The sequence below is a fragment of the Orcinus orca genome, chromosome 10 (assembly GCF_937001465.1).
Source record: "Orcinus orca chromosome 10, mOrcOrc1.1, whole genome shotgun sequence".
Lineage (NCBI taxonomy): Eukaryota > Metazoa > Chordata > Mammalia > Artiodactyla > Delphinidae > Orcinus > Orcinus orca.
In genome coordinates this window covers 87,400,807-87,689,164 of record NC_064568.1, presented here as the reverse complement: position 1 = coordinate 87,689,164, position 288,358 = coordinate 87,400,807, and the positions used below count along the sequence as shown (strand labels likewise).

The 288,358-nt window shown below is 37.3% G+C and overlaps 2 long non-coding RNA genes across 2 annotated transcripts; one reads left to right on the top strand and one right to left on the bottom strand.

Moving 5' to 3' along the window:
- The first annotated feature begins 57,098 nt into the window (after positions 1 to 57,098).
- On the top strand, positions 57,099 to 157,533 carry LOC117202684 (uncharacterized). Its single transcript, XR_007479908.1, has 5 exons — positions 57,099 to 57,175; positions 66,878 to 67,035; positions 112,882 to 112,925; positions 151,365 to 151,534; positions 153,165 to 157,533. It is a non-coding gene; the product is annotated as an uncharacterized LOC117202684 (long non-coding RNA).
- Positions 154,952 to 221,572, bottom strand: LOC125965686 (uncharacterized). The gene is made up of 3 exons (XR_007479918.1): positions 221,477 to 221,572; positions 163,614 to 163,683; positions 154,952 to 155,174 (listed from the first exon to the last, which is right to left on the bottom strand). It is a non-coding gene; the product is annotated as an uncharacterized LOC125965686 (long non-coding RNA).
- Positions 221,573 to 288,358: the final 66,786 nt, after the last annotated feature.

Sequence of the window (288,358 nt, the reverse complement as noted above, 5' to 3'; positions counted from 1 at the left end):
AATTGACCACAGTGTCTACAGGGAGAAAGGTCTAGTAGCAGCTGAAGGGTCACATAGAGCCTCTTCAGTCGGATGTAGAATGGTACTCATTCATCCAATAAAGTTTGAGTAAAGAGCATTACCTCATGTAGAAAAATTTTCATTGGTTGGTCAAACAGGGAAGAGGAAAGAACAATTTTGGCACATTTAATCTCATTAGTGTTTACATATATTTCAGTAGTGATGGTTTCAGACTTACTGTAAAGAAGTCTTGTTAATTCTCTGCTCTGGACAATGTCAATGATTTCTTTGGAATCTGCAGTTTGATTTAGTCCCATGAGCAAGGGAGCTCCTGCTATAAATTTTCTCCTAGTCAGTGTAAGCAAAAAAAGAGTCACTTATTTCATTGCATTATTATAATGGTGGAAGTAAACCTGTTTTAAATAATATGCAACATAATGTGTAATTTTTTTAACATCTCTATTGGAGTATAATTGCATAAATGTGTAATTATCTGTATTGGGATATACAGTTGGTCATTTAAAAGTTCTACAGAATATCTACAGTATAATCCTATATCTATCTATCTATCTATCTAGAGAGAGAGAGAGAGAGATTATGTTCCTTGAAAACATTGTTTTGAGGTTTGTAAATTTTTTATTGTTTTCATTGAAGTGCTTATCTGTTTTCTGTGAAAATACTCTTTTGTTACTTCTTATTTGCTTTTTTCATAATTTTTGACCTAAAGACATCAATCATTTATGCTAAAAGAAATTAAGCTGAAGTAGTGTCTAAATCCTCCCTTTAATTTTCAGAAAACTCTGACATTTCTTGAATCTCTAGATAACTGGTTCTTTTACAATTAGTGTAGACCATCCTTCTTTAAAAACTTACATGTCCCAATAAGGACTTCTTTCTTTACTGTTTGAACAACCAAATTTGAATTAGGGACTCTGTTGGCTATTTTAGAGTATTGTATTTTCTATGTACGAGTTGAATTTTAGAACTCAATTCTATTTTTACCGGCAAGTGATGCTACTAGTTCATTACTGAATAGTCCTTCAAGTCTTAAACTCTGCAGTGATTTTAAGGCAGAAGCTACAGAACCATTCAATGTTTGGTAAAAATCTATAAAATTAAGGAAGAATACCAAGAGGATCAGCATGCAATAGATGATCATAATATAAAACTGCATGGCTGTTAGAAGGAGGAGACAGTGACATTTAACCAAGTTTGTGACAAGAAACATCTCTGGTTATTTAGTTCTAACACAAGAGTCCAATTGCAAAGTCAAACTGGGTTTGAATCAATGTACTCATTTACACATAGAGATACACAAATGTAAGATCTCACCTTAGAGATGTGAAAATAACTGAAATATTATCGTCAATGTTCAGGGTACTATTTGAAGTTATTTAAAAACTAAAGATTACCAGTACTGATAGATCTAGCATTTCTGGTTCATATTGTCCCCATTTATGAAGTAAAGAGGTGAAACTGGGCATGCAATAACTCTTTTTAGGATCTAAAATTCAAAATAATTCTCTGACATGTCAGGGACAGTTTATCTCTTGGAAAATACAAATGTATTCATTCTTTGATTTAGCAAAATTTATGAACATATACTCGGCACCAATCATTCTTCTCTGTACTAGAATACAGTGAGGAATAGGACAAACAAGGTCCCTGCTCTTAAGGAAATAATGAAGAAAAACAGCAATAAACAAGCAAATAAATGAGATAGATAGTTTCAGACTATGAAAACTGCTATGAAGGAAATTTCAAAAAAGAAAACTGTACAAGGGGGTGATTGGAAGATTGTAACTTTCAATTGAGTAGTCTGGGGAAATATTTCTCAACTTTAATTACACTTGCAAACCAAGGGAAGATTTTAAACAGCAGTACATAATATCATTTACTCTTTTTTTCTAAGGATCACATTCATTGCCTTGGGGAGAACAGATTGTAGGGTTCCGAGCCGGGCAAATGTGGCAATGCTAATGCCACAGATCAAGACTGGTAGTAGCAGAGATAAAGAAAAGTGGCAGAACTTGGGGTATATTTTGAAGGTAGAGTCAAGAGAATTTATTGATGCATTGGACAGCATGGGTGTTGAGGGAAAGGACAAAATTAAGAATTACTTCTGTATTTAGCTATCATTTGCAGCTGGGTAGATGATAGTACCATTTACTGAGAAAAGACTGGGGAAGAATATTCTCATTGAAGGTACCTTTTAGACATTCAAATAGTAATACCCAAAAGACAGCTGACGATACAAACGAGAACTCAATTGAAGATGTTAGGGCAAGATGTACCCTTCTGGGAGTTATCTCTACATAGATATTTAAAGCCATGGATTGGCTAGTGAGAACATGTAACTAGAAAAGACCAGATAGCGCAGAACTCAGTGCTGGAGTACTCCAACATTAAGAGCTCAGGCAAAAATGGAGAAGCAAGCCAGAGAGACTGATCCAAGTAGCCAGGGAGGTTGGAGAAAAAGCTAGTGTCATGGAAGGTCCATCTATCTCTTGATACCATTTCAAAACGTAATGGATTAAAACAGCAATCCTTTTTATCAGTATGTCTCATGGTTTGGGGAGTCAACTGTGCTCAGCTAGGCAGTCTTTGCTCAGGGTTTCTCTTGTAATCAGATGGCGGCTAGAGCCACAGTCATCCTGAGGGCATCATCACACAAATCACATAACCGATAGTTAATACTGTCTAACGGGGACTTCAGTGAGAACATTAACATGTGGCCACCCCATGTGGCCTGGGCTTCCTCACAGCATGGGCTTTTGATGACATGCATGAAGTTCCTAACAGAAGGAGGGAAACATGCCTATGTTTTTATAACCAGACTGATGTCATTAATGTGACAGATATAAAGGGAAGGGAGGGTCCTGGAATAACTGTCAGGGTGATTCAATCTCATACTTATACCCTCAGTTGAAAACAGAATTTTATCAAAATAAATCAAGATTCCAAAGATCTTTCAGGAACTAAAATACAGACAGATAGAAAGACAGGGTGTTAGAGGCCTTTGAATTTCAACATTGGCCCTTTAGCCCTTTAGTCAATTAAATTTAAGGTCAAATTTTAAACTAGTGTGATTTATTAACTAATTAGCATGTTTTTGCTCTAAATGAATTGGGAGGTTTGAGATTCAGGATACCTATGTATTATATAAAACTTTCCCCATAACCTGAGAACCATCCAGCTTAATCACTCTGGGTCTTGTTTCCTTACCTGTAACGAATTCTTTCTATAGTTACTTTCATCTGTAAAATTCTATCATTTTTCTAACCAGTCTTCTCTTTCCATTTAGCCAATTCTGCTGTTATTACGGCAGAGGTTTCTGATTCCTGAATTTGAACTCAATTCGAGTGTTAAAGTAGCAATGTTAAAGTAGTTCTGGTATCCATAAATATTGACATAATTAAGGCTTTGACCTTTAAAAGATAGTGTGACAGACCAAAGTTTATTTTTGTTACCTACACTTCCATTGCACTGCTTTCTTTTGTGTAGAAATCCTTCTCTTCTTCTCCTCTAGGCAATTGTAACTTATTATTACTTCCATATTCCTCCCATAAAATTGAACTCTGAAAAGATCGGATATTATTAAAACTAATACCTATCTATCCATCATCTATGGATGTATTCTCTACCTTAATCCGGAAATGACTCAACTGAACAAATAAAGCAAATCTATGTAAATCAGTGATTGTATATTCAAGGTCTGTTTTTAATTTTAACCCTAATACCTAACTGAAATAAATGCCCATTTTTCATGGATATTGGATATCAATTGATGAAGTAAGAATGCTTTGAGATATTTGGGGAGGGGCAGAAATTTCTGGAATGACTCAAGCAGTAGGCTGCTATCTTTTCAACTTAAACAGGAAAACAGTCCTCTTATCTTCCTTAGACTCCTAATTGCATCTCACGTTAATTATGCTCCTACAGCAGCCCCTTCATACAGATCTTCTGTGCATGTTTACGTGTGTGTGTGGTAGCTAGTGTGGGTAGTTTTTTCTCCTCTGCATAATTCTGTGCGAGCTGCAGACTTAGGTGGAATCCTCACTGTATAGGAGGTAAGAAGAGATCATGAATTAGTGCTTCCAACAAAGAAGATTATTCAGAGCGTCTTTGGAATAGGCAGAGAAGTGGGGCAGTAGGCTAGTCTTTTATTAAACACATCATATCTGAGATCTTCCTAAAAATCATTTCCCTAGTCCCTGTAAATTTAAGAAGAAAATATCTAAAATCTGGAAGTCTGCAAATTATATTGTTTTCAGAGTAAGGAACAGATCACAGGAAGCTATGAATAAAACCACTCTTTCTGCCACAAAAATGTCACATGGTTTATTTGCTTAAAAACACACAAGGAGGGGTTGTGTGAGGAATTAGGGTAAAATGCAAGGCAAGAGAAAAACCATGCCAGGAAGATAGTTGCCAATGACCTAAAAGAGATGCCAAGTTAATTTGGGGGCCAATTTGTCAAACATTCCCTTTGAACTGCAAATTTCAGAACTACAAAAATTTCAGATGGGAATATCAGGCTGTCTCCAGGAAACGTCTCTCAGATAATCAAGGTTATAATTACAACGGAGGTGATGAAACATGTTCTATAATCTACACTTTGGCTGATGCTGTCTAGTTAATTCAGCTAACATTTCTCTTTTTCCTTTTGCCCCACTATCTTTCCAAATTTTCTGTAAATTTCTTGGACTAGTCAGTTATACCATGTTGCCCACACTACTGTATAAAAGAACATCAGTGCCAAGAACCAAAGAAAATTTGTTATCAGGGGACTGGCAGCTTACAGATCACTGTGACTGGTGGAAGCAATACTTGCTGTTGTGAAGAAATTGTGTCAAAAGCACGTACAATGAAGTTCAAATATGCTAATGCTACTAATTCAGTTTGACATCCCAGAGCAGTTTCATGCCTGGACCTCAGAACCAGCACTGGGGTATACAAAGCTATTTATCTGTTATTTTAGTCATTCACTGGCCTAAGACATTTTATTGGAAAGCTACCGATTAAAGTAGGGAAGATGGGAGTCAGGGAGTGGGCGTGAGGCTCAAATTAAAATGAAACTGTTCGTCATTCCTAAGACACTACCTTTAGCTGAAAATGTGCTCAGGGTGGTTAAAAATTGCAATGTTTCCATGGCAGAGTTTGACAAACAATTTTGAATTAATCAAAAGACTGACTCTCTGCACAGACCCTCTGTTCTCTGCAATCAATCCCGCTTTAAAGTAAGGAACAGAATGCTGATCTTTCAAATCTGGGATAATTCCTCCTAATTCTTCAAGCCAGGATTGTGCATAGATGGTTCTGTTTGTCCTAAATGGGGTCTACACTAGATGAGGATGAAATTGTGGACTTTGTCACCAAATGATACTATATACATATAAGGCAATTCATCAATAGCATAGACAATATAAAATACTTGCTGGAAGTACATAGGCAGGTAGGGGAGAGAAAAAAATGAATAGTTATTAAGAACTTGCAGCACTCAAGGCATTTTATATGTGAAATACCTAGCTCAGATTTTAATGATTCATTCTGATCTCAAACCGTATTCTAAGTGTTTGTGATACAGTAGTGAGATAAACTGCCAAAAAACAAAAGAAATTCTGACCCTCATGGAGCCTGTTTCATGAAGAAGAGATAGACAAAGCAATAAATATAATAAATAACTAATCTAAATAGTAATATTAGAAGCGAAAAAGTGCTGTAGGAAAAGAAACAAAAACTAAAATAGCCTAAAGGGAATGAAGGTAGAGAAATTGCAGTTTGAAATAGGGTGTCAGGGCTGGCAGCCTCGAGAAGGCAGTATTTCAGCAAAGGCATGAAGGAAATGATGTACTATCCATACAGCTGTTAAAGGGAAGAATATTCCAGAGGTAACAGAGTGCGAAGGTTCTTAGGAGAGGTTGTGCCTGGGAATATCGAGATACTGCAGGGAGATGAGGGTGGGTTGATTAAGTGTGGGTGGGGAGGGAGGGAGGGAAGGGGATGAGATCAAAATGAAATAGGGTCCACGTCACATGAGATTTTGTAGACCACCACCGTAAGAATGGTGGGGTTTATCCTGAAGAAAGTAGGAAACTGCTACCTGGTTTTCAGATCTGCTTGTTTAAGAGGCTACTCTGTGAATCAGGGACTGTATGTAAAGGGGGGACGGTTGGAAAGAGCAACATTATTCCGAAGCTTTTGAAAACATTGAGATGAGAGTTTATGGTGACTTCAACCAGGATATTAGCGGTGGAAATGGTATGAAGCGGTTGAATTCTGGTTCTGTTTTGCAGATAGAGACAGCGGGATTTCCTGATTAAAGTCATGTGCAGGTGAGAGTTAAAGGGAGACATCAAGCATGACTAAAGGTTTTGTCCCAGGCAATTGGAGGGATTATTATTATTATTTTTTTTTTTTACTATTTACTGAGCTATGGGAACAAATTTGAAAAAAAACTGAGGGATTATTTTTTCAGTGTATTATATTCGAGAAACTCACTAAACATCCAATGGAGATGCCAAGCAACTTGTTGGATACATAAACCTGGAATGCAGGAGTGATGGCTGGGCTAAAGTTATAAATAAAATAAATAAATTAAATAACATGGTACCATGAACCTGGGTGAGAGAGCCAGGGAGGGAGGATAGCTCTAAAGGAGGAGAAAGCCATGGATTAAGCCTTGAGCCACTCTGAAGATAAGAGGTGGAGGAGAAGAGGAGGATTCAGAAGGAGACTGAAAATAAACTGCTAGGAAGATAGGAGGAAGGGCTTCCCTGGTGGCGCAGTGCTTGAGAGTCTGCCTGCCGATCCCGGGGACACGGGTTCGTGCCCTGGTTCGGGAAGATCCCACATGCCGCGGAGCGGCTGGGCCCGTGAGCCATGGCCGCTGAGCCTGCGCATCCGGAGCCTGTGCTCTGCAACGGGAGAGGCCACGACAGTGAGAGGCCCGTGTACCACACACACACACACAAAAAAAAAAAACCCAAAGAAACAAAAAATAGCAATGAATAAAACACAGCCACAGCAGCAGCAAGATCACTGGAACTAGACAGTATGGGGCACGTTGGAATAATAAGTAGTCTGCTATTTGCATAAGGTCACAGGACTTGTAAACCGACTTTGGTACAAATCTTGCTTCTTTCATTTATTCTCTCCGTGAACCTACAAGAGATACTTAACCTCTCTGCACCTCAGTTTCCTAAGTAAAAAATAAAAATAATTTTACATTATCTTTCAAGATTGTTGTTAGGACTAAATGAGATAATTTATACATATATATAATTTAGCCCCAAGCAGGTCTTCATAAATGCTACGTGAGAATTAGTCATGGAAATGGGGTTTGATGTAAAGTTTGGAATCAAATCAGGGCAGGACTTCAAAATCATGATAAATATCCAGACAGATGTTAGGCCACAGGTGATGGTGATGTGGTGAAAGTATATGAGCTGAGAATGTTACCTTGATCTCAGCCAGAGACCACCACAAGCACAGCTTTAGTTTATTACTCTGCAGTGAATGACTACGAGATGTTTCAGTAAGAGAATGTTAGAACTTATAGGATTTGAGTCTGGGTTAGGTAAGTTTGGGGAGGAAGTTGGGCTTTTCTCTGGATTAAATGCTGTCAGGAAGTGGGGGTAAGATTGGGTATCTTTATGAATATAACCTAAAGGGAGAGAAAATTAGAGCAAGGATAAAGCTGTCATAGGCAAAGAACTGTGGCCACACATCACATATTAGCCAGGATATGGGCTGTTTGGTCATTTTTGCAGTTTGGACCACGCTAGTGTTTTTCTCTGTGTTGAGACAAGATTGCCAAGATTTGTCTTGATCCTCAGTATCCAAGAGTAGCCTTGTCTGATATTGATGTTCTATGAAGTTCTATGTGTTCAACTTCTGTGCACACATAAGATCTAGCTGTGAACGCCAGATCAGCAGCACCAAGACCTAACACACAGCACCAGACCATCTCCCAGAGGTCTGGGCTGCTTTCTCCTTCCCAAAGGTAAGGTCAATGATGTGTGTTTTAGGAGACATAAAATTGGTAGACAGGAGAGAAACAAGAACTAGATCCTCTTATAACAGGTGAATGAAAACGAGAACTTTAGAGAACGTATGGGAGGACAGCTATTCACCCCAAATAGCGGGTTACTTATCTATCAGAAACAGTTTAAATGGGATTCTTGGGATGTGTGGTTAGTTGAGCAGGAGTTCTAAATTGTCTTCAATGCTTCCGTTTCATAGTTCTATGCATTCCTTTAACATAGCTGATTAAAGAAGAGTTTTCTATTGTGATGGTGGTTTTAAGCACTTGGAGCCATCCATATTGTCAGTTTAGAATAATACTTATCAAGCCTCTTTCTCCAGAACCCAAGAGTCACACAGAACTTCCTGAGATACCACCTCAGTCAGGCAAGGGGAAAAGAAATGGTTGGGGTTTTGCCCTCTTACCTGATACCAGCCATGAACAATCTCCCTTTATTTCTATCATATGTCAAGTTTTTTTGTAAGATTTTATTTAAAAAACAAAACAAAACAGGCACTGCTTCCTGACATTTCAAGGCATGTGTAATCTAAAAATTCCATCAGGGCAGAGCTAATCGTAGGCAGGTCTGGCTGTTGCTTCCTACCAGGCTGTTTCAAATGTAAATGTTTGTCCCAACTCAGTCTTTGCCTACGGTTATAGCAATACTTTGTTGAAAAGTGAACAATTATTCAACCTCCGCACTCACAGCAACAATCACTTTGATAGCTTTTCACCTCATTATGCTCTCAGTTCACTCCATTCTTAAGCAGAATGGTTTAAATGAAGAAATGATTACAGCAAGGGAAATGGCTTTTTGGTAGTATTTGCTTTATAAGTCTGTTGGTCTTCTAGCTTGATACTAATATTTTATCTATTAAGAGATATATCCAGGCAAGCAGACTTCTTGAGCTGTGTATAAATGGCACTAGGATGTTGGTTTTCAGGCTTTCATATTACTAACACTGAAAATACATAAATTTTGTGTAGACAGAAGGCAGTCTCTCTACTGCTGATCCAAAGTGCTATTTGTTCATATCAAACCCTTGTCCCTGCAGTGGAAGCGCTGAGTCCTAACCACTGAACCGCCAGGGAAGTCCCTTGTGCATAGCTTGATTGTCTACTCTAGGTCATTTGCCAGCATAATCTTATGTGCACATTATAAATATTACGTTGCTTTGGGTTATTTACTCCTGGTGTTTATCATCAAGTGCCTACATTATTATAAAGAACTTGACAGGGCTTCCCTGGTGGCGCAGTGGTTGAGAGTCCGCCTGCCGATGCAGGGGACACGGGTTCGTGCCCCGGTCTGGGAAGATCCCACATGCCGCAAAACGGCTGGGCCTGTGAGCCATGGCTGCTGAGCCTGTGCGTCCGGAGCCTGTGCTCCGCAAAGGGAGAGGCCACAACAGTGACAGGCCTGCGTACGGCAAAAAAAAAAAAAAAAAGAACTTGACAACTGGACCATATTCTCCTTTCATCTAAAATCAGTTTTGCTTGTATGTATATGTGGGCCAATATTTACATAGTAACTTTGGTGCAGTTTCTGGCAACATATTATATTTAAAAAGATACTCATGTCCCCACATTAAATTCTTTCAAGGGTCTGTCATAGGTTCTAGAATAAAAATTGAACTGATTAATGATACCCATGAGGTTATCTGTGATCTGGGCCCATGATGTGTTTGATCAGCCTCACACCCCTGACACTCTTGATCACCATCTAAAAGGTAAGCTCAGTATTGGGTCACCAATGTTCTCTTCTCTTATTACCTTAGTGACCTAACCCAAGTCTCCCTTGACTTTTTATTTCATTGCATCCTTCTTTCTTGATGCCTTTCATTAAAACTCCTCTTGCCTTATAAATGAGTACCACTGCATTATTAACCTATTCAAAATGTGTATCTCATATCTACTAGCTTTAATTGACACATGACAATGGAAAGCGATTTCTCCCTTGAGTAGAGGCACATGCTTTCTATATACCCATAAACACCTGCTTACAGAGGTCAGTTCAGTGTCCACCTGACCAGGACCCCATTTAGATCTTCACTTCTTTAAACTAGAACACCAGTCAGTGTCTGCCAGCGCCCAAACTCTGCTTAGAAAATTGCAATTCCTACATTTTTTTGCAATAAAGCAGCAACTTTATTTAAAATCCTTGTGCTTCTTTTTCACATCTGATTAAGTTAAGGGAGGCCACCAGCTCCAAGAGCAGTCAATTTACGGGTAGATCAGAGACTGAAGATATAGATAGAATTAAAAAAAAAAGGCCAAGCAAATTCCCTCTCTGAATAATTTGACTCACAGAAATCATTGGAAATCCAGAGACTAAGAAAGCAATTTAAATGCCTAGCCTTGGAAATCCCCACCTCTAAGAATAAGGAAATCAAGGAGAAATTGGCGAGGTTTGAAAGTTATGCTTTTGTCTTACCATCAGGATCATGGCAGGGAATGAAAGAAAAATAAAGCTAGACAGACTGATGAAGGTGGAGAAAGAGCTATGCCTGTAGAAAAAAGTTTGAGATTTGGGAAGATTTGCAGGTAGAGAGAAAGGACACCTTGAATGCAAAACTGGGCAGAAATATAAAAGCAGAACAGAGATGCATGTAGGCACATCTAATTCCCCTTGAAGAGAGTGTCAGGAAGGGGTGAGCTGATTTTGTGGATATTAAATCAGGAATTGAGACTGGGCCCCCAAAGGAATTTATCAAGAGAAAGACAGGGAATCTCCATGAATGACCTGGAATTACTCCCGAGGCAATCCAAATACAGGAAGCAATGGAGAGCCATTCTCTTAAGGCAACTCACAATAAGAGCTATCAGGAAACCACCCCTTTAAGACTGGGGATCTATTCCAAGTGGTTGAGAAGTAAAGACAAATACCAGTGTGGAATTATTAAAGCATTAATTTGCAAGCTTCAAATATTGTATATGGGGATGTAGCTATTGCCCTAGACGAATACATTGTAGGAATGTATGGAATCAGGGGTTATAAAGGCATAGAGAAGATTAGACACATTTTTTTTAAGGTGATGAGTATGGTCAATGCTAGATTGAGTCTAGCTCTTTTTGGAGGTTAGCCTAATGGCTACTGTACTTAATAGGATGTTGGTTCTATATGTTGGTTCCTATGTGGTGGTAGATATTTATAAAATGTTGAATAAGATTAACACTGCAGGAATTGAGTCCACATTCCAGGAAGAAAAATGGTGAAGGAGTGGTGGGCAAAGGACAAATAGAGGGGGCTTGTGTTGTCTGTCTTTTTTGAACCCTACCCTATAATATCCACATACATCTTTTTAGCGAGAACTGGGTCTCATGGCCAGTCTTGCTGTGAAAGATTCTGAGAAGTAAGTAGTTTAGCAGAATTGAGGTTCTATTAAAAACTAAGATGGGAATAATGGATATAATGTTATAGTAAAAATTGTGTGAACAATGATTGATTTTAGCAAAATTAGGACTCGTTTATTCCAAATTTCTCACTGTGAATGATCATACAAACAAAGTCATAAGAGTGTGTTAGCAAAAGAATTTCAGGGCCAGAAGACAAGGAGCAAGAGAGAGATAGGGAGACACTGAGATCTACTGAAAAATGCCAGTCCTACAGGAGGTCAAAAAGTGGGTTTAAGTATCTAAAATCCAGCTGAGCTTTCCTCAGAGGAATAAGGACTCTATGGGGAAATTAGACCACTGGAGACATATTTCACCACTGCATAAAAGTATGTACCAAAAAGAAATCCTTCTCAAAACCCAAAACATGAAAGAAAAGTAAAGAAGTGTCTTAAAGAGCAGATAGCTGAGTTATTGGTAGTTATCAGGGCTCCAGGGGCATTGGTTTCATAACCATCAAGAACAGCTTCCTTGAAGTAATGGGCTAAGGACGCTTCTCCAGCTGTGGGACTGGGGAAACTCTGCCTTGGAGGCTCAAAGCAATTATATTGCAAGAACCAGTGGTTGCAAGAGCTGTGATGAAACTGGAGTAAAAATGCCTTCTAATCAAGAAAGTGTGGGGCAGGTAGTGGGGAGGTTGTTACCAGACAAATCCCATACCCCAGTACAGCACCAGGTCACTGGCTAGTCAATGTTCAAAGAAAAACTACAAATTAAGATATTTTTAACGTGCTAGATGAAAATAAACCCTGAAGAATGGGACTGCCGCCACTGCAAATTTTGAACTCCCCAAGATCGCAGGATTATTCTAATGCTACCCACTGAGAGAGAAGAATTTTTCTGCAAGCTGAAGAATTTAAATAGTGCCATAATTAATTCCATGGTGAGATATTTCTCCTTACTGAATTTTCATCCACAAGTCTTGAAGCCTAGACCCCTGGGATAGAATAATTGGCAAAGTGGTGAGCCTGAAATGCAGGATTTTCTTGATTTTATCTATCCTCCATTGCTTAGATAGCATTAAGCCTTAAGCAAGAGTAACGTGGGTCTAGTTTAATTGTGTTTTTGGAACCTTCCTTTTGCTTGGGATAACTGCTATCAGGCCTGGGATTGGCTTCTTGTCTTCATTTTGTGAGTGTGTGGCTTAATGCTAAGATATTCCTTTGTTCCCAATGTATACTTTAGACTTTTTACAAATGGGGACACATAAGAGGCTTGGCAGGAATAATCCAATCTCAGAGGCACTGCAGAGCTACATCCTTTCCAGGGAGAGACAGACAGGTTGAAGCTGTTGAAATTCTTCAACTTCACTCTGGCATCTGATTTAGAATTCTGCTCTCTGGCTGCGAATTAGCAGGATTTAAAAAAAAAAAATTGGCAGTGATGATTTCTGGACTAAAATGAAGATTTTGGACTACCTTTGAACTTAATATTTAAAGGCAAGATGATTTTGTTTTGGAATTGGTTTTAGTTACATATTAACCTGAGAATTTTGATCTGTGATTTCTGTGGACTTCGATTTGTAGGATCTTATTCTCGGCATTTTTGTTTCTCCCAGGTATATGATAATGAGGGGCGTTTATATTTACATTTGGGATATCTCTGTATTGCTGACATCTTGGTATTAGCATGTTTTATGCTGTTATTTGATTTAACAGAGTAACTTACGGTGAGTGAAGTCATCTTATACAATGTGGCTGGGCATACTTTGAGAACAAGTACACTGAGAATATTTTCTGCTCTAGGGGACAGCAGTGGCTTCACTTAACATGTGGTACTGACCCATTCGAGACCCCCGTAGGGGCTAAAGCTAAATTTCTGGAAGTGGAAGGAGACTCTAACAGCAATAGTGGGTATGGAGGGCATGGACTCAGAATAGATAAATGGGGAATTCCCTGGTGTTCCAGTGGTTAAGACCCTGTGCTTCCATTGCAGGGAGCACAGGTTTGATCCCTGGTTGCGGGGAACTAAGATCCTGCAAGCTGTGTGATGCAGCCAAAAAAAAAAGATAAATGGAATTGTGGGCTGGTCTTCACAGCATGTTGCCTGCTTCTTCTGGGAGGAATGTCCACAGCCAGTGGAATACAGATCCAAGAGTTAAGTACTATCAATTAAGAAAACAACTGAAATGTAACTGTAGAATTTCTAGATTTTTCACCTCATTTTTCAATGTGGGAGGGCTTCTCTAGAGCAGGGGTTCCCTACCCACTGGGCTGTGGACTAGTACCGGTCCATGGCCTGTTAGGCACCAGCCGCACAGCAGGAGGTGAGCAGTGGGCAAGTGAGCAGAGCTTCATCTGTATTTACAGCCGCTCCCCATCGCTCGCATTACCGCCTGAGCTCCACCTCCTGTCAGATCAGCAGCAATAGGAACGCGAACCCTACTGTGAACTGCACGTGGGAGGGATCTACGTTGCGTGCTCCTCATGAGAATTTAATGCCTGATGATCTGAGGTGGAGCTGAGGCAGTGATGCTAGCACTGGGGAGTGGCTGCACATACAGATTGTCATTAGCAGAGAGGTTTGACTGCACAGACACCATAATCAATTGCTTGCAGACTCGTATCAAAACCCTATCAGTGAGTGGCAAGTAACAATTAAGCTGCATCTGGTGGCAGCCTGTAAGTCAGAATCCGACACTTATTTTAGTCTGCACATGGCCCGCCCATTATTTCATTTACCACTTCTGTCCGCGCCTCTTTCCCGCACTGTGCGCTTGTCTCAGTCACAGTTTTGGTAAGCCCACAAGCTAACCCTAGCCAAAATGAATAAAAAACAAACGTCGCTGGAGAGCTTCTTTGAAAAGGGGGAAAGACCCAATGATGAGACAGCAGAAGACTTTAAGACTGCCCACAAAAAGAAAGCTGCATTTAAAAGAAAATACCAAGAGTCCTACGTAAATTACAGGTTCATTGCAACAGGTGATCACATTCTCCAATCCCGCTTTGTATAATATGTAGCGACCGGCTACACAATGAAGCCATGAAACCTTCAAAACTGCTTCGCCACATGGCGACCAAGCACCCTGCATTAAAAAGAAAGTCTTTGGAGTTTTCCAAAAGGAGAAAAAATGAACATGAAGAACAGAAGCAATTATTGAAGGCTACCACTTCATCAAATGCGTCTGCACTGAAGGCATCATTCTTAGTGGGTAACTGCATTGCTAAAGCTAAGAAGCCCTTTACTGTTGGTGAAGAGTTGATCCTGCCTGCTGCTAAGGACATCTGTTGTGAACTTTTTAGGAGAGGCTGCAGTTCAAAAGGTGACACATCACATGTTCTTCTTTCAGCTAGCACCATAACTAGATGAACTGATGAAATAGCAGGGGATTTTGAGACACAATTGTTAGACAGGATTCATGAGTCACTGTGGTACACAATCCAGGTTGACGAGTCTACTGATGTTGACAACAAAGCAACAATGCTTGTTTTTGTGTGATATACTTTTCAGGAGGATGAGCATGAGGATATGTTATGTACACTTTTGTTGCCAACCACAGATGCAAAACTATTCAAATATTTGAATGATTACATATAGGGAAAACTGACCTGGTTATTTTGTGTCAGTATAGGCATGGACAGAGCGGCTGCCATGACTGGATGGCTTTCTGGTTTCACTACTCGGGTCAAAGAGGTCACTTCTGAATGTGAGTCTACGCACTGTGTCATCCATAGAGAAACGCTGGCTAGACGAAAAATGTCACCCGAACTTAACAGCATTTTGCAGGATGTGATTAAAATTATCAACCACATTAAAGTACATGCCCTTAACTCACGTCTGTTCGTGCAGCTCTGTAAGGAGATGGACGCAGAGCGCACACGTCTTCTCTTATACACAGAAGTGAGATGGCTTTCTAAGGGAGATCACTGGCCAGAGTTTTTGAGAGCCACTCCAGAGATTTCTTTCAGAAAAACAGTCACCACTGGCAGCACATTTCAGTGACACAGAATGGGTCGCAAAACTTGCTTACTTGTGTGACATATTCAACCTGTTCAACAAATTCAATCTGTCACTTTGGGGGAGAACGACAACTGTGTTCAAGTCGGCAGATAAAGTGGCTGCATTCAAAGCCAAACTGGGATTATGGGGGTGACGAGTGAACATTGAGATTTTTGACATATTTCAAACATTAGCAGAGATTTTGAAAGAGACTGAGCCAGGGGCTTCTTTCTCCCAGATGGTGTGTGATCACCTACCTCAGCTTTCAAAAGAGTTTGAGCATTACTTCCCAACCAGGAAAGACCTTGAACTGGGAAGGAATGGATCCACAACCCATCTGTGAATAAGCCAGCTGAAACCACTTTGTCTGTGCTAGAAGAGGATCAACTGCTTGAGATCACAAATGACGGTGACCTTAAAAGCATGTTTGAGACAACTTCAAATCTCCATACATTTTAGATTAAAGCCAGGGTGGAATATCCTGAGATCGCCACAAAAGCACTGAAAAGCCTGCTTCCATTTCCAACATCCCATCTTTGTGAAACAGGGTTTTCTGCAGTGACAGCAACCAAAACGAGATTACGGAGTAGACTGGACCTAAGCAACACACTTTGGGTGTCACTGTCTCCCATCACCCCCAGATGGGACCATCTAGTTGCAGGAAAACAAGCTCAGGGCTCCCACTGATTCTGCATTTTGGTGAGTTGTATAATTATTTCATTATATGTTACAATGTAATAGTAATAGAAGTAAAGTGCACAATAAATGTAATGCACTTGAATTGTCCCAAAACCATCCCCCTCCCCCAGCCCGTGGAAAAATTGTCTTCCACGAAACTGGTCCCTGGTGCCAAAAAGGTTGGGGACCACTGCTCTAGAGTAATACACCTGGTCTAGCTCTCTACCTCTTACATATTCTTCTTCATAAGAGAAATGAATTGTATATTTAGGGGGTTTAAAAGAAATACTTGGGCATGACTAGCCCAGCTTGTAGTGGATTGAATAGTACCCGACCCTCCGATTCGTGTCCCCCAGAATCTAAGAATGTGACCTTTTTTTGGAAATATGGTTGTTTCAGATACAATCAAGTTAAAATGAGGTCATGCTGGATTAGGGTGGGCCCTAAGTCTAATGATGGCGTCCTTATTAGATGAAGAGAGGGCACGCAGAGACATCAGGGAAGAAGGCCACGTACTGACGGAGACACAGCTTAGTGGGATGCAACTACAAGCCAAGGAACACCAAGGATGGCTGGAGAAGCAGAGTGAAGGCAAGGAAGGAGTCTTCAGCGGGAGCATGGCCCTTCTGACACATTGATTTCAGACTTTTAACCTCCAGAGCTGTGTGGGAATAAAGATCTGTTGTCTTAAGCCATCAAGTTTGTGGTGATTTGTTACAAAATTGATGAGGTCAGCAACTCTATTTCCAAATATCTTAATTGCTTCCAGACCCGTTGATATTAAATAGCTTTAAAATTTTGAAATGGAGCCCAATATTTCCCCTCCACTCTCCACTAACTCTTTAAAACTTGAATACTATCTACTGACAGGATAAGACATTCACCATTTCAATAACACTTAGAGGCAATATCCATTGATTTAGCTTACAAACTTGACCTCATATTCTCTAAGAATATACTGTAAGGTGAATCACTTTATCCTGACAATACAAGGAAGAAGGATTACAAAAGTTACTGTCCCAGTTATGCTATTTTGTGTCCATTTTCTTTAACCTAAAATGTTTTCATTTATGAGGGGCAAATGGGGAAGGTTAAAACTGATATAATACCTCCATAGATGTTCCTGTTTAAAGCAAAGAAGTCACTGCTTATAAATTTCATAGGACACAATTGAGGGAAAATAACCTCTGTAAAGAAAATCCACTTCTAAAACAGGTATACATTTAAATATGAGTATTATCTGCTAAAGGGAGGCATCTTCATGAGTCTGTGCCAGGTTTATTCTTACTAATGCTTATAACAAACAAGGATGGACTGCCAGGTGGCCTAACAGGGATTGACCGGTTTGTGTCAACTGGTTTGTGTCTAAGTGAAGTCCCAGAAATGTGCACTAAGAGAATGACAGGGATAATGAGATAAGTAAATCGTCTGGAGATCTGACAGCACGATAATTTTATCAGGGCTGGAAGAGAATAGTTATATAGGATATCAAAATGAAGAATATTAGCTGACCAGGGGCAAATCAGCTAGGAAAACCAGAACATGAGAACATCAGAACTGCTGATCAAAAACCAGACACAGAGGATTTAAGGGGATTTCTATGAACGACAACTGAAAATAGTATAAAATGGTGGCTAAGCTACCTGAACAAATATGAATAGGGGCTATTAGGATCAGGTTAAAATAATGCTGAGATTCTCATGGGTTATATCCACCACTTCCATGTCCTGTAGAAGTGTCACAATTACTTAGTCTTGTCTCAATCAACAGACTAACCTTCATGCCAACACCGTATAAAAAGTGGCCATTGACTCCCTTTGTTCCTAGTTCCACCTTGAGTCCTTATACTGACCCAACTCTCCTTCAGCTTTCTGTTCTGTTCCTCATGTTTCTGAGTTCTGAACTTGTAACTCCCTTGCCAATTATAGTCTCATTTGTTTCCAGATTTCACCTCAGCATCACTGCCAATGCTATCCTTTCGTTCTTTACCAGGAGATGGATTTCTTCTTCATCTCAGCTGCCATGAGTTACTCTCTAAATAACCTGAATGATCCAGCCAGGATTTGAGACCTTGTACCTCACCACACACCCTTGAAGACACGAGTGCAGGACATTTTCAGAGGAGCCAGATCATGAGGGAACCCTCACGTCAGAGCCAATTTCTGGGTAGAACTTCTAACTTCAAACCTGAGTCCCACATTTATGATAGTGCTAAGATGGTAAAGACTCCTTTCAATACTCTTTCTTTTGGTAAAAACCCCACACTTCTGCTCTCGCAAGAAGGCGCAAAGCCCATTCAACGCTTCAAATTAATGCATAATCCATAATCATTTTGCTCCTTTTATTCAAGCTATAACCTAGCATTCCCTTCCCACTTGTATGTGGATGGGAAAGGTGTTGAGTGGATAAACAAGAATATTTCTTTTTCTTGGTCTCTTTCTAGATCATAGGAAAGGGTGCTCTTTTACAACATCTCTATCATTTCTTGGAATTGCTGTCAATCATTTTTGGGTCCCTCAACTTTACATCCTTGAAATCTTTTAAAATATTTCCTGAGAGTTTAAGGTGAGAGGCAAAGGTTAAGTGTGGGGAAATCAAGTCGTATCTCAGACCAAGTGGTAGTGTCAATATCATCATAATGGCTTTTTGGATCATTTGATTTCATACCTTCCAGAAAAGCCACTGTTTCCTTCCCGATTCCTGCTAGCCAGTTTTTCAGCTTCTGCTTGCACTTACAACTATCATTTTTCTGGTATCTAATTAATTTTCCACATTCACTGTGGAATAAATGGTGGAGGAAAGAGAAAGGAATGGCCATATGCATCAGTTCTAAAACATGATCAATTGTAGATAGTGAGGAGCGTTATTGATTTAATATTAGTTTTGTGTGTGTCGGAGTTACCTTATGAGACACATTTTTAACACAGATTTTTTTTTTTTTTTTTTTGGCCGCTCTTTGTGGCATGAGGGATCTTAATTCCCTGACCAGGGATTGAACCTGTGCCCCCTGCAGTGGAAGTGTGCAGTCCTAACCACTGGGCTGCCAGGGAATTCCCCAACACAGATATTTTAAGTGTGAAAAAAAGATCTTTGAATGGACACAATGTAATATCTGTAAATTGTTTATTATGCTTTACTGGGTCAAGCACTGTGCTAGACACATATTACATGCATTAACTCATTTATTCTTCTCGATAGTCCTGTGTTACATTCAATTTTATCCATTTTGCAAAAGAGAAAACTGAGTTTCTTGTACATAATGAACTTGCTCAAGATTACCGAGCTAGTGAATGAAAGTCCTGTGTTCTTTTTTCTTTTTTTAATTTATTTTTGGCTGCATTGGGTCTTCGTTGCTGCACGCAGGCTTTCTCTAGTTGCGGCAAGTGAGGACTACTCTTGGTTGCGGTGCGCGGGCTTCTCACTGCGGTGGCTTCTCTTGTTGTGGAGCATGGTCTCTAGGTGCGCGAGCTTCAGTAATTGTGTCACGTGGGCTCAGTAGTTGTGGCTTACGGGCTCTAGAGTACAGGCTCAGAAGTTGTGGTGCACGGGCTTAGTTGCTCCGTGGCACGTGAGATCTTACTGGACCAGGGATCGAACCCGTGTCCCCTTGCATTGGCAGGCAGATTCATAACCACTGTGCCGCCAGGGAAGTCCTGGAAAGTCCTGTTGAGTTCTTTAAACTCAACACCAAGCTCATGTTTTCTCTCCTGGCGCTGTGGTCGATGAAACATCCTCTCTACTAACCTCAGGACCATTGGATGGGAAGGAGTGTAGATGACTTCCTCATCCAACCATCTTCCAACCATCTTCTCCAACAGCCTCTAAGTAATTCACCCTCAATATTATCCACTTTCATTGCCAGAAATCATTTAATCCTCAAAATTTGAATCTAAAGTTCCACGGAGACCACAGCATTTTATTTGTTTACTTCTCTTGTTTTCTTAATATAACTACACACTTTTATTATCTCCCAGCCCCTTGAAACCCCCTGTTTCCTTTCCAGCTATGCCCACGTGTGTCTTCACTTCCTTTTCTACTGAACTTGAGCCCACTCACCCATCTCCACATGTGCTCTTTCACCAGCAGACTTTGCTCTCTCATCCCTCTGTCCCTCTATTTCACTAATTCAATCCCCAATTTGGAATCAATCTAACCATTTCTTGCTCCATCAAACACTGTGTTCAGAAAACCATGTGACAATTCCAGCTGTATCCATTACAAAAGTTTAGTGTCCACCAACCTAACTGGGCCTCCAACACTGCTGAGAATTTTTTTGTACCCTCTCTAGTTACTTTCCTCTGGCATGTATGATAGTGTTTCTCCCAAACTCTAATTATTTTCATTAGTTCCCTACTCCAAGCCTGCTTGATTCTCAGCAGATGACCTTGTTTCCTACTTTCCAGAGAAAATAGAAGACAGAAGTCCTTTTGTTTCAAAACTCATCCTCCCTCATGTATTTATGTCAGTCCCCCTGGGATATGCACATGACTCACTCCCTCACCTCTCTCAAGACTTGGCTTACCTTTCAATTCCAGCCACCCTATTTAATTAAAAGCATCTTCTTCCTCTGCTGACTTGGTCCTCAGGATTCTTCTTAAAGCAATCACTTTCTGACTTACTCTCATTTATTTATAATGTTTATTATTATTGCTTATCTCCCTCAAGTAGAATGTAAGCTCCAGTAGGAGCTTTGTCTATTTTGCACACTGATGTGTTCCAAGCACCTAAAATGGTACTTGGCTCATGGTAGGTACCAATAGTTAGTTATTTGTTGGATGAATGAACAAACATGAACAAGTATTTTGGTTGCTTGCTTTCTTCCCTGTCCTCCCAAAGGAAGAAGTTACTTAATTCATCTCTAGATAAGACGGATCATGATAGCTGCTACTGCAGAAGAGATCAGGAAGATGACATGATTTGCTTGTTTACATCTGAGTTATGACTTTGTAAGATAGCGCTAAGGTTGCATACTTGACGTCCGGTATGAGAAAGCTTTCTTCATTACTCCCTCTTCTACCTAACTAGTTCAAGGGCAAGGAATGCATTTACTGACTCCCTCACCTCTGATTCTCTCTCAGTAAATCTGGACAGAACACATATCACTGCTCCACTCAATCTCTGTCATTAAATACACTCCCTAAACAACTGGTCTCCAGGTTGACCCAAAGGGACTGACTTCTGCTGTATTTCATTTCCTTGGATAGATTTGGCCAATGTTTTTGTCATTGCAACTGAATTTTGTGCCGATTATAGTCTACCAGAGACTTCACTGACACCAGCAAGTATATTTCTCTTTGGAACACAAGTTGAACTTGAGGTACCGTCCCCAGTGAACAAGAATAGTCAAGTGTAGAGCAGTAATATAATCGACTATCCCCTCTGGCTAAAAACTGTTTGCCCGGAATCCACAACCTACTGGAAAATGCAATGCAAACACCTGCTATTTACCAATTTCCTGGGATAAAATATGATTGCAAAAAATACTTCATCAGATAGATAACATTTCCAAAGGTTGAATTTCCAGACTTGATCAAAGAAACCCTTCTTAGAAGATCCATTGCATTTACCCTGAGTGCCTAAGTCCCAAAGAACAAATACATCTTTTCTTAATGTTTGAAAATGCTATTATGGCATGCTTTCTCATTCTCCTTAAAAGAAAAAAATCATAATAGTTTTGTTCAATTTATTCTTGTGGTTGTCATTAGTTCTTGCATTGATTCTTACGCTAACCTGGAGTTGGCTTCATTTTGTCTGTATCAAAAGATCTTTTTGTTTTTAAAGTAAAATATTGCAGGAAGTAGAAACTTGTGTTTTTCTGTGAAAATATTCTATTTTTTTTTTTTAAAAGAGTGATGATTCAACCTGCAGCTTTTATGTATTGCTTAAAAGGAATGAGTGCCATCTGTTTGTCTGCTATGAGGGTAAGGGACTGAAGCAATTTGTGGTTAAATAAATTAGGTATGGAATTGCTTTCGTTATTGTTTCCACTGAAGGAGTTTTTTCTAGCTCTTTTTTTCCTCTTTAAATAAACTATTGGATTAGAGATCCCACTTCACTTAGGATGTGACAAGGCTGAACAAGCAGTCAGACTCCAAGTCACAAATGGATTGTGTTGCTAAAATGTGTTTGTTATCTTCTTTTTGTTCTGTGACTAATAAATTTTTATGTAGAAATTATATTCCTACACTAGTTAACGTATGCCTCCTCTCATGATATTTTTTTATGTGAGAAATGAATAGACGGAGATATTTCAGTGTTTTTGCTTTCATATCTCTTATTATTTCAGTTTTTCTTTTCCACTTTCCTTATACTTTCTCTTTGACCTTTCTGAGACTTTTGTCTTTTGATTCCTCCAATTTACTCTTAATCTCAGCTCTCTTGAGTGGCTTCACTTCCTTCCCTAGCAAGCGTTGACCCACTTTTCCATCAACTACACACATTAACAATTTCTGCTACAAATGTCTATCAAGTCACTATTCCTATATTATCTGTTCTGACATATTTTTGGTCTGATCTTCTTCTTCTGCTCTTTCACCAACATCTCACGGACCTCACATCTGGGAATTGAAGTTGGCATCCTTCTGACCTCCATTCTGGAGTCTACACTATTTCCCCTTCTCCGTGGAGTAAAATTCCTGCTCTTTAGTAATACAATACTCTTTGGTAATCCTCTTCCAAATTTTCACAATTTTCTTTAGTTCTTTTACCTCATTCCCACTCCCATTCTTTTACTCTCAGCAGGAAATTTCTACATGTTCCTTACAGAGAAACTAGAAACCACTAGGTATGCATTCCCTACACTTGCCACTAATATAAACATTTGTCCTTATCTTATTTCCATCTCTTTCAAAGGAAGAGTTGCGCTTCCTCTAACCAAGTTTAATCTTTCCACCTATTCTTTTGTACTTTTTCCTCATCCTTCTTAAGCATCTTTCTCTATGACTAATGGATGAAAGTCATAATTTTTATCTACTTATTCTCCATTAAACCCTTTCTGAATTGTCTTTAAAGGTATTCTTTGTAAAAATAAAGAAATAAAACAATTCCTAAACATTTCTTTACATGTTCTCTTCTTTTGTTCATTTCAATCAGGCTTCTGAAAGATTAGTCCAGTGGTAGAACAGTTTCAGGAGAAGTCGAGTTCTGGAATATGACTATGGGGATAGGAATGTAGAGTGGAGGTGAAATGAACAGGACAAGAAAGGTAAAGAAACTGAAAGGCTATTATGTTAGATGGGTTGCCAAAGTGAAGTTTGAAGTCACCTAAAATAAAGACCCAACTTAACCAGGAGAAAAAGACTATGACCAGGCACTAAAATATTAGTAAGTGAGCAAGTGTGATCAGAGAGTCTGTGGATGATTTATGAGGTGGATGAATAAAGATTAGCGTCAGCTCCAATGAGCAGGATTTTTACTTCATGGAGAAGGGGAAATAGTGTACACTCCAGAATGGAGGTCAGAAGGATGCCAACTTCAATTCCCAGATGTGAGGTCCATGAGATGTTGGTGAAAGAGCAGAATCCAAATGAAAGAGCTGCAGGAGAAAATGGCTTTTCATGGCAGAGTCATGAAGAGTGAGGAATTTCAATGAAGAACTCACAAATGAGTGAGAAATTTGTAACTGTGAATCAGGGTCTCCAACAGGTACATGGTGGGTAAATACTCAGCAGTGAGGTCAGATCAAGGAAAAATGAGCCTGGAGCAGCAACATGTATAAGAATCTAGATTGTAGATGAGGAGAAAGGCTCAGATCTTGGGCAATGAGCAAGGATAACAGACTTGAGTAATGGCAGGCTAAACTGGCCACAGACTCCCAAGATTTGCCGTAACAGCTTCCTATTCATTTGGGAGGGATCAACCATGGCTTGGGTAACTATAATTCTGAAGGGAGGGGTATTGGATGAGGAAATTCTGACTTGAGTTGATTGCACTGGCTCTGATGACAGGCTCTGGGTGTGAGGTTCCTCCACAGGAACTCCCTCCATGGCAGTGTATGTGCTGTAGAGTGAGGGTGGAGATCTAATGGTCAGAGGTGTAGTCATAGAAGCCGAGAGAAGCTCATAATTAATCCAAGCTTTATAAATCCACAGGAGCCATTGACCATCAGCATCTCCAATAGTAGTCCCCAGTTTTGTATTAATTGATGTGTCACACAGTGAGTTACCCAGTATTGTATCCAGAAAATGCAGGAGTTGTGATTGCTGCACATGCAATTATAGAAATGCTGATCATCCCTTTTTTTTCCCCAGTAGACACATATTTTTTGTTTAAAATACAACCATTCCATGAAGTTACTTGAATCTGTTCCTGATGCATTTACTGATGGAAAACAGAATTGGGCTAACTTTACTTCTGGGTTTGATGTGCTTTCCAGACTTGTAGGTTTAGCTGGAAGTAATCCTACTCCTTATAGTGTGAGATGCTTTAAGGTGCTTTGCTGCACTCACCGTGGCTGATCAGAAATAAGCAAAGGGACAGATATAAAGTTAGCAAAATGGAGAACGTAAATGAAAGAGCTCTACTTAGCTAATCTGAATCTGGAAATAAAGTAAAACCAGGAGGCACAGGAGGGATAGCCGTGTTAGAATTTCCAATTTTCATCCAGATATTGTACCTCAAGTAGACCCAGTCACTAGTATCAAACATGCTGAAAGCATATTACAATCTCTCTCATCTACAGATTATGTTCATGCAGATGTCATGTGCCTTATGATGGAAAGACTTCCAAAAGGGGAAAGTGGTTTTCTTCATGTCAAATGTAGTCAACAGAAACCAGGTAAGTCAGCTTTGCAGCCTGCAATCCTATTTGTTTGCATTAGGTTGACTTCTCTCATATATATCTTTCACCAGTAATATCAGACTGTATATCCATTCTGATGATGTATACATGGAAAATTTTCAGTGCAAAATCACATGGGAACCTCCACAAGATCACTCTGACATGCTTTTTCTCTTATTTTTTCCTGCTGTGATTTTGGAAAGCTGTACTTTTCTCCTGTTAAAATGATTAGTGCTTTAAGTGAATGAGATCACTTACTGAAATAAAAGTCCAGCTAACCCATATTCTCATGTCGTGATCTCATACGGGCTCAGCCTCAAGAGAGGCCCCCTGAGAGATTTTGCAAAATTGTTCATCCAATTGTTGTATGCGGCCTCTGTTCAGAAAGGAAACATGGTTGACAAAATCTAGTAAAAAGGGCCCCTGGATGCCAAAAACAATATAAACCCATGTGTGCCTTAATATAGGCTGCTATCTTGCAAAAATAAACTTCCTCTGTTGTACATGTAAAGCCCATGGAGCATGAAACACCTGAATACTTATGTAATCCTTACTCTCTGTGTAGTGAGAAGCCCAAGATGTTGAGCTCTGTGTGTAGCCCTGTGCCCACAAATGGTCCACGGAGCATCTGGGGATACTGAGACTTAGCCTCCAAGCTTCACTTGGCTTCGGAGCTTTTGAGTTGCTGTTCCTCTGACACATATACCTGTTGATTTCCCACTGATGAAACACTCACAGCTAGGGACAGTGGTCACTGCACATGTCTTATATTCTAAGTAGATCCAAAAAGTGATCATGAATATGTGAGATGAAGTATATTGATACCTGCAGGATCAATCTAGAAAATACTGCAGGGACTTCCCTGGCAGTCCAGTGGTTAAGACTCTGTGCTTCCACTGCAGGGGGCGTGGGTTCAATCCCTGGTCAGGGAACTAAGATCCCACATCCTGCGTGGTGCAGCCAAAAAATAAAATAATGATAATAATAATAAAAGAAAATATGGCAAAATAGTGCTTACCACTTTACTGAGCTCTCTCTTGGTCCTCCCCAACTTCCTTCCTTGTCTCAGAGTATTTTTCTTCCCTCTCTGACTTCCCTCTCCAGTCACCTTCCTTCTCCTCACTTGCTCCCTCAAATCCTTCTCTTCCAAAAAAAAAACCAAAAACAAAAAATGCACTTCATTTTGCTTATAAATCTCTCTTTTTTTGTTGTTTTGAGGTAAACTTCACACAAAGTGAAATATACCAATCTTAAGTGTACAACTTGATAAGTTTTAATAAATCTACGTACCTTGTCCCACCTTCATCAAGGCATAGAATGCTTCTAACACCAGAGAAAGTTCCCTAGTTTCCCATCATAGTTCTACTCCCATAGGCAACTGTCACCTTGATTTCTGTTGTCATATTGTCATAGTTTTGTTTGTTTATGAACTGGTAGCAGAATGGACTTGTATAGTATATACTCATTTTTTCTGGCTTCTTTCAATTAACGTAATGATTTTGAGATCTATCCATGTCGTAATGTGTGCGCCAGTAGTTGACTTTTTATTACTGCAGTGTAGTACTCCATGGTAAATATCCCATAATTTGTTTATTATTCTCCTGTTGGTGAATATCTAGTGTGTTTCCAGTTTTTGACATTATGAATAAAGCTGCTATGAAAAAAAAGTCTTGTATAAGTCTTTTGAGGGATATGTTTTCATTTCTCCTGGGGAAATACTTAGGAATGAAATTGGTGGTTTTGTTTAACTTCATAAGAAACTGACAAAAGAGTTTTCCAAACTGGTTGTACCATCTTCCCATTCCACTAGAAACCTATGATATTTCCCATTGTTCCAGGCACTCATCATGTTTGTCTTTTTACATCTAGCTCTTCTAGTGGATGTGAAGTTGTATTATATTCTGGTTTTAATTCCCCGATAATTAATGATATTGAACACCTTTTCATATGCTTATTGGCCATTCATATGCCTTCTTTTACCAAGTGACTGCCTTTTGCCTATATTTATAAGGGAAGAGAGGTTGTTTGTATTTTTATTGATTTATTGGTGTTCTTGTATATTCTGGGTACATGTTCTTCATCAAACATAAGTATCTCAAGTATGTTGTCTCATTTTACGACCAGCCTTTTGTACTTTTTAATGCTGTCTTTTGATGAACAGATGTTATTTTTAAACTTTTTTATTAAGTCTAACTTTCAATGTTTTATTTTATGCTGAGTGATTTTTGTGTTCTCTCTAAGAAATCTTTGCTTACTACAAGGTCATTAGGATATTCTCTGTTTTCTTCTAGACATTTTATAGTTTTAGCTATCACATTTCTAATCACCCCAAATTAATTTTGTGTATTGCATCATAAAGAGGCCAGATTCATTTATTTAGTGAATCATTTTAATCTAGTTGTTAAAGAGCAATTTTTATAACTATATATTTTTAATTGAATTGAGTTAGTACCTTCATAAAAAAGTCACTTGACATATATGCCAGGTCCTAATATTGAAATATCTTCCGTTTTATTGGTTATTTTGTCTACACTACATCAACACCATACACTCTTGATAACTAGCTTTATAGCAAGTCTTGAAATCATATAGCATAAGTCCTTCAATAATATTCTTCAAGATTTCTCTGGCTATTCCAAATGTTTTGCTTTTCCATATAAATGTTATAATTAACCATATAATGTTATAACTTCCCAGCTTAGATGACATCAGTGGTAATACCTTCTAAATTTAAAGAGGCAATAATACAATTTCTACATGAAATTTTCCAGAAAAATAAATAAGGAGAAAACCATGTCCAATTCCAAAATTTAATAAGACCTGCATATTGATGATTCAAAGACCAGAAAGACACAACAAGAAAAGAAAATTACAAGCCCATTATCACTAATGAACATAGATGTAAATGTCCTTTATGGTATTAGGCAAATTGAGTTAGACCATGTGGAAACAGAATAGTTTATCATGTGCTAGTGTAATTTATCCAAGAGATATAGAGTTAGTTTAATTTTTAAAAATCAATGTAATTCTACCATATGACCCAGCAATCCCACTTCTGGGCATGTACTCAGAGAAAACCATAATTCGAAAAGATACATGCACCCCAACGTTCATTGCAGCACTATTTACAATAACCAGGACATGGAAGCAACATAAATGTCCATCAACAGAGGAATGGATAAAGGAGATGTGGTACATATATACAATAGAATATTACTCAGCCATAAAAAAGAACAAAATAATGCCATCTGTAACAACATGGATGGACCTAATCTAAAAAAAAAGGATACAGATGAAGTTATTTACAAAACAGAAGTAGAGTCACGGATGTAGAACACAAACTTATGGTTACCAGGGGATGGGTGGGGGAGGGATAAACTGGGAGATTGGGATTGACATATACACACTACTATATATAAAATAGATAACTAATAAGAACCTGCTGGATAGAGCAGGAGACTCTGCTAAATACTCTGTAATGGCCTATAGGGGAAAAAAATTTTTTTAAAGAGTGGATATATGTATATGCATAACTGATTCACTTTGATATACACCTGAAACTAACACAACATTGTAAATCAACTATACTCCAATATTTTTTTTAAATCAATGTAATTCATCATATTAACAAACACAAAAAGAAAAGATAAAGTAAAAACATTTGACAAAATTGACTCCTGTTCATGGTAAAAACTCTCACTAAACTAAGAATAAAACAGAACTTCTTCAACCTTAAAGTTAACATAATACCAAATGGTGAAAAAGTGTATGCTTTTCCCTCAACATCAGGAAAAAGGCATAGATGTCAACTCTCACCACTTCTACTTAACATTATGCTTAACATCCTAGACAATACAAGAAGGAAAGAAAAAAAGGTAGAGTTAAAGGGAAGGAGAACAAAATATTTACAAATGATATGACTGCCTGTGTAAAAATCCTAGGGAATCTACAAAAAAAAAAGATTCAAGAAATAATATGTGAGTTTAGTGAGGTCTCAGGATACAAGATGAATACACAAAAAATCAATTGTATTTGTATATATTGCAAGTGAACCATTGGAAATTGAGACAAAAATCCAAGTTATTTGTAATAATGTAAAAAAAGTGAAATATTTGGGGGTATATTTTTTAAACAAGTGCAAGATCTGTAACTAGAACCTAAGAAATACTGCTGATAAAAATCAAGACAAATAAATTTAGAGAGATGCCATATTTATGAATCAAAATGCTAAATATTGATGCAATATAAATTCTATAAACTGATCTTTAGATTCAGTGCAATTCCAATCAAAATGCTGGCTGCCTTTTTTTTGTAGAAATTGACAAGCTGATTCTAAAATTTATGAAAAAAATTAAAGGACTTTTGAATAAGAACATATTTGGAAGACTTGCCTGATTGCAAGACTGATTATAATGACACAATCATCATGAGAGTGTGGTGTCAGTTTGAGTATAGACATATAGATTAATGGAACAGAACAGAGAGTTTAGAGAGAGACACACACATATGTAATAATCGGTATTCAACAAAATGCTAAAATAGTTTAATCGGGAGCATATAGTCTTTCCAACACATGATGCTAAAATAATTGGACAACCTAATGGAAAAACAAAAATAAAGAAAAGAAAAAAACAAAACAAAAACCCAAACCTTACATTATACATATATACTCATTACTTCTAACTGGATCATTTAAATGTAAGAGCCCAAACTATAAAACTTATAAACATTAACTTAGGAGAAAAATGTTCACAAACTTAGCGTTATATTAATTAGATAGAACAGATAGAACATTAACCATAAAAGAGAGAAATTGATACATTGGACTTTACTGAACTTAAAACTATTAAGAATATAAAAAGACAAGCCACAGGCTGGGAGAAAATATTGGCAAAACATATATCAGATAAAGGACTCATTTCCAAAATATAGAAAGAACACTTACAAATCAATAATAAGAAAACAAAATTTCAAAATGAGACAAAGATTTGAATAGACATTTTCCCCAAAAAGATACAGAATGGCCAGTGAGCACATGAAAAGATGTGCAGCTTCACTAGCCGTTAGGAAAATGCAAATTAAAACCACAATGAGATACCACTGCAGCCCTATTAGAGTAAATAAAATTGAAAAGCCTGACTACATCAGGAATTATATAGAGCAATTAGAATCATTGTATATTGCTGGTAGAAATACAAAATGTATAAATTACTTTGGAAAACACTTTGGTAGTTTCTTATAAAGTTATACACACACTTAGAGTAGGACCCAACAATCCCACTCTTAGATATTTACCCAAGAGAAATGAAATATTTATTTACATAAAGATTTGTGATCTCATTTTCATAGCAGCTTTATTCATAATAGCCAAACAACTATTGGAAACAATAGTGGAAACAACTTGGCCATCAACTGGTGAATGGACAAATAAACTATCGTATGTACAAATAATGGGATACTGCTCAGCAATAGAAAGACACAAGCTACTGACGCTATGCAACCAAGTGGATGCATGTTGAAGGCATTATGCTAAGAGAAAGAAGCCAGACATAAGTAATTACACAGTCAACAATTCTATTGAATAAATTTCTGGAAAATGTAAAACTACAGTGACAGAAAGTAGATGTGTTTGCAAGTGGCTGAGGGTGGGAGTAGCAGATTGACTCCAAAGGGGCACAGGATACCTTTTGGGGTGATAGAAGTACTCCATATCATTATTCTGGTGCTGGCTACTTGGTTGTATGCAATTGTCCAAACTCATTTAATTGCACTCTCAAAATTGGTGAGTTTTATTATATATGAATCATAGCTTGATAATTGTGATTCAAAATAATACAGTTCCAAAATTGTATCAGAAATATTATAAGCTATTAATTGGCAATGCAATAATGCAAAGAACAAAGAAAAGACAATTTCTGCACAGCATATCCAAAACCTGAACAGTCTCTTCAGAGATCAGTGACTTAGAATGGCCTCAAGAAGTCCCTGTTTTAAAGGTACATGAATTTTAATGGGAGGTTTCTATTTGAAATTCAGGTAAGGGGTGTGTGTGTGTGTGTGTGTGAGATTGTGTGCATGTCTGGGGCTGAGGGACTAGGGATGGAAAAACTGAGACATCAAGGGAGCCAATGGAGAAAGGATGAACTGGACCCCTGCCCTAGAAGGGGAAGTGCCAAGGGGCTGGCCAGGTAGGCTCCTGGAGATGCTGGCCAGTATTGCTTTGAAAGCTCTTTGCTTACAAGCGCTCCGTGTTTACATGTAGTAATCCATCACCACCCATAAAATACTCTGTGTGTAAGCACCTTTCCTCAGGAATAGAGAGGCTACAGATTTCCTGTTCATATGCAAAGTATTCCATTTAGTAATGGCTTTCAGTGGGCTCATTTTAAGCTCTCCAACTGCTACAGTAATAGATCAATTCTATAAATTGCTAACAGTCCATGTTTGCACTAAATATAACCAAATGGCAACGTATCTCTAAAGTAAACAGATGAGTTTTTATTCTGTTCAATTTTCTCCAAACAAAATTAATCTTACTACTGTTTCTTGCTGAAAGTTATCTGGAAATGACATTTTCTCCCAATCTGCTTGGAGGCATTCTGAGAATACCAGAGGCCCCTGTATTCTGTTTCTTGCCGCTTCAACAGGCAGGAAATTCTCATAGAAGAGACAATTGCACGAAAAAGCCCTGGCCTCCACGCATCACCTTACAGCAGCCCATGCTTGGTCCGTGATTCCGTCCATCCCTTCTTTGCTCCTGGAAACAAATATTCATTATTTTACTTCAAAACTTTGGGCTCAGAGGATAAACAGAAGTGGGAAAGGCATGGCGGTGAAACAGTAGAGCTAGTTTAGAGAATATTTACTGGTTTTCCCAGAGGCAAAAGTGGTGGGATGGTTTAAGAAGTACAGACTACTAGGTATAAAATAAATAAGATATGAGGATGTAATGTACAGCACAGGGAATATAGTCAATACTTTATAACTACTTTAAATGGAGTATATAGCCTATAAAAAAATATTGAATCACTACGCGGTCCACCTGAGTCTAATGTAGTATTGTAAGTAAACTATACTTCAATTAAAAAAATACATACATAAAAAAATCCACATACATTAAAAAAAGAATTGTTGAAAGCAGTTGAGATAGAAAAGGCCTGATGTTAATCTTATCCTTTTCCATTCCACAGCAGAAAGCAGTATACAGATCTGGCTTTGTGCCTACAAACCTAGGGTCTGTACATATTTGCATTTCATTTCATTTGTATGTCCCACAAACATGCCCTAATGGCTTCAGACTAGATGGTATCCTCCATCAACATCTATCCTCTTCCACCATAAAACTGAACAAAAATAAAAACATCCCTTCCTAGTAAACTGAATAAAATATATTTCTTTCAATGTTTGAATCAATATATTTCACATGCAGTTGAATCTAGTTCATTGTACCAGAGCGAATCAGTGTGCGGCACCCTGGAATTTACATTAGTGTGACAGAGCCTTTATCTGGAACACACCTAATTACCTCCAGGTAACTATTGCCTTCTTCTGCCACTTGTGTAGCCCCATTATGTGTATGCAAAATGAAACCAAAAACCAAACAAATTAAAAAATGTATTGTGATCTAAACATGCTTAATATAAATACTTATTTCTCTTCAAAAACCTAGAAGACCCTACATGGCAGGTGGGAGGTCCTTGATCTGTTTTAACTCAGAGTGACATTTGAAATCTTCTGAAAGTTTCCAGGCTAAACAATCAGTGCTTGGGGGAAAAAAGCTCCCTGATGATGAAATTATAGTCGTTGAATTTTACAGCATGTAAGGATCATCGAGAACAGGTCCAGCCCCAGAACAGCTCAAGAGAATTTTAATGGATTTGCCCTTGAGCTTGTACCTTGAGCCTGGCAGAGTTGGGATAGAATTCTAGAATTTTTATTCTCAGTACAGTGCTTGTCCCACTGCACTAACAGTGGCAAGTGGGGCAATAAAAACACTCACTGCATGTACTGATAACAAATATCTAGTATATGCAGACGCATTCTCTACTGTATCTAGTCAGAGAGCTTTGTGGAAAGCAACCTGTTTGCAGCATGGGCGTTGAAAATAAACCCAAACATGGATGCCTCTTATATTCCCACCCACATCACTAAGAGAGTAGTCTAACACTCATAAAATGATTTGTCTTTGATAATTCACTGGCTTATCCCCCAACTCCAAATCCTCTTTGGTGGTTTAAATGGATCCCTGGAGTCTTTCGCATTCACAATCGCCTTTCACCTTCTTGTCATAACCTATAGAATTTAAAAGTGCTCCAGATTTAACACATGCTTATGAAGCACCTGGCATGTAACCTGCCTCTTGCTAGGGGCTGGCTGCACAGCACTGAGCAAACCAGTTTATCCCTGCCCTTGCGTTGCTTATCATCAGGCTTTCCAGGCACAGCAGCAGATGATATGGTGTAAGCTCTGAGACTGCATCTCCAGGGATGCTGATTGAATGAAGCTAGTTAGGCCCAGGCATCTGCATTTTAGCAACTATCCCAGGTGACATTTAACTAAGTTTGCCTGAAGAAGCACACGTTCTGCCACCTGCTCAGGCAGCTTGGGGATGTGAACCTTGAGAGCCATGATATCCACTAAGGTTGCCTAACAAAATACTGTAGATGGGTTGCTTAAACAATAGAAATGCATTTCCTGCAGTTGTGGAGGCTAGAAGTTCAAGATCAAGATGCCAGCATGGTCGGTTTTGGGTGAGAGTTCTTTCCCGGGCTGGCAGATGGATGCTTCCTGGCTATGTACTCATATGGCTTTTTCCGGGTTCAAGTGCACAAAAAGAGCAAGCAAGCTGTCTGGCGTCTCTTCTCATAGAAGCACTAATCCCACTGCACCAGGCCTCCACCCTCATAAACTCTCTAACCCTAATTACCTCCCAGAGGCCCTGACTCCGAATACCATGGGGCTTAGGGATTCAGTATATGAATTTCGGGGGACATAATTCAGTCCTTTGAGGCATCTTGAGCATATTCACCCTTTGTCCCATTTACCCTCCTTATCATAGAATTTGGGGAACCCACCCTTGGTGCTCTAAATAGTCATAACAGACTATTATGGCAACTTAATAGTCATAACAGGCAACTTAAACCTGCTCCCAGAGACTCCTGATGTATTTTTTAATAAAGTAATGACTGATTAAAAAAATAAAATTATAGTCTCAAATTATTTAGCTTAGAGTAAAAGTAACTATCAGATGACATTAATGTGTGAATCTATCTATCTGTATATATGTATATCTATATATTATATATATGTATGTGTGTGTGTGTGTGTATACACACACACACACACACACACACACACACACACATATATATATATCCCCCTACCACCAATTTGATGTCTTCATTTAAGAACTCTACACAGTGAATTTCCTAAGTGGAACAGGTAAGGAAAACTGTGAATTCTAACAGTATTTTGCATTCCATAGAAACATCTAAAATCTCTGCAAACATATTCTCCAAATTCATATGCGCTGAATCAGTCAGGAGGTAAAGACAATCAAAATAAAAGGGAATGATGCCTTGCCATTTTATACCCCTCCCCCAGGCCTTTTCCTTTCCTGAGAATTACAGCTAAAATCCTCTGTCCAGTGTTGAAACTTTACAGGTTCAGTGCAACATCACACACACACACAAAGAGTATAAAGGTGTTACAGTTGTTTAGGAGCAAGAGTTGGCAGAGTGCTGTATTTCTAGACATCATACATTTCAGATTCTCTTTTCCAATCTCGTAGGGTTTTTTAACAGCTTTATTTAGGTGTAATTGATATAGAAAAAAAAGTCTGGACATATTTAGCGTACACAATTTGATGAGTTTGGAGATATGCATTCATCTGTGAAACTATAACAACAATCAAAGTGATAAAAATATCCAGCACACCCAAAGGTTTCCCCCCACCCCACTGTATGTATGTGTGAGTGTGTGTGTGTGTGTGTGTGTGTGTGTGTGTGTGCATGCACATGCACGCATGTTAAAAATACTAAACATGAGGGATTTCCCTGGTGGTGCAGTGGTTGGGAGTCCGCCTGCCAATGCAGGGGACACAGGTTCGATCCCTGGTCCGGGAAGATCCCACATGCTGCGGAGCAGCTAAGCCCGTGTGCCACAACTACTGAGCCTGCACTCCAGAGCCCACGACCCACAACTACTGAGCCCATGCACCACAACTACTTAAGGCCACGTGCCTAGAGCCTGTGTCCGCAACAAGAGAAGCCACCACAATGAGAAACCTGGGCACCGCAACGAAGAGTAGCCCCCGCTCGCCACAACTAGAGAAAGCCTGTGCAATAATGAAGACCCAATGCAAACAAACAAACAAACAAACAAAGTAAACATGAGATCTACTCCCTTAACAAATTTTTAAGTGAATTGTTAACGGTATGCACCACGTTACACAGAATATCCCTAGAACTTGTTCGTCTTGCATAACTGAAACTTGCCTGGGATATTGTAAAAAAAAAAAAGTCTTATAGGTGAAAACAAACAAAAGTTTTGGCATCTTTATATCGAGACACTACACTTGTGATGAAAAATGTGATTGTCGTACTGGTCTCCAAGCTCTTTCTGGATTAAGACCTCTATTCCTACTGACATCTGACCCCTCCCTCTGAATTTTTATACTCTGTTCCCTTATCCCGATCACATGGTTTAAGTCAATGCCACTTCTTTATTCTCTATTATCTCACTGAGATAGCAGTGTCCACAATTTGGTGTTTACTTTTTGGTTGATTCTAACATAATGTCTGTAGTGTCAGCTTTGCAACGTAAGCTTGTACTTCTGGCACACAGCAGGTGCTCAAAATATATTTATTGAAAGCATGAATTCACTGCATTGATAGGCAATCTTGACAGATGCGTAGGGCATGGGTGAAGAGATTTTTATGCAGTTTTGCTTAGTTGTGTGTGTGTTTTCTCCCTTGGAAATAGAATTTAAAAAGTATATTAATCCTTCCCATTAAGAACATCTGACATCATATAACACTTCAGCATACGTGATATGTCATGTTTAGTAAAATTAGTTTGTTTTTTAATCAGGTTTTTTTTATTCTTGCACACTCCCAGTGTTTATGAGAGAGAGAAAGAATCCAGTGGACTTGATATTCCAGGGAGTGGTTTTTTTTTATTTCCAACATATTTTTCTATGCTGAATGAAAGGAAGATGTGTGTGTAATTATAGGTTATTTCAATGTGATTTTTCAAGTAAGCACCATATAGGAGAATCACAGATATTTTTCATTCCTTTAAACCACAACATATAGCAGTTAAATTAATTTCAAGCCAAACCCTTTGATACAAATATAAAATATTTAAAAATATATTGGTTCAAAATTCAGGTCAATTTGCTTCCCATCCCTCCCAAATTATCCTACTCTATTCTGTTCAGTCCTGTTGGAATTACACAATTTCATCTCAAAGAAAAAAATGAAATGCAGAAAGTATAACAGAACCAATCCCAAATAATATGATCAGTCTTTACAGACAGGCACATAGGGACCTAAAGGCAGATAATTATTTCTAGGAAACATACAAACAAAGAAGAATATTGTCAGTGTCCCTTACAATTAGGGTGAATGTATCCCAGTTTGTCCTGGCAACATTATTAATAGTGTCTCTTTTTACTTTCAAAAATGTTCTGAACAATAAATTTTATGAGCATCTTATGTATGACTTAAGAAGAAGTAAAGCTTGGAAAATCTAAGAATTTCAAAATGTATCTAACTAAATAGCAGCATATATTCCCTAGAATTGAGTTTTTTGTCATTTAAAAAATATATATATATATGTATATATATATATACATATATATATATTTTTTTTTGCGGTACGTGGGCCTCGCACTGTTGTGGCCTCTCCCATTGCGGAGCACAGGCTCCGGACGCGCAGGCTCAATGGCCATGGCTCACGGGCCTAGCCGCTCCGCGGCATGTGGGATCTTCCCGGACCGGGGCACGAACCTGTGTCCCCTGCATCGGCAGGCGGACTCTCAACCACTGCGCCACCAGAAAAGCCCTAAAATATATTTTGGAAGAATAATTGTCCTGAAATTCAGACTAACAAACTCAATTCTTTTTTCTCACATCTGACTGTGACAAATTCTTTGTGACAGTAATGCAGCTTATGATAATCATGCTTTGAAAAGGTGTGCCAGGTCAAATGTAGGGCATTGAAACAGTGATAAGTCACAGGATAACTATGGGAAGCACTCTGGATTTCTGTTCAGAGAACCTGGATTCTGGTCTATACTCTACCATGAACCAACTTTGTGGCCTTGGTCCATTCATTTAACTTTCTAAACACAAATATGTAAAAAGAGACTAATAACAGCGTTAACAGGATCAAATAAGAAAATATGTGCATGTTATTATTATCATTCTATTCCATTTAAGGCAGGCTTGAATGGCACCTTAGCTGAGAAAATGGAAAACTGTAAAGGGGATGAGATTTGGAATGTGGTTGGTTTGCTACAGGTCCTGGCTTACCAGGTGTCTTACCTTGGGCAAGCTATTTAACCTTCTTAATTCTTAGTTTGTTCATGTGCAGAATGGGGATAATCACTGAATTAAATTTATTTTCTCAGTCTTGTAAGATAATGCAAAACATTTCACACATAAATAGTAGCTATGGTACTTCAGAGCAGCGCTGCTGTGATGATGGTTTCTTGCAAGATAAAATAGTGTGGTTGAACCTCCAACACTTCCAGAAGTCTGAAATGTGTCTACACAGGTATGGCAGATGACAAAATGGTGGGATGGAGGTGAATCCAAATTATTTTGGAAAATAAAACATAGCAGGGTTTCCCTGGTGGCGCAGTGGTTGAGAGTCCGCCTGCCGATGCAGGGGACACGGGTTCGTGCCCCGGTCCGGGAAGATCCCACGTGCCGCGGAGCGGCTGGGCCCGTGAGCCATGGCCACTGAGCCTGCGCATCCGGAGCCTGTGCTCCGCAACGGGAGAGGCCACAACAGTGAGAGGCCCGCGTATCACAAATATATATATATATATATATATCAAACTCCACAGGTTATATGTGTTAGGAGGCTGGGTTACCCATTTAGTTCCCTCAATTCTTCTATATCTTATTATAGCCTATATCCTCTTAAACTGAAAATCAGTTTGTAATATATTTAAACAAAGTTGTTAACTATGAAGAAAAACTGATACAAAAATAGTCACCAAAATGGAGAAAGCAGAGTGTTAATGATTATAGAACTTTATGGGATAGAGTAATAGATGAAAAGACAGCTGGGATATTGATCTGCAGAAACTTAGGGTGATCAGGAGAAAAATTTAAAAAGTAGCAGGTGGATTTCCAGCAGTATGATATTCAAAAAATGTCACTGTGGTAGAGCTTGATAACTACAGTTGAAAACTGTAATAAAACTCAGCCACAGTTATGTGGTGTAGCCTGTTTCAAGCCTTAGAACACAGAAGTTTCACAACATTCATTACAGAGAGGAAGTGATTGCAGATTTACACACATTTCAGATTAATTGTTAGAGAATTGAAGAAAGGAGGGACAGGATACCAAGACTCATTGCTCAATCAAAATTTTTCTAAACAAGCAACTTGTTTTGTAGCTTCTTTTTAAAAACTTTGTTCCAGCTCTTCGTTAAACAAGATTTGAAAAATTTTGTGTACTATATGTTAAACATTAGCTCTTTGATCATTTACTTTTTATGATCTAAGAATGGAGAGGAGAAAAATACTAGAGTTAAAGGGGTAAATAATTCAGTTTTTACCTCTCTGGATTGTTTGGAGTGTATTCCTAAATTAAAAGTTTATTAATCCATAGACTGGCAAATTTTGATTGAGTTTCTCTCACTATTTTGCCTTCTCGAATAGTAGCTATTATCAATACACCCTCCAAAATGGGCATAAAAATGAGAGAAAAACTCAACTTGGCAAAAAAATAATAATAATAATTAAGGGGGAAAAATCACTCCTATGTGTAAAACCTTATAAATTGTGAAAAGATTACTCGTAATCAAAGTGTCTGACTTTCTCTTTATGCAAATATTATTGAAAATCATGCATATGCAAATAAAGATGCTTCTTTATGACAGATTAAAGACATACAGTACAGTGATTAGTATTCCTTGTATACATTCAAATACAGCAAGATTGATATGCAAGCAAAATGAATTACAATCAGGAATAACACTCTATTATTATCATATCACTCAAAACCAGTACCAAGCAAGTAATATAGCACTCAGGGAAATATGGGAATGTACAAGGCTTAACGAGAGACAGGAAAGTTCCTCTTCCAGGAATTGATTTTATATCACTCATAATTAAAAAATCTGTAAGCTACAAATGAAATAAAATACAATGGAAGGTATATAGCAGCATAATTATTTATGAAACAAAAACAGTTTTGCATATATTTGCAGACCTTGGGCAAGACTGCTCTTGTTAGGTCTTAAATCATGAAGATCAATGCTCAACTATTAGTAAAAATTTTCATTGTGGAGGAAAACTATAACCGAATTCATTATTTTAGGGGAAAAAGGGATACTAAATCCAAACTAGGTATTCAATTTGGAAGTTGTTTGGGGGAACCAACTCTTTCATTAGGTCAATGATGTTTTAAAAAAATTTATGCATGTCTATTAAGAAGGAACAGTTATCCAAAAGCTTTCAGAGTCACAATTTTATCATGTGCCAAGGTTAACATTAAATATAGTCATGTAGTATTTCCTTTTGAAGATTGAACCACAATAGCAACTAAGGTAATAATAATCTGTAACTATGGATTAATAAGGCATCTTTTTCCTAGATGGTTAATTTAGAATTTTGCTGAAAAAGAATAAATATGGTACTTCTGAAATCCACTCCCTTTAGAAAGGCACGCAGTATGAAAAGTAGATTGGTTTAATTCAAATCTATTACCAAATAGTTTAAAATCTCCAAGATTCTCCATAACTTAATCTAAATGGTGCTTGACTTATTGCTCCTACTTTTTTTTTTTTTTTTGCGGTACTTGGGCCTCTCACCGTTGTGGCCTTTCCCGTTGCGGAGCACAGGCTCCGGACGCACAGGCCCAGCGGCCATGACTCACAGGCCTAGCCGCTCCGCGGCACGTGGGACCCTCCTGGACCGGGGCACGAACCCGTGTCCCCTGCATCGGCAGGCGGACTCTCAACCACTGCGCCACCAGGGAAGCCCTTGCACCTACTTTTAAGAAGTTGACAGATCTATGCTACCTGAATGAATCTCTGGTTCACCTCTGACTTGGGATTTGGAAATGTTGAAAGTGTCGTGTGCAAAGGTGGGAGTGTAATAAGAATTATGCCCTTCATCCTTGACTGTCTTCTAGAGTTGTCAAAAAACAAAAACAAAAGCAAAAACCAACAACAACAACAAAAATAATACATGAGCTTAGGAGGCGGGTGATGAAGATAGAAATAAGGAAGACTATAATAGAGTAAAACATTTAAGCATCTTAAATCAAAATTGTATTGCTGAGCACCTAGGTTTTAAATTCTGCATTGTCTCTGGAAAACTTTCGCATTAGGAACTGCCCAATCTGGTGAACCAGATTATTTATTGCCACCTGTCTTGATATCTGTTCAAAAGGTCAATATAATTCCTTTCCAAATACTAGAAATAATTAGTATTTAACTTCCTACGTGGATGCTGATGATGATATTAACGACATCAAGAACATAGTTGTATAGAGCTACATAACCTTTATGAATTACCCTATTTGATCACAACAACACTGAAAAGGAAAAGGTTAGATTTTACCATTAACCTTAGTCACCTAGGGTGAAAGCGGAGATAAATGACCCACCAAGGCTACAAAATTATTATTTTTATAATGCACAGTATCAGCTAATATTCACTATATGATGTTTCAGTTTGTAATCAATATCAAAACTGAAGTTTACTTGCACTTAAAAAAAGATTCTATTTTTATGAGAACCATCTGCAAATGATTACTTTTTGCTTGATTGGGTTTTCTTTCCCACATTAATGTTGTTTGCATTTCACAGAAAAGGCAAAAAAATACCAGTCATCTCCTTTGTGTTGAAATCAAGTTACACATATTTACTAAAATATGAAGTTTTTTTATGGTATTCCTCAGTTAATTTAATTCATTTGTATTTTTCCCAGTTTTATTCAGATATAAATAACAAATAAAACTGTATGTATTTAAAGTATACAATGTGATGATTTGATATATATATATACATTATAAAATGATTACCACAATCAAGTTAATTGAAATAAATTTTAAAAATTAAAAATAGTTACCACTTTTTTTTTTTTGGTGATAACACCTAACATCTACTCTCTTAGCAAATTTCAAATATAAATACAGTACAGTATTATTAATTATAGGCACAGTTCTGTACATTAGTTTGTCAAAACTTATTCCATCGGTGGATAGAAGGTTCATCTCCAGCCCAAGAGTCCCAGCTTGCCCCTCTTAATGAACTACCCTAAGAATTTTGGACTCTCTTAGACAGCCCCATTACTGTGTGGGTACACCCTTCTCCAGCCACGTTGAGTGTTGGCTACTAACACTCAGCTGTACTTTCTGAGAATCACCCTCCATAGACAGGAGCTACCTAGCCTGCTACAGCTCACTAGGAGGTTGACTTCTCCTATTGGATGATCTTCTTACCCATCACCCCACCCATACAAATCCTTGTGATTATATTGGGCCTATCTAAATAATCCATAATAATCTCCCTATTTTAAAAGTTGAATCATCTAAATTTGTTCATATGTTTCTGGTCCAAGATAGTGACACAGGAGTCACCTGGACTAATAATCCTCCCACAGACAAACTGAATATATAGCTACACAAGGATCAATTTCCTCTGAAAGAAAGTCAGGAACTACCTGAGAGACTCCGGATAAGATGAATGAGAAAAAAACCCACACCAAAACATGATTCAGTGCAGAAAGCAGACAAACAGCCATCTCCAAGTCTTTCTCTGAAAGAGGATGACTGCAAACCTTAAAAATGCTGCCTGGGTGTCCAGTGTCTAATCAGTCTGCACCTAGGTGCTGAGATCCTCCCCTTTGGGTCACTGAAACATGGCACACCCTCATATACTTGGAGATACTAAGAACAAAGAAGGAGGCTTAGATAAGCACAAAGGTTTGAGAGACAACCAAGAGGTTGGAATGAGCTCAATGATAAGATTTGTCATCTATATGAGACCACTCTGTCAAGACTGGGATGTATGGCTGTTTTATCCAACATGCAGAAACCAACACAGAGAGTAAAGGAAAATGAAGAAACAGAGGGTTATGTTCCAAACCAAAGAGCAAGGTAAAACTCCACAAGTGGATCTTAATGAAAAGAAGATAAGTGATTAACTTGCTGAAGAGTTCAAAGTGATGATCACCAAGGTCAGGAGAACAATGCATGAAAAAGTGAGCATTTCAGAAAATTTTAAAAGTACTAAACAGAAATCACAGAGCTGAGAAATGCCAGATCTAAATGCTTTCATATTCGGTTGAATAAGGAAAGAATATTGTGGAAAAGTAGAATACATGGGGAAACCAATGGAAGATGAAACTTATTTGGACAAGACCTGTTTGTGCAGATTTCTCTCTACCTTGACTGACTCCCATCTCTGGTATTAAGAGTGTTTCTTCCCTCCTGGTCCAGGGAGGGCACCTTTCACATGTGAGTTTTATCTCCTGCTTTCAGGAAAACAAAGGGGAGGTCAGAACAGTCTTCTTGCTTTTGCTATTTTTCAAGTGCCTTTTGCTCAAAACAATCCTTATGTCAAAGTGGCATATTTGGGGGTGGTGCATTCTGCCACCCTTCACACAGCACACAATGAAAACTGTACAGTTTATCAACTTGTGGATAAACTTGAATATCAGTAGGAGATGTAAAGGCTGTATTTATAGTTAACTTATAAAAGATATATTAAATTATTTAACTGTATATAACCTATATTTTAATAGTCTGATTTTTCTATCATAGTGATCCATTCACTCAGAAGGAAAGGGAAGAAAGTAATGAAAAATCCTGATGGAGAGATGGTAACCATAGGCAGGAATGGGCTACAAAATCAGAAGAGTGTAATTTTTTTGAGAAAAAAGAAACTAAAACAAGGTATACATGGGAGTAATTTGAGTCTATGTAACTCGTTGGAAGCAGTTTTGTGGATCTGGGTACTTGAACTTATGATTTCAGAATCAGTTACATGAATGAGCAATGGATAAAATCGAAGTTGAGAAATACACAGTCAAGCTGAATCTTTAGCTTTGTCTTAAGATTATGAAATGGGTTCCTCGATAATGAAATGTTTTTATTGTTTATTTGATTGTATTTCTTTTTGTTGTTGTTTGATTATTTAACTTCTTAACTAATTTTGGTGTTAGGTCTCTATATGTTTACTAGAAAAGTATCAATTTACTTTCTGTACTTGACTAAAACACGTACAACTTTTGATGAAAGAGCAAATGGGTAGCTTGTTTTTTGGTTTCTGGTTTTTTGTTTGTGGGTTTGTTTGTTTGGTTGTTTTTTTTGTTAGTTTGTTTTTTGGTAATGTTCTGATTCCAAAGTTTTTCAGCTCTTAGGAAAACCTAAGATATTTAATCATGTTATATCATACAAAGAATCACCACTGATTATATAGCAGTAACAACTTAGGAGCAAGGGAAAAGTAATAGAAAGAACTAAACAAGCTCCTTATGATTTGTCTGAAAACTTTGCTTCTATATTGGTAAGTAAAACATCCCAAGGGAAAAAGATCATAAAGTAAATGGAAAACAATGATAAATATTACATGTCTGATGTTAGACCCTAAATATGGGTCTATTATAGCATATTATAAAATCTGATCTCAAAAAACAAACATTAAAAAAGAAATTAACCATTCCTATTACTGTTCAAAGGATGTGTGTGTTAAAAGATCTATAAAAGCTTGAGGGGGTTTTATGAATCATATAGTAATACATATAACTGAATTAAGAGCTAGGAATGATATTTCAGCAACAGGGGGATTACGCTTGTGATTACCAGGTATATCACTTTTACAACTGTATTTTTATTTAGTTGTATTTCCTGGCCTTATCTTTAACATTTATTGGAATAGATTATTATTTTCAACATCTCTGCAAAGAGAGAAATCAAGTAGAGTTTTATGATTTGCAAAGTATTTTGCTCAAGCAGCTTTATGTCTGTAAGAAAATGAAATTTCTGAAATCCAATGTTGAAAATGGGCTTGTTGACACTCTTGAATTAATGTAAGGAAAATCTATATACACTCAAAATAATTTGAATAATCATTAGCTGTACTTTTTCTCAGACTTCAAAACGGGGATGATGATACTCTCTCTACTCACTTCTTAGGATATGATGAAGATTAATTCAACCTTTTAAATAAAAATGTCAGATATTTTAGGAGTTGGGGTATCAGAGAAATGTGTACAATGTTTTTAGGTAAAAATATATTATTCACTGGGATGCAGTAGGATTTTATTCTATGAAGTACTTTATGGCTATAGGTAGCAATAATCTGCTTATAAACTTTAGCTTTTAGGCCCCTTGACAAAGATTCTAACCATGTGTCAAATTCCCTCTTTTTCAACAAATTCTCTTTCATTTCAAAAAATTTTGAAATGTTCACCTTCACTTTAATTGATTGATCGATAGAACCTTAGAAGATCCTCATTTCTGTGTACAAATTTATAGTCTGAATGCAGTGTTGGTCTTCCATCTGTATTTATGGGAAATTGATTTCTGAGACGGACTGATTCAAGGTAATTTTGTGTACTCAGCTAAGGGAAATAATAAAATGTCTTAGCTACATTATTTTCCATTATGTAACCTTATCAAGTAGCGAGCAAATATCCCTGAGCCATTCAAAATCACAATTGGTTTCTATTAAATTCTGGTAATTCACATCTTATTTATTGGGATTAGTATTGATTGCGTCTCCTCAAAGTAGCTTTAATATAAACTCATGATCTGTTGATGAGGGAGAAAAGCAATGACCACATAGCTAACTCTTAGAGGTCCTTGACTTGAAAGTGTGGTAATAAAGCTACCTCTAAAACTCAGCTTATACATTTTCTAAATACTCTGAGTCAGGATAATAAAATAAATCATTTAAGTCAATGTGTTGCTAAATTAGAGAGAAAATGAGGGACTAAAGAATGATAAGCAATAAACACAAAAATATTTTAAATGAAAATCAGGGAGGGCCAGTTTGAATGTTGAAGATGACAGAAAGCAGCAAGAGATCAAAGAGGTAAATGAATTTTTTTTTAATGTGCTACAAAGAAAAGAATTATTCAGGCATAGACTGAAAAAAAGAAGTTAAAAATTCTCAGAAGACCAAACATCAAAACACAACACAAAACAAAAACCATACACACAGAAGATAAAGGGGGCAGAAAGAACTACCCAGAGTTAAAAGAAGAGGAAAAGAAAAAAAGAAAAAACAAAGTACAGGAGGTAATTTGAAAAGTAAATTAAATAAGGTTTAGAATGGTGCAGCCTGCAAATGAGAAATTGATACAAAGAAAGGAATTCAATAAAAAAACAATAGAAGTAATTGAGGCAGGAAAAAAATTCTACTTTAAAAAATACATGCTATTAGCAATAAATACACTTAGCTTGACTTACAATAACTAAAAGACTAGTGGTGAAAATTTTGACCTCTTATGGTTTTATGTACTGAGTTGGACAGGAAACTTGTTTCATTTGAACAATCTATGTGAACTGAACACTTAGATGCTTAATTTATTATTCTTTAATGAAGACTAGGTCACAGATCCTTAACAAGTCAATAATCCAATCCTAACTCTTATTTTAATTTACCGATTGCCAATGCAACTTAATTGATTTACTCCTTAGCCAGAGCTCCTGTATAGCTATCAGCAAGAAAACAAGTAAGTACTTTTCTCTCATAACTTTATGAGGCCAGAGAAAATAGCAGAGGTGCTACTGAAGCTTCTTAGAAGGGAACCGTGCATTAATGGTTCATTAATGTTTCAGTGTTTACTACTTCTTAAAAATTTAAGGGGGTAGCCTACCATAAAAGCTATAAATACAGAACAAAGAAACAAGGATTTAAAGAAATAATGATAACACAAAGCAAAATAAAAATATCTTTCCTAAATCCTGAAGCTATATATAGCTCTAAGCACACATTTATGACACTAATGTTTGAAAACCACTGGCCTCCATGCTGAAGCCTTTCCCATTAGGCAAGGCTTTCCCAGTGTCATCTTCGCTGATAGCACCGTTTCTTTTGGGATACCTTCCTCTGCAACCGCATCTGTATTTAGACCCCAGGTATCAGCCCCTCTGACCTCTTACCTTGTACTTCCATGTCCATCTTGCCCTTTACCAGGCCGATGCCTCTGCATGAAGGCAGTACCCCTTTTAATTTTAATCAGCTGAGGAATTTCTGTCTTACAGAATTCTGGGCTAAAGGTATTTCCTCTCTGATACTTTTCCTAATCATTCTAGATAGAGTTAGTAATGGTTTTCATATCTGTCTTCTCCATGGCCCGTTACCTATATACACATCTCTTAGAGTTATTGGAGCTTACGTCATATTACTAGGTTCTTGGCTGCTAATTTTCCCCACTAAATTTTTAGTATCTTAATGATTGACATTTTAATTGTCAACAGATATTTGACATGAATTGGTAAGAATGTGTAAAAAGTGTCAGAGTTGATAACTAAAACCCAAGTTTCCTGATGACTATTCATTTTAGTTTTGCATATGCTTCCTCAAAGTTATTTGCTGAAGAGATGCCCCACACAATTTACATTTTGACAAATGATTTCTGAATGACTAAATAAACATCTAAATAATTTTTAGTGCTATTATCACCACTGGTTTACTTGCTGAATAGAAGATTAAATCTGGAAATCTATTATTCTAAAGCAGAGACATCTAAGAGAAGAGGGTGTAAATAAGTAAATAAAACAAGTAGATGTAAATACAACACAATACAATACAACACAACTATGGCAGATACTGTAAAAACTTAGAAGACATAAACATATTCTACATGACTTTTTATATCTTGTAGAACATCAGATGGTTTGATTTAACCAAACAAACAAGTTAAGAATGAAAGAGCATGCCCTGAAGAACAAGAGCTCCCCAGAAGGAAAGCCAGTAATTTTTGTTTAAAAGAAAAATGGTCAATACATCCCTCCCAAAATAGAGCAGGATGCTTGTGTTACAGTCCCCAAGCCTTTTGTTCTGATGATGAGAGCTATATTTTAGTTTAGCTGGTATCCAGGAGACTATTTAGCAACGGAGACATCTTAATGTACCAAGTATTTGGTAGAATATTTAACCAAAATTTTATTTCAAATCAATAAATATACATTGGAGTCTGAGAATCAATTTTAATATTCCTATGACCTACTAGTTTTTGTATAAAATTTGAACATCTAACTAGTTGTATAAAGTCTAAACAAATAAGTAGTTGTATAAAATCTGAATACCTAGCTTTCCAGTCTACAATAAGATTATATGATTTACACTTCTTGATTTCCTTTTTCCCTTTATTCCCCACTCCAGATTTCTGACTGGGGCCCTGTATTAGAATCTTATTAATTCCCTTCTTCTTTGTTATCCCTAATTATAGAGCTGTCAATCTCAAAACCCACAAAAGAGGGAAATTTGAAAACATTCTGGATTTGTATTATACTATTGAATGCATTGTGAGTTTTTTCATATATCTGGAGGGAGAGAGCTTTAAATGAACTTTTCACAGGGAAAAAAATAGGTGAGTGTTTAACAGGAGAAAAAAGGAATTGACAGATATATAATTATTTTAGTGTCTCCACTTTGTTTCTTTCTTCCCCTTTGTCAGTTGCCTTCTCTCTCCATTCACCAACATACCCTCTAAAAGTTATTTCGTTTCAGTGTTCTTTTATCACATGTACAAAGCAGACTGAGGAGGAATCTGCTTGGGTTTTCTTCTTCAGGTAAAGCATGCATCGTTGAGCTCCAGGAACTTAGGGACTGAAATCTTCAGAATCCTGTGGGATTTGGCCCACCTCAAGAGCAGTAGACTTTAAAGATGTATGTATACAGAAAAACTGCCCTGTAATTACCAGTTTTTAACACAAAAACTATTCATGTCAGTATAATCCAGGAGGATCCATTAAAAAAATCAACTGAATACTTTTAATTAGAAAGGGACCCCCAAATATACATAAGTTAAAGGTCAGAAATGAGTTTGACTAGGTATACACATCACATCCTTGTAATCCTGCTGGCATCAATAATAATCATGATTCAGGTGAAGGAAACAAAAAAGTCAGAGGTGATTTGTAAAAACAAACATGTTTTACAAAATTAAAGGGAAAAGACAGTAGAAAAAGTCAACTAGGGAATTACTCTAATTTTATGAATTGTAACCTCTCAGCTCTATGTATGGTGGCTGTTTCTATGATTTGAATCTACAGTGATATCATTAAAATCCAATAGGTCTTATAAAAATATGCATGCTTCTAACATTTAGAAGGCTGCCATTTTTTTCCAGATGTCCCAATTTGTTTTGATATCTCATTGTCAATAACATAATCACTCTTCTCCCAAAGTTTCTAAAACAGAAAGACCAAAGCAAAACCAAAACCTGTTATATATTAATATATTTATTTTTTTTGAAAATGATTATTTATAAATTTTATCTAAATAAAAGCATATAAAGTCAATTATAAATAATGTTAAATTATGACTTACTTGGAACTGAATTATATTATCACAGATATTAGAAACTACATTTTGGATCCATTGCATAAAAAAAGAGAGAAGTGATGGGCTAGAAAATTCCTTTAGGAATAGTATCATCTTTATTTAAAGAATTTGTACCTGGCATTATCCTTTGACATTTCACATGCATCTTATGAATAAGTATTGATACGAGTTCAGATGAGATACTTCCATAAAATCCTGTCTGGTGGATTGCTGAATGGATTTAGTTATATATTGGCTGAAATTGGCCAAATGTTTCCTTATTAGTAGGATATCTAAAATAGTATATCATTACACATTATTTAATTCATTACAATGACTGCAACTGTGAAAATTTTGTCAAAAATCAGGAGATGAACTAATTCTTTTAGCATAAAAATAATTATAGTATAAGCTATTCTGAGTGCAGATAGACTCATTCCTCTGGAAGCCTGAATTTGGCTTAATTAAGGAAAATACTCCCCTTTCCTTCATAGGAGTTGCGATCATTTATTTCATCCCATACTTCTTTTAAAGGTTGCTGAATTCCCTTTTCTTGTTATACTCTACTGATTTTTCAAGTATGCAAATTGGAGTTTAAAGACTTTGATTCTTGCAACTCTAAAACCATCTCACATTGCTTTTATGACATGGAAGGTAACACATTGCAATATGTGAAAGGTGTTCTTATTTTAAAAGGAACTGAAATGAATGTCAGATTTTGTGTGTGTGTGTGTGGTACGCGGGCCTCTCACTGTTGTGGCCTCTCCCATTGCGGAGCACAGGCTCCAGACGCACAGGCTCAGCAGCCATGGCTCATGGGCCTAGCCGCTCTGCGGCATGTGGGATCTTCCCGGACCAGGGCAGGAGCCCGCATCCCCTGCATCAGCAGGCGGACTCTCAACCACTGCACCACCAGGGAAGCCCTGAATGTCAGATTTATCTAAGGGAAAAAAATATTATTGGTACTTCATATAAATCTCTCCTTCTCTCCCCAAAATGCAAATTAGTTTAATATTTGGTAGCAACTAACAATGATAATAAATGAATCATGACTGCTGGTCTAGTGATAATGTCAAAGCACGTTTTCTTCTTCTATGACAAACAGATCAATCAATCAAACTACAGCAAATACATGTGATTAATAAAAGTGTATTTATCTCTTCCAGCTTCAAAATTCCAAATCTTATTAGACTACGGGCAAGATTCAATCGTAGGCGCTCTATGGTTCCAAAGTTCCTTTTGTAAGGCAGAATGAGACAAAAAAAAAAAAAAAAAAACCCACAAAAAACCAGGAATTCACTTTAAAGATGTATGTGATAATTATAGCTGGGTTAGGTTAAATTACTGTTCAAAATTATTCATGCCCTTCCTTCCCTTCACTTTGATGAAGGGATATACTTCCCTGCTCCTTGCCTTTGGGTTCAGCCATTCCATAACATCTTTTCTTTTTTTTTTTTTTTTTTTGGCACGTGGGCCTCTCACTGTTGTGGCCTCTCCCGTTGCGGAGCAACAGGCTCCGGACGCGCAGGCTCAGCGGCCATGGCTCATGGGCACAGCCGCTCCGCGGCATGTGGGATCTTCCCGGACCGGGGCACGAACCCGTGTCCCCTGCATCGGCAGGCGGACTCTCAACCACTGCGCCACCAGGGAAGCCCCCATTCCATAACATCTTACAGAAAAACCCGAACAAACTTTTGGCCAATCCAATACATTGCTTTGGCTAATAGAATGTAAGCAGTCATAACCCAAGTAGGGACTTCAAATGTTTATTGTTTAGTTGTACCTGCCCTATTTTACCTCTTCCAATCACTATCTGAAGAACATACTCTAGGCAGCCCACTTGCCCAAGGAAGATGAATAACAAAGGGGCAGAATGACCTTGCCAATTTAGAGACCTGTGGCTTGAAGAAGAGTTGCCCAGAGGCACCAACCCAGACCAGGCAGCTACTGGCCGCTGCATAGACAATTTAGTGATCCAGCTGAGATTAACAGAACTCCTTCAAATAACCCACAGACGCATGAGAAATAAGAGCTTCTGTGTGATGACGCCCTTGCCGTCTTCATTTCATTTCTGATCTGCTTTCTTAAACTCTTACAATTTCTAGTGTCTTCAGCTATGACTTCCTATCAGTCAGATAAGCCTGTTGCTTTCCATTTCTTTTTTAATAAACATCAACACAAAGAAACCAAGTTTACTTAGTTCTACTTATTAAAAGTTCATGAAAAACATAGACTGAGTGAAAAGCACCCAGAATAAGTTTCTACTGCCACAAGTAGCTTAAAGGACAGAATGAATAGTTGAGTTTGTAATTTTACAGGAATATAGATGAGGACTGACCATAGGAAACTTTTTCAGTGTGAACTGGATTACATTTCTGAATGAGGATGTCGAACGTGCTGTGTTTTCTTCCATCTAGTCTGCAGCTGCCCAGAGCCGCCTCCCTCCTCCAGCCCCCACCAGCCCCAGTCTGTGAAGTGGGCTGGGCTGCGCTGGCCTGATGAGAGGGTGGATGTGCTCTTCCCCTGGCAAAGACAACAGAAACTGACATCTTCTTTGAATTCTGGCTTATAAAGAGTGTGATTATTTTTGCAGCTGCCTTTAGTCTTTACTGAAAAAGTGTTTATGTCTCCAATGCCCACTTTTAAATTATGCGGTGGTTTCCAACTAGGGCAAAGGTTGTGTTTTTCTTCAGTCACTTCTCTGTTCATATTTTTCATGGTCTTCTGATGGTTATAGTCAGACTTGTTTAATTCTACTTTTTGCTATATCTTAAGTGCTTGTTAAATATTTAATGATTCTTATCCAGGAGTTGCCAAATACAGTCCTGAACTCTGTGTCTCTCCAGATCATTAAAAACTAGCAGTCCAATTGCTTTATTTTTTTCTGACAAAACAACAACAACAAAAAGAATTATTATAAACAGCATACATAATCCTGAGTGTTTTTGAGGGAGTAATTTTTTTTGGAGTGCTGAGTCTGTTTATTATAATGTGAATAAAGAAATTATGAGTAACATTTGAGAAGTCTTGATATTTAACATGAAATTTACTGAGCGCTGTCTATCAACTCAGTAGTCAGACCTTGGTTAACCCCTTGCAAGATCCCTGCTGGCTTCCCCCAGAAGTACAGCTAAATCAGCCAAATCTATTTCCGTCAGCAGTAGAGAAAATTTTAGAAAAGGTTAAAATCTTAGGTTGATGAGAGTTAGATGGACCTGGAGAGTGATCAGGTTTAATCCTCTTTATTTTGCTTAAAAGCTACATAAATAATATAATAAATAATAATAAATAAGCTACAAGGATCTATTGGACAACACAGGAATATAACCAATATTTTATAATAATTATAAATGGAGTATATCCTTTAAAAATTGTGAATCACTATGTTGTACACCTGTAACATATAATATTGTACATCAACTGTATCTCAATCTTTAAAAAAGTTAAAAAATATCCATTTCATCTTTTAAACTTAAATGACCATGATAAGGAGGTCTTGGGGCATTGGGTTGAGACAATATTAATATTAGATGAAAAGAAAGGAGGAAAAGAGAAGGGAGATTTTCACCCAAATTGAATGATGTCAATTTTTTTTCTTTGTGAAGAAGGGATATTTGAAATTCATGTTGGAGCTTCTTTCTGTTCTATCAGGAAGCTGTAGGTTGAATAATCATATATTAATATTATTACTATAAACAGTATATTACAGATTTCTTTTCTGAGAATTTTTTTTTTCCTAGACAGGTCAAGGATTTAAATACCAGGTAAGCAGACTTGTCTAGTCCTTTCCAATTAGGTTGTTGTCTGAAACCTGTCCTAGGTCTAGCTTTATCTCCACATTGCAGGTGTAACTACACCACAGGCATCCCTCCTTCTATCTGCTGGGCTAAGCAGGTCATCAATACCCCTCCATAGGCAATCTTTCTTCGCCCTGCTGCCAATCTTCTTAGAAGCTGGAATAGCTAATGAAGACAGGCATGCTTTCATTTGAGGAAGCCCTACAAGCAGTGGTCTTTTCAGCTATTTGAAGGCTTTGCACCTCTCATCATCTCTCTAGTCCCTAGCCCCCTACTTAACTCCACCAAAAAAAAAGTTCCTATTGAAGAAAATCTTGTCATCGCTAGTGTCAGCCAATGAGGGAGGAGGGGGAAAAAAAGCATAAAGGGAAAAAAAAAGCCTGGTTATTCCACAATCTGCAAGTTGTAAAATTTAGGGCTTTAGGGTACCTTCATTATAAATGAATTCTAAATAGATTTATAAAGTTCAATATGCAACATAGAAAAGTCAGGGGCCACAAAATTTGAAAAAAAAATATTGGGAAAAAAACCCTTAGAAACAGATATCTATATGGTTTTGAGAACATCTTCTAGGGTTCTTAGGGGTGACCCTTGACTCATGAAGGGCTATGAGCAGTGCTAGCTAGATATATTCTTCTCAAGCTCTAAACATGTTATAATTTCCTATCTATACAAAAGAAAACTTTACACTTTTACAATAAGGGATTGACGCTTTTGATGTTTCGTCTTGCATTTTACTGGTTGTCTCGTACATATTCATCTTTATTTCCCCTTCCTGCTCAGTGCCAAGGCTGTGGGGACCCTTTGGGTATTATTATCCTCACCACACTGTTGTTCATCAGTGTTTATCTTTTTGAAATGCTCCCTCCCTTTCTCCTTTGCCTATTTCAATCCTTCCAATATTTCAAAGCCTGACCAAACAGCTGCCTCTTCTATTCAGCTGCCCTTTATTGATTTGTGCTCCTATGTCATTCTCTGCTTCTTGGTATGATCACAGCAATAATTTTTTTTTTTTTTTTTTTTTTACATCAAAGTTTAGCACTGGGGCACTGGCCTTGTTGCTTTGTTCTCAGATACCAGGGAACCTCTCTTCTGTTGGCGTAGTAGGGGTACATGATAGCAGCTCAAGAAGAAATTATAGGTAGTATTTACTTCAAGATAAATTTGATTTTTCAAAAATTAAATATGGTTTCTAGCTGACAGTGTCCAATCCTACACATTGATCACGACCTCGATGTAGACAACACAGGCTTGAGAGTCAGACTGCCTGAGTTTGAGTTCCAGTTCTACCACTTAAAACCTGGCCTGTCAGCATTGCTGTACTTCAGGTTCTTTATGTATAAAATGAGGATGACAGTAATACCCACTTCATAGGGTTGCTGTGAATGTTAAATGAATTCATAAGGCAGTTAGAATGGAGCCAGGGCCATGCATGTACTCAATAAATATTAATTATTATGATGATCACTATTCATGAAAATATTTATTGTCACCCCCAAGTAGCTCTTTAGCATGCAGATAATGAAATCACCACCACAGTACTGTAACACATCACAGTGCTGGAATCAGACTTAGAAGCTGAGATAGGAAGTAATAATAAACAAGAACCCAACCCTTTCATTGAGCTAGGCCTTTTAAAATAGGATAAGCATGATCTCTATTTCCTCGGCTAAATTAAATATACTATAACACAATATGGACCTTTTAATAGGCATTTTTGCACAGCCAAGATCAGTGGTCAGAAAATGCATAGAAATCACCTAATTCCTTTAGGAAGAGAGAGGGAAAGGATTTCTGACTAATTTAAGGGCCTTGCAGAGTCTGAAGTATATGATGGTCCATTGCTTCTGGTATTCACTTAAACTAGTAAATATTATGGGAAAGTGTATCACAGAAAAGGAAAAATGGAGCCCTGAGTAAAAATGTAAGCACCATAAATATAACTGAAGCAAAGATGAAAGGATAGGGCTTCCCTGGTGGCGCAGTGGTTGAGAGTCCGCCTGCCGATGCAGGGGACATGGGTTCATGCCCCGGTCCGGGAAGATCCCACATGCCGCGGAGCGCCTGGGCACGTGGGCCATGGCCGCTGAGCCTGCGCGTCCGGAGCCTGTGCTCCTCAACGGGAGAGGCCACAACAGTGAGAGGCCCGCAGGATAAAAGTTATGTCCTTAGAAAAATAGATGCTTATTATACAGTTCTAGGAAATTTTTTTTTCCTTTTCAAAGTAATTTATTTTGGTTCACTTTTCAGTTGACGGAATTTTATCTTCTAGTAATTTTTTTTTACATAGTTACGAAAAATTTTTTCCTGTGAGGATGAGAACTTTTAAGGTGAACTCTCCTAGTAATGTTCCAATATGCAATACAGTATTATTTAACTATAGTCACCATGATGTACATTACATCCCCATGACTTACTCATCTTATAATTGGAAATTTATACCTTTTGACCCCCTTAACCCACTTCCCCCAACCCCCAACCCCCAGCCTCTGACAACCACCAATCTGTTCTCTGTATCAATGAGCTTGGTTTTTTTTTAAAATTTGTTTTTCTGTTTTAGATTCCGCATATAAATGAGATCATACTATATTTGTCTTTCTCTGTCTGAGAATTTCACTTAGCACAATGCCCTCGAGGTCCATCCATGTTGTTGCAAACGACAAGATTTCGTTACTTTTTATGACTGAATAATTTCCATTTTATAATTTTACGAATATATGTAACATTTCTTTGCCCATCACGCACTGACTGACTGACTCTTAGGTGGCTGCCGCAATCCCATGTCTTGGCTATTGTACATTGAATGAACATGGGGTGCAGATGTATTTTCAAAATAGTGATTCCCTTTTCTTTGGATAAATACCCCAAAGTGGAATTGCTGGATCATGTAGTTGTTCAATTTTTATGTTTTTGAGGAAACCCCATACTGTTTTCCGTAATGGCTCCACCATTTACATCCCCACAAACAGTGCACAAGGGTTCCCTTGTCTTCACATCCTCACTAACAATTGTCTTGGCTTTTTGATAATAATCATTCTAAGGTGTGAGGCTGTATCTCACTGTGGTTTTGATTCGCATTTCCCTGACGATTAGTGATGCTAAGCATCTTTTCATGTACCTGTTGGCCCTCTGTATATTTTCTTTGGAAAAATATCTATTCAGAACTTCTGCCCATTTTTTAGTTAAGTTTGTCTGTTTGTTTATTTGTTTCGCTATTGAGTTGTATGAGTATATATTTTGGATGTTAACCCCTGATCAGATATATGACTTACAAATATATTTCCCATGCAGTAGATTGCCTTTTCATTTTGCTGATGGGTTCCTTTGCTGTGCAGAAGCTTTTCAGTTTTACATAGTTTCACTTGTTTGTTTTTGCTTTTGTTGCCTTTGGTTTTGGTGTAATTAAAAAATCACTGCCAAGACCTATGTGAAGGAGCTTACTGTCTATGTTTTCTTCTAGGAGTTTTATGGTTTCAGGTCTTAAAGTTCAGCATTCATTTTGAGTTAATTTTTGTGTATAATGTAAGATAGTAGTTCAATTTCATGAAAATAACTTTTAAATGTTCTGTAACTGTGACTCTCATCAGATACAAGGACACACACATCACACTGAGATTTTTGCTGTATCCTTAGTTCACCATTTATACTTTTTTATATGAAGTTATCATGTGATTGAAAATATATTATTAATATTAAAGTACCCTCGTGGGCCTGTAATTTACTAAATTCTTTAAATCAGTTTAAATTAAAAAAAAAAAGTTGGGGGGAATTCCCTGGTGGTCCAGTGGTTAGAACTCCACGCTTTCACTGCCAAGGGCCCAGGTTTGATCCCTGGTTGGGGAACTAAGATCCCCCAAGCTGCAGGGTACAGCCAAAAAAAAAATCAGTTTAAATAACTGCAGCCCTGCCCTATAGGAAGTTACAATTCAAGATGAAAAATGCTGATGTTGTTATAGAATAAATACAATGTATATAGAAAACAACCAGAGGAAGGGGAGGGAAAGATTTTTACTTCAGTTCTAGAGAGACGTCTCCAAAACAGAAGAGAGAGTGGATGGAGCAGAGAGCTAGCTAAGAATAAGTACCTCAGCCTTCCAAATATAAGGAGAGACCCAAAGTAGGCACAGAATTGTGATGCAACCATTGGATGAAACAGATTTCTGACACTTATATCTCCTTTCAGGCTAGTATCTGTGATTGGAATTTCCCGCTCTTTTTATCTTATAACTGCCGGACTTACCTTAAAAAAATGTCTATGATTTCTTTTTTATAAATTTCAAAATAGAAAACACTAATCTATGGTAACAGAAATCAGGATAATCGTAAATTTTAGGAGTGTAGTGATTGAAAAGAACAGGCAGGGTTTTGAGGTTATAGTTCCATTTTGCTTTTTTTGCTCTGTATGTCTGTTATGCTGGTTTCCATTTTCTATACATATTCACTGAGCTGTGCATGTATTATTTGTGCACTTTTCTGTATGTACATTTTGTTTCAATAACATTCACATTTTTCAAAATGTCAACTCACATCACCTCTTCTATGAAACTTTTCCTGCAACACCTTTTCCATCTTATCTCTCCTTTTTCTAGCCTTCCTGTACTGCCAATATTAAGGTTAGTTAAAAGCAAGAGACCATATATTTTTTTCTTGTTTTATCACCAGCAACTAAAAGAGGATTGTTATTAGTCTATGCTTAATCAATTACCAATGACAGAACATAATTAAATGAAAAATACATAAGATTTGCATGATCAAAATATGAGTACCAAGAAAAGTAACAATTAAAAATTGTTGACAATCAAGGTCTTGAAGAAGATGGTAAGCAGATTCCTTAACTTATATGGAAATGCTTAGTTAGCATGGAGGTGCTGATTACCATTATTTCATACCCTACAAATTTTAAATTAATATTGAAGTTGAAAATTATTCTTGCCTGTAATTATCTTATGTCTGTATTTTCATTAGAAAGGCTCTCTGTCAAGGAGATGTGGTCAAAGCATGCTTAGTAATTTACAAATAGAAACTTCCTCATAATAATATCCTTGGATTTATTTATTTATTAAATACTTATTGGGCTTCCTCTATTTTACAGAATTTTCCATATTCTGGAGATACATATCTAAATAAAATGAGTTCCTTTCCTCAAGGCACTTACTGGTTAGTGGTAAGACAGAAATGTATATGTAATAAACGCTACACTAAGAATTAACACAGAGTGTTGCGGAAAGTTTTACAAGAAGCTACACTTCAGATAAAGCAGCAGCCCAGACCTGAAACTTTTCTAGAGTTTCAAACTAAGTAGATCTCTTGCCCTCATAGATTTGCCTTAATGTGAGTTGTAATGTCATATATTCCAAGGTCATGAGACCAGAGTGCTGGTGGGAAAAGAACAATTTGGACCTCAGGATATAGGATAATCTTAGCTATCTGAAGGTGGTGGGTGTCTCATATTTCCTGTGAAGTTGATGACAGAGATATGGTCCTTAGTTCATTACTCTACCACCTATGGTAATTTTTTTGTAGCTACTGAATCCATATTTGTTGATTTTTGAAATCAGAGATGTTGGCTATGACCTTTGGTTTCACCTCCAGCATGTTAAGATCCTAGAAATCATCATTCTCAACCTCACAACAAGAAGAAGCTAAACAAAGTGAAAATCAATGATTTTTCTTAAACCCATTTGAGAACCACTATCTTAATATCTAGGAAGAGAGGGAAGTACGTCCAGAGGTACAGTTGAGATTTTCTTACCTGGAGCAGAAGCTGCTGGAGCCATAAACTGGTAGGAACACTTAGATGGTAATTTGGATGAACTGCTGAATGTTGAGTTAGAGTTTGAACTCCTGGAGGGCTGCAGTCTTCGGGGGTGGTCCACATTTGCATGGGCTTTATTTCTAGGAAGATACAGGGAACATCCCCTGTAGCTCTGGCGGGGGAAGGGGATGAGTCAACATTGTAAAGTACACCTGGAGCCTTCTCTGTAACAAAAGCCCATTCTTCAGGAGAAAGGATTTTGCCACAGCTTTATCTCAGCAGGAGGAAGAAAATTTCTTCCACATCAGCCTCCTTCCAGCCTTCTTGTCTCAACTAAGGGGAAAACAAAAACCAGAACCAACTGTTCAGAAAATCAACTGACAATGTTGCAGCCAGGATAGTGAGTAGGAGGCAGAGGGATATAAATGTTTGTGAAGGACATGGCCCTGAGACACAGGCCCATGAAAATTCACAGATTTAATCCAAGATTATAGAATATACCCCCTCCTCACTTTCCCGCCACACTAACACAATCCCAGCTTAATAAAATGGATTCCACTGAAAGAACTGTAAAACACTGGCTCTCTCTGAGAAGCAGCACTTATGGAAGCCTGAAATAAAGAGGGAAGACAAAAAAACAAGGACACTAAAGGAATTTAAAGCCTCTGGCATCTACAGCAAACATTAAACACAGCACAATTCATTGCCAGATTAACGAAAATCCTCAAACTAAAGGCCTATTTATTTCAGTTCCTATTACTTGATATAACATGTCTAGCTTTTGACATGAAATTATGACATTCCAAATGGCAAGAAAGAAACACAATATAAAGAGATACAGCGGTCAACATACTTAGGTATGACAGAGATTTTGGAATTATCAGGCCAGGATTTTGAAACAGGTATGATAAACAGGTTAAAGGTTTAATGGAAAAAGTAGTCAATATGAAAGAAAAGATAGGTAATGGAAGCAGAGAGATGAAAGTTCTAAGAAAGATTGAAAAGGAAATGCTAGAAGTCAAAAACACTGTGATTGAAATGAAGAGTGTCTTTGATGTGTTCATCAGTTGTCTAGACATAGCTAAAGAAAGAATCACTGTACTTGATGACAGGTCAATAGAAACTTCCTAGTCAGAAATTCAGAGAAAAAAAAAAATTAAAAAAGCAAAAAACAGAATGTCTAAGAACTGTGGGACAATTTCAAAAGGTGTAACATAGACATAATGGCAACAACAGAAGGAGAAGAAAGAAAGGGTAAAGCAGAAGAAATGGCCAAGGACTTTCCAAAATTATTGACTATCATCAAAACACATATTCAGGAAGCTTAGGAAACAATAAGCAGGATAAATCCCTAAGAGCAGTGATGAAATCCCTCATGTCTAAGCAAATCATATTCAAATTGCAGGGCTTCCCTGGTGGCGCAGTGGCTGAGAGTCCGCCTGCCGATGCAGCGGACACGGGTTCGTGCCCCGGTCCGGGAAGATCCCACATGCCACAGAGTGGCTGGGCCCGTGAACCATGGTCGCTGAGCCTGCGCATCCGGAGCCTGTGCTCCGCAACAGGAGAGGCCACAACAGTGAGAGGCCCGCGTACCACAAAAAAAAAAAAAAAAAACTGCAGAAAACCAAAGACAAAAAAAAAAAAAGTAAGGGAGAGGAAAAGAAAATACCCTATCTCTACAGGAACAAGGATAAGAATTACAGTGGAATTCTTGTCAGAAATCATACAAGCAAGAAAAGAAGGATGTGTAATCATTACAGTGTTGAAAGAGATGTTGGTATGGCAGTATAGTTAAAAATTTAACATTAATAATGAAAACCTTGGGAACTACTTAAAAATACAGAAAGCTTTCCCCAACCTCAGAAAATTCTGACTGAGGGACTCTCATGTGAGATCTGGAGAAATGCATTTCAACCATGTACTCCAGGTGCTTCTGGTCCACACAGTTTATGGATCACAAGTTAAGAAACACAAGGTTGCAAAGCAAATGTCAAGATGGGATTAGACATTCAAGGGTTGCATTAGGGGAAAAGCCTATGAGAGAAAATGGAGAGGAAGCTAGTAAACTTGGAAGAGACATCAGGCCACCATGCAAGTTTAATCACCAGTGAAGGAGAGAGAAAAGGGAGGTTGAGTGGAAGCATCCTAGATTACCATCTAGTCTAAGGAAAATTCAATCAGGTTGCTGGAGAGTCCTTGAGATCAAGCAGGCTGTCATAGAAGTCCCTTATCTCCCAGAAACAGGCCAACCTTAGTGTTATAACTTAGGCACAATCTTCAGTCTGGAGCAACCCATGGGCAGTATGGCCTCAGTGCAAATGCTGTGATGGATTTCAGAGCAGAGCATCTGCCGTTGTGTGTCTACAACTGTCGTTGTGGTCTACTAGGTATATTCTCATGACTGTCACAGTACAGAAGATAAATAATTATGTCACGTTATATTTTTATAATTTAATAATATCCTCATGAGGTAATTAACTCTCAGACACGTTACATAATTTTCCAGTGATCACATAATGAGTAGAGGATTAGGACCCAGGTTTTCTTATTCTTAGGCTAGGATTTATTATTTCTAATACTGGTACTATTTCTATTGTAAAAAGAAAATTGAATCAAAGCATAGAATTTAGAAATTTTTTAATACGCCTAGTCTATATGTGAGGAAGGAAAAATAATTGTCAGAATCAATTTTTTTTTAATTGCTGAGAGACAATTATTTCCAAAGTAAATTAGGAAATAAATGCTACAGGAAAATATCTGTCAAATTCTAGTTATTGTTTCACAGCACCAAATCTACCTTTTTTTTTTTTTTTTTTTTGCGGTACGCAGGCATCTCACTGCTGTGGCCTCTCCCTTTGCGGAGCACAGGCTCCGGACGCGCAGGCTCAGCGGCCATGGCTCACGGGCCCAGTCGCTCCACGGCATGTGGGATCTTCCCGTACCAGGGCACAAACCCGTGTCCCCTGCATCGGCAGGCGGACTCTCAACCACTGCGCCACCAGGGAAGTCCTACCTTTCTATCTTTTCATAATGGAAATGGGATTCTAAAATCATTTCTGCTTGGCTATCTAGCTCCCTATAGGCTTTGTCGGGAGGAGGCAACAGGAGGTGTCCACATAACAAGTTGGGAGAAGGCACTTGCCCATCATGTTTGTTTCCTGCTGGTGCTCTGCTTTGTTTTCACCTGTTTCTTGTCCCTGCGTCAGCCCAGCAAGGCTGCTTCACTCCAGCAGCAGCAGTTCCTGACGGTAATAGCAACTGAATCCGCAAGAGTTTTTACGACTCTTGTAGAAGCAGCCTCATAGCCCCCACCCTCACCTCCGAGCAGCATGAGCCAGCCAGTGCCCCCTCCTCAGAGGGGAGAAAGTCTGGGTCCCAGTCCTCTGGCCCTTCCTCTAAGCTCAGGGACACTGGCTCAAATCAGCAGTGCCTCCCCCTCCTCCGAGGAAGTGATTCCACCCCATTGGTCTTCTCGTAGCTTCTGTGTTGTAATAATTCCAGCCTCTTCCTTCTGTTCCCTAGCCCTAGGGATGGAGGCTACTTCCTGAAATACGATCTCTGTTATACCTAGTATTCTTTTCTTACCTTTTGAATTCTCTATTAAACAACTTTATACCCAGTTAACAATTCTTATATTGACAACAAGCGCGGTTTCTGTTTCCTGATTGGACCCTGACTGATAGGATGGAAGAAATTAGAGAACAGATAATCCCATGCATCTGATACATAACATTAGATTATACCTGAGTTAGAATTATAAGAAAGTTGAGATATTTTCAAGCCAAGCAAAAACAGGCATTGGGTAGGGTGTAAAGGTAAAGTCACAAAGATTCAGACCACATCTTTGGAATATGTGTGCATTACAAGGCTGATGGAAAAAGTTCATTTAGTAGTAAATAAACTTTGTTGACCATCAATGACCCACTTCTCAGGGTTATCTCTATTCTCAATTTAAAGTAATATTCCTCCAGTTAACCTATACTGGTGATTCTTAATGACATTGAGAGAAGTGTAATAGAAAGTCAGTTTAAATTATCTAGCTTGAAAAACATGCATAGAGTTGAGATTTACTGTCCAGGTTTTCTCCATGCATCAGTCAGATCTGAAAGAGCCCTGGGCATCCCAAGAGTTTGGCTGAAATGACATCAGTAGATGTAGAGGTGTGATCTCAGAAACAAGATTATGAACTTGTGCTGTTTACTATGAAATGTTGTGGAGATTAGGCTTTTTATTTTTCTATTTTCTATTTTCTTGGTAGTTATACGCTAGGATTATATGCTAGTTATACGTCGGGATACGCTAGCTTTGAAGTAGGAACAAACACAAAAGTTTATTGATCATGCACACAATGCTTATGTGGGGTTAGTTAGTAGCTCCGTAGGGAAGCTATTTTCAGTGACTCAGGGATCCAGGCTATTTCCCTCCTGCAGGTTCTGTGATCTTTTTCTCTACGACAGTGAAAGAGAAAGGAGAATTTCAATGTAGTTCTTAAATTATCCCGCCCATTAGAGACACACATGAGTTCCAGTTATGGCCCGTCGGCCAGATAATGTATTCACATCATCCTAACTTTAAGGTGGTTGAAAAATGTGGAGGAAGCATATGGACATTCAGTAAACAGTGAGTGTCTCTGTCACGTTAGTCATCACTGATTCATGATAGTACTTACGGAATCATGCCATAAATATATTTCTAAATTTTCGGATGTGCAAAACTCTTGGGGCAGGTATTTCTTAAATGCCAAGGGTCTACTACAAAGAGAGGAAGAGAGGCAGCTCAGATGTTTATCATAAATAGCTGCGTTGTTGAGAAAGAGTTTTTCTCACAAACCCATTCTGTTACTACCTTCTATTTCGACAACCTTAGAAGGACAGATTTTTTTTTTCCACATCTGAATTAGTGGAACTCTAGCAGATATTGCCATTAGAACAAAAGAACAGATTCAAATCTGTAACATACAGCTATAGCATTGCTTTAGATGTGGCAATTAAAAGACATCTGGGGGATGAGATGAAATAGTCACGATGATCTTCATGATAGCTGAGGTCATACATGAAGCTTGGTTTCTCATGCGTGGTGTAATCTTACATGTACAATACCAAAAAAATATCCTAAATGGTGGCAGTTGTTACTATGAGACAATTATGAGACTTCAGACATTTTACCAAAAACAAAAGTCATAAGTAAAACACCCCACTTCTTATCAGGCAGTGTTACTTGAGCCTTTTTGGCCAATGTTGGTTTGTTCTCCCTGGAAGGTCATTCTTTTAAATAGTGTATTGATAATTACGTTCACTAGAGAACATGTATGACAAATTTAGGTCAGATTAATTTCAGGAGAAGCATTCTCTCAGATAAGGAGCTAATGGATGGGGGATACGGTTGACTAGAAAATATAGTCAACTGCCTGGCTTTGTATAAAATTAAGCAGGGTTTCTCTTGTGAAGGGCTCATCCTTTGAGTTGATTTTTGTCATCCTTTGGGTTTCACAGGAGTCCTGTATTCCAGCATTTCTTTTACTACCCATAAGGCAGAAGAGCTCTGTGTGCCCATAACAAACCGACATTGTCTTTATTCGTAGCAAATTATGATTGAGATTAAAATGCAATTAATTTCTTTTCTGGCTCTCTCCTTACTGTGCTGTAAGGTTACCTAAAAGAAGGAGTTGAATCACTGTAAAAATAAAATTAGATAATGTATGCAACATTTTTGAGAATAATAATGTAAAAATAGTAATAGTAATAATCATAAAGATAACATTTATTGAACACCTGGTATGAACCACGCACTGGGATTACATATATGATCTCACAAATCATCACAACCTATCACAGAGGTGCATTTATTACCCCAGTTTAAAAATGAAGAAACTGAGGCTTGGAGATTTGCCCTAGGTCATAAGCTAGCTAGTAGTGGAGCTAGGAGTTAACCTAGGGAGTCAGACATTAAACATAAGCTCTTTGGCTTTCCTTATAACCTAAGGGTTCACAGTGGAATCCATACTGGACCACAATTTTCTTATTCTCAGGGTTTTCCCATTGTTATAAGTTAGTTCCATAAAGTTCTCTTGGAAACAGAGAAAATGGAAACTGTCTATCCCTTTCTAGGCTTAATTTGATATATTATGTACCTCTAACACTGGGGTTTTCACTAAGAATGAAAAATAGGCAACTTTCTGACACTACTATACATGTTTTCAGCCCAGTGCCATGGTTTCCTATTTGCTGTAAGTTTTGCCAATTGAGCCTCTGAGTGTCCAGTGCAATCACTCCAAAGAAACCTCACTTTGTTCTGCTTCCTTGATGCAATAAGCATGAAGCGGTAAACTACCCATCAGGAATGTAGAGAAGAACCCAAGGATCATGGCAAGTGTGTGTGTGCTGGACGTGCATGTGCCTGATGATGTTAAAATGCTGCCACCTCCTGTTTAGCCCAAGTGTTGCTGATGCAACTCTTTCCCACAGCTTTCCTGAGTCCTCTAAGCTGATTTATACTGATCCCGAATTGCACTTCTGCAATATATAACATGACAAGTTAAACGAAAAGCCTGCCAAAAAGTCTTGATAGGCTCAGCTTTCGTGCTGCAGCACTTGAAAAGACCATTACGACTGCCATCCCACTAAAGTGTGCTCAGTATTTTTGACAGTGAATTATCTAAGCAGCAGTTTATCTCCACATTCATGGGGTAGGGGTGTGGGGCTTGCCCTTTAAAGATTCTAAAGAGGGAAGATAAAGGGGGTGCGGGTAGGGATGTTTTCCATCTCTCAAGTGGTAGTGGGTTACTCCAAGGTTTTCCAGATGTTGCAAGGGCTTTAGGTTTATACTCAGGTGCATTTTCTGCTGAAACACTCATGAGAAATGAAACACAGCATGGACAGGATCCTAGATTTGTAAACGAGGGAATAGCGCCAGCATCTGAATTTGTCTCCAAACTGAGAGGTTGTATGAAAGAGATACTGTGCGCCTGACCCCAGTAAGCTGAGCCTGGAGCAGCTGGCTTATCAAGGACAATCTCCTCTTGCTTTATCGGCATTAAGCTATTGTTTACCCCAGGACAAGAACCCTGTAGCAATCACGGACACCATACAGTGATTCCTTCCATCTGGAGCTCTGCCAGCCTGAAATCCCATCCCTAACTTCTCTCGACAAAGTGAGGGCGGGACTTCGTTTTATCTCAGTCACTCAGTCCAGCAAAATTAGCTTTGCCCAGGATCATTTAATAACTAGCACATGACCACCTCCATCCATGTGTATACACTTAGGTCTGGGTGATTTGGGTCTCTTTATATCATCCAAATACCAGAATTGTTTAGTAAAGCTGGAAAGTCAGGAATGGAAAATAGTTTTAGAACTATTTTCTACAGGCCAGAACTGTCTAGTTAAGTGCTTACTGACCAAATTTTTATTGACTAAGAACCCTGTGCTTAATGGTTACACTCAAATCTTCTCTTCAGTCTGAAATTATCTATCTATTGATGTATCTATCTTTCTTTCTAGTTTTATGCCTCTTGTCACAAGACAAAAAACAAACAGATATATATTATTTCTTTCTGAAGACTTATAGAAAAAAAAATCACTTTTTCCTTCTAAAATAAATATATTTTTTTATGTTCTTCTTTTACCTCACTTATGCATCATTTTTCTAGAAATGCTTTTCTATATGTTAGGGGTCTTATATATACTAGATGCTTAATATTAGTTGGAGACAATCTTACTGATCTTCGACCTTGCAAGTCCCTAAACTAATTAATAACTTACTTGCAAATATTTTCCAATATAAATGCAGTAAAACAGATTTTCATATTTATTAAGGGAGAATTCTGTGCTCAAGAAAAATGAACGTCAGTGCAAGGGGGCTATGTAATCCTACAGTGAACATGCATACAGATAGTAGTAATCTCCCACCAGCCTCGGTTGAAATGACATCAGCAGAGAAATTCCTTGAGGGTAGAGCCCCAGTACTTTTCAAGGTTTAATGCCCAAGAGTCAGGCACCTATACTGGGCAAGGACTTAGGAAAACTCAGATGGACCTGAGGTGACAACAATTCCCTGCCCACTTTTATACCTGGACTCCCATACCTTTTAGAAAAATGTTCTTCATCTTCAGTTTCTTCAAGTTGAGTTAATACAAGCACTACTTCCTGGTGCTCTGATTTTATTCAAATATTGTTTAACAACAATCTGTCTTCTCTTGATAGTTAAGCTTTAATCATTTCCACTCAATTTTACTGACTAGCCCAGAAAGAAAATCACACAGCAACTGTGCCCGAAATCATACAGCCTGTAGCTCTAGTACCTTCTTAGCGATCTTGCACAGCATCTAAATTATATGACTGAAAGGGAGCTAGGAAGACAGGCAGATCCAGAAGGAACTCATAGAAAATCAGATTAAGAGAAACAACGTGTTTCAAAGCTAGATTGGGCAGGGGAAATCTTGATCCAATACCCTCATTATGGATGAAGAAACTGAAGTACAGAGAATGACTCAACCATGATGACAGAGCTAGTTTAGCTTCAAATATACCTAGAACCAAGAGACTAGCTGACCTTCTTATCTTTTTCTCCGACATCAATTCTCAGATATTAGTGCCAAATGAAAATTCAGAGATCTTATCTGATATGAATATTTTATAGAGTAAGAATCAACGTGCTTGCAAACAGACGCCTTCAAAACAGAGCGGTAAGGAGCTCATCTCAGAAAGGTAACAGTAAAGTTTACAAGCCTAAAAGGGGACATTCAAACAGCTTAATTCTCATTGGTTAGGGTCAGCGGATTATGGCCGTGGCTGATTGGCTACAATGTGCTGAGTCACTACGAGAAGAAACGAAAGCTCGAGCTGCTGCCATTTAAATGGATACTTTCCGGGAAACGTCCTTACGCAGTTTTGCTGAGCTGGATGTCGGCTGTTTCCTCAGAGGAAGGTGGGTCCCAGCCTCTATTCTGATTTTTACTTCACGTTTGTGTGCACAAAAGTCATCTAGGGAATGTGGTGAAAAGGCAGACATGGGCTCAAGCCGAGAGTCCCAGAGGCATTAGGTCCCAGTGTTGCATTAGAAGGAGGAGCGAGAGAACCGTCACACCCCAGGTGTTGGGTGAGTCCCTGGGACGGGTTACCAAGCGAGAGTCCTTGGCTTCACTCAGGAAGGAATTCAAGAGCACCCAACGGTGAAAGCGAGTTTATTTAGAGGGATACACACCCCGTAGGACGGAGGCGGTTCAGCGCCACACCACCCCCGGCTGCGGGGGGTGGTTAGCTTTTATGGGCTGGGTAATTTCATATAAACTATGTAGGGGAAGGGGTGGGGATTTCCAGGAATTAAGCCAACGCACACTTTTTGGCCTTTTATAGTCAGCCTTGGAACTTTCCTGGCTTTGGTGGGTGTGTCATTTAGCTAATGTATTACAATGAGTGTATAATGAGGCTCAAGGTCTACTGGAAGTCAAATTTTCTGACATCTTGGGCCTAACTGGTTCTAACCCATTTTTGTTGTATGCTTAATGGCTGTGTCATTACTTTTTTTTTTTTTTTTTTTGCGGTACGCGGGTCTCTCACTGTTGTGGCCTCTCCCGTTGCGAAGCACAGGCTCCGGACGCGCAGGCCCAGCGGCCATGGCTCACGGGCCCAGCCGCAACTGCGCCACCAGGGAAGCCCCTGCTTGGTTTTTTTTTTTTTTTTTTTTTTTTTTCCCCGGTACGCGGGCCTCTCACTGTTGTGGCCTCTCCCGCTGCGGAGCATAGGCTCTGGACGCGCAGGCTCAGCGGCCATGGCTCACGGGCCCAGCCGCTCCGCGGCATGTGGTGGGATCTTCCCGGACCGGGGCACGAACCCGCTTCCCTTGCATCGGCAGGTGGACTCTCAACCACTGCGCCACCAGGGAAGCCCTGTGTCATTCTTTTAAAGGTTGTGACCTGCCCCCTTCCCTCCTGTCTCACCATGAAGTCAAACAATCTGTGTTTTTAATGGATTTTCTAGGTGATCATGACACAAGTAGTCTGAGCATGCGGCTTTAAGAAAAGCTGCATTACATCATGCAGTAGTTTCTCATTTATTACTAGAGAAAAACGTGTGGAATCAAAACTGAGAAAGTATTCAGGTGTGTAACCAATAGGTCACCAAGGTCAAACCAACTCATTTGAGTTAACCTGTTTCTTGCTTCTGCATACTTAGAGGATTTGCGCCGATTTCTGGGTAAAGAATTGTGGGGAACAGAGAAATGTTTAAATGTCATCTATGCTTAATTGACCTCCATATTCTCCCACAGCCCCTTACCAGTAGGAGAAGATATGGCCAAAGGCTTCCTTTCTTTGGTCTCTCAAACCTTAAAAGCTTCAAGTAGAATAACAAATATTTTCTTCCTACAAAGGGTTCTCATTTATAAATTGATCTAAGCAATTTTGTGAATATCCTTAACAGAAACAAATTCGGGGTTTCTCTTACCAGGGTCAAAAAAGAGTGCAGATGTGGAAATTTAGATAAATTGGATTAAATAACAGAATGGACTAGATGGAGTCAAGATTTGAGATTTTGTGATTCTGGAAGCCCCGTGACTCTTTTGCTGTATTAGTATCTCTCCCATAAGTACCAGGGAAGGATGAACAAATTCATGAAGACCATTCTGATCTTCAGCCACTGGCGGGCCTTCTCCCACTAGAATGAACTCCCAAACATCAGGCAATAAGCAACAGAAGAGCAGCTACCTGCTTCTCTGTCCCTTTCTCCCAGCCCCATTGAGCTGCAGGCAGCAGAGGAAAAGAAGAAAAGTAAAATTGATACGTTTCTTTTGCTTTCTGCCTAAGACAGGGAGCTCTGGCCAGCGTGTCCATTAAAAGTGGGAGAAAAGGTAGACTCGTCCTCTTTGATTAGGACCGTCACCATCACACAGTGGTTGCAATTAGTCCATGCCAGGCTTATTCAGGCCTTGGATTCTTTTCAGAAGTGAAAAAGGGAACACTCAAGGTCTATTGAATTGGAGCGTGGCATCTGCCGCAGACCGAGGGGAGAGGTCGGGGGTCAGTGCTTGATTTTGATAAAGCGTGCCAGATTAATTGTCTTCGGTAATCCTGTTTGTCATGCTAGATATGCAGGGGTGTCTTTGTGGCACAGGCTGACATATGGGCCAGCCTGCTGCTTGCCTATTCAGCCCCCCCAGCACATGCTCTCCACAGTTGGACTGGTTCCCAGGGCCTTGTTTGCCAGGGGAGTGGGGCCTCTTGCTCCCATTCAGCCAGCCCCCATCTCCACAAACAGGCTTCCTAATCTTCAAGCCTGCCTGGGCTATTGAAAGAGCCTGCATTATTCAAAAAGGCCTAAAGAGAGAAAGGGAAAGAGAAGGGGGGCTGCTGAGGAGAGAAAGAAGGGGATTGTGGGGGAGGGAGAAATCCAAGCACCAGAGATGGGAGTGAAAGACTCTCCAGACTGGGGAGGGGGCGGGGGGAGGGCAGAGAAATATAATTACAAAAAATAGCAACCGTGTACTTCAGGCAGAGCCCTTCAGGAGGCTGATTATAGCTCCTCTCCAAATCTGAATCTATCACCAAATTATACCCTGCCTCTTTTGTAAAATAAATGTTAATAAGAGGTAATTTGGGCCCTGCTGATTGTTAAGCTCAATGGAGATAGAAAATTTTTTTTCTGCCTGTGTGTGTGTGTGTGTGTGTGTGTGTGTGTTTATTGTACTATCTGGAGGGCTTTTTTGTCTTCCAACCAAAATGTATATTCAGCCACAAAAGATGAAACAAACGTTCAGTGGCCTGACACAAGTGCCAGAAAATGGAGAAGAGTTTGAATTTTATGATAAAGGGTGAATGTACTGATTGGCAATTGGCCCTTAATCTACTACAGGGTGCAGTGGGTGTGCCCTGGAGAGAATGTCCCCTGGATTTTAGAAGAGAGAGGAGCGGGGAGGAAGGAGGGCCGCTAAGCCCTGCCTGGTGCGCGCGGAGGTTCTTGCTCTAAATAGCTTTGCCTTTCTTTGGTTTAAAAGCAGGATTTTTTTTTCATTTACATAATCATTATTTTGAGTTGCTGACAATTCCTTTGGGGGCTTTTACATGGAAAAGCACAAAAAATGGAGATAATCCTGTGACAGAGCTTTGGAAAATGTTCCTGTGATGTGTATTTACGAACAGCTCCAGAAATGGAGCAGTTCGAAACAATGAATAATAATCTTCTGATCAGACAAAGTGTGGAGATATTAAAATATAAATCCTTGATTGTAATCTCCCTGAAGCAGTCCTTCCTGTATCTTTACTGTTCTGTTCTTCTCATCCACAGGATAGAGATGGGGGACAATTCAATCAGTAGTGTGTCTGACCAGAGACTGCTTAGACTCCAGTTATGATTTCTTACTTAAATACTCTGAATACTATTTTTTTGGGGGGTGGGGGGGAGATGATAATTTGACAATGTCATCTATCATTGATTTCAAGAGGAACATAATAGATTTTCAAAATTTAAAAAATTGAACTAAGAAGAAATCATTTAACCCTTCCTTTATTGTAGATATTCAGAGAAAAAGATTTTGTCCCCCCCCTCCCCAAATAGTTGACTGCAGTACTTACTGCTTTTCTGGGATATGTATTTCAACATTTATTTGTTCTGCTTCCTGTAATAACGCAGGCATTGGACTGAGCAACACAGGGCTGGGTGTGTAGTGGAAACAGAAACAAAGTAACAAAGTTTCTGTTTTCATAGAGCTTATGGTGTATGAGGGTTTTTGGTTGTTTGGCCAGTGCATAGAACAGCGCCAGGAATCCCATGAACTCATTAAATTTTATTTATTCAAAAAAATGACTGAGTAAACAAGTAGCAAAATTTTTGACATTTCCAAGGTGGAATGCTTGCTCTAACTTATACATGATGCTATAAAGAAGGAGAAAGAAAAGAAGGGGAAGAGGAGGAGAAAAAGAAAAAAGAAATAACACTTTTTGAGCACATAGTTTATGCTGGGTATATACCAAGTGCTTTGTAAACGTTAGCCCTTGTAATCTTTAACAGAACCTATGGGTGGGAAGGGCTGGTAGCTAGTGCACGTGGATGCCTCCATACTAGTTATATAATTGAATTCACCTGATAACCCTGTAAAATGAGTTACAGCTGATGCCCAAGCATCATCACTGAGAACCTCTGGGGTGAAGCCCAGGAATCAGTATTAAAAAAAAAAGTTCCCAGGTGATTCTAATGAGAATCCAGAAATGAGAATCACTGATTTTAAGTCATATTTTTCAAACTTTGTTGTGCATGCCAATCTCCTGGGGGTCTGGCTAAAATGAGGTTTCCCAGTAGGTTGGTTTGCGGTGAGCGCCTGAATCCTAGAGCTCTAACAAGCCCTCAGGTGATGCTAGTAGTACTGCTGGTCTCTGAACTTCTTTTAAGGAAGCGAGGCTTTCAAGATGAAGCAGCTTGCACAATGGCTGACCTGGATTTCACACCTTGGTTTTTCCAACGGTGATCCTCTGCCTCTTACAGAATGAAATCCAGCCTGTACGGAAGCATGGTGTGATGGGAAGAACGTGCATCTGTGAGTCTGGTGATCCGGAGCTTATTTATAGTTCTTTCACTGCCCTTGACTTTGGGTCTTGCCTCCTAGGGTCTCAGTTTTCTTCTCTGTAATTTGTAGGGTTTGGACTTGATTATAGTTGCTGTCCTTGGATTCTCAAAGTGTCACCTATTTAAATGTCATCCATGAGATCAGACAATCAGACATTTCCTGTAGGGAAAATTCCACTTTAGGAAGAGATAAGAACTTGTTTCTTTTCTTTTTTCCTCTTAGTGAATATGTGGGTTTTCATTATCTGCTTGCTGGGATGAAAAAGGTACAGAAGTATTGGTATTACTGAGAAGGGCCCTTTGTTCAGCAGCGTCCCCAGAGCCACCCCATGTGATGTCCTTTAACTTCCCCATTTTGTTTACCACTCCTTGGGCATTTTTTCAGTAAAGAAAATCAATTAAAATGGAAATCTGTGAAGAGATATTAATTATTTACATCTTAGCAGGATCTGGTGCTTTCGGAATGCCCTGAGGCTATCTGGATGGGAGCTGGAGAAACAGGGACAGATACAGGTGATATACAAATGGGGGCATTATTAGCCAGGCGTAGGAGACCTGCGCCGGGATGGCTGAAACACAGATATAAAACAGATTCAGAAAGGGATAAATACCATATCTTGCTTTCTTTTTGGCTGGATTTCAGGGCAGATCTGTCTCAGGGTCTTCCAGCCTTTGCAGAGACTGGCACTGGGACCATTCCCCTGAAGACAATGGAAAATGACCAGCATTTAACTGGCCTGTCCCTCCTTCACCTTGGCACCGCCTGAGCCAAACCCTTTAAACCTGCGTGATTAGGCTCGGTGGGAGCCAGTTCCCTTTGTCTGTTCATGAGGCCAACAGGGGCAAATACTGCTCATCTCCTCTCATGCTCTATAAGCAATTATAACACAAAAGCAGGCCTCTGATTCCTAAGGTAAGCTTATAGAGAACCTGTGTCTCCTATACCTGGGCTGTAGGAATGAGGTAGAAACTAGGCTTTGGTATTTCAAGAGAAGCATGACATTCAGGAAGGTCCAAATACATAAGGAAGCAACACTGTTCTCATGTTTTTCTTTTTTACCTTTATTCAACATATTTGTGTCTTAATTTTTTTTTAACATAAATTAGTCAAAAAAGGCTTCTTTGTGGATTTTCAAGTCAGTGTGAAAAGTGAGCCTCAGAAGATGCCTAAGAAACAAGTTATGAACAGGAACAGCCCCCCATCCTAGCCCTGCCCTGTCAAACAGACCGTGACTAGCTTTCACATCTCTTCTTTACTTCTACTCCAGAACAAGCTATAGCCTTGCTCAGTGCTTTTGCCGAATTTTACAAGGTCAAAAATTATGCCATGGGGGAAAACAGTTTCAGGGAAGCAGGAGGAAGGAAAGCATTATTCCTTTCAGGGCTGCCTTTAATGTTGACGTTTAAGGAGTCTTGACGCTTAGAGTGAAAACTTTACTCATCTTCTCAGCTATCCCAAGTGGGCTAAGGACTCTTCTGCTGGTTTTAATGCTTTTTACTAATTCAGTAATACTCAGACTCCTAATGGCCACTCACCCTGCAGGTTGTCAACAAGAACAAGTTAGGATGTCAGAGGACTGTGTGATTCAGTCAGGTTACTTATATAAGATCTATTTCACATCCTGAGATAATACTGATAAATAATCATCACCTCTACCAAAACAATAGCACAAATAGAGGCGTTGCCCGTTTTTTCCATGGGCTTATTTAAAACCAGGTTAAGGAAAGAAGTGCTTCTTCCCTCTGTGCTCTGTATCTCTCTCTAGGGGAAGGGTAATTAATCATCCTAACTCTTCTAAAATCTGGTTGTTAGCCTGCCCACTAACAGTTTTCCAGTGTGCTTTAACAGTGATCTAGCATCTTGGAAGTGAAAGGATTCTGGAAAGATAAAAAGTGATGGTTTGCCTTATCTGCTGCTGGACTTATTTTATCAGCTCTGGTGATTCAGGTATTCTTGAGATATTTAATTCTGGTGTCAACTCTTTTCCTCCTGTCTGTTTTTATTCATCATCCTACTTTTTCCAAGAACCCTCAGCCATTTACTACTACTACTACTAAAATAATAATAATAATAATAATAATAATAATGAGAAGAAGGAGAGAAGAAGAAGTAATATTAAGAGCAGTTACCACCTGCTCAGTTTTTATCTCACTTTATACTTACCCTCAAATTCACAGGTAGGTACCACTATTTCCTCCACTCATAGTGGAAGACATTGAGCCTTAGAAAATGTAGGTAACTTGCCCAGTGTTCCACAGGTTACCATATGGTAGTCAGACTAGAAGTCTGTCCTTGACCATGATGCAGCAGGGCTACAAAGAATCAAATAAGCAAGCACTTAGAAGGCACCTGCAACATTTAATGCAATGTGTTAGATATAAAATAGAATAGAATAGAATAAAAATAAAATAAAATAAAATCCTGCCCTCAAAATTCTCCCAGAGATACTAGGCACCTACCAAAACCTAGTGTCTCTTCTCATAGATGTGAAAAACTAGGTAGTTGCTGCCCTCAAAATGCTAGACTCAAAATAGAGATATGACAGAAAAACAAAGCCTCAAATAACTTTATAAAAATTAATAAAACATTGAAGAGGCAATAAAGATATCCCCCAAATCACAAAGCAGTTCTGATGAAATGCCAATGAATGACATATCATATCTAATTTACGTGCTATCAATTAAGGGAAATAATTTAGGATCTGAGAGCAGAGATAACAAGAGCAATGGAGACTCCATTCTGTTGAGTTGAAAGGTTCACATTACTCTGGCTATTTTTTCGTATAAATATTTAAATATGTGGTATCTTCTTTGAATTGATCTGGGTGTATAGCTCTCCCTAAAACACTAAGAGCTAAGCCACTGAATGAATACCTTGATAATTGAATTTCCAAGGATGCAGGCTGCTTGTTCTCCTGAATAGTAACTGATTGGCCAGCTTGTTTGTAGAAGCCTCATGTTTTAGAATTGATTGTGAACGTTAACACTAGAGATAAGGAAAAAGTAGTATTAATGCAAAAACTGGTTCATAATTATTGCATTGCAAGGCAAAGTTCCACGGATTTTACAAGTTTTACTCTATGTTAAATGTCGCAAGAACACTTGAGGTACAGAATTCTGGCAGAGCTACTAGATATTCACCAGAGCCTGATTTCTTGTTTTCTGACTACATTTTGTACTCTATCTTGTAGTTACTTATGGCTTTGTGGCTGACTTTAGACCAATGTAACGTGAACAGCTGTGAAATGTTCTATTTCCGGTCTAGAACCATGTACACCTTCCATGCACAGTCCTCCATGCTCTTTTCTATTTCTGGCTGGCTGAAATGGTGATGCTCCCTCCCCTTTTCTCAACATACACATGTGCACGTGCACACATGCAAATGCACAGGGTGGCATCTTTGGGCTCTACATACTAAAGAAGATAACACCACAAAATAAAAGGAGCCCATTTGCAGAAGAGCCATCCAACTGGGGATATTCATTAGACCGTACAGGGAACAAGATACACTGTTTTAATTGGTTAAGCCACTGACAGTTGAGATTTACTCATCAGGGCACCAAGCCTACCACAAAATATGCATTACTATTTCTCGCATTTTTACTGAGGCTCAGCGAGGTTACGTAACTTGCCTAGGACCTTTTAAAGAACCAAGATTTTAAGCCAGGAGATCTGATTCCAGAGCCCAAACATTTATCTACTCTGCTAAGCTGGAATTTAACTCATTCCTTTCTTCTTAGATGTGCCATTAGTTACACTTCTGGTTAAAACTAAGTTAATAATGATACTGTGCAGAATAGTCACTGCTATATTCTTTAGTGTAAGCAAGCTCTTTGAGCCAAGTAAAACTTTAAGCAGCAGCTAGTAGTTTAAGAAAAATGTGAATTTTCCTTTGTTTCTGTAGAGCCTGTGCTATTGTTTCTGCTGGTTTTAAGTTTGGGAGCATATTCAGTCATACCAACTAAAGGCTGGAACTTGGGGTACACAAAGGTAGATGCAAAGTTAGTGCTCCCCATGAAGTATCAGCTCTGCTGTTGCATGGCTGTGTGCATTTTGTGAGAAATGAACCAACCAACCAAAGAAGAAAACAACAAAAAAGTTTCATTGCAGCATTTATCCTTGTTCTGATCTTTAGTGTTCTTGAAGGGAATACTAACCAATAAAACTAAACGTTGGAGTAGGTTTTTAAATCGCTATAATAAAATTAATGTAGATGGGATTGCAAGTCAAGAGTGGATGACCAGAGAGTACTTGGGTCGAGATATTAAGCTAGGTTTATAATTCCAAACTTCTTGGTCTTGGCTGGGGAAGATTGTCAAACTCTCTGCAAACATAAGGCCATTCCTTCATACCTCTCTCTCACCTGGGCTATTTCTCAATCTCTGCTGGGTTTTTTTTTCCCCACAATCATGTTTCCCTGCCACATAATACAAGTTCCTGGATGGCTGGGGAACTGCTTTTATGCATATTTTCATGCCTTGTATTGTCTATTGTGTTTCCTCAGAATAAGCTGTTCAATAAACATCCCCTAAATCAATGAATATCTTAATGGTCTCTAATGTGAAATGGGATTTAATTTAACGCTTGAGTCCCTCACCAGATATAGCACAGATAGTTATAATATCTCAGGAATCTACTTTGGTAAGCTAAATATTAGCCATTCCTTCCCAGATAGCTGACTCTATGCCTAGGTGTTCATTTTAAGTCCATAAAGCACACTGATTATTCACAGTGTGGAAATGAAAATAAATTTTTAACCATTAGGATTTCAGATTAGCACAGAGTAAAAGGAAAAGTTGGTGGACCATGTCTGAAAGTAAAAATTAATGCAAAAAGATACACAAAATTTGAGGGCATGCAAAAACGGGTACAATCTGAGTAACTGCTGGAGACCAGTTAATTTTGCTGTGCCAATCAATTTCCTGAATTGATTATGCATTTTAGTTTTCTATGTCATCATTGGGGGAAGCTGGGTGATGGGCACGAGGGGCTTCTCTGTGAAATTTTTGCAACTCCTGTGAGTCTATAATCATTTTAAAATAAAAAAGTTTTAAAAAGCAGCATAGGGCTTCCCTGGTGGCGCAGTGGTTGAGAGTCCGCCTGCCGATGCAGGGGACACGGGTTCGTGCCCCAGTCCGGGAGGATCCCACATGCCGCGGAGCGGCTGGGCCCGTGAGCCATGGCCGCTGAGCCTGCGCGTCCGGAGCCTGTGCTCCGCAACGGGAGAGGGCACAACAGTGAGAGGCCCGCGTACCGCAAAAAAAAAAAAAAAAGGCAGCATAAAATAATTTAGTGATAGAAGAGGATTATCAGAAAATACGTCTACCCTTTTGAGAAGTTTTTTCATTGAGAACTAATATTAAAGTACCTTGTATTTCTGGCTAGTTTAGTCTAATCTAACCCTTCTGTTAATATAGAGTGTCACAGATTATGAGAAGATATGTTTTGGTAATAAATACTTTGTTTTTGGCTGCTGAGTATGGTATCTATATAGGAATAATTCACACGTTCACATTTTATGCAAATTATGTTAATCTTATAGTCTTCAAACTCATTTGATACTGCTTTTATTGTACTGATGGCAGCGTTTACTGCTTTGTTTTAAATATGCCCTCACTGATTATGGCACTGGAGATTTCTGCCATCTCAATAGTAATGATATAATTTTATGTTTGTAATACATAAAATTGAAACATACATTCATTGAAACTATATCATACAAAGAGGCTAAATTGATCAAATAAAATCCACCTCATAAACACACAATACAAACATACATACACACAAATATCATATTGCATGAATTTAGATGCATTCAATTAGAAAAAGCAACTTCTGTTTATTTCTAGAATTCTCAAATAAGCTATTTCTTCATATTGCTTATAATTTATTTTTCTTAGACTTATCCTTGGTATATTCACTTAAAAAAAACTTTGGTGACATTCTCAGGACAATGTGCAATAGAATGTCCTTCTATAACTAGATTTGAAAGATGGAAGAGACTTTATAAATAATAAAATCCAACTGGCTTATTTTAAAGAATAAGAAACAGGGTCAGCCATGCCATGTGGCTTTGTGGCACAGTCTGAATTAGAAAACAGTCTTCTAATTTTCAGAATAGTGTACATTTCAGAGTCTGACCTTACCTCGTGAGAGAGAATGTGGAAAATTCAAAATCTTAGGGATTGAAAGTTCCACTTAGGTAATTTCGTCACATTATTACCAGATATGTAAGTGGCCTGGGGTTGACATCTAAGATATTTATTAATACTTGTGCATATTATGTCCCTCCTCTTCCCTTATTCCGATTAATCAGGCTACAAAAAAAAAAGAAAGAAAGAAAAATACCTAGGAATTGCTTAGTCTGGGAATGTAGGGAGAGGAAGAAAGGGGCTTGAGAAATATGTCAGGGTTCTTTTTCCTCCAGTGTCATTGCGCCATCTTGACATGAAGAATCGCTGCCAGAAAGAATCTCTGTTTCATTGTCAGTCTGGAAAACTGCATTAGGCATGTGTTGGCATTCTGTGATTGGTGAGATAGCCTACTGTTTTTATGCTTCAAAATTATTTGCCATGTTGTTTAATTACCTAATTAGTCTTTTTTTTTCCTGTCTTGATGCCATTTCCTGAACTGCAGTCATTTTGGAAAAGCAGAATTATAGCCTTTTTTAGTCTCTACGAATTTTCCCTATTCACTTATCTTTGTTTTGTGAGAGCTATACTGAGTTACTGGTACGGAGAGAGAAAGATGGATATATGGATTGGGAAAGAGAAATATACTGATTGGAACTTAGGCGGCTTCTTTTGCCCACTCCCTTCACTCATTCCACCAACACTGATGGTCTCATCAGGCTTCATCTTCCCTCTTTGTTATGTTTTCCCTGTTCTTGTCTCCACTGATGTCTATTATCATCTTATATAACCAATATGGAGACGTTAAGGAGATGATTGATCTTTGAGAGTATCAGAAAAAAATGTGAGGAACTCTGAAATGGATCAAAATGATTACTGGGTATCTTCAGCAGAAAACTATGTGTTGAGGGGTTTGCACTTTTCACTGTGTTTGAACTGTTTTCCACCTCTCTAAGCTGCAGATAACTCTTAGCAATGCAAATAATTACTTTCCATTTGCAAATGAATTCTGTCCAGAGCAGGGACAATTGATTTCCCTCCTCCTTACAGAAAAACCTTTGCATCTATTTGTAAGTTCATTTCAGCATTCCTGTTAGATCTTTATAATTGTGGTCCATTGGATTCTCTTTCAAACTGATTGTAACATTTGACTGGTCCTCTCATCAGTTACATCCAAAACAAGACATTAGGTTTACTATAGCCCTTTAAGTACATTCTTCTAAAAGTAGAGATTGTTACACAAAATGAAGCAGTCTGTCTATTCAAAGTTATACGCTCAATTGTGATTCATTACAACTTCATCATCGCCACTGTAATTACCAGTCGGGTATTTGGCAGATTGGGAGAATGAGACAGGGAGAGACAGAGACAGAGACAGAGAGGCAGATACACACTCATACACCCCACACACCTGCCACACACACACGCAGAGTTCGTTTCAAGTTCACCTTACAGGCTTCTTGGCAGAGTCAATGCAAATGTAGGACTTCTTTAATTTTATAGATTTAGGAACATTATTTTGCCAATATATCATAGGATTTTGGAAAGAAATTCATATGAACTAATCACATTTAATTCCAGACTGGATCATATAAACCAGAATTTTAAATTTTTATCCTGGGAACTAAATGTGATGGAATAATAATTTCTGGTTATTTGAAGAGCCCAAAATGTGCATAAATTTTGAGTATTTTTAAGAGACTATCTGGATGAAGCTAACATTATTTGTCAAGTTAGTGTCTTCAACTGTGTTTCAATCTAAATAAGCAAACATATCACTGAGGCTAAAATCTCTGAACAGCATCTGGGGACAGTTTTGAAAGGATACTGAGAAATTCTGTGTACACAATCCTCTTTTTCTATCCTCCTCATCAGACACTGTTTTCCTCTATCATAAAAATGTACTCATTATGTATAATTTCCTTTATATTGTTTTTTATTAGCTACATTTTATGTTGACATGATCCATTCAAGGAGGCACCCTTGGCCCATCCCACGATTTAGGAAGCATTTTAGTTTTATCTACAACATACTTTCAAAACACCTATTATCTAATTTTTGTTTTGATAGCATTTACTTCAGTAGTTAATCTAATTTTATACGATTTTTTTTTTGGACTGACTTTTGTTTTAGGGTAATCTTATCTGTTCTTTTCCTTATATAGAGGAGTTATATTTTACTTGAGCAATTTGCACTTGCTAGCATCAGTCAGAAATAAATATTATTTTTAATAAACTAAAAAAGGGGCAGGGGGGTTAGTGGTTACTTTCTCTTCTAGACATTAAACCCCAGACCAGGATTTCACAAAGATGATTTCCAAGTCAAAACCAAAGTGTAGATCTATGGAGCACATAATAAAGGTGGGCCTAGGGCCTCTGGCCTTTTCAAAGGTGAATTCATGTCACAGTCTCCCAAGTGACAAGTGGAATCATTGAATGATCTTTCATTTGTCCCTGGATCTATAAAAGCTCTAGAATATGTCAAGTAAATGAAATCTCGAGCAAGGATAAGAAGCTAGAAGCAACAACTTAGAGGCTATGTCCATTTTTGTTGGGAAACACCTAATTTAATGCAAAGGGAATTTTTTGGTGTTTTCTGGTGGAGGATCACTTTGTTGAAGGACACTGGTGTCACGTAGAGGAATATGTGTCCACTGCTGATGTATTACTATTTCTACAAGATGCACATTGCTCATCACCTAGCAGAAAGCAACATGAAAATTTATTGCATGAATGTGAAATTTGGCTACATGATTATACACATAAGGTCTTAAATCATTCGGGAATATCACAAATATGTAAGGAGTACATGCGCATATGCTATAAACCACACGCAGTACATGATGATGATTTTTACCTTAAATAGTCAATAATCTTTTAAAGAAATTATATTTCTACTCACATACACAATGGTATTTAACATGTGTAGTGAAAACAGACCACTTCTGTTTTATCAGATATTTATCCTTTCTGGTGTCCACCATTTATTTCTGAAGGGCTAGGGTCCCCCCTGTATTTATTTTCCTCCAGCCCAAAGAGCTGCTTTTGTCATAAATCGTCATATAGGTCTGTTGGACATCATTTTCTCAGCTTTGGCTGCTTAAGAAAGCATTTATTTCACTGTCATTAAAGAAGAATTTTTTTTTTTTTTTTTTTTTTTTTTTTTGCGGTACGGGGGCCTCTCACTGTTGTGGCCTCTCCCGTTGCGGAGCACAGGCTCCGGATGCGCAGGCTCAGTGGCCATGGCTCACGGGCCCAGCCGCTCCGCGGCACGCGGGATCTTCCCGGACCGGGGCACGAACCTGTCTCCCCCGCATCGGCAGGCGGACTCTCAACCACTGTGCCACCAGGGAAGCCCAGAAGAATATTTTTGATCAATATAAATCTCTAAGATTTTTTTTTTTTCCACTTTCAGTACTTTAAAAATGTTAATCAGTTGTCTTTCTGACCTCCATTTTTTCCTGGAGTGGTCAGCAAGCATTCATATTGTTGTTTCTCTGTCTTGAATCTTTTACTTTGGCTGCTTTTAAGATTTTTTTTTTTATATTTGGTTTTCAGCAATTTGATCTGATTCTTTTATCTCCTATGGTGTTTACTGAACTTCTTGATATATGGCTTAATATTTGGAATGTTCTCAGTCATTATCTCTCTAACTATTTCTGTCCCCTTCTTCTTGCTGTTTCCTTCTGGGACTCCAACTGTGCATATGAAAAACTGATATTTTTCCAGAACTTGGTTACTCTTCTTCTCCTTCTTCTTCTTCATCTTCATCTTCTTAAATCTTTTTCTCTTTTTGTTTCAGGCTGGGTATTTCCTTTTTATCTTTCTTCATGTTTCCCTATCCTTTGCCATGTACAGTCTTCTCTTAAACTAATAAACTGAATTTTTTATTTCTCATACTTCACTTTTCATTTCTTTGGATTCTTTTTCATAGTTTCCATGTCTTTGCTAATTATCATCCCTTTATACTATTGTTCATTTTCCACTTTAACAGTCAATTTAAAAGTCTGATAGTTCTAAGAGCTATGCCTTTCCTTATGCTCTTCCCATTGACAATTTATTTTCTTGTGTATCTTTTGATTTTTTATTTCTTTCTTATTTGTTTTTGATTTTAATTATTTGCTGAATGTTTTTATAAAGATATGGTAAATAATATCTATCTCCAGAAAGAACACACCACTTCTCTGTCAGTTTGCTAGAGTAGAAACTGAGTCAATACACTGGTCTGGGCTTTATTAAAATGCCAGTTTAATTTGGTTCAACACTGGATTCAAATGTTTTAAGAGTAGGCTTGGCTTAGGGTTTAGGCCTCACTGAAATTATGGAGAGCTGCCTGTGTTGTTCCAAAGATGAGTCCTTTTCTTCCTCAACTGTGGGGTATCCCTTCCTGCTTTGCAACCTGCTACCACCATTTTGGACAACTGAAGAGTTTTCTTTGCTCTCTAGCTCCACCTGCTGTGTTAAGAGTAGTCTCCTTTGGCTCTTCTGAGACATCCTTGGCTTTTTGAGTTCAGCTGTGGTCACCCTATAATCTGTGAAGCTGGTATTGCCAGGGAGTGTGTATGTCTCAGCAACCTCCTTAGCTGAAAGTTCTGAGTACCTCGAAGGCTTTCTTTCAGCCTTCTTTCCCTGCTCCTCTTTATGATCTACTGATTCCGGCACTGGGAGTGTCTAGGACTCATCTGGGTTCGAATTTACCATGTCAGCTCACACACGACCACACAAAGATTGATGTGTCATATACCCTTTTCTTCTTAATCCCATCTATGTTACATTCTTTAGTGAACATTTTCTCTATGTTTCTTCTAGGAGTTTTGTAGTTTCAGATCTTACACTTAAGTCTTTAATCCATTTCAAGTTAATTTTTGTGAGTGGTATAAGATAGGGGTCCAATTTCATTTTTCTTCATGTGGTTATTCAGTTTTCTAACACCGTTTATTGAAGAGACTTCCTTTCCCTATTGAGTATTCTTGGTTCCTTTGTCAAATATTAGTTGACTGTATATGTGGGGATTTATTTCTGGGCTCTCAGTTCTGTTCCATTGGTCTATATGTCTGTTTTTTATGTCAGTACCATACTGTTTTGATTGCTAGAGCTTTGTAATCAAAAAGTATAGTGTTTCCAGCTTTTTGCTTCTTTCTCGAAATTGCTTTAACTATTTGGGGTTTTTTGTGATTTCACACAAATTTTAAGATTTTCTTTGCTATTTTTGTTTAAAATGCCACTAGAATTTTGATAGGGATGGTATAGAATCTATCCTTTATCTACTTGGTTAAATGTATTCTTGAGATCCTTTATCAACTTGGTTAAATCTATTCTTGAGAACTTTGTTGTTTTTGATGCTAATGTGAATGGCCTGTTTTCTTTATTTCCTTTTCAGATATTTTGTTAATCAAATAGAGAAACACAGCTGATTTCTATATGTTGATTTTTCTATCCTGCAATTTTACTGAATTACTTTACTAGTTTTAAGAGTTTTTGGTTGAGTCTTTAGGATTTTCTATGTATAAGGTCATTATGCTAAGTGAAAGTCAGACAAAGAAAGTGAAATATTACATGATAGCACTTATATGTGGAATCTAAAAAAGCCAAACTTGTAGAAGCAGGGAGTTAGAATGGTGGTTACCAGGGGCTGGGAGATGGGGGAAATGGGGAGATGTGTGTCAGAGTACAAACTTCCAGTTAGAAGATGAATAAGTTCTAAAGATCTAATGCACAGCATTGCCATTATAGATAGCAAATCTACATTATATGCTTGAAAGTAGCTAAGATGTTGAAAGTTGCTTAAATATTCTCACCACAGAAAAGAAATGGTTATTATTTGGGGGGCCAACACAAAAACTTGACCTATCAGAGACAGACCTCACGAGCAGATACATCTAGTCATAGCCCATAGCTGTAGTTTGCCAATGACCTGCTGAGCTGCCATGGCTTTTTACTTGGGTGTCTCAAAAAGAGGACACTTAAGGTCAGTATGAGTATCACCAATGGGTTCTGATTTAAGACTTCATGCATATTATTTCATGAACCTCATGTATATTTAGCACATCATCAATATTTACTTTGTCTTTCCATCTCTTTCTTTTTTCACTCACACATATTTTACTTTATACTTGTCTGACATAAGCAAAGGTATATCATTTAAGGGAAAATTTAAATATCTAGTATTTTAAAACATAATCCCAATTAATTTTAGCATATTATCATTTTCTGTTGTCAGAAACAAATTAATGATTGATAAATTTATTGATACTTATCATGAGCCTACTTAATGTCTGACACTATACTGGGTATGTAAAATGCAGCTGTGAACTAGAATGTTTTTTAACCGATAAACAGTGCTAATGTTTAACAGGGGTTAGATAGTGCGTTAAACAGTGCTAAATGTTCCCCAGTTCCATAGATGATCCACTTAATTGAACTGATAACCTTAAACTTTCTAAATATCACAGTCTGCTCTTAAAGGGATATTAGACATGGTATTGTTCCTCAAGGAGCTTACAAAATAGCATATTTATTCTTTCATTCATCTATCCTGAAGAATATAATCAGGCACTGCATGTATTATGCTTTTTAAAAAAGCCTTATTTGACTTCTGAATGGATTCTTAGGCTAGGCAATATTGGAGGGGTAGGGATCTGGTATATTCATATAGAGGGGTCAATTCTTAGATTTTTTAAACATGCAAAATCTTAGCACAGCATGGATAATACACATATAGGAATTTATGATTGATAGTCACATTTTATGTAGACAGTCACCTTCTAACTAACAAATTCTTTCTTTTTGATTGTGTGTACAAATTTGGGGAAGGAGAAAGTGGTGCCTAAGAAGTAAATCAATTTACCTTCCAAAAAGGAAAAAAAAAAAGGCAAACAAAAAAAGGAAGAAAGGAAAGAAAGAAAAAAATACATATCTGAGTTAACACATTATAGCCAGTGGGAATGCATGAAATACTAGAAATGGCCATACCCCAAGATAGAAAACAACTATTAACTCACTGATATGTAATATTCGACTCACTGCCACATGGAGAAATTTGGATAAATTCTTAGTCACTATTTCCAGGCTGCAATGTTGACTCTCCTGCTTCTGGTTTTATGTGCTATCATTCTTTTTGCATTAACATATTCATAGCAAGCCACAATTTTCCATTTATAGATTATTTCCATGAAGTTCAATGGCTATAAGTCTCCTAATATATATTGTGGTGTCTTAATCTTTTCAAATAAGTGGTTTCAAACCACAGCACTCTTCTTTCAGCTATGTAGTTATCTTTGATAACCTTCATCAATACATCATTATTTGATGAAAACAGACCAATCAAATGCTGTCTGTTTTTCACTGTCCAGTCTTTGGACCTCATGGTTTTGTCAGCTTTCAAAAGCTACCCTGCTCCTTCTGGCTTCCCTGAAATGCCAGGTGATTAAGGAAATCTGCTTTGCTTGAATATAGCATAATCAAGATTATATTGTGTGGTGGTGTAGACTCTCTTTCTGCTGCTACATTTATAAAGCCATTGTATTAGAAGTCTATTCTGTGTCTTACTCTTGTTTAAAATAACCTTAAACAGTACTGATACTTACACAGATATTCTACAGTTACATAAATGTTCTACTAAACTGAATTGATACCTTAAATTTTGCTAAATTTCACAATCTGCTCTTAAAGGGGCAAAAGCGATAAGTAAGTAAGTAGTGAGCAGCTGTTTGGTTTGCATGATGGTTGTACATGTTGATAGGTATAAAAGAAAGCCAGCCATTGACAAATTAGACACACTCAGAACATATTATTTCACCCCCAGTGATAACTGTACACTTTTCCTAATAGTTTCTGGGTCAGTAGGCTTGCAGTCCAAAAGAGTATGGAACATAAAGTAATTTAGAAGCTAATTAAACATAAGAATGTTTTTTAGGAATTTCTGCCTTCTCTGAGATAAAATATATATATATATATATATATATATATACACACACACACATGTATAAAGAATGCAGCATTGAATATTTATGCTCACTTTTCATAATTACTGTGAAATCATACACAGTCCTACAGTGATCCCAAAGTGAGACAGAGATATGGGACACAAGGTCTCTGTATATGTAAATCCTGTTTTAAGCCAGGGGTACTGGGATTGCTTATATATGCCAATAAATCTCCACATATAAGCAGAGGAAGCTCTTCACTGTTATAAAATGTAAATCCTCTCTTAAAAAAAACAACTGACTTGAAGTGCTTTTGTATCTGTGGATCATGCTGTCAGGATTTTAGTGTTCTAATAACCTAATTCTAATGAGTTCTTATGATTTATTCAATAAGCATGAAAGGTCTTTTATATGATAGTTACCTTGATGGCTAATACAGTAGGATAAGTATTCCAGTTAGTTATATAGTTCTACATAGAGATATTATTTAGCTCTCATCTTTGAGTAATCAAAAAAATGTTTTAATTGCAATTCTGTATTAAATCAGTTGTCAAAATTATTTTTATTTCTTAGTTTGGAAATCTCTGTTTAAAATTTGCCAGAAAAATCTGTAAAGTATAATCTCTCTTCAGTTAGATAAAAGTCATTTTAACTATAAAGCATGGTCACGCAGATCAAGTTAACAGTTATGGATTCCATTTCTTTCCAAGGAATTAAGTTAATACCTTTAAATCTACCTAAAAACCTGCCACCAGATTTATAATTAGAACATTACTTACATAGAGAGCTGTTTCTAGTATCACATTTTGTTTTATATTCCATAATTAGACAACCAGTCCCTTATTGACAGGTAGGTAGGTGATTTCTAACCTTTGCCATTTCAAACTGTATAACAATGTCCAAGTATTTAAATTTTTCTATCATTTCTTCCTTGATGAAATAGTTGAATTTTATGGTACATAAGTTGTATCTTAATAAAGTTGTTAAGAAAGAAGACAATAAACAAACAAAAAGAGTTAAGGTTGTTAATAGTCTTGTTTCCCATGTCTTTATCAAGCTTGTCAGCAAGACCTATGGATAACTGACAGAATATTTTTTAACTTATCCCTATAATTCTATACATTTTTTGGTTTATATATTTGGTTTTATCTTGACTTTTTCTTTTCCTGGTGTTTAATGAACTAGCAAAAGTTAAAAATAAGCTTTAGATCCCCTCCTGTTTTGGAAAGGTCCTAGGAGAGCATTAAGTAGATGAAAGCTGAGATTTCATCCAATTGACTGGACTGAAAAATCCTAACTGTTCTACAATATATCCCAGGGATGAGAGTCAGCTGGAAAGTCACAAATGTGGGCCAGAAAATAATGGCAGCAAACAAATAAGGAGAAAAGGAAACTCTCCACACATAAGCCCTAGGGAGATTGAGAGAAGAATGAAATGTCTACGGGGGTCTTTGATGGGAATCAGCACCACTTGCCCCTTGAATCTAATCTGATCCCAGATGGGGAGTTTTACTTATACTTGCTGCCAAGTCGCTAAGAGGAGACACTACAAGTTTCAGTGATTTTTTAAAAAAATTACATTGTGTGCTGGATTCTTATCAAAGAACATGTTAAAATATATTGGAATCCAAGAGGTGATGACTCTTGTATTAGTCTCAATTTTCACTGTATTTGCAAAAGGCATATAGTAAATTTTGCTACATTTTAATAAAGTACTTAAGAAAAGTCACTGAATTTTGGGTAAAAACAAGTGAATTCTACCGTTGTGTCTGCCAAGAAACACCACTGTAGGCATATTTGGGTATAGTAAAATAAGGTATTTAGTTTGATCAGGGTCTCAAACTAGGGACCAAATCAAATCCACCCACAGAGATGTTTAATTTGGGCAGCATAGGGTTTGTGGAGGAGATATGGGGGTATATGTATACGTATAGCTGATTCACTTTGTTATAAAGCAGAAACTAACACACCATTGTAAAGTAATTATACTCCAATAAAGATGTTTTTTAAAAAAAGAATATATTTAAGCTATTATAAATTTAAATAAATAACATTCAAAAAAAAAAAATTAAGTTCAATTTGCCCTTAGACAGACCTGACATTTCAGCTGACTGTGGGCACTACTGCTTCCAAAGTGCTTCATAGCTTCTGCCACTTCTGGCCCCTGGTGATATGTGGATTTCCTACCTCCAATTTATGTGCGGGATCTGTTCAAAAGGATAGTGATAAGAGCACCGAACTCCGTGAAACACATAACCAGTACAATTAATGAGGTAGATGAGATTGTTAGCTCTAATTCTTCTCTCCCAGTACGTGTCTTCTGCCCAGAAATGTCTTGATGACCTCCCTTTGTGAGTAGGCTTTGATTTTAGGCATGTGACATGCCCTCCCAAATAGAATGACACAGACTTGATGGTTTGCTAATGCTCAGCCTAGACCTCAGGAAGTCTTGAGTGTTTTTCTTGCTTTCTTGTACCTCAGTTATTACCATGATAACAATATGACTGGGCTGATCACCAGTCTTAGGAGGAGGTAGCATACAAATGAATATGTTATGAATGTGTATTTAAAAAATATTTACATGTTCAAATTCACTAGAAGTCAAACATTGCAGGTTAAATCCCTGAAAGATCACATATATATCAAATTGGAAATTTAAAAAATGCTGCATGCCCAGTGTGCTTAGGTTTTGGAGATGGGAGTGAAGATAACTGTGCTACATGTTTTTGCAGGAGTGTAGATTACCTCCACCTTTCTGCAAAACAACTTGGAATACAGTATCAAAAGCAGTAAAAAAAAAATAATAATTAGAACTTTTTACCTAACAATTCTACATGGAAGAATTTTTTCCTAAAATAGGATTGTACAGACCCCAAGTACACAAATCTTCATCACAGCTTTGTTTGCAGCAGCAAAACATTAGAAACAACAGTAAATAATTGAATTTAAATGACAACATGAAAGCATAATTTAATTCTATAAAGCTGTTAGGAATATTATTATAGAAGTACATGTACTGACTCAGAAAGAAGTAGAGAAAGAAGTATTTTAATTACAAGGAAAAGAAAGTTAAAAAACAATATCCAGAGTACTATCTCACTTTTGTGCAAAAATATTCAAATACATTTTATATAAAAGAAGTCTATACTGCAAAATGTGAAACAGGTGATACCAATTTTCTGATTTATGCTTATCTGTATGTTCTAGTTTTTTTGTCACTATGGGTTGTTTGTGTAATTAAAAAGTAAATAACAAATGCATCCCTCCCCGCCCCGCCCCGTTAAAGTAGTTGATTCAATCTTTTAGAGAATCTAAAGTACAGATCAAGCCTCCTGTTGACCTGTAAATTAAATCTTGAATTCCATTTCTACACTGTTTTTCCTGTTTTCAGAATCTCTCTTCCTTTGTGGCTGTCTCTGTTCTTGATCCTGCTCTATTTTATGTTTGACTGGAACTGTCTTGGGTTACCTGGGTCTTGGTTTTCCCTACTGCCATCACGGCTGAAATAAAAAGGTGAAAAAGGCAATGTGGATTTTTAAAATTCACCATTATAATCACAGAAAAAGTTTTCACTTATCATGTACTTTTTCTAAATACTCATATTTCAACTTTTCCTAAATTATCCATGTTATCCTTACAATAATTTCATCATCTACAAAGGAGAGCCTTAGAATGATCATAAATTTAGCAGTAAACTTTTGGCAGTTTTAATCATTGAATACTTTTCACACTTCTTATTGACTGTTGTTAACATTATGAGGTGAAAGGAAGCAATCCGACTCCACTAATGACCTTGAAAATAAGGAAATTCGTTTCACAGTTATATTTGGATTTCTAATAAGAGGTATTGAGTCAAAAGTTTTCAGCATTATCTGGCCCAACCACGGCAAAGAATCTCAGGTTAGACTACAAGGGCAAATCAAACCTGAGTTCAGTAATTTCCTCATTCTTCTTCCCTGCTGTGAAATGTCAATGTCCAATCTTCTACAATAACTACAAGAGTAAGCCAGTTCCACTCAGTGCTTTGCTAAACACAGAAGTTTATTTTGCTTAGCTTTTTTGTTTTGTCAGATATTTATCAGTTTTACATCTTTTCGTTAAAAGTGTCAGTATTTACTTTAATTGCTCAACCAACAAAACAATTTCTTTTAACAAACTCACAGTCCTTGAGCTTAGAAACATCTCCCTTCTTGCTCTTTTAAAGAATCAAAGTACAGATTGAATCTGGAGTATCTTTTATAGCTTTAGTTTGTTTTTATTTTTCCAGTCATTCTCAGAAGAAAATAAACTTTAAATGTATAAAGTAATTATAGAGAGCTTAGAAAATCATGATTTCTGAGTCACTTTAAGAATATCAACAAAATACTAGCAAACAGAATCCAACAACACATTAAAAGGATCATACACCACGATCAAGTGGGATTTATCCCCGGGATGCAAGAATTCTTCAGTATATGCAAATCAATCAATGTGATACACCATATTAACAAATTGAAGAATAAAAACCATATGATCATCTCAATAGATGCAGAAAACGTTTTTGACAAAATTTAGCACCCATTTATGATAAAAACTCTCCAGAAAGTGGGCATAGAGGGAACCTACCTCAACATAATAAAAGCCATATATGACAAACCCACAGCAAACATCATCCTCAATGGTGGAAAACCTGAGAGCATTTCCTCTAAGATCAGGAACAAGACAAGGACGTCCGCTCTCACCACTATTATTCAGCAGAGTTTTGGAAGTCCTAGCCATGGCAATTAGAGAAGAAAAAGAAATAAAAGGAATACAAATTGGAAAAGAAGAAGTAAAACTGTCACTGTTTGCAGATGACACGATACTATCCATAGAGAATCCTAAAGATGCCACCAGAAAACTACTAGAGTTAATCAATGAATTTGGTAAAGTTGCAGGATACAAAATTAATGCACAGAAATCTCTTGCATTCCTATACACTAATGATGAAAAATCAGAAAGAGAAATTAAGGAAACACTCCCATTTACCACTGCAACAAAAAGAATAAAATACCTAGGAATAAACCTACCTAGGGGGACAAAAGACCTGTATGCAGAAAACTATAAGACACTGATGAAAGAAATTAAAGATGATATCAACAAATGGAGAGATATACCATGTTCTTGGATTGGAAGAATCAATATTGTGAAAATGACTCTACTACCCAAAGCAATCTACAGATTCAATGCAATCCCTATCAAATTACCAGTGGCATTTTTTACAGAACTAGAACAAACAATCTTAAAATTTGTATGGAGACACAAAAGACCCTGAATAGCCAAAGCAGTCTTGAGGGAAAAAAATGGAGCTGGAGGAATCATACTCCCTGACTTCAGACTATACTATACTACAAAGCTACAGTAATCAAGACAATATGGTACTGGCACAAAAACAGAAATATAGATCAGTGGAACAAGATAGAAAGCCCAGAGATAAACCCATGCACCCATGGTCAACTAATCTATGACAAAGGAGGCAAGGATATACAGTGGAGAAAAGACAGTCTCTTCAATAAGTGGTGCCTGGAAAACTGGACAGCTACATGTAAAAGAATGAAAGAACACTCCCTAACACCATACACAAAAATAAACTCAAAATGGATTAGAGACCTAAATGTAAGACTGGACACTATAAAACTCTTAGAGGAAAACATAGGAAGAACACTCTTTGACATAAATCACAGCAAGATCTTTTTTGATCCACCTCCTAGAGTAATGGAAATAAAAACAAAAATAAACAAATGGGACCTAATGAAACTTCAAAGCTTTTGCACAGCAAAGGAAACCATAAACAAGGTGAAAAGACAGCCCTCAGAATGGGAGAAAATATTTGCAAATATATTAATGGAGAAAGGGTTACTCTCCAAAATATATAAACAGCTCATGCAGCTCAGTATGAAAAACAAACAACCCAATCCAAAAATGGCAGAAGACCTAAATAGACATTTCTCCAAAGAAGGCATACAGATGGCCAAGAAGCACATGAAAGTCTGCTCAACATCACTAATCATTAGAGAAATGCAAATCAAAACTACAATGAGGTATCACCTCACACCAGTTAGAATGGGCATCATCAGAAAATGTACAAACAAGAAATGCTGGAGAGGGTGTGGAGAAAAGGAAACCCTCTTGCACTGTTGGTGAGAATGTAAATTGATACAGCCACTCTGGAGAACAGTATGGAGGTCCTTAAAAAACTAAAAATAGAATTACCATATGACATAGCAATCCCACTCCTGGTCATATACCCAGAGAAAACCATAATTCAGAAAGACACATGCACCCCAATGTTCATTGCAGCAGTATTTACAATAGCCAGGTCATGGAAGCAACCTAAATGCCCATCGACAGACAAATGGATAAAGAAGATGTGGTAAAAAAAAAAAAGAAAATGTGGTACATACATACAATGGAATATTACTCAGCCATATAAAGGAACGAAATTGGGTTATTTGTAGAGACGTGGATGGATCTAGAGACTGTCATACAGAGCGAAGTAAGTCAGAAAAAGAAAAACAAATGTTGTATATTAACACATATATGTGGAACCTAGAAAAATGGTACAGATGAACTGGTTTGCAGGGCAGTAATTGAGACACAGATGTAGAGAACAAACGTATGGACGCCAAGGGGGGAAGTGGCGGGGGGTGGTGGTGGTGTGATGATTTGGGAGATTGGGATTGACATGTATACACTTATGTGTATAAAATGATTGACTAATAAGAACTTGCTGTATAAAAAAATAAATAAAATTCAAAAAAAATCATTATTTCCCTTTTTGAAATCACCAAACTAAACAAAAATAAAAGTCCATGATACATACAAATACAAACCATTTAGAGAAGTCAGGCTCTTCCATAACAATTTTTTTTTTTAACATCTTTATTGGGGTATAATTGCTTTACAATGGTGTGTTAGTTTCTGCGTTATAACAAAGTGAATCAGTCATACATAAACATATGTTCCCATATGTCTTCCCTCTTGCGTCTCCCTCCCTCCCACCCTCCCTATCCCACCCCTCCAGGCTGTCACAAAGAACCGAGCCAATATCCCTGTGCCATTCGGCTGCTTCCCACTAGCTATCTACCTTACTACGTTAGTGTGTATATGTCCATGACTCTCTCTCGCCCTATCACAGATCACCCTTCCCCCTCCCCATAACCTCAAGTCCGTTCTCTAGGAGGTCTGCGACTTTATTCCTGCCTTACCCCTAGGTTCTTCATGACATTTTTTTTTCTTAAATTCCATATATATGTGTTAGCATACGGTATTTGTCTTTTTCTTTCTGACTTACTTCACTCTGTATGACAGACTCTAGGTCCATCCACCTCACAACAAATAACTCAATTTCGTTTCTTTTTATGGCTGAGTAATATTCCATTGTATATATGTGCCACATCTTCTTTATCCATTCATCTGATGATGGGCACTTAGGTTGTTTCCATCTCCGGGCTATTGTAAATAGAGCTGCAATGAACATTTTGGTACATGACTCTCTTTGAATTTTGGTTTTCTCAGGGTATATGCCCAGTAGTGGGATTGCTGGGTCATATGGTAGTTCTATTTGTAGTGTTTTAAGGAACCTCCATACTGTTCTCCATAGTGGCTGAACCAATTCACATTCCCACCAGCAGTGCAAGAGGGTTCCCTTTTCTCCACACCCGCTCTACCATTTATTGTTTCTAGATTTTTTGATGATGGCCATTCAGATTGGTGTGAGATGATATCTCATTGTAGTTTTGACTTGCATTTCTCTAATGATGAATGATGTTGAGCATTCTTTCATGTGTTTGTTGGCAGTCTGTATATCTTCTTTGGAGAAATGTCTATTTAGGTCTTCTGCCCATTTTTGGATTGGGTTGTTTGTTTTTTTGTTATTGAGCTACATGAGCTGTTTGTAAATTTTGGAGATTAATCCTTTGTCGGTTGCTTCATTTGCAAATATTTTCTCCCATTCTGAGGGTTGTCTTTTGGTCTTGTTTATGGTTTCCTTTGCTGTGCAAAAGCTTTGAAGTTTCATTAGGTCCCATTTGTTTTATTTCCATTACTCTAGGAGGTGGGTCAGAAAGGATCTTGCTGTGATTTATGTCATAGAGTGTTCTGCCTATGTTTTCCTCTAAGAGTTTGATAGTTTCTGGCCTTACATTTAGGTCTTTAATCCATTTTGATCTTATTTTTGTGTATGGTGTTAGGGAGTGATCTAATCTCATACTTTTACATGTACCTGTCCAGTTTTCCCAACACCACTTATTGAAGAGGCTGTCCTGTCTCCACTGTACATTCCTGCCACCTTTATCAAAGATAAGGTGTCCATATGTGCATGGGTTTATCTCTGGGCTTTCTATCCTGTTCCATTGATCTATCTTTCTGTTTTTGTGCCAGTACCATACCGTCTTGATAACTGTAGCTTTGTAGTATAGTCTGAAGTCAGGGAGCCTGATTCCTCCAGTTCCTTTTTTCGTTCTCAAGATTGCTTTGGCTATTCGGAGTCTTTTGTGTTTCCATACAAATTGCAAACTTTTTGTTCGAGTTCTGTGAAAAATGCCAGTGGTAGTTTGATAGGGATTGCATTGAATCTATAGATTGCTTTGGGTAGTAGAGTCATTTTCACAATGTTGATTCTTCCAATCCAAGAACATGGTATATCTCTCCATCTATTTGTATCATCTTTAATTTCTTTCATCAGTGTCTTATAATTTTCTGCATACAGGTCTTTTGTCTCCTTAGGTAGGTTTATTCCTAGATATTTTATTCTTTTTGTTGCAGTGGTAAATGGGAGTGTTTTCTTGATTTCACTTTCAGATTTTTCATCATTAGTATATAGGAATGCCAGAGATTTCTGTGCATTAATTTTGTATCCTGCCACTTTACCAAATGCATTGATTAGCTCTAGTAGTTTTCTGGTAGCATCTTTAGGATTCTCTATGTATAGGATCATGTCATCTGCAAACAGTGACAGCTTTACTTCTTCTTTTCCGATTTGGCTTCCTTTTATTTCCTTTTCTTCTCTGATTGCTGTGGCTAAAACTTCCAAAACTATGTTGAATAAGAGTGGTGAGAGTGGGCAACCTTGTCTTGTTCCTGATCTTAGTGGAAATGCTTTCAGTTTTTCACCACTGAAGATGTTGTTGGCTGTGGGCTTGTCATATATGGCCTTTATTATGTTGAGGAAAGTTCCCTCTATGCCTACTTTCTGCAGGGTTTTTATCATAAATGGGTGTTGAATTTTGTCAAAAGCTTTCTCTGCATCTATTGAGATGATCATGTGGTTTTTCTCCTTCAATTTGTTAATATGGTTTATCACATTGATAGATTTGCGTATATTGAAGAATCCTTGCATTCCTGGAATAAACCCCACTTGATGATGGTGTATGATCCTTTTAATGTGCTGTAGGATTCTGTTTGCTAGTATTTTGTTGAGGAGTTTTGCATCTATGGTCATCAGTGATATTGGCCTGTAGTTTTCTTTCTTTGTGACATCCTTGTCTGGTTTTGGTATCAAGGTGATGGTGGCCTCGTAGAAGGAGTTTGGGAGTGTTCCTCCCTCTGCTATATTTTGGAAGAGCTTGAGAAGGATAGGTGTTAGCTCTTCTCTAAATGTTTGATAGAATTCGCCTGTGAAGCCATCTGGTCCTGGGCTTTTGTTTGTTGGAAGATTTTTAATCACAGTTTCAATTTCAGTGCTTGTGATTGGTCTGTTCATATTTTCTGTTTCTTCCTGATTCAGTCTTGGCAGGTTGTGCATTTCTAAGAATTTGTCCATTTCTTCCAGGTTGTCCATTTTATTGGCATAGAGTTGCTTGTAGTAATCTCTCATGATCTCTTTTATTTCTGCAGTGTCAGTTGTTACCTCTCCTTTTTCATTTCTAATTCTACTGATTTGAGTCTTCCATAACAATTTTTAAAAATTTTATTTTATGTATTTTTTATACAGCAAGTTATTAGTCATCTATTTTGTACATATTAGTGTATACACGTCAATTCCAACTTCATCCCATCCCCCCCCCACACACCAACCCACCCACTTTTCCCCCTTGGTGTTCATATGTTTGTTCTCTACATCTGTGTCTCTATTTCTGCCCTGCAAACTGGTTCATCTGTACCATTTTTCTGGGTTCCACATATATGCGTTAATATATGATATTTGTTCTTCTCACTCTGTATGACAGTCTCTAGGCCCATCCACATCTCTACAAATGATCCATTTCATTCCTTTATATGGCTGCGTAATATTCCATTGTATATATGTACCCCATCTTTACCAATTCATCTGTCGATGGGCATTTAGGTTGCACTCCATAATAATTAATAATAGAGATGTAGGAATTGATGTAAAGAATACAAATTTTGGTATTTCTTTAAGGAACCTAAGTTGAAGCTAGCAGCATTCAGGTATTTAATATTTTTCCAAGAAGATTTTAGGAAGTATGAACCAGATAGCTGAAGAAAGCATCAGATATAACTAGATTTTATTTATTTTTTTCTTTTTTTATAGAAAGGGACTTCTTTCCTCTCAAAGTTGAATCGAAATTATATATCAAATAATTTTATTTTTCCAATGAAAAGTAATTATATATTCACTCTTGTCAAATGACTATCACCACTTAACTATCTGTATGACTTTCAAGTTATTAACATCTGCAGTTCCACATTTCCAAACACGAAAAGTGTTTAAATATAACCTCAAGTATTCATTCTGCATGAATGCAGATACTCATTTATTCTGTCCTTCATTCTACAGTCATTCTACAGACCCTGGAGATAAAACAGTGAACAAGAAAGGCATAGTGTCTGCTTTCTCAAAGCTTACCTACTGATAGAAAAATCCAACCCTGAAAACCATTGTAGAACAGTATAAATGGTAGGGTAAACCAGGGTTCCATGAGAGCACTGAGGAGGGGCAACTGGCCCACTATCTAGGGAAGGCTTCCCAGAGACTCTTGATTAAGACCTTAAGTTGGAGTAGTTATGGCTGGTGCAGAGATGTGATAGTATCTCTCACCAACACTTCTAAAAACTCTTCTGAAACAATGATCCCCTAACGGACAAGCAAAACTTAAGTGAACAGGATCACATGGAAGAAAACCCATATCTATGTATACAAAATATGGCTAAAATTAATCTGAAGTGATAGTAAAGGGAAAGGTGATTTAACATACATCTATTCCACTTTTTCTCCCCTTTGTTCTGGACATTTAGACTACAGCTGACCCTGGAGGTCTGTGTCTGAACTTGAAAGATACACTGAGGTTAGTAGGGGAGCAATACTGGCATTTCTCTAAAAGGCAGATTGATGATGTTCAGAGTATTTATATATTTGATCTAATATGTCCATTGTAGGAATTCATCCTTAACAGGTGTATATATATAGATGTATATGTATAATCTATCTATATATAGAAATTTAGGCTCAATAATAGTTACTGTAATGGCAAATGTTGGGAAAAAACTCAATAATGGGGGAATAAAAATGCTAAGCTCAGAAAATTAGTAGAGATAATGCAAAACAACAAAACCCAAATGGATAAAACAAAGCTTTTCAACAGCGAATATGTATTATTTAAAAAGTAAGAAAAATATAATTTATTCCTTTTAAAATTGTATTTATTATTTTTTATTGAAGTATAGTTAGCTTACAATATTCATTTTAAAAGTGTGCAATATAGTAATTTGATATTTTTACAGATTATACCCCAAAGTTATTATAAAATATTGACATAGTCCCTGTGCTGTACATCACATCCTTATAACTTATTTTTTTTTAACATCTTTATTGGGGTATAACTGCTTTACAATGGTGTGTTAGTTTCTGCTTTATAACAAAGTGAATCAGTTATACATATACATATGTTCCCATATGGCTTCCCTCTTGCGTCTCCCTCCCTCCCACCCTCGCTATCCCACCCCTCCAGGCTGTCACAAAGCACCGAGCTGATATCCCTGTGCCATGCGACTGCTTCCCACTAGCTATCTACCTTACTACGTTTGTTAGTGTGTATATGTCCATGACTCTCTCTCGCCCTGTCACAGCTCACCCTTCCCCCTCCCCGTAACCTCAAGTCCGTTCTCTAGTAGGTCTGTGTCTTTATTCCTGTATTACCCCTAGGTTCTTCATGACATTTTTTTTTCCTAAATTCCATATATATGTGTTAGCATACGGTATTTGTCTTTTTCTTTCTGACTTACTTCACTCTGTATGACAGACTCTAGGTCCATCCACCTCACAACAAATAACTCAATTTCGTTTCTTTTTATGGCTGAGTAATATTCCATTGTATATATGTGCCACATCTTCTTTATCCATTCATCCGATGATGGGCACTTAGGTTGTTTCCATCTCCGGGCTGTTGTAAATGGAGCGGTAATGAACATTTTGGTACATGACTCTTTTTGAATTTTGGTTTTCTCAGGGTATATGCCCAGTAGTGGGATTGCTGGGTCATATGGTAGTTCTATTTGTAGTTTTTTAAGGAACCTCCATACTGTTCTTATAACTTATTTATTACATTTTATACCTGGTAGTTTGTACCTCATAATCTCCTTCACCTATTTTGCCCCTCCCCCCGACCCTCTCCCTTCTGGTAATCACTAGTTTTTCTCTGTATCTGTGAGTCTGTTTCTGTTTGTTATATTTGTTCATTTGTTTTGTTTTTTAGATCCCACAAATAAGTGAAGACATCCAGTATTTGTTTTTGTCTGATTTATTTCACTATATATAATACCCTCCACCCATGTCCTTGCAAATGGCAAGATTTTATTCTTAATGAGGCTGAGTAATATTCCGTTGTATGTGTATATACCATATCTTTATCCATTCATCTGCTGATGGCCATGAAAATTTTATTTATTTTTAAAACACATACACTGTTTGTACCAGCTCATTCTGTGTATGTGGGAGCTATACCCACTTCCCTCATATTCTAATCAAAGTACTTTATAGTATCTCATTGAGTTCACTTCAGAAGCTTGAGAAAATACTGGTTATATTGGTAGCTTCTAGACTGGTAGAAATGTGTAGAATTGGGGGCAAATGAATGTTGAACATTTATTGAGAATTTAAGTATCTAGAAGATATAAAGCTCAGCAATTTGCATCCATTATTTTCTTTATGCCCTTTGCAACAACAGCAGCTCTGTGAGCAAGGTGATATTCATCCTCTTTTTACACTGAACAGCCTGAAATTCAGAGACTTGATATCAAGAGACTCTCCCAAGGTGAGGCAGCGTGTCTGTGACAGGGCTGAAACTTGAAAGCAGAATGCGTGTATCTATAACCTAAACGGTTATAGAAAGTACAGGCATAGCTCGTTTTATTGCACTTCACTTTATCGGGCTTCACAGACAGGTGTTTGGTAACTCTGAGCCAAGCAAGTCTAATGGTGCCATTTTCCCAGCAGCATTTGTTCACTTCGTGTCACGTGTCACATGTTGCTAATATTCATATGTCAAACTTTTTCATTATTATCATATTTGTTATGATGATCACTGACCTTTGATATTACCTTTGCAAAAAAATGATGATGCACTCAGATGATGGTTAGCATTTTTAATTAAGGTATGTACACTACACTACAGTGTAAGCATAATTTTAATATGCCTGGGAGACCAAAATATTGGCGTGACTATTACGATATTTGCTTTATTGTGGTGGTCTGGGACCTGAACCCTCATTATCTCTTAGGTGTATACCTTTATGCTAATGCATAATGATGACACCCATCTTAATTATGAGGAAACCGAGATTCTTAATCATGAAGAAATGGAGCGACCACATCCAACATACAATGTCAAACATCTAATAAAGCTGCAGCTGATTTTCAAATCTATGTGTTATGCTAAATCCTGTGCTTTTTCTCCACTACATTATGTCTGTATGCATGGGATACACTGTCCTTTCAGCTACCAGCAATAGATGGATTTTCAACCTAGGTGTGAGGGAAGAGCCTGAGGGAAAAAATGTTCTCAGTGATCTCCCGATCAGCACTCCTAACTCCATAACTTTAACAAGTAAATATGCTTGTGGTTGGTTCGCCCTGAGGCTCTGAAAGCCTGATTTCATCCATTTAGGCTTAGTGCAAGTCCCTACCTGATTTCTTCTTTAGACCCTACTTCTGTGTCATCTCCAGGGCTACAGGGTGGCGCCACCTTGGGTTCTGGATCTTTCTCACCTTCACATTCTTAGGGCAGATGTCAGCAATATTAAAAATATATCTGGTCTGATTTTATACCAAACAAGTTGAAATAGGTTTTTGAACAAATAAAAACTCAAACAGTATCTTATCTAGTTAGTTAGAAATAAAACAACAGCAATAGCAACAACAAAAAAGACCTTACCTGTCAAATTTTCAATTGTCTTCTTATCCAATTCACCTGGAAAGCAGAGTTTTCACATAGAAAGGTGACAACAACATACGACATCTGATAAATAAAGATAATGAGTTTCCCCTGCTTGTTGAAACTGGGCCATCCACAGCTCTATCATCACTGAAGTGAAAACCGATCATCACTCAGCCTGCATTAATGTCATGATATTATGATTGTGATTCACTCAGTAGCCTGCTGCAGACAGCAATTCTTATAAATAAGCCCGAATGCCACAGAATGTAGTCAGGCGATTGGCAGAGGCAACATAAATATTGATCATCTCCATAATTGTAATTTATATTGGCATAATGTCCTCCTTATGAAGCATTTAAGTGGCTCTGAATATTTTCCACAGATCTGTCCTAATTCAAATATAGATGTGACCTGTGTTTGTCTATGCCATGATATAAAAAAATATATAAACGTATGAACACCATTTGTGTTTGTGAAGGAAGATGATGTCTAGCTTACTTAGGAAACAAATTGATTTTATAGTACCTTGAAAAATTACTTGGCAGGTAATATAATGTGGCAGTATGTGTTATGTTAGTAACAAATTATTTTTATTTTCTCATTCAAGCATGTAAGGCTGTTACTCTCTTGGTTAGAACTCCATTAGCCCACGGTTTGAACCTTAATAGTATTTATTTTAAAATATTGTACAAATCAACCTTTTTTCTTCTGTTTCTCTCACTCATCCCAAATTTTGAAATACAAACTTCAAAATAGCTTTAAAAAAAAAAAGAAAGAAACTTGTATGCTGTGTTCTAAATGTAGCTTATTCTATATGCCGTACCATTATTTCTATATAGTCTCTGCCCCGGGATCCACTCATCTGTGTCATTAATGTTCCTTTCTCTACTGGATCATTCTCATCATCATACACACATGCTCCAGCGTTTCCCATCATAAAGTAAACAAACCAACCTTGACTGTAGCATCCTCCTTTCAAATGCCAATTCCCTATTTACAGAGAATTTCTGAATTCACTTCCTTATCTTCCATTCTCTCTCCCATACTTTCCAACGGCCACTATACCAGTGTTCTTCTCAAGGATATCAAAGACCATTCAGGTTCGTAATTGAACTATATATTTCATTATGCTTATTGGGCACGGCCTCTCAGCAGCTTTTGCCATAGGGGCTGATTCCTTTTTCATGACACACTTCTGTCTTTGTCTTTCATGAAAGCATTCTTTCTTGGCTTCCCTCTTACCTCTCCAGCATCTTCTTCTCCATCTCCTTAGCTAATGTCTTTTCTCAAAATATTTCTTAGATTACTCATTCCTGTTTCATTATGGTTTTTTTTTTTTTTTTTTTTTTCCTGAGGCTTTGTCTCGATCTTTCCTCTGGAACATATTCCTCTGGTTCCTCATTTTTCTTGACTCTCTGTGTTGGTTTTTATGTATTAGACAAAATAAGCATGTCTCCCAGTCTTGGAGGAATGGCCTCCTGTAGGAGATGAACCTGGTGGTCCAACCTTGCCCTGGTTGTCTCTGAGCTGCCAGACCCTCAGGCAGCAACTCGTAAAGTATGCAAATATAAACAGTCTTGTGGGACTGCAAGCGTGAGCCGTGCTGGCCACCAGAGCCTGATGATCTGGAGGTGTCCCCTGGGTGGTGGCCACAAAACCTGGGCTACCGGATGCATGAAAAAGCTCCCCTCCAGGAGACACTGGTGCTCTGGAGTGTGTCTGGGGGAGAGAACAAAGATAGTTCCTGCCCTGAGATCTCTGGAAAGGACTACAGTCAGCCCTGCAACTTGTGTTTAATTAGAAGCCTGCCCCTCAGGCTGCAGCTCTGGTAAGCTACTGGGCTGTTTTCACAGAAAGACTGAGTTCTTGGGTCTGTCGCTTCTTGCTGGGCCCTGGAGGGTAGCCATTTAAGAACCCTTTCTCCATTGGTTATGGTCCTGTGGGACCCATGAGTGCAAAGCCCACTGGCCACCAGAGCGAGACAGTTTGGGGCTATTCCCCGGCAGCAGCTGCAAACGTTGAGGAGCCGGACAAGGGTGTAAGCTCCTTTTTGGGAGATACTGGCTAAATGGAGCGAAGTTGGGGAGAGCTCAGAGGCTGCATCTCCCAGCCTCCGCTCCCTGAGAGCACTTCTGTAGATCCCTAGACATATGCCATGCAAAGAGGCCTCTTTTCACAGAAAGACTGGGGGTGTGTTTCACTCTGCTCTCTGTGCAGTGCCCTGGAGGTGGTAGTTGGCCAAGACCTGTTTCTCTGACTGTTACAGTTTGTGGACCTCAGGATTGCAAGCCCTCCGCCCCACACTCCTGCCTACAGAGCCAGGTCATCAAGGGCATCCCCTGAGTGGTAGCCTCAGAAAACCTGTGCACCAGATGCTTGTAAAAGCTCCCCTCTGGGAAATAGTGGTGCCTTGAAGCACGGCAGAGGGAGGCCATGAAGATGGTGCCCACCAGCCAGCAGGTCCCAGACATGTGCTAAATTAGATGCCTGCCCTCTGCCGATGGTTTACGATTAGCACGAGCCTTATTCACACCAAGTCTGGACACCTCTGGAGCAGCTGCCTCTGCTGGGTCCTGGGATGGGTGAAGCCACAAACAAGTCATTTCTCAGTTTGCTATAGTCTTGTGTACACAAGCCTCATTGGTTTCCAAAGCTAGATGTTTTGAGGGTTTGTGTCTCAGGTTCGGGTCTTAAAAGTTGGGATGCCCAGTGTGGGGTTCAAACCCTTCGCTCCTTAGGGAGAAGCTACAGGTTTTGAGTTTCATCCAGATTGTGAGTGTCTGTGGAGGGATGGGGTTATGGCGAGATCGTGTCCCCAACTCTCTTATCACCCTGGAGGTGGGCCTTCTCTCGTTTGCGTGTTGCGTAGAAATTGCTCAGACTGTTTTTAGATTTTATTTTCACAGGAAGTTGTTGCAAATGTAGCTGCAGATTTGGTACATCTGTGGAAGGAGTGAACCCAGGACCCTCCTGTATCGCCATTTTGAACCAGAGCCCCCCGCCCCGGCAAATATTACTTAATTGTTGTACTGTCCCCAGGGCTCTGGAATAGATCCTCTTTATTCTGTATTCCCTCCTGCCTCATGGCTTGGAATATTATCTGAAAAGACTTCTTACTTCTAAATCTCTATTTCCAGCTCTGACCTCTTCCCTGCGTTTCAGACTCAATTTCCCAACTGTTTATTGGGCAGCTCTATTTGGATGTCCAGTAATCATCACAAACTTACCATTTACCAAACTAAACTCTTGCATCTATAACCTCCCTAAGTATTTCCTGCCTCACTTCAGTAAATAACACCACCTTTTGCTGATTTTCTCTATCCAAAAGATTTCCCATGAGTCCCTTTAGAAAGTGAAATTTACCTCCTAAATAAGTCTCAGGTTTGTCCACTCTCCTTATTCTCCAGTCCATGCCATCCTCCTGTCTCACCTAAGCTTCTGCAAATCCTACTATTGGTCATCCATATCTGACCATGACCTTCCCTCCAGCCATTATTCTTACGAAACCACAGTGAGCTTTTAACAAAATTCAGAACATACTGGTCTCCAACTGAAATCTCTTTGATGACTTCTCATGTCCGTAGAATAAAACACAAAGTTCCAACATGGCACTTCGGAATATTCCTTTTCCCACGTATCTTGTATTGCTCTCACCACTTTTCCTGCTCTCCACTCATACAGACTTTCTTTCTGTAACTTGAGCATACCAAGGTTTTTTTCTGCCAAGGATTGTGTTGCCTAGAAGGTTCTTCCTGTGGTACTTGGTCTTCTTGTCTCAGCTCACAGTTGACCTCCTTACAGAGTATTTCCCTCACTACAATACCCAAAATACCCCATCTGCAAAACTCCCCCACCCACTCGATTATTCTCTAATACATCATTATGTTTACTTGCTCCATAGCACTCATTTATTCTGCTTTGTAATTAGCCTGCGTGTGTTTAATTTATTTATTGATCTAATAGGAGCGTTCATATTATGAATTCCACCAGAACAGGAACCTTGTCATCTTTTTACCATTTTTTTTCTCACCACCTAGAAAAGTGCCTGTCACATAGTAGGTGTTCAATAAATATTCACCAAGTATACAGTAAGGCTATTCTCATCACATTTTACGTAACCTTAATATGTCCATTCACATGTATTGAATGAGAACTTATTATATTTCACAGTTGGTAAGGAATTAACATCAATCATTTTCTAGATAAGACATCAGCACACTGCAACCTGAAGGTCAAATCTTGCATCCTGCCTGTTTTTGTAAAGAGAACTTTATTGGAATACACCCATGCCTATTTATTTTATATATTATGTATGGCTGTTTTTGGTGCTATAAACTCAGAGTTGGGTAGTTGCAACAGAGACTGTCTGTCCTGGCTTGGGAATTCTAAAATGTTTGTTTCCTGGTCCTTCACAGAAAAAAGTCTATTGACGTATTTATAGTCCTGAATTTCCCATCAGGTTTTAGGTGAGATTTATCCATTAACATTTGACATTCAGCAAGTTTGAATAATTTTTAGTTTCAGTTTCATGATCTGTGAGATGAGAAGAATAATACTTGCTTTTACTACTGAATTCTTGAGAGAGTGAAATGTCACACACCTGTGGCTGAATTTTGTTTTTGACTCTTTCTGATGACTCCTTAAGTAAGAGCGCTTTTCTAACTTTTCCCCTCTTTCTGTTTCACTTCTGGGGAAGGCTCTTTAGAGGTGTCAGAGAATAAACATGAATTGTGGAATTAGACTGTCTGGATTTGAATTCCAATTCAAGCACATGAGTTTAGTATTTTTATTGAGGTATTGGCATGTAACATTGGCATGTAACATTGTACAGGTTTAAGGTGTACAACATATTGATTTGATACTTTTATATTGCGATCTGATTACCATTATAGCATTAGCTAACGCCTCTATTGCATCAATAATTATCATTTCTTCTAGTGGTAGGCACAATTAGGATCCAGTCTCTTAGTAAGTTTAATGTTTATAAAAGAGTTTTGTTGTCTGTAATCACTGTATTGTGTATTAGATCTCCAGGATTTATTTATTTACCAGTTGCAGACTTTGATAAGTTAATTAACCCCTTCAAGGCTCAAATTCTTATTAGTAAAATGAGAAAATAAGAGCTAATGTTCTTATCGAGGTTACTGTGAGCTAGGTAGTGCTTTAAGCTCTTTAGATATAGTAATTTATTTAATATTCTCAACTACACAATGAAGTCAGGGTTATTATCATTATTATCCTACTTTATAGAAAATGAAATTGAGGCATTGAGCAGTTAAGTACTCTTGTCTAAGATTACTGGCCCAGTAAGTAGAAGAGCTGAGATTTGAACCCAGTCCTTGGGCTTAGCCTCGTAAAGCATCAGATTCTTGTTAGGATTAAATAAGGGAAATGATGAAAACTTCTTGAGATTCTTGCATTAGAAGGCATATCATAAATGTTAGTTATTATTTTATCCAACCTTGTATAGGTGTCCATTCTGATGGGAGAAATGATCTACTCAGTTTTTTCAGGATTACTTTATTTCTGGATAAATTAAATTGAAATGAATATATTTAGTTGATCCATTTGCATGATACCATTTAAACAGCAGCAAAATTCACCTTTAATTGTGTATGTATGTGTGTGTGTGTATGTGATGTCACATCCTCTAGTGAAAGACCTTATTATCCAGATAAAACAAATTTCTTGGTATCCCCTCTATTTCCACCCCCATAATCATGACAAAGTAAAAATTTGCTTTTAACTTCAACCTTGGGCCTCTGTCTCAGAGATGTCTGCAACACATAATAGACAAGGAATTAAAATCTAGACAAAATGAAGTGAAGTGAGATGTTCTAAAATTTGCATTTATTAACTGAATGCTTTTTTAAAATGAGTATTTACCAGTATCAAATTCATCATTATGGTAAGCCATGGTCAGGCTTTCTTCACTGAATCCTCAAGTAAGTCCAGTGATATACTGTGAACGAAATCATGGGAGAACCTAGGTTATGTAACAACGGCGCAACAAAATTATCCTCACAGTGTAATAACACAGAGGAAATAAAACAATTTGGACAGTCTTTTTTTGACCTTTATGAAATCTGGGATTCAATTTCATTATTTTACTGCAAATTTGAATACCTTACTTTGCATAGCCTTATTCTCACCACTGCAAGCAGAGGGATGGTATAAGCTTTATTGTGGAGAAAATTGACATATATGCAAAAGGGAAAAGCATATATTTTAAAAAACTTTCCCAATTGTGCCTGTGTACTTTTGAGAGAACATGTTTTAGATTTCAAGGAGTAGTACTTTAAAGCTATGTATGATACATAGTAAATTGGTGAAAAAGATGCACCTTCTCAGATTCTTTTTTGCCCAGAATAGTGTCTATATGATCCTCTTGAGATATGGAAGATGATCTCTCCTTTCCATGCTTAGTGCTGTGACTCCTGAGTTCCTCAGAATAAAACTTGTGATTATCCACATAATGGATGGTAGTGAAGAAAGTTCTTCAAATTGAAAAGATAAGATCTGACACAGACAGTGAGAATATTGTATGAGACAAGGACAGAGACTAGTATGAGCAATGTGTACCCAAGGGAATTTGAGATTTACTTTCCAAAAAGAAGAGGTTTAATGCTGAGGGAAAGTAGAAAATATTGTTGACTGAGTAGATAGAGGGCCCAAAGCATAGGGCTTTGAATACAGAGTCAAGAATTTTAGAGTAGTGGGGAACTATTAAGTATTTCTCTCATAATAACGTTGTTATGGCAAAAGGACTCCAGCATTTTAAACACTTGTCAGCACAACATGTTACCCATTTTGTTCAAAGACATAATTGCAATGAAAGTCATGGATTTGGGTTTTCTCCTTTGAGCCTAGAGGGGGCTCCAATATCATACCTTTATTAATATAGATCAGCAGTTCTCAGGATTTTGGGTTTCAAGACCACTTTACACTTAGTCTGCTCAGGATGTCATAACAGAATACCTCAGACTTGGTGGCTTAAACAACAGCAATGTATTTTCTCACATTTCTGTAGACTGGAGGTCCGAGGTCAGGGTGCCAGCATGGTTAGGTTCTGGTGAGGGCTTTCTTTTGGTTTGTAGATGGGCTTTTTCTCCTTGTGACCTCACATGGCCTTTCCTTGGTGTGTGTGTGTGTGTCTGTGTGTCTGTGTGTCTGTGTGTGTGTGTCTGTGTGTGTGTGTAGAAAGAAAGCTCTCTCCCTCTTCCTCTTCTAACAAGGCCACTAATACTATTAGATTAGGACCCTACCCTTAGGAGCTCACTTAACCTTAATTACTCTCTAAAAAGCTTTATCTCCAAATACAGTCACATTGGGGGTTAAGCTGCAACATATGAATTATGAGGGGGGGACACAATTCAGTCCCTAGCAGTACTCTTCAACATTATCGAGAATACCAAACAGCTTTTGTTTGTTTGGGTTATATCCACTGGTATTTACTATATTCGAAATTAAAACTGAAGAATTTTAAAAACAGAATACACAGTGTACATTTCATTAGCTATCTAGAAAACTCCTCCTGTTACTCATGGGAAATTAGAGTGACAAGGACTAATAGCACTTTAGTGTTGCTATGAAAATAGCTTGACCTCACAGGCATCCTAAAAGGATCTTGAGAATTCCCAGGAGTCCCAAACAAACCTTGAGAACCATGCACATAGAAGAAAGCTGAGCTGCCTAGATATTTTTTAAATATATAAATTTTCCAAAGCAAGGGCGTTATATAATTTTGTGTGTGTTTCAGGGGGCAGTTATCTCAAAGAATCTCCTTTTTTTCCCCAAGGTTAGGATAATACACAAAAATTACGGGACCAGACCCCCTTCCCTCATCCTGCCACCACCATTTTCGTACACAAACCCAAAGGCAGTCATAAGTTTTCATTCTTATTTTATGACAGCCTACTCTTCTCTTAGAACAAAGCAACCTCAGAACTGTGCTCAGGGCCAGACAGATAGTTATTTTACCAGGAATGGCAGAATGCTTACATTCTCATTTTCTCTTTTGACATCAAACTTTTGTCATTCTTAAAGTTTGATGTAAACACACACACGTAAACACCATCTTGATCTTCAAACATAGTAAAGCATTAGTTGAAACTATTTTAATATGAGAAGACCTGTAGTATTGAATTCCAAATTTGTAAATCACACTGCTTTCTGGAGTAGCTCATTTTGTCTAGTACTAGCTGTGATTTTTCTTATTAAATGTCATTGAATGTTTTGTCACCAAAGATTTGGCCCTATTTTCTTACAATTTTACAGTATCTCTGTGTATTTCCTTCAATATCAGCAATTGAAATACTTGGGGCTGAGCTTCATTCTAGAATATTATTCTGTTCTTAGATATTGATGTTTTAAACAATTATAAAAACCACTGCACAGTTAATACCAAGTCACTGAAAAATGTCTTTCAGCAACTTGATATGTGGGAAAAATACATACTCCTTTTGTACATCAGAATTTCAATATTATGTTCACTTTTAAAGACCTAATAAAAATAAAGTTTACATTTTGACAACTTGAGTCAAAATTAATCTAGGGCTTCCCTGGTGGTGCAGTGGTTGAGAGTCCGCCTGCCTATGCAGGGGACACCGGTTCGTGCCCCGGTCTGGGAAGATCCCACATGTCGCGGAGTGGCTGGGCCCGTGAGCCATGGCTGCTGAGCCTGTGCGTCCAGAGCCTGTGCTCTGCAACGGGAGAGGCCACAACAGTGAGAGGCCCACGTACCGCAAAAAAATAAAAAATAAAAAAAAATTAATCTAAACAAAATGCTTGAAGTGAAGTTGATTTAATAAATTAATAGCAGGGCTTGGGTTAGGGAAGGCATTCATTCTCAATATAAAAGAACACAAATATGAAATCACAAATATTCCTATTCCCATTTTAAAGCAGATATTAAGATAAATGGCCTGGCTTCCCCAGTCTATTTTATGATGTCTTTAATAAATAATTACTTCCATGCAGTCAATATTTTAGTAACATTAAGAAGAATTCACCACCTTAAGAAAGGCATTAGAAATGGAAATTGTAGGGAGTCTGGGGAAGAATGGTTACATGTACATGTATGGCTGAGTCGCTTTGCTGTGCACCTGAAACTATCACAACATTGTTAATCAGCTATACTCCAAGTATAAAATAAAAAGTTTAAAAAAAAAGAAATGGAAATTGTAGATATTCAGTACTAAAAAGACAAACCATTTTGTGTGAAGCTAGATTTTCCTAGATATGTGTATCTTATTCGAGAAGTCAGGAAATACAATGGCTGTAGACAGAGAGTGACAGAGGTAGTAATTGCATAATCAAAATCACATGTTTTTTAAAGTTTGGGTACAATTAATAGTGTGTATGTTGATTTAAGTTATTGTTTAAAAAAGAAATCCTTCATTAAGAAAACAGGTAACTTCACTACAATCTTTGTGGTTGGAGAATGGAAAACAGATAATTGGTATTAATCAGGTTATAATTGGTATTATTTTTATTTCTCTTAATACAGCCTTGCTTTATGTTTTCTGCCTAATTATTCTAAGAAAAAAGTCTTTTTTTCTTTCTAATATCAACTCTGGTTGACAGAGAATAGAGAACCATGCAAAAGTGAATGAATAGCTCACTGGTTATTCTGGCTCACTTGAGAAAATTAGAGACATCTCCTTCAAAACCTAAGTCACTTAGATTCCTTCCACCTTGAGAGACCAGTTAATTTATGGTATTCTGTTGTGTTTCATTGGGCGATGTCCTACACTCTGAAATAACATTCTAAAGCATTATTTTTAATGACAGAATGAGGAAAATAAATAAACACAAAATTACCTGCCCCATAGTTGCAAAAGGATATCGAGTTCAGAGAGATGGGATCTATCAATAGGAGAAGGCAGTTCTGAATGCTAAATCAAATTACACCTTTTCCTGCTGGGATTTCAACATCTGCCTCTGTGTAGATTGATTAGAATAAAGCAGGCCATCAGAGACCCTTTGTCTGTGTTTGACTGGGTGAAACAGCTGACAAGTGGCCATCAGATTACCCACAGAGGGGCAGCTGCGAGATAGGAGTTTGACAGCTGACTTCATTATAATTCCTACACTGCAGACTGCAATGGATTTGTCCTTTAATTGAGCTGGGCCAGCAAACTGCCCAGAGAGGAAATGGGAGGGAAGATGGCTGGATACTGATAACAGAAAAAGTAGCAGGTAAATCCCACTCTAAGACAGAACAGACAGTATCAGCAAAGAAATGTTTTGGTATTTTGGGCACTTCAATCACTTTACTTGAAATTGAACTTGGCTACTGGAATGTCTTCGAAAGTTCTTTTGTTAATCAGGGACTTCCCCCAACCTTAACAAGCAATTTCCAAAATATTTGCCTATCACTTACTTGGCCGCATGCTTTTGAATGCTATGTAGCAGAAGTTGTTGCTTCAAAAGCATATGAACAATTATATACAAAAAAGCAAAGAAGGTCTGCTATGGTTAATAAGATTCTGGAGGGGGTTATGACAGAAAAAAACATTTTTTAAATATCAAATTATATAGTTTACCATGATTCAGTATGTATATTTGAGAACATAAAATAGTATAAGGTTAAATAGTCCTAAGTGAAATCTTGCAATCTGAATATCAAAGGCAATTGGATGTAATGAAACACATGGGTCAAAATAATCCACTATGTCATATTAAAACAAAGACAGTTTAAAACTGCATACATTGTGAAGGTGTTATAGATTTTCACTTCGGGAAAATAACTTTGCAGTAGGCTTTGGCATTTAAATATATGTGCTTCTGTAATTTGTCTTCATCTGCTTCTGGCAGACTTTTCTCTGTTCACAGTAAGAACCAGTATGAAATAAGCACTAAAAAGATTCATGCTGGTCATGAATACAATAATGCATATTGTTCAATGTCACTGTTAGAAATGCTTCTTGTATTTCCATTTCCATTATTATCATTGTGCTTTATATATTGAAACTTTTATTTAGAACTATAGGATTAACAGAATAAATTAACCAATGATTTTTAAACCATAATTTGTGTCTAATATCTTCAGCTTCCTTTCCCACAAAATTTTTGTGAGTCCATTACAAGAAGACTCTTTATATTACCATGGTTCACTCTTCTGTGTATGAATGCAAAATCAGAAATGCAAAATAGTTAAATAAGCAATCAAATGAAAAATCTAGATAAATGATATACTGATTGTTTTGAGAATGATAGAATTTTATGCACTCAGGTATTTAATAACCATTTACTGAAATAACTCAATTCTTTTTGGTGGGAAAGAAATCAGTGTAGAGGGTGGGGTCACTCATCCCAAGACTTAAAACAGAGATTTTCTAAACAGAGGAATTTGAGATCTGGTTTATTGGTTCAGTTTATTGAGGCCAATAGTTGAATGTTACTGTCTTGCTCTTCACAGAATGTCAAAACTTATGACAGTCATCCCTTTAATATAATATTATAGTGGTTAAAATATGGTCTCTGAACTAAACTGTCCGAGAGCAAATTTCAATGGTACTGTCTAATATTTATGTATTCTTGGGCAAGTCACTTTTAAATCTCTTCCTCAGTTTCCTCATGTGTAAAATTAGGAGGCTTATATTACCTAACTTTATAGTATTACAGGCTTTCTGTGTGTGTGTGTGTGTGTGTGTGTGTGTGTGTGTAATGATTAAGTAATACATGTAAAACATTTAGAGCAAATATAAAATAAGCCTACTATTAAAGGAACTGTTAACTATGATCCACCTTACCCTCTCCCAGTTAGCCCCATTTTATTTTTTTACATGCTAATTTCTTAGAATATAAGCAAATGAGGAATACAAAAAGTACTCATTTATGAAAAGACCATCCGGCAATAAAATTTACAAAATTGTCAACACGTATTACTTGAGCAAATAAATATTACAGAAATAAGATTTCCAAGTCAGAAAAATCAAGTCTAAAAGCAGTTTCTGATTTATTCTTCTTGAGATTTTGTTTCTTTGGTTACAGCCTTTTCTTGCAGTGGTTCCCAGGGTCACTAACACTGACCTCCAAAGGAGAAAAAAATGAAAAAGAAAAAGAGAATACTAAAATCCTTTCAGTATCCTGTGATATATCTGATATATCTCTTATGACCATGGCAAGTATGATATATACTGATATATCTCTTATGACCATGGCAAGTATGCTGCAGGTAAAGGAGGCCTGGATCAATTTTATACCCTTGTTTGAATTTTGGCCATAGGGTTCAGATGCTATCTTGATTTCCACCACGTGGAATCTGGTCTTTCTAGATTTCTTACTTCAATCAAATACTAGTTTTAAAATTCATCTCATTCTGTTGGAGTTCTCCTTTATCTCTGATATAGAGTGATTATTATTTCCTCTCTAATATAAGCACTTTAAACTGTAATTTCCTTTAGCACTGATTAAGCTGTATACCACAAATTTTGATATGCTTAATCATTATCATTCAGTTTGAAATACTACTAAATTTAATTTTTGCTTTCTTTTCTGACCCATGGGTTATTTAGAAGTGTCTTGTTTAATTTGAAAAGATTTGTGGTTCTCGTAGATATTTTATGGTTTTTGATTTATAATTACACCCCTTGTGGCCAGAGAACATACTCTGCATGATTTAATTAAATTAATCGGGATTTGCTTCATTTTCTTGCATAATTTCTGTCTTGGTGAACATACTAAGTGCTCGTGAAAAGAATATGTTTCTCTAGTTGTTGGGTGCAGTGTTCTATAAATATCAGTTAGGGCAAGGTGGGTGACACTGTTACTAAAACAACCTATTGATTTTTGTTTTTGTTTAGGTGTTCTATTAATTCCTGAGAGAGCGGTGTTAAAATCTCTAATGGTAAGTGTGAAATTGTCTCTTTAATTCTGTCAATTTCTCCATATGTTTTGAAGTTCTGTTATTAAGCACATGAACAGTTATCTGTTATCTATAAGAATTTCCCTGTTTACCTCTAGAAATACTTTTCTCTTAAAAATTAGATCATCTGATAATAACATAGCCACTCTGACCTTCTTAGGCATACTGTAAGCATGGCATAACCTTTTCCCATCCATTTGCTTTCAACTTATCTATGTCTTTATATTTAAAGGGAAACTCGTGTAGGTAACAGATAGTTGAATCTTGTTTCTTTATCCATTCTGATAATCATTGACTTTTAATTAGAGTGCTTAGTCCATTAATAGTTAATGTAATTGTTGACATAGTTGTGATTTATATATATCCTTGGCTATTTGTTTTCTGTCTGTTACTTCTATTTTTTTGTTCTTCCTTTCCTGCATTTTTTTGGATTATTTAAGAATCATTAGAATTTAATTTTAATGTATCAGCTTTTTTGGCTTGACTTTTTACATTATTTTTCATTCTACTTAATGTTATTATACCATTTTATGTAAAATGGAGAAATTGTGCAGCCATCTTTTATGCTATAGTTGTCATATATATCACATACACATGAAAATATAAGCCCCACAGGACGATGTAGTAATGTTTTCTTTAAACTGTTCTGAAGAATTCCTTTAGCATTTCTTGTAATGCTGGGCTGCTGGATATAAATTATCTTAGTTTTTCTTCTTTATTTAAAAATGGTTTCATTTCACATTTATTCTTAAAGGATAATTTTTTGGCATATAGAATTCATTTTTTTCTTTAATAACTTTCAAGATGTTGGTTCACTGCTTCCTCACCTGTATATTTTCTGAGGAGAAATCCATGTTATTGTTCCTCTGTAGGTAACGTGTTGTTTTTCTTTGTCTCCTTTCAAGATTTTGTCTATATTTAGCATTTAGTGTTTTGACTGTGATGTGCCTTGGGCATGGTTTTCTTCCTAATTACCTTGCTTGATGTTTGCAAAACTTCATTCCTCTTTAAATTTATATATTTCACCAAATGAAGACAATAATGGATATTATTTCTGCAAATACGTTGTCTGCTCAATTCTCTCTCTTGTCTTCTGCTGGGACTCCAATTACATATATGTTAGATCTTTTGATTTAGTTCCACATACTCTTGAGGCTTTGTTATTTTTCAATTTTTCTCTGTTTTTTTTCTCTCCAAGTTCACTGACTTTCTCTCATCCATATTATTTGTTGGGTTTCTTTTTTAAAATTTTCAGATATTGTATTTTTCATGTAAATAATGCCCATCTGTTTCCTTTTATAGTTTCTATTTCTCTTCTATTTCATTGTGAGCATACTTTCACTTATATCCTTGAATATTTTTATAATTGCTATTAAAAATACTTGTCTGCTAATTGTAACATGGATTATCTCAGGATTCTTTTCTATTCAAAATGGGTCAAATCTTTGTGGTTCTTCATATGCAGAGTAATTTTTGATTGCATTTTGAGCATTGATATGCTGTGAAGGCTGAGGACTCTGTTTTATTCACTTTAAAGCATTTAAAATTTTGTTATTTTAGCAGGTGATTTACTTCTAGGAATTCAATTCCAAATTTTGTATCTCGAATCTCCGTTTAGTTTTGTCTCTTTATCCTTATCTGAGGGCTATCAGAAGCATGTGTAGTTCAGGAGTGAAACTAATTTAGGCAGAGTTTATACACAAAATATAGGGATTTATTTCTCTAGTTCTCAACTTTATTGAATCCCTCTCACTTTTATTTTTTTAATTTAATTTAATTTATTTTTATACAGCAAGTTCTTCTTAGTGATCTGTTTTATACGTATGAGTGTATATATGTCAATCCCAATCTCTCAATTCATCCCACCACCACCCACCCCCCTGCCACTTTCCCCACTTGGTGTCCATATATTTGTTCTCTACATCTGTGCCCTCTCACTTTTAAATAGCTGTTAGTTGCCTCAAATTCTGTTCTCTGGCTCTTCAAGGCACAAAATTCCTAGGTTTTCTATCAAAATTTTAGCTGCTATGTATGCAGCTAACGTTGACAAAAAGCCTTAGAAATAAAAATCATATGAGCTACCCCTTTTTTCCAAAATTTTACTCCGGAATTTGTCTGCTATTGTTCACTTTTAGCATCATTATTTATTTTAAAAAATTGCCCAGAGTTTATAATTCTTATCTGCAGTAGGATTAGATCCTGTAGAAGAGTTCTTGGTTATACCGGAAATGGAACACTGATCATTATTTCTTAAAACACAAGAAATGCGAACAGTCCAAGAATATTTGAACTTTGGTGGCCGATTACCTAATTCTCTAAATGAGTGTAGTTGCCTAGTTATCTTTTTCCCAAATTTCTATCAATAAATGGAACCTGAGAAACAAAGTCCCTCTGGGGCAATACGAATGCTATAGCCATGTATAAATACCCAAGGAACCAGAGAAATTGCAAGGTGTATTCTTGCTTTAATTCTAATGATAATGAACCCTTTAGAAATATGAGAAATGAAGAAGGAAAATTTGCCTGTTTATGGATATTTCTGAATTAAACTCCTTCTCATCCATCCACCTAAATTGTTTGGTAAATACTGCAAGGTCCTGTATCATAGAAGATATGGTATAGCCTTTCTTACATAAAGATTGGACTGTCAAGAATATAATTAGAGCCATACTTTCTGATCATAGTGATATTTCTGATACTTTTGAGCCAATCATCCATAGTACCTTACTTAGCAATTTAACTGATAATAGAATTTGCAGAATTGATTAGTAAAACTAGTTGTTGAAAAAACTAGACATCACAGGAAAAAAAAAAAGGTAGCTGGAGCAAAAGGAATTAATTTCAAAAATAAGATTTATGTTAAATACATGGGAGAATAAATGGTATGGACATATATAAATATTTAAGCCATCCCTATCTAAAATGCTTATCAAGTATATAAGCTACCGAAGACTTAGGACTGCACTGAAAAAAGATGGATATATGTTTTGTCAAACAAAAGATAAAAAACTTATGCGGACAGTATTTGGAGTTTTGAGAAAGTATGTGTGTGTGTACACAGGCAGATATGCCTGTGTACATGTGCATAAATTTTTCACTGAATATGTTTTAAGTGAAAATTCTAGTGGAAAGGGAATCTAACTAATGTCATTCTTTTCTGTGGCTTCTTCCCTACTCATGTCATTCTAATTTATCAATCTTGCTGAGAAGTTTAAAGACTAACGTTTAGTTTCTTACTCAATATTATTTTCATTTTTATTATTTAATCCAATGAATTTTTATTAGACTTGCTGAATTTTAACACCAGTTTCTCTGCAATATGCTGATGAGTTTCCGTCACTGCGGGGCACTGTGTATTGCTATCAGATTAGTAGGTGGAGCACATACTATCAGATTTCCTATAAGTAATGCAGATTCACTTATGCCGTATCAGTCAATACTGAAAATTATTTCTTAAGGAAAGTAGAAGTTATCATGTTAAAGAATAAAAGAATTCAAGCTGACAAAGAAAGGAGCTGAATTCTTTTTTTTTTTTTTTTTTGCGGTACGCGGGCCTCTCACTGTCGTGGCCTCTCCCGCTGCGGAGCACAGGCTCCGGACGCGCAGGCTCAGCGGCCATGGCTCACAGGCCCAGCCGCTCCACGGCATGTGGGATCTTCCCGGACCGGGGCACGAATCCGCGTCCCCTGCATCGGCAGGCGGACTCTCAACCACTGCGCCACCAGGGAAGCCCAGGAGCTGAATTCTTGATCTCCTAGAGTCAGAATTTCTGCTTAGTGTTAGAACACTCTGGGTAAATATTTCCATTACACTTTGATACGTAATACTGAACTTCATATTCAAATGCTAGTCAATTAGAGAGTTTTTCATGAAAGTTGTAGTGGAAGACACATGACCAAGCTACCTAATAACCTACATCTCTGGGTTTTATTTTATAGAAATCAAATAGAAGTGGCAAAAATGACAAGGCTTGGTGCTGGTTAGAGTTAAAGACAACTGAGTTTTCACTTACCATCAATGAAGTATAACTTTTCCAATGGGCAATTGGGCAACATAAAGCTAATGCCATAAAAATTATAAATTTGATTATATATAGTAATTCTGCCTCTAGAAGTAAGCATTTCCTTGCTTATCCCAATGAAATAATTAAAAATGTGATGCGGCATTAGACATACAGAGGAATGTCAAATATGGCACAGGGCCAGTTGTGTCAGAGGAGACTGTATCTGCTCCACTAATATTTTTCTGTGACTTTTGTAAAGATCAAGGCACTCTTCCCCCCAGAAGGCCATCTGATAAATGGATATACATGGTACAAGGAGGGAGCAGGCAAGTTTGGAGAGTGTTGAAAACCTCTTGTGCCCCATTTCATAGCTCTGTTCTCAGCTGCTGGGATTTTTTGTTTTGTTTTGTTTTGTTTTATTTGTTTTGGAAACATAGGTTGTCAATTGTTATTTGAAAAATGGTGGAAAGAAGTGGCAACACTGATAGATACAAAATGGCAATTTATTTCCAAGATTTCTTGTGCAAGATTTTGAGTATTTTCAAAATTATGAACAGTAGGTTACTTTTATGTGTTCAAAACTTGTTAGCAAATAATTTTACCAAATCATTTTACTAAAAATGCCAAATATAAAGATTCATAAAATCAGAAAACTCATGTAATGATCTCTTGAATAACTACCAATTAATTTTACTCCTGGAGAGTAAAATTTAGTAATCAGCATAAAAGGTTACATACTGACTTCTGATATATCTTAAGCTTTTCTCTAACCATTAAAGGCTGAATGGTTATACAACTCCAGGGCCATCTTCCAGATTGTAATCTAGGTGAATTTCTGCCTGGATTTGTGCAATGAGAAAAGCCCTCCACCAACATCTGTTTTGAAGAATTCATAGCTATTAGTTTATTTCATTATCTTTCTAGCAAAAACTGAGCATTTCAGGACTATTAAAGTCATAACTTTAAATACATTACCAAACCATGATTTAAGGTCTGCTACAAGCCCATATATTAGAGGAGAAAAACCAATGGGGGAATATTTGGCTCAAGCTCCCCAGTTGAGATCATGGTCAGAGGTGTGACACTTGCCAGAAACCTCGGAAAAACATCACACATCTACACATCACTCCACCCTTCACCACAAGAAAAAATAAGGCAATACAAGGCTAATATCTTTCCACCTTTCCCAAAAGTCAGGGCATTAAAGCTACTCTTTGCAGTCTAGATTGTTAAGTTTCATGTCTGAATGCACAAAGAAATGGCATAGGTCATAGGTGAGATACAGCATCCTGCAACCCATTTTAAAAAGTGATTTTTCATGTGACATTCTCCTTGTACCAGACTTGACCATTTTTAAACACAAAAATATCCCAGAGTATAACTGCCAAAATACTTAAAAGCATATCCTTGAGGAAACTGAGTGGATTATTATTTCCCTCTAGATCAAAACTTAAAATAGAATTAAAAATAGTCTTCTACTCCAAGATAATGCGGAACTTAATTTCTTGCTTTAATTTACTGTGAAGTTTTAACAACATTTGAATAGACTCTGGAAATAATAATAATCATTATTATTATTATCTTTTAGGGGGACGTGGAGAGAATCAGATTAAACATTACAACCATTGTTTTAAAATGTAATCTCATCATTGAATCATTCTGTCCTGGTATTTTCTAATCATTATATTATTTTTAATAATATAAGAAGCACCCATGAACACACCACTTAACACAAAAACTAGTATCTTACCAATAAAATGCAGTTAACCTTAAGGTCTTCTCACAATGCATACATCTAACTCTCTCTGCTGGGGTAAGCATCCTCCCAAATATATATTTACCTTTTCTTACTTTCATTTTTTTCACAGCTTTATTGAGATGTAATTGACATAAAATAAACTGCACATTTCCCCCCCCAAGGTTTATTTAGATGCAATTGACCTATAACATTGTATAACTTTAATGTATACAAAATAATGATTTAATATGTATATGTTGTAAATGATTTAATATGTATATGTTGTAAAATGATTACCATAGTAGGTTTACTTAATATCCATTGCCTCAAATAATCACAATTTTTTTCTTGTGATGAGAACTTTAAGACCTACTACTGTCTTAGCACCTTTCAAATGCACAATACAGTGTTATCTATAGTCACCAAGCTGTGCATTATATCCCCAGAATTTATTTATCTTATAACTAGATATTGGTATCTTTTGACCACCATCACCCAGTACTCCCCACACCCAACTTCTTGCAGCCACCAATCTGTTCTCTGTTTCTGTAAGTTTGGTTTTTTTTAGATTCCACGTGAGATCATATAGTATTTATCTTTTATTGTCTAATTTATTTTACCTAGCATAATATTCTCAAGATTCATTCATGCTGTCACAAATGGCAGGATTTCCTTCTTTTGATGGCTGGATAATATTTCATTATATGTGTATACCATATTTGCTTTATCTATTCATCCATTGATGGACACTTGGCTTTTGTATATAATGCTGCAGTAAACATGGGGGAGCAGATATCTCTTTAAGACAGTGACTTTATTTCTTTGGATGTATAGCCAGAAGTGGAATTATCAGATCATATGGTAGTTCTACTATTAATTTTTTGAGGACCCTCTATACTTTTTTCCATAGTGACTGCACCAACTGACATCCCTACCAACAGTGTACAAGAGTTCTCCTTTCTCTACATCCTCACCAGCACTGTTCTCTCTTATCTTTTTGATGATAGTCATTCTAACAAGTGCGAGGTGGAATCACTTTGCGGTTTTGCATTTCCCTGATGATCAGTGATGTTGAAAAACTCTTTCATGTGTCTCTTGGTCATTTGAATATCTTTTTTGGAAAAATGTCTATTCAGGTCCTTTGCCTATTTGTAACCAGATTATTTGTTTTTTGTTTTGGGTTTTTGGGTTTTTTTTTTTGTTTTTTTGCTATTGAGTTGTATGAATTCTTTATACACTTTGGATGTTACCTCTTTTCAGATATGTGCTTTGTTTCCAGACTTATTCCTTAGTATTTAATAGTTTTTGCTATTTTAAATGGTGTTTCTTAAAAATCCAAGTTCTAGTTTTTTTATTAGTGTTCCTGATCTTAGGGAGAAGGCATTTAATATTTCTCCATTAAGTATGATGTTAGCTATGGGTTTTTCATAGATATCTTTTTTCAGGTTGAAGGAATTCCTTATACTCCTAGTTTTCTGAGAGTTTTTTTTTTTTTTTTTAATCAGCAATGGATGTTAGATTTTGTGAAATGGTTTTTCTTCCTCTATTGAGATAGTCAGATGGGTTTTCTTTTTGAGTCTATTAATATGAGAATTATATTGATTAATTTTCAAATGTTAAATCAACTCTGCATTCCTGGGGTAAATTCCACTTGACATTGGTATATTATTCTCTTTCTCTCTCTCCCTCTTTCTCTATGATTCCATTTGCAAAAATCTTGCTAATAATTTTGCTAAAAATAAAAACTGTAGTTTTCTTGTAATATCTCTGGTTTTGCTAATGTTATTTTTTTCTTTAAATATTTGATAAAACAATGTTGGGTCCATATGGGCCTGGAATTTTCTGTGGGAAGGTTTAGCTACATCTCCAATTTCTTTGATAGATACAGGGCTGTTCAGGTTACCTCTTTCTTCTTGAATGTGCTTTGATGGTTTACATTTTTCAAAAATTTGTCCATTTTTCTAAATTGTCAAGTTTATTTGCATTAAATTGTTCATACTATTCCCTTATTATTCTTTTATTATCTGTAGAATCTTAGTAGTGGCACTTTTCTCATTCCCAATATTGGTAATTTTTAGTTTTTTCCCTTATCAATCTGGCTAGAAGTTTATCCATTTTCTCCATTTTCTCAAGAGGCTTTTTGTTTGTTTGTTTTTATTGATTTTTGTTCTGATCTGTATTTTTCATCACTCCTGCTAACTTTAGGTTCAGTTTGCTTCTATTCTACTTGCTTAAGGTGGAAACTGAAATAATTGTTTTGACACCTCTTTTTTCCTAGTATAGGCGTTTTGTACCATAAAATTTTCCCTTAAGCATTGCCTTAGTGGCATATCATATTTTGATGTATTGTATCTTTATTTTCGTTGAATTCAAAATACTTTCTACTTTCCCTTTTCATTTCTTCTTTGACATATGAGTTATTTAGAACTGTATTGTTTAGTTTCTAATTATGTAGGAAGCACTTCATTCTCCTTCTCTTATTGATTTCTAATATGATCCCACTGTGGTTAACGAAAATACTTTGTATAATTCGAATCATGTGAGATATTTTAAGACATGTTTTATGGTCCAAGATAAGTTCTTTTTGATAAATATTCAGTGTTCACTTGAAAATAATGTGTATTTTTCTATCATCAAGTAGAATATTCTAAAGTTAATAATTAAGTAAATTGGGTTGAGAGTATCATTCAAGTTTCTACATCCTTACTGGTTTTCTATCAACTTGCTCAATCACCTATTGAAAGAAGTGTATTGTAATGTTATTGTATTTATGGATTTTTCTATTTCTCCTTGCATTTCTGTCGGCTTTTGCTTTATATATTTGAAGGTCTGTTATTAGTTACATAAGCATTGATAACTTTTATATCTTCTTGATGAACTGACTTCTTGATCATTATGAATTTATTTCTCATAATATTCTTCTTTCTTAAGTCTACTTTGTCTGATGTTAATGTAACACCTTCAGCTTTCTTTGATTAGAGTTAGGATGACATACATTTTTCCATTTTAAAACATTAACTCAGGGCTTCCCTGGTGGCGCAGTGGTTGAGAGACTGCCTGCTGATGCAGGGGACACGGGTTCGTGCCCTAGTCTGGGAATATCCCACATGCCGTGGAGTGGCTAGGCCCGTGAGCCATGGCCTCTGAGCCTGCGCGTCCGGAGCCTGTGCGTCTGGAGCCTGTGCTCCGCAACGGGAGAGGCCACAACAGTGAGAGGCCCGCGTACCGCAAAAAAAAAACCAAAACATTAACTCATTTCTGTCTTTATATTTAAACTGGGTTTCTTATAGATACCATGTGTTGAGTCTCACTATATTATCTAAGCTAACAATATCTTCCTTTTAATTGGGATAATTATACCGTTTACTTTTTATTTAATTTGAATACAGTTGTTTTAAATTAAAATTTTTGAGATAGTTGTAGGTTTACATGCACTTATAAGAAATAACAGAGAGAGATATTCTATACCCTTTACCTAATTTCCTTCAACAGTAACACTTTGTAAAATTATAACACACGATTACAGCCAAGATACAGATATTAACATACTTAAGATACAGAACATTTCTATCAGTACAAGGAAGCCTCATTTTGCCCTTTTACAGCCACAACCATTTCTCATCTGCCTCTTCTTTAACCACTGGAACCCACTAATCTTTTCTCTTTCTGTAATTTTTTTCATTTCAAGGTTATATGCACATAGAATGAAATCAGAACACTTCCAAACACCATACACAAAAATAAACTCAGAATGGATTAAAGACCTAAATTTAAGGCCAGACACTATAAAACTCATAGAGGAAAACATAGGAAGAACACTCTTTGACATAAATCACAGCAAGATCCTTTTTGACCCACTTCCTAGAGAAATGGAAATAAAAACAAAAATAAACAAATGGGACCTAATAAAACTTAAGAGCTTTTGCACAGCAAAGGAAACCATAAACAAGACGAAAAGACAGCCCTCAGGATAGGAGAAAATATTTGCAAATGAAGCAACTGACAAAGGATTAATCTCCAAAATATACAAGCAGCTCATGCAGTTCAATATCAAAAAAGAAACAATCCAATCCAAAAATGGGCAGAAGATCTAAATAGACATTTCTCCGAAGAAGATATACAGATTTCCAACAAACACATGAAAGGATGCTCAACATCACTAATCATTAGAGAAATGCAAATCAAAACTACCATGAGGTATTACCTCACACTGGTCAGAATGGCCATCATCAAAAAATCTACAAACAATAAATGCTGGAGAGGGTATGGGGAAAAGGGAACCCTGTTGCACTGTTGGTGGGAATGTGAATTGGTACAGCCACCATGGAGAACAGTATGGAGTTTCCTTAAAAACTACAAATAGAACTACCATATGACCCAGCAATCCCACTACTGGGCATATACCCCGAGAAAACCATAATTCCAAAAGAGACATGTACCACAGTGCTCATTGCAGCACTATTTACAATAGCCAGGACATGGAAGCCACCTAAGTGTCCATCGACAGATGAATAGATAAAGATGTGGCACATATATAAAATGGAATATTACTCCACCATAAAAAGAAATGAAATTGAGTTATCTGTAGTGAGGTGGATGGACATAGAGTCTGTCATACAGAGTGATGTCAGAAATAGAAAAACAAATACCATATGCTAACACATATATATGGAATCTAAAAAAAAAAAAATGGTTCTGATGAACCTAGGGACAGGTCAGGAATAAAGACACAGATGTAGAGAATGGACTTGAGGAGACGGGGAGGGGGAAGGGTAAGCAGGGACAAAGTGAGAGAGTAGCACTGACATATATACACTACCAAATGTAAAATAGATAGCTAGTGGGAAGCAGCAGCTTCGCACAGGGAGATCAGCTCGGTGCTTTGTGACCACCTAGAGGGGTGGGATAGGGAAGGTGGGAGGGAGATGCAAGAGGGAGGGGATATGGGGATATATGTATACATATTTTTCACTTTGTTATACAGCAGAAACTGGCACAACATTGTAAAGCAATTACACTCCAACAAAATGTTTTTAAAAAAAAGATTATATGTACATAAACTGTCCATTACTTTTTGAGATTGACTCTTCTAATGCAAAATAATTATTTGGATATTCATCCAGGATGTTGTGTGTGTCAATCAATAGTCCATTCATTTTTACTAGTGAATGGTATTCTATATCATAGATGTACCACAGTGGCATATATAAGTGGATGAAATTCATTGTTTTTCATCTTCTTTGTCCATTCATTTGTCAATGGACACTTAGGTTGGTTCCACATCTTGGTTATCGTAAATGATGCCGCTTTGAACATCGGGGTGCATGTACCTTTTTGAATTAGTTTTTTTTGTTTTCTTTGGATATGTTCCCATGAGTGGAATTGCTGGATCATATGATAGTTCTATTTTTAGTCTTTTGGGGAACCTGCATACTGTTTTCCACAGTGGCTGCACCAATTTACTTTAGTGCCAACAGTGTACAAAGGTTCCCTTTTCCCCACACCCTCACCAACATTAGTTATTTGTAGACTTTCTGATGACAGCCATTCTGACAGGTGTGATGCAATATCTCATTGTGATTATGATTTGCATTTCTCTGATGATTAGCGATACTGAACATCTTTTCGTGTGCCTTTTGGCTATCTGTATGTCTTCTTTGGAAAAATGTCTATTCAGTTCTTCAGAAAAGCTTTCAGCTTTCACAGTTGAGTATTACATTAACTGAGGGTTGTATTGTCACACTTTCAATTTTTACCAGTTGGCCTGGCATAAAATGGCATTGCATTTTGGTCTTGATTTGCATTTCATTGACTTTCAGAAGGACCAAACTATTAAACATATTGTCCTCTTCTTAAATATTATTTATCTCTCTATATGTCTTCATATATTTTATTTTATTTGTAGAAGCATTTCTTTCTTTTTTTGTTTTTTTTGTTTTTTTTTTGGCGTTACTTGGGCCTCTCACTGTTGTGGCCTCTCCCGTTGCGGAGCACAGGCTCCGGACGCGCAGGCTCAGCGGCCATGGCCCACGTGCCCAGCCGCTCCGCGGCATGTGGGATCCTTCCAGACCGGGGCACGAACCCGTGTGCCCTGCATCGGCAGGCGGACTCTCAACCACTGCGCCACCAGGGAAGCCCCTGTAGAAGCATTTCAAAACAATTGTTAGATTCCTAGATGTTTGTTATCCTTGGATGCTATTGTAAATAGATATAATTTCTTTAACTACATTTTCCATTTGTTTCTTCCTATTATGTATATTTTATATTTTTCTATGTATAATACAACATAGGTAATACAGATTTGATACATAAAATATAAAAATTAGGTATAAATATATATGATTTATATAAAATATAATTTATATGAAATATTAAAGAAATATTGATATTTCTTTAAATTTTATATATGTTTTATATCCAACTTCCTTATAGATAAAGCTTTTAATTTACTTTTATACATTTCTGTCACCTTACTCTTGGTTTTCCAATAATTACAGCTATTTGGGCATAACTTTTCTGAAAGATTCTCTTTTTCAGACCTATTTCTGAGCCTGTCAGTGCTCAGTTATTTGCTAGAAAATGATAAAGAATAACTACTTTGGTGATATTGCTATTAATGGCTATTAATCCTTCAATATATTTTGGTGTTTTATGGTACTAAATATAGCACATTGGTATATATGTATTTGGATATAAGGAAAGAGTAATTATATATGTATTTGGCAGACCTCCCATATCTGATAATTCATTTCTTCTCTGAACATATTTTGGTGTTGAATAGTATTAGTTTGGCCTAGGAGGCTGAATATAATAAAGACTCCTAAAACCAGAAAAAACAATGAAGTTGTTAAATAGTGATTATTTTACCAATAACTACTGAATTAAAGAAATAGATCTGGGACATGAAAGGGATACATTCCATCATGAATTCATTTATTAATTCATATTCTCTATTCCATAAAGATTTATTTAGTTCCACTTTTTTGCCTAGAAATGTGCCCATGAGTGAAATGTATGAAAGATGCTCTAGAGTTGGTAAATCACTGCTGTTTTCTCACTGGGCCTACTGAGTTTATTTCTGGGCATCAGAGCAGATTCAGAAGAGATAGCTTGTGTTTTTATAATTAGTCAAAGATATATTTACCTTGTAAATTCCAAATTCATTCATTTTGAAAAGCTATCAGTGTGACAGCAATATAGATTTTTAGAACCAAAGATAACTTAGAAATCACCTTGTTCAATTCCTTTATTTTTTTGTCTTTATGACCTGCTAAGTTTCAGAGGGGTTAAGAAAAATAGGCTGCCTGGGTATAATCTCAGACTCTTAAGAAAATACAGAAAATAAATGATAGACAACTGACTTGGAAATTAAGTCTTAAAGTCTCAGTGTCCTCACCAAAAAATAGGAATATCATTCTACCAGGACTGATATTAAATGGAATGCACTAGCACTGTGCCCAGCACAGAGTAAACAAACATTACTTGCTAAAACTGAGCTAAATATTACCAGCAGCACTGCTAGTTGAACCCACTTTTTTGATTCAGCCTCCAGGGAAAAAATTGACTTCAAATTTTTTTGTGTCCATGAAGTAATAATCATAATCTTCTACACTGGGTGATGTGTGTCAGGTTTTGTTATTGTTCCCCATTACGTTCTTTCCCTTCTTGTGAGAGAAGTATATCTCCCTGAGACATGGATGTCAGACTGGCTTTGGCCAGTGAAATGTGAATGAACCTGACATATATCACTTTCTACCAAAAGTCTTAAGAGCAATTGTGTGCTGCTTCTTTTTTCTTTTCTTTTTTCCGTGAAGCCAACATAACTTGGTAGAGGCCGCGCCTTATGTATTCAGAATGAAGAATTTTGGGAGCAGAATCTCAGCTAACCCATGATGAATACATATTGTGGTCAAGAAATAAACTATTGTTGTTGTACGGTATTGAATTTTCAGGGTCTTTATTACCACAGAAATAACATTTTTTACTATAGAATAACCTAGTAAAAGCTGACTAATACAGGGAATTACATATATTTTTTTGTGCATTGTCTTGCTATTTGTTTCCATGGCAGCAGTGTCTACAAACCCTGCCAAATATATGGTTGAATGTTGTGAATTTTATTTGGCAATTTTATTTTTAAAGTGCTAATCTTCTTTCTGGATTCAAGGGGAAAATATGAATGAGTTTTTTTTCCCCCAATTTTCACCCCAGATGTTTGGCAACATACAGACAGAATAGAATGTTAATGGTTTTGAAATGAAATTAAGCTAGAATGTTAGTCTCATCAGAGAAAACTGTATTTTAAAATAGGAGGAATAGGAATTGTCTTCCTGAGGGCAGCACCTCCTTCATTTATTAAGAAGCTTCTTATTTGTCATCTAGTCTGAGGACAGGTTCATTCAGCTCAGCTGAAGCAAGTTAACTAGATGGATTTTTTAAAATACTAGTCACATAATAGCAGTCAATAAAAAAATATATTTTGAGGCTTTTGCAACACGAAGTATTATTAAATTCAAAAAAAGCAGGATGAATATATTATTGATACAAGTACCTTAAAAATAAGAACACTGTAAGATTGCTTAGTAGAAAAACATAATCACCAGAAATCAGAAATTCCTTACAATTGACCAGTGAAAGTAAGCCTTTATAAAAAAAAAATTTAGGTTATCTGCTTTATTTATTTTTTTGATAATGCATCTAAGGAGAGAAGCAATGGGGACTTCAAATATCATGGTAGAACTGTGTTTCATAAACTCTGTGTTGGGTATATTGCTATTAAGTATCTTTCATACATATTAATACATATTTTTTATTCAATATTTAACAAAATTTTAAAGAAAAATCCAGTAAGTTAAAAAATGGAGAATATCTGTTTGATTTTTGACATATAAATTGTGTAATGATATAGCAGGAGCCGTATGGAGAAGTGATGAGGGTAAAAGCCTGATTGGAGATGGTTGAGAAAAGAGCAAAAAGTGATAAAATGAAGACACAGATGGTGCATAACAACTTTTTCCAGAAAGGAGATATGGTAGTAAATGGAAAAGAAAGTAGTTTAGAAAAAGGTGGCTATTTGACTTTATTTTAGTTTGTAGTAAAAAAGGGATTGACACCTGTTTCAAAGCCAGTGGGGAAGATCAGTTGAAAGGAAGAGGATACCAAAGAGAGGACGGGATATACCACAGCAAAATGTACTTGAGAGGAAGGGAAGAGAGGAATCCATATTGTCCACAGAGGAAGTCACCTTGGATTGGAAAAATACACGGGCCCCTTTATTGTAACAGGAAGGAAGAAAAAAGGATGTGTATTCTTTCCAGAAAGCTAGGAGAGAGATGCCTCTTTTCTGAATTAGGGAACTAGCAAAGAGAGTGGAATTGGTGAGTGCAATCAAGAAAAATTTAGAAAATACTAATAGGACTTTTTTACCATTTAAATGTTTTCTTGGTTGCGGGGGAGAGCATACATGGATAAAAGAAGAAAACAGGATTAGCTGGACTTCTGGCTTGAAAAGGTTTGGGTGGAGTGTAACGCTATTATTATCGAGCTCTAGGAAGATGTGTAGATTAGAAACTAATCTCAACTGAGGTTCAGACCTGCACAAAAACTCCCAGAAACACAGATCAGGACAACCACATTGTGAACGCTACCTCACCAGTGTGATGGAATCGTCAGAAGAACCAGGAGTCAGAAGACATGAACTCTCTTCTGGTTGCACCTTTACATTACATGGATCTGTGTACACCTTTGGGGATTTCATTGTCTTTATGAGACCATATCAATTTTTGATCCTTTATAATATTTTAATGAGCCTACGTTTGTGAACATCTTCAGAAATCCAAACTTCTGACTTTTCTTCTAGAGGTATATGGCATTTTTTGGCTTGAACCTGGTTATAGCAAGATAGTGGTCAAAAAAAAAAAATCAGTTGTTTTTGGAGCACAGCTCTTAGATTTAAATAGTTTCAGTATTCATTTTATCTTTCAAGAAGAATATGTTGAACCCCTACCATATGCAAAGGGCAGTTTTAAATACTTAACACAAGTGAAGCTCCTCCAACCTGCGGAGGGGGGAAAAGAAATCTGAGCCTTCAAGAGGCTTACGTTCTAATGAGAAGAAAAAGCTAATGAACAGTAAACATAATAAGTAAAGGATAAATAAATGAGGATAACATGTTTGAAAGTGGTAATTATTATGCAAAGATTAAAAGAGCAATAAATGAGAAATCTGGCATGAAGATAAACAGTAATTAAAATATGATTATCAGCATGGACCACATTAAGAAGTAACAGTTGAGCAAAGATTGAGGGATTTAACCATTTAGATATTTGAGGGAAAAGGGAAAACCTAGTGCAAAATGCCAGAAAGTACATGACCTAGAACAAGAACACCAGAGTGACTGGATCAGAGGGATCAGGGAAGAGTAGTAGGTGATGAGGTTGAGGGATAAAGAAGTGATAGTTCACTGGCTGCTGCTTCTGAGTGACATGGGGGGTCACCAGGGTAGTTTAAGCAGAGGAGAGACACGAGCTGACTTAGGCTTTATAAAGATCACTTCATCTGTTGCGTTGAAAGCGTTACTCTATCTGTGGGTGAGGAAGGAGGGCAAAGAGTCCAAGAAGAAAGCCATGCTAGTTAAGGTAAGAGATGACAGTGGCTGAACCAAGGGGGCAGCACATGATGATCCTGTTTCAAAAGTGAAACAGAATTTGCTGACACACATCGAATATGTGTGTGAGCGAAAAAGCAAAGTCAAGAGTAACTTCAAGGTATTTGGCCTGAACAACTAGAAAGATGGAACTGCCATCAGCTGAGATGGGAAGTCTGTGGGTGGAGTAGGTAACCAAGAGTGTATGTACATCAGGAAGTCAGCTCTAAATGATAAGTTTGAGATGTCAAGTAGACCCTCTAGAGAGTTGCCAGCATGGAGCATGTTGTCAATCTTCCACCTGATATCACAGCTCATCTCATTACTATGTGAATAAATGACTCAGTGTAGTGTATTTGTGCAGAACATATTACATATTTAATGATCAGTTAATATTCAAATTCTTGATATTCTACCAAAGTTGTTTTTGTTTGTATGCATTAAGGTAGAATAGAAATACCTTAGGATATCCAAAAAGCTAACTTAGATGTAATGGAAATAGATCAGAATGTCCAAAACTGATTTAGTCATTTCTTTCAAAATGTATAAAGTGCTTGATTCTTGTTAGAAGAAACTCTCCATGTTATTATTTTTTTTAATGTAATGTGGACTTTAATATTGCTCTGAAATATCTATCATTATTTGATATCCCAAATTTATTTGCTTTCTATATTGCAAATTTCTAAAATAATTCTGTCATTTTGCCGTCAAGAAGAACATTTCAGTGTGTCATAATATAATCATAAACCAGCTTAAAGACTCAGCCTATCCCATGTTTTTCTTATCCTCTAAGTAGATTTAGATTATTGCAACAAAGAGGTAATTTCACTCATTGAAGTCAACAATGATTGCCAGACAGTTTATGGGATGGAAATGCTTACAGATCATACAGGGACTTTGATTGCAGAGTGATATGAAGTATATTTGCAGTATTTTCTCTTAGTTATTTTTATCTGCTAGGCTTATAGACCTGTAAATAAAAGTGACAGATTTCCCCAAAGAATTAAGTTTCAGCTTATGAGTTTATTTTATGGAGCCTCTATTCTACCTGTACAAGTACTTCAAGTGGTAACACAGGCAAATATAAAGCAACATCCTATTTTACTTTATTAGTGTATTTTACCACAATTCTGCAGATACACAAGCTTCAGAGATCATAAACACCGAAGGTCTTGAAGACTTTACCTTCCAATAAAGCGCTTTTTGGAAAGTGGTACTGCCTTCCAACCTATAAATACACTGCTACCCTTGAGGGAGCAAAGATTTATCTCTTCTCAATTTACAAGTAAATCCATTGTTAACCCACCTCACCTCTTCACCAATAAAGGGCTGATTTATGATGGACGGTCAATGAGTCCATCTGAGGCGATTTCTACTAAGGCTAAGAAAAGAAAGTATAAGAAAACCTAGCAAATTGTGCTCCGTTTAATGTAGATTAAATGAAGTGAGGTATATTATATTGCTCAGCATCAATCCTAAGGAAGCACTTGACTGTTGTACATTATACCTCCAGGATGAGAATAATGATGCAAGCCAGTAATCATTCCTCCAATAGAACATTGTTCATGGTGCTTGGGGACTGTGGCTGTACCACAGCTGTCGGATGAAGTCCTACTCATAACCTGTCACTTGCCCACTGTTTCTTGCATTTCCTTCCAAATAATTTTGGAGTCTGTTTCATTGTCTACCTGAATATATTATTCCATGCTAAAGAACAACAATAGCAGAATAAAAAGAAATAGCACATTATATACTTATAAAGAAGAAATGTTAAAATTAATAAATTGAAATAGGGACGTTTCTCATGGCTAACAGAAAAGTTCTTGATATTGGAAAGAGTAGTGTCTGGAGTTAGGGGCTAGATCTCAAATCCTCCACCAACTCTTCCTTAAATCACACATTCCCTGGGGTGTACAGCATACTTGTCTCCTCTTAAAATATATTTTCTGGGGTGTCAACCTCCTAAAAGATCCTTCATTTTTCCTCTTTCTAAGAGAGTGAGCAGCTAAAGAACTGCGAGGAGGCTTTTTATGTGAACCTAACCAGGGTCAAAGGACCTTACAATCTGAGACCTGGGACAGATCTTAGTGAGCACTTTCCAGTGTTGTCTGAGAAAAGAACACTGAGGAATACTGCATCCTGTATCCTCTTCTTAGAGGTTTGTAAACTACATTAGCGTTTAAATACTTTGAGAAGTTCTGCAATAGAGAATTATATTCAACGTTGCATGGCCCACCCTCCCTCAAATATACTATATTATAGATTTTTTTTTGTTGTCGGGTGGAAATAAAATTCATTCACACGTTAGTAATGTTAATCTAATCCCACTTCTTTCAAAATGAGGAAACTGAGACCCAAGAAGGTAAATGATAATGACCGCAATCTCTCTGACTCTGTCATAAGCCTAAACGGGACCTGAGATCTGTTGATTACCAACTTAGTGCATCCTGGGGCTCTAAAAACTTTGTGAAAAGACTGAGCTGTATGTTAGATCAGGGAAGACTATAGAAAAACAGAAAAAATATCTCTGCTCAATATTTTGAGAAAAAAAAAATTGATAAACCTCTTGCACGCCAATATTTTCTTTCTTTCTACTGTTACATAAAATGGTTTGAAATGTATTACCTCATTTACTTACCTTCACCTGACAATAAGTTGTTATTCTTAGTGCATTATCCAGAAACATGAATTCTTCATTTTTAAACTTAGAAAATTTAAATTGTATTTTTCTATATTAGTCTGTTTCAGCTGCCATAACAAAATACCAGGGACTGGGTGGTTTAAACAAGAGAAATGTATTTTCTCAAAGTTCTGGAGGATACAAGTTCAAGATCAAGATGTTGGCAGGGTTGGTTTCTGGTGAAGCCTCTCTTCCTGGCTTCTAGATGGCTGCCTTCTTGCTGTGTCCTCACATGGCCTTTCATCTGTGTGTCATAGTCCTGCTGTCTCTTCCTTTTCTTATAAGGATATCAATCCTATTGGATTAGAGCTCCATCCTTATGATCTCATTTAACCTGAATTATGTCATTAAAGGTCTTATCTCCAAGTGCAGTCACACTGGGGGTTAGGGCTTCAACATATGAATTTTGAAGGGGACACAATTCAGGCCAAATCATTTCCATTCCTATATGGTATTTTCTGCTATCATTTGTTGTTTCAGAGAACATTCCTTTTTCATCCCTATTCTTTCAGCTTGCCCCAGGTTAGCTCTTTCTTTCTTGTCTCTAAACTTTCCAAACATATTTTATAACTGAAAAACTGAAGTTTTGGGGATAGACCCAACAACAGTCTTGAAGATTTTCATTACCTCCAACTTTCGTAGACTTTATTTTCTTGCACAGACCAGTTCTTCTCCAGGTTCTCAATTTGGGAATCCTGCTTCAAGGCATCCCCTGCTGTCCTTGCACTTGTCTAACAAGCCCATGGTCCTTCCACAATAATTAGACCATCAACTGTGGTTTTATAGAGTGAGCTGTTGGGCAATATCCCATCTAGGAGATGAAACTTTTTGTTTGTACCAGCACACTAGTAGTATCAATTTGTTGACTCTTTTCTGTGAAACAGTCTTATATACATGAAAGAAATAAGTATGGTTGCATTGATGTTAACGACCATTTCGAACATTCTGCAGTTATGCAGAGCTAAAAGCACGGTATTGGCTCTATTTCAAATTCACTGCAGCAAAAAGAAGGAAAATAGGTAACAAACAGACCAACCGAAAATAAGTAAGTTGCATTTGATCACTTTCATAACAACCTTTACATTGTGCATTACTACTGCGGGATTAAAATAACATCTCTATATTATTCTCAGTTGTGCATTTTTGTTGCCCCTCATAATCATTTGCAAAGCAATAAACAGACATTAAGTAGTTATATGACTTAGCTAGGATCACACAACTATTAACCTCTTGAACCAAACTTAAACATAACTGATTTCAATTGATTTAAACTGAAATTCAGCAGTTAATTCAATCAACACTGACTGTATGCCAGGCTCTGGTTACAAAAAAGTGAGCAAAAAGAGTCAGAGCTTGGATTTAACCCTGCCTTCCAGAAGCTGGTGGAAAGACAGACACATTTAACCTGAACAGGCGGGGTATCAATCAGGCTTTGATTGGCCACAGAAGTTAAGAAAGGGTGCAGAAATAAGGTCATATGGAAGACCAGAGTAGCTAAGTCAGAGAAAAGCATTCCATTCACAGAAGAGGACCAGAGAATGATGTAAGAGGTAAAAGAATGAATGAATGAATGAATGAATAAGATGTTTAGTTTGACACAAAACAGAGGACACGTCTATGACTGATTATTGGAAATAATTTCTTATCCTTTTTAGTAATTGCCATTACAATGAGAGTTAATCATAACACACCCAATTTCCAAAAAAAAATTATAGTTTGAAACATATTTTTATTTTTTATTAACGCTTACTCTTTTGTCTCAGTCTAAGAATCTAAAGAATATTGCACTAAATCCAGACAATGAACTTCAATAGCCAGATTTTGATGTTTGATTTACGGCTACAGAATGTGTGTGGGTGTGTTCACGCCATCAGCCTTAAAGACTGAAGGACACACCCGAAACTTTCCCTTAGTAGCTAATTATGGAAAGTTAGATCTAAAAATTATACCCATCTTGAATATATTTATATTCACTATACCTTGAGGTATAACATTTCTCAAATCATCACTCATTTACTATTGTACTACTTTTCTTTATTTCCTGTCATAACTGTTTTCTTTAACTATCAAGAGTTACCTTCATTCCTATGCAGTTATAACATTTGGAATCTAAACAGTTATTTATTGTCTCTATATCATGTATATTTTTTAGACATATCAGTAACATCAGTTTTCATTTTTACCAGAAAAGTCTTAGCTTATTTGATGGTCTCACAATTTACCCAGGAACATATCTATTATTTTCTTTCAGATACAGTTCTATGTTCAACAATATTTTTATGATTATTTTGTAGGAGAAACATCAGCATATTTCTTTATAATTACTTTATACTTACTTTATTATTACTTTAAGTTACCTTTCAAACCATCCATTCAATATAATATTAAATATCTACTGTATGCCATCTATTGTTCATATAATTCAGCAACATGTTCATTTTTTCCTCTCTTTTAAAGGAGATTTATTTTTGTCTTGCCATAGGAGAATCCAGAAAGATTAAAGGCCCATGTATGCTAGCAAGTAGTTACCAGAAAAGCTTTTTATGATACATGATTCTAACATGCCAGAAGAAAACTGCATTGACAATGATGTAGTCTAAATAATAAGAGATACGTTTGAAATTGAAAATTAAATATACTTTTGCACATCCTGATATGCTACTGTGCTTGCCTCATTTGCATGCAAATAAGGGTTCAATAACTATTTTAATTGCTATATCCTCCCAAAAGCAAGGAAAGAAGATTCAAAATATATGTATTATTTTGTATGGAAAAGAACGTTAATATTCACCAAATAATTACCTAATTTACATAGTGATTAGGCTCATCTGCAGTAAAGTATTTTATAAATATACAGAGGGAACATTAGATGTTGTGAAATTTGACAAGTGAAATAAGCAAATCTAATAAGCAAAATTGTGTGCAGGTGAAAGACTTCTAGTACATTCTTTTACTATAACTTTATTACCAATGTCAGAATAAGAAGTCAAATCCTTAAGCATTCTATGCATCGTATTTGGTAGGTGAGAGGGGAAAAGCAAATATAATATAGTTAAAAAAATATTGAACATGATCAAACACATCTGAAAGAGATAAATTCCTCAGGGAAGAATTTCCACCTACATTATTTCAAGTGGAGTAATCTATTTTCTAATTAGCAAGGAAAAAAATCTTCTGTATATGACCTTGAATTCTAAAATATTAGCTCAGAGGGAATATTTACAATCCGGAGGCTCAGATGCATAATGAAAATATGGACATGACTTTTACTCTTGTTAAGATTCTTTTCAAATCATTCTTAGGCATAATCTGCCTATGTTGACTGACATTTATAGTATGGAAATTAGCTGGAATACAAATGCAGTGGCTTTTCAAATTAGCAAACACAATACTGAGAAGGCAGGTTAAATATTTGTGGTGTTTAAAGCCATTTTTCTTGGTAGAACCAATACCTTTTTTCATTTTGATCAAGCATATATTCTAAATGAGTTTTACATATTGAAATTATTTTAGTTCTCTAATGCAACTTCTTTTGTCATTTCATATGTAGCTGTTATTCATTTCAGAGAAATGTGTTTTTCAGCTTTCAACATTTTAAGTATGATAAAGGAGGGAAGACTGTAGGATTTAAACATGGAGAATTTGTTAGATAGAAATGTGTGCGAAATGAACAAACATGAACTTGAATTAGTGAATGAGCAAACTGACCTGCTTTTAAGCAATCTATTCACTTGTTTGTTTGTGGGTTTAAAGTGATCAAGAACAATGATTATAAGATGAACTGTGAGGCTGCGCAGATGGATATGAAGAATTAAGAGACTTGATGAAAAATTCTAGTTTATGATCCTTTTCTCCAGAATCTGGGACAAGATAGAGATTCCTGGGCTTCTGGGAGAATCTTGAACTGCTGTCTGCACTGAATTGGAAACTAAAATTATAAGGGCGAGAACGCCACCTTGCAATGTATCTGGATTTTGGTGTCAGCCAGACCTGAGGTGGAAACCTGACTCCTTCATTCGTGCATTACCTGATCCTAGGAAACTTACTGTTCAGAAGTTCAGGTGGTAGGATGAGAATGACAGTCATTTCTTTCAGGGTTATTGTGAGGATTAAATAAGATTGTTAATGAGCATCAAGTCTGTAGAACATGGCCAATTTCATAAATAATGGCAAATATAAGTGTTATAAAAGGTCCAGGAGCCGAGAATCCTGGGATATTTCTCCCTTCAGCAGCTGACTTCCCTTATCCTTTTTTTTTTTTTTTTTTTTGAAGGCGTTTCTCTATTGTTTTCAGCAACCAGGCCAATGCCATTCTTGACCATTTTCCTTGGAAAGTGGTATGTTTTTCTGAATTGTTTAATTTTTAAAGTATTTATTTATTATTGAGGTATAATTGACATAGCATTATAGTTTCAGGTGTACAACATAATTAGATATTTGTAGATATTATAAATGATCACCACCACAATAAGTCTACTTTTTTTTTAACATCTTTATTGGGGTATAATTGCTTTACAATGGTGTGTTAGTTTCTGCTTTATAACAAAGTGAATCAGTTATACATATACATATGTTCCCGTATCTCTTCCCTCTTGCATCTCCCTCCCTCCCACCCTCCCTCCCACCCTCCCTATCCCACCCCTCCAGGTGGTCACAAAGCACCGAGCTGATATCCCTGTGCTATGCGGCTGCTTCCTGCTAGCTATCTAACTTACGTTTGGTAGTGTATATATGTCCATGCCTCTCTCTCGCTTTGTCACAGCTCACCCTTCCCCCTCCCCATATCCTCTACTCCGTTCTCCAGTAAGTCTGTGTCTTTATTCCTGTCTTACCCCTAGGTTCTTCATGACATTTTTTTTCTCCTAAATTCCATATATATGTGTTAGCATACAGTATGTGTCTTACTCTTTCTGACTTACTTCACTCTGTATGACAGACTCTAGGTCTATCCACCTCATTACAAATAGCTCAATTTCGTTTCTTTTTATGGCTGAGTAATATTTCATTGTATATGTGTGCCACATCTTCTTTATCCATTCATCCGATGATGGGCACTTAGGTTGTTTCCATCTTCAGGCTATTGTAAATAGAGCAGCAATGAACATTTTGGTACATGAGTCTTTTTGAATTATGGTTTTCTCAGGGTATATGCCCAGTAGTGGGATTGCTGGGTCATATGGTAGTTCTATTTGTAGTTTTTTAAGGAACCTCCATACTGTTCTCCATACTGGCTGAACCAATTCACATTCCCACCAGTAGTGCAGGACTGTTCCCTTTTCTCCACACCCTCTCCAGCATTTATTGTTTGTAGATTTTTTGATGATGGCCATTCTGACTGGTGTGAGATGATATCTCATTGTAGTATGATGTTGAGCATTCTTTCATGTGTTTGTTGGCAGTCTGTATATCTTCTTTGGAGAAATGTCTATTTAGGTCTTCTGCCCAGTTTTGGATTGGGTTGTTTGCTTTTTTGTTATTGAGCTGCATGAGCTGCTTATAAATTTTGGAGATTAATCCTTTGTCAGTTGCTTCATTTGCAAATACTTACTCCCATTCTGAGGGTTGTCCTTTGGTCTTGTTTATGGTTTCCTTTGCTGTGCAACAGCAGCAAAAGCTTTGAAGTTTCATTGTTTATTTTTGTTTTTATTTCCATTTCTCTAGGAGGTGGGTCAAAAAGGATCTTGCTGTGGTTTATGTCATAGAGTGTTCTGCCTACGTTTTCCTCTAAGAGTTTGATAGTTTCTGGCCTTACATTTAGGTCTTTAATCCATTTTGAGCTTATTTTTGTGTATGGTGTTAGGGAGTGATCTAATCTCATACTTTTACATGTACCTGTCCAGTTTTCCCAGCACCACTTATTGAAGAGGCTGTCCTTTCTCCACTGTACATTCCTGCCTCCTTTATCAAAGATAAGGTGACCATATGTGCGTGGGTTTATCTCTGGGCTTTCTATCCTGTTCCATTGATCTTTCTTTCTGTTTTTGTGCCAGTACCATACTGTCTTGATTACTCTAGGTTTGTAGTATAGTCTGAAGTCAGGGAGCCAGATTCCTCCAGCTCCGTTTTTCGTTCTCAAGATTGCTTTGGCTGTTCGGGGTCTTTTGTGTTTCCATACAAATTGTGAAATTTTTTGTTCTAGTTCTGTGAAAAATGCCAGTGGTAGTTTGATAGGGATTGCATTGAGTCTGTAGATGGCTTTCGGCAGTAGAGTCATTTTCCCAATGTTGATTCTTCCAATCCAAGAACATGGTATATCTCTCCATCTATTTGTATCATCTTTAATTTCTTTCATCAGTGTCTTATAATTTTCTGCATGCAGGTCTTTTGTCTCCTTAGGTAGGTTTAGTCGTAGATACTTTATTCTTTTTGTTGCAGTGGTAAATGGGAGTGTTTTCTTGATTTCACTTTCAGATTTTTCATCATTAGTGTATATGAATGCAAGAGATTTCTGTGCATTAATTTTGTATCCTGCAACTTTACCAGATTCATTGATTAGCTCTAGTAGTTTTCTGGTAGCATCTTTAGCATTCTCTATGTATACTATCATGTCATCTGCAAACAGTGACAGCTTTACTTCTTCTTTTCCAATTTGAATTCCTTTTCTTTCCTTTTCTTCTCTGATTGCTGTGGCTAAAACTTCCAAAACTATGTTGAATAAGAGTGGTGAGAGTGGGCAACCTTGTCTTGTTCCTGATCTTAGTGGAAATGCTTTCAGTTTTTCACCATTGAGGACGATATTGGCTTGGGTTTGTCATCTATGGCCTTTATTATGTTGAGGAAAGTTCCGTCTATGCCTACTTTCTTCAGGGTTTTTATCATAAATGGGTGTTGAATTTTGTCAAAAGCTTTCTCTGCATCTATTGAGGTGATCATATGGTTTTTAATCTTCAATTTGTTAATATGGTGTATCACGTTGATTGATTTGTGTATATTAAAAAATCCTTGCATTCCTGGAATAAACCCCACTTGATGATGGTGTATGATCCTTTTAATGTGCTGTTGGATTCTGTTTGCTAGTATTTTGTTGAGGATTTTTGCATCTATGGTCATCAGTGATATTGGCCTGTAGTTTTCTTTCTTTGTGACATCCTTGTCTGGTTTTGGTATCAGGGTGATGGTGGCCTCGTAGAATGAGTTTGGGAGTGTTCCTCCCTCTGCTGTATTTTGGAAGAGTTTCAGAAGGATAGGTGTTAGCTCTTCTCTAAATGTTTGATAGAATTCACCTGTGAAGCCATCTGGTCCTGGGCTTTTGTTTGTTGGAAGATTTTTCATCACAGTTTCAATTTCAGTGCTTGTGATTGGTCTGTTCATATTTTCTATTTCTTCCTGATTCAGTCTTGGCAGGTTGTGCATTTCTAAGAATTTGTTCATTTCTTCCAGGTTGTCCATTTTATTGGCATAGAGTTGCTTGTAGTAATCTCTCATGATCTTTTGTATTTCTGCAGTGTCAGTTGTTACTTCTCCTTTTTTATTTCTAATTCTATTGATTTGAGTCTTCTCCCTTTTTTTCTTGATGAGTCTGGCTAATGGTTTATCAATTTATCTTCTCAAAGAACCAGCTTTTAGTTTTATTGATCTTTGCTATTGTTTTCTTTGCTTCTGTTTCATTTATTTCTGCTCTGATCTTTATGATTTATTTCCTTCTGCTAACTTTGAGTTTTGTTTGTTCTTCTTTCTCTACTTCCTTTAGGTGTAAGGTTAGATCATTTATTTGAGGTTTTTCTTGTTTCTTGAGTTAGGATTGTATTGCTGTAAACTTCCCTCTTAGAACTGCTTTTGCTGCATCCCATAGGTTTTGGGTATTCGTGTCTCCATTGTCATTTGTTTCTAGGTATTTTTTGATTTCCTCTTTGATTTTTTTCAGTGATCACTTCATTATTAAGTAGTGTATTGTTTAGCCTCTATGCGTTTGTATTTTTTACAGATCTTTTCCTGTAACTGATATCTAGTCTCATGGCGTTATGGTCGGAAAAGATACTTGATACAATTTAAATTTTCTTAGATTTACCAAGGCTTGATTTGTGACCCAAGATATGATCTCTCCTGGAGAATGTTCCATGAGCACTTGAGAAAAATGTGTATTCTGTTGTTTTTGGATGGAGTGGCCTATAAATATCAATTAAGTCCATCTTGTTTAATGTATCATTTAAAGCTTGTGTTTCCTTATTTATTTTCGTTTTGGATGACCTGTCCATTGGTGAAAGTGGGGTGTTAAAGTCCCCCACTATGATTGTGTTACTGTCGATTTCCCCTTTTATGGCTGTTAGTATTTGCCTTATGTATTGAGATGCACCTATCTTGGGTGCATACATATTTACAATTGTCATATCTTCTTCTTGGATCAATCCCTTGATCATTATGTAGTGTCCTTCTTTGTCTCTTCTAATAGTCTTTATTTTAAAGTCTATTTTGTCTGATAGGAGAATTGCTACTGCAGCTTTCTTTTGATTTCCATGTGCATAGAATATCTTTTTCCATCCCCTCACTTCCAGTCTTATGTGTCCATAGGTCTGAAGTGGGTCTCTTGTAGACAGCATATATATGGGTCTTGTTTTTGTATCCATTCAGCCAATCTGTGTCTTTTGGTGGGAGCATTTAGTCCATTTATATTTAAGGTAATTATCGATATGTATGTTCCTATTCCCATTGTCTTAATTGTTTTGGGTTCGTTATTGTAGGTCCTTTCCTTCTCTTGTGTTTCTTGCCCAGAGAACTGCCTTTAGCAGTTGTTGTAGAGCTGGTTTGGTGGTGCTGAACTCTCTCAGCTTTTGCTTGTCTGTAAAGGTTTTAATTTCTCCATCAAATCTGAATGAGATCCTTGCTGGGTAGAGTAATCTTGGTTGCAGGTTTTTCTCCTTCATCACTTTAAATACGTCCTGCCAGTCCCTTGTGGCTTGCAGAGTTTCTGCTGAAAGTTCAGCTGTTAACCTTATGGGGATTCCCTTGTGTGTTATTTGTTGTTTTTCCCTTGCTGCTTTTAATATGCTTTCTTTGTATTTAATTTTTGACAGTTTGATTAATATGTGTCTTGGTGTGTTTCTCCTTGGATTTATCCTGTATGGGAGACTCTGTGCTTCCTGGACTTGATTAACTATTTCCTTGCCCATATTAGGGAAGTTTTCAACTATAACCTCTTCAAATATTTTCTCAGTCCCTTTCTTTTTCTCTTCTTCTTCTGGAACCCCTATAATTCAAATGTTGGTGTGTTTAATGTTGTCCCAGAGGTCTCTGAGACTGTCCTCAGTTCTTTTCATTCTTTTTTCTTTATTCTGCTCTGCAGTAGTTATTTCCACTATTTTATCCTCCAGGTCACTTATCCGTTCTTCTGCCTCAGTTATTCTGCTATTGATCCCATCTAGACTATTTTTAATTTCATTTATTGTGTTGTTCATCATTGTGTGTTTCATCTTTAGTTCTTCTAGGTCCTTGTTAACTGTTTCTTGCATTCTGTCTATTCTATTTCCAAGATTTTGGATCATCTTTACTATCATTATTCTGAATTCTTTTTCAGGTAGACTGCCTATTTCTTCTTCATTTGTTAGGTCAGGTGGGTTTTTACCTTGCTCCTTCATCTGCTGTGTGTTTTTCTGTCTTCTCATTTTGCTTATCTTACGGTGTTTGGGGTTTCCTTTTTGCAGGCTGCAGGTTCATAGTTTCCATTGTTTTTGATGTCTGTCCCCAGTGGCTAAGGTTGGTTCAGTGGGTTGTGTAGGCTTCCTGGTGGAGGGGACTAGTGCCTGTGTTCTGGTGGATAAGGCTGGATCTTGTCTTTCTGGTGGGCAGGTCCACGTCTTGTGGTGTGTTTTGGGGTGTCTGTGGCCTTATTATGATTTTAGGCAGCCTCTCTGCTAATGGGTGGGGTTGTGTTCCTGTTTTGCTAGTTGTTTGGCATAGGGTGTCCAGCACTGTAGCTTGCTGGTCGTTGAGTGAAGCTGGGTGCTGGTGTTGAGATGGAGATCTCTGGGAGAATTTCACTGTTTGATATTATGTGAAGCTGGGAGGTCTCTTGTGGACCAGTGTCTTGAAGTTGGGTCTCCCACCTCAGAGGCACAGCACTGACTCCTAGCTGTAGCACCAAGAGCCTTTCATCTACACGGCTCTTTTGGGAGGTCTGAGGTGTTCTGCAAGCTTTCAGTAGTTCTGTAGGAGTTGTTCCACGTGTAGATGTATTTCTGGTGTATCTGTGGGGAGGAAGGTGATTGCGTCTTACTCTTCCGCCATCTTCCCCTCCGCTATCTCCCCTTTTCCTTTTGAGATATGACAATTCTGCGTCTGTGAGGGTTTCTCTGGTATATTTAAGCGATCTGACATGTAACATCCACAAGGGCAGAGATCAATCATGCAGGTATTAAAATCAATGCAATAATGAGAAATAAAACTCTATGATTATAATTTACTACTTTACAAAATGTATATTTATCTAAAAGTTCATTCATATGTGTTCATTGACATGAGATCATGCCAACCCTTGGTATGAAGTTTCACTGTACCTGACACATACTGGTAACTGAAATTTATTAGGAATGCAAATTTTCTGAAAGTAGAGAATTTAACAAAAGTCTGTGAACTTCAGAGTATTCTAGGACACTGAAGAAATTCCTATCAAGGGAAAAGGACAAGAAAGATGACAGTCAGTAGAGTAATCCTGTACAGATTCCAGAGAGAGAAAAATACCTCCAAATAATTTTATAAGGTCTTTATAACCTTGATATCAAAACTAAAAAAGTACTTTGTCGGTCACACAAAATACTGGCAAGGTGAATTCAGCAGTACGTATGTTGTGAACAAGTTGAGTTTTTCCAAAGAATTCTAGGGAGGCTAAGCATTAGAATAATCTATACTCCCCATATTAAAAGATTAAAGGAAATGCTTAAAGAGCCTCTGATACTATCTAGTACTTATTTTTAATTTGAATTACTTGCACACTAACACCACAGTGTTCACTGCAGCTCTATTTACAATAGCCAGTACGTCAACCAACCTAAATGTCCATTGACAGATGAATGGATAAAGAAGATGTGGCACATATATACAATGGAATATTACTCAGCCATAAAAAGAAACGAAATTGAGTTATTTGTAGTGAGGTGGATGGACCTAGAGTGTGTCATACAGAGTGAAGTAAGTCAGAAAGAGAAAGACAAATACTGTATGCTAACACATATATATGGAATCTAAAAAAAAAAAAAAAATGGTACTGATGAACCTAGTTGCAGGGCAGGAATAAAGAGTTAGACATAGAAAATGGACTTGAGGACATTGGGTGGAAGGGGGAAGCTGGAGCGAAATGAGAGTAGCATCGAGCTGTATACACTACTGAATGTAAAATAGTTGGCTGGTGGGAAGCAGCAGCTTAGGAGATGGGCTCAGTGTTTTGCGATCACCTAAAAGGATGGAATAAGGAGGATGGGAGGGAGGCTCAAGAGGGAGGGGATATGGAGACGTGTATGCATATGGCTGATTCGCTTTGCTGTGCAACAGAAGCTCACAGTATTGTGAAGCAATTATACTCCAATAAAGATGTATTTAAAAAAAAAAGGAATTTTCTTAACCAAATAACTAGTACCTATTAAAACCTCAATACAGAAGGAACCATTCAAAATATTGTGTTAGGACAATTGTTTATTCTAGATATCTACATTTTGAAAGGCCTGTTTATTCTTTATATTTGTCACGAAACGCAGAGCAATTGTCATAAATTGTCTGTGCTCAGAATCATAATCTCTATAAAGGGGATGTTGCCTGACCCCTGCCAAACTTAATGAGATGAATTCAATTAAAGGAGAAAGAAACTAATCTATGCCTATGCTCATAGTCTATGTAAAAAACAAAAAAGATTGTTGTTTTTTCATACACTTATGTTGATATCAGTTCTGTGATCTTGCACCTCAATTACTCTTGCTGTCAAAGCAGATAATATTGCTTTAGCCCCTGGTACTCTGAATGCAGTGGGAAAACAGGCAGCCTCAGCATCACATGGGAGCTGATTTAAATATGCAGAATCTCAATCAGACTCCACCCAGACTTACTGAATCAGAGTCTGCATTCTAACAAGGTCCCCGGGCATTTATCTGCACAATGTAACCCATGAGAAATACTGCTCTAGGCTACTGACTTCCTGCCTTCAGAAACACTATGAGGATCATTAATTCCCAAGAAGAATTTTACTTTTGGCACAGAGTATATGATATTTGCAAATATTCTGTGATTTTTTTGTTTTATCTGAAGGTATCGGAATTTGTTGGCAACTTTCCCCATCATGGTGATAATAATAGTTAACAATTGTTAAACTATGTAACTGTCCAAGGAACTGTCCTAAGTATTTTAAGTGCATTTATTGTTTTCATTTTTCCACCTCCCCTGTGAGTTGCATTACCCCATCGCACAGAAGAGGAAACATAGACTTCACATACCTTGCTCAAGATGAAAGTTGTTAAGATCCAGAGTTGGTTTCGGAACCAGGCAGTCCAATTCCTTGGCCTGCAGCTGTTAAGTCTCTTAGGCTATCTCTCTGATACCACAAATATACTCAACTTTTTTTTTTTTTTTCGTTACGTGGGCCTCTCAACTATAGTGGCCTCTCCCATTGCAGAGCACGGGCTCTGGACACGCAGGCTCAGCGGCCATGGCTCACGGGCCCAGCCGCTCCGCGGCATGTGGAATCTTCCCAGACCGGGGCACGAACCCGCGTCCCCTGCATCGGCAGGCGGACTCTCAACTACTGTGCCACCAGGGAAGCCCTACTCTTAATTTTTGATCAGTTTATTTAATATGTTCAGTCTGTTCCCAACGTATATCAGTATATTTAAGAGGTAGCACAAGATAATTTTTTTACCTGTATGCTAATCACTCTTTTTTTAAGCATCCACATTCATTTGCTCATTTAGTTTTCACAGCAACTATGTGAATTTCATTGTTTTGTTTTACAAATGAAGAGTTTTTAAAATTCTTTCTAGAGATAGGAAAAAAAAAACCCAAAACCCTGAGTTCCAGAGGCATATGACTTGCCCAGCATCAGACAAGTTAGATATTAAAAAGTAAATTCATAAAGTCATGAATCGCTGTGGAGGTAAATTCAGAGTGATGCTTCTGTTCCAGGATTTTCTACTTGAGCAACTCCATGAAACGACGTTTCCTAATACTGAGGTGGGGGGGGGAACAACTTCTCAAAAGTAATTTTAAAACCCTTGCCTGTCCAACACCCTGTGTCTATCTCGTTAGCTGCAGAGCCTGCCCTTAGGCGAAAGCTACTTTGAATGCCAACATGTTGGAGATGGTATAGGATAGAGGTGGCAGGTGAGCAGAAAACATCATCAAATTCTCTAACAGTGCTGTCAACTAGAATTATAATGCAAGCCACACCAGTCACTGTACATTTTCAGATGGCCAGATGGAAAGAAGAAATAAGAAGTGGGTGAAGTTCATTGTAATCATATATTTTATTTAACCTGCCATGTAAAAAAAATGTTATTTTAATATTGTCAATATTTACTTTTATGAAAGAGATACTTTGCATTTTTTATGCTTTGTCGTTGGAATTGGCATATATTTTTAAGTCACATCACATCTCCTTCTGACTAGTCACCGTTACAATGCTCAGTGACCACCTGTGGCTCCTGGACACATTGGTGCACTGGACATCATGGTGCCAAAGACTCTGAGTGACAAAAAACCCAAGTGTGTATGTAAATAAGGAAGGGATAAATCAATAAGTATGTCTAACATCAAAGGAGTAATCTATAATGTCATCATTACTAACACACAGTACTATTCTATTTTCCTGCAAGGTTTGTGCAATTTTATTTTTCATATTTTTTCTTCTTTTAAAAAATCGGTGTAAAATTGTTTTTCTGATTTTTTAATTTCAGAATTTGAGCATAATTTTATTCCATCAAAACCTGTGTTAAGAAATGATCTTAATAATTAAATATTCCGTATGGATTTTTGACCAATGTTTAATAGAAAATCTCTGACCGTCAGCATCTGGTATAAATTTTCTATATATAAACAATGCCTTGATGAAGTCCTGCTACAAAAAATTTTGTGCTCATACCTGAGTAGATGTACACATTTGTAATGACCTCCATGATAGGATCAAATTGTTTTCCATAGAATAGTACCAATGGTACCCATCAGAAGTGTTCCTTTACCACTCTGCCCAACCCTACTGAAATTTAGGAAATATCTTTGCCACTTTAAGAAATGATATACTTTTTACTTCTAGTTTGTTTCTTTAATTACATGTTAGGAGAATGTGTGTGTGTGTTTAGAGGCCATTAGTATTTCTTCTCATGCATTTCCTGTTTTTCACCTTGGACCAGTTCTTTATATATTGAAGGGATCGATTATTTTTTTCTTCAGATATGAGCAAATATTTCCTAGTTTGGAGAAAGATATTGAGATGATTTATGGTATTTACAATTATGTAGTTATTATCTACCAATATTGCCAATTGGTCTACCCTTTCACTTTCATATCAAAGGATTTTTTCCTCCCCCAAATTAAGTATCAATCTCCATTTTCCCCTGCTGTTTTATTGTTTTTTCTGTTTTAATGTCTTAACCTGTATGGAATTTATTTTTTGAGAAAGTATGTAAGTGAAATGTAACTTTTAAAAAAATTATCAGCTGATTCCAAGTAGCTTAATATTTGTTAACTTAAGAAGCTTTTAGATGCACAGAATTAGGTATTTAGTCAACTTCAAAAATAATTATTTTGTTTTCTTAGGAAGGTTTGAGCTAGGTTTTACATAAAACCTAAATCAGTCCCAAATGATGTGAGAAGTGTGAGGTTTAGAATTAACACAGTATTTCCTGTACCTGGTCAGTGATCCAGCAAGTGGAGAGGCAGGGAGGCAGGGAGGGAGGGAGGAAGGGAGGAAGGGAGAGCCTAATGAAAAGCACATGCTGTCAATTTTTATTTCTTGTGCGGAAACGTTTCTTCTCTGGACTGGCGCCATGTCTTTTTTTCTTTTCTTTTTTACCCTGGCATGGCCTCCTTCATCCACAGCCAGCCCTGCTAAAATCATTATGTTTGCCTGGAATAAAGAGCCATGGCAGGTGTAAACATGCGATAAGTGCCTCCGTAGCCTCCAGGCCTGATGTATCTAGAACCAGAATTAGTTTCCAGAGTCCCTGATGGGACCCAGATATTCTTCCTCAGAACAGTCGCCTCCTCGTGTCCCCAGGACACAGCTTCTCCTGACATCGCTCTCTCTCTCTCACACACACACACACACACGCATACTTACACTTCAAGCCTTCAAAAATCATTGTTCAGAAATATCAGTAGCATTCTCCTTCTCCTGAGTTTTCCTCCTCTCGCTTCCCTGCTACACAGATTTTTCCCATAAGAAGAGCCACAGCCCACTTCTCAGTTCAACACTGTCTTGAACAAAGTAGATCCCGCAGAAATGTTTTAAATTTCTTGGCATTTGGATTTCTCTTTTTTCTTTTCAAAGTTTTTTTCTATTTTTATAGTCAGTTGGTATATTTATTTGGAAATCTGGAGGTGAACAGGTTTAATGCCTGCTAGAGAGAGACAGTATCATTGGCATACTAACTGGATTGGTAATGTGTAACTGTTTAGCATTTGCTTGTGCTACATGCATGCATGTAAGAAAAACAGTACAGGATGTGTCCCAAGCACAAATCTGTCATTATGCCTGCAGGTGTTCTTTCAAAAGCATTGAAAGGGCCAATACATTTGAGTAGCATTGCACTTGCTGTCAGCAGTCTCTTCAACCTAGGGAAGAATAGAGTCATGTATGGAATATCGTGCTAGCATACATGGAAAGCATAGACTTTCTCTGTCAGTGCCCATGCATTTTGCACATCTTTTCCATAAAGTGATATAAACCTTCATTTCAAAAGCCAGTTGATGGAGTCCTATCTGATTTTATTAAGACTATAATGATGAAAAAAGCCACTTCTTTCAGTGCCATCCCTGGGGTTATGCTGCACACCTCTCGTAATAATTGTATACTATGCTGCACACCTCTCGTAATAATTGTATACGTAATCACAAGCCAGTGGCCGTGTGGGATAACTGGTTCTTCCCCACTGCACTTATGGGGAGTCAATCTGAGAATTACTGAGATCGAAAGAAAGCCACAGTGACTGCAAGACTGAGGCCCATACTGATCTAGTCAGAACCGGATAGATCTGTCAGGTCGGAGCAGAATACATCATGCTCCTGGTGGGAGAGTTCTTTCCGCAGAAAAGGGAAATAATTATTCCCTCCAATGAAACACTTGAGACGAAAGTACACGTACTCAAAAAACAGTCTAATAGAACCCTGAACTTGGAAAAGAATTTTTTTTTCTTTTCCTTATTATTATTATTGGTAGTTTCTGCTTGGGAAAACATTACTCTGAGGTTCCCTATGTCTTTCTGAGTCTATCTGGGCATTTGTTTTTTTTTTCATCAGTGTATTCACATTTAAAACTATGGTTTAAAAGCCTTTAGTTGAAACAGAAAGAGGCAGATCCATTTGGTATATATGAAGTTGGCAGTAATTGCATTGGAAAACCCCAAAACACACAAACCAGAACCAGCTGTAACCAAACATGTATGGAAAGCAGTGCACAGAATTTTCCATGGCCTGTAGCAACGATGTTATACAAACAGTCCCTGAGGTGTCTCGGCAGCGCCATGCACAGTGGAAAGAAATTAGATAATGCTAAAGACTTACCAGATGGATATTCAAACAGTACTTTCGTGTAAAATTCTCTCCCTAAATTGAATATTGAATAGCTACACTGAACTTATAAAATTAACGTCTTTGTTTTCTAGCACTCTTCCCTGACATGAATGTGCAGAGCTGAGAATCTAAGGACAAAGTTTGTGCTGTATCAGTTAACAGGACACGTGAAAATAAGCAGTAAGGATAACCCCAAAATAATTGGGCAAAAACTAATTGAAAGTAGATTATGAGAAAATGCACAAAAGAAGAATAATTTCCAGTGCCCTTGATTCCAGATTTGAGGTAACAAAATGCCTTTTTAATAAGAAACAGACTTCTTGTTTCAATCATTGTCTTCTTGCAGAGTGTTGCAACTTTCTAGAACACAGTCATGATGCGGTTCTCCAAACACCTAAAATATATGTTCCTTGTTGCACTAAATCCCAAACTTTCTGTTTCATTACTAAGTCCCTTTGTAATCAAACTTCACCTTACCTGGAAAAACATATCCCCCCTGGAAAAACATACCCCCTGCTAACATAGAACTTACTTTTATCAGTCTACTCTGTAATTATACAATGCGCACTGTTATCAGTACATACTCCAAGGCATTGTTTCCTTAGAAATGCCCTCTTTTTTCCTTCAATATGTTCAAATCCAGGCTTGGAGGCCCAGACTATGCCCAATCTCTTCCATGGCTACTTCAAACCTCCTGTCTGCAGTCTCCCACTGTAGGAATAATACGGGTTTCATTAAGTAGTAGGTGACTATTTATTGGCAAGCAAGTTAGAAGGACTACCATTCATGGGCATTCATACTGGGAAAGAAAATAGGTATTAGATAGATTCAAACAAGTTGAATTGGGAGTGCTGAATCATAAATGCTACATTGAAGGACATGATTTCTTAGACAAGTATAGCAAATAAAAAGGATGACCATATATCCACATTTGCTCTGCGTGGTTACAGTTTACCTGTTGTCCCTCTATGTTATGAACTGTACCCCTTTAATCTCAAAGTTATTTCCATTTGGATGATAAATAATATAACTGCTTTGTTAATAATCCCTGTTGAGCGCTTATTACATGACTGGTAATATTCTGAATTCTCTATGCATTAACTTCTTTGAACTGTACAACAGCCTTATAAGATAATTAGTAAAATTATTTTTGCTTTCTAAATTAAACAGAAGCCCAAGGATTGTATTTCAAATGATCACACAACTATGGAGGTAAAAGCAGCTGTATAGGGCAGCAGCTGGAGAATTTAGGCTAGGTTTTGCTGAATTCTAACATAGAGTTTTTGAGAATAGAGGTAAAATTAATGTTAAATATTTATGAAGGGAGTTAGAGAGTGCCTAGAGAATTTTCCGCAGAGCTAAGCAGATCTAAATATTGAAATAAATGACACACAATGTTTTCTAAACAAAGGCACTATGATACTCTCACAGGAAGACCACAAATAGTTCGGAAGAGGGGGGTTGAAAGCTAGAGGAGGAGTAGATCCGGCATTAATAAAATGGCTTCTGAGCCTATCAACACCATCTTGCTCTGTTCCTCAATATACTAGAGAGTGTCTTACAGCTCTCCAGCATCCTGCAGGTACTTGAATGTATTCAGAATAAGGCAGAAATGGAACGTTAAAAATATAATTACTTTGGAATAATTTGTCTTATGAAATAATATCCATACCCTTAATATCCATACCCTTCTGGGCGACTGTCAACCTAAATGAATCTAGTAGGTATTTGTAAGATATTAGCAGTGGTGGTATTCCTCTAGGATGCACTAATTGGCTCCACTGAGTGTACTCATGAGATGTGTGCTCATAGGTGCTCAATAACTTCTTTATGGATGACTTTCGCCACTGAGTACATTTACATATGTCCATATCTATGAACGATCGTGCCAAACGTACCTTAGAAAACTGTACAAATTCAATTCAGTTTTAATTCAATTCAATTAATTCAATTCAGAGTAGCACATTGAGAATGAAATCATTTGTTCAAACAACAGTGGGGTCCCAAGACCATGACTGTTTTATCCAAGTTTGTGCTTATCCTTGGGGCCTGTAATTTTCCAGGTCACAATCCTTCCTCTATTTACATCAAACCCTGATAATGAGTACATTCAAAGTTTACTTATGTGTCACCTTTGCATCTCTCAGAAAGTTATGTTTTCTCTCTAGAATGGTCTGTAATTTGTTGGCTGCCAGCTTTGCTTCATGCCTTAGGAATAAGTTCGACGTCTCTTTTCTTGATGTTGCAAGTCTTATCATCTTGCCTCAGTACTCTATGTCTATCTCTTGTTCTGCAACCTAATAAATCTGTGTTCTACTTCTAGGTTTAAAACAGAAATAGAATTCACAATTTTGGGCAGTAATTTCTTGAAGAAGAAAAAATACGGATTTCCTAACAAGAAGGGCATAAATGCCATTGTCTATATAATAATATAAACATTAAACGCGTTTGCAAGAATTCAGTAACACCTATAACAATGTCATCTTAATTAACAATTACTTTCTCTTCTGTGATTCATAGTAGTAGTAAATGAGTGTTTATATATGTCAACTCAAGCGTTCAATTTAATGACATGACATTTACTGTTAAGTACCAGTATGCTTATTTTTTTAATACATAAGCTAACAATAATATGCTTGCTCCTTTATCTCTAGATCAGGAAAACACTTCCTACTTCTTCAGTTCTTCAGCGTGAAGATGTGCACACTTCTCTGTACTAAACATCATTGCCAAGCCAACGTCCAGTACCTCAACTCTCCTTCGGATGTCATTTCTCATTCAGGGAGTACATACAGAGGAAGTGGGCCCCCCTTCAGCCCCAGAGGTTTGTCCAAATCATTTGTGGGTAATCTGATATCCCTAGCCAACACAGTTTAGCTTGATTATATCAATATAACCATTAGGATTTTTGTTTTATGCTAAGGAAGGAGATACCTTTGAGATAATTTAAGATATCCTAACCGATATACTTGCATTATCCTTACTTTACTAATTACTTACAAATAGAATATTGCAATTTAGATATGAGATATTTATAGATAGATAGAGATCTGAGATATATAATCTATCTATCCATATGTATCTGAGATTAACAAGATTTTCCCTTAAAACCTCCTGCTAAAGGAAATCAAAGCCCATTGTCCTTGCAGAAAGTTTTATACCTCATGGCAGCTACTATGGCTATAAATCTTTTTTCAAAAACACAGTTAACTAATATAGGACTTTCTGTCTTGGGGAACTTTCTCGACCATGGCACAAGAAGATGGGGCCCACACAGAAATCAGGAGTCTAACTAAGGTACCTAAGCTAAGTCTACCTAAGTTAAGCGGGCAGAAATCTGAGGTCAGGACTGTGGAGGGCCATTGAATTTGTGGAGTATGGTAGCAAAGAAAATGGAGAAGTGGGGAGCAGGGCAGTCTCCGTGGAGGTACCCTTTGGGTCTTTGGCTGAGGACTAGATTAGTTTGCAAAGAGAAATCAGAGGCTTCAGGTCTGGAAATTGAGAGTCGCCAGGATTGGGAACATCTTTAATAGCAAATAACTTAATGTGAATTAATTGATACAAATGGAACACTTAGTAAGCATCTAAAAGGGGTTATGCATGGTTTCATAAGAGGGAGAAGTAGCCAAAATGGGAATTTTTCCCAGGGCTAATCATGAATAAGAGTATGATTAAACCTAGTGCCATTAGAATTTTATTGAAACAAGTAAACCCTTTTCCCCTCAATCCTTAAAATTACTGTATTATGCAATGACAGTGTCTTAAAATGAAAAAAGATCAATCCCACAAATTTTTAAAAAAATCAATTATCCAATGGGAAAGAGATGGATTACCATTGATTGCATCCTGCCTGAGTTAGAGATGATGGATGACTGCAGTCATGGCATTGATCTCTGGGAGCCGGCTTAACACGGGTCTTGCATGGCTTATTATGGGGCCACCCACTCAGAGAACGCATACACACACAACAAATTCCACATCCACATTTTACAGTCTATCAGGGTCTTCCAGCTATTCTTTTGTTCATATAACTTTGACGATGTCCCTAAATTCAAGCAATGCTACCCACCTTAAACATTTTGTTCAGATACAATGACTATAAAGAACAGACAAGTGCAGTAACAGAAGGAGAGGGGGGCCTTGTAAATGATCTTCTGACAGTCACTGTGGTTCGTTCCTAAGTGAAGATCCTGAGAGCTCATCTTGTAACTCATACAAATCCTTCACATTTTCAAATAACCAGGAAACGGGTGAAATATTAGAGCTTTATTCCAACCTGCAGCATTTCGTAATGATAATTATGTCCAGTTCAGTTTCAATTTATACACTCCATGAAATACTATGTATATAAATTTGGGGGGGGATCAATAGTGACTTGTTAGTTAAGTGGAATGCATTGTGACTTCAAGACTTTTTATTTAAATTTATTTAAATTGTACATTCTTTCTTGAAAGGCATCTCAACTTCAGCCTCATCTACTGTTCAAGGTGAAGTTCCATGCGCGGAGGGCAAGAATCACATGAACACAGGACTGGTAACAAGAGACATTTCAGATTCTACAATACATGTACTGTTCCTCCAATTGTTTACCAAATGCGGCAGTTAAGCTCCACTGCCCCCTCCTTGACTCACTGACTTACTGGCTGATGAACAAAACTGCCAACTGCACATTAACAGGGGTGCTTGTTGGAACTGTGTTAACCATTGTGTTGCCATTTAAACAGGAAAAATCCTCATCACTGTAATATGTGCGCTGCTCTTTACACAAAATAAACAGGAAAAAATGTTGATGAGTAAGAAAAGGAAATATATCTTTGTCTCTGTTGTACACTAACCTAAGTCAATTTGACTGCTTAGCCAATATCAATTTTTAAAAATTTTATCTGATGTTTTTGGTAGATGCTGGTAAACTCCAGAGTTAAAAGGAGGGGCAGTGCCTTATTAAAGAAAGGAGCTCTTATTATAAATTTTACCAAATGTAGTAACATTTATTAGTAAACAGGTACAGAAGAGTCATATAAACTGGTCTGTACTTTGGAGAAGACTTTGCCCTTGGTGCATGGGACTTCACCTTGAGGGAATGGCTATTCCTAACAGCTAAGAATAACTAATAACTGACTGGCATAGATTAGCGTTAATTAGCAATATGTTTAATACATATATTTAATATATTCTGATAGTTACATATTTAGTAACGTATATAACACTCGATTATTTTAACATAAATAACCAGATAGACATAATAGTTCCAAGTTGAAATTTTTCATGCGGGGGCATAGTTTGACAACATAGCCGGGAGTTACCATCTAATTGTGAGAAGCATACTATAAATGAAAATAAATAAAATAAACTTCCTTAAGACTTCATGTTTTCTCTGTGTGACATATCACTGTTTCCCAAGACTTAACAAAATTAACCCTGAACTACAACATGGGGAAATAGAATGAAGAACACAATTCTAGTGTCAGCCATTATTTGGAACTGGGGCCTGAACCTAGATGAATTAGATATTATCATCACTTTATTATTAACATGTGACTTTTTATATCTGAATTGGTCATGCTAGGCCCAATATTATATAGAAAAGTCCAGAAAATTGAGAAAAAACTTGCTGAGTTATCAAATAAGATGACATGCCAGATTTTTGGCAATTAGCGGGCAGGCTAATATCAATAGATCATTAATGTAACTCATTTTTATAGAAAAATAGTTTTGTAAAATGAAACATCCAAGCAAGAAGATCTGTGCTATGGGAAGGAGAATGGAGAGTAAACGAACCTTCATTGAATGCCTATGTTTCAGACACAGTACTAGTGTGACCACATATAATCTTTATTAGACTATCTCTGTGAGGTAGGGTATATTATTCTCATGTTTACGGATGACGATACACTGTGACTTATGCTAGACAGACCTACTTACATGTACCAAGCAATTATACTGTAAAATTAAATTCTAAAACTTTTGACAGGTGGGGTGTGAAACATCTGGATTTCTCCCTTAAAATAATAAGTTTTTAGTGACTTTCCATCATGTAAATGCAGTTGTACTCTAACTCTGAAATTGCCAGTTCTTTTCTGGGGGTGGGGGGGGCGGTTCTGCGGTACTTTTCTTTTCTGGGCACTATCTGGTCATTTTGTCCTGTTATTATTTTTGTATCCTTGAAGAATGTAAAGATGGTGTTTTCATGAAAATGAATATTGCCTTTTCTTTGACTCAGGATGGTTGACTATAATGCTGTCATTATACTTATGTTTAAAACTCTCATTCATCTAGGCACTGAGTACTTGCTGGAATCCATAAAAAAGTATAACACCTACCTTCAAGGAGCTTATCTTTGCCTGGAAATTAAGCCAACTTCTTCCTTAGTGAGGAACAACTCTAAATATTGTAGCATTGAAATTGATGGGTCTCATCTTAGAAGGCTTTCTTTTTTTTTTTTTGCACTTTACTCATAAGACCACCTGGAAACCAAGAGAGTTTATACATGTTATATTTTAATTGACACACACCACCAAAAGCTTGTTAATAGTTCAGAAGATTAGTGAGTGTTGATGTTTACCAACAAACAATATCCTTTGTAATGGGTTTATGGAGAGAAATAAAGAGTTGCGGCCTCACTGCTCTGACCTGCTCCTCCCTTTTACAATATTGATACTTGTTCTGTAGTCACTTATAACCCTCTGTTGTGGCTAATTGGAAGTTCTTGGTCTGACTACTAGCTTCTTGCTGTGATAAATATTTAATCACAGAGGGGGAAGTTCCTTTTTTGAGAACATACATTGGTCTGTAACTCTTGAAAACAGAACAAAGGGCACTGTTACCTGGAAGGCACCTTCCTTCACTCCCTGGTCCAGGGTTGAGAAAGGTCCACCTAATTACCTCTGCGGAGAAACAGCAGTCTCCTTCTCACTTACTGTCTGACATTTAGACATTTCTCCCCTCACCTCTTCCCACTGGTGTGAAAAGGAACTGAATACAAAACGAAAGTCCACTTAGCTAGCACGTTTCCTCTCCATCACAAAGTTACGCCGTGGATATGTGGTATGTCACTCTAACTGTGTCATTTTTCTCTCCAATTAAAAATAATGGATGCTTTTGGCCTGTCAGCCTGCACAATGTTCCTGTAGGGAGAAAATTAGTTGGTATCTCCACAGAGCCATTGTCCACTAATTTGAAGTTCAAGGTCTGACTGCGATCCATCTCCATGTCCCCCCACGTATCAGAATGTCACTAAGAATCCGCACTTCCCATGGGAAGACTCTGACAGGCATGATTACACCTGAACCCATCTTTCCTGGAACAATTTTCATGCAAACTGGGAGTGAGAAAAGATTATCACATCTTTCAATTACTCAACTATATTTCCTGGAAGAAAGTCTTCTGAATTTGTCAGTAGCTGCTTCATCACAGGGATGTTAATATATTTTATTGGCCAATTTTCTGTGACAAATGCATTTGAGAACACAGCCAAAAAAAGAAGCTCTTAATGTATTAGAAGAGAACAAAGGATATACAGCCACCATTGGTCAAAGGAAGCTGTGTGTGTGTGTTCTCTTTATATTTCGATTCTCCAATACCTAGAAGAATATACACGTTTTCAGTTTGCCCACCTTGGGACAGTTGGGCTGCCAATTGCTAGTAGAATAAATGCTGACAACCTGAATGTTGGGAACAAATTACTGAAGAGGTGCAAAAACATTTAATTAAATCTTGTAAGCCAGAAATAAATTTTAATAGTTAAAAACATTTCATTCCTCTTCAATTACACCTATTCAGCCTTCAGGGTTTTCTCTTTGAAAGAGTGCAGTTGCCAAGAGAGACAACTTTCCTTGAAGGGAATTGTGTTCTGGGTTATATTAGCTACTGTTTGAAAACTACCATTCTATCCCCATCTCTAAAGACTGCAAAATATACATAAAAGGAATATAAAAGGAAGAAAAAATTATAATCAAAAACATTAAAGGGATAGAACTTAAATTATTTCATGACATATTCATTAACCCCAAACTTAGAAGTATTCTACTAACTAGAATACAGCTAAGAGGGCATTCTGAAGAGGAAGAAGCTGTGTATGCTAGGCTACATTTTCTGAGATTTCTTATTTTCATATTATGCAATATTTTCTCATTATAGTTCTTCAGAAATTTGTTTAGGTATCTCCAGGATATAAGCTACAATAATTTCAAATATATAGCATGAGTAAAGACAAATTTGCAATTAGAAAAGTATTATTTTTTCCCTTTAATCATTAGTTTTTTTCTTTTACATATTCAGCAAATGTATTTAATATGTTTATAAATTCGCAGTTAAAATGATACTTCCAGCTTACTTTAGTTCATTTTAAGATTGTATCTTAAATATATCTTTTTATTCCTAAGAGTTGCTGAAAATTATTTTAAGGAGTACCTGCCTAGTATTTCACTTTATCTGACAGTAGGTTGATTTCCATTTTTTTTTTTCGTAAGTATAGATAATTTGGCAATTAGGACATTTGTACATATGCATTCCATATCTTCTTGAGCAACTTCTGGAACTTCAGATAAATATCCTCATATAAGAACTAACACATCTAAAATCTATCTCTTTCAAATTATTTCCCCATTTAGTTTATTATAGAGTATTGAGCAGAGTTTACTGTGAACAAGAATAGATACACATATATGTATAACTGAATCACTTTGCTGTACACCTGAAACTAACACAACACTGTTGTACAACTATACTCCAATATAAGACAAAAATTTAAAAAAAATAAATAAAATCTATCTCTAAGTTACCCGAACAATAGCTTTGGAAATTAGGGGCTTGCTACCTCAACTACCACCCCTAAAAACATACTGGAAAATTCTGTCAAATCATTAGAAGATGATAGCTTAGAGAACAATTGATTTTTGGATTCGTTCACTAATTTCATTAGTTTTAACTGACAAGAGGAATTTCCTGTGTGAGAAAAAAATCAAGTAGCACTTCCCAGCAAGCCATGGGATAGTTTTGTTCTATGAGTCCCATGAATGCACATCAATTAAGCTAAAAATATCTAAGGGGTAGGAGCTGGAGGAACATGGGACAATAAATCTGTGTAGTTCAAATTTTTAAATTTTACAGAAGAAACTAAGGCCCAGCTAAGATAAGGGTCTTGTGTAGAATTTGTTTCCTTCTTCCCTGTCTAGTAGTCTTTGGACTATAACGATACTTCTTCTTTAACAGAAGGCAAATAAACTACAGCATTTGGGGGTAGAAATAAACTCTGATTTTAATTGTGATTAAAACACCAGGCTTTGGAGGCCATGAATTAAGATAAATTTAACGTGGTGTTATAAGAAATTTGACAATGAGTGATATGTAAGAAATTTGACATTAACTGGAATGTCTTAATATCATTCAATTCATTAATGATCACAATTGAATTAATGTATAGTACCTTGTTTTGGTTCCAAGATTGACCTATGGAGTACAACCAAGGTAGAAAAATGAATGTGATTAATTGTTGATTTTTTTCCCTTATCTTTCAGGAAAGCACTTTAGCCTCTGTTAAGCCTGGCGAGGGCAAAACTATTGTTGGAGGATGGTGATTACCAAAAACAATTTCAAGTATGTAAAGGAAGATGATTCAGAAGATGTAGAGAGGTGACATATTACTATTAAGACCAGAATAGGAAGCAAATTTGAAAAGAATCAGGAGGGAGGAGGGACTTAGGTTAGACATAACAAAATACAGTGTAATGTATTTGAAACATAATTTCATGTTATTTTAATGTGCTATGAAAATGTCTTCCCAGAAGAATTGGAAAAGGCAAAAGGGAAAAAAAGACACTATCAGTCTAGAACATTAATGTAGATGTCTACATAAAGAGAAGGTAGTGAATTCTGAATTCCCTTCCGTTCCTAGAATTTAGACTATCATTGACTTAAAAATGCAAAATCTTGAGGCTAAACCATCTCTTATGACTTCACATATTTAAACTAAAAGCAGTAAATCATATGCAGAATCCAGTACAAAGTCGTTTAACTTGAAAATAGAAACAGAGTGATCTCTGTTTCAGAAATTGGTTAAAATAAAAATGGAAAGAAATTTATGTGTGAGAGAGTTAACAGGAAAATGACTTATGGCATATAAATGCAGATTTGTATGATACACACACACACACACATTCAGTAGATGGATTTGTAACAAAGAGTTTGGGATGGCTTTTAATCTTATTTTAGTTAGATGGGATATTGAAGTACATTATTTTGCAAAAAGAAAATCACATTAAAATAAGACCTTTGAAATGAGACTCAAATTTTTTTTAGATTGTACTAAAGTTAGATCATATTTTATATGATACCAATCTGTTGCAATAGCTAACATTGCAAAGGGCATAGAAGTAGAAAAATTTCAAGGAGGCAGTTCTTTTTTTTTTTTTTTGGCTTAACAAATTTATTTCTACAGTTTTGGAGACTGGGAAGTTTGTGATCAGGGAACCGCATGGAACGTTCTGGTGAGGGCCTTCTTGGTTTATAGACAGCTGCCGCCTTGCTGTATCCTCACATGGGCAACAGAGAGCAAGAGATCTCACTTGTGTCTCTTCTTTTTAAAAAAACGTATTTATTTATTTATTTGAAGTATAGTTGATTTACAGTGGTGTGTTAGTTTCAGATGTACAGCATAGTGATTCAGTTTTTTATACACATATTCTTTTCTAGATTCTTTTCCCTTATAGGTTATTACAAAATATTGCGTATAGTTTCTGGTGCTGTACAGTAGGTCCTTGTTGATTACCTATTTTATATATAGTACTGTGAATTGATATATGTCATCTTTTCTTTCAGATTACACATATAAGCCATATCAAATGTTATTTGTCTTTGTATTTGTCTTAGTTAGATAATCTCTAGGTCCATCCATGTTGCTGCAAATGTCATTATTTCATTCTTTTTTTAATGGCTGAGTAATATTCCATTATATATATATATATACACATCTTCTTTATCCATTCTTCTGTCAATGGATGTTTAGGCTGCTTCCATGTCTTGGCTGCAATGAACATTGGGGTGTGTATATTTGTTTGAATTAGAGTTTAGGGAGACAGTTCTTTAATGACGTGAAAATTTTCTGGGCTAACTTAGGATTTTGTTTCCTCTCTCTCCACTATTACCCCAATATCACTCCACAATGTGTTTGAGACCCCCTGTTCCAATAAAGTATGATACAATTATACAAAGACGTGACAGTATGGAATGACTGGAAATCTGTATTATTTTCCTACTGCTGCTGTGAGGGATTACAACCTTAGTGGCTTAAAGCAATATGAATTTATTATTTTATAGTTCTGGAAGTCAGAAGTCTGAAATCAGTCTCACGGGGTTAAAATCGAGGTATCGTCAAGGCTGCATTCCTTTCTGGAGGTTCTAGAGAAGAATCCATTTCCTGGCTGTTTCTACCTTCTGGAGGATGCCCATAGTCCTTGGCTTCTGGCCCCCTTCAATGCCAGTAATGATGGGCTGGGTTCTTCTCACATCATATTACTCTGACCTCTTCTTCTGCCTCCCTCTTCCACTGTTAAGTACTCTTGTCATTATCTTGGGCCCACCTGGATAATGTAGGATTATCTCCCATCTCAAGGTCAGTGATTGGAAATCTTAATTCTACTTGAAACCTTAAAAGTCTTCTGTAGATTCTGGGGAATAGGACATAAGCATCTTTTGTAGGGGGGGAAGCGCATTCTTCTACCTACTACAGAGTCGAAATGGCGCATACACACACAGAATTGAATTCCATTATTTATAAATAAATTTAGAGACTTTTCTTTGCCTCCTCAACTTTAGATAAGGTAGATTTCCCTTTTGCAGTACTAGGACAGCTGAGTTGCATTTTAGCTAGATCCTACAATCTCAAGTCACTTGCTAAATGACATACCCAAAGTGAAAGAAAAGAGGAAATTTATATACGTCCTGAAAATGACCCTTTTGTGAACATTGAGTTTCCCTTTTATTTACTGACTTTAAAATGCATTGGAAAGAAAGATGATACTGTGGGCAAGGAGGGTATGGGAGATTCCAAACAAGTAACACTGTTGTAAAAGTGAAAAACTTCTATCCTCTTAAATGTGTTGTGAATTTTTTTATACATGAAGTAAAAGGTCAAGAGTCTCACAGAATTAATTATGGAGCAACACACACACACACACACAAACCAAGAGGAAAGGAAAAGTGAACATCTGTGTTCAATTACTGTGCTAGGCAGTGCTACCAGTGGTCATCTTTGTGTGAGCGAATGATCGATAACTTGATTCATGGGAAGAGCACTATAAAGAAAGAAATATTTCTGGTGGAGATAAAAATAGCTGATCCACTTTTACACTGTGGTTTTCTTGTTTGTTTCACTGGTGATCCCCCCAGGAGTCCCAACCAGACTACCACACAGATTAAAATGCTCTTTAAGTGTCTGAAAAAGCTTTAATGCCTTCCCAGTTACATTTCAGTTGACTGACATGTCATGTCACATGAGATGATGTGACATTTGGACCTTTTATGATTGAGGGCCATTCATTAAATTGCTTAGCAAACTTTATGTTCCTGATTCTCTAAACAGAGGGTTTAACCAAATATTAAAGCATGGATGGTTCTATGAGTAATTTATTAAACCTGGCTTTAACAAGTAAGATAGAATGTCATACTGAGTAGTAAGTAATCTATCTATAGTCCACGTCAGAACATCCTAGATGGTACCATTCTTTAGCATTCTAGGATAGTACCTATCCCAGCATTCTTAAATCCAAATGCAGACCCATTGTCAGTTTCCTTTGAAAATTCTATAGCAGTCAAGACAATTTTTGAGTGTTCTATAAAATCAAATAGATTCATGATCAGGGCTTTTTTCCCTCCATATCCAAAGAAAGATATAGTTATGCCCAATGGCTTAGACTACGTTATTCTCTTTTATGACCTCTAGAGGAGTTGACATTTCTAAAACTATTTACAGATACTACATAGTGTACATTTCTCCCATTCTCCTTAACTCGTTATTGACCTATATTCAGTGTGTACGTAAGATGCAGATCATATTTTAAATGTGTGATGCTCCTTATGAAGGACATCCAAAAACTAATGTTTAAAGTGATACTGATGTACAGTCTAAGAAATAGGGGCAATTACAGAGTTGAGGCAAAAGTCACATATCTGTATCCTGGATAGTAATTTTTGTACAAGATTTACATTTCTATTTGTAAAGTTTAAATTCTAGAACAAACAGTAAAATTTGGTGAACAGTACACTTTCAGTAATTCCACAAATTCATCCAATGACATGTTCTCAGGTAAAGAAGGATGCCAGTGTTTCTTTCATGTGGAAAATATTTGGGGGCATAGGCTATCAGGAGCATAGAAAAACATAGCAAACTTGTGTTCATATAATTTCATTTTGTTTTCTTTAACATAGAATGAAAATGTCTTGGCATTTAAATCTAAGACAGATTGATAAAATAAAAGTGCCTTAAAGTAGTTATTTAAGATTTAGCATCTGCATAAGCTCCAGAGTAAAGTCTATACTCAGAAGCATCCTATGTTTCTTGAGAGGGGGGGCTTGCATTTCCTAATGTATCCCCCACCAGCTAAACAAAAACCCACGTTGTTTTTAGAAAAGATGTATTGAACAGTAGTAAAAATTAGTGATGGGCCAAGATAAATTCTGGATGTCCTTTTTTTCATTGCAAATTACTCATTACTTTCCTCCCTTGCAGTAAATTCAGGGTATAGTTAAAGAAGCCCTGTGTGGACTTTGGTTTTGTCCACTGCACTCACTATTTTGTGTTGGGAAGTCCCATGTCTTTAGCATGTTAGACATTTATTACCTAGGTAAGGTCTGGTCCATGTGCATGGGCCTGTACAATCTCAAAGGGCAAGACCTTGGAGTTATGCCCTTCCACTGGACTAAACATGCAGTGGTGAGATGCAAATACAGTCGACTCTTGCTCAAGAAACCATTTGATTGTGTTGAGTATGGCAGTAACTTGGTCCAGGTTTCAAAGGTCACATTGGTTGGTAAATTCCACGTACTGAATTTGGGCTGAGTTCCTGCTGCTCAAATGTGTTGACTGGATGTCCCTTGGAGAAGTAATAAGGGACAGCATTACCATGTTATAGTTTTTGAGATATTGGGGAGCGAGGAAGGTTAAATAAAGGGAAAGGAAGACAGAGAAAAAACACCGATGCAAATGTCAGTTTTCAAGGTGTTTAAAGTGTAAATAATGAATATGGATAATTTGGCTGTTTACACAGCCTCAATAGATGCCACATAACTTACTGACATTCAGCCAGTCCCTATCAATATAAAGTCGTAAGAAAGAAAAATATCTTGAGGAGTTAACTGCACAAATGCCTGCAAACTGTAAGCCATACCTCGCACTGGACAGCTTTGCCCGTTAATCCTCAGGTTTTGAACAGAGTTATGACTAGCTAAAAATTATCCTTTCATTGACACATAGGGAGGGCTGCCTTTAACACCTCTTATCTTTCCTGAAGTATAGGTGTGCTTTCCAGGAAGGATATCTCACATATGCAAACCTGGGTTGAAAAAGTAGGTAATCTGAAGCAGAAAACTGTACGTGTGTGTATTAATAAAATCATACCCTTGAGTTGTGTATGTAAGTTGTGGTTGAAACTCCAAACTGAATCAAATATTTTAAATTTCAGTAACAAAAATGCTACAGCCTCTGGATTCTATTCCTTTATGTATTCATCTATCATCTATATCTGTTTCATCTCTCTCATATTTACTTGCTACTAGATCTAAATATTTTGTGCCTTTAGTATACTAACAAATTAATATCACAAGTTATGTCTGAGCTTCAAAACAATCTTGTAAGATAGTTATTTCCTCATTCATGAGGAAACTGAGTCTCAAAAAAGCAAATAACTCACCGAAGGCCACACAGATAACCAGTCCCAGCCACGCTGAAAGCCGTCTTCCTTCCACAAAGGACAGCCTGGCCTGAAGCAAAAGAATGAAAAGATAAGTCTCTTCATAAATGTACCTAGACTTCAGTTCTCTTAGGGCAAATTCACTTTTTGTCTTGATTCATCCAGATCAGCTTTTTGTGAAATCAAAATTCACAGGATACTTGCCAACTAATTCCTATTTGTGTCACGCTAGGACAATCTGGCCTAAGAGGCTTATGATATAAAATTACTATATTGTTAAAAGACATTTATGAAATAGATTTTCCCTCCTACCACTCTGAGTGGAGAAAAATGACGTGCCATCAGTATCGACACGCTCTTCCTATATACTATTATTCCTGGACCAGCTTGAAGGGAGGATACAATAAAGGTTCATTTGTTACATGCCTACAACAATAGGTTTAAGTGGCCTTTCTCTGTTATTGCATTCACAGCAGATTTCTTACTGTGTGATAAAACATGATATACACAAGCAAGGAGCAAAATTCCCAATGTGGCTTATCTTTTTTCTGAAAGTGACATTAAGCAGTATTATGTTTCATTACTTGTCTGAGTTTCTTATTGTTTTGATACACTTCATGGTAAATGGTGAGCCATTGTTCATTCCCAACTTGTTTTTAATCTGAACACAGAAAAAAATTCGGCAGCCCTTTGTATGCCTTATCAGAATCACTCAGCCATTCAAATGGATTTTTAAGACACTTGTCCCTTTCCATATTGTGTATAATATTAATTTGTTTTCCTGAATCTTTATTGTATATAGGTTTAACTCTAGGAAAAAAATACTCTGGAAACAAATCATTTCCCAAAGAATCAACTAGGAAATCTTTATGAATATTTCATTAAAATTATTTCTATTCTGAAAACCAAAACAACATAAATTATCAAATAGTATGATTTACATCTTAGTACAATCATTTTCTCATGCTGACTGTCAATTTTCTTTTTAGAACCTCTGACTGGTAAATATTGTTAAAAGCACATTTAGTTTAAATCAGAATAGGTGAAGTACAGCTTGACAAACATTTAGATGAAGTTGATCAATGATACTATCGTATATAATTTAGGTAAAACTCCTTTGTAAGGATAGATCCTTTTCTTCTTTTTTTATTGACGTATAGTTGATTTACAATGTTGTGTTAGCTTCATGTGTACAGCAAAGTGATTCAGTTATACACACATATATATATTCTTTTAAATGATATATTCTTAAACTTCAGTTATTATCTAAACTTGCTGCTCAATTTGATTGTGTAGAGATGGCAAGAGTAATTGTATTAACAAAACAATAGACTGTATTTACTGCTGCAACCCTCTGACAATGGGTTTGCTTATATAAATAAGTCCAGACATGCTGGGCTCAGGGGGATCACTGCCCGTAAGTGATCAGTCTTCAAGTGGAAAGAGCTGACAAAAGATGCCAAACTCTCTGCCCCTCTGTTAAATCAATATTCTTGAATAGAAAGTTAAAACTCAACCGATCTGCCTAGGAAAAACTTCTGCAGCAAAAGCTTTACTGTTGAAAATGATGAAGTATGGGTTAGCAACATTCACACACCCATGCATTTTTCATTTTCAAGGAATCATAAAATGCAGTTTATGATTTTCAGCAACTGGCACTGGGAATTTACTCGTGTACTGCATACATGTATATCTAGGAAGTAAAAAAGAGTTTGAAGAACACTGATCAAAATACAGTGTCACAGTACTTCTCATACACCAAACTAAATGTCTTCAAACATCATATTAACCATCAGCTTCAAAGAAGGATAAAATCAAAGCTATTCACATTGGCATAAAAATGAATATATATTTGCTTGATTGGTGTCTCTCTGGTCAAACAGATGACTCAGCCTAGTGTGCCAGGCACCCAAAGAGGAGGACTGATCAAAAGACTGTGTTTTGGGTCAGTTAGCCGGGTGGTGGTGTTAAAAACTTCTACAGTTGGAAGGAGAGTGATCAAAAGTCAATTAAAGAGCTAACAGACACGAAATCAAGGCAGCAGTTATCAAAGAGCCAAAACGAAGGGAGCTTCAGTACAGAAAGCAGAGAATGAAGACAGAGACCAGAGTCAAGTCCAGGCCACAACAAACGGGTGTTCCCCGCGTCTACTGCACGAGAGAGAGCCATTCGCCTTGTAGACAGAGTGATTTGTGTGACGTGGGGATTTTGAGCCTCCCAACCAAGTCCTGGAAGGGAAGGAGAGAAGCTGCTTCTGCATAAACCCACGCTGGCATTCGTGGTCATGCACACATATGGGAGAGGATGCTCAGACACACTAGTGCTTGCCGGGGCATGGCTGTGCCCTGTGCTGCCACATACTCTCAGTGCTCCCTGTTGGCATCTGTCTACCGCTCTCCAAAGCCCAATCTCCACTGGACAGTGGGAGAGTAGAGCCAGAAGCATCCTACCACCCATCGTTTGTCTGCCCTGATATCCAAGGTAAGATATCAGGTAAGATGAGCAGGTAAGATCATTTGTGAGAACTTACGGTGGCTATCCCCAAGGTTGAAAGTGACCCCAGCACAGAGCTGTTGAGGGTGATCCATAATATACTAACTTAAAAATGTTTTATTTGAGGAAAGGGGCAGCTTATGACTGTATAAACTAGCAGAGACTTGGGTCAAGTTCATGGTCGCTATATCCAGGAATAGGCCAGAGGTCCTGATACCGATAGAAAAGATGGTAGTAATGGAATATTAGGCATTCATTGCCAGGAGCAACTTAGATATGAAAATCCTTCCCTCAAGGGCTTTGCGTCCCAGCTCTGCACACTGCACGACTCTTTGTTTATTGTTTTATTTGCTGCTCTTTAGATGTGCTTTCTCTTACCCCCAGGGCTTTGACACATAGTCTTCCTTCTACTTGGGGAGTTCCCTCTGCAACCCCTCTCCCTTACTTCCCTACATAGATTTTTTTCCTTCTCTACTTAATAAACACGTACACATTCTTTAGCCTTCAGCTCAAACGGACTGTTCTTGGGGTGAACCTCCCTGACAGGTCATGGAGGTCTAGGACCCTTCTTATGGGAACACAGAGTCCTGTTCCTTTCTTCCTCACCAGTTTGTCACCACATGTGTACTGAGTGGGATGTTCATGGTTGAGATTACAAGGAGTTACAATTATTCATGATAAAATCAAGGCAAGATCATGAGACTGCATGGATGGGAGTGGGTGAAGGACATATTTGGAAGTCAAAGAATGAAAGGCCAGCCTAAAAGAGTCACCTCTGTGGTTATTTAACTCACCAAGTATGATGGCAAGACGTGGGACATAAAGATAATGAGAAAGGAGCTCAACTTTTCAAGGACTGAAGTATAGTAACTTGAGAGGGAGTATATGTCTGCAAAGTAGGGGAATGGTGGGTATTGTCTGATGGCAGGAGAGTCCAAGATGAGTGACTGCATAGAAGAGAGAATGAAAATGGTCTGAAAGTGGCAACAAGCAGCAAGGAAGACACCTGTCCCACCAGTAGACCCCACAGGTATGAGTGACATGGGACACAAACCATGAGAAGCTTTGAAAAGGTTGTAGCTTTGAAAAGGTTGTAGCTTCTTTACAAAGAAGCTTTGTAAAGAGGCAGGTATCAGTTAGAGCAAGAAGATGGAATGAATATTCAGAGAAGAGGTGAAAGATACATGGGATTTTTACTCATGATTGACTTAGGGTTCCAGAAGCTCAGTGAATTGAGTTTACAGTTTGGGAAATGATAGAAGTGGTCAGAAAAGGCTAAGTTTGGAGTAATAGGATTAGATTTCAGGGGATGAGGGGTGATCTACAGTCCTTAGCTTCTTTTGGTGACCACTATAAGCGGAACAAGAAGTGTGATGAGATTAATCCATTAAGCCTGGTGTGCCCTGAGTTGCCCCTTCCTCTATATCCCTGTTACATCTTTTACAATCCACATATTAATCCTCATCGCATTGTGATTAAATCAGTATGTTTTCTGCCTCCTCATAAAACTGTGGTAACATGAAGATGGGAGTCAGGCCTTCCTGACCCTTTGTATCTCTATCATCTGCCATTTTTATTTGCATATTATATGCCTCCACAACCCATTTAAAATAATCAGATAAAAGAATAAATAATACAATTGGATAGACCATTTGATTCATTCTTTTGCCTTTGAGTTGACTAATATCTGAAGTTTCTACTGGGTAGAAGATTATTTTCCCAAAAGAGGAAAAAAATGGATACATCTTGACTTACTATTTAAGATACTTAAATGTCGAAATGAAAACAATCATGTTTATTCAACAAATATTTATTGAGTGTCTACTATGTACCAGGCATTGTTCTAGGCTCTAAAAAAATATAATTTTTTAAACGAAAGAAAAACATAGTTTTTACCTTCATGGACCATAGTCAGGAAAACATAAACGTATGAAATAATTATGCAAATAAATGTTAAATTATAACTATGATAAGAGCTATATAGGATAGTTTATGGAAAATTACTGGGTGTTTGGAATTATTTACCAGAAGTTATAGGCTTGTTTGAGGATGGCGGGGAAGCATCAATGAGGAAGTGGTGATTTAATGAGTTTTAAAGGAAGAATAGAAGTTAATAGACCAAGGAGACGGATGAAGAACAAGCACAGTGAGGACCACGGAGCAGAAGAAAGGTCACCCATCAGGCAGACCTTTGTACGATAGTGAGACTTTGGCCCTTTATCCTAAGTGCAGTGACAATCTGTTGAAGCCAAATCTTCATAAAAATATGATCCCAAGAGTTAAAATCTATCCCACTAAAGATCTACTTAATATAAGTTAAGACGGTAAAATGTTCCACATTTTTATTGTACCAAGGACTATGTTGGGCTCTAGAGGTAAACATGTGAACAAACATGGTCCCCTGACATACAGAAGGGCACACTCATGTGCAAGAAAAGATACGGAAACATTTATAATCACAATATTCACAAGCATTTGTAATAATAGAAGCATATGTAAAAATCACAATGAACAGGAAAGATTACGTCTGAGACTCTAAGGTTTGCCAAAGACTACTCTGAGCACTTGGTCTCTGGGGAGGAATTTGAAAAATCAACAGGGCATTTTCCAGACAGAGAGGCTGATGCAGCAAGGGGACAGCACGAGCAAAGGAATGAGCATACAGAGCAGCATGGTGTGTACCTGTGTGCGAGTTGGGAGGAAGTGGCTATAAGTAACTTAGTATTCCGAGAGCGAGGAGTACACAGGGGGTGATAGCAGATGAGGCTAAAGGGTTGTACCTGGGCAGACCATGATGGGTGTTATTTGCCATAGCATGAAGCTTTTCCTAAAACAAACACACACAAAAGCAAAAACAAAAAACTGTTGAAGAAACATAGTTGGAAGGAAGAGGCAGGTCAAGCAAGGTAATCAGTTGTAACAGGGAACATGGATAGTATAGTTTTCCTTCCCCTTAGGCAAAGTTGCTGCACATAGGACATAGATTTACTTTGTTCTGGGAGGTTCAGAGCCTTTCTGTGTCTTATTCTGCCTTCTCTAGCTTCCTCTCTATACTTTTCCCCACTCCATCCTCTCAATGTAATTAACTCCTATTCATCTTTCAAAACCCAGAACTCTCTGGGGCTTTGGAAAGAGGTGTGGAGTGAGAGAGATACAGCCTCTCTTCTTGCGTTTCTTTATCCCCTCTGAATGCTAATTTCACATGCCTAATTTGTTCACAGAACACCTGAAATTCTTCCATTGTACTCCTATAAATAACCACCCATGGGAATTGTAATGGCTACAGAACACAAACACTGACTTCTGATTGTCTACCAAATGGGTGTCGGGCATGTCTGTGATCAAACCACTTCCCGAAGTTATAGCGGCTTGCCTTCACAAGTGAACAATGAGAACCAGAGGTATATGGGGAACTCTTGCAATTGTTAAAGGCGTATGAACTACGTTAAAAAAAAAAAAATACAAGCTTTCTGTCTTGAGATGTGTAACTTCCTTAACTCTCAGTTAGCCTCATACCTTAAAGGCAGGAAGGAAGAAATGCAATATTGGCAGAAAATTCACTAGAATTGGCTGCAAATGATGTGTTTCTGGCACTCTGAGATACTTAACACCTTTCAGAATAGAGGAAAAAATCGCTTTGAAACGTTTCAGCAAGGCACACATGGAGAATATTCTTGATCAAGACAAGCTGTCAGCACTGTATTTTACCACTGCTGCTCCCCTACCCATTTTCTTCACTAAATATACTGTGTTATTCTCTCATGCGGGGTCAAAAGTCTAAGAGTCAGCTCTGGTTTCTGCCCTGTCTCAAGTAAATTTATTTGCAAATGATATAGGAAAAGAGGTTTGCTTTTTTTTTTTTCCCAGAAGAAACAAACATAAAGATATGCTTGGGCTGGTATCAGTATTTAATAAGGCAGGTGAAGATAGCACTACATCGGCATCATTCCAAGGACATACACATCAGCTTAAAAAATAGATACAAATAAAATAAAATGTTTCTTTTACCTCAGTCAGGCTCACAGTACCTCTCTCTTTTAGAGAAGTATCCTGAAACGTTTTATTATACTGTAGTAATATTTTGATGTCTTGAGTGTATTGTGATTTCTTTTCAACAGGGATACACCTTAACATAGTCAGAACTTAAACAGAGTGTGTTGGAGTCCATTCATGGAACTAGACCACATTTGTCAGAATGATTTGTCCAGAGAGTGGTAAGCAGCACTTCAAATCTGAGCTGATAGATTTAGTCCAAACCGTTAATGCCAAACTTCTGGAAAATGATAAGCAGGTGGGAGTACTCAAATCAGACTGGACACAACCTGATCTGTTTGGATGAGCACTTGTGATTTAAAGTAAAAAGAATGTTGGACATGGTATCAGCAGATCTGGATGTGAGTCTGAAGTTGGTTCACTTATTAGATGCTTAATTTTGAGCAACTCATATAACCTCTCTGAACTCCAGTATTCACAGATGTAAAATGGTATAATAATACCTATCTCAGAGTGGTTTTGTGAAGATTAAATTGCTTTATTCTATTTTAAAATTTATTTTATTGAAGTATAGTTGATTTACAATGTTGTGTTAATTTCTGCTGCACAACCAAGTGATTCAGTTATACATATATATACATTCTTCTTTATATTGTTTTCCATTATGGTCTATCATGGGACACTGAATACAGTTCCCTGTGCTATATAGTAGGACCTCCTTGTTTATCCATTCTATATATAATAGTTTGCATCTGCTAATCCCATTAAATTGCTTTAGCATAGTGAAGTGTCTAGCAAAAGCTTGGAGTACAGTAAACTTTCAATAAATGATTGTAGAATCAAAACTGAATGAATTCAACCTGAATGAATGAATATTGGGAAGCATGTTTCTTTCTGGACAAAACTGAGACAAAAGTGAAGGGCAATGGCTGAGAAAGGTGACCAGCCCAGGCCAAACAATGTGTTAAAGTCCTGATCCAGTGTTTACAGAATGTCTACTCTATCTCAAGGTAAGAAGAGTCTTTCCCAGATCTGACCTTGAGTTCTCAGTGTCATACTGGGCCACTCGGAGCCCAAGGAGCCTCCCCAGACTCGTGAAATTATTTGTTTCCATAACCAAGAGAAGAGTTTGCATGGAAAAATGGAAAAAAGAGTTATTGCTTCAAAGCTTAATTGAATGTAATTCAGTCTTACTAACAATGACTGAATACTTCCTATGTGCAAGGACTATATGAAAACCAAGTGAGTATGTATGTCAATAAATGTTTAACATAATATTGTACAATGCAAAGAAAGTTTATGCTGAAACAATAAAGTTTTATTGTTCACTGAGATAAAGAATGAAAGAGAAAGGTTGGGCTTTTTCTTGGATGCTATTATGTGTGGAGAGCAGAGGTCCACATATAGGGAGATGTTCAAGAGTAATTAGAATTAAGAGTTTGGAGCAACTGAATGGAGACACAACATCACAGAAAAGAGCTTGTCCTACGCAGTCATTTCCATTGTGTCTTTGGTGCTCCCAGCTCCCATTTTTACTCCCTTTATCCCTTTAATTTTTTCTCTTTTTCACCTAGAATTCCTAGACAACAAATGCCTGTATTTGTATCCTGCCCGGGTCTCTCCGATCAGAAGGGAAACCTATTCTGTAAGGTCAGGTAGATTAGAATTAATCGCAGGGAGAATCTGTACTGTATAAGAAGAACCACTGGAATGGAAAATGAAATGAAACGATACTTCATAAATCTCCACAAACCCAGTGGTTCTGAGTGAAGGACAGGTTGGGACAGAACGCTTTCTACCATGGCCCATGGGTAACTGGCTGCTTCTCCAGATGTAGCTCAGCCCTGTGCTCTCCTGTAATGCTGGTTGCTAAAAGGCACTGGCTTTCTTGGAAGGAGGGTAAGGGTCAAGGGGAAAATGAAGCCATTGAATGCTCAATAGAATTTGCTTCCACCATTTTTAAGCAGCAAGACCCCCAGATGGACCTGAAAGCCGTAATTGTGAAGAGGTTTCCATAAGGGGGTCAGAACACGGTGGGTGTCTGTGGCCTCCTGGGTGCCCTGGAAGGCTGTGTATTGGGAGTTGAGGGAGGCAGAAGGGATCCACGTAGACAATCCCTTCTGAACGTTAATTCCACTTTCCAACTTTGTTCACGTAATGCCTAACACAAAAAAACACTTTACGTTTCTATAACAGGTTGAGATTCAAACAAGCCTTCACTTCCTGCCCATCACTGCAGTATTCATGTATTTCATTAAACCACTGCCACTTTTTCTCCAGAGGATTCTGGGTGAAGTGACAGCTAAATATAATGGAGCATAAATCAATAGGCAAACATCTGCTCCAGGGGCCTCTGGAAGGAAAGGTGAGGAAGTTTACATACACATGTAGACTCTCTGTAGCAAGACTGAATTGATCGCAATGCTCTCCACATCCATTCGAGAGCCCAAGAAGTGAAAAAGTCACTTCAGTGGGAAAGGGGAAACCCTGCTTCTCCAGTGTCAGACCTTCAAATCTTTGCAACAGGAAGCATTTCATTAAAGTTGTTCATAGTTATCTAGCAGAAGAAGTAATTTTGTGTTTGGGGTAAAAGAACATAACCTAAAACATATATAAAGAATCCTATTTAACATAAGAATAAGCTATTAAAGATCTATTCAAACATAATCAAGGTTCTACTAAGGAAAAATAATACATGAGATTGTATGACTACAGCCCAAGCTTGAAACTCAAATCTCAAGGTTTATGTTTTCTTTCCTTCTCTTTCCTTCCCTCCTGGTCTCTCTGCCCCCACCCCCTCTCACAAAAGAAGACAATGCAGGTTTTTAAACTACAATCCTCACAATTAATTTATGATTATTTTTCAGCGATATTGCTAAAAAATATTGTACATTTAGCTTTTATTTCATTTCATCAGTACGCTAAAAAAAAATCACTCTAAGCATTAGAGATTTTTCTTTCTGGATTCTTGAAAATGAATGTTAATCCAATGGGAAATTGCAAACATGATACAAGGTAAAGGTAATACATCTTAACACATGTTGTGCTGGTGTGCTGAACCATGTGAGTTGGGCTCGCAGTTTTATATACTTCAGGTATAAAAGCCCTCTGTACATTTGCTAGGAAATAATGGAGGCAATTCAAGAGGGTGCTTGCTGCGGAGCATGTATTTTATGTGCTTGTCTCCCTAAATCTTGCCAGTAGTTACTGGTTATAAACCTCAGGGTGAATTTGCAATAGAATTTTCTGTCTTTACTAGAAAATCAAATTGGCAAAGCTCCTGCCTGGTAAATAGTGTTTGGGGATTACCCAATCTTAGGGTTGGAAATAACTTTGGAGTTCATACCTATGATTATTTATTTTAAAATCAGGAGTATGCCAGTATTATAAAGGAGAGAAAATAAAAGTCCTGCAGGCTACATATCATAAACAAGGAGAAAAGCTTTGCTTCACATTCCCATATTGAGTGATGCACACCTGTTTTTACTATTATGACTGCCTTGACTCTCACAACCATCATATGTATGTAGACTCTTCGGTAGAAGCTCAGATTTACGGGGTACACCTTGGTTCCAATCCAAGGCTGTCAAATCCTGAAGAAGTTATTATTCTCTGATTTGTGAAGTATGAAACTTATCAGCATGATTTTTGTGGTTGGTAAATGTGATATAATACAATATGTGACGTCCTGATCCAATGTGGACCATGAGACTATTGGTTCTTATACCCTGCTTAGAAATTGTAATTATGTGATGTGATGGATGTGTTAACTAACCTTATTGTGTCAATAATTTCACAATATATATGTGCATCAAACCATCACACTGTATACCTTAAATATACACTATGTTATATGTCAGTCATACCTTAATATGGCTGAGGGGGAAGACAATAAATAAATAAATAAAAACACCGATTTCACATTAAAAAAAGGAAATCAGTCACACTTGGTCTCAAGGCACAAAAAGGAAACAGTTCAACAAGCAAATGTTGAGCACACACTTTGTGCTAGAAAAATGTGCTAGGGATATAACTGTGAAGAAATAAGAATAAGACGAATTAACATTTATTTAAGAGTGCTGGACAGTAATCTAGACATTCTGCATATATTAAGTCCTTGCCCTTCGGGAACTTACAATTTGGTGGGGATACAGGTGAGAAAATGAGCCTATGCAGTACAGTATGATGAGGGCTAAGGGAGAGTTTGCTCAAGGGCCTGGGGCAATTCATCAGAACTCAGGAGGAGCAGGAAGCCTTCTCAGACAAGATGGCATTAGTGTGACCTACTTACGGGAAAGAGAAGCCTTTACTTTCTGAACTTTTGAAATGATAAGATTAAAAGCCTTAGCATTAGAAGCAGATTGCACACTCTGCCCAAACAGTCACTGGATCATTAGAGTAAGAAGAGGAATTGTGTGCGTGTGTGGTGGAGAAATTGATAGAGAATAGATAGAGAATGCCCGACTGGCAGTCAATGGTATGGCTTCATATGGACGAAATACATCCTGTATGAACCAACTAAATAACCACTAAATGAATGAATGAATAAGAGAAGCCCTAGTAAACAAAAAATTACAGTTTTGGAAGAGAAAATAGGTAATATATGCCATTTGAAGAATGACTGCCTGTTCTGGAAGCAAGGCCCATAAAGTCACTTAAACATCATAAGCAAGCTAATGAAGCCCATGGTGAATGGTATTGCTTGTTCACAATTCTTTTGTTTGCTCCCCACCCTTGCCATGGCTTACCTGCCCTATTGTCTTTGATCTTGACCATAACTTGCTTTGGCCGATAGAAGTCATCAGACTTAGTACCATGTTTAAAAGTAGAGGTTTTGGAGTCAACCTTCTCTGAGTGATACCTTAATTCTGCCACTTCCCACCAGGTAACCTTGGGCAAATTACTTGACTTCTCTAGACCTACCTTTATTTTTTTTTTCCCATTTTCACATAACAATAGTAGTTTTTTCATAGGATGATGAAGATTTTGATAATGTACATAAAGTATTTAGTACAGTTCCTGGCAAATAGTAAATTGTTTAAAAATTAGATAATCGCAACATGATTGTAACTCTTCTACCTCGACCTCAGGTGAAATTTTCAGAATATTTCATCCAAATTTCTTCTTGAGTCCATTATATTTCTTGTGGTGTTTTTGTGCCGCTATAACGTTTAGTATCCTTGAGACGGTGGCACCCTGAGGAAGTGCCTGCACTTCTACCCTTTAATTTTGGTTAGCCCGTAAGAGCCTGGAAATCCTTGGTGATTTAAACTTATTAATAAACACTGCTAAAATCAAGTAATAGTCAGATGGGCTCTTGAAGAGACCACACTCTCTGGGGTCCACTGTGGATTGCTGCTGCTTTAGAAACTCTGCAAAGGAGAAAAAAAGTGGCTATTGCTTTCTCCAAGGGAAAATTTTCCTCTGGCAAATATACTCTGGAATTGCAAAGCACCATTTAATTTCACACAATGTCAGAGAGAAATACTATTAGCTCATTTGGCCCTCCATAAGAAACTATTTTTTCTAAGATCAGGTGTCTTAATGATTAAGGCTTTTTATTAATGTACATTTCTAGGCAGCCTCATGGAGCCACTACAAATTCAGATTATGTTTCAGAAACATGGGTGTCTTATAAAGATGTTTTCTTCATGAGGTAATGTTCCTGAAATACGTGCTGGCTAATCCATGATCCACTAAATCCATGAGGTAATGGGTCTGAAATACATGCCATAAACCACAGAAATTTCTTGATGGGAAAACTGGACGTGGACTATTGCATTTCTCTGTACGTTAGGGCAGTCAGAATGACTAAAACATTTTTTTTTCTCTTTTCCCATTTTCTTTCACAAAGATAGACAAAATTTACACTACCAATTATTTCAGAAGAAAAAGTCATTTATAAAACTCTTCCCACAAAAAAAGGAGAAACAACAATTTGACAGTTTGAAATGTGGCACAAAGTATGTTGTGACAACCTCTCCACTCCACATGCACACATTTAAACCATTAATATGAGCTCTTATCTGTTAATTCAATTACAGAAATGAGAAAAAAAATCTTAACTTTGAAGGAAAAAGCATTAATATGAACTCAAGACAACGGATTTAAAAATACATATATTTTTCCTTAGAAAGAGTCACTCCCTTACCAATGAATATTCTTTCTGGAGGCACAAGAATGAAGCTACTTTACACACAAACCTATAAACATGCACACACATATACTTCAAGACTCTTAGTAACCAACTGGTTTAAACCCTTCATTTCATAAATGATGAGACAAAGAGCTAAAAATGTTAAGTGCCGTCTGTGGTGGTTCTGAAATACATCCATAGTTTATGTTTTGTAAGCTTCCCTCAAGAGATGGAGCCTAATTGTTCTGTTATTGGAGAGTAGAACAAACTTAGTGACTACCTTCTGAAAGAATAGAATGTGGCTGAAGTAACAGTACAGGAATTTTGAGCGTAGGTCACAAATGGCAGTGAGACTTCCTCTGTGCTTACTGTCCTGGATTGCTTACTCTGGGACAAGCCAGCCACTTAGTCTGTGTCAGTGAAAAGTCAATGGAATGTGATGAGCAGAATTCCAAGATGGCCTCCAAGCTTCCCACCCCCGGTGTACACATCCTGTGCGATCCCCTCCACTTGAGTGTGGGCAAGACATAGAAATATGTTTGGATATTACTCTCATGACCAAATGTAATATGGAAAAGGTGAATGGGTAGTTACTCCCATGATTATACCATGTTATTTAAGCCTGTCACAGCAGGCAGTGGAGAGATTCTTCTGATGCCTTTGAAGAAGTTAGTGCCATGTTGTGAGAGGGCCACGGGGCTAGGACCTGAAAACAGCCTGTAGGAGCTCAGAGAGATCTCTGACTGACATCCAGCAAGAAGACAGGAACCTCATTGCTACAGCCATAGGAGCTCGATTTGGCAAACCACCTGGATGTGCTTGGAGATAAACCCTGAGCTCTAGATGACAACATAGCCCAGCCAACACCTTGATTTTCAGCTTCAGAAGAGAAACTAAGCAGAGGACCCAATCTAACCTGTATCCTGAATCCTGACCCATGGAAGCTATGAGATAATAAATTTGTGTTGATTTAAGCCATTAAGTCTGTAGTAATTTGTTACAGCAATAGAGAACTAATACAGAAGAGAACTGAGGTCTTCTGCCAATAACTATATCATGTGAGTGAACCATCTTGGAAGTGCATCCTCCAATGCCAGTCAAGTGTGCAGCCCTGCTCAACCTCATGAGAGACCTTAAGCTAGAACCACCCAGGCTAGGCTGCTATATTAGTCATGCTTTTCATATTTTCTGATGTTTTGGCATCTTGAGGGCCCTAGCTGGCTGGGGAGAGACTAGCTAATTCCTAGCGATACTAAACAACATGCCTGCAAACACGAACACATTTCATATGCAAACCAAGCAATCCTGAGTCCATACCCCTAATTCCCTCCCCTTTAACTACCTCCTTCATGTAACTCTCAAACCCCAAGCCAACATTTCCTCTGTCCTAAATCAACCCAGGGCTAGGTACCAGACAACTACAGATTACCTCTACAGTCCAGAGCCCACAGACATTATTCTACTAGTCAATCCTAAATGTATCCCCTGCCTTTCCCACAGGAAATACAATAAAGGCTTCATACCATACTTTCTCCTTGTCCTGTTACTGCCTCCTGACTAAATCTGGAGCTTCTCCATGTAGCCCTGCATGGAATGACTTACCCCACTTCTCTTGGGAAATCAAAGTAATAAATCTTCTTTCAGTTAGCCTCTGTGTTGTCACTGAGTCACCTCCATGAATGAAAACCCCGTTGAGTATTATTTAACCCAGCAGCTCCCTAATTTCTAATCCACAACACCTATGTGAGATTATCAATATTTACTACTATTTTAAGCTGCTCAGGGGTGAGTGGTTCTTCAGTAATAAACGACTAACACACCATCTTTGCCCCTATTCTTTGGCAGAGCCAGAGAAGCCAGTCCAGGTTCCTGATCCTCCCAGATGTAGGCTGAAGTAGCAAAAGAAGCATAGCCTCTGAACTCGGACCAATCTTAATTTAAATAAAAACTCTGCTGCCTATTTTCTTTTTGAGTTTGGTCAAGTTCCTTTAATATTACTGAGGCTCAATTGCCTCATCTTTAAAATTGAAATAATACTTAAATCTTCAGTATTTTACTAGCAAGATAAAGTTTATAAATGGCTTTGCATGAAGTTCAGTAAATACTAGTTATTTTTTCTAACTGGGTGTTCTCTCCATTGTCGTTGTAAAATCCAGAGTTAATAGTCAATTGCTAATACAAAGACATTTTGTCAGTCCTAAGATCTCTGACAAAATTTCTTTGTGTAAGCAACTCGTATTTGAAGATAATGTTAAAGGACTATGACAGAAATCAGAAGAAGGAAAATTATAAGAGATCAATATGCATATGAACAAAAAGACAAGTCACCATCACCATCTTGAAACGTTTCAGTATTCCTTTGACTATCTTTTATAACCCTGGGTTGCTGAAGCGAAAGGAGCCAGGTAGTTCAAACAGAGCCCAAGCATCACTTGGGCATTGCTTGTGCCAGAGCATCACTGTTTCAAAAGGAAAAAATGTTGCAGAGGAGGTAGAACACTGTGCTCTCATTTTTCCCCGTATCTCCTATCTGTTGATAAGAACTTCATCCCTATCTTCCTATCTTTTCAGTGATCTATGCTTTTCGGAGAGATATCCTGGAATAAAAAAATGGATAAATGCCAGGCAGTCTACTTATATATTCCTTCACCTAATAAATCATATCAGTAAGATGTATTAAAGATGACTCTCAAGGAGTTTATATCTAGTCAAGAAGGAAGTTATAAATAAAAGTAAAAACCATGAGGTTGATGATAAAATCCCAAATGAGTGGTTATTTTGAAATGCAATATTCTCTAAAATCTTAATTAATTTGGTTATTTGTCTTTTCTTCAATGCTGGAAATATGGAAATAATGAAACTCTCTACACTATATATAAAATCAAATTTTCTCTCTTTTGGTTTATGCTATAAAAGAAAATTTTGCCTAAACAAATGCCAGGTTTTATAGTTTTGAATTTAATGTTTAGTTTTATGATCCATTTTGACTTGTTTGCATATAATATAAAGTGTGAATATTAAATTGTTCCATCACCATTTGTTGAAAAGCTACTCTTTCTCTATTGATTTATTGGGCAACATTGCCAAAAATCAAATGACCATGTACATTTGGGTCTGTTTTTGAACTATTCAGTTTCATTGATCTATGTGTCTATCCTTATGCCAATACCATATGGTCTTGATTACAGTAGCTTTATCATAAGTCCTGAAATCAAGTAGTGCAAAGCATCTAGTTTTATTGACCTCGTTAAAAATTATTTTGGCTCTTCTATGTTCTTTGTATTATCAAGTAATTTTAGGAATCAAATTGTCAATTAATTATGCAAAAATTATGTGTTGATGTTCATTGGTATTTTTTTGAATATAAATATCACCATGGGGAGAATTGTCATCTTAGCAATACAGAGATTTCCAATCCGTAAACACAGTCTATGTCTTTAATAGTTTGAATCTTCTTTAATTTCTCTCAGTAATACTTTAAAATTGTAAGATACATGTATCACACATTTTTTAAAGGTATCCCCAAATTTTCATGTAGTGATGCCATTATAAATGCTTTTAATTTTAGTTTCCAATTTTTCATTACTAGTAAATAGAACTGCAGTTGATTTTTATATAGAGAGCTTATATCCTGTGACATAGCTAAACTTACTTATAAGTTCTAGTAGGAGCTAAACTTACTTATAAGTTCTAGTAGCTTTTACTTAGTAGATGATTAGGTTTTTTGCAAATAAATACAGCTTTATTTCTCTTTAGAATCTGTATACATTTTATTTCATCTTCTTCTCTTATTGCCTTGGCTAGGCCCCCAGTACAAAGTTAAAAAGAAATAGTAAGAGTGGACATCTCTGCCTTCTTCTCAATTGTTGGTGGAAAACATACAATTTATCACCTTTGGGAATGGAGTTAGCTGTAGATTTTTTTCATAGATACCCTTTATAAGGTTGATGGAGTTCCCTATTCCTAGTATAGATATTGAATTTTATCAAGGCTTTTTGCATATTTATTGAAATAATCATATGATTTTTACTTTTAGTCTATTGATATGGTGAACTACATTGGCTGACTTTTCAAATATTGAACAAACTTTGTTTTCCTGGGATAAACTCCATCTGATCATTTTATATTATCATTTTATTATATGATGTATTATATTATCATTTTATATCATCATCTTATTATATTCTGCATGCAATTTAACTGTATTTTCTTAAAATATTTTTCTTTATTTCTGAGAAATATCTGTAGTTTTATTGCAATGTATTTGATTTGTCAGAATAATTCTGTCTCATTAAATAATTTGAGAAGTGTTCTATTTTCTTCCATTATTTTATTTTTTTGGGAAAGCGTTTGTTTAGAAGTGCAGTGTAGTGTTGTTTCTCCCTTAAATGTTTGGGAGGAACTACTAGTGAAGCCGGCCGCCCCTGCATAGTTTTTGTAGGCAGCATTGGTTTCTTTGGATTATGAGTTATACTCCTTTAGTAACTATAGGGCTATTCAGATCACCTATTTCTTCTTGAATGAAATTTGATAGCTTGTTTCTTTTACAGAATTTGTCTATTTTTTCTAAATTATTGTTATTTATTGTCTCAATTGTTCATAATGTTGTTCATAATATTCCTTTATTGACTTTTTTTTTTAAGAGATGGTTAAAGTCCTATATTTTATTTTATTTTTTATAAATTTATTTATTTATTTTTGGCTGTGTTGGGTCGTCGTTTCTGTGCGAGGGCTTTCTCTAGTTGCAGCGAGCGGGGGCCACTCTTCATCGCGGTGCGTGGGCCTTTCACTGTCTCGGCCTCTCCTGTTGCGGAGCACAGGCTCCAGATGCGCAGGCTCAGTAGTTGTGGCTCACGGGCCCAGTTGCTCCGTGGCATGTGGGATCCTCCCAGACCAGGGCTCGAACCCGTGTTCCCTGCATTGGCAGGCAGGTTCTCAACCACTGCGCCACCAGGGAAGCCCCTTTATTGACTTTTAATGTCTGTAGAATCTATAGTGATACCTTTCATTTCACTTCTGATATTAGTAATTTTTGTCCTCTCTCTTTTTCTCTTGATTTGTCTAGCCAGAAGCTTATCAGTTCCACTGATTTTTTCAAAAATCAGTTTTGCTCTCATTGATTTATTCTATTTAGTCTAGAAAGCAGTTTTCATTTAATTAATTTCTCATTTAATCTTCATTATTTTCTCTATTCTGCTTGTTTTGAGTTAAATTTGTTCATTTATTTCTACCTTCTTAAGGTAATCTGTTAGGTAATTAGCTTCAGATCATTATTTTCTGTTCTCAAGAAACATTTGATGATGTAAATTTCTCCTCTCTTTTTTTTGGATTTCCTTCCCATTTAGGTCACCAAAGAGCATTGAGTGGAGTTCCCTGAGCTACACAGTAAGTTCTCATTAGTTATCTATTTTACACATAGTATCAATAGTATATATATGTCAATCCCAATCTCCCAATTCATCCCACCCTCCCTTTCCTGCCTTGGTGTCCACATGTTTGTTCTCTATGTCTGTCTCTATTTCTGCTTTGCAGATAAAACCATCTATACCATTTTTGTAGATTCCACATATGTGCGTTAATATACGATATTTGTTTTTCTCTTTCTGACTTACTTCACTCTGTATGACACAGTCTCTATTTTTATTTGGTTCAAATTTTTTCTTAACTACCCTGTGATTTCTACTTTGTCTTATAGGTTATTTAAATTGAATTAGTTGATTACCAAATAGTAGATGATTTTCTAAATATCTTTTCTGTTATTGATTTCTAATTCCATTGTGATCAGAGAGCATATTTTTTGTGTTTGTGTAACTTCCATCTTATTAAATAGATTGACACTTGTTTTATGGCCAAGTATATGGTTTATTCTAGAGAATATTCCATGTGCACTTGAAATGTATGTGTCTTTTCAAGTGAGTGTTAGTATTTGAGTTTAGTTTTTGAGACAACTACTCTTCCCATCCCTGGTGCTGACTGAAACATTAAAAAGGGATGGGGTGAGATGGAGTATCTGGGGAAAGAAGAATGCTATCACTTTAAAACAGGAGCTGATGTACTGTTAAAAAAATAATCCACTGGCTAATTTAAATGGGACAATCCCTGACTGAAAGTTAGGTGGGTAGGTGGGGTTATTTTTTCATCACTGAATATTACAGGAGGGAGATGTATGAAAGAAGACTTGATGGAAGGGCACTGGAAATTGTCATTGATAACATATGATGGTCATTCTATTAGATGCTCTATTAGTTTTCTATTGGTGATGTAACAAATTATCATACTTTGGTGGCTTAAAACAACAAAAATGGACTATCTTACAGTTCTATAAGTTAGAACTCTTGACTTAGGTCTTGCTAGTTGAAAATCAAGGTGTCAGTAGGGCTATGTTCTTTCCTGGAGGCTTTAGGGGAGAATATATTTCCTTGCCACCCAGGAGGGCCCCCCACATTCCTTGGTTTGTGGCTCCATTTCTCCATCTTTAAGGCCAAAAACATAATATCTCTTTGAACATTCTTCTATCGTTACATGTCCTTCTGACCACAGCCAGGAAAGGTTCTTCACTTTCAAGAACTCCTGTGATTAGACATTGGGGATACTCAGGTGATGCAAGATAATCTCCCCATCTCAAGATTCTTCACTTAATCACATCTGCGAAGTCTCTTTGCCATCATATGCACATGTTCCATGGATTAGAAGTGAACATGTTTGGAGAGTCTGTTATTCCTCTTACCATGCACTTTTTATATTTTTTTCAAGATACAGAGTTTTAAAATGGTGCTTCTAAATCTGGTTTGTTGTCAAATCTGTGCCTCCATGCAGGAACGCCAAAATCAGTTAAGCAAATGGATTTCCTTGGACTGTAAATGTGATGTCAAAGAATGCAAAACATGATAGGTTGAAATGAATTCCTAGGTCCTTTGGCCATAGCTGCTCCTGACATAAGTCTTTGCGTATAAATAAAAAAGGAGGAACTGTGCTGGAAAAGAGCTATTACAGACAAGCTAGGGACGTGTAGCTGGGCTGCTGTAAAGCCTGCCATGAAGAAAGGCTGTTGACACTCACACAAGAGGCTCTGTCCCAATAAACTCTGTTTAATCCCTGGTTTCTGTGGCTCTCCTTCTCTTCTCCTAAGCATCATTTTGTAATAGGGGAGGGAACTGAAAGAGAAATGTCTAGAAAGTCACAGGGAAGGTGAGTAGCACACTTTGCATTTTGAATCCCTTCACAATGTTCTTATTCTTCTTTAGAATGTATTCTCATTGTGGGAAGTCTGGTCAAAAATCTTCCACAATGCTTTTGTCCTTTTCCTACCTGCATAATCTGCCCAATTCAGTAATTCATCTCCATATGGGCAAGAACATTGCTTCCTAACTAATTTTTTGTATTTTTTTCTGAAGATGCAGTGAATACAATGTTGTAACTCACGGAAAATACATTATTATCATCCTATATGAGCATGCTTACACAACTGAGATAGAAATAGTAGGAAAATAGTTCATTCCCCACAGTTTCTTCATATCATTTATGTATTCGGACTCACCTTTCCTTACAGTAAAAATAATTAGAAGTGTTCATAAAAGCTCAAAAGTGTCTGTTATAACAGAAGCTGTTGTTTGTTGTCTACCAGCAGAAAGTGTGTTTTCGGGGACATGCATAAATAAATAGGGAAATCTGTTCTTGCTAATAAGTGCAATCTTGGCTATATGAAGATAGAATTATGAACCAATAGCTCAGTGCCTCATGTGGTTCTGTGTGTCCCACTTTGACTGCCAGTCTTCACAGTTACAGTCCAACAGGACAAATGATTTTCTGCTGTTCTACGAAAACGTCATCAGTTATGTGCTTACATCCATCAAAACTTAATCTGATTATGGAATAGTATATTTTCTGTTATTACTGTTTTCATGTGTATTGGGCTATTTAGTGCCTATACTTCTTATTCCTCATACCATATCCCCTAACACATCGCCATGCCATATCCCCTAACACAGGTACACATGTTTAGAGACAAATACACTTAATAAATGCAGCTGTGTTCAGATTGGAATTGTAAAGGAAAATCAGATGGTTTGAATAATCACAGTGTGGAAAGGACATTGCCAGGGAGAGACCTTCAAGATGGTGGAGGGCTAAGATGTGAAGATCACCTTCCTCCCCACAAATACATCAGATATACATCTACATGTGGAGCAACTCCTACAGAACACCTACTGAACACTGGCAGAAGACCTCAGACCCCCCAAAAGGCAAGAAATCCCCCCACGTACCTGGGTAGGGCAAAAGAAAAAAAACAGCAACAAAGAATAGGGACAGGACCTGCACCAGTGGGAGGGAGCTGTGTAGGACGAAAGGTTTCCACACACTAGGAAGCCCCTTCACGGGCGGACTGCGGGTGGCGGAGGAGGGGAGCTTCGGAGCCACAGAGAAGCACAGCAACAGGTGCGGAGGACAAAGCGAAGAGATTCCCGCACAGAGGATCGGTGCTGACCGGCACTCACCAGCCCGGGCGGGCGGGGCTGGGAGCTGAGGCTCGGGCTTCGGTCCGAGCGCAGGGAGAGGACTAGGGTTGGCGGCATGAACACAGCCTGAAGGGGTTAGTGCACCACGGCTAGCCGGGAGGGAGTCCGGGGAAAAGTATGGACCTGCCGAAGAGGTAAGAGACTTTTTCTTACCTCTTTGTTTCCTGCTGCGCGAGGAGAGGGGATTCAGAGCGCTGCTTAAAGGAGCTCCAGAGACGGGCGCGAGCCGCGGCTAAAAGCGCGGACCCCAGAGACGGGCATGAGACGCTAAGGCTGCTGCTGCCGCCACCAACAAGCCTGCGTGCGAGCACAGGTCACTATCCACACCCCGCTTCCGGGAAACCTGTGCAGCCCGCCACTGCCAGGGTCCCGGGATCCACGGACAACTTCCCCGGGAGAACGCACGGCGCGCCTCACGCTGGTGCAACGTCATGCCGGCCTCTGCCGCCGCAGGCCCGCCCCGCACGCCGTGCCCCTCCCTCCTCCCGGCCAGAGTGAGCCAGAGCTCCCGAATCAGCAATCAGCGGCTCCTTTAACCCCGTCCTGTCTGAGCGAAGAACAGACGCCCTCAGGCAACCTACACGCAGAGGTGTGGCCGAATCCAAAGCTGAGCCCCAGGAGCTGTGCGAACAAAGAAGAGAAAGGGAAATCTCTCCCAGCAGCCTCAGAAGCAGCGGATTAAAGCTCCACAATCAACTTGATGTACCCTGCATCTGTGGAATACCTGAATAGACAACGAATCATCCCAAATTGAGGACGTGGACTTTGGGAGCAGCTGTAGACTCGAGGTTTGCTTTCTGCATCTAATTTGCTTCTGGTCTTATGTTTACCTTAGTTTAGTATTTAGAGTTTATTATCTTTGGTAGATTTGTTTATTGATTTGTTTGCTCTCTTCCTCCATATATCTAGATAGATACTTTTTATTCCTTTTTCTTTTTTTGTGAGTGTGTAGGTGATTTTGTCTGTATAGCTTTGTTTTTACCATTTATCCTATGGTTCTGTCAGTCCTTTTTTTTTTTTTTTTAAGTATGGTTTTTAGCGCTTGTTATCATTGGTGGATTTGATTTGGCTGCTCTCTTCTTGTTTTTATTATTACGTTTTAAGTTTTTTTAATTTTTAATACTTTTTTTTTTTTTTTTTTTTTTTTGCGGTACACGGGCCTCTCACTGCTGTGGCCTCTCCCGTTGCGGAGCACAGGCTCCGGACGCGCAGGCCCAGCGGCCATGGCTCACGGGCCCAGCTGCTCCACGGCATGCGGGATCCTCCCGGACCGGGGCACGAACCCACGTCCCCTGCATCGGCAGGCGGACTCTCAACCACTGCACCACCAGGGAAGCCCTAATACTTATTTTTTATCTCTTATTTTAGTAACTTTATTTTTTTCTTTCTTTCTTCCTTTTTTTCTCCCTTTTGTTCTGAGCCGTGTGGCTGATAGGGTCTTGGTGCTCCGTCCGGGTGTCACTCCTCTGCCTCTGAGGTGGGAGAGCCCAGTTCAGGACACTGGTCCATCAGAGATCTCCTGGCTCCACGTAATATCAAACGACAAAAGCTCTCCCAGAGATCTCTAACTCAACACTAAGACCGAGCTCCACTCAACGACTAGCAAACTACAGTGCTGGATGCCCTATGCCAAACAACTAGGGAGACAGGAACACAACCACACCCCTTAGTAAACATGCTGCCTAAAATCATAAGGCCACAGACACCCCAAAACACACCACTGGACACAGTCCTGCCCACTAAAAAGACAAGATCCAGTCTCATCCACCAGAATACAGGCACTAGTCCCCTCCACCAGCAAGCCAAAACAGCCCACTGAACAAAACTTGGCCACTGGGGGCAGACACCAGAAACAACGGGAACTATGAACCTAAAGCCTGAAAAAGGAGACACCAAACACAGTGAGTTAAGCAAAATGAGAAGACAGAGAAACACATAGCAGATGAAGGAGCAAGGTAAAAAACCACCAGACCAAACAAATGAAGAGGAAATAGGCAGTCTACTTGAAAAAGAATTCAGAGTAATGATAGTAAAGATGATCCAAAATCTTGGAAACAGAATGGAGAAAATACAAGAAACGTTTAACAAGGACCTAGAAGAACTAAAGAACAAACAAAAAATGATGCACAACACAATAAATGAAATTAAAAATTCTCTACAAGTAATCAGTAGCAGAATAACTGAGGCAGAACAACAGATAAGTGACCTGGAAGATAAAATAGTGGAAATAACTACTGCAGAGCAGAATAAAGAAAAAAGAATGAAAGAATTGAGAACAGTCTTAGAGACCTCTGGGACAACATTAAATGCACCAAGATATTCAAATTATAGGGGTCCAAGAAGAAGAAGAGAAAAAGAAAGGCTCTGAGAAAATATTTGAAGAGATTATAGTTGAACTTCCCTAACATGGGAAAGGAAACAATCAAGTCCAGGAAGGACAGAGAGTACCATACAGGATAAACCCAAAGAGAAACACGCCGAGCCACATATTAGTCAAACTGTCAAAAATTAAATACAAAGAAAAAAAATTAAAAGCAGCAAGGGAAAAACAAAAAATAACATACAAGGGAATCCCCATAAGGTTAACAGCCTATCTTTCAGCAGAAACTCTGCAAGCCTGAAGGGTGTGCCAGGACATATTTAAAGTGATGAAAGGGAAAAACATACAACCAAGATTACTCTACCCAGCAAGGATCTCATTCAGATGCAATGGAGAAATTAAAACATTTACAGACAAGCAAAAGCTAAGAAAATTCAGCACCACCAAACCAGCTTTACAACAAATGCTAAAGGAACTTCTCTAGGCAGGAAACACAGAGAAGGAAAAGACCTACAATAACAAACACAAAACAATTAAGAAAATGGTAATAGGAGCATACATATCAATAATTACCTTAAATGTAAATGGATTAAATGCTCCAACCAAAACACATAGACTGGCTGAATGAATACAAACACAAGACCCGTATATATGCTGTCTACAAGAGACCCACTTGAGACCTAGGGACACATACAGACTGAAAGTGAGGGGATGGAAAAAGATATTCCATGCAAATGGAAATCAAAAGAAAGTTGGAGTAGCAATTTTCTTATCAGACAAAATAGACTTTGAAATAAAGACTATTACAAGAGAAAAAGAAGGACACTACATAATGATCAAGGGATCAATCCAAGAAGAAGATATAACAATTGTAAATATTCATGCACCCAACATAGGAACATAGGAGCACCTCAATACATAAGGCAAATGCTGACAGCAATAAAAGGGGAAATCAAAAGTAACACATTCATAGTAGGTGACTTTAATACCCTACTTTCACCAATGGACAGATCATCCAAAAAGAAAATAAATGAGGAAATACAAGCTTTAAATGATACATTATTCTAGATAGACTTAATTGATATTTATAGGACATTCCATCCAAAAACAACAGAATACACTTTCTGCTCAAGTGCTCATGGAACATTCTCCAGGACAGATCATATCTTGGGTCACAAATCAAGCCTTGGTAAATTTAATAAAATTGAAATCATATCAAATATTTTCAGACCACAACGCTATGAGAATAGATATCAATTACAGGGAAAAATCTGTAAAATATACAAACACATGGAGGCTAAACTACTTAATAACCAACAGATAACTGAAGAAATCAAAGAGGAAATCAAAAAATACCTAGAAACAAATGACAATTAAAACACGATGACCCAAAACCTATGGGATGCAGCAAAAATTTATAGCAATACATTCCTACCTCAAGAAACAAGAAACATTTCAAATAATCAACCAAACCTTACACCTAAGGCAACTAGAGAGAGAAGAATAAAAAACCCCCCAAAGTTAGCAGAAGGAAAGGAATCATAAATATCAGATCAGGAAAAAAGAAAAAGAAATGAAGGAAACAGTAGCAAAGATCAATAAAACTAAAAGCTGGTTCTTTGAGAAGATAAACAAAATTGATAAACCATTAGGCAGACTCATCAAGAAAAAAAGGGAGAAGACTCAAATCAATAGAATTAGAAATGAAGAAGGGGAAGTAACAACTGACAGTGCAGAATTACAAAGGATCGTGAGAGATTACTACAAGCAACTCTATGCCAATAATGTGGAAAACCTAAAAGAAATGGACAAATTCTTAGAAAAGCACAACCTTCCCAGACTGAACCAGGAAGAAACAGAAAATATAAACAGATCAATCACAAGCACTGAAATTGAAACGGTGGTTAAAAATCTTCCAACAGGGATTCCCTGGTGGCGCAGTGGTTGAGAGTCCGCCTGCCGATGCAGGGGAAAACGGGTTCGTGCCCCGATCAGGGAAGAACCCACATGCCACGGAGCGGCTGGGCCCATGAGCCATGGCCGCTGGGCCTGCGCGTCCGGAGCCTGTGCTCCGCGATGGGAGAGGCCACAACAGTGAGAGGCCCGCATACGGCAAAAAAAAAAAAAAAAAAAAAAAAAAACTTCCAACAAACAAAAGCTCAGGACCAGATGGCTTCACGGCAGAATTCTATCATAAGTTTAGAGAAGAGCTAACACCTATCCTTCTCAAACTCTTCCAAAATATAACAGAGGGAGGGATACTCCCAAACTCATTCTACGAGGCCACCATCACCCTGATACCAAAACCAGACAAAGATGTCACAAAGAAAGGAAACTACAGGCCAACATCACTGATGAACATAGATGCAAAAATCCTCAACAAAATACTAGCAAACAGAATCCAACAGCACATTAAAAGGATCATACATCATGATCAAGTGGGGTTTATCCCAGGAATGCAAGGATTATTCAATATACGCAAATCAATGTGATACACCATATTAACAAATTGAAGGAGAAAAACCATATGATCATCTCAATAGATGCAGAGAAAGGTTTTGACAAAATTCAACACCCATTTATGACAAAAACCTCCCAGAAAGTAAGCATAGAGGAAACTTACCTCAACATAATAAAGGCCATATATAACAAACCCACAGCCAACATTGTTCTCCATGGTGAAAAACAGAAAGCATTTCCACTAAGATCAAGAACAAGACAAGGTTGTCCATTCTCACCACTATTATTCAACATAGTTTTGGAAGTTTTAGCCACGGCAATCAGAGAAGAAAAAGAAAAGGAATCCAAATCGGAAAAGAAGAAGTAAAGCTGTCACTGTCTGCAGATGATGATACTCTACATAGAGAATCCTAAACACTGTACCAGAACACTTCTATAGCTAATCAATGAATTTGGTAAAGTAGCAGGATACAAAATTAATGCCCAGAAATCTCTTGCATTCTTATACACTAATGATGAAAAAACTGAAAGAGAAATTAAGGAAACACTCCCATTTACCATTGCAACAAAGAGAATAAAATACCTAGGAATAAACCTACCTAAGGAGACAAAAGACCTGTATGCAGAAAATTATAAGACACTGATGAAAGAAATTAAAGATGATACAAATAGATGGAGAGATATACCATGCTCTTGGATTGGAAGAATCAAAACTGTGAAAATGACTATACTACCCAAAGCAATCTACAGGCTCAATGCAATCCCTATCAAACTACCAATGGCATTTTTCACAGAACTAGAACAAAAAATTTCACAATTTGTATGGAAACACAAAAGACCCCGAATAGTCAAAGCAATCTTGAGAATGAAAAACAGAGCTGGAGGAATCAGGCTCCTGGAATTCAGACTGCACTACAACACTACAGTAATCAAGACTGTATGCTACTGGCACAAAAACAGAAATATATATCAATGGAACAGAATAGAAAGCCCAGAGATAATCCCACACACATATGATCACCTTATTTTTGATAAAGGAGGCAAGAATATACAATGGAGAAAAGACAGCCTCTTCAATAAGTGGTGCTGAGAAAACTGGACAGCTACATGCAGAAGGAATGAAATTAGAACACTCCCTAAACACCATACAGAAAAATAAACTCAAAATGGATTAAAGATCTAAAGGTAAGGCCAGACACTATAAAACTCTTAGAGGAAAACAGAGGCAGAACACTCTATGACATAAATCACAGCATGATCCTTTTTGGCCCACCTCCTAGAGAAATGGAAATAAAAACAAAAATAAACAAATGGGACCTAATGAAACTTAAAAGCTTTTGAACAGTAAAGGAAACCACAAACAAGACAAAAAGACAACCCTCAGAATGGGAGAAAATATTTGCAAATGAAGCAACTGACAAAGGATTAATCTCCAAAATTTACAAGCAGCTCATGCAGCTCAATATCAAAAAACACAAACAACCCAATCCAAAAGTGGGCCAAAGACTTAAATAGACATTTCTCCAAAGAAGATATACGGACTGCCAACAAACACATGATAGAATGCTTAACATCACTAATCATTAGAGAAATGCAAATCAAAACTACCATGAGGTATCACCTCACACCAGTCAGAATGGCCATCATCAAAAAAACTACAAATAATAAATGCTGGAAAGGGTATGGGGAAAAGGGAACCTTCTTGCACTGGTGGTGGCAATGTAAATTGATACAGCCACTATGGAGAACAGTATGGAGGTTCCTTAATAAACTAAAAATAGAACTACCATATGACCCAGGAATCCCACTACTGGGCATATACCCTGAGAAAACCATAATTCAAAAAGAGTCATGTACCACAATGTTCATTGCAACTCTATTTACAATAGCCAGGACATAGAAGAAACCTAAGTGTCCATCGACAGATGAATGGATAAAGAAGATGTGGCACATATATACAATGGAATATTACTCACCATAAGAAGAAACGAAATTGAGTTATTTGTAGTGAGGTGGATGGACCTAGACGCTGTCATACAGAATGAAGTAAGTCAGAAGGAAAGAAAATACCATATGCTAACACATATATATGGAATTTAAAAAAAATTGTTCTGAAGAACCTAGGGGCAAGAAAGGAATAAAGACGCAGATGTAGAGAATGAATCTGAGGACATGGGGAGGGGGAAGGGTAAGCTGGGACGAAGTGAGAGAGTGGCATGGACTTACATATACTACCAAATGTAAAATAGATAGCTAGTGGGAAGCAGCCGCATAGCACAGGGAGATCACCTCAGTGCTTTGTGACCACCTAGATGGGTGGGATAGGGAGGATGGGAGGGAAACGCAAGAGGGAAGGGATATGAGTATATATGTATATGTATAGCTGATTCACTTTGTTATAAAGCAGAAACTAACACACCACTGTAAAGCAAATATACTCCAATAAAGATGTTAAAAAAAACAAAACAAAACAAAAAAACCAGGGCTTCCCTGGTGGTGCAGTGGTTGAGAGTCCGCCTGCCGATGCAGGGGACACGGGTTCGTGCCCCGGTCTGGGAAGATCCCACATGCTGCCGAGCATCTGGGCCCGTGAGCCATGACCGCTGAGCCTGCGCATCCGGAGCCTGTGCTCCGCAATGGGAGAGGCCACAGCAAGGAGGCGCCACAGCAGTGAGAGGCCCATGTACCGCCCAAAAAAAAAAAAAAAGTCTATATCTTTCTTCTCAGGGAAAAAGACATTGTCTATCTACCTCTAATTTATCTATCCCTCTACCTATCTATCTATATCTAGTTATCTATCTAGATATAGATAAGATTATATAGTCCAAATATATACAAAGATAAATTATTGATACGCAAATAATTAGAGATAATAGACACAGACATATGTAGGTAGACAGAATAAACACACACACACATACACATGCCTTTTTAAAATATAATTAATTCACTTACATATGGGACATGCCTAGACTAGGGGAATGTGTATATGTATATGTGTACTTGGTGTGTGTGTAGTGAAACATAGATGACAATTTTATTTCTGTAGGTTTAAAACCCATTTCTGAATAATAAAATGAATTAGTCACCCCTGTCCTTGAAAGACTAGCCACTCACTCATTATGGCTTCACATTGGAATTTGATCAAAGAAAGAAATGTTACCATAATTTCAATTAATTGAAATAGCTAGTGAGTGTGTCTGTGTTGAGGAAATACCATCAGAACTCAGGAGTCCAACAACACTGGTCTTTGTAAAATGGTTTTGAAAGATGGATCCCATGTCTTACTAAAGAAGCATACCTAAAAACAATTGCATGCAGCTCTGAATCAATAAGAAACAAGGACGAAATAAAATAAAGTTGGGGAGGATAAACTGCTGAGACCCATCTCCAGAGGGCCATATAAATAAAGCAACACAATATTTCCCTGAAAATTGACAGAATCAGGGCAAAATACAGATTTTTGAAATTTATAAAATGATTTGGTAAAAATAATTCAGTGGAATGCATAGACACACAAACACAGGAAGAGTGTGACTATAAAGTAGTGAGACTTATTTAACCAATCTCACCTACAAATGCTTTTCCATTCAGATGCTATAAATTGAAAAGTGTCAGTTTTCCTATGGACCATTATGGCACCTATGTATAAACAGGCACTTTCTGTATTGACTTGGCTATAAAGGATGCTGACTTGCTCTACTTTCTGGTTTCAAATGGAACAATTGTATTTTCCAGTCAAGCTTAAAATAGGTCACACCGAAAGTTTAATGAGATTTCTTCTCATGAAGAACTTCTCCCTCAAGACTTCAAAGCCATTCTTCTAACCAAAGAACAGGAAGTATTCTTTATACCTAGACATTGGGACTCTTAATAAATCAATTCTTAATAAATATTCTTAATAAATCAATTATCCAAATGCTGTTCTCCATATGAGGCCAAATAATTGGATGCTATTCTTTCTTTTTTTATGCTTCACAGAAGCAAACCATTTCTAGTGGTAGCTGTGGGTACAGATTGTGAGTCTTACATGGTTTAAAAAAAAAAAAAAAAAAAAAAAAAACCTTTGGATTTTTTCCCTTAAGCAAAGCTTTAACATTTCTGAAATTCAGTTGATTTGAATGTCATAACAACCTTTGACATTTGACTTTTACCTGAAAAGAATCATGTGAGTCTCCATTTTGAGTCATTCACTTCTGGATAAATGGCAAGACAATATCCCCGGTAAATCTAACACAAGAAAGTCCTATTCCACCACCTGTGATTATATTCAGGAAGTCTGGTATTTAAACAGTTTGAAAACTAATGTCCACTATCAAACAATCATATAACTTGGCAAATTAACAATATCCTCTAAATTACCTCCTAAAGCAATTGTAATATTTATTATCACTTAAATTTGCAGAAGAGATGTTCCTACATTTGCTTTTTGATGTTTATCCCAATATCCAGGATCACTCGCGTTAATAAGTGGAAATCTCTCATAATCTATTAATTCTTTTCAACTGTTTGGTTTGAGGGTAGGTACCAAACTTTTAATGTTCCAGTTATTTTTGCATATTTTTTAACTTTATTGATTTTAATACTACAAGCCTTTCTGTATATTTCTTTAGTAAAGGCAGAGATATTATATGTTAAAATCGATGCAGGAAAGAACCAAGAGGATTTATTTCAATGGGATATCTTCACTGAAAACCACTGACCATCATTGTGGTATTTGCTATTATTCAGTTAGATCACTTTTTTTCTAAACTTTGCTTTGGAAAAATACTGGATGTTTTAGAAGAAGGATGGAGTTATTATTGATAAATTGCTAAGATATATACTCAGCAAGTGTCAGTAGCCTAACGAGGGTTGTACTTCTTCAATGATACAGGAATCCTCAGGAAAGGTGCAAAGCAATCTGCAGATGCATCTGTGAAGAGAGACAGGGAACGCTTCCTTCTTTAAATAGGAAATGAGTTGATTAACTATTAAAAGGCCACCAATTTTGGTCAAAGCTTTGAATCATCTCAGTCATATATGGTCTGAAAATCAGTTCAAGCAGTAATGCCCAAAAGTCTACGGACTGTTTCCTGACACACATTAGTAATCTCAAGTATTGTGCAATTAAACCAGAATCAATGTTGGTATAGGGCTTGGGTAATATATATTATTGCTTGCTTCATGGTTTAAATCTTGGATCCATCACTTACTGCTGTGTGGCCTTATTCAACTACTACACTTCTCTGTACTTCATTTTCCTCATCTATAAAATGGGTAATAATACCCATTTTGCTAAAAGGATTCAATGAGATAACATGTTTTTCAGTGCCCTAGTGACTATGATCTAACACAATCTTCCTACAGACTATTCTTAACATGACAAGCACACAGCTGCTGTAAAAACCTAAGTCATTTCATCTCATGCCACTCAAGATTCCTCAGCAGTCCCCCATTACTTTTAGAGTGAAAGCTGAAGTCCTTAAAATGGCCCACAAGATCCTATACAATCTGTTCTCATTCCTGGTCTGCTATTTCTTTATCTTCATTTCCTGCAACACTCTTCTGGCTCAAGCTACTCCAGACGCCCTCTGTTCTTCTTGATTCTTATAAACCTTATAGCCGTGCTTCTGCCTCAGAGCCCTTGCACTCTCTGTTGCGCCCCCCAAAACCCCATGAGATAATCTTCCTCCAAATAGCCACACAGTTCACTTCCTCTCCTCCTTCAACACTTGGCTCAACTGTCACTTTCTCAGTGTAGCTCCATTACAAGGACACACTCACCCATACCCCTCTCGATTCCCTTTATCCTGTTCTATTTGTTTCTGTAATACCTGATACTCTGTAACATACTATATAATTGATTCATTATGTTTATAATCTGTTGTATTTTCTCTCACTTGAGTGTTAAATCATGAAAGTGGATTTTTTTTTGTCAGCTTTGTTTACTGATTCATCCTAGAACAGTGCTCAGCGTAAAGTACTCAAAAAAATTTCGATGAATGAATAAAAATGAATAAGTGGTACTGAGTTTTTGTATTATTATTTGGCTTATTGTACCTTCTTATGACTTGGTTCACTGCCATCTCTGCTGCCATTTTTTTTCCAGGCTGTGGCATATGGCAGGTTAATCGTTCTCCCCAGGTTGGAGCAGGCTGGTCAGGAGTCCATGCAGCTTCCTACCTTGGAACATAATCAGTCCCCATTTATCTGCATTTACAAAATAGCTGCGCAGCAGTATGCCTTTGAGTGAGCATTCAGGAGGCTTCCAAAGAACACTGCTTTCTTTTGTCTCGCTGCAGGGAAAAAAGGTCTCAACAAAACTCAGTCTTGCCAAGTGCCACAAGTTCCCTCCTTTTCATGCCCTGGAATATAAAAGTCAGTTCAAGATCCACTTCAGCCGCAGCTGACGGTGCCTGGGTCCCTGTGTCTCCAGCAGACACAGTGACCATTGCCTGTGAGTAGAGTTTCTGGTGGACTAAGCCCAGCTTAACTGCTGATGAGAAGAATCGCATCATAGTTGCAAAAAAATGCTCCCGAATGCATTTGGACATGCAAAACATGTTAGAGCATAGGGTAAATAGTGAAGACTTTTAAGAGTACTTTCTCTTAAATAAAATTCTATAATTTACCTCTCTCTTCCGCTTTCTTTATCCTATAAATACAAAGAGTGTAAATTAGCTTGAGGGAGATGACAGATGGTCTCAGAGAGAAAATGTGAACAACAGTTGCTTTGTTTTTGTTTGGGCAAACAGAATGAGAGACGCTCACACCACAGCATTTGAAGGACAGGTACGGTTGCTGAAGAATGATTTACAATATTCTAATAAGTTTCTTTGGGGTTAAAAATAGATGGCTGTACATGGAATCTAAGTAGCTCTGCTCTTAAGTAAAACTGAAGAATAAGCAAAAACACCTTACCCAGCAAGTGGGTTGGACAGCATACCTCCCTAAGTTACCACTTTACCACGTTTAAAGTCACGGAAGAGAACGTGACTGTGTATGAATAACAATATATGAAATTAGTCCAATAGGATAATTCCTGTAAGTAGGTGGAAATATAAGCATAAGATAGGTACAGCTCAGTGACTGGCATGTCAAATTTGTGACTAACACACCGAACCCATTCGTATGGCAAACTGTTTATTAAGCTTCCTCTATGGGTGGCACTGGGCTAAACTTGGGGGAAAATAGGAAAACAGCCTTTGCCATTAAGGAAGTCACAGTTGAATGTGTAAGAAAGACAAGGAACGTAATGATTTACCATATACAGTTGATGTTTGAGCGACATGAGTTTGAACATGCAGGTCCACTTATATGCCTATGTTTTTGAATAGTAAGTACTACAGTACTACACTATCTATGGTTGGTTTAATCCCTGGATGCTGAACCCTGGATAAAGAGGAACCACGAATATGGAAGGCCAACTGTAAGTTGTATTCCAATTTTTGACTGCATGGAGTGGCGAGAGGGAGGGCACACATAACCCTGCCTCTCCCCACCCACCTCAGATGTTCAAGGGTCAACTGTAACGTGGTTATGGTCAACGACAAAGGAATGGTAAGGGAACATAAAGAGACATTGAGGGCACCAATCTCAAGCATGAAGGCAAGCACAGTAAATATTTCCAAGAGGATGTTACAGGGCAGCAAAATCTTGAGAAATGATAAACTAGAGTTGGCTAGATAGAGAAGGGATTGAATGAGAGAGAATATGATTAGCAAAAGGAGTTTGAGCACAAAGGGATGAGGGCAAGAAAGGGTAAGCTAGGAGGTACACAAAAGGACAGGAGGCAGGCAACAGATTGTAGAAGATTTTTACCTCTAAAGAGTTTGGATTCTTACGGAGAGCTGCTAGGAGAATTTACACAAGGGAAGGATGCAACTATTACTGTTTCAGAAAATAATACCACTGACAATACCAAAAATTCAAGCAACTGGATAGATGATGGCTTAATTCATTGAGAATGAGAATACTTCCTTGGGAATGGCAAAGCAGAAGCAAATTGATGCTGAATTCCGTTTGTGTTATGTAGAGTTTAAGTACAAAGGGGAATGTTTAACAGAATTGGAAAGATAGAGTTTGAGCTTAAGAGAGTAATAAAAATGTGAGAAAGAGAGTTGAGGTCATGAAGTACTTCATCACAGCACATATGATCTCTTGACACATTATTTCCTATCTTCCCCTACTAGAAGTAAAATCCATGAGGGCAAGAACTTTGCTTATTTATTTCTGGATTCTCAGCATCTAGAACCATGCATGAATCACAATGGGTACTCAGGGAATATTTTCTGAAAAGATTATCATTCAGAATTGTAGTTGAAGAAGATGTGTGTGGCTAAGATCACATCTTATCTAGAGTGGAAATGAACGAGGTCATAGAATGGAATTCTAAGTCAAACACTGGGTGAGCACCAACGAATTAGGAGAATTAGGAAATAATGGTGTTAGAGGCCAATAAAAGAGACTGTGGAAAACTGTCTTAAATGTCACAGAGCATTCAGAAGGAATTTATTAATGACTTTCTAAAGAGGTCCAGTGTGGCTCCAATGCAATAATTCCTAAAATTGTGGAATTAAATGAGGTGAAAGTATCACTACTCTAAACAGACACACGAGATGGAGAAGGGAGTGAGCAAGATTGCCCGGAAATATTGGGTCAACGAAGAATTCCATGTCTACCTATTTACATTTTGATTGGGAGCTGTTTAGTTATAGTTAAGGGCTTAGTAGTGAAGTAGTGATTGAAGATAGGCAGAGTGGCCACTAGAGGAAGACGATCCATAGAGGGTTTAAAAACAGGTCTGCCTTGTTGCTGGCTGTTTCCTGGGTTCCCTGCAAGCACTAGCTACATAGAAAACACTCCATTAATCCTCATCAATTGAGTGAATATACTATTGAGTGAGGTAAGTGAATATACAAGAGTCAGGATCAGGAAGTAGGCAGAATAGTAGCTTTTGGATAGGAAGGAGGCTCATCTGTCTCTTTGTCTTACTTCTTCCAGGTGATCATGGCTTGACTCCTACATACATTTGTTCCTTTTTTTCTGGATATTAAGGGGCTGATCGCTTTTTGAGACTTCATCTCCCCTCCTTCTCCTAAACTCATACTTTTGATTCTTTCTTCACACAAAATCATCTGTTTCCACTTTCCTTCTCCTCCAGCTTAATTTCTTCAGTTCCACCTGGCTCCACCAGGCTTTGCATCACCCATTTTATTTTACTTACATGTGAACATGTAAGGAACACGTCTTCCTCACCTCCAGGAAGACAAACTCACCCACCCTCTTGTGGCTTCCCTATCCCACTTCTGAACACTGAATTGATTACCTGAGATTCCTAGGCAAGCTTTCTCATTGTTTTGCAATCAAATCCCTCCCTGTCTCTTGTAAACGCACATGAAACCCTCACCCTCCTTTATGAAGTTATCAGAGACTCCTCACAAAACACCCACTCAATGGTATAACTCATCTGCTGTTTTTATGAGTGGATTAACTTCAAATTGTTTTTCCATGGAGACACACAGGACTGTGACATTTACTAGCAGACATACTAGCAAGGGTACACCTGAGAATGCTGATCGTTTTCTTGAACACATGCAGTAACTTCTCCCTTTTTCTCCCACTCATAATGGGTGTGAATAAGAACTATGCTATGGAGATAACGCTAAATTATCTCTAACTAAATACTTTCACAAGCTTCAACATAACTATTAGTAACAAATACTTTTGAAAAACCACACCAACATTCCAGACTCTGTGAGTAGGTGAGAGCACCATTAAGGCAGACTTAAGTATTTTAAAGGGTAGACAACTTTACTCTGTATGGCTACAGATTATACCCTAAATCCTGCCCAACCATCCTATCTATTTGAATTTCTAGCAATGAGACAATTTAGAATAAATTCATCACTAATCTCATAAGCAATTCAAAGCTTATGCCTTGTTCTTGACTGAAGTACAGTGTGGATAATGTTGACTTATATTACAGAAGTTATATTGGTTATCTGTTATTGCATAATAAATTACCCTAAGACATAGACATTTAAATCAACTTTTTCAACTGTCTTGCTCGGTTTCTGTGTATCAGAAGGAATCCAGGAACAGCTCAGGGTTTTAGTTAAAATGAGGTTTTAGCTAAGCTGTCAGCTGGGACCGTGGTCATCTAAAGGGTTGACAGAGGCTGAAGATGTGCTTCAAAGTGGCTCACTCCCAGGCCTGGTGAGTTGGTGCTTGTTAGTAGGAAGAGGCCTCAGTTCCTCATGGCGTGGACCGCCCCTATAAGACAGCTGGAGTTCCTGGAGTGAGTGGTACATGGGAGAAAGGCAGAAGCCTCTATGTCCTTTATGCTTAGCCTGAGGTCCCATCTCATCATTTCTGCAATATCTTATTAGTTACCCAGATTGGCCTTATTCACTGTGGAAGAGGGTTCCACAAAGGCATCAATACCAGGAACTGAAAATTGTTGGGAGTCCTCTTGACTGTCATGGAAGAGGTATCCCTGCGTTTCATTTATCTGTTTTTCCTACTAGGATTTCCCTTATAATAAAGATGCCTTGTTTACCTCAAACTCTTTCCACTCTCATAATTCTTACCTTACTGCATTTATAATAATTAAGCTCAATAAAGACTTATCAATAAGAAAATATACATATATAGGTATACATATTTTTTAGATTTGCTTTTAAGTATTTCAGAGAGAGCTAAAAGTCCAGATTGGTTTTCATTTCAGCCAAGTCAGTAGGCTGTATTTACTCCAAATGCCCATGAATGATTTCAAGGGCATAATGGATTTTGCAGAGACTTTTAGTCCTCCTCCAAAAAAACTGGAAGCCCTGCTGGGATGGGGCTAGCAGATGTGCAATCCTGACAGGAGGGACTGTGTTGTATTTCTGGATTAGATGTTCATTAAGGGAAAGTGGTATAGATGAGCTATATACTCAGGATTTACCACTAATGCCTTCCAGACCCACAGGAATCTTCTCCACTTGTTTTTCTCCACTAACGTTAAGAGACTTAACAACTGTCCTGGGAAGTCTGACATCAGTTTTGAATCTCATGATGGAGAGATTTTTGTCATTTAATTTTCTAACTGACTTGAAGCAGCAGAATGGCCTCACAAAATCTTTTTTGAACACCTGGTTACGTGAGTTCATCTGCCCTGAACACAGATATGTAGTCCAGAAGAATGGCTGCAAGCACATTGGAGCACTGTTCAGCATTACCCCACCCCCATCCCATTGCAATGACACTGTACTGTAACAGGCCAGCAAGGACTTGGAGCCCAGGGGCAAATTATTTAATGCATCCCTGTCTCTGTTGCCTCCCTGCCTTGTAAAAATAGAAAGATGATGGCTGACATGACTCACAGAACTCTTGTGACAAATGACTAATAAAAACCCAAGCAAAGGGCTTCCCTGGTGGCGCAGTGGTTGAGAGTCTGCCTGCCGATGCAGGGGACACAGGTTCGTGCCCCGGTCCGGGAAGATCCCACATGCCGCGGAGCAGCTGGGCCCGTGGGCCATGGCCGCTGAGCCTGCGCTTCCGGAGCCTGTGCTCCGCAACGGAAGAGGCTACAGCAGTGAGAGGCCCGCACACTGCAAAAAACAAAAACAAAAACACCCAAGCAAAAGCACTCTATAAATACAAAACGGTATTATATGAAGCATGCTGTGACATGATGAGACGATCTAAGGGACCTAAATGCTTTCAGGATATTTAGTAGATTTTGGCAATGTCCTAAATGTCATTAAGACCTGAGTAACCATGTCTTCAAGAAACACGTCCTGTGATTGACTCAGGTGCAAGACTCTTCCAGCTTATCAGGAACTACCTTGACACTTTTCTGTGGCAGGATGAACATTGTTTGATTGGGTTGGGTTACATGCCGCCAATGCCAATGAAACATGGTGAGTCAGGTAATCAAAAGAAAAAATCCAGACCAATGTAGTCACACTGATAGACTTTGGTTCTGATATCATTTTACTCTGCCCACATGACCCCTTCTGAATTCTGTTTTGTGAATAATGACACTTTGGATTTGCCTAGTAGAGAAGACTACCGGCTCTCAACCAGAATGTTTTCTAAACTCTTCTGTATACAAGGTAACTCTTGGGTGACTTGGTCATGCACATTTATCCCCCATAAACAAGGGCAGATTTATTGAGTGAAGATATCAAAACAATTTCTATTGAGCAAGCAGAATGGAAGTGGGAGTCTATAATCATATTTGATTTTGTAACACCTTAACCTTTTCTTATAAATATACTTTTTGACAACACATTTTTACTAAATTGAAATTTATTTCATTCTGAAGGGTTGGAAGAGGATTAGGAAGATGGGAAAGAATTGTGTTAAATCTTCTACAATAAGAGGAAATTGTTTGAAAAGAAGCCCAGTTACATGGAAGGACATCAAAATTGGAATCCCTGTTTTGTCAGCTATTAACTGTACAAAATGGACAAGTCATTTATCATTCTAATTCCATCAATAAGAAAAATTAGACATAAATATTAACACCTACCTGTGTACAAGGATTGAGTGAGATAAATCTCGATCTCTGTTTTGAGCATTTTGAGGTCAGCAGTGGATTATGGCTGTTTAAAAAAATTACGTGGGCCTATCTAAATGTATGATTAAAATTTCTCAGAGGTTTATCGTGTGGTATTTACAGTAAGATAAGAATGTATTCTAAATTGATCCTTGATCACATTTTCATTCTTTTAAACTTGTTCTACCTCATTTTCTCTGTGATAATAACTATAATTATATCCATTCCTCATTATAAAGCTACTCCTTTTTCTTTCTTGACATTCTGCCCTCACTGGCTAATAATGGTGAAACTACCCGAGATTATTTATAAAATTCAGGAGAGCACGAAGGAATGTCATATGCAGTCTGCATTGTATGCATTATTCTAGTTTTCTTACCTACAAAATAAATTTGCCAAAATCAGCATTTGTGACATAAGCTAAGTCCCTATTTCTACATGTGTTAGCTTCTGAGGCTTAAGTCTAAACTCCTAATTTTGACCAATGCTTCATCATCTGTCCTTAAAACAGCTGGGAAAATTTCACCATTCTTCTCTCTTCTGTCCCCTTAACCTTTTCAGTTATTACTGGAATACATTTTTAATCCCTTTCCCTTCCTTTTGTTCTCATGCCTGGAGTCCTTCGTAGAGACTTCAGATGGAGAACATTCCACTTACAGTCTAGCTTTTCATAGTTAAAATTAAATTTTTCATCAATGGGAGAAGTGTTGGATATTATTCAGACTTTTAGGGCTTTGGAGAGTGAATTTGTAGAAAAAAATGACTTCATATTTGCTGTTAGATAAAAAACTATGTGTCTGTAATCAACAGAGATCTTCTATATGTAATTTATCTTTTTCTTATGCATTGTCTGTGAAAGATGATCTTGTGTTTCCTGACACATTTTCAAGTGAATGATCTTATAAGAATGCTCCTCTATTCTTCCATTATTTTACCAAATTGCATGTCAGTTTGGCATTTTCTCTCTTATAATCTTAACCTTTCCATTATTTGAAGTAATTGTCTAGTTCATGTAAAACTATTTACTTTGGTTATTTTAATTACTTCAAAGGGAAAGAAATTCTAACGTAAAATGATCTTTTTCTATATCTCTTACAGACTTAAAATGTACTCCACTACTATGAATACCTTCCCCTACCTAGCTCACATCACCTCCCCACTCCTACACCATGGTCCCCTAGCTTATTGAATGTACTTATAGCATTCCTTTTCAGTCTGTATTGTAATCATGTTGTTTTTCTAATCTGCTTTCCATAGTAACCATGCATTCTTTGAGGACATGAGCTCTTATTCAACTCTATTTCCAGCACATAGCTTTGTGAGTGGCCATAATTAGTTCAATAAATATCGATGTATAGATAAATAAATATCAGCTAATTTTTACTTATATTCCAAGATAAAGTTTTATTTATTGCCATCATTATCTTTACTCAATCTAAATAACTACATAAACAAAAAAGTGGTAATATACAAGTTCATCCTTAGACTGATACCCAATACCCAAAGTTTAGAACAAGTTCCACTATATAGTTTATTTTTTTATTCAAAACATTTGTTTCTGTATTATTTAACTGTCTTCCCAAAGAAACCTATGAATTAAATGTCAATTTATCAAATTTCTATTTAGGTATCTTTAAGATACTCTTTAAATCCCAGCAACTAATCTTGGTGAAAATTAATTAAATTACATCTAAAACATTATAAAATCCTACTATTTAAAGGCACCTTAGAGTTCATCTAATACTCTTTTTAAAAAAAAAACTGCTTATGAAACGTATTTAGACTGATCAATGTTTATGCAAACAAGAAAGATAGGCAGAACATTAGTTCACTTCAATCACTTCAAAGAGAAGATGTGCAAATAAACTAGAACACATTTGAGTTTTCAGAACTGAGTTCATGTTTACAAGACTGAGAAGTCTGGGCCATAATGTGATTTAGTGGTGATATATTAGTCTGTATAACAATTAAATCTCAGTAAGTCACTTACCGTACCAAAAGTTTATTTCTGGTTCACACAAATCTGATGTATTTGGCAGGGGCTTTTCTCCATTTCAGGCTTTGATACAACATGCATCTTCCAGCATGGATATAACAGTGTAAGCAAACGGTATAGGTGGCATACCAGCTACTAATCATCTTGGACCAAAATTATGTCCGTCATTTTTGGTTCCGTGTATTTGGCTAAAACTAGTCCTATGGGCCTGCCAGACCTTACCCTACCAAGTCATTTGTTCAAGTCACACCACACATTAAATTCATTATCTTCCTGTGTACATAACAGACTGACCTCTCTCCAAGAAGCCAACACAAATACCATCCACTCTCTGCATCCAGTTCAAAGAGCAGGGTCACTAATTGTGCCCAGTAAGGAGAAAGAGACCAGAAATGAGAACTCACGGGTAGTCTTTACTATAGATTGTTTTGATCAAGTATGCTACATTGAATGCCTTTCATGATCAAACACTATACTAGGTGGCGAATCAAAATTTTATAAATGGCAATTCAATTATCTGTAGAGACTAAGAACGAACAAACAAACAAAACCAACCACGGCATTGCTTTTTAAATCAGTTCTCATAAGAAACATCAGTATTGTTGCTTTGTACCCTTAGAAGGACTAGATATAGTCAATCAAGGTTTAATATCCATTGAGTTAGGACCTCTGGCTTGCTTAACTGCTTTATTTTTTAATTTTTTTAAGTAAAAAAAAATAGGTGTGCATTTTTATGAATGAGAAAAGAGTGAGGTCATTTCACGAGCCATGAAATGATCCCTGCATCTCCCTTTCGAGTGCTGCTGTCCAAAATATGAGAATGAAAGAAGCACAATTAAAATTCATACCTTTTTATGAAAACTTTGAAATAATAAAATTATACAAAGTAGCCTAAAGATAATTTGCTATGTGGTTTTTGCTTCCCTTCTCTTTCCACTGGATCCTCAGAATATCTGTATAAAAACCACAGGCTGCAAAATGTAGCAAATGATGGCCCTCCAGCAGTGAATGTTTTAAGGTTTATCTTCTCTGAGCTCTTTGAGGCTAAGTAAACATGGTTAGCAATGGAACATTTCTAAGCTTACATTTGACTAAGACCTAGGCTTAAACCAATTAGCAAAATCATCTACACAACAGTAGGATCAGAAAAAATGATTATAGGGCCATTTGACACCTCTTTAGGAAAACAACAGTTATTAGCCCAAATCCATCACTTAGAGTTTTTCTAAGGATAACATGTAGCACCAAATAGCTCAATCAGAATTTTCAGTCTAATTGTTTCTTATTTAAGGGATAAACTATATTTTTAAATGTAAAAAGGACTCCAGTATTGACTTGAGAAGCTGCTTAGTTAATTCAGGTGATTATAGTGGCCTTTTATACAACCCAAGAAAATTTTTTTGTCAGTGCCTTTTTTTACCTATATGTAAAAAGGTATAATTTACCTTTTAGTATAATTTTTATTTTTTTGATAGCATAATTGGGAAAAATATATAGGGCTTAATTTCCAATAGCACAAAGTTCTAAGGACTTTGAAAATGAAAATAAATTAATTTAGTAATTTATGTTTTGTCTCATTCTACAAAAAAATCAAATAAAATAGAATGGAGGGAGCTTATGACAGAAACATTCTGAAGAAATATTCAGAACCAAAAAAATGAGAAAATGAGGATAAAAGTAAAATATAATATACCCAGGGATTATGTTAGTGAACCATCACAGCCTCACATTTGGGTCTGTGCTTTGCAGCAGCCAACAAAAAGAAAAAAACATATACAGTTAGTGCATATAAGTAAATTATTTAATTCAAAATGAAAGAAAGAAAGGAAGAAACAAGAAAGAAAATCAGTCTTCTCAGTCCTAAAGTATTTTCTGGAACTGACAAATGGAAGAAATTTCTCCTTTGGATGTATGTACATGCAGGAGGATTGGATTAAGTCTTTTGAATACACAGACATAGAAAATGGACTTACAGATACAGTGGTGGAAGGGGAAGCTGGGAAGAAGTGAGAGAGTGGCATTGACACTACCAAATGTACAACAGATAGCTAGTGGTGCTTTGTGATCAGCTCGGTGCTTTGTGACCATCTAGTGGGGTGGGACAGGGAGGGTGGGAGGGAGACGCAAGAGGGAAGGCATATGGGGATATATGTATATGTATAGCTGATTCACTTTGTTGTACAGCAGAACCTAACACAACATTGTAAAGCAATTATACTCCAATAAAGATATTTTAAAAAAAGTCTTTTGAAACTTCTTGGTAATACATGTGATGTTAAGTTTCCCATGACTTTTCCTTTTAATGTTTCATGATTATAGTTATAATGTCTTATAACGTCCCATAATCCATTTATTTAACAACCATTGATTGCCTATATAATTAGTGCTCGGTATTAAGGGAGAAATGGTGAACGACACACTGTCCCTGCCCTCATGGTGCTCACAGCCTAGCAGAGACGTGGAAATATAGGCAATTAAATCCTATAATGGGAGAAGCCAATCAAAGAGGAAATAGGAAGAGAGTGGTGATGGGAAGTATCTTCTAAGCCTCTGGGCAAAACCTGCAAAGGCCCTGACGGGAGAAAGTCATGGCCATGCCAACAACTGCAAGTCTGCACAGGGGGCATGGAGAATAGATAGAGAGAAGACTACAGACATGAGCAGGTAATTATGAAAGACCTTGTAAACTGTGTTCAGTAATCTGGCCTGAGAACAGTGAGCCAAAGTGAAATTTAATCAAAGTGATTCTGTCGTTTACAAAAAAGAAGAGAGAAAAACCAACCAAACAACAAAACATCACTACAACAACACTGAACTCCAGTCACGCCATTATGATGACTTTTAACTAAAAAAATGCTTATAAAGTGTCAGGGGGACAGGGGAATTTAACGCACGTTCCATGTGACAGTGTGTCCTTTCATCAGCCTTAACTGAGCAGTTGGTTCCTACTCCAGGAGAGACTGGATTGCAAGGGACACAGCCAGTTCCCTTGCAGTCCTGAGTCCCTTACAAGAGATACACAGTCTACCATCCTAGCAAAGGTCACATGTCTGGCGTGGCTGCTTATGTCAGCAAGACCTGTAAAAATGCCCCATGGGCCAAGAGCATCTGTTTGTCTTCATGACTTGTGGTAATGTCAGATGCTTCATATTCCCTGCCTTCCCGTGAAGGAAGACAGTTCTCTATTAAATTAAAGCAAGAGCTTTACAAATCTTCTGCAAGTTCTTTGTCATAGGTACGTTCTCAATGAACCGAGGAGAGAGCTGTGCTTTCCTTAGAAGACGTGGACTTAGAAACTTCTCTGTGTGTCAGGAGAAAGGAAGAATACATGTCTTCTGAATGCAAGCCCTCACTTTTTCCAACAAGACACCCAGGTCTCCTCGACATGGCAACCCCATCCCTGCCTAGACACATCCACCCATGAGAGAAAATTCTCTCTCAGAGAGCTGGAATTTAATTTCTTTACCCTACCCAAAGAAAAATTAAAATACTTAAGTAACAACATTCACTAACATTGTCTGCCATCTGACACTACACAGAAACAGGGCAATTATGCTTCGCCTTGGGTGGCTGATGAGGCCACTTCCAATTTCAGGCATTATCTAACAATATCCTTGCTTGTATCTAAGTGCATTGTTATAATTATTAATCATAAAGAAAATGGGGTGTATGTATGGGGGAAATAGTTTTAATTATTTAATATGATGGTATAACAACACAGCCTTGCTGTTCCCATTCCTGCAAATTCACATCAAGCAACAAACATGCTGTACGTCCATAGCTTGGTACCTCTCTGCATGGCCTCTAATTTAAAGTCTGGAAAACCATATAATTATCACTTCAAGTGAAGAGGGCTTCAGAGTGTAACTGCTATCAAGGATGTGCTAAAATGAAAGTAAAAACATACTGAGGGACCAGAGAGAGGACTGTGAAGTGTCGGGCAATGGAACTCCATCACGAATTTCAACGCTTAAGTCATTCACTAATGATCTATTTTGGTAGCTTTCTTTTATAGACACTGTTTCAGAAAAGTCTTAATTTATTTTTTGGCTGATAGAGTGTGGGGAAGTAGCCATCTTTAATAAGGTAGTTGTGTGTGCTAAAGAGAACAGGAAATAGTGTAGAAGCACTTAACTTTGAAACCAGTAAGCATGGTTCAAACCCTACTACAATCCTCTCGATGACCTCATAAGTCACAAAGCTTGAGAATATCTCTCCAGGACAGTGGATTTCCAAATACAGTCTGTCCCACAGATATGTGATGTTAAGCTATTTTGCTCATGCAAAACAACTGCAAATAACAAAGCTGTGCATGTTCATCTTAGAAAAGGCAAACTTAGAAGATGTCTTTGTTGTCCTCCACTACTGCCAGGTATGTCAAAAAGAAATTAGGATTTGATTTGTTGATCTTCATTGCTCCAGTGGGCAAACTATCTCCAAGAGGTAAAAGATACTGCAAAGCAAATTTTCCCTCAACATATGATTGATTTTATGTTTTAATTTGAGCCTGTGATAACCATTTGTCATAAATATTTTGTAGAGAAGTTTTCTGTGCCGGGTGGGCAGCTGCATAGAACACTTGTAGGGCCTCTTCTAATTTTATACAATCCAAAATTGTGTAGAATGGAGAAGGGACAAAGAAAAGGACTAGCATTCATAATCTATTAGTGAGTTGAAGTCTATTTCATTGCAATGAGTCTTTGAAGGATAATAACTTGACTTTCCCCCTCTGTACCTCTGCTCCCTCCTCCCATTACACACCCGCTAATGGTTTCCAGTGGCAGAAATCCAAGATACAGTAATCCTGTTTGTTTGATGACTAAACATCCTTTTATGCCTGGAGGATCAACTCTAACAGTCAAACAAACTGAATTAGTGCCTAATGCCAAAACCAGGGCACTCTCTGGACTTTAAAGAGTGGCCCAAATCACCGACATTCCCAGCTTGATTGGTGTCTCCCTGGAGAAAAAAATCACTTCGTTTCATTTTAGTTCATTATGACAAACTTTGGGGGATTTAATTGACCGAAAGGGCACTGAATTTAAAATGCATGCTGAGGTTCTTGGGTAGCATGAATCCACAACGAGTGTCCATACAGGCCATGAGCTGACATATGTTTCTGAAAATGTTTTGATTTGACTTGATTTGCATTTGGGGTAAGTGAAGTTGAAACAAAGATGAAAGTGTAAGCTGTTTGGGAAAGAAGGAAACTAAGTCTGATCTGATTTTACCTAATGTAAATTAGCCCTTCAGGGAGAATAATTTAGTGTTATTTATTTGTCCTGCTCATGGCCTAGCTAGAACTTATGCTGGCCAAGATAACGTTATTTCATGAAATCTCCCTCATACTATGTGAAAACCTTTCATTCATTCAGATTGCTGTCCCTCCAAACCTACATGAGATAACCTTCTCTAGAAATGTGACTTTGCAGGGAAGACCTGACCTTAAAAGAGATTCTGTTGCTGCTATTTATTATGAGAAAATAATACCAGACTCATTGGTTGCCTGTGGGTCTAGCAGATGAAAATAAAATCCAGAATTACAGAAGAGAGGATGAGAGGAAGCCAAAGACAGACAATTTCCGCTTCACAATATGGTTTCACGCAGATTTTCATGATTCAGTCCTAATATGGAGAGTAGTGATTTATGAAGTGGCAGCATATTGAATGGTATCCCTTTCCCTACTCTTAGGTGTTTTGCAAATTCCCATAACTCTAACCTCAACTGACTTTTTAAATAATGAAGACCATGTAGACAGGAATAACAGTATCATGGCTATTAACACAGTAAGAACAATATTCAAGGAAAACTTGTATTTCATATATCAGACTTTAATTATTGTTCTCCTTAATATGGAATCACCAATATTTAGAAGAGTATCCTAGGTCATTTCTTGCTCTACAGACTCAGTACTTCACTGCTATTAAAAATGGGGACTCCAATTGAACTTGTTCTAAATGAATCTGAAATTTTTACTGAAATGGAAAACAGTGCCTGATAATGAACTTCCGGTTCTCTTGCCAAGAACAGACCATGACCAGGAAGTCCCATTTTTATCACAGGTAGCCCCGAATGTCACTTCCTACCCACATTATGTCATATATTATGTATGGAATATAACTTCTTTCAATAACCTCAACTCTCACTTTGCCGTGAACCATCTTTAACACTCTAGAAACACACAGCATCCAAAACAGCGTAGGTCTGTTTTGTTATGTTTGTCTCCTTGTATGCTGGTCTGAATAATTTATTCACTTCATAAAAGAGGAGGGAGGTAAAAATTAAATCAGAATAATTTATCTAAGCATCGCATTCACCCATAATATGTGGCTTCTTAATTTCCAGCCCAACATTTGTCTTTAATTGAGAAGAAAGAATACACATGTTATATTACCAGATCAAGTTACTCTTTTTGTTTTTTCTTTATCCCCATCCATTTTGGAATAAATGTTATTCTCTATTCATTCTGATATTAGATTAAGTGGACAAATGTAAAGACCTACTAAAACTTCTTCTCTGACTTAGGAGATTGAGATAGGGAATTCACAGAAAGATGGAGTGCAAAAGAGAAGAACTGAAATTCTGAGCAACGTTTTTATCTCTTTAAACTGTAGCAAATATTTCTTCTAAGTACATAAGACTGTTAAACAATTATAAGTATCATTTGATTATCACCACTTGCAATAGAAGCCAAACTCTGAATTACATCAGTCTCTTTCTCCATTTAGGTATCTTCTCTATTATCTTACAGGCAGCTTCGGCATACGTGGATGTATCTGGTTGAAAGGGACCATTTACCCAGTCCGATTCTGGAGTCAACGGAACCATAAACTACTATTTTCCTTTATTTTAAAAAGGTTTTTTAAAATATCTTATTTTAAAAAGTAATGTTTCTCACAGCATAGCCTTCTTGATTCTCCTTCTTAAGAAATAATATTAAAATTTGGACTGGTTAAGTGCATGTAAGTTAATTTTAACCAGCAGTCAGAATTCAGATATTGAGTTTCTGGTAAGTGATTCCTTATGTTCATACGCAACCTGCAGCGCCGTTTCAATTTTGGTTGTTGCACAATCCTGTTTTTGTGTATCTGGACAGCAGAAATGTCCCAAAATCTTTCAGATGATCAACCAAAATAGGAGAGGGTTTTTAAACTATGACCGGACATTTCAAACTATAACGTAGCAACACAATAATCCTAATTATTCAAATAATCATCAATAATAAATATTGAGTATAAACAGAGAATTTTAGAAATTCAAGAACACCTACAGCAAAGACATTATGCCTAAGTCATAATCTACATTTTCAGAGACAGAAGGATAAAATCATAGTTCTTCCTTACCTATGATGGCTAAATACAATTGCAGTAAAAAGATATTCAGAGTTGTTCATCAGATAAAAAAACAAACAAACAAAAACAAAAAAAACCTCACTCTGAAATGCATCCAGTCTCCCATGATTTACTTTGAGAAGTCTTCTGACAAAGTAAATCACCCAGGTCAAAAAGTCAAACTGTTGCTTGGACTCTGAAGAAATATGTCATAGTAAAGAAATAATGGCCTGATTTGTTTCTTTTCCTTAATCAGTTTGAGTAATCTGAAGACAGGTGGTGTTGCCAATAGGGAATTTCCTAAGCCAGGTTCTCAAAAAAATATCCAGTTTAGTTTTTTGCTGCTGTTGTTGTTGTTTTCTCTTTTTAAAAGAAGGACTCCCAACAAGGGCAGATATTTTCATTGGATTCCTATTCATGTGCTACATTTTTGGGCCCCATTACCCTTCCTGTCTCCTTTCCAGGCCATACACCTTCAATCTCATTTCTGGACCTTATTTAGAGGAGAGAAAAAGAGAGGAGTAAAGGTAGAAAGCAAAAGCATCATTTGCATAGATGGACAGATGCATCTGAGAAAGGGAGAAGAAAAGCGTATGAATTTCACTTTCCAGTGCAGGTCTTGAAAGATGGTGTGTACTTCTAGCCAATAAATAGATGATTGATGGTAAAAAATCACAAACCAGTTGTGGTTTTGGAGGGAAACAGGAAATGGGCAAAGAAACTTTTGATATTGTCATGGTCTGTACACTTGAGAAATTTAAGAGTTTTCTTTATTTTGAAATTAGCTGTTAAACTGTTGAACTGGGTTTCTTGAATGTGATACACAGATTAAAATAACAGAATATCATTTATTAGAATTACAATTGTAAAAGAGGACTCTGAAAATGTCTATTTTTTAGTAATATCAAAGCTCATTTGTTACATGGCAGGGCTCTTATTTTTTAAAGGAATGCTTTGTATTGTACATTATATAATTGCTTGATTTTTCGTTCAGAATTTTGTTTTGTTTTTTAATACCTTGAACAATGCCTTTTATATTATGTTCAATAATTATATACTACTCTACATTTTAACATTTTTTATGAGAAAGCTTTAAAAAAAGTATAGACCTCAGTGAGTCTTCTTTATTTCTACTAAAAACTACCCAAATAACTTAAATCAGCACAATCCATTTACATAAAATAAAACATAAAGGCCTTTCTTGTTTTCTTGGTCCTCATCCAAGGATTTGGATTTTTGTCAAAACAATTTAAAGGAAAACCCCCCAACACACAATAATGTATCTTCTGTCATTGTACAAAACATATAAGTGCTATGAGTTCAAATTAAATTTAATAAGCAGGCATATAATAAAATGGACAACCTGGAAGAAATGGACAAATTCTCAGAAAAGCACAACTTTCTGAGACTGAACCAGGAAGAAATAGAAAATATAAACAGGCCAATCACAAGCACTGAAATTCAAACTCTGATTAAAAATCTTCCAACAAACAAAAGCCCAGGACCAGATGGCTTCATAGGTGAATTCTGTCAAACATTTAGAGAAGAGCTAACACCTATCCTTCTCAAACTCTTCCAAAATACAGCAGAGGGAGGAACACTCCCAAACTCATTCTACAAGGCCACCATCACTCTGATACCAAAACCAGACAAAGATGTCACAAAGAAAGAAAACTACAGACCAATATCACTGATGAAAATAGATGCAAAAATCCTCAACACAATACTAGCAAACAGAATACAGCAGCACGTTAAAGGGATCATGCAACATGATCAAGTGGGGTTTATCCCAGGAATGCAAGGATTCCTCAATATACGCAAATCAATCAATGTGATAAACCATATTAACAAATTGAAGGAGAAAAACCGTATGATCATCTCAATAGATGCAGAAAAAGATTTCAACAAAATTCAACACCCATTTATGACAAAAACCCTCCAGAAAGTGGGCATAGAGGGAACTTACCTCAACATAACAAAGGTCATATATAACAAACCCACAGCCAACATCATTCTCCAGGGTGAAAACTGAAAGCATGTCCACTAAGATCAGGAACAAGACAAGGTTATCCACTCTCACCACCATTATTCAACATAGCATTGGAAGTTTTAGCCACAGCAATCAGAGAAAAACAAGAAATAAAAGGAATCCAAATCAGAAAACAATAAGTAAAGCTGTTACTGTTTGCAGATGACGATACTATATATAGAGAATCCTAAAGACTCAACATAAAGCTACTGGAGCCAATCAATGAATTTGGTAAAGTAGCAGGATACAAAATTAATGCCCAGAAATCTCTTGCATTCCTATACACTAATGATGAAAAATGTGAAAGAGAAATTAAGGAAACACTCCCATTTACCATTGCAACAAAGAGAATAAAACACCTAGGAATAAACCTATCGAAGGAGACAAAAGACCTGTATGCAGAAAACTATAAGACACTGATGAAGGATATTAAAGTTGATACAAACAGATGGAGAGATACACCATGTTCTTGGATTAGAGGAATCAACATTGTGAAAATGACTGTACTACCCAAAGCAATCTACAAATTTAATGCAATCCCTATCAAACTACCAATGGCATTTTTCACAGAACTAGGACAAAAAAATTTTAAATTTGTATGGAAACACAAAAGACCCCACCCCCACATAGCCAAAGTAATCTTAAGAAAGAAAAATGGAGTTGGAGGAATCAGGCTCCCAGACTTCACACTATACTACAAATCTACAGTAATCAAGACAGTATGGTTCTGGCACAAAAACAGAAATATAGATCAACGGAACAGAATAGAAAGCCCAGATATAAACCCACGCACATATGGTCACCTTATCTTGGATAAAGGAGGCAAGAATACACAACGGAGAAAAGACAGCCTCTTCAATAAGTGGTGCTGGGAAAACTAAACAGCTACATGTAAAAGAATGAACATAGAAAAATTCCTAACACCATACAGAAAAATCAACTCAAAATGGATTAAAGACCTAAATGTAACATCAGACACTATAAAACTCTTAGAGTAAAACATAGGCAGAGAACACTCTATGACATAAATCACAGCAAGATCCTTTTTGACCCACCTCCTAATGAAAATACAAACAAAAATAAACAAATGGGACCTAATAAAACTTCAAAGCTTTTGCACAGCAAAGGAAACCATAAACAAGACAAAAACACAATTGTCAGAATGGGAGAAAATGAAAATGAAACAACTGACAAAGGATTGTTTTGCAAATGAAACAACTGACAAAGGATTAATCTCCAAAATTTACAAGCAGCTCATGCAGCTGAATGCCAAAAGCACAAATAACCCAATCCCAAAATGGGCAGAAGACCCAAGTAGACATTTCTCCAAAGAAGATATACAGATTGCCAACAAACACATGAAAGAATGCTCAACATCATTCATCATTAGAGAAATGCAAATCGAAACTACAATGCGGTATCACCTCACACCAGTCAGAATGGCCATCATCAAAAAATCTACAAACAATAAATGCTGGAGAGGGTGTGGAGAAAAGGGAACCCTCTTGCATTGTTGCTGGGAATGTAAATTGATATAGCCACTAGGGAGAACAGTAAGGAGGGTCCTTAAAAAACTAAAAATAGAACTACCATACAACCCAGCAATCCCACTACTGGGCATACACCCTGAGAAAACCATAATTCAAAAAGAGTCATGTACCACAATGTTCATTGCCGCTCTGTTTACAACAGCCAGGACATGGAAGCAACCTAACTGTCCGTAGACAGATGAATGGGTAAAGAAGATACGGCACATATATACAATGGAATATTACTCTGCCATGAAAAGAAATGAAATTGAGTTATTTGTAGAGGTGGATGGACTTACAGTCTGTCATACAGAGTGAAGCAAGTCACAAAGAGAAAAACCAATACCATATGCTAACACATATACATGGAATCTTAAAAAAAAAAAAAAAAAAGGTTCTGAAGAACCTAGGGGCAGGACAGGAATGCAGACGTAGAGAATGGACTTGAGGACACAGGGAGGGGGGAGGGTAAGCTGGGACGAAGTGAGAGAGTGGCATGGACTTATATATACTGACAAAATGCAAAATAGATAGCTAGTGGGAAGTAGCCACATAGCACAAGATCAGCTCGGTGCTTTGTGACCACCTAGAGGGGTGGGATAGGGAGGGTGGGAGGGAGATGCGAGAGGGAGGAGATATGGGGATATATGTATAGCTGATTCACTTTGTTATAAAGCAGAAATTAACACACTGTTGTAAAGCAATTATACTCCAATAAAGATGTTAATAAATTAATTAATTAATTAATTTAATAAGCAGGAATATACTGTATATATCTAATATGTATACAACAATATTCTGGATACTGTTATGGTTGTAGGAAATATGCACTTTCAGCAAATATTGTACTTTTCTAAAAAACACTGATCAATTAAAAGGAGAAGCTATATGGTACCTTACATTTTATATAAGCTCTATTATTTGTGGTTTGTTAAAAGTGTCTAGACTATAAATTGCTTAGGAGTATGAACACATATATATAAACATATATTCATTTTATGTATATTATATTTAAACATACATGTGCAGATATACACTCATGTATATATATATATCTTATGTATGAAACATTTTCTATAAGATAAATATATTCTATATATATGATTTTAACACAATACTGAAAAATAACACTTTCAAAAAGCCTTTAAATGAAATATTTGTAAAAATCTGCACTGTAAAGCTGTTGTTAGTTTACCAGGTGCTCATCTACATAAATTGGGATAAAACAAATGTCTTGACCTGACATGTTTATTTCATTCAAGTAGGTCTAATAATTGAGCTGTGACAACTTAGAAGCTTAGAACCATTTGGTTTACTCTATTTACTTTCTGTTCTTTAAAGTCTGACACGGTCCTTCATCTGAATGAAAGTTCTATTTAAATTATCCTTCTTTTAAAATATCCTGGCATCTTAGAAGCGTGCTTCACAAGCAAGTTTTCTATTACAGTACTTTTTTAGTATCAGCAACAATATAAAAAGTACCCTCCATGACTAAAATGAATTAAGCCATAATTGTCCTTGGTTTTCATGTTTTGGTAAAACCATAGAATCAAATAAGTTGGAGATTTCCTTAGACGTGAGTTTGTGTTTCCACTTCAAGTGTCTGAAGTTAATAGAACCAAGCACAAAGAAAATTAAGGGCAACTGCAGAAAAAACGATAAAAAGTGAGTTTAGGGCTTCCCTGGTGGCGCAGTGGTTGAGAGTCTGCCTGCCGATGCAGGGGACACGGGTTCGTGCCCCGGTCCGGGAGGATCCCATATGCCGTGGAGCGGCTGGGTCCGTGAGCCATGGCTGCTGAGCCTGTGCGTCCGGAGCCTGTGCTCTGCAACGGGAGAGGCCACGACAGTGAGAGGCCCGCGAACCGCAAAAAAAAACAAATAAATTAATTAATTAAACAAAAGTGAGTTTAAAGGGTGCCTGAATTTGCTGATAAAAAGTGAAAATATCAATCATCTATATTTTTGTGTAATGCTAAATATCAGTAACTCTGTTCCAACCTGGAGTGACAAATTATTGAGCATTAATTAAGTGATCACTGAATCTTCTTAAACATGTGGATATTTGATATTATATAAACATGTAACTAGGCAAGAAACACAAAAGAAGAAAAAGACCTATAATAACAAACCCAAAACAATTAAGAAAATGGGAATAGAAACATACATATCGATAATTACCTTAAATGTAAATGAAGTAAATGATCCCACCAAATGACACAGATTGGCTGAATGGATACAAAAACAAGACCCATATATATGCTGTCTACAAGAGACCCACTTCAGACCTAGAGACACATAAGGACTGAAACTAAGGGGATGGAAAAAGATATTCCATGCAAATGGAAACCAAAAGAAAGCAGGAGTAACAATTCTCATATCAGACAAAATAGACTTTAAAATAAAGAGTATTACAAGAGACAAAGAAGGACACTACATAATGATCAAGGGATTGATCCAAGAAGAAGATATAACAATTGTAAATATGTATGCACCCAACATAGGTGCATCTCAATACATAAGGCAAATACTAACAGCCATAAAAGGGGAAATCGACAGTAACACATACATAGTAGGGGACTTTAACACCCCACTTTCACCAATGGACAGATCATCCAAAATGAAAATAAATAAGGAAACACAAGCTTTAAATGATACATTAAACAAGATGGACTTAATTGATATTTATAGGCCACTCCATCCAAAAACAACAGAATACACATTTTTCTCAAGTGCTCATGGAACATTCTCCAGGAGAGATCATATCTTGGGTCACAAATCAAGCCTTGGTAAATTTAAGAAAATTTAAATTGTATCAAGTACCTTTTCCGACCGTAACGCCATGAGACTAGATATCAATTACAGGAAAAGATCTGTAAAAAATACAAACACATGGAGGCTAAACAATACACTACTTAATAACAAAGTGGTCACTGAAGAAATCAAAGAGGAAATTAAAAAATACCTAGAAACAAATGACAATGGAGACACGACGACTCAAAAACTATGGGATGCAGCAAAAGCAGTTCTAAGAGGGAAGTTTATAGCAATACAAGCCCACCTTAAGAAGCACGAAACATCTCAAATAAACAACCTAACCTTGCACCTAAAGCAATTAGAGAAAGAACAAAAAAACCCCAAAGTTAGCAGAAGGAAAGAAATCATAAAAATCAGATCAGAAATAAATGAAAAAGAAATGAAGGAAACAATAGCAAAGATCAATAAAACTAAAAGCTGGTTCTTTGAGAAGATAAACAAAATAGATAAACCATTAGCCAGACTCATCAAGAAAAAAACGGAGAAGACTCAAATCAATAGAATTAGAAATGAAAAAGGAGAAGTAACAACTGACACTGCAGAAATACAAAAGATCATGAGAGATTACTACAAGCAACTCTATGCCAATAAAATGGAAAACCTGGAAGAAATGGACAAATTCTTAGAAATGCACAACCTGCCAAGACTGAATCAGGAAGAAATAGAAAATATGAACAGACCAATCACAAGCACTGAAATTGAAACTGTGATTAAAGATCTTCCAACAAACAAAAGCCCAGGACCACATAGATTCACAGGCGAATTCTATCAAACATTTAGAGAAGAGCTAACACCTATCCTTCTCAAGCTCTTCCAAAATATAGCAGAGGGAGAAACACTCCCAAATTCATTCTACGAGGCCACCATCACCCTGATACCAAAACCAGACAAGGATGTCCCAAAGAAAGAAAACTACAGGCCAGTATCACTGATGAACATAGATGCAAAAATCCTCAACAAAATACTAGCAAACAGAATCCAACAGCACATTAAAAGGATCATACACCACAATCAAGTGGGGTTTATTCCAGGAATGCAAGGATTCTTCAATATATGCAAATCTATCAATGTGATACACCATATTAACAAACTGAAGGAGAAAAACCATATGATCATCTCAATAGATGCAGAGAAAGCTTTTGACAAAATTCAACACCCATTTATGATAAAAACCCTGCAGAAAGTAGACATGGAGGGAACTTTCTTCAACATAATAAAGGCCATATATGACAAACCCACAGCCAACATTGTTCTCAACTGTGAAAAACTGAAAGCATTTCCACTAAGATCAGGAACAAGACAAGGTTGTCCACTCACACCATTATTATTCAACATAGTTTTGGAAGTGTTAGCCACAGCAATCAGAGAAGAAAAGGAAATAAAACCAATCCAAATTGGAAAAGAAGAAGTAAAGCTGTCACTGTTTGCAGATGACATGATACTATACATAGAGAATCCTAAAGATGCTACCAGAAAACTACTAGAGCTAATCAATGAATTTGGTAAAGTTGCAGGATACAAAATTAATGCCCAGAAATCTCTTGCATTCCTATGCACAAATGATGAAAAATCTGAAAGTGAAATCAAGAAAACACTCCCATTTACCATTGCAACAAAAAGAATAAAATATCTAGGAATAAACCTACCTAAGGAGACAAAAGACCTGTATGCAGAAATTTATAAGACACTGATGAAAGAAATTAAAGATGATACAAATAGATGGAGAGATATACCATGTTCTTGGATTGGAAGAATCAACATTGTGAAAATGACTCTACTACCCAAAGCAATCTACAGACTCAATGCAATTCCTATCAAACTACCACTGGCATTTTTCACAGAACTAGAACAAAAAATTTCACAATTTGTATGGAAACACAAAAGACCCTGAATAGCCAAAGCAATCTTGAGAACGAAAAACGGAGCTGGAGGAATCAGGCTCCCTGACTTCAGACTATACTACAAAGCTACAGTAGTCAAGACAGTATGGTACTGGCATATAAAACAGAAAGATAGATCAATGGAACAGGATAGAAAGCCCAGAGATAAACCCACACACATATGGTCACCTTATCTTTGATAAAGGAGGCAGGAATGTACACTGGAGAAAGGACAGCCTCTTCAATAAGTGGTGCTGGGAAAACTGGACAGGTACATGTAAAAGTATGAGATTAGATCACTCCCTAACACCATACACAAAAATAAGCTCAAGGTGGATTAAAGACCTAAATGTAAGGCCAGAAACTATAAAACTCTTAGAGGAAAACATAGGCAGAACACTCTATGACATAAATCACAGCAAGATCCTTTTTGACCCACCTCCTAGAGAAATGGAAATAAAAACAAAAATAAACAAATGGGACCTAATGAAACTTAAAATCTTTTGCACAGCAAAGGAAACCATAAACAAGACCAAAAGACAACCCACAGAATGGGACAAAATATTTGCAAATGAAGCAACTGACAAAGGATTAATTTCCAAAATTTACAAGCAGCTCATAACAAAAAAACAAACAACCCAATCCAAAAATGGGCAGAAGACCTAAATAGACATTTTTCCAAAGAAGATATACAGACTGCCAACAAACACATGAAAGAATACTCAACATCATTAATCATTAGAGAAATGCAAATCAAAACTACAATGAGATATCATCTCACACCAGTCAGAATGGCCATCATCAAAAAATCTACAAACAATAAATGCTGGAGAGGGTGTGGAGAAAAGGGAACACTCTTGCACTGCTGGTGGGAATGTGAATTGGTTCAGCCACTATGGAGAACAGTATGGAGGTTCCTTAAAACACTACAAATAGAACTACCATATGACCCAGCAATTCCACTACTGGGCATATACCCTGAGAAAACCATAATTCAAAGAGAGTCATGTACCAAAATGTTCATTGCAGCTCTATTTACAATAGCCCGGAGATGGAAACAACCTAAGTGCCCATTATCAGATGAATGGATAAAGAAGATGTGGCACATATATACAATGGAATATTACTCAGCCTTAAAAAGAAACGAAATTGAGCTATTTGTAATGAGGTGGATAGACCTAGAGTCTGTCATACAGAGTGAAGTAAGTCAGAAAGAGAAAGACAAATATCGTATGCTAACACATATATATGGAATTTAAGAAAAAAAAAAGTCATGAACCTAGGGGTAAGACAGGAATAAAGACAGACCTACTGGAGAACGGACCTGAGGATATGGGGAGGGGGAAGGGTGAGCTGTGACAAAGCGAGATAGAGGCATGGACATATATACACTACCAAACGTAAGGTAGATAGCTAGTGGGAAGCAGCCACATAGCACAGGGATATCAGCTCAGTGCTTTGTGACCGCCTGGAGGGGTGGGATAGGGAGGGTGGGAGGGAGGGAGACGCAAGAGGGAAGAGATATGGGAACATATGTATATGTATAACTGATTCACTTTGTTATAAAGCAGAAACTAACACACCATTGTATAGCAATTATACTCCAATAAAGATGTTAAAAAAAAAAAGTAACGTACTTTCCACGTAAAAAGATTGGAGTTTAGCAATTATTCATCATACTGTTACACTTTCTACTAATTTCACTGCATTGAATATAAAGTGCTTTACTGCTATTTCTTTAAGAGGGTCTCAGTTAAAAACTGCACTTATAAATTTGTTTGAGAGGACTTTTAAAGTGGTTTTGAAACTACTGAAGTACATGTCTAAACATCTTACCTCTTGGGACTTCCCTGGTGGTCTAGTGGTTGAGACTCTGTGCTTCCAGTGCAAGGGGTGTGGGTTCAATACCTGGTCAGAGAACTAAGATCCCACATGCCGCACAGCTAAAAAAAAAAACAAGAAGAAACATCTTACCTCTTGGTCCTTCTCATCACTACTCCTTGTCACCTGGATTAAACTTGCAGATTTATAATACCCACAGACACAAGACTCTGACAAGAAGTCATTACTCTAGTTTTTTTTTAAGTACTCTATGAATGTATCAACTGGTATAAATGAGTTATGACTTTAAAATCCCATTTAATGATGAGCTCTGTTGTTCACAGCTAAATAATAATTTTAAACAAATTTTGTACTTTTAAATCCATGATTTTTGTATCAGGTAAATACTTTTAAGAGGAATGAAAATTTATTTATGTAACATGAAGATTATAAATTAATGATAAGAGAATACTTGGAAATGATAGGATATTGACTGAATTAGTAAAAATTAACCACTCTTTCTAATAAGAGAACAAACATCAAGGCTTGTTTGTTCATACTGCCCATGCGAATAGTTCTGGATGTTGAAAGGGGAGTGTGAGTGCTTGAGAGAGTAGGGGGATGGAGAGAGGGTTAAAACACTTGTATACTACGTAATGGGAAAAGGTTAAAACTAAGGTTTTCATTTATTCACCAGTGTTTTGATACATATGGTTACAAGTATGCATTTCTATCTTCTATATATTTACCTTTCATCAGGTCCAAAACATGAATCTGAAATTCATTTCAGTGTTTGGCTTCCTAGCAAAATGTCTCTGTGATCTCTGCGGGGCCACACAGAATGCTCTCTAGGGATCATTGTACCTGTTAATGGGCTGAATTGCACCCTCACCCCCTAATTCATATGTTGAAGTTTGAACCCCCAGTCTCTCAGTATGTGACTCGATTTGAAGATAGAGTATTTACAGTGGAAATTAGATTAAATGAGGTCTCTAGGGTGGGACCCCATCCAATATGACTAGTGTCTTTATAAGAAGATATTAGGAGACAGATACACAGAGAGGACACCTTGTAAAGACACAGGGAGGAGAAAATGGTTGTCTATAAGCCGAGGAGAGAGGGCTCTGAAGAAACCAACCCTCGTTACACTTTGGTCTTTGGACTTCTAGCCTCCAGAATTGTGAGAAAACAAATTTCTGTTGTTTAAGCCACCCCATCTTGTACTTTGTAATGGCAGCCCTAGAAAACTAATACAATACCAATTCCAAATCTAAACCAAGGCAGGTAGAATTATGCAGGACAAAGAGGAGTAGAATCTTAATAAAATCATCCCTATGACATAAGATTTTCTGAGAGTTAAGACATGAATAATTTTCTTCTTGGTTTATGTTATGTCTTCTCTATGATATTGTACTAAAATTGTAAGCCTACCAAGGTTCTCTAATTAGTGCTTCTAAAGTATTCTTCTACTTGTATATTAAGGTTTCGGTATTTTCTGTAAGAGTTAGAAATGTCCTGATATTGATTGCTTTGCACCACTATAGCTTCAAAGCTTGGAATGATGTTTAATATAATGATTTTTTTCCTGACTCTACTATAATGCAAAAGAAATAGGAATACCTGCCATGAAATCAAAGGAAGACATTGATTTATGCTCTGGGAAGAACAAATTGAAAATTAAATAAAGAGAAAATAAAATTTCCTAGACCAGGAGCAAATGGAAATTGATTTAATTTAGTGAAAAGAAGTCACCTCTTTGAGTAGTCAAGCAAAGCATTAGGATCTTGCTGACTACCAGGAAAGGACAAATTAGAATTGGAAGAAACTATGAGTATGTAGCCTCCAAATTACCATAGTACTTTTCTGGTAAATTTCCCGTTTTACACAAAACATTATGTAACATTTCAGGGAATCATGATTTTTCCACCAGTAAAGTATAATGATATTAAAATATTTTCCTTGCCTTGTCTTTTAAAGAAAGATTAAATTATATTCTATCTTGCAGGCATATAACCCATGCATTTTTGAGAGTGGTGCATGGAACATACGGACATTTCAGCTGTCTATGGTTTTCCTCATACCTTTTGACACCCCTTAAACAAACTTTATTCTTAGAGCCATGGACTGAAATCTTTAGAGAGTGAGAGATGGAGATAGTCATAGGTAGGGGACAGACTTCACGCACCACTTTTAGACTGACAACAAGAAAGGGTCAGAGTAACCTGGCAGTCTGCCAGCTGTAAGAAAGTGACACCACTGGAGGCTGAAGAATAAATTTATATTTAAATACCCTCAGTTCTGAAGAATTATGTGGTGGAATCAGAAGGGAAGTATAGCAGGTAAAATCCTGATGACTTGAACTTTTAAAATCTCATCTTGGAGGAAAATTGCAAAAAAGAAACTCTATGGGACTTAGCATAGCACAAAATGTATTGAAGAGTTGGCATCAGGTGTGTGGTGTAATTTCAGACAGAATAGGGCAGATATTGGAAAATATACATGTGTTTCTATTTGAAAGCCACCTCCAAACTCTTTGTTTTGCAGTAATTCTCCCTGAGGGGAAACAGCTAGTCTCATATCAATCATTTCAGGCAGGAAAGGAGGGAGGAAGGTTTGAAGTGGTGGCTAGGAGGATTGCCTCCTGCCCTAGCTAGACTCAGAAGACACATCCCAACAGTTGAAGTCACTCTCTATATTTTACTTTTGTTATTCCCCAGCCTCCTTTAAAGTGGTCTTACAGATAGCTTAGTGGAAGCTATGCTTTGGGCAATTAAGAGACTAGTTGTGTCCATACCTGGGGTAAAGCCATTTCTGGCACAGCAAGTGGCAGAAATATCGAAAAATTAATCTACAAGGGTTCAAAGTTAAATGCTTTTGCCGATTAGGAGGCTAAAGTGACAACTGACCACCATCATGGACTTTGAGAGTTCACAGTAGTCACTTCTCGAGAGGACTCGGTAGAAGAATGGGCTTCCAAAATCTATGGGACAGAAGCTTGCAGCATTACTCTTTGGGTATTACAGGAAGAACTTCCTAAAGACCTCAGAGAGACCAAAGATCATCAGCTTAAACTTTCTGTCTGTACATGAAGATCATCCAGCTCCCCAAGAACTTAGAGAACAGAAAACAATTTACCCTCCATTAAAATGTAAAAGCAAAGCACAGCCAGTTTGTGCCAAGTGTCCTGGAACAATGAGACATCATAATAACTTTAGTAGAGTTATTACTTGTTTGTAAATGAAGAAACTGTTAATCAAAAACAGGGATGGTCAGCCTGATGGAAGCATGGAAAAAAATGCTCGAAATGAATTGACGATAGTGCCCATCTGAGGACTATCTCAGTTACGGAAAATCTAAGTCAAGATTAATCTTATTATGGTGTCATTGACAAGATTATTTCTACTGTGAAATGAGTATATCTGGTTATGTTCGCCTGATCTACTCAGGCTGTTTATTAATATTTAATACACTCAGACCTCTCTGTTCCAAACATGCTTACCAAGCAACATTTTCATTATATTTTGGCTTCTCATACACACTCACTTCATCAGCAGCTTCAAAATTTCTTTATATGGGAAGATATTAGGGGTAGTGAAGTAGTTTAAAGCATGGAACTGACGATGAGAATCAGGCTGGGCTTACATAATGGGCACATCTGAAGAAATGTATTGTGTTTCTAATTGGGGAAGTTTGCAGAAGGACTAATAGAAACTGTTGGATAAAGCTGTCCAACCTGCCCTTATACATGGCATTTTTGGCACTGAAATTATTTATAAAGAGAGAATGGTTGGTCCTGTCCCTTGACACTGCATATCTTATTTAGTTTTACTTTTTTCTTCTTGGTGCTTATTACTCTTTAGCATACTATACATTTTACTTAATAATCTGGCGTTTTTGATCTCTTGCATTAGAACACTGGCTCTATTAAGTCAAGGACATAGTAGATATTCATAAATATTTTTAGTTAATCTTGTAACCATATACCTATTAGCAATAAGTGTTATCTTTGCTATGGGAAGCCTAGGACAAGGGATTCTAAATATTTTGTTTTCAAATAGGATCTCTCCTATTGTGAGATGTACTGTTGTCCAGAATGACCTTAAAACCTTTGCTATTCAATGACCTTAACACCTTGGGCTGTTACAACTCATCTTTTGATTATATAGACATATGTTTAATTCTGTAACTCCAAATACTATATTTATTTACTGACATGTCAATTTCTTCAAGCCGAAGTTTTTTTCCGCTTTCTGTTTCGTTCTTATTTTTATTTCCTTTAAAGGCATTATTATTCCATATTATATTTGGAAGTATATCTCTTCTCAACCAAATCTCATTTTTCCTAATAATTTTGAGGGATAATGTTTCTGTTATAATTTCTCAGACATTTCTTATTCTTTTTGCCTTCTAATTAGCCAGGAGTTTAGTTTGTTTAATCTCACAGGAGGTTCTCTGAATCTGTATATCTCAATCTTAATCTGTAACTGCTAATTTAGTATTTAAAGAACAAGAAATTCTGATGGAAATGTATAGGAATATAAACATAATCCCTAAGTCTTCTCTAGTTTGCATAAAGTGGCCATTTCTCCAAAGAATTCAGATATTAAAAACAGCATCTCCTTTTTCACCTCCCCACGGGAGCTTAAACCCATGTTATAACATCCTTAAAAACTGAAAATCACCTTGAGCATTTTTGTTGACTGGAAACACATTATCTCCTAAGTAGTCCATTTCATTGTCAGTTCCGAAAGACAGGAAGTTCTCAATACTGAAACCAACTCTATCTCTTCACTCCTCAAGCAACTCTAGTCTGGCTCTCGTCCTCACCGTTCCTCCAAATTGGCCACCTGTGACGCTTATGACAGTAAGTCCAGTGGATCTAGGCCAGGATCATCTTACTCTCTCAGCAGCATTTGACCCAGTTGGCATTCGTGACTTCTGGAAGGCTTTCTCTGTTTTTCACTCTCACTGTGCCACTTTCTCCTGGACGTTTGCCTATGTCTCTGGGCATTGCTTCTCAGTCTCCTTTGCCAATGTATCTAACTTAATTCCCCCGCAAAATAGTTTCCAGACATGCTTTGAACCACCTGAAATATGTACCTAAATGTTAGAGTTTTCTTTTGGGTAAGAAGTAATTTACTTAGAAAAGCATCTAGTATTGAGCCTGGGACATACAAAGCACTCAATAAATTAAAATGATTCATTTTTCCACTTTGAAAGGTAACACTCATTAGGATGCATATTCTATGTTTGTTTTTGGACTTGATTGAGTGATATTTAATATCTGCAAAATTCTGAAGTGTCTTTTTGGTTAACTGATGCTTAAGGAAGGATATCATTGCTGGTTAATGATTGAAACAGGTTCAAGATACACTTACTTAATATTTTTCTCAATTTTCAATTATACTCATACTTTAACCTGTAGTAATTAAAAAGAAAACAAATCCTTCTGTAATGAAGAAAAACTATACAAGCTTTGTAATCCACAATTGTAACCAGATTTGCTTTAATGGGTTATATGTCTTGAGAAGATAGCTTAATGCAAAGTATGTGAAAGATTTAAAGGTGAAGCAAATTCCCTTGTCCTTTTCTTTAATAAACACCATCACAATTGACCTTTAAAGCTTATAAAGCTATAAGGAAAGACAAGGGCAGATGCAGTAATCTGCAGACCTATTCGAAAATATTTAACAGATGGCCAAGGCAATCACTCTTCCTTTATCCAAAGAAATTTCAAGTTGATTTTAATTCTTATGCTGGTACTTCATAATATCAAGGTTTTTCTTATACAATAAATTGAAATAGGAAATGAACTGGAAAATAAAAGAACCATTTCTTTTGCTGGTCTTACAGAGGGTTTGAGGTAAACAGGACAGGAGCTTCCTGTGCCATAAAGAGGTGAAATATGCCAGCAAGCATCCATGTTTGCTGGTTCTGTGACGTGCCCAAGAAATGATCTCAGCACTGTTCACAAAGGTGTGGGAATTAGGGTTGCCTTTTATTTGACCTCAACGTTTTTTATTTGCTATATTGTCATTTAGTCTGTGAAAACGTTCAAGCTAATCTTTCCAGACTCTTATAATCAACTAGAGTGGTATTGATTTTCCTATCATTCCCCTGCCTTTGGAAATCATGAACGGGTATGAATGTGCACACTCTTATAGATGATCTAAAGCTATTCAATATGTCCTTAATTATAAATAGCTCTTTCTAAATTTACTACTGTTATAAACATCATATACTGATATATACATACATATTCTCTCTCTTATCCACCCATGTGCATTTATATTCATAGTTTTATAGTCACATATGCTACAAATTTCACTCCCAGATGTCTCACTGCCATATCTATTTGGTGCTTACCCTCTAAGCAATCTGAAGCCATTAATAGACACCTGGCTATAAATGAATTGCACACACAGCTCCCTGAGAAACCCTGAAAGGAAATAAGTGTCCCTAAGCTGGCTTCAGCTCATCTATTTTCAAATCTTTCAGCTATGGGTAGGAGATATCACTCAGCATCTACTAAATGCAAAGTTGAAATACAGCACAACGAACATTCATCTGCCCTTCACTATTTTCACTAATAACGAGTATTTTGCCATTATTGCTTTCCTTCTATCTGTATGTTTTAATACTTTTGTTGTTAATGGTGGAGGTCAACCATTTGGAAGCAATTTGCAGACATGATGACAATTCACCTCTAAATACTTCATTATGCATTTCTTGAGAATAAGAACATTTTCCTACAAACCCACAATACAAAGAAAACACCATTAAAATTAATTTAACTATATCTATGTTATTCCACAGTGTTGAGACATGACATGAATTTTTTGAAGACTTCAGGTCAACGTTCATGCAGATTTTCCTATAGTCTGGCTCTCTTTGACCGTTTTCTCATGACTGACTACATGTATACTAACTTTTTTTTGACGAAAACACCACATAAGGGGGCTTCCCTGGTGGCACAGTGGTTGGGAGTCCACCTGCCAATGCCGGGGACACGGGTTCATGCCCCGGTCCGGGAAGATCACACATGCCGTGGAGTGGCTGGGCCCGTGAGCCATGGCCTCTGAGCCTGCACGTCCGGAGCCTGTGCTCCGCAACGGGAGAGGCCACAGCAGTGAGAGGCCCGCGTACCGCAAAAAAAAAAAAACAAACAACAAAACACCATATAGGGGATGTTGTGTATTTTTATTTGTTTGTTTGTATTGCCTTACATCACATGGCACTTAAGTTTTATTTCCCTATTGGTGAAGATAAATTTGATCACTTGGTTAAGGTGGCACTACAAGATCTGTCCATTGTAAAGGTATCCATTCAATTTATAATAAATCTCCCAGAAATTGGCTTTATTTGATGTACCCAAGTCTTAAGTTTCTCAATAAAGAAAAAAAATCCATAAAAAATTGTGATATTTTTAAACCCAATGAATATGCAGTATCCTAACATCATTTACCCAATGATTTTAGCATCTACTGATTATCTTTATCAAAAGATAATTCAATTTACAAAGTTAATTCATTTGCTACAGTTCAGCAACAACTGTATATATATACATATATATATGCCAAATAAAATGATTAAATATGAATTTCTTAATCTTAATCTCTCCCTAACATTATCCACTCCAGGATAACCTAAAATACTGAGGCCAACAAACACATTTAGACACATGTAGTTGTTTGTTGGCATATAAACGACAGGTTGGGTAAAGCCTTGGGGACCAGAGCTACATTGTTTATGAACCAGTGCTAATTAGAAATTACGCATCTGCAAAATACCAGTTATCAATGGGAAAATACTGTTAACATTTTGAAATTGCTCAGAAATTACCTGGATTCTGTCTCTCTCACTTTATCAAGCCCTGTCCAGATTGTTTATTTAACTGGATAGAAAATGAAAGCAGAAAGGGGCATTTGGAAAGCAGAATTATGATGTCAAAACCCGTCTATAAAATCTTTTATTTTCTTTCACTTTTTTTGTTACACCCAGTGTGACCCAGTAATCTATTTGGAATCAGAATTAAAAGAGCATTTGACAGTTGTGAAATGTATGTTTAAGTTGATACTTCTGATTAGTTGTACAACTTATCTTGAACAAATTACCAGATTAACTACATCATATCTTCAATACTGGGGGTTTTCCACGATTTCAAAATTGGGGTCTTCTTCAAATACGAAGTTAGGAAATGTAGGCATGTCTCCCTTACTGTACACTTGCTTGAGCTTAAAAAAGCTCCCTCTCCCCCTCTGGCTGATACTCCAGGCCAATGTCAACAGATCCTCCAGATGCCTATTGCTTGGATTTGTATTCTCTAATCTTGTCCATGAAGATGAAGCTTCTATATAGGATCGATTTCTTTATTAAATGCCATGCTCTAACACCAATGTCACTCTGCAAATGGACTGACAACGCCAAGGGAATGACAGAAGACGCTTGAAGAGGCTCTGAGGAACAATGGTGCTTCTATTACCTGCACTCAGTCCCCAGCTCCCAGAACCACTGCAGCTGCCCTGGCTCACCCCACCCGCCTACCTGCCAAGGCAATGCATTATGGGCCACCACTTCGGTTTGTAGATTCTCATGGGACAGGAAGCATCTGGGAAACAACCAACTTGAATTTTTTCACTGAGGCATTTTTAAGAGAGGCATTAGAAATAATACCAGATGCACTCTCTTACCCAAATTTGAAAAAACGAGAAAGACACAGTGGACAAACACTTCTTACACAGGTCTGGTCAGCACTCCTACTAGGGAGGTTTAACAGTCCTAGAGAAGGCAAGTAAAATTATGAAGGAATTTGAGCAATAGGAAATTACACTGAAAAATGAAAGCGAGACCTATGATTTTGGAAAGTCAAAGACGAAGTGACATTATAAGAGCAACACAAAACATTATGGAGGGTGCCAAAGCCAAGAATACTAAAAACGCTTGCGACACAGCAAAGGAGGTAATTTTAGGGTCTGTAAAGTTTCACGTAGTTGCAAGTAAAAAACTGAGAACACATTTCCATCTGAAGACTTATAGGCTGAAAATATAAATTTAAGAAGTTTGACATAAATTAACGGGTGACATATTCATACCTGAGGGTAAATACAAGCTAAGAATATTTGAGAAGAACTATGTGAAGGGCAACTACCTTTTTTTCTCATTAAAATAAAAATTTTCATCTATTTGCAGAGATAGGCTCCTGAAAAAGTAACACCAGGGAGCAATATAACAAACCTTATAGTTCTATATTTTAGACCATGTACTTCCTTATTTTTGAGATTTGTATTACTTCTGCTTTCAAAAACACCACAATAAAGAAAAACCACAATTATACTTTTGTGTGTTGATTTCCAAATTATTATTTTTCTAATTTAAAAATAAAACACATTCATTTCTGAGAATAATAATAAAGAGGATTAATGCATTATCTCACAACTAAATGGTTGCTACTAACATTTATTGTATTTTTTCCATTTTCTTTTTCTAATTATTTACTTTTATATTTGGTTCACACTGTATTTACTATATTTGTAGTTGTATATGCTCATATATTGATTTTTTTTTTAATTTGTGAGGTTGGAGTCTATTAGAAGAGGAACATCTGTCTATATCACATATTTGGGCTCTTGACAGTAAAATGAAATAATGTAACAAAAACTTTACTAGGCCAATAAAATAGGTCTCCTGGTAGGTGAGCTTTCAAAATCCTGCCAGAGCTTCTCCGTTCAGCATCATAGGTAAAAGGTCATTTGTGTGCAAATTTTTTTTGACTCATTCTAAACCTGCTGAATGATCTATTTTAATTAATGTAAATCTGTAAGGCGTCACTTTTCTATAGCTTAGCCAATGTCACCACTCCTAACTGTCCTTGGGTGGCATAGCTCTCAGCAGGCACAAGGCAGTTTTTCTTTGGATTCTGGGGACCTTCTGGGAAGGAAGCTTTAAAACTGACTCTGAGATTTGGTGACTGGGTTGGGGTGGCCATGACTGAAATCTGGGGGCAGGAAAGAACAATAAAGGTCCCGGAGACGAACTCACTGTGAGGAGAGCAGAGCCATCTGGGTTTTCTAACAGGCTCCGGAATTTCATGGAGAAGACTTGATAACAGGGTGTGTCTGAAGCTGGTACAAACAGAGGGCTCAGCTACCTTATCACAGGATCATGTTTGGGAGATACCAGCTAAGCCTAAGTGTGAACCAGAAGATCTCTCTCTCACCCAATTCTGCAGCACGACCAGGGCCTGTGCAGAGATCTGGGCTGCCAAGGGCATTGTAGTGCACACTGCCCCACACACAGCACCAGGATGGGAGCTGTGTAAGCAAGACCACTGTCATTGATTCCAATTTCATTTTCTCCTTCTCTTCTTAGTTTTGAAAACAGGTCTTTAAATTGAATATGACTCCATGAGTCTTTAGACATTTCAGACAGTGGCTTGAGATGGACATCTTGGACTGTCTGTTGTAACAGCCAATTATTAAAGGTGGAAAAACAAATGCAAACAATTCAAAAAAACAATGTCATTGATATATCCAGTGATGCAGATTACAAAATTCTCCTCAGGCATGAAGGAGAGACAAGAAGGCCGATGGCCCTAAAGAGTTGCCTTTGTCCAAATTACTATTGTTCCCGATACAGAGGAGACTAACCAGGTAGAACCATCTGACATCATGAAAGATGTACCCATTCCCTAGCTGATATTTGCAATTTTTTAATTTTGATTTTTTAAACAAAAGTTTAACCATTAAATGCACAGAGGTAAGACTGTCTTTTAATCCTATTTTCTCAGCATTGTTAACTAATTAATATAATTCCATATGAGGAGGAAGTCCTTATATTTTAGTTTTTAAAGGCATAAGCAATTATTGCTACCGTGCTCTCCATTTTTACTACTATGCTCTTCAAGTCTGACTGAATGAGAATACATATTTGCCAAAATCTGTACCCTGTTAATTTTTAATATTCACTTGACTTATTCACACATTATTGGTCATAGCTTGACCAATGATCTGTTTATGTTTTATTTAAGGGTAAGATTATAACCCACCAAATAGCTCACTGTGACCTTTGTTTACTGAATGATTGCCTTGGTAAATGTAACTCTCACTTTTCAGACAATTAAGCAAAGATTTTCAGAAATACAGAATCTCCCCAATCAATAAGGCTTTGAAAATTAACTAAATTTTAACTGTGACAAGTACAAGACTAATATGTTCCGAGGTCCACCTCCCAACTAGTCTATGTGAATAATTTTTTTTTTTAAGGAGAAAGAAAAGAAATTCCCTATGCATTTAATCAGGATAGACTAGCCGATTTGGAAGCTGTCACTTGAAACAGATGTGGTGTCACTTTTCTCGAACGGATGAAAATGTACCCCCTAAATAAATGATAAACAGGAACCAGCAGCCGCAAAGTGTAAAGAAGAGGGTGAGGGGGTGGGGTAGCCATAATATAAATAAATAAATAAATAAATAAATAAATAAGAAAGCCAAAGGGGTTTTTACCAAGTGCAATGATAAATCTCTCTGGGCTCTTGTTGTTGGGTTTATTTGGAAGACAGGAGGCATCATTTGGGTGCTCCTTGAACCATGTTATCTTTACCTGTACTCAGCTGGGCAATTGCATTTTTACTTCAGGGACAGCGAAAAGGATGGAAGAAATCAAAACAAAAGAGGGCAATAAAAAAAGAGACAGTGCTCACAAACTTGAGTTATTGCTAGCATCATAATAATGTCCCTTTCAGCTAACCTTTTCACCAGGCTAGGATCCAGGAACTGAGAGTCTGTGGGAATTTCGCATCCATTGCTTCTTCAACTTGCAAAGATGGAACAGTCAGGATGAGTTACTACCTAGACAGAAAGAAAAATGAAATATTTAAAGCTGCAGAAAGTGGTAAAACTAATAAATTATATTATATCCCTGTCAGCTATTTTCTTACTATAAACTCTGGGATTGAAGTAGATGTGTTTAAAGGATAAGTGAACAAAAGGGACTTGAAAGATTTGAAAATATTTATTGGGAATGTGGTAGTATCACATATGGGGAGAGATCTCTTTTCATTTGTGAAAGCATCCGAAAGATCATGTTCATTTTTTTCCAAAATAAGGATTAGTTTAGAGCATTAATATCGTTTCTCCTGTCTTTGTTGAAACTATAACTCAGTACCAAAAGTAGACAAGTCAGGGACCAGCAGAATGGGCAGGACATTAAAGTGGGATCTTAGCACTAATGCTGTCAATGAGAATGCTATTTTCCCAGTAACCATTACATAACGTCCAAACTTCCACCTTCCGATCTACCATCAAGTCAGGAAGCACTTCAAGTCATGATCACAACCAGGACTCTTGTGAGTTCTTGGTTATTATTCTGGGTTGTGAGTAGGAAGAGACAGGGCAGACTCTCCAAGGTCCTTCCAACTTCGGGATGCCACTTGGCTCCCAACCACGGCCTTACTTTTAGGTTTTGTAACGGCAGACCCCTTGGTACTTCCATGTGCCAAAATCTCTTCCAGTTACTGTGGCTGCATAACAAACTATCCCCAAATTTAATGTCATAAAGTAACCATTTCTTATGCTCATGGATTGTGTGGTTCAGGAGTTCAGACAAGATATAGCAGAGATAACTTCCTCTGCTCCATTATGTGTGCCTCAGTGGAAGACCCAACGCTGGAATTAGAATCATCGGAAGGCTTGCAAATTCCCTGGTGGGGTCCAGTGGTTAGGCCTTGGGCACTTTCACTATGGTGGCCTAGTTTTAATCCCTGGTCAGAGAAATAAGATCCCGCAAAACGCAGAGCACGGGCAAAAAAAAAAAAAAAAAATCATCATCAAATAATCTGAAGGCTCATTCACTCAGTGTCTGGCTGTTAATGTTGACTGTGGGCCAGGAGCCTGGGTTCCTCTCCCTGTGGGCCTCTCCATTTGACCTCTCTAAGTGAACTAGTCTGGGCTTCCTATCAGGATAGTGGCTGGATTTCAAGGGCAAACATTCCAAGAGAAACAGAGAGAGCCAATAGGAAGTCATATTGCCCTTTCTAATCTAGCTGTGCAAGTCATGTATTGTATTCGTACCATGCTCTATTTAATGGAAAAGTCAGAAGGTGAAGGGGAGGGGGAAAGGAGGCTTCACCTCTTCATAGGGAGTAGCAAAGTTCTGGAAGAACATGAGAGAACAGAAGTATTGCTGTGACATTTGGGGGAAATTCAATCTGCCCCAATGAGGAAACTAAAGTGCAAAATAGTTGAGATGTACTCAACAGATGCATATCTGGCAGGTGGTGGGGCGGAGAACCAATTTCTCTTTCTTAGACTCCAAAACCTTTCTTCTTTCGAATATACAGCAGTGAGGAAATATAAAGCCCAGCTGAATGGGAGCTGTTCTCAATGCGGAAGTGACATCTTTAGGGAAATAAATGTCTATCAAGAGACAAAAATGAAAACACACTGAGCTACTTCACAAAATTGACATCATACCTGCCTGGCCTGAAGAAATTAAATATTATTTGAATGTGTTCTTGTAAATTTTAGCCATGAAGCTTTTAACTTTAAAACTCTTGAGTTTTAAATTGGTAGATATTATAGCTAAGGAATCTGAAGATGTAAACTGTATTATTGACTTTAATATGTAAATATGAAAGGAATACTCAAGGTATATATAATAACAAATCAGGACCTGAACAAAATAATGTGATATATGAGATATTTGCCAGTATCAAAGGAATGCCATTGGACAGAACAAACATTTCTGCTGTTACTCTAACAAGCTAAAATATAAAGCATGCTGAATTAAATCTGACCTTTAAAAAACTGTTAGTGATTATAACTTAATATTATATATGTTGAAAGACATAAAATGTTTTAATCAAGTTATTCTACATAAATGTTATACTATGAGGGCAATCACTTTATTGAAAATACTATAGCTAAAGAAAGAATCAGTATTAAGAAAAAAAAAATATATATATATATTACCAGGGAATAAGAGATACATTTAATACAACGACATCTTAGCCTGACTTTTACCCAAGCAGAGCAGTAGTCAAATTCTTGTATGCAGTTAGTTGATTTGGGAGTGTGTTGCAAGGAAGCAAGGATGCAGAGAGTGAAGTAAAAGAGCTAGCAGGAAAAAACACACGGGTGAGTTTCTGCGTTAGTCACCCAATCCCAACAGAAGCTTCTGAGAACACTAACAGACCAGATCTCTCATCTCTACGCCTGGAGAATGAAATTCCATCCCTCCGTAGACAATGATGCAAACGGCAATCACTCCTGGGTTGCACATGCTGAGAGCAGAGCAAGTCCCAACAGTGTCCCTGCCCCCTTATATCAGAGGAGCCACAGGGCAGGGAGTGAGAGGGATGCAGCAGAGGACGGAGGCAATGTGTACGGTCCAAATATCCCCGTGCAAGACTAGAGTATTAAAGTGTAATTTGATATAAAATGAAATGCACAGACCTTAAGTTTTCAGTTCAAGGAGTGTTGACTGTTTTATATACAAGTGAAATCATCATTCTAAACAAGAAATGATTGTCACCATCACCCTAGAAAATTTCCTAAAGTCTCTTTCTCATCAATTCTCTCAAACACTTTATTATTTCTATCACATAATATTGAGAGATTAACTTAAATTTGTTAGTCTGCTTTATAACAATATAAATGTAATAAAAATATATACTCCAGGGCTTCCCTGGTGGCGCAGTGGTTGAGAGTCCGCCTGCCGATGCAGGGGACAGGGGTTCGTGCCCCGGTCTGGGAGGATCCCACATGCCGTGGAGCGGCTGGGCCCGTGGGCCATGGCCGCTGAGCCTGCGCGTCCGGGGCCTGTGCTCCGCGGCGGGAGAGGCCACAACAGTAAGAGGCCCATATACCGCCAAAAAAAAAAAAAAATATATATATATATATATATACTCCAATGTATGACTTTTTTCACTCAACATGTTTTTGAAGTTCATCCCTGTTTTTATGTGCATAAGTTGTACATTTGTTTTTATGGTTGGGTAATATATTTTTTTGTTGGAATATGCCACAATTTGTTTTTCCGTATTTTTTTTTGAATTTTGAATTTTATTTTATTTTTTATACAGCAGGTTCTTATTAGTTATCTATTTTACACATATTACTGTATGCATGTCAATCCCAATTTCCCAATTCATCCCACCACCACCCCCTTACCACTTTCCCCTCTTTGTGTCCATACACTTGTTCTCTACATCTGTGTCTCTATTTCTGCCCTACAAACCGGTCCATCTGTACCATTTTTCTAGGTTCCACATATATGCATTAATATATGATATTTGTTTTTCTCTTTCTGACTTACTTCACTCTATATGACACTCTCTAGATCCATCCACATCTCTACAAATGACCCAATTTTGTTCCTTTTTATGGCTGAGTAATATTCCATTGTATATATGTACCACTTCTTCTTTATCCATTCGTCTGTCGATGGGCATTTAGGTTGCTTCCATGTCCTGGCTATTGTAACTAGTGCTGCAATGAATACTGGGGTGCATGTGTCATTTTGAATTACGGCCTTCTCTGGGTATATGCCCAGTAGTGGGATTGCTGGGTCATAAGGTAATTCTATTTTTAGTTTTTTAAGGAACCTCCATACTGTTCTCCATAGTGGCTGTATCAATTTACATTCCCACCAACAGTGCAAAAGGGTTCCCTTTTCTCAACAACCTCTCCAGCATTTGTTGTTTGTAGATTTTCTGATAATGCCCATTCTAACTGGTATGAGGTGATACTCATTGTAGTTTTGATTTGCATTTCTCTAATAATCAGTGATGCTGAGCAGCTTTTCATGTGCTTCTTGGCCATCTGTATGTGTTCTTTGGAGAAAAGTCTATTGAGGTCTTCTGCGCATTTTTTTGATTGGGTTGTTTGTTTTTTTTAATATTGAGCTGCATGAGCTCTTTATATATTTTGGAGATTAATCCTTTGTCCATTGATTCATTTGCAAATATTTTCTCTCATTCTGAGGGTTGTCTTTTCGCTCTGTTTGTAGTTTCATTTGCTTTGCAAAAGCTTTTAAGTTCCATTAGGTCCCATTTGTTTATTTTTGTTTTTGTTTCCATTACTCTAGGAGGTGGATCAAAAAAAAATCTTGCTGTGATTTATGCCAAAGAGTGTACTTCCTATGTTTTCCTCTAAGAGTTTTATAGTGTCTGGTCTTACATTTAGGCCCTTCATCCATTTGGAGTTTATTTTTGTGTATGGTGTTAGGGAGTGTTGTAATTTCATTCTTTGACATGTAGCTATCCAGTTTTCCCAGCACCACTTATTGAAGATGTTGTCTTTTCTCCATTGTATATCCTTGCCTCCTTTGTCATAGATTAGTTGACCATAGGTGCATGGGTTTATCTCTGGGCTTTCTATCCTATTCCATTGATTTATATTTCTGTTTTTGTGCCAGTACTATAGTGTCTTGATTACTGTAGCACTGTAGTATAGTCTGAAGTCAGGGAGTATGATTCCTCCAGATCCGTTTTTCTTTCTCAGGATTGCTTCGGCTATTCGGGGTCTTTTGGATCTCCATACGAATTTTAAGATTTTTTGTTCTAGTTCTGTAAAAAATGCCACTGGTAATTTGATAGGGATTGTAATGAATCTGTAGATTGCTTTGGGTAGTACAGTCATTTTCACAATATTAATTCTCCCAATCCAAGAACATGGTATATCTCTCCATCTGTTTGTGTCCATCTTAGATTTCTTTCATCAGTGTCTTAATAGTTTTCTGAGTACAGGTCTTTTACCTCCTTAGGTAGGTTTATTCCTCGGTATTTTATTCTTTTTCTTGCAATGGTGAATGGGATCGTTCCTTAATTTCTCTTTCTGATCTTTCATTCTTAGTGTACAGGAATGCAAGAGATTTTCTGTGCATTAATTTTGTGTCCTGCAACTTTACCAAATTTATTGATTAGCTCTGGTAGTTTTCTGGTAGCATCCTTAGGATTCTCTATGTATAGTATCATGTCACCTGAAAACAGTGACAGTTTTACTTCTTCTTTTCCAATTTGTATTCCTTTTATTTCTTGTTCTTCTCTGATTGCCGTGGCTAGGACTTCCAAAACTATGTTGAATAATAGTGACAAGACTTGACATCCTTGTCTTGTTCCTGATCTTAGAGGAAATGCTTTCAGTTTTTCACCATTGAGAGTGATGTTTCTTGTGGGTTTCTCATATATACCCTTTATTACGTTGACATAGGTTCCCTCTATGCCCATTTTCTGGTGAGTTTTTTAATCATAAATGGGTGTTAAATTTTGTCAAAAGCTTTTTCTGCATCTATTGAGTTGATCATATGGTTTTTATTCTTCAATTGCTTAATATGGTGTATCATATTGATTGATTTGTGTATATTGAAGAATCCTTGCATCCCTGGGATAAATCCCGCTTGATCATGGTGTATGATCCTGTTAATGTGTTGTTGGATTCTGTTTGCTAGTATTTTGTTGAGGATTTTTGCATCTATATTCATCAGTGATATTGGTCTGTAATTTTCTTTTTCTGTAGTATCTTCGTCTGGTTTTGGTATCAGGGAGATGGTGGACTCATAGAATGAGTTTGGGAGTGTTCCTTCCTCTGCAAATTTTTGGAAGAGTTTGAGAAGGATGGGTTTTAGCTCTTCTCTAAATGTTTGATAGAATTGACCTATGAGGCCATCTGGTCCTGGACTTCTGTTTTTTGGAAGATTTTTAATCACAGTTTCAATTTCATTACTTGTGATTGGTCTGTTCATGTTTTCTATTTCTTCCTGGTTCAGTCCTGGAAGGTTATACCTTTCTAAGAATTTGTCCACTTCTTCCAGGTTGTCCATTTTATTGGCATAGAGTTGCTTGTAGTAGTCTCTTATGATGCTTTGTATTTCTGTGGTGTCTTTTGTAACTTCTCCTTTTTCATTTCTAATTGTATTGATTTGAGTCCTCTACCTCTTTTTCTTGATGAGTCTGGCGAAAGGTTTATCAATTTTGTTTATCTTCTCAAAGAACCACCTTTAGTTTTATTGATTTTTGTATTGTTTTCGTTGTTTCTATTTCATTTATTTCTGCTCTGATCTTTATGATTTCTTTCCTTCTACTAACTTTGGGTTGTTTTTTCTTCTTTCTCTTGTTCCTTTAGGTGTAAGGTTAGATTGTTTATTTGAGATTTTTCTTGTTTCTTGAGGTAGGATTGTATTGCTATAAACTTCCCTCTTAGAACTACTTTTGCTGCATGCCATAGGTTTTGGATTGTTGTGTTTTCTTCGTAATTTGTCTCTCGGTATTTTCTGATTTCCTCTTTCATTTCTCTAGTGATGTCTTTGTTATTTAGTAATGTCTTTTTGGGCTTCCATGTGTTTGGGTTTTTTACATTTTTTTCTCTGTAATTGATTTCTGATCTCTTAGTGTTGTGGTCAGAAAAGATGCTTGATATGATTTCAATTTTCTTAAATTTACTGAGGCTTGATTTGTGACCCAAGATGTGATCTATTCTGGAGAATGTTCCATGTGCACTTGAGAAGAAAGTGTAATCTGCTGTTTTTGGATGGAATGTCCTACAAATATCAATTAAATCTATTTGGTCTATTGTGTCATTTAAAGCTTGTGTTTCCTTATTAATTTTCTGTCTGGATGATCTGTCCACTGGCATAAGTGAGGTGTTAAAATCCCCCACAATTATTGTGTTACTGTCAGTTTCCTCTTTTATAGCTGTTAGCAGTTAGTTGCCTTATGTATTGAGGTGCTCCTATGTTGGGTGCATACATATTTATAATTGTTATATCTTCTTCTTGGATTGATCCCTTGATCATTATGTAGTATTCTTCCTTGTCTCTTGTAACATTCTTTGTTTTAAAATCTATTTTATCTGATACGAGTATTGCTACTCCACCTTTCTTTTGATTTCCATTTGCATGGAATATCTTTTTCCATCCCCTCACTTTCAGTCTGCATATGTCCTTAGGTCTCAAGTGGGTCTCTTGTAGACAGCATATATATGGGTCTTGTGTTTGTATCCATTCAGCAAGCCTGTGTCTTTTGGTTGACACATTTAATCCATTCACAGTTAAGGTAATTAACAATATGTATGTTCCTATTAACATTTTCTTAATTGTTATGTGTTTGTTTTTTGTAGGTCCTTTTCTTCTCTTGTGTTTCCCACTTAGAAAAGTTCCTTTAGCATTTGTTGTAGAGCTGGTTTGGTGGTGCTGAATTTTCTTAGCTTTTGCTTGTCTGTAAAGCTTTTGATTTCTCCATCGAATCTGAATGAGATCCTTGCTGGTTAGTGTAATCTTGGTTGTAGTTTCTTGCCTTTCATCCATTTAAATATATTGTGCCACTCCCTTCTGGCTTGTAGAGTTTCTGCTGAGAAATCAGCTGTTAACCTTATGGGAGTTCCCTTGTATGTTGTCATTTTTCCCTTGTTGCTGTCAATAATTTTTCTTTGTCATTAATTTTTGTCAGTTTGATTACTATGTGTCTTGGCATGTTTCTCCTTGGGTTTATCCTGCCTGGGACTCTCTGCACTTCCTGGACTTGGGTGGCTATTTCCTTTCCCATGTTAGGGAAGTTTTCGACTATAATCTCTTCAAATATTTTCTTGGGTCCTTTCTCTCCCTGTTCTCCTTCTGGGACCCCTATAATGCGAATGTTGTTGCGTTTAATGTTGTTCCAGAGGTCTCTTAGGCTGTCTTCATTACTTTTCATTCTTTTGTCTTTATTCTGTTCCACAGCAGTGAATTTCACCATTCTGTCTTCCAGGTCACTTATCCATTCTTCTGCCTCAGTTATTCTGCTATTGATTCCTTCTAGTGTATTTTTCATTTCAGTTATTGTATTATTCATCTCTGTTTGTTTGTTCTTTAATTCTTCTAGGTGTTTGTTCTTTAATTCTTCTAGGTCTTTGTTAAACATTTCTTGCATCTTCTGGATCTTTGCCTCCATTCTTTTTCCAAGGTCCTGGATCATCTTCACTATCATTATTCTGAATTATTTTTCTGGAAGGGTGACTATCTCCACTTCATTTAGTTTTTTTTCTGGGGTTTTACCTTGTTCCTTCATCTGGTACAAAGTCCTCTGCCTTTTCATTTTGTCTATCTTTCTATGAATGTGGTTTTCCTTCCATAGGCTGCAGAATTGTAGTTCTTCTTCCACAATTTGTTTATTTATTCCCTCATTGATGGCATTGCATTTTCCACTTTTTAGGAATCAATGAATAAGGTTGCTATGCAAATCCTTGTACAAGCCTTTCTGTGGACATTTGAGGAGTTCTACATGTGATGATGCCATTTTATTGTCCTATTAGTTGTTCCAAAATTCTTGCCAATTATCTTACTGTGGGCTGCTATGGAAAATACCATAGACTGAGTGGATTAAACAACAAACATTTACTTCTCACAGTTCTGGAGGCTAGGAAGTCCAAAATCAAGGGGCCAGCATTTAGTGTCTGGTGAGAGCTCTCTTCCTGGTTTGCAGACTGATGCCTTCTTGCTGTATCTTGACATGTATCTTCCCTCTCTGTTCTTATAAGGGAACTAATCTTGCTCGTGAGGGCTCCATCCTCATGACCTAGTTACCTCCCAAAGGGCTCCACCACCAAATATCATCACATTAGGGATCAGGGCTTCTACATACACATTTTGGTGGAACACAAATATTTAATCCATGGCATCAATGTTGTATATTATCTGTTTTGTTTCATTTTGTAACAATACTCATTCTAGTGGGTTTAGAATGGTATCTCCTTCTGGGTTTAGTTTGCATTTCCCTAAAGAATAACAAAGTCAAGCATCTTTGTAGGTGCTAATTAGCTATTCCTTTATCTTTTGTGTCATATCTGTTCAATTCTTTGCCCATTTTTAATTGATTTGCATATTAGTTTTCTATTGCTGCTATAACAAATTATCAATACCATAAAACTTAGTTACTTAAAACAATGCAAATTATTACCTTTCTAACCTCTGTAGGTTAGAAATCTGACACAGGTCTCATTGGGCTAAAATCAAAATATTGCAGAGTTTTGTTCCCTTCTGGAGGCTCTAGGGGAGAATCCCTTTCTTTGCTGTACCAGATTCTAGAGGCTGCTCACATTCCCTATCTTATGGTCCTTCCTCCATCTTCAAAGCCAGGAATGTTGTGTCTGTCCCTCTGACCATTCTTTGAAGTCACATCTCCCTTTCTCTCTGAACTCAGTATTGAAAGGATTCTCTGATTTTAAGAACCCTTGTGATTAGACTGAGCCCACCCAGATAATCCAGAATAATCTCCTGCTCTCAAAATCCTTAATTTTTATTCCACATTCATTTTGCCATGCAAAGTAACATACAGGTTCCAGAAATTAGGAAGCGGGTATGTTTTGGGGGACTCATTATTCTGCCTACCACAAGTCACTTGTTTTCTCATTACTGATCTGTAGGAGTGTTCTATATTTTCTGGATACACACACACACACACACACACACACACACGCAAACACACACACACTGTTTTTCCTCATCTGTAGTCTCTTTTGGTGAGCAGAGAATTTTGATTTTGATGAAGTCCAATTGGTAGATTTTCCTTTCATGTCCTTTTCATTTCTGTACTTTTCACATCTTTAAAAAAATTTACTTACTGCAATATTGTGAGGATATTCTCCTATGTTTCCTTCTAGGAGCTTTATTATTCCAGCTTTTATGGTTAGGTTTATGACTCTCCTTGAATTAGTGTATGAAGTGATAACACACTTCACAGTTCTTGTCTTTCATAAAAATATCTAGTTGTCCCAGTACTGTTTGTTAAAAGATATCCCACTAAATTGAATTGGTGTTATGGCCATAATTTAGTTCTGTAGGTCTCTTTGTGGTCTGTAGGTCTGTTACATTGATCTCTTTGTCTATGCTGATTCCATTGTCCCACTCTCACATGATTGCAGCACTGCAGTAAGTTTTGAAATCAGGTATGAAAAGCCCTCAATTTTGTCCTTCCTTTAACAATTGTTGTAGTTATTCTAGGTTGTTTACATTTTGATGTAGATTTTAGAATCAGCTTGTCAATTTCTACCAAAATCACACTGAAATTTTGATTGGGATTGCAATGTTTCTGTAAAGAAATGTGAGGAGAAGGGATATATTGAAAATATTGAGTCTACAGATCCTTGGATATAGTATTTGTCTCCATTATTTAAGCCTAAGAGCAAACATCCACTCTTTTTACCAAATTTGGGAAAGCACTTCCGATATTTTACTATTATAAAGTTAGCTGTAGGTTCTTCATAAATGTCCTTGCTATTAAGGAAGTTTGCCTAATTCTGTAATTTGCTGAGAGGTTTTATTATAAATGGGTGTTGGATTTTATCAAGGGCTTCTTAAATCATCAGTTGAGATAATCATAGGGTTTTTCTCTTCTGTTCATATGGTGAATTACATCAATTTATTTTCATAATGTTAAACAAACCATACATTTCTGATGTAAACCCCCCTGGGAATGATACATTATGCTTTTTTTCTGTATTGGGGGATTTGATTTGCTGTTATTTCTTATAGAATTTGCATCTGTATCATGAGACTTTCTGATCTGAAAGCCTGAAATACTTTTCTTTGCCTGAACTGTCATTATCAGGTTTTGTTTCAGTTACACAAACCTCATAAAAATGAGCTGGGAAGTTTTTCTGTCTCCTCCTAAAATTGGTATTGTTTCTCACTTCTTAAAGTAGAAAGTGAGATAGTTGTTTTTACATTTTTCCTCTTTGCTAGTAAATATACTTCTAGCTATAAATTTCCTTCAAAGCATTGTTTTATCATTCTACAATTTTTGATATGTTGTATTCTCATATTCATTCCGTTTGAAATCGTTTTGAATATCTCGTGATTTTTGTTCTTGACCATAAATTATTTAGAAGTAATTTTGCTTAAATTCCAAATATTTGGGAATCATCTGCATCAGTGTTTATACAATGTAAATATATTGTGAGCCACAGATATAAATTTGTATTTTCAAATATTCATATAAAAAAGTTCAAACAAAACAAATAAAATTAAATCTAGTAATGTTTTAAATCAGTATCTCTAGCATAAATCATTTCAACAGGTAATCAATGTAAAATTATTTAAAAGATACTTTACACTTTTTTTGTACTAGGTCTGTGATAGTTAATGTGCATTTTACCCTTACAACACATCTCAATTTAGCTTAACCACATTTTAAGTGCTCAAGAGGCACATGTGGTCACACGTTACCATATTAGACAGCATAACCCTAGCAAGGTGGAATTCTGCTTTTTCCTAGGAGTCCCCATCTTAGGTCTCTGTCTCTGCTAACATACTTGATTTAGAAATATTAAAAGAGAAACTAAGGTCTGCACAGATCCAATTTCCTATTACAATATCTGTACAATACACAATTTAGTAACCTCAGACCTGAGTTCTATTTGTGAGTGTAGAAATTGAGTAGTAACTTCAAGTGGTCATTTAACTTTTCTGTTCTCAGTTACTTTAGCTGTTAAAAGATAAGCCACCTTCTTATGTTTCAAGGCATCGTTGGACAGATTAAATAGAATAGCAGATGTGAAAGCAACGTCTAAATGTATAAATATATCTTATATTCGCACAACATGTATTATTAATATTTTCTCAAGTTCTTAGAAGATGAGTGTTTGATAACAAAAACATCACTCTCCCATGCAAATGCTCACTCCTCTGGATAAAGTCTGTATCAGTACATGGGTAGTAAAGTGAGAAAGCACTGACATAACATGTATACCTCACTTCAGGGATAAAGGACATTTTCATGTTTTGCTTTCTTTGTGCAACTGAGCTCAATATTCAGTATGCATTTCTCTTTGATGTTGTTGTCTTTTTATATATATATATATATATATATATGTATGTATTACACGTTCTCAGGAAATATCCACAACTTAACCGATTCCTGGTTTATCATTTCTTTGAGGAGGATTTATCCTAAATGAATATTTGAAATGAGCTACTTTCTAACTGTATGAGAGAAAAAGAAACAGGGAGTCTCACATAGAATGTTTGCACATGATTAAAACAAATTCTTCACTTCCTTAGGCCTCATGACTTTCAACCCATCACTCTTCATTACTCTGAGTTCCATTTTTACGTGCTTTTATATTAGAAAAAGAAAGAGCGATTCCAGTAGTTCAGTATCACTTTCTGCCTTCTTCTTTCATCTTGGTGGAGAGCAAAAACATTTGGAGGTCGTGTTTATTGAGTCACCCTACATAAGGCATTAGAGGCTCCAACAAGTCATATTTGCAGGTAACATGCATATTGTTCTGGGGCAGCATTCATTTGTTTCAGCCTCCTCACCTTCCACTCTCTGTCCTCACCACACTCACACAGCCCTTGGGTTTTATTGAGTTTAATGACTGCTCTTAAATGTTATGGGAAAGAGAGCAGAGTCAGGAAAAAGTAGGTGCCATAAAAAATGTGCAAGCAAAGTAGCATTGTCACTGGTACTGCTGGAGTGCAGATCCCGGCACGATGGCCTCTGTGTAAGTCTTTCCTGTGCCCAGTGAAAAATGAAAACAACATCGTAATAAATTAGCTGGAACTACACTTCCCTAGGGTTCAGTGACAGCATGATAAATAACCCTATGCATGTACGATCTGGCTTTCCCTCTGCCAAGGTTTTCTACCATAATATTTTCAGGCCTTAAGTCATGGTCATCAACACTTGATTAATACAAGGAGGGAAAGTTAAGATAACACTAGGGTGTATTTCCTTGGACAATGCAAGATATTAACAGTATAATATTGTATCTGGGTTAAGTTTTTATTGGTCATTATAAGGATGATCATTTTCATATATAATTAGTAGTTGAAATGTTCCAACCTTTCTCATAAAGTAAATACCTTGAATAAACCTAGAGGCACCTCTTAAGTTTGTTTATCTCTGATTTTTGAGGTATATTTCCTGGACCTTATTTTCTAATTTTTGTGAAGAAGGTGCTTAAACCTCACAGCATGATTTGTGTGCAAAATTTATTCCTCAGTACATTTTCCATTACATATATATGGAATATATATGTGTATAAATATATAAATTATGTGTATAATACAACTGTGTTTTATTAATATGTATATCACATTCACTTAACCCGAATCCATCAAATAAATTCAGTTATATTTGTATAACTTTCACAGGGAAGGATTAACTTAGCATATAATTTTTCTAGCTAAACTACTATTGTTAGAAATAAATCTGTATTTACTCGTTCTAGTCCAGTCATCTTTTTCTTCTGATGAATAAAAGGTAAGCCAGAAACATTTCTTTGCCATTAATTATTGCACTAGAGAAAATGAATGTTCAAGTAAATAACAATAAAACTGATTTTTACTGAATGCAAAACTGGATAAAACAAGAATACAGGGCTTCCATGGTGGCTCAGTGGTTAAGAATCTGCCTGCCAATGCAAGGGACACAGTTTCGAGCCCTGGTCCGGGAAGATCCCACATGCCGCGGAGCATTTAAGCCCGTGCGCCACAACTACTGAGCCTGCGTTCTAGAGCCCACGAGCCACAACTACTGAGCACACACGCCACAACTACTGGAGCCTGCGCGCCTAGAGCCTGTGCTCCGCAACGAGAAGCCACCGCAATGAGAAGCCGGCGCACAGCAATGAAGAGTAGCCCCCACTTGCCGCAACTAGAGAAAGCCCGCATGCAGCAACGAAGACCCAACACAGCCAAAAATTAATTAAAAAAGAAGAATACAAATTTTGTTTTCATTTTTTGAGAGATGGCTTCCATAATTAACTCCAATATACTGACAAAAGTTAATCACTATACATACATGTAATTTTTGTCTTATTTGGTCTCCTCTTTTAGGCCTTAAAGAATATCATGAAATCAGATTCTCATGATTCTTTTTACTTGGACTGAACGTGTTTGTATATGTGTGTACAGAGCTGTGCTGTGTGTTTCTGTATTTAAAGAGAGTAATAAAGGCATCTATTATGTTTTCAACACTTAATATATACCAGGTACTGTTTTAAGAGTTCTGTATTTTTTAAATCTTATTTAATTTTCAAAATGACTATATGGGTAAATACTATTATACCCTCTTTTTAAAAATGAGGAAAGAGAAGCAAGTAATAAGTTTGCTGAAACCATTCAGTGAGAAAATGGTAAGACCAGAATTCAAAACCTGTAAGTCTGTCTCGGGAGCTTCAGCTCCTAATCAGTGTGCTATACTTCAAAAAGAAAGCAAAGGCAGAGAAAACAGCATAATTACATCACATGGCCTTTCCCGTGAAATATACTTTCTTTATTCTCAAAGCTAGGTATAACTGGATTTCATGGAACTCTTATAAATCATGCTCAAGGAGAGATCCTTCTGATTAAATTCACCACATTTCCATCACTCCTTTATGATGCCCATTCCACTTTATTTAAATAAAAAGTCAAATTAAAATTGGACAGATCTGAATGATCATAAAAATTGCCACAGTACATCCAAGCTTTATTAACATGGAAACACACTGTATACTGAAAATTTATTTAGTATAAGAAATGGTCAGTAAAGGGGAGTTTCTTTTGTCTGACCCAAAGCAGGATCTGCGTTTATTCATCTTGCAGAAAAAAAATACTTCACCGGATAGGAACCGCATCTTACTCATCTTTATAGCTCCAGGATCCAGTTCTGAGTATGACACCTAACAGGCACTCATTAGATATTTGTTACATCAGACATGCCTAATTGACTCCAACATATTCATCAAAATATTTTATTTCATAATTTGGGTCATAGGAGATTTCACATGGAATTAGTAGTCTTCAAAAGACTTTGGGTTGCAAATGACAAAAAAAAAATTCTTGCTCTATCTAAAATAGGAATTTATTAGAAAGGACCCATGGAACTCAAGATCAAAAGATACTGGATTTTACCAGGCACTAGAAACAAACCAGAGTGGCCCCAGGAAGCCCAGCTGATTCTTTCTCTCTTTGATCACATGATCTATCACTGCTTGTTCTCTCCTCAGAATCCCTTCCCTCATCTCCTTCTTCGAAGCCTATATTTTTCTGCCACTTCATACACATGACAGAAAACAGTAATCCAACCCGATCCCTACATGAGCTCCCAGCTTTAATGCCACCAACTAACTGACTCAGTCTCTCCATGGTCCAATTCTAAATTCCTGGGAGCAAGAATTCAGTTGATCTAGCTTGGGTCAAGAATCCACCTCATGGTTCCCTGGTTTACTGCTACTCAGCAAGAGGCCATGAAAAACAGGTTCTGAAAGGTGAGGGCAGGCAGCTGCTCCAAAAAAAGACAAGTGTGAGGGTGTGAAGATCATAAATGATAGAGAAAAAAAAACGTCATTTTTAATACCTTTGTAATCACCTCAACAGAAAAGTACTAGGCTGGGATCTTTACTAAGTCATAAATGTAAAGTCATTTTGCAAGGAAATACAATTATATCCTCACCTGTAATTCACATTTTCGAACATTCATATATTGGTATCTACACAATACCTAACTCTCCGGAAAATTTAGGGAAGACTCAATTAAATATTTATTTGAAGAACAAACATTCTAAATTCAGTGACGTAGTAGTGTGTTGCTTCCATTTTCATCAGTTTATCTATGTGAAACAGAATAAATATAAGACACCAAAACACTTCGGTCATTCAGTTTGGACCTCAGGTGTCGTTATTCAATATAGGTCAAGCCAGCGTATTCACATGAAGAAGAAAATTATGCAAATGTTAAATCAAGATGCAACCTTTTTAATCTGCATTTTAATTTCAATAAAACTAGAGATAACAGGATAGAGATAGCTAAAGATTGTGTTTGCCATTCTAATTTCTTTGAAAGAAATGCTTCTTATTCTGTGATCATGTCCATCCTCCATTTTGTGTGTGAGTTAAAATGGATATGCTGTTAGTTCTGTCTTTTCATATCACTACTTGGTAAATTAAAAGACTGTAGTATTAAAAAAAAAGACTGTAGTATTAAGTAGGCATTGCATATATTATTTCTGTTGAATTTACTTGTTAGTGATGGGAAAAATAAAACAACTATAGCTATAGCACAGGTGCATTAAGGAACTTAACACAATAAAATCGGAAAATAGAGAGTAAAGGGGTAATGGCAGAGAAAAAGTCAAGAAGGGAAAGCATAATTTGAAATGATGACAACTGAGTATATATTTTGTAGCTCTTAAGTTTGTAGGAGTCAGGAGAAACCTGTTTTCTCATTCTCATTGTCACACACTGTGGTAGGCAGGAAAATGTTCCCCAAAGATACCTAGGCCCTAATTCTTGGAACCTGAGCACAAGTTACCTTACATGGCAAAAGGGACTTTGCAGTTGTCATTAAGATTAAGCATCTTGAGATGTGGATAGTCTGGATGGGCCCGATCTAATGAGTCCTTAAAAGTAGAGAAACTTCGCCAGCTGCAGAAAATAAAAGCAATGACAGCATAAGAATTCAAGGCCCTTTTGCTGATTCTGACATGCAGAGGGATACATGCAAGGACTAGAAAGAGGCCTCTAGAAGTTAGAAAAGGCAAACAGATTCTCCCCGAGATTCTTCAGAAGGAATGGAGGCCTGCCGACACCTTCGTTGTAGGACTTCTGACTTCCAGAACCATGAGATAAATAATGTATGCTGTTTTAAGCCACTAAGTTTGTTGTTATTAATTACAGCAACAATAGGAAACTCATACAGACACACAGGTGCAAACTTGTTCATAGAAAAAAGAAAAGGTTTCGGTTTCCCTGGTCCTGAACTCCAAAAGAAAACATTATACCTAGAAGCTTTATAACAGGATAATGATCCCAACTGCAATATTGAAAAAAAAAGTTTTGCAAAGGTAGTCTTCATATGGCATTCTTATTTATTTATTAATTTTAATATTTTTACTTTATTATTTTTGACAATAGCTTTTTAGGAAAAAAACACAGTAAGAAGAGTGAGGGATTTGGTTCATAGGAGAACTTTTAGCAAAGAATAGTTAATATCCCTAACTTAAAAAAAAAACCAAAACGAGCAAACAAACAAAAACCCTACATAGTAAAATATCATTCATCTGTTACAATAAAAATAACCAAAAAATAATGGAAACACTGTACTCTCCAAAAGGATCATGATTTTGACATCTGGACGGTAACTTTTTTGATTTGAATTCCCTGGAACATCAATTACAAAGAACACGTTTGCAAAATGGCTTCAAAACAAGGCATACCCAGATTTGTATCAGCCAGTGTGCCATTAAGTATATGCGACACTAAGATACAGGAAGTGTTGTAAATATCTCAATCTAAGAGACTAAATTTACAGAACTACAACTTTTCTATTCTTTAAATTTTTAAGTGCAGGCAGCCCTCGCTTTGCACAAGAGTGAGGTGCTGTATAAATGGCGGTACAAGCTGAAACCATGCAATGTGATCATGATAAGCAATGGGAAAAAACACAATTGTTCTATTCCCTCTAAAAATTGTGTCAAAACATTAAAAACTCAATGTCAGTTATAAGTATTTAGAGGAATAAAAAACAGTAAAACTAATATTTACTTACTACATTATAATTTCACACATTAGAAACACTGAAAATTAGTGCTTTAGTTTTTTGTAAAAAGCTTATCAAGTTAGGCTTTGTGGGCCGTACAGTTTCTGTTGCAATCACTCAGCGGTTATGTTTCATTGTAATGTGAAGCAGCCATAGACAGTATGTAACATATGTGGGTGTGTGCCAATAAAACTCTACTTACAAAATACAGGCAGTGGACCTAGACAATATGTGATCTGGTCTAGGCCTCTGACTCTGATAACTTGGAAAGAGCAGACACACAAAGCTACATAGTGTGAGAAGTTACTTTAGGAGTTAATCAAATAAACTTCATTTTGTAGATGAATCAGATGAGGTCCTGAGAGGTTGAATGATTAGCTTAAAGTAACAAACTAGGGGCAAAACCAAGACTCAAACCTGTAGCTCCTGACTCCTAATATATTTTCTTTTTGCTTCACTGTATTGCCTTTACTGTGCTGGGAGTAACAGAATTTATTATTAAATTGTTGAAATATGTAAAAAAAAAAAAGGAGTCATTTGAACAGTGCTTGCTTTCTTCTCATAGTATAAATTACAGTCAGGAGTAAGGAGCGAGCATCTTTTCTATGCTTTAGCAAATTATCACACTCGTTTCTATGTTTTCATCAGCTTTCAACATTTTATCTTTTGCTCTTACAGCAACAGGAAATAGCTCTGAGTTCCTTTTCTGTGAAGTTTTATGTGGGTGTCATTTGCTCTGGGGGACATTTTTACCCTTTTTATCACAGTCACTTTTCTTATTTATATCAATGAGTTTGCCTTCATGAAGTTTTTCTGGTTGTGTATCTGGAGTCTGGGCAGCTTATCCACAGTCTAGAGTCTACAGCAGCAAGGTCAACATCCTTCGGATCTGTGTCTTCAAGTACATCACTTATGTTTGATTCAAATTTCACTCCCAATAATATCACGTTTTTTTCTTTACTGAACCTTCATTTTTGTTGGCAAATTTCCAACTTCAGGTACCAATATTTGTACCTTGTCACTTGGTTTTAGCACTGAGAGATAAGAAAGAAACACAGCTACATGCTTTGCTGTCTGTGTGTGAACCGAACAATAGCTGTGCAGGGACCAATGAATAGACTTTGAAAGAAGTGATGCAATCGGTCATTACCAATGATGCTCCTCTGTTGTTTACATACGAGTGATCTGTGGGCTGAAGAGCTATCAGCAAAGTTTGTACTTCATGCAATTGCTTACAGTTAATATACTGTGGTAGTTGATACTTGAATATGCCATTCAAGTACTGGTGTCATTTAGCTAAACCTAAATAACTGAAATCCATGCATATCACAACCAGGCAAAGCAAGGATTGTCTGTATTGGGATCTGAGGACACAAAGAAGCTGAACAATGAAAACTGTCAGTTTTAAAAAGACATGAGGGAGAGGAGAAATGACTTTTTAAAACAATAAATAATAAAGTTTTTAAAAAGACATTAAAGAGGGCTTCCCTGGTGGCGCAGTGGTTGAGAGTCCGCCTGCTGATGCAGGGGACATGGGTTCGTGCCCCGGTCTGGGAAGATCCCATATGCCGTGGAGCAGCTAGGCCCGTGAGCAGTGGCCGCTGAACCTGCCCGTCTGGAGCCTGTGCTCCGCAACGGGAGAGGCCCGCATAGCACAAACACACACAAAAAAAAAAAAGACATTAAAGAAAGTAAACTTGTTATTGAACAAATATAGATAAGTCCATTCAAAATGTGATTGAGAAGTACTAGGAAATAGGAGATAATGTAAAAGAAACATTCTTTTCTTGAATATAAGTGACAAAAGGAGATCCTTAAAGAAATCAATACAGCAGGCTACAGAGAAAAGGACTGGGGGAAAATCCAGCCAGCAGATGCACACAGAACATAAAGACAGTTTTATACAGGCAAAACATGCTAGAATTTTTTCCATAAAGCCCTTGAATTATGATAAATGTGAGTGCTGTGTATATATATTTGGAAAACCAACTGTGCCTTCTGCTTTAGTTGCCTTTTTTGCACCAATAATTTCTTAAACAATATTCTATTTCTAGAGCATAACTCTGTCACCGTAGTGTAGCCAAGCTTTTCTTTGACAAATCAAGTACTAAATAATTCATTGGTGCTCTGAGGGGAAAAATATCCACAGCATACTGCTACAGAAAGTTTTCCTTCCTATAAATAGAAGAGCTTAACAGAGCTATGCAGAGGCATGTCCTCTGTGTGTACAAGCGCCTTCAAAATGAACCAGGATGGAGTACTTACAGTAGGGAGGAGCTGGCAGCCATCTGTTCATCTTATTATAATATTTTGCCGCCATTGTTCTTTACCTGAGGTTAATGGCATTACACTGGCTTAATTAGCTGAGCATAAAATATATTCTTTCACTAAAGAAAACTTAATGGTTTTTCTAAGAACCAATAGTAATTCATAGGGCTTATTTTATGTTATTTCCAATCTTTTATTTCAGATAGTTTCCTTATTATTTTTTTATTGAAGTATAGTTGATTTACAATGTTGTGTTAGTTTCAGGTGTACAGCAAAGTGATTCAGTTTTATATATATATATATAAATACACACACACACGTATATTATATACCTATATATACACACACATATATATTATATACATATATATATAATATATTCATTTTCGGATTCTTCTCCCTTATAGGTTATCACAAAATATTGAGTATAGTTCCCTGTGTTGTACAGTAGGTCTTTGTTGGTTATCTATTTTATATATAGTAGTGTGTATATGTTAATTCCAAACTCCTAATTTATCCCTCCCTCCCTTTTCCACTTTGGTAACCGTAAGTTTCTTTTCTATATCTGTGGGTCTATTTCTGTTGTGTAAATACGTTCATTTATATCATTATTATATATTCTTAAAAGAGATGGGAGACTATAGGATGGTAGGGAGAGAACGCATGTGCGTGAACCAAAAAATAATTGTGAGACAGAATGGTTATGATGGCTCTTTCCAAGGATGAAAATATATTAGCTATGGGAATATGCAGTAAAAATATGGATATCATATATAAATCACTGATGAGGACGTGAAAAAAGTAAAAACCTTTTTTAAAAAGATTTATCTTTTCTTAAAATCTGAAGAATGGAGTCAGTAAAATCTGATTTTATTTTAAAGGAAATATCAATGTTTGTTAGACAAATGCATCTATCTTCCTTTCCCATACCAGTTACAAAACAAATTGAAGGAATAATGTAAACACTCATAAGGTATTTATGTTGCATATCTCTAGGGATCTTGGCATGCTTGACAAAATTCATACAATTAATTCTTCCTCTCTCCCTATGAGATGGGAAGCTAGCAGATATTATTAGACAGTAACGCAGCTAATGTGCATATGTGGAAGCAGGGAAGCTGGTGAGTCTTCAGAGGAGCCTGGGCCTGCTGGTTTTCTGCCTTTGGGGGAAGGAGAATGGCTGCAGGGAAACTACTCTCCGAAGCCACCAGTCCCTTCCCCTGCACAGGGAATTCTTTTGCCTCTAGTTCTTCAATCACTAAATTTATTTGAGTAACTCCCTAAACCGAATACAAAGTCTTCAAGTAAGTAAACTTTCTGGCTCTCTTCTACTCACTTTCACCCACTTCCTAAGAGCAGATTGTCCTGTAGTTTTGAGTCCCTTTCTCTGTAACCAATTTCCAAGCATTAACTGTTACTAAATTGTACATCTCAAGCTCTGTCTCCACAGGCTCAGAAGGAAATCCAGACCCTCTTAATTTTATCTGCACTATTTCTGCAAAGCCACAGCAGTTGTCCCTCTCATGTTGATTCCTTACAAATGCAAGTCTTTTCGATATTCTATTGAAAAACTCTTTTAAGTTTCTATACATTTGTATTGCTACTCCCTCACCAATGGACCATGGAAATTTGGCTGTAACAAGGAACACCTGCATATACTACGTTGTGTGATACTCAGAATCACTTCTGCCTTGACTTTGGCCTTGAAAGAATGGTGGTGTTAATTATCTTAACAACTGAATCTCTCCGGTAATAATATGTAATCTAGAGCTTACGTTACATTTACCACGTGTTTTGCAATGTACTAAGCACTTTACATTCATTACCATATGAAATATCAATATCTATGAGGACGGTTTTTTTATTACATGTATTTCCAGCTTAAAGAGACTTTGAGTTCAGATTGTAAATCGTCCACAGTCCCACAAAAGCAAGTGTGGACTAGAACTCAAGCCATGATTCTTTCACTGTGTGTTCTGAACCACTAAAATTTAATACTACTAAAATTGTGTGCTAAACAATTATTTATTAGATTACTAATAAATAACCTCAAGGGGACAAGAGAGAGAGATTCAAAACTGAGGTGCTGGGATTAGCTGAGTTATATGCCATATTTCTCATAGTTTTTCTTTTTTCATCTTCATGAAAAAGTTATATTTTTACAATGTAACAGAATGGACTTAAGTGTCACAGTTTATGTAGCTTCTTGCATATATTTTTGATAGCCCTATCACATTTCCGACAGATACATTTGCTCCCTACCCCACCTGCGACTCGAGGCCTTGAAATATTAGAAACAGGTTTTACCTCGTTGCAATGTGTATGAGGTGACAGAGGGCACATAATGAATAAGTAGAAAATGTAGGAATATGACTCCATCTTCCTGTCATTTTGAAGAGGACACAATAAGTTCCTAATGCTCTCCTATCAAGAAAAGTACACCATATTTGTGTGGTAGCATTGTTCCAGCGATACGTAAGGGGGTATGTGTTGCTTTGCTCTTTTTCTTCCAATACTGAAGTTGAAGCTTTAGGTAAAGTATGAGAATGATATTATCATTATGTGAGGAAAAAGAGTATAGTTGATATCAAGGTTTCCCTCACCACTTAAGTCATGAATAGAATATAAGTCAGGTGAATTCTGACTGTGCTCTATAATTTATTTAAATATACTTTCACTCTTCTGGAAGTCTTAGGGGTTTATTTGCAGAATTATTGTTTTGTAATACATACAGGTAATGCTGGGGTATTAAGAACTCTTCGTTTAGAGCTTTACAGAAGTTTAATTTCATATAACAAGAATATGAGGGATCACAAACCTGCTGGGTCCCAGTTTTCAGGTGTACATTACAATAAATCAAACCAAGGATGGGTAAAGTAGGCTTCAGGGTGTTTGTCAAAATACCCACAGCCATTTTTCAAACACTATGAGATTAACTCAAACAGAAAGATGTTTACCAATTTCCCTTTTGCTCTATCTTTTATGTCCTTCTGAACTTTATTGAAAAATGAATCTGTGTGTTGCTGGTTCTTTTTGACTTTATTCATCTCAATTTCATTGGTTTATTTATAATTTTAAAGAGCTCAATTTTGTCTGAAAAAATAGCAAGTTATTATATGCCTCAAAACATAATTTTACATATTCAACTACATAATTTTCATGGTGTTTCCTCTTACAAGATTTTTATGTTGCAGGATACCCTTCTTTTTTAAGGCTAAATAATATTCCGTAATATGTATATACCACATTTTGTGTCCATTCATCTGCTGATGGACAGGTTGTTTTCACATTTTGACTATTGTAAATAGTGCTGGGATCAACATGGAAATGCTAGTACTTATGTGAGATCCTGATTTCAAAAAAAAGAAAATCCTGCAATATGCCACAACATGGATGAACCTGGAGGACGTTATGCTAAATGAAATAAGCCAGTCACCAAAGGACAAATACTGCATGATTCTACTAATATGAGGAATCTAAAATAATCAAATGCATGGAAGCAAAGAAGAGCATTGCGTTTCCAGGAGCTGAGAGGAGGGGGAAATGAGGAGTTGCTAATTGATGGGTATAAAATTTCAGTTCTGCAGATGAATAAATTCTAGCAGTCTCCTGTACAATGTCATAACTATATATTTTAAAACTGTATTATACACTTACAAATCTGAGAGGTAGGTCTCATGTTAACTGTTCTTATCACAATCAAACATTTTTTAGAAAGATTTTTGTAACACAAGAAGAGCAGGTCAAGTAGGTCAAACTAATCTACTGATTACTAATTAATACTAATTACTAATGAGTAATCATACATGAAAATAAATAATAAGGCATCATTGACACTATAATATAAATTATTTTAAATTTATTCAAATAAAATTTACTGATCAGTTACTATGTGTTCTTTGTAAGACACTAGAAATATGAAGATGAAAAATTACAGTCATCGGTTTAAGAAGTTTAAGGCGATACACAAATCACAGTAGATCTTCAAGGGATGAAGTCATCAGTTATGCTTGGGTCAGAGTCAGGGAAAGATAACAGAGTTGTTGACAACTGAGTCTTAAAAGCGAAGAATAGCTTACCAGATGAAAGAGGGATTGGAAAGTAAAGAGATTTCTAGACTAACTAAAAATACTTTTAAAGGGATGAAGACATGAGATGAGTACGGGTCTTCAAATGATTTAGTATGCTTGGAACAGGTGTAACTGAGACAGTAGGAAATGAGGGTGAGGGAAGCAATAGCCATGACTCCTAAGTGATGAAGCGATGGGAACATGCTAGATCTTAATTTATTACGGCGGGCCAAGGAATTTAATATTTATTCTGTGGTGATACAAAGGCACTGAAAGATTAAAACAGGGGTATATTATATTAAGGTTTTTTGTATCAGTAATAAAATTACAGCAGCAATATGAAGGGTAGATCGATGGCAAAAATGACCAGATCTAGGGGTACCCCTCAACTAACCTTTGCCATGGTCTAGACAAGAGATGATAGAGGCTTGCATGAAAGTAGCAGGAGTCCGGATGGAGGGAAAAAGTAAGAAATCAAAATTATTTAGTAGTATAATTTGAGAGGAATTAATAACCAATTATATATAGCTCATAAAAAAGAGAGAAAGATGAATAATGGCTGAATTAACTGCTTTAGGTTACTGTGTTGATGGCAGGACTCACTGAAAAAGAACATGAAATTTTAGAATGTAAACAGATTCCAGGGAAAATAATGAATTCAATTTTGGAAAATTCATAATCTGTGATTCATAATTTAGAAGTAAAGCAAGTCATCAGAGTTAGATTTATGAGTCATTAGCATTTATGTGGCAACAAAGTTACTGGAATAAATAAGATTGTCAAGTGATCATATAAAAAAAGCAATAGAGAATCAAGGACAAACATGGGTAGGCACTATCATTTTAAAGGACATATAAAAGGGGAAGAATAATGGAATCATGGCCAGAAAAACAGAGGTAGAGACAGAGAGAGGAGAATCATGAAAGAAACATGTTCAAAAATCCAGGAAAAGGTAAAAAAAAAAAAAAAAAATTCCAAGACTTAAGAAAACTAAATAAGAATTCAAAAGTGTCCATTGGTTTTAGCAATTAAGAGATCACAGATCATCGATTTAGCAGCATTGGTGAGGACAGAAACCAGATAAAATGATGGGAGACATATGAGATTTAAACTTGTGGAGAGAGCAAGCATAAAGGTAGGAGAATCTGGTCTGTGGAGGGGGAGAGGGAGGCTGATACTAGGAGGAGAAATACAATTTAGACAGTAAGAGTGACTTCATCATGTTCAGCATTTGAGAACTGAGCCAGAAGAAAGGTAATAAATTAAGATGGGGAGACAGAATATGAGAAAAAGTCCAGGAGAAGCTGGAGAGGAATGAAATAGAGTGTAGTTGGAAGGATCAGCCTTGAAGAGGGTGAGGGAGAGAATGAAGATGAAGTTACAGGGCTCTCTTGATGTGTAGAGGCAAGAAGGTGAGAGAGCTCTTGCCTAAAGGCCTCTGTCCTCTGCCAAGGTGTTTCCAGGTTGTCAGCTGAAGGGAGGTGAGGAGGGGACAAGGTCTGATCAGAATGGTTGAGGTTTAGAACCACCACTGAGAGGGCAAGTAGGGAAAATTAATGAAGGAAGCACTGGTGGCCTGACTGAGATTTGCTTTAATGAAAGTATAGTAATATTTGTTCATTCATGTATATATTAACATATTCAACAAATATTGATTGAGCATCTACTATGCCCAGGGATTGTCTGGGTGTTAAGGAATTAGCAATGAATAAAAACAGAAATTTTCAATTGCATGGAATTGGAGGGGTAAATGAGAAACACAGTACATAAGTAAATGATATACTATTACATACTCTGTCATTATTCTCTGGCTTTTTCCTAATTGGGATCACAGTTTCTGTCTTTACAGGTTGATGTTAGCTCTAAGTGAGCTAACTTATTGTGAATGCACTTTTTAAAAGGTAAAGGGTTTCAGAAATGATGACCCAGATCCTGAAAACAAATGCTGTCATTGATGAGGGGACCATATGGATACAAGAAAAATAATAGAAGAGAAAAAAATGCATTTTCACCACAGGGTAAAACATGTACAGTATTAAATTATGAATGTGTTTTAATATCAATAGGGTGTTTCTTGTGTGCACACTAAGCTTTGTATGTGCCTGCAAGAGACATGACTATAGCTCAGCCACTGTGGTACAGGAGGACCAGGGTCTGGTCGGGGATACAGGCGCTTGAACAGATAATTCTAACACAATGTGACGTGTGTTTTGGGAGGGATCCAGAGAAAGTACTATGGGGCCACAGAGGGGTGACTTGTTCTCCCTGGTGTAGCCAGTGAAAGCCTTCTAGCTAACAATACGAAGGCTCCTGCTTGAATAATGAAAGGAGTTTCACAGAGAAGAAGCCAAGAGACAACAGGAACAATAATTCACATACTCTTTTTCCACAGTAATATTATGCAAAGATAGGACGTTAAAGTGCTCCGTGATAAAACTGACATTTCTTGCAACAGTCTTGGCCCAAAAGAAAATGCAGTTCAGTGGTGCATGTCAGTTTCAGCAACATGCCTCAGGCCCCGTGGGTGTTAGTTTCCTACTGGACTACATAAAAGGGAGGGGACCAAATAAAATAGTATGAACCCATCCATCAAGAGCACAGTTCTCTTAGGAGACAAATTTTGATTGAATTTCCTCAGAAGACTATTCAGGTCTCCATGTTCATCAAAGGATTTCATTTAAGTTACCATTAAAGTAAAATTAAGTTGGTATTAACCTTGTCTATTCAAATGATGCCACTGCAAGGTAAACACACCATTCTGACGTGCACGAAAATGAAATGATAAATTGATTCACGTACCACTTGGAATGGATGGAGTCCTTCTAATGAGTGATTACCTGTGGTATAACTGTATTGATTGTGTTTGTACATGTCAAATGAGGCTGGCGAGGATGAACTTGAAGAAATCAATCTTGGAAACTGCTAGGATAGCAGCCTCCTACTTTCACAGGTACTAAATCATGAACTTAAAAAAAAAATGAGCCAAAAACCTGCAAAAGTTTGTAATCTCTTCCCCAAACTATTTGACTTAGCAAAGGATCCCTTGTCAACTTTAAAAGACAAATATGCGCTCAAATAACGGAGGACAAATAATTACAAGAGTTCATTTGAAGACTCACACTCTTCCAACTTGTGTCCCCTTGATGTTATGAGGGGGAGTTATTTATTTCTATTTCTATTTATTTTCTTATAATTACAAAAGTACATTTGGAGACCCACATTCTTCTGTCCACTCTTGTCCCAGTATAACGAGTTATTTCTACTACACGTGGGTATGCACATACATCCACACACAAACCACATCCACACACAAACATTCATGTGTGATAATGTGTGTTATTCAGTAATAGTCTGCTGGCAGAATAAAGTGTCACCCCCCCACCTGCCCTCTTACAATGCTGGAATTCACATTAAGAGAGTCTGAGGGTCTGGGGAACTCCAATCCACATGAAATAAGTTTGCATGTATTCTGGAGGAAAATTTCTTAAGGACAGGTTTGGAGTGAGGACTGATATCAGAGCAGATACAACAACACAAGGCCTCGGTCCTGAATACACTCCACCACTACTGAAGCGTGCCATCCCCTTGGTTTCTGAAGAAAGGCTTATGAAACCTGGGGCTACAATGCCCAGACAGGAACTTACTGACCCAAATCTCTTCCTTATGCTAGAGAATGATGTTTTCATGTTTCCTTAAAAAGGAAAGACATGCATAATGTCTAGATCATCTGACACAGCAGCCTGGCAGAACAATTCATTTTCAAGCTTGCCTGGTGATTCTTCTTCCCCAGGGTAGTGAAACAATGGGCCAGTTCAGGGACGAGAAGGACTTTACAGCAAAGAGAGAACATCACCTACTGGCATGTCACTTTCATTGCTTTTAACTCATTGCTTTCAGACATTTTAGAAAAACCCTTATCTTGGGAATCTCTGGTTAAAAAGAGTTCACTCCTTTTATCCTCCTTTACCAGTTATTAATATAACTGTAGCAGTAGTTATAGAAAAATGTAGAGAAGAACAGGATGTATTTATATAATGAATTTGCCAGTGATTCCTGTTTGTCAACATCATGTCATCTGATGCAACATTAGCTTAAAAAGCCAAATCACAGAATAGTCACTCTTCTGTGAACCATCCTTTGAAAAAGCTGACACACAGAGACTTTGTTGGTGGCTACATGGACCATCCGCCTTTAGTGGGCAACGGATGTTAGGGACTGTAATACGAATACAGGAGGTTAGCATATTCATCTCCTTAGCTATATATCTCAATTCCTACCATGATTTTATAATCATCTCTTTCTCAACCTTTGGCGCTGAAACAGATGAAGGTGTGGCTCATCACAGGAGCAGACATTTTTCTCAGGAGTGATACAGAGTCTGAGATACAGGGATTCTGATTCTATAACTTAACACAGGGCTTTTAGCCAAGGATATCTTTTTTTTTTTTTTTTTTAGCCAAGGATATCTTAAAGGAAAATTACAGGAGATACACCTTCTCCTTACTCTCTCAAATATTATATGTATGAAATACAGGTGAAATGAAATCTGAGAGCTTCCCAAAGGGGAAAGTTTAACAAAAAGACATTGCTGTATATGTGAGGACAGAGGGAGGATGAATCTTTCAACACAGTAGAGGATGTCTTGCAACAGTCACCCCTGACTAACTTAGAAAAAAGAAAGAAATAGATAGATGTATATTACTTGGTTTTACCAATTTACAGGCCTACTAATTAATCCTAAATTAATAAATAATATTGCAATGTAAAATAATTGTTTGAACGCTTAGAGGCTTAAAGATTTTTCTCTCTCTTCTTTTCCCTTTCACCTTAATGAATATTATAGATAGTTTAAAAGATGATAGCTTCCTCAATGAAGCATTGCTCATATGGGCTAGATATCAGGTACATTTTAAAAATCACTTTATCAATAAAATTCAGCCAAACAGCTGAACCAAAGTTTTCCATTTTCAATTTTTGGATGAACAAGGGTGTGAGATTCATTTTTGTTTTTTAGGTAGTAATGTATATAATTAAATTATTGTGACTATGGATTTTCAATTTGGTCCAGCATGTTGGTATACTTAAAATGGGGTTGGTTTATTTTTAAAAGTATAATAGAATGGTAGCTTTAAGAGAATAGTCTGTGTGTCTGAATCTGTACACATTTTGTAAGTGAAATTAGTACTGAAGCCTAACCTTCTCGAAGGCTGCTAGACAGAACTGATCTGTCTTGGAGGCATTGTTGATTCATCTCTAGGATAAACTCTTGGGCTGGGCAAAAAGAAAAGAAAATAAAAATTGAAAACCCACACTGAGCACTAAGGTCAAAGAGCCCTAAGAAGTAGTCACTGTGGCATGAAATGGAGGTTTCACTTTCCTTTCCACTTGGATAACAACACCAGCAATATATTCTCATTAAATAATGATATATTATAAAAGTAATTTCCAAATTGTAGAAAATTTGCAAAATGCATAGAAGCATTAAGCAAAAAATGAAAATCACCTGTAATCCATTGCCTGTCAGACAGGCAATGTGAACACTATGCATTCTATATCCGCTTCCAGTGTTTCTCTTTGCTTAATTTCCAGAAAACTGTAAAAACTATGGAGGGTTATATTCTGCTCATTCACTAAAAGTATTATGGAAGCATTTCCCATACCATTGAAAATTAGATAATTGAACGCTGAATCTCAAAAATAAAGCGAGAGGGAGGTGATTAAGGGCACTGCTTTATTAAGTAGTGAATTTTGTGTGTGTTTGTAGTGCATTTTGCGTGTGTTTGTGTGTCTGTGTGATGTCTAGGGAAAGTGTCATATTTAAAGCATGCCTTGTGTGAATCTTGTATTTCATTTTTAGTAGAATCTCAGAATTAACTCAAAAATAGATTTAGGACCATAGAGGTCAGTCATCTGGAGTATAGGATAATCCTTTTGTAAACAGAGGTCCCATAATAATCCATTTCACTATTATAACATACTACATCTAAATTAGAAATATCGATAGTTACCAAACACTTTTTGGTATTGTTACATCTATAAAGTCCTTTCTGCACATGAGTACATGTAATTTTCCCCACCTGGCCATCCCCACCTCCTTGTTCTGTATTCTCCCATGTCACATTTTTACATATAGAAAATAGCCCTGGATTTTCCTTACATGCTGAAGCTCAAATTGCTTGTCCTAAAAACCAAAATGGACCATTAATATTAATTGCATAGCCACATCTTTTCCAATAATCACACCTATTTCCACGAGTAACTGTAAAACTAACTTTACTGTTAAAAACTTGAATTCCACAACTCAGTGTCATTATAGTTGAATCGGCCATAGGTTCAATGGCTTCCATAGAAAACCCACTGTTTCTATCCTCTTATTTAGTTCTTCTCTAGATCACTTCCTCACTTTTTTCTGCCACCCTTAGTCCTCCTACCTTTTTCATACCTGCTGCCTTTCTCGTTACCTTCATTTTTCATTTATTCCTTTTCTCTTTCCATTTTTTCTTTTTTTGCACCATTAGTCCGTTAACGTAGTTGCACTTTCAAATTTATGGAGGTGCACTGAATGCTTACTCCATCTGCACAGCTGTGTCTTCTTCTGCAACCTAGAGGCAGGCACTTATTTCACCAGAGTTACAGACATGACTCTGACATCATGAATGGCCGTATCAGCGCACCAAAGTCTCTATTACAAACTCAACTTCTCTTATCTGGACAGAACAACAGATGAACCGAAAACTCTACCAACCTTGGAGAGCCCTCAAGGTGCTAATGTTTGACAGCAATAAAAGCTTTAAATGGTTTGGGGACCATTGGTCCCCGCTTTGTAAAGTATTCATGAAGTGGAATTACGATGACCTGCTACCTTGATATGATTTCCAGTTGCCTCAAGCTCTCTGCACTCAGTCTGACCTCCTTTGCTACCTTTGACATTGATCTATTCCTGAGATTGTAGCTATAGGCTTTATGTGTGAACCTGAGATTAAAGATGGAAATAAAAGTCACCATAATGCCACTGCCTATAAGTTTACGGGCTGATATTGCAGTCCTTTGTACTAATCAGGGTGGCCACTGAAGAGTCCATTTGGAAAACAAGATCTTCAGGGACTCAAGTTGTGATGAAACTACTGCAGAAGATTGTGGGAGAAAAGGAAGAGACGGAATGGTTGTGACACTAAAGACTGCTCCTGAATTGTAGAAGGAAATCAGAGGGAGATGCTAAAAATGGCCACAAGCACTTTGTATTTGATATTGGCTTCTCCAATACATTCAGCTTGAAACGACCAGATCCATTTTTTTTCCTCCTCCTATGGGACTTGCTAAGATGCCTGCCTGAGTTTCATTTCCATGACTCTTTCCAGTCTATTTGCTTTAGCTTTTTCCTTCTATACCCCAGACACAGTATAGTCTGGCATATTTTTATTTCTCTGTGCTTCATCATAATGTATTACATTCTCCTGTGCCCTCTGTGCTTTTTTTTTTTTTTTTAACCATGATTAGCAGTTTGCAAAAGGTAGTAAATTTTTCTTGGTTTTTTTTTTTTCTCTTGCTTTCTTCATCTTTCACCCTTTCTTCCTCTTTGCCTTTTTCTGAGACTATCCTTCAGCTTCTCAGAATAAAGGGAAAACTGCATAATTAAGAATGCGGTTAAAATACAATTATACCTTCCAGATTCGAAAAGGAGGAGAGGAAGGTAGCAGAGCAAGTCTGATAACATGGGAGCCCTACGTTACAGGCAAAGTGGCTCCTTTCTGTAGCTAATTTCTACTTAGAAACAAAAGCTTTTTCAGAGAATGGGGAGAGACAGGTGACTGAATGATGCTCCAATTTGCATTTCTGTTCACATAATATTCTTGTTCAACTGACTAGAGAAAGGTTTTTTTTTCTTGTTACAAATGGAAGTACCTGTTTAAAAATAGCTGAATCAAATTTTATTCACAATTACTATTTTTCTCAAACTCGTCTCATAACCAAAGAAATAAATTCTAAAACTTATTACGTTTCTTTTCTTTTCCCCAAATATACACTAAATAACTTGAGGTAGTGTGGCATGGTAAGAAAGAACATTCTTTCCAGTGTCAGAAGATGTAGGTTATAATCTAAACTCTGTCATGAACTGTATGATATTAAGTAAATCGTTTAAAATTCTAAGTCTCTATTTCTTTTCTTACAAAATTAGGAGTTTGTATTAGATAATCTGTACTATCCCTTCCAGTTAAAAAAAAAGAAAAAGTCTTCTTTTACGTTTACAATTCAAAACCCTTATCTCAGGAGCCGAAAGTGGACTCCATCTGTCTTAGGAAAGCCACCCGACCCCCTCTGGGACAACAGTGCCTAGAGAAGCTTCATCACAGGGGCTTTTTGATGTTTTTGCTGACCTGAACGAATTGGAATAGAGAGAATGATTTTGCCACAGAAATCGTAAGGGGATTTCTGTAAATTATCCATAGCCCTTGTAAGCACCATCATCTAAAAACCACACTGTCAAAGGCTTATGTTTCTCAGACTCTTTGGGCTGCCATCTGCAGTGGCTGAGGGAAGTCTAGAACAATCACTGGTGGTTTGAAAATATTCTGGTTCTTTACTGCCAAATTCTGTTGCATCATTCCGTAAGGAGTTGCCACTGTGGCAGGGGACTGGAAAGGAGGATTATGTTAGTAATGATTTGAAAAAGAGGAAATTTTTTTGAACATCCAGTTAAACTAGGAATCACTAGTTTCTTTCATGCCTCCTTGAAGGCATGAAAATAATTTTGTTATCTGTAGCTCCTGATGGGTAAATTCGGCATCAGGCACACATACTGATTACTGGGAAATGCTGAACATTCTGACATTAAAAAATATATATTTCAAAGTAATGGTGTCCTGAAAGCGTTAATTTTTTTGTCTTAAAATATTCAATATACCATTCATTCTGTGGAAAAGAACTAATAAAGTCTGCTAAGCATTTGCTTATTATTTTGATTTAACTTTCTTCTTTCCTTTCTCTCTCCCTCTACCCTTTCCATTCTTTCTCTCTTTGTTCCTCCATTGTGAAAGGATTCAGGACAGATCTAAGTGAGATGGTCCAGGCTGAAACTTCCTCTCTTTGAGACATCCTACTGCCTCCTGCATGCCCCTCCCCCTTCCTCTTCCCCTCTTCCCCCCTCCAGTTTTTTCTTTGTTACTGAGTTCTGGCTTTGCCTCTTCCTGGAAACCTTCATTGACAACCTCACCTGCTAAGATGTCTTTCTGTGTGTTAACACAACATCCCAAGCTTACCTTTTCTGGTAGCACTAATCAGACTCACAACTAATATTATGGCTTCATTTGTAAAAACTGGGGACCTATATCCCTATACAAAAATGGCTTCTGGAATCTGCTTGATGACTTCTGACAACACTGATAACACTGCAGTAGAGAGACTTCAGCCTGGTCCACTCATTTTCCCCGGTTTTCTCCTCTATCAGGAACACCATTTTCCATGCTCCACAATGTATGTGTTAATGCACAGTCTTGCTAGTATCCAAAAATTTTTATAGCAAAACAGAAACTTCACATTTTCCTCCCAATTCCCTTACTCAATTCTCCTTTTCCTATCTGGCTCATAAGAGATAGTGAAGATGCCGCAGAGCTGTCTTCCCTTTCAACCTTTATGCAAGACACTGTTATGGCCACTAATTGTCCCGAAGATTAAACACAAATTTCTATGCATGGATTTCTGGGGGTATATTATTTAGGGTCATGCTACTGACTTCTCCTGCTGTAAATAACTGCTCTTTCCTTTTTAGGTACATAAGCATTCAAGCTTCCCTCTCCCATGTCAAGATGTTTACATTCTTTTGTTTCTTCTCATACTTTAAACCTCAAGTCCTGAGAAACTTTCAGCAGTCTATTCAAGAAAGTAATTAGAAACACAGACACACACACATAAACCCCAAAGCCTCTCTGATGGACAGGTTTCTGATATACTGGAAAACTGCACTGAAGACTTACTGAAGCCTGTGCAGAAGAAAATAAAATAACAATAGCCAAAAGGAAATCATCTCATTGGGTGGTTTAGGCATATACTTATCAAAAGGATGGAATAAAACAAGGTTTTTTAAATTTTTCTTTTATATTTATTTTTGCACTGTAACGTGACTCACATTTCCCTTTTGAATTCACTGATAATTGTGAAATATAGTCTCACATCAGATCCTGCCACAGTAAAACACACAGCTGGAAGAAAACATTTATACAAACTACTAGAAGGATTCTGCTAATTCAAGTCATGTGGTATTGCATAATGAATTCATTTCTAAGTATTCTAATATTGTATAATAAAATGCACCTGTAATATAAATTAAAACATTTATAATAAGATATACATTGCAAGAATCCCTTGACATTTCAAGTAAACAAAAGATACATATTTGCCACTTTTTTAACAAATGGATGTTCAAACAATGTATTTTCACGCATATGCTAATTATTGTACTGTGAATAGCCAAAAATTGGTTAAAAGATACTTTGCAGATGTTAAATCTGTGCAAATACATGATCGTCCAAAGAATTTTAAAAACTCAATGGCCAAAGGCAGAGATAGGAAAAATATCACCCTAATTACTTTAATAAATGAACTGAAGATATAAATGTCTTATGAAACACTAATACAAAATGTGTTTTTTATTACATGAGTCTATTCTGATATTATTGGAATCTAATGTGGTAAACTGCCTTTAATTCACAAATGTGGGAGCACTTCTACATATTGAAACACTGTCAAGAAAGGTAAGTGGGTGACTGTATGTAGTATCAAAAGTGCGATAGTCTTGAAATTTACAAAGTAGCTGTAAAAATATGGAGTAGTGTTAAAAACAAACATCTATATCATCTATGGAAAAATATTACTGAGTATTTTTAATCTTTTCTTTTATATGTTGAAGTAGTTTACGTTAACCCAGTTGTAGGATTAGGTGAAGGAAGTCTTTATGGAGACCTCATGATGCCAAATGTTATCACATAGAAGATCTATCTATCTATCTAACTGTCATCTATCTATATCTATCATCTACCATCTATCTAGTAATATTTTTATTCACCCATCTATACATCTATTATCTATCTATTCTCTCATACCTGTTCTTAATTGCAGGGGTTGTAATATATTTATTAAATTCATATTCACTGGCAACATGCTTGTCACACAGAAGGCCCTCAACAAATATGTGTTGAATTGAACTGGAAACATGCTTCCTGTGCTGGTTTAACTAAATTATAATCCCAGATGTTCTAACAGTCTCCATCTTGTACAAGACAGTAAAATGGAAATGTGGACTGGTATGAATTGACCTAATACTACTTGACCAGTTATTTTCCAAAGTCCTCATGGTTAAGTTAAACATCACCTGATATTAACTCAATTTACATGAGAACAAAGGGAACTTTCACCTCATGACTTTCATTTTGGCATGTGCAATTTCCACATCCTTTTTTTTCCACCCCATCATTTGTTTCTCCTACACTCAGGAAAATTTTGTTTCTCCTATTTTCAAAACAATGACAGTCACTGGTTTGGCTTCTTACAATTTTGTATCTTCACTGTGTGCTAGTGTGCCTGAAATTCAATACAAAGTAAATAAATTCTATTAGCACAGGGTTATGTTTATCATCCTAGTCATACATGTAGGGAAGTGTTACAACTCACAGTGAACGTTGCTGGCATGAATACAAACACTACAGTAAAGAGATGTATTTAAAGTGACAGATGCTTTACACCTTAAGCTTTATCAGGACATAATGGGGAAAGTCCCCTTTTAACTGAGTTCATTGTCCTGACTTGCACAATAATTATTTTCCCTATAGCTACCCCTGCAGGCCAATAAAGCAAAACTTTATATCAAGTAAAAATCACCAAGGGCCTCCTGGGATCTTCGAATACCACAATTCTTGGGTCCCATGGATCCAAGCTGTCTACAGCTGGACAGCACAGCAGTCAGAATGACAGAAAAACTGGAGAATAAATATCTTTCTCCTCTTCCCCTTAACTAACAAACCCCACTCTTTTAACATAAGTTGTGGGTATTAGATAGTTTTTATACTTGCTAATAAAAGAAACTCCACTATGTCTGTTGATGAAAGAATGCTCAACATCATTAATAATTAGAGAAATGCAAATAAAAACTACAATGAGATATCATCTCACACCAGTCAGAATGGCCATCATCAAAAAATCTAGAAACAATAAATGCTGGAGAGGGTGTGGAGAAAAGGGAACACTCTTGCACTGCTGGTGGGAATGTGAATTGGTTCAGCCACTATGGAGAACAGTATGGAGGTTCCTTAAAAAACTACAAATAGAACTACCATATGACCCAGCAATCCCACTACTGGGCATATACCCTGAGAAAACCAAAATTCAAAAAGAGTCATGTACCAAAATGTTCATTGCAGCTCTATTTACAATAGCCCGGAGATGGAAACATCCTAAGTGCCCATCATCGGATGAATGGATAAAGAAGATGTGGCACATATATACAATGGAATATTACTCAGCCATAAAAAGAAACGAAATTGAGCTATTTGTAATGAGGTGGATAGACCTAGAGTCTGTCATACAGAGTGAAGTAAGTCAGAAAGAAAAAGACAAATACCGTATGCTAACACATATATATGGAATTTAAGAAAAAAAATATCATGAAGAACCTAGGGGTAAAGCAGGAATAAAGACGCAGACCTCCTAGAGAACGGACTTGAGGTTATGGGGAGGGGGAAGGGTGAGCTGTGACAGGGCGAGAGAGAGGCATGGGCATATACACACTAACAAACGTAGTAAGGTAGATAACTAGGGGGAAGCAGCCGCATGGCACAGGGATATTGGCTAGGTGCTTTGTGACAGCCTGGAGGGGTGGGATAGGGAGGGTGGGAGGGAGGGAGACGCAAGAGGGAAGACATATGGGAACATATGTTTATGTATGACTGATTCACTTTGTTATAAAGCAGAAACTAACACACCATTGTAAAGCAATTATACCCCAATAAAGATGTTAAAAAAAAAAAAAAAAAGAAACTCCACTATGTCTGTTGAGATTGAAGTGTAGTCAACTCCATAGTGAGTGAATGGCCAGGAATAGGCATCAGCAAACTATGGCTTTGGGCCAAATCCATCCCTCCACCTCCTTTTGTATGGCTCACAGACCAGGATTTTTTTCTTTTCATTTGTAAAAGGTTAGTCAAAAAAAAATATGCGACTTTAAAACTTTTAGATGTTTACATTTAATCTGGCTCTAATCTACGGTTTAGACTCTTGACTAGGGATTAGCACATTTTAGTTTTTTATGTAAAGGGCTAAATGTTGAATATTTTAGGTTTTATAAGCCAGGTACATTTGCATATTCTACTTTTTCTCTCACAACTCCTTAAAATGTAAAATAAACAAACAAAAATTTTTACAAGGAGGCCGTACTAAAATAGAAATTACATTTGTGGGCCACAGTTGGCCACCAGGCAGGCCCTGGCCCTAGTGGATGGTTGACCCATAAGATAGAATGAATCATCACATAGAGAAAAGTACTCCATCAACCAAGAATTCTTCCCACCAAGATCACCTGCCTTGGACCGTTGTGAGAAATAAACATCTACTATATTTGAGTCAGGATACATGTTTAAGTTACGTATTATAGTAGCTAGCTTACCCTAATACAGAAAGGACATCTAAGGCAACACTTCCCAAGGGGTGACAGTTAACATAGATTTGAAGGAAAGAAAGCCCCGCAGATATCTGGAGGAAGACTTCCAGGACATTTGGTCCTGTCCAAAATGTTCATAAGACATTTGACCCATGCCAAAAGGTCTTTGATATTTGATCTCGTCCAAAACTAGTTGGCATGGGCCAAATATGCTCATGGACATTTTGGATAGGACCAAACGTGTTTTGGCGTGAACCATGGATATTTGGGACAGGATCAAATGTCTGCTAACCAGAAGAGCATTCCAAGCAGATGCCCTGAGTCAGGAACACAACTTAAAGTTTGAGAAGCAGAAAGGAGGTAAGTGAGTTTGCACTCAAATGATCAAGAAGGAAAATATTAAGATTTGAGGTCAAAGAAGAAAGGGGCAACTATATTTTGTAGGTCCTCGTGTATCATTGTTTGGTTTTTACTCAGAGAAAAATGGGAAGCCACTGGAGACTTTCAAGTTGAGTAGTGACATTAAAAGACTCTCATTTTGGGCTTCCCTGGTGGCACAGTGGTTGAGAATCCGCCTGCCAATGCAGGGGACACAGGTTCAATCCCTGGTCCGGGAAGATCCCACATGCAGTGGAGCAACTAAGCCCATGTGCCACAACTACTGAGTCTGCGCTCTAGAGCCCACAAGCCACAACTACTGAGCCTGTGCATCACAACTACTGAGCCCACATGCCACACGTCACAACTACTGAAGTCTATGTGCTCTAGGGCCTGCGTGCCACTACTACTGAGCCCACGTGCTGCAACTACTGAAGCCCGCATGCCTAGAGCCCTTGCTCCACAACAAGAGAAGCCACTACAATGAGAAGTCCACTCACTGCAATGAAGAGTAGCCCCCACTCGCTGCAACTAGAGAAAGCCTGCACGCAGCAACTTAGACCCAATGCAGCCAAAAAATAAAAAATTTTAAAAATTAAAAAAATTTTTTTAAAAGGCTTTCATTTTAACAGCTTCACCCTGGCTGCTGTACTGAAAACACATAAAGGGGATCAATGGTGGAAATGGGAGACTAGTTAGGAGACTATTGCAATCATTCAAGTGAAAGATGATGGAGAGTTAGAGTAAAATTGCAGCAATGGATAAGGTAGAGCCCACAAGATTTGCCAGGATTGATGGGGTATATGAGAGAAAGAAAAGCTTGACATGACTTCATATATTTTGTACTGGGTGAAGTTGATATTTACTGAATTAAGGAAGACTAGAGAAGGAGTAGTTTTGAAAAATATTAGGGTCTGAGTTTTCTACATGTTAAGAGTGAGATGTCTATTAGACATCAAATGGAGATGTCACATTAGTAGCTGTACATATCTATAAAAATCTGGGGCTCAGAGGAGAGGTTCACGGGATCCCTCTCTAATCTATTCCTTTTCCTGAAGTACTCCTATGACAGTTTTTAATGCATAGGAATATAACGTTTTGTTCGCATATTTTCTTCTACTTCCAGTTTGTTTACTCATTTAAGAAAAGACTGATTTATTTTTAAACAATTTTGGGTCCTGTATAGCATGCAGCACAATCAATGAATGTTTTTCAAATGAATAACTGAGTGTATCTAGCTGAGTCTACAAACACCACAGTGGGTTCCTAAGTAAGTTTCCATACTTGTGAAATATAGTAATTGTCCACACTGCTTCTATTCTGAAACATAAAACACTTTATTTTTTAATGGGGAATATCTAAGATCTTTAGAAAATAGTATGTTAGAGCGTATGTCTAAAATAGTCATGAGCTCTCTAGGTAATTGTAATGCTAACTAGAGTTTAGGACTATCGCTACAGAATTGTGAGTACAATCATACATTTTTCTTTGTGAAAGTATTAATAAAGATTATATTCAATATCCTAAGTTTCATAGGTAAATACCACCAATTAAGCATTTTATTCCCACTCCCACCCTAGAGATCTATTTGTGAAGGTTATGTCTATTTAAATATAGAAAAATAGCCTGAGTTATATTATTTTCAAAGAAAAATAATAATAACAAATTGAAAGGCAGAAATCGTCATCATTCATCATGCAATGTCACAAAAGTCTTAGTGAGCTTCCGGGAAGATGGCGGAAGACTAAGACGCGGAGATCACCTTCCTCCCCACAGATACACCAAAAATACATCTACACGTAGAACAACTCCTACAGAACACCTACTGAACGCTGGCAGAAGACCTCACACTTCCCAAAAGGCAAGAAACCCCCCACGTACCTGGGTAGGGCAAAACAACAAAGAATAAACACAGACAAAAAGAATACGGACGGGACCTGCACCAGTGGGAAGGGGCTGTGAAGGAGGAAAAGTTTCCACACACTAGGAAGTCCCTTCGTGGGCGGAGACTGCGGGTGGCGGAGGGGGGAAAGCTTCGGAGCCGCGGAGGAGAGCACAGCAACAGAGGTGTGGGGGGCACAGCGGAGAGATTCCCGCAAAGAGGATCAGGGCCGACCAGCACTCACCAGCCCGAGAGGCTTGTCTGCTCACCCGCCGGGGCGGGCGGGGCTGGGAGCTTAGGCTCGGGCTGCGGCCGAAGCGCAGGGAGAGGACTGGGGTTGACGGCGTGAACACAGCCTGCAGGGGATTACTGCGCCACGGCTAGCCAGGAGGGAGTCCGGGGAAAAGTCTGCACCTGCCGAAGAGGCAAGAGACTTTTTCTTACCTCTTTGTTTCCTGGGGCTCGAGGAGAGGGGATTAAGAGCGCTGCTTAAAGGAGCTCCAGAGACGGGCGCGAGCCGCGGCTAAAAGCTCGGACCTCAGAGACGGGCATGAGACGCTAAGGCTGCTGCTGCCGCCACCAAGAAGCCTCAGTGCGATCCACACCCCGTTTCCGGGGAACGGGAGAACGCATGGCGCGTCTCACGCTGGTGCAACGTCACGCCGGCCTCTGCTGCCGCAGGCCCGCCCCTCACTCCGTGCCCCTCCCTCCCCCGCCCCCGGCCTGAGTCAGCGAGGGCCAACGCAGCAGCTGCTCCTTTAACCCGGTCCCGTCTGAGCGAAGAACAGATGCCCTCCGGCGACCTACACGAAGAGGCGGGGCCAAATCCAAAGCTGAGCCCCAGGAGCTGTGAGAACAAAGAAGAGAAAGGGAAATCTCTCCCAGCAGCCTCAGGAGCAGCGGATTAAAGCTCCTCAATTAACTTGATATACCCTGCATCTGTGGAATACCTGAATAGACAACGAATCATCCCAAATTAAGCAGGTGGACTTGAGAGCAAGATTTATGATTTTTTCCCCTTTTCCTCTTTTTGTGAGTGTGTATGTGTATGCTTCTCTGTGAGACTTTGTCTGTATAGCTCTGCTTCCACCATTTGTTCTAGGGTTCTATCTGCCCTTTTTTTTGTTGTTTTTTTTAAATTTATTTTTTCTCTTAATAATTATTTTTTAATAACTTTATTATACTTTCTTACTTTATTTTATTTTATCTTTTTTTTCCTGCCTTCCCTCCTTCCTTCCTCCCTCCCTCCTTTCTTTCTTTCTTTCTCTCTTTCTACTTCTACTAATTGTTTCTTTCTACTTTTTCTCCCTTTTATTCTGAGCCGTGTGGATGAAAGGCTCTTGGTGCTACAGCCAGGAGTCAGTGCTGTGCCCCTGAGGAGAGACAGCCAACTTCAGGACACTGGTCCACAAGAGACCTCCCAGCTTCACATAATATCAAATGGCGAAAATCTCCCAGAGATCTCCATCTCAACACCAGCACCCAGCTTCACTCAATGACCAGCAATCTATAGTGCTGGACACCCTATGCCAAACAACTAGCAAGACAGGAATACAACCCCACCCATTAGCAGAGAGGCTGCCTAAAATAATAACAAGTTCACAGACAACCCAAAACACACCACTAGACATGGACCTGCCCACCAGAAAGACAAGATCCAGCCTCATCCACCAGAACACAGGCACTAGTCCCCTCCACCAGGAAGCCTACACAACCCACTGAACCAACCTTAGCCACTAGGGACAGACAGTGGGAACTACGAACCTGCAGCCTGCAAAAAGGAGACCCCAAACACAGTAAGATAAGCAAAATGAGAAGACAGAAAAACACAGCAGATGAAGGAGCAAGATAAAAACCCACCAGACCTAACAAATGAAGAGGAAATAGGCAGTCTACCTAAAAAAGAATTCAGAATAATTATAGTAAAGATGATCCAAAATCGTGGAAATAGAATAGAGAGAATGCAAGAAACATTTAACAAGGACCTAGAAGAACTAAACATGAAACAAACAATGATGAACAACACAATAAATGAAATTAAAAATACTCTAGATGGGATCAATAGCAGAATAACTGAGGCAGAAGAACGGATAAGTGACCTGGAAGATAAAATAGTGGAAATAACTACTGCAGAGCAGAATAAAGAAAAAAGAATGAAAAGAACTGAGGACAGTCTCAGAGACCTCTGGGACAACACCAAACGCACCACATTCGAATTACAGGGGTTCCTGAAGAAGAAGAGAAAAAGAAAGGGACTGAGAAAATATTTGAAGACATTATAGTTGAAAACTTCCCTAATATGGGCAAGGAAATAGTTAATCAAGTCCAGGAAGCACAGAGAGTCCCATACAGGATAAATCCAAGGAGAAATACGCCAAGACACATATTAATCAAACTGTCAAAAATTAAATACAAAGAAAACATATTAAAAGCAGCAAGGGAAAAACAACAAATAACACACAAGGGAATCCCCATAAGGTTAACAGCTGAACTTTCAGCAGAAACACTGCAAGCCAGAAGGGACTGGCAGGACATATTTAAAGTGATAAAAGAGAAAAACCTGCAACCAGGATTACTCTAACCAGCAAGGATCTCATTCAGATTTGATGGAGAAATTAAAACCTTTACAGACAAGCAAAAGCTGAGAGAGTTCAGCACCACCAAACCAGCTCTACAAAAACTGCTAAAGGAACTTCTCTAGGCAAGAAACACAAGAGAAGGAAAAGACCTACAATAACGAACCCAAAACAATTAAGAAAATGGGAATAGGAACATACATATCGATAATTGCCTTAAATATAAATGGACTAAATGCTCCCACCAAAAGACGCAGATTGGCTGAATGGATACAAAAACAAGACCCATATATTTGCTGTCTACAAGAGACCCACTTCAGACCTAGAGACACATACAGACTGAAAGTGAGGGGATGGAAAAAGATATTTCATGCCAATGGAAACCAAAAGAAAGCTGGAGTAGCAATTCTCATATCAGACAAAATAGACTTTAAAATAAAGACTATTAGAAGAGACAAAGAAGGACACTACATAATGATCAAGGGATCGATCCAAGAAGAAGATATAACAATTGTAAATATTTATGCACCCAACATAGGAGCACCTCAATACATAAGGCAAATACTAACAGCCATAAAAGGGGAAATCGACAGTAACACATTCATAAGAGGGGACTTTAACACCCAACTTTCACCAATGGACAGATCATCCAAAATGAAAATAAATAAGGAGACACAAGCTTTAAATGATACATTAAACAAGATGGACTTAATTGATATTTATAGGACATTCCATCCAAAAACAACAGAATAAACATTTTTGTCAAATGCTCATGGAACACTCTCCAGGATAGATCATATCTTGGGTCACAAATCAAGCCTTGGTAAATTTAAGAAAATTGAAATTGTATCAAGTATTTTTTCCAACCACAACGCTATGAGACTAGATATCAATTACAGGAAAGGATCTGTAAAAAATACAACCACATGGAGGCTAAACAATATACTACTTAATATCTAAGTGATCATTGAAGAAATCAAAGAGGAAATTAAAAAATACTTAGAAACAAATGACAATGGAGACACGATGACCCAAAATCTATGGGATGCAGCAAAAGCAGTTCTGAGGGAAGTTTATAGCAATACAATCCTACCTCAAGAAACAGGAAACATCTCGAATAAACAACCTAACCTTGCACCTAAAGCAATTAGAGAAAGAAGAACAAAAAAAACCCAAAGTTAGCAGAAGGAAAGAAATCATAAATATCAGGTCAGAAATAAACGAAAATGAAATGAAGGAAACGATAGCAAAGATCAATTAAACTAAAAGCTGGTTCTTTGAGAAGATAAACAAAATAGATAAACCATTAGCCAGACTCATCAAGAAAAAAACGGAGAAGACTCAAATCAATAGAATTAGAAATAAAAAAGGAGAAGTAACAACTGACACTGCAGAAATACAAAAGATCATGAGAGATTACTACAAGCAACTCTATGCCAATAAAATGGACAACCTAGAAGAAATGGACAAATTCTTAGAAATGTACAACCTGCCAAGACTGAATCAGGAAGAAATAGAAAATATGAACAGACCAATCACAAGCACTGAAATTGAAACTGTGATTAAAAATCTTTGAACAAACAAAAGCCCAGGACCAGATGGCTTCACAGGCGAATTCTATCAAACATTTAGAGAAGAGTTAACACCTATCCTTCTCAAACTCTTCCAAAATATAGCAGAGGGGGGAACACTCCCAAACTCATTCTACGAGGCCACCATCAACTTGATACCAAAATCAGACAAGGATGTCACAAAGAAAGAAAACTACAGGCCAATATCACTCATGAACACAGATGCAAAAATCCTCAACAAAATACTAGCAAACAGAATCCAACAGCAGATTAAACGGATCATACACCATGATCAAGTGGGGTTTATTCCAGGAATGCAAGGATTCTTCAATATACGCAAATCAATCAACGTGATACACCATATTAACAAACTGAAGGACCAAAACCATGTGATCATCTCAATAGATGCAGAGAAAGCTTTTGACAAAATTCAACACCCATTTATGATAAAAACCCTGCAGAAAGTAGGCATAGAGGGAACTTTCCTCAACATAATAAAGGACATATAGGACAAACCCACAGCCAACATTGTCCTCAATGGTGTAAAACTGAAAGCATTTCCACTAAGATCAGGAACAGAACAAGGTTGCCCACTGTCACCACTCTTATTCAACATAGTTTTGGAAGTTTTAGCCACAGCAATCAGAGAAGAAAAGGTAATAAAAGGTATCCAATTTGGAAAAGAAGAAGTAAAGCTGTCACTGTTTGCAGATGACATGATACTATACATAGAGAATCCTAAAGATGCTACCAGAAAACTACTAGAGCTAATCAATGAATTTGGTAAAGTAGCAGGATACAAAATTAATGCCCAGAAATCTCTGGCATTCCTATACACTAATGATGAAAAATCTGAAAGTGAAATCAAGAAAACACTCCCATTTACCACTGCAACAAAACGAATAAAATATCTAGGAATAAACCTACCTAAGGAGACAAAGGACCTGTATGCAGAAAACTATAAGACACTGATGAAAGAAATTAAAGATGATACAAATAGATGGAGGATATACCATGTTCTTGGATTGGAAGAATCAACATTGTGAAAATGACTCTACTACCCAAAGCAATCTACAGATTCAATGCAATCACTATCAAACTACCACTGGCATTTTTCACAGAACCAGAACAAAAAATTTCACAATTTGTATGGAAACACAAAAGACCCCGAATAGCCAAAGCAATCTTGAGAACGAAAAACGGAGCTGGAGGAGTCAGGCTCCCTGACTTCAGACTATACTAGAAAGCGACAGTAATCAAGACAGTATGGTAGTGGCATAAAAAACAGAAAGATAGATCAATGGACCAGGATAGAAAGCCCAGAGATAAACCCATGCACATATGGTCACCTTATCATTGATAAAGGAGGCAGGAATGTACAGTGGAGAAAGGACAGCCTCTTCAATAAGTGGTGCTGGGAAGACTGGACAGGTACATGTAAAAGTATGAGATAAGATCACTCCCTAACACCATACACAAAAATAAGCTCAAAATGGATTATTAAAGACCTAAATGTAAGGCCAGAAACTATCAAACTCTCAGAGGAAAACACAAGCAGAACACTCTATGACATAAATCACAGCAACATCCTTTTTGACCCACCTCCTAGAGAAATGGAAATAAAAACAAAAATAAACAAATGGGACCTAATGAAACTTCAAAGCTTTTGCACAGCAAAGGAAACCATAAACAAGACCAAAAGACAACCCTCAGAATGGGAGAAAATATTTGCAAATGAAGCAACTGACAAAGGATTAATTTCCAAAATTTACAAGCATCTCATAACAAAAAAACAAACAACCCAATCCAAAAATGGCCAGACGACCTAAATAGCCATTTCTCCAAAGAAGATATACGGACTGCCAACAAACACATGAAAGAATGCTCAACATCATTAATCATTAGAGAAATGCAAATCAAAACTACAATGAGATATCATCTCACACCAGTCAGAATGGCCATCATCAAAAAATCTAGAAACAATAAACTGGAGAGGGTGTGGAGAAAAGGGAACCCTCTTGCACTGCTGGTGGGAATGTAAATTGATACAGCCACTATGGAGAACAGTATGGAGGTTCCTTAAAAAACTGCAAATAGAACTACCATATGACCCAGCAATCCCACTACTGGGCATATACCCTGAGACAACCATAATTCAAAAAGAGTCATGTACCAAAATGTTCATTGCAGCTCTATTTACAATAGCCCGGAGATGGAAACAACCTAAGTGTCCATCATCGGATGAATGGATAATGAAGATGTGGCACATATATACAATGGAATATTACTCAGCCATGAAAAGAAACGAAATTGAGCTATTTGTAATGAGGTGGATAGACCTAGAGTCTGTCATACAGAGTGAAGTAAGTCAGAAAGAGAAAGACAAATACGTATGCTAACACATATATATGGAATTTAAGAAAAAAAAAGTCATGAAGAACCTAGGGGTAAGACAGGAATAAAGACACAGACCTACTAGAGAATGGACTTGAGGATATGGGGAGGGGGAAGGGTGAGCTGTGACAAAGCGCGAGAGAGGCATGGACATATATACACTACCAAACGTAAGGCAGATAGATAGCTAGTGGGAAGCAGCCGCATAGCACAGGGATATTGGCTCGGTGCTTTGTGACAGCCTGGAGGGGTGAGATAGGGAGGGTGGGAGGGAGGGAGACGCAAGAGGGAAGAGATATGAGAACATGTGTATATGTATAACTGATTCACTTTGTTATAAAGCAGAAATTAACACACCATTGTAAAGCAATTATACTCCAATAAAGATGTAAAAAAAAAAAAAGTCTTAGTATCTGCTGAAATAAGTTCACAAAGTGTGTGGGTTACCTATGGGATATATTTGTTTTGTCAGGGAGAAAATCTTGTTGTGTTTCACAAATGAATTATATATGAGTTATAGCTTTCTTCAGAAAAATAAATTTAACAGATATTAGATGATATATTTGGATTCACAGATTCATTTCAGCAACACTTTTTTCCCCTAGCTTCCTAGAAAACACTGCCAGGGGCCTTCGTGGTGTTTGTTGCCATTTGCACCTGTAAGAATATTGTAGTAGGTGGAAATGAAGCTTCTTGTTTTAAATAGATTAAGGAGTAAGAAGGGATCTTTAACAGGTTAAAGCAATTACTTAGTTTTCCTGGTTGTGACAGATTTTCTTTGTTCCCAAACATAACCCTCCATGCAGAAGGGAAGGCATGCTTATTTATTTTTTGGCTTGATCAACTGACTCATCTTTCTTTCCCACCCTCTATACCCCCCAGAGGTGTGCGCACACCCACACCCACATCCCCACACCCCCGACACGCAAAAAATCCAAACAGCTTGCAAACTAGCCGTTCTTCAAATCTATTTGTAGTTTGTAATTTTAAAATACTTTTGAGGTAAAAGAAAAAAAATTTTTTGGCTCCGTCACACATCTTGTGGGGCCTTAGTTCCCCAAGCAGGGATCGAACTCAGGCCCTCAGCAGTGAAAGCGCAGAGCCCTAACCACTGGACTACCAGGGAATTCCCAAGGCAAAAAATTTTTATATCATTGATTATTTATGAATATTCTTAATTTATGGTTCCCACTCATCACAAAGAAAGGAATCTATCTCAAAGAATACTCTCACAATAAATAGAAATTCTACCAATTTATTCATATTCCTAGAGTTTTAAGCTAAATGGTACTAGTAGGTCTAGCATATGAATTTACTGTATTTCACTTCTAACATACAGAAGTTTCAGAGTTACCCTTCCAGGTGAGTAATGCTTTAAATTTAGAAATTAAAAAAATGAATTGATTAGATCATAAATGAAACAAAGGGCAGGATAAATAAATGGCAGGAAATAAAAGTAGAATTTAAAACTCCAATGAATATGACAATGATAACTCAAGAAATAATATCCTAATCTTCCCTAAATTGAATTTCAAAAAATTATTTTTTTCTTCATTGCCAGTGGTCTGGGCAGAGCATAGTAACAGAATAACATTTTCCTTTTCACATAGTTAGCCACATTAGTTTGAGACAAGGCAGATGGCGGGGGCACAACACACACACAAAAGCATCTTGCAGTTCCCTGTCAAACTAACAGGTGAACAAAAGAAGGTAAGGGTAATTTTTTTCCAATTTTATTGAGAAATAATTGACATACATTCCTGTATAAGTTTAAGGCATACATACATCCCTGTATAAATTTAAGGCATACAGCACAACTGTTAGATTTACATATATTGTGAAATGATCACTACAATAGGTTCAAATAACATCCATCATCTAATAGAGATACAATAAAAAGAAACGAAAAAAGAGAAGTTCTTGTGATGAGAATTCGACAGTGTTAGGTATAGTCATCATGTTGTACGTTACATTTCCAGTACTTAGTTGTCTTATAACTGGAAGTTTATACCTTTTGTCCACCTTCCTCCAACTCCTCCTCCCCACTCCCCACATCCTTCACCTCTGGTAACCACAAGTCTAATTACTTTTTCTGTGTGGCTTTTTTTTTTTTTTTGGTTTGGTTATTTTAGATTCTACACATAAGTGAAATCATACAGTATTTTTCTTTCTCTTCCTGACTTATTTCACTTAGCACAATGCCTTCAAGGTCCATCCATGTTTTTGCAAATGGTAGGATTTCCTCACTTTTTATGGCTGAATAATATTCCATTGTATATATGTTTCACGACTTTTTTATCCATTCATCTGTCAAAGGACACTTAGGTTTATCCCATGCTTGGCAACTGTAAATAATGCTGCTATAAAATGGGGGTGTAGATATCTTTTTGAGTTAGTGTTTTCATCTTCTTTGGAGCCCTTTATCATTATGTAATGACCTTCTTTATCTCTAAACCATTTTTAGTTTAAATTCTCTTTTGTCTGAGAGACAAAGAGTATAGCTACTCTTGGAGGGGGGGTTGTTTTGGTTTGGTTTGGTTTTGGTTACCATTTGTTTGGAAATGTCTTTTTTTCATCCCTGTCTATGTGCGTCTTTAAGGCTAAAGCAAGTCTCTTGTAGGCAGTATATCATTGGATCTTGTTTTTTTATCCATTCAGCCATCCTAGGTCTTATGATTAGAGAATTTAATCCATTTTTGTTTAAAGTAATCATTAATATGTAAGGACTTACTTTTGCCATTCTGTTCATTGTTTTATTGTTGCTTTATAGACGCATTGTTCCTTGTTTCTTATCCTGCTGTTTTTTTCCATGTTTTCTGTCTTTTTGGTATCAGCTTTGACTTATCATTTTTTTTTATAAATTATGGCAGGTCTTTCCCTTGTGGTTACCATGAGGCTTGAGGCTAACATAAAAAAATCTTAAAATCATAGCACCCTACTTTATGCTGATAATGATTTCAATAGAATTTCTAAACTTTGCACATTTTTTCTCCTGTCCCTGAAATTTTAGGTTATTGCTGTTACAATTTTCATATTTTTATACTGTGGAACTAGTAATAGATTATTATAGTTATGGTTATTTTCACAACTTAATTTAAAAATATTTTTAAACTAGAGTTTCAATGTACCACCATTGCTGAATTACAGAATCTAACTTTGAATATATATTTACCGTTACCAGTGAGTTTTACATTACCTTTTTATGTTTCTATGATGTTAATTAACATGTTTTCACTTCAACTCAAAGAACTCCCTTTAGCATTTCCTATAAGGCAGCTCTACAGTAATGAACTCCCTCAGCTTTTGATTGTTTAGGAAAGTTTTTTTTTTTTTTTTTTAAATTTATTTTATTATTTTTTGTGGTACGTGGGCCTCTCACTGTTGCGGCCTCTCCCGTTGTGGAGCACAGGCTCTGGACGCACAGGCTCAGTGGCCATGGCTCACGGGCCCAGCCCTGCTCCACGGGATGTGGGATCTTCCCGGACTGGGGCACGAACCCGCGTCCCCTGCATCAGCAGGCGGACTCTCAACCACTGAGCCACCAGGGAAGCCCTGATTAGGAAAGTTTTCATCTCTCCTTTATTTATGAAGAACAGCTTACCCAGGTATAGTATTCTTGGTCGACAGTGTTTTCCCTTCAATGTTTTAAATATGTTATCCCATTTTCTAATGACCTGAAATGTTTGTATTGAGAAATCGGTCAATAATCTTAGGGAGTTCCCATGTATGTAACTTCTCTCTTTTCTCTTGATGCTTTTAAAATTCTTTCTTTGTGTTTGTCTTATGACAATTTCATTATAATGTGTTTCCATATAGCCCTATTTGGGTTCGCCATACTTGGGCCTCATGGATCTGGATGTTCATTTTTTCTCCCAGGTTTGGAAAGTTTTTAGCCATTGCTTTAAATATACTTTGTCTCTTCCTTCCTTCCTTCCTCCCTTCCTCCTTTCCTCCCTCCCTCCCTTCCTCCCTTCCTCTTTCTCTCTCTCTCTCCTTTCTTCTCTCTCTCCTTTCCCTTTCTTTCTTTCTTCCTTCATTCCTTTCCTTCCTTCTTTCCTCTTCCTTTCTTTGTTTCCTTCTTTCTTCCTTCCTTCCTTCCTTTCCTTCTTTCTTCCTTCCTTCCTTCTTTCCTCCTTTCTTTCTTTCCTTCCATCTTTCTTTGTCTCTTTCTGGAATTCCCATAATGCAAATATTGTTTCTATTAATTGTATTCCATAAGTCTCACAGACTTTCTTCACTTTTTTTTTTGTTATTATTCCTTTGACTGTATAATTTTAATGTTCTATCCTCCAGGTCACCAATTCTTCCTTCGCTTGGTTGAGTCTGCTTTTGAAACTTGCTACTAAATTCTGCAGTTCAGTTATTGTATTTTCTAACTCTAGGATTTCTGAATTTTTTTGATGATTTCTATTGCTTTGTCATATTTCTCATTTTCTTCATGCATTATTTTCCTAATTTCATTTAGTTGTCTGTGTGTTCTTGTAGTTCATTAAACTTCTTTAAGAGAATTATTTTGAATTATTTGAGAGACAATTCATAGATCTCCATTTCTTTAAGATCATTTATTAGGGCTTTATTAGTTTCCTTTGGTGGTGTCACATTGTTTTTTCGTTTTTGCTTTTTCTAATCTTTGTTTCCTCAAGCTGGTATCTGCACATTTGAGTAACACGGTTCCTCTTCCAAATTCTACAGGTTTGCTTTGGCAGAGACAGATCTTTACCAGTCAGCTCAGTTTGGGTTTCTGGGTGTGTTTGAGGGTAACATCCCTGGGCAGGTGGGGCCTACTATTATAGTCTAATTTTGGGTGAGGCAACTGTTTGAGTATGGGAATGGGGGTGTGTGTACCTGACTGAGAACTGCTGCATAAGACTGCTGGCTTTGTACCCTATCCAAGTGAGGCTGTAGGATGGGCCCCATGCTTGCCTAGATTCTCTGGTCAGGCTTATTAGATGACCTAGATTAACTAGTAAATGGACCTATGAATTAGCTTCCCTTCCTGATAGGACAGCAGGACTAGACCCGAGGCCAACACGGCTCATTGTTTGAGGCCTTGAATTAGGCAAGAATGTGCGGTGGACTCCCTGGTTTTGCTCTGCAGATGAGTAAAGCCTAAGGCTGTGCTTTCTGTTCAAGTGTCATTGTAAGCAGAGCTGCCGAATGGGTTACACAGCTTCCTCTGTGCTCTTTAGGTTCCTTGGTCAGGCAGGCTGAAGGCTACTTACAGTAATAAATAGAGCTGGAAACTAATTTCCTTGCCTGGGTGCAGTGTGAGCAGCAGCTCTAAAGCCTGTAAAGCTTTGTTTGTTGTGTTAACTCAAGCCAACCTGCGCACCAAATTCTCTAGCCAAAGAGTCCACTGGTTTTGCTCTGCAAACTCTTGGCTCTGCCTGACCTTCTCTTAGCTCAAGTGCCACTCGGCAACACAGCTTCCAGGTGTTCTTGCCAGCCCTTTTGGTCAGATGGGACTGGGAGCCACAGAAGGTGTGGCTTTATCTTAGATTCCCTTGCCCGGGCAGGAAGGGGAGGGGTCACTCCAGGTAACTCTCGATTTTCTGAACAGGCTTTCTGTTTAGGAGAGGCCAGGCACTATCCTCAGCCTGTTCTATGAATTAATTCCTCTGCCTGGAGTAGCATGAGAACCCTCCACTTCAATTACTAGCTTTGCTCTGGAGGCGATCAACCCTGCCTGCCTACCTCTTGGCTCAAGCATTGCTGGACTACACAGCTTCCATGCGCTCTGCCAACACCTCTGGTCAGATGTGTCTGGGAGACACTTTCCACAGCAGTCAGGGCTATGACTCAGCTTTTTGCCTGGGTGTGGGCAAACCAGGCTCTAGGGTTGGCAAAACCCCTTCTTTGAGAATCCCTGAGTTCCTTGGTCAGAGTGCACCACGAACTTGGTTCTGTAGGTGAGCAAAGCCGCTGGCGGGAATTACTACTTAGGCCCTGCAGGTATGAAGTCAGTCTCTCAAAATCTGTATGCCGGTGGTTGTAAACTCCTGCCTTCTTCTCTGTCACAGTCAGGTTCCCAGTGATTGAGCCCTAAGAATGCCCCTGAAATCCCCACAGGGTCAGATCAGAGTAGGGGCTCCCACAAAGAGACCCACAATGTTGGTGGAGGGAGCTGGTTGTCCCCACTAGGCTATCTTTTCCCACAGGAGGAACAGGAGTTTTAGCAGAGCTCTCCATGGGGTGCTGAGCTGCTCTTGGGGAGATGCAATGTGGTCAACATGTAGTTGCTTCTCTTGCCCTCTAATGCAGTCTGTCTTGGTCTCTGCTCTGCATGGGGGGAGGGTGCTTCAGCCTCACCCTAACATTCTAGGATTCTCTCAGTGGTATCTTGTTCGTGAATAGTTTTAGTTGTTCTTCTTTGAGAGGTAGCAAAGTCAAGAATGACCTATGTTGCTATCTTGGTCGGAGTTAAAGTTTTTAAGGACAGTGAGATAAATGACATTTAATGGGCAGGATGTCTCATTGCCCACACAGCTTCTCTTTGAAACTGGAAGATGTTCAAGTGTCTCTAAAATATGTTTTCACATCTGAGAAATGACTTATGTGATTAAAACCTGGATCAGTTTTGTCTCTTAAGCTACCAATAAGCTCATTCTTTTTCAGACGCACAAATTTTACCCATGGTAACTGAATTACTGTGATCTTTCTTAGTTTACATTTTAAATGTAAAAAGGACTAACGAGTGAGAATGCACTCCAAAAAATGAACAGAATCCATAGGCATTAGTTCTGTTGAAACAATATTCATAAACTCTAGATATGATACAACTCTATTTTCTATGAACATCACCTTGATAGATATGGATGTTCATAGAAAATAGAACAAAATTCACTTATAAAAAAGCACACAGTATATTCAAATGTATGAATGAAGGCTTGTAGCTAACAATCATTTCTCTTCATTCATATTACAAATTGATCTAGAGATTTAGAAAAGTCTTTTTATACATTCTCTTCTAGAATGCAAGGGCTAGGAAAAAAGGAGACACAAATTGGTCACATGATTGAGATTGAACCACAAATATTTTGGCCCTTGATTCTTAGCCTCTTTTTTAATACTGTCATTCAATCTAAAAGCAATTTAAAAAGCCATGTCTAGAACAACTGAAAATTGCCAATGCAAATCAGTGGCAGGAAAACTAGAAATTATTTTCAGCTCAGTTCATCAAAGTGTATCAAAGTATTTTTTCAAACATTAATCAACAAAAAGTGACTTTGATTCACAAAAGACTTGAAAAATGTAAAATATAATCAACAAAGACCATGAATAACATGGGGCTTTCCCCCTCTTTTCATAATTAATTTTACAATGATGATTACATAGTTGATAAATGATATTATATAATTTTATAGCAATCTATGTCATAGCACTTGGCTCAATATGACTATGTCACAATGTAGAAAACTCACATGCCTTAAAGTGCTCTGCAACCCTTTCCATGTCCTTGGTCAATCCATGCATCTAAGCAAGACAATATCATCCCTAAAGATGTGAGCTTCAAGGAGGTATTTCTCTGCATCTGAAGCAATATCAGCAGACACTGCCAGCCAAGTGCAGTGGGGCCACAAGTCCTTCCTTGAAGGGGATCTGCATGGCACAGCTCCAAGCCTATTACCAGCAATGTATTATTTTATTATTAAAAAAAATTACTGAATGCCAACTACGAGCTAGATACTCTGTGTTCTACATGCACTATCTCATTTAACACTTATAAAAACTCTATGATCTACAATAATTTTTTGCTCCACTTTACAGATAAGGAAACTTTGACACATTAGATTTCTAAAGGACACATGAACGGAATTGGGACCTAGGGACTCTTGCTGTAGATGCAGAACTTTTTAACCCTACAGTACAATTGCTTTCCAAAAAGAATGCAAAACATCATGTAAGTCAATAAATCATCTGGAATGTCCCAAATTTATTTTGGTTCAGTGTGCTTGTTTCCATTTAGAATGTATTAAGGTGAGTTACATTTGTATGAAAAAGAAAATTTTCCCTAATTGTGCTATTTAACACGAGAGGGTGACCCTTGTAGTGATTAATGTTTGATGTCAAAGATAGGACAGATACAAATAAACACATAGAACCTCATGTGAAAACAAGAAGCCAATATCTCCATCCAAATGTGCTACGCATGTAATGAGAGATTTAGAAGGCAGAATGATGGACGGTCCCTGAAGTAATGTTTTATACTTTTACCTCACCAGGTGATTGACAGGAGATATAATACTCTGAGTAACAAAACAAATATATCCTAATAAAATTGAGCTTTAAGGATCTAACTCTCAATGAGATATCATGTTAATGAAATAATTTAAAGCATATTGCCATGTATTTTGCAGGTGCTCAGAAATATAAATCCAAAATGTACTATACATTTATTCCCATTGAGAATATTTTGTACAAACTTCAACCAACATATTTTGTTATAAATATTAAGGGCTAATTTCTAATGTTATTAGAAAATAAATTATCTAGACATTGAGAACCAACAGTGTGTGGACTACTTTCCCACAGAATATGACAGATGAACCAACACTAAAGTTATTGAAACCAAGAATTAACAAAATACGAGTGTTGGGTATAGAGAAAGCAGAAAGGGAC